This window comes from Cibotium barometz, chromosome 4, assembly GCF_041138505.1.
Source record: "Cibotium barometz isolate CiBa-2024 chromosome 4, ASM4113850v1, whole genome shotgun sequence".
In the NCBI taxonomy this organism is placed as follows: Eukaryota; Viridiplantae; Streptophyta; class Polypodiopsida; order Cyatheales; family Cibotiaceae; genus Cibotium; species Cibotium barometz.
Window position 1 is genome coordinate 20104062 of NC_141049.1, and position 274869 is coordinate 20378930.

General features: G+C 41.6%; 2 protein-coding genes, 1 long non-coding RNA gene and 2 pseudogenes across 5 annotated transcripts; 1 reads left to right on the forward strand and 4 right to left on the reverse strand.

The window, feature by feature from the left end:
* Nucleotides 1-116054: 116054 nt before the first annotated feature.
* Nucleotides 116055-117244, reverse strand: LOC147639012 (large ribosomal subunit protein uL10c-like; annotated as a pseudogene).
* An 8974-nt stretch (nt 117245-126218) lies between these two features.
* Nucleotides 126219-238499, reverse strand: LOC147639013 (uncharacterized). Of its 3 annotated transcripts, none has more exons than XM_086786595.1 (9): nt 237796-238499; nt 237050-237189; nt 188787-189210; nt 187443-188583; nt 141404-141507; nt 128435-128730; nt 128003-128231; nt 127370-127493; nt 126219-127273 (listed from the first exon to the last, which is right to left on the reverse strand). In XM_086786595.1, exons 1-9 carry the CDS (start codon nt 238372-238374, stop codon nt 126393-126395), a joined length of 3918 nt encoding a protein of 1305 aa, XP_086642721.1. In that variant the 5' UTR covers nt 238375-238499; the 3' UTR covers nt 126219-126392. The 3 variants fall into 3 exon arrangements, with proteins under 3 accessions (XP_086642721.1, XP_086642717.1, XP_086642714.1); XM_086786591.1 differs by having other exon boundaries at nt 128003-128243; XM_086786588.1 differs by having other exon boundaries at nt 128003-128300.
* LOC147639014 (uncharacterized) lies at nt 183690-185683 on the reverse strand (annotated as a pseudogene).
* Nucleotides 238500-268909: 30410 nt separating the features above from the next.
* On the reverse strand, nt 268910-270943 carry LOC147639015 (uncharacterized). The gene is made up of 2 exons (XR_015264102.1): nt 269179-270943; nt 268910-269111 (listed from the first exon to the last, which is right to left on the reverse strand). It is a non-coding gene; the product is annotated as an uncharacterized LOC147639015 (long non-coding RNA).
* LOC147639016 (uncharacterized) lies at nt 268993-271607 on the forward strand. Its single transcript, XM_086786604.1, has 2 exons — nt 268993-269217; nt 269678-271607. Exon 2 carries the CDS (start codon nt 269763-269765, stop codon nt 271059-271061), a length of 1299 nt encoding a protein of 432 aa, XP_086642730.1. The 5' UTR covers nt 268993-269217; nt 269678-269762; the 3' UTR covers nt 271062-271607.
* Nucleotides 271608-274869: the final 3262 nt, after the last annotated feature.

The following is a 274869-nucleotide window of genomic DNA, read 5'->3' on the forward strand; positions in this document are numbered from 1 at the left end:
GGGGTGACCTTGGTTATGTCGGTGTGCTTTGGGGACATCATCGAGGTTGGCTACATGTCCTTAAAGCAAGTATTGCTAAGACTCAAATGGTTCCAGACATAATAGTAGTGTGGAGGTTGTCTGCATGTCCTTCAAGCAAGTATTGCTAAGACTCAAATGATTCCAGACATAGTAGTAGTGTGGAAATAATGCAACATACAAAATGGACGGATTCTATGCCATCAACTCATCGACTCATCAAAAGAATTGCATCAAAGAATTGAGCCATTCATCTTCCCAGAGTATTATAAACAAGCATTCTTTTTTATCGATACAAATAATGTTATCCATGTGTCACCTCGTGATAGGCACATATTTCAAGAAAGGGTAATTGAAGGAGACGAGATGTTTACAGATTAAGATAGCAAAGAGAGGGGGGCACACAATACAATAGAATGACAATATAGCAACAATTTTGGCAGTGTTATTATAACTGAGTTATAACTACAAGGCTTGGCAAATGCCGGGGTCATTTTGCTACAGTCGTGCTGCTATATTCGCTACAGAGTGGGAGCATTGCTAAGTAGCATTATTAGCAATAAAATCTCAGTGCTCAATAGTGAAATAACGCTACTGGTAGCATTATTTCATTGTTATGAATGCTGCTCTCAGTAGCAAAAATAAACTTGTAAAAAAAGCTGAGGGCAGATTGGGAAGTTCTCATAGAACTCCCTAGTCTACCCCAGCTTTAAAAAAAAGTTGTCTGTCTCAACTTGATTTTAAATGAAGAGATAGTAGCAAGAAGTGGACAAAAAAATATATTCAATGAGTTCAAACGATTATAAAATATTGAAGAGGCCTTTAGTCATATAAAAAATAAAGCTAAAGGAATGACTAATCGTCATCCTCATCTTCATCGTCGTGGTCATCCTCATCCTCATCCTCATTGATATATGTAATGTAAAACTTTACGAATACAAAAAAAAAAGATAATTGCAATTCATACTTGGTAAGTGTCATAATTATATTACAATACTTGGCAAAATTACTAAGTCCAAAAAGTTCATACAAAATAAAGCGTGATAAAAATCTATGGAGTTAGGGGCTGCAATAATAGGTCCACATATCATGACTTTTGATTATTATTATCCCTTGCAATTCCACACTCTTATCTTACATTTTCATTACTTCTAGCTTGCAAATCTGCACCATTTGTTGCAGTAACATAGTTTGTAGTAACAATTGTAGTAACAATCGAATGACTCTGGCCATGTTAATCCACTGCTGCTAGCAATTGTCTAGCTTCTGCTACCAACTGAAATGCCCACCGGCGGGGGATCCTAAAACATAATAAAACTAACACAAGTGAAACTCAGTTTTGAAAAAACAAAGAAGTTATGGTTTTAGGAATGTAATTACTTGCCATGCTTTCCCAGCATGGCCTCTAGAAATAACAATCCATCCTTCGTCTTACACCCTTTCAAAGAGAGCTTCCAAACCCCATTGTAATGAAAAGTTATATTCATATTGTGTAGGGAGGCAGTCCACTGCTCTTCAAGCTATAGATATACAAACAAATAAACATTGATTTATGTTGTTATAAGGTAACCTTTTTTCCTTTACAGTTGCCCCCACAAATCCCGACACATATACAGAGTTTTGAGCAAATGCCTATGGAAGACATGTTGAGGAGGATTTCTTATAGCTCCAATGGGGTAGAATATGACAACATAAGAAATGGAGCTAATGAAAAGGCTTGCATAGCCATGTCCAATTTATGAGCTTATTATCTTGCTAATCATCCTATTAATTAGGATTAAGAGATAATCAATTTTTTAGTCTTTTTCAACAAGCTCTCTGTACCCCAAGCTAGTGGAGGGGCTTGATCTCCCTCTAGGCTTAACATTAGGCAACAAGCTACTAGCCACATCTAGCTACACTCCCCACGCATCAACCAGTCGTGTCAAATCATCAAACTGCCGCCGGCTTTTGATTTTTGTGACTTTGTAGGCATCTCCTTTCTGAAGAAAATCTCAAATCTACACTTACACAAAAGCAATTGGTCTAATTCTGTTTGGTCCTAGGGGTTTTCAAGGATGCTCTACATGCTGTTGATGTCAGATTTGTGAAATTCCTCAAGGAGAAGTGGCATCAAGCTCTGCATCAAATCTCTAAGTGACTTTGGTAAAACAAAGATTAAGCATTCAATGTTTGGTCAAATCTATTGTTTCATAGCTTGATCCTCTACTAGACTAATTGCTATTGATGCCTTTGAAAGGAGTTGAGCTCATTTGAACTCTAAGGCCCCAGATCTGGCCTCCCCGCACACTCTATTTTTTGCACACAAAATAAGAGATTATTTTACTAATCAGTGATTAATCAGTACTAATCACTATGATGGTTTGATACTCCAACCATTCAGTACATATTTGTTACCCTTGGCTTTAAGTAATTTTTGGTGAATTTATACTGATAAATTTGTTTGTAAACATCTTTTAAACACCAGATTTGAGTTGTAAAAGGGTAGACACTGCCCTTGAATCTTGAAATGGATTGAGGTAAGACCCCCTTCACATCATCATGAGCACGACATAAGAAATAGCTAAATTTAATGGGGAGCAATTTTATACATGGCAAACAAAAACCATGTATTTTCTCATCATGGGCTAGTTGCAGGAAGATATAAATGCTCAAAGGTGATTGGGAAAAATGAGTGGAAGAGTAGCAATGAGAAAGCATTAGGACTCATTGCACTCAGTTTAAATGATGAAATCATCACCACATCACAGGGATACAATGGGAAAAAGATGCATGGGATGAACTCAATAAATTATTTGGCACTCAAGCAAAAAATTCAAAGATAAATCTGCTAATGCAATTCTACAAACTTGATATGAAGGAAAGTGAACCTTTAATCACACTTTTGAACAAATACAAAAGCATTAAGCAACAACTGGCAACCATTGGTAAGAAGGGAGAGGATGACGAGGCATTAGCAGTGCTTCTGAAGAGTGTGGACAAAGGTGAATATGAAAACATTGTGGCAACCTTAAAGAATGTACCTGAATTAAAGCTGCATGAGATAGAAGGAGCTCTACTAGAGCAAGAGACCAAGGTCAAAGAGAAGAAAGGGGTGGACTCAACAATTGGAGAGGAAAAAGCATTCTTCACCCAAGGAGGTTTCTCACGAGGATGAGGACGAGGAAGAGGAAGAGGAAGGGGAGGAGAAAGGACCTTCACTTGCCACAACTGTGGAAGCCATGACACATGGCAAGAGACTACTAGCAAACCCAGTGAAGAAGGAACCATATCGGCAAACTTCATGGAGACTCCTAAAGGAAGTGGAGTTAGATCATCTTTTTTGAGAGAAAGAGAGACAAACCCCACAACCTAATGTAACTTGCCCCAACAGAGTAAAACCACCTCTGAGCCACCGACGATGATGTAGGCCATGTGGTAGATGTATGTGTGAGCACTTTAGTCAAGGTCACAGGCACTTGTAGTAACCTTGGACACATAGAGAGAGAGTGTCAAGGACTATGAGTTAGGGACTTGAGGCACTAGTCTTGTGGGCTACCAAGTAAGAGGGAAACTTGGTATAGGGTACAGTGTGCTATGATTATTCACTTGAGGGGAAGTGTTGAAATATACAAGTGAGTGGGTGTGTGCGGTGTGAGAGGTATCTACTGGGAGAGAATAAAGAGTAGCATGAGAAGTTCTAGGATGTGTGGAGATATTCTGGGAAAAGTGAAGAGGTGGAGAGAATCAAGAAAAAGAGGTGGAGTGAATCAAGGAGAGATCAGTGGGATTAGATGCTTGGCATCTTATGGATGTAAACACTATAAATTGGGGCATTGGCCTAATGAGTATTTGCTGGTTTTTTAGTATCCATGCCTACATTAAGCTATCATTTAATTACTCACTAATCTCATCTTATCACTTGGTAATGATGTTGGTTCTTGCATTTGATCCACCATAGCTCATCACTTTGCTTGCATTTTAACAATAGAGGCTTATGGCTAATGCATAAGCCTCATACATAAGCTTTATACATGAGGCTTTATGCACAATTCTCATGCATGTTGTTTATTCATAAGCCTCATGTATAAACCTTATGTATAAGCCTCATGCATGAGACTTATGCATATGGCTAATGCGTAAGTCTCATGTATGAGGCTTATGCACTAGCCTTATGCATGAGGCTTATGCATATGGCTAATCCATAAGCTTCATGCACTAGCCTCATGCATAAGGCTATGCCAAGCACCTCTTGAGGGAAGGCATAGCTCTCAAAAGGATATTCATAAAGGGGAGAAAAAATAACAAACCATAATCTTAAAAACCCTAAAACTTATAAACCCTATAACATGTGAAAGCATAAGAGAGGAAACATAAAAGATAGAGATCTCTTACCTTATGAGGCTTGTATATGTGGATAACCTACAAAATCAAACCAAATAAACCAAAAAAGTATTAGTAACCCTAATCTTAACCCTAATCTTAATAGAAATCTTAATGTGAAAGATTTTTCATATCATAAAAAACTTATTAAATCTTTTTTCCCCCTTCTCATTGAATCTTAACCCTAACCCTAGCTTTTACATAGAAACCCTAATGAGAGCTTTAATGGAGAGCTTTAATGGAGAGCTCTCCATCAAAGTGCTCTCTATTAAGATTTCTATATATAGAAGCTAGGGTTAGGATTAAGCTTCAATGAAGAAGAGAAAAAGAAGAAAAGAAAAACTTAAAAGAGAGGAAAGATAAGGAAAATACTCATAAGAAAGCTTTCATGGAAAGCTTGTTTGCATAGGAGATGAAGGACAAGAAAAGACATACCTTGCTTGAGCTTGAGGAGGATAGGGTAGGAAAGGTAAAAGTGAGAGATTAGACATAAACTTACAAAAAACCCAAGGTATCAAGGTTAGGGCATTTAAATGATAAATCAACATGGAGGCAAAAGAAGCGGGAGTACTTTTTCTAGGCCATGTTGCTGAGTAGCATTTTGTTTTTTTATAGTGCAGCAGCATTTTTTCGCTGCTAGAAACACTTGACGAGCAGTAAAAAAGTGCTATTTTTTTGCTATTGAGAAGCGTTTCTAGCAGCAAAGAAATACTCTTAAGCAACGTTTTTTCGCTGCTCAGCAACGTTAATTAAAAGCCCTGACATTCCCCCATCCAAAAACATTACTAAAAAATGCTGTTATGCCCTCGATGTGTTATAGTGACATCTTAGATACGGAGAAAGGATCGGAACTTTAGGTGGCAATGCAGACATTGTTGCAATCCATGACACTCAACTACTTGAGAAGAAAATGAAAAATGAAGATCACTTTCCAAAAGCTGATAAAGATACTGAAGTAGCTAATAAAGGTAGCACCTTAGGCTTGTCTATTCTTCTTCTCATTGAAGCATATGAGGATTCACTTGATGAGAATGAAGACTTTGAGCTAGAGTGATTTTAGGACTCTTTTATTATACACTTGCACGTAATCAATGTAGCCATGTACAATAGTCTAACCTTTTTAAGAAATATTTATCATATGTCGTGACCTAAATTGTGAGCCCTAGCCTAGGGATAGGTCAGAGGCATGAGCTATGTAGGTCCTTCCATGACATAGAAGTCAAGTTTCAGTCTAGGTCCCTCTTAACCCACTTCAGGAACAAGGTCAAGCCTCGAGATATGTCTAAAATCATGTAGGAGTGAAAAACTATGTTTTGTTATGATTTTCGATCCTATAAAAAGACAACTCTTCATTGTAACCGGATATTTGTCACAATCATCATCATAAGAAGTTCTCCAAAGATGTAATAAAAGCAAATAATCTTGCTTACAAGAGGGGGCCCTTTAATGGGTAGTTGGAACACAATCTGGTGTTAAATCCTTTTATATCTTTTCATACCTAAAGTGAAGAGCTCTCTAAAGTAAATTAAGAATAGGACCTTCATGTATGTTTATAACATTAAGTCCTAGTGAATTGCACCACCGATTTGATTATATTTTCTATTATTACACTACCTAAGTATGCCAATAGCTACCCGCATGCATCGGCATGCTTAGATAACATGCGGTATGCATTCAATAGCTACTTAAGCATGCTGGGAGTTCTTGGTGCATTCCAACTAACTATCTAAGCATGATGGTAGCTACCTAAGCACGCCAGTAGCACCGGCATGCATCGGGATGAAATAGGGATGAGACCTCATCCACCATACGGGTCAAGCAATGTCCACTCATCCACACTCAAGTTCCTAGGAGTATCCATCAAGGGGGAATTCTAGATGTAGAGGGCCAGACGATCGAGATAGAGGGCATACTTCCCTTGTCAATCTTAGATCCAGGAGATACTCTAGAGACACCACAATACTTTCCCAGAAAAGGGAGCTCTATATATTTGTTTAAGAGAGCTAGGTCCTCTCCAAGATGAGTTAATGCTCATGCATATACATATATATGCATAAAACACTGTTGCGAGAAAAATAGATAGCTGACAAGGGTTACCTAAAAAGATTCCCTCCCAAAATGTGTGAAATCTCAAAAATGGCTTAAAACAGAGTTTTTTGAAAACACATTCATGTATAAATTTAAAAAGTACATGAATTGTGCTATTTTTTTCAAGATTGAGAACACGTGTGACCTTCGTAGATTTATAAATTGCTGTTGTTTGTGACGTAAAAATAAACTTAACTTACAAAACGACATAGGAGTCTACATAACTTAAAGAAATATCAATCTTTTTTAAAGAAAAAATTATTTTATAAATTTCATGAATGTAAGACACTTTTTTCAATGGACTTTCTTGGGACAAATTCTACCACTATGCATAAATATGCACATTATTCGATAAGCACTCAAAAAATATTAGAATACATAACAATATAAGCTCCATAATTTATGAAAGAATCTACAAACATCCTTGAGTCTATTTCTAGACCCAAATAGTAAATCCTTTAGTATATACTTACCTTGACAATTTGCATGACATAATTATTTGCTCTATTATTTATAAGCAGAATATGGGCATGATATACAACCAATGCTAAGAGTTTAAAGATGGTAACTTATAGGTGTGCAAAGGTAGACTTGTATTCATATATATATGTAGAAGATGGAAACTATGGAGGCTCTGAGTAAACCTAAGCATGTTAAAAGAGTAGAAAATTTAAATATTTTTTCGGTAGGACAATCTTAGAGGCAGACATCATATAGCCTATGGGTCTAAATTTTGACCCACATAGGCATTTGTTTTCATGAAGGAAAATTTTGTTATGCAATACCATGGATAAGGGTGGTGGGAAGAAATTGTAGCCTATATCATGTACATATGTGGTGGTGGCCAAAATTCATAGTATGCATATGTTGATGTTTGATCCAGATAGTCATTATCATGAACGTAGAGGTGATGGTATATCTAAGAGTAGTGTAGGAATGAGATCTAGTTATAATTATTTAGAGTACATGTGAAGGATGTTGAGAAATGGTATGTCTAAGGGTAGTGTAGAATAAACTCTGGTTATAATTATTTATAAGACATGCAAAGGATGCTGAGAAATGCAATCTTCGCTCACGACATTGTCTTTGTGTACAAAGAGAAAAGAGAGGAGCTTAGGGCTTCTGGAATGGTGGTAGAGAAGAGCTTGGAGCTTTCACGATGACGTTAGATTCAAGGTCCCCTAAGCTAGAGAGCATTGTGAGATCCCTGTTCCCCACCGATCAACGGATTCGGGGTACTAGCAGCGGAAGTAGCACATCATGCGTGGGTAGGGGTCTCACACTCGGGGCCTCGCCCACGGATATCCGGACAAGAGACTAATCCGTCGGTTTGTCCAAAACCGAAACTGGAAAAACTTCCTTTACTCGGAAAGCATGGGCGATTCCACCAGGATAACTCTTTACTCTAACGTAGTCAAGATCATTACGGATCAACTGATCTGACTGTACCTTTAACGGTACTTGGTCAAATCAAGGTAGAAACTTGCACTTGGATCATTGGGATCAACGCTTTTTTCCCCATCAAGAGGCACAGCCGTTGATTCCTATCCATAGAACAATTTCTATCCGGGATTTACTTTATCTATCGTAAAAACAAAGTTGAGTCTCGATTTATGGATCCATCAGTCCAGCCTAACCCCATCCGATCCCATGGGTTAGCCAACCGCCCAACCACTGTAGTGATGGGATCCAATTTGGAATTTGGTTAGGTTTTGTCCCGGGTACCAAGGAAAAGAGTTCCAAGGCCCCCTAGCCGGAATTTCATGCAAACATAAAACTAGCCACACCACTTACACACCCAATATGAAAATTGCCTTTTTCTTAGCATCAGCTAACTTTAAAACAATCCTTTAATGAAACCATAGTACCACTGATCACAATCTCCCAATTTATCCAGTTGATTCATAATTTCCCATCATTCCTTCATCAGAGTATCTATGGCATCATTGGCAACTAGAACGCTCACCACCTGTCCACACAAAGGCCGTTTCCATAGTTCCTAGCCCATAATACTCGGCAATATAATCACTTATCAAGATGGACTCTCGTTGAAGATCAGCAAGATCAACCAACAGATCCATATAAAAGAGCCATGGACTCATCCGTTGAGGACCAGCAAGGTCAGTCAACCAGATCCATGCCCGGTTTCACAAAACAACTCTTACTCCTTGTTCCAATATCTTCCTCGACGCACGCGTGGGTATCCTAGGCGACCCAGAGCCCGAGCACCGTATGGTCAGCACCCTCTAGGATCCTTCGCAGGTGACCTAGCGCTTCACTCATAGGCCGCTTCCTTGGTCCCTCATCCACCGTACCGGAAGCTCACCATTTTAATCGAACCGAGGCTGGTCAAGACCTCGGTCGACCTTGCTACGCGAGACGTCCTCCATTGACTCTCCGTCAGCAGTTGCAACTTTATCAGTTAGGTCTCCACGTCCTTAATCACAAGACGGTCAAAATGCTTCCCCAGCATTCTTGACATAAAACAGCCATTTACAAACAGCATTTACAAACAGTTTACAAATACAGTTTCTATATTAACTCTCATTTTTCCACATTATCCCTCATTAATCCACATTACTTATTCCACATTCCATGTATATGTGTACTCATCCAATCACCTCCTTTTCCATCTCTTCACTTCAGATTCCTTCACATCACATATCATATATTCACATCCATATCCACATCCATACATCCACATCCACATCCACATTCACATCCATACATCCACATCTACATGCTTATCTCCATTTTCACATCCTCATTTATACATCCACATCCCATATCCACATTCATACATACACATCCATATATCCACATCTACATCCACATACATACATACATCCACATCCACATTCCACATTCACATCTATACATCCACATCTACATTCACATTCACATACATCCACATCCACATTCCCATACATCCACATCTATACATCCACATTCCACATTCACATCTACATTCACATACATGCATCCACATCTACATGCTTACCTCCATTTTCACATCCTCATTTATACATCCACATCCCATATCCACATTCATACATACACATCCATACATCCACATCTACATCCACATACATACATACATCCACATCCACATTCCACATTCACATCTATACATCCACATTTACATTCACATTCACATACATCCACATCCACATTCCCATACATCTACATCTATACATCCACATTCCACATTCACATCTACATTCACATTCACATACATCCACATCTACATTCACATTCACATACATCCACATCCACATTTCCATTCACATCTATACATCCACATCCATTCACATCTATACATCCACATCTACATCCACATTTACATCTATGCATATACATCTTCATGCATATATCCATTTTCATGTTCATACATCCACACTCCCATCTCCATATCCACACATCCACATACATACATCCATTTTCACATTCCCATTTATATAACCCCATATACTTTCACATCTAATCTTTTACATCACATCCATTCTCGCCCTATCACAACCCATATACATCTTATCCTATCACATACACTTCTTACCTCATCCCCCCATACACATCTTAATTCATCTTATCACATCCTAACTTATTTCATAAGCATCTTATCACCTCTTATCACACCTCTTATCACATCCTATCACTTTCCATACGCATCTTATCAATTCTTATCACATCTCATACACCTCTTATCACATCTTATCACATTTCATATCTTTAAAAAAAAAAAAAAGAGAATTCTTTTATTTGATATAAGATTTCTCTACACATTTATTTATACATAAATTCCATTTAAGGAGACTAACACTTTCAAAATTAAAATCAATCTTTTATGCATCTTCTTATGCATGATTTCAATTTGGTAGGGAATTATACTTTTAGAATAAAAGAATTTCTCTTATGCATCTAAGTTAAGCATAAAATCCATTTATGAGGAAAATCATACTTTTAGTATAAAAAGAATATCTTTTATGCATACCTATATGCATGAAATCCAATATGATAAAAGTAACACTTTTGATATAAAATTTTTTCCTTTATGCATACTTCTATGCATGAAAATTAAAAATGATAAAAGTAACACTTTTGATATAAAAATTTTCCTTTATGCATACTTCTATGCATGAAAATTGAAAATGATAAAAGTAACACTTTTGATATAAAAATTTATCCATTATGCATACTTCTATGCATGAAAATAAAAATGGTAAAAATAACACTTTTGATATAAAAATTTATCCTTTATGCATAATATTAAAATTCAATTTCTCCATGATTATAATGAAATTCTTTCAATTAATCTAGGATGATGATTCCTAGAATATGGTAGGAAGTCCTCTTTTTATGCTTTGAATGAAAATTTTTTATGCATAATTTTTATAAAAATTTTGCCATAGCTCCGCTGCTATGACTGATAAATCTCAATTTTTCTAAGGGATAAAGCTTATCATTAAGGAAATAATTAAAATGATTCTCTAATTGGATCCTTAATCCATAATGGATTGAATCATCAATATACATAAACTAATAAAAGCATAAGAAAAAGCCATTAATTTGGCCTCAAGCATAGCTTTATCTTGGGTTAAGGAAAAGCTTTATGAAAAGCTTGATTTGGATTGAGAATGGGTCATGAGTATGACCATTTCTTGAGTGAGAGAGAGAATTTACATAAGAATCATTAGAATTTAAACATAAATGAAAATTAACTTCAATAGCATTTATTAAATTATGTAACTCTTCACTACTATTCAAACTTCAATAGCATTTAAAAAAAAACCATACCAATTAAACTTCTCAAGCTTGAGAGGGGTTGAGAAGAGAGAAACATTGAGAAATTATAGAAAGATGAATATTCACTAATTACCTTACAACTTGCTTGATTCTTTGTTCACGGTAGAGGCCCCCAACCAATCAATTGGTTAGGTATGTTGATGGAGCCACTAATGGGAATTGAAGAAAGAGGGAAGCTCCAAAAACTAGTGAATTATTAAATGAATTCACAGTTTCTGGCTTAGGTGGAGTAGAGTAACGATGCATAAACACTATATATTTTTCAACAAGGGGGAGGCTTCTATTTATAGGAAAAATTGAGCTCCTAACCAAACAAACTGATTCTAGAATTTTCTAAATTAGTTTGGTCAATATTTGACCATTTTTAGGTCAGTTAAGCTAACTTTTTGGAACTAGACTTGAATGAGGAGAGAGGAGAGATGAAATATCTCAATTTTTATGAGTTTAAAACTCATTCAAGCATGTGAAATATGCACCTCCTTTAAAGAACTCCCCTTCCTTACATATGTGTCATAATGGAATCATTTTAATATTGCTCATAGTTTTTTTACTAATAAACCTTGTACATTTTCAACTCTTCATCTTATGTGAAATATGCACCTCCTTTAAAGAACTCCCCTTCCTTACATATGTGTCATAATGGAATCATTTTAATATTGCTCATAGTTTTTTACTAATAAACCTTGTACATTTTCAACTCTTCATCTTATGTGAAATATGCACCTCCTTTAAAGAACTCCCCTTCCTTACATATGTGTCATAATGGAATCATTTTAATATTGCTCATAGTTTTTTACTAATAAACCTTGTACATTTTCAACTCTTCATCTTATGTGAGCATTTAAGGGACTCCCCTTCCTTACATATGTGTCATAATAAAATCATTATACCCAAAATATCTCATATTTTTAATATTGCACATAGTTTTTTACTAATAAACCTTGTACATTTTCAACTCTTCACCTCATGTGAGCATTTACTCATTTTTGGGTATTTTCTTTTTTACAAGTTGGATTTATCTCCCCCCTACACATGGATTGATGCTATTGGTCCATAGGAACCTTAATTGGACCATAGTCTAAAGATTTCTGAAAATCTAGACCCTTAGGCTAAGGTTCTTTATACCTATTTTCAATTAATTCTAATTGCACATTGGAAAATTCTTTTTTAATTTCTGTTTCACGGGAACTCATCTGAATTAGAAGAGATATTTTTCTATCCAAAAATATTCAAAATCTAAATATTCTCTCTCTAGAATATTTTTCTCTCTCTAGGCTAAAACAGATAGAAACAAGGTCTTTATATTTCTGAAGAGGGATTGATTACAGGGAAAGATACTAGACATCAAAAAGGGGGTGGGGGAGGAATCTTACAAGCATGCTACTACACATAGGCATGGTAGAGTTCAGGCTCACATGCATCCCCCTCCTTGACATAGTTGGTTGCACCACATGTATTTGCTTATAGTTCTTCAGCTTTAAAATTGAATTGTAGAACAAAAATAAGGATTGGCAAATCAATTGACTTGTGGTATTCCAAATCAATGAAGCTTTGCACATTTGGATTAAAACCAATGGATTACATGTCATCATGTATTATCTCATCTACTTCTTCTATTATAATGATTTTTTGGCATCTATTATGTAGCGATATTATTATGATACAAAGGTTACATTGTTACATAGACAAGCATAGTCAAAGGTTGGTGACCATATATGTTTTCAGTCCTTAGCCGTAAACCTATATTCTATCTATATCACCTTATCTTAGGTATATTTTTCTTTAATTCTATGATTTATAAGTTTTTTTTTAAATTGAGATTTTATTGGCTACTATCTACTATTTGGAATGAGCTTTTACAGATTTTTTGGTGATAAAAATAAAAGCAATTCTCATAAGAAATATAAAAATATATCAAAGTTAAGAAAAATAGCCCCGTGAAAGTTGATGTTTTACATTCAAGTTGATGCAAAACATCAACTTTTCCACACAACTCGATGTTTTACATCATAGTTGATGCAAAATATCAACTCTACCACAAAACTTGATGTTTTGCATCAAGTTTTAGTTGCTCCAGAGAAGAAAGTTGGAGGATCGAAGGTCGATTTTCACAAACGGCCTATTTTAGCAATTCCGTTCATGAGACGATGGCATGCTCAGATGACCTATTCCACAAATTTTGAGTACCAACACAACTATGTCTCAATGCAATATGCAGACGTCACAAATCACTTTGTGACGTCTGCACATCGCATCGAAACATAGACGTCACAAAGCGATTTGTGACGTCTACACATCACATCAAAACATAGTCATGTTGGTACTCAAAATTTATGGAATAAGTCATCTGAGCATACTCATGACGTGAACAAAATTGCTAAAACACGTTGTCTGTGAAAATCGACCTCCGATCCTCCAACTTTCTTTTTCGGAGTATCTGAAACTTGATGCAAAACATCAAGTTTTGTGGTAGAGTTGATGTTTTGCATCAACTTTGATGCAAAACATCGAGTTGTGTGGAAAAGTTGATGTTTTGCATTAACTCGATGCAAAACACCGAGTTGTGTAGAAAAGTTGATGTTTTGCATTAACTCAATGCAAAACATCTAGTTGTGTGAAAAAGTTGATGTTTTGCATCAACTTGATACAAAACATCAACTTTTAGCCTAAAAGTTGATGTTTTGCATCGATTGATGTTAAATATCAACTTTTTCATAAAATTTGATGTTTTGCATCAAAGTTGATACAAAACATCAAGTTTTATGAAAAAGTTGATGTTTAACATCGATTTGATGCAAAACATCGATTTGATGCAAAACATCAACTTTTCCATAAAACTTAATGTTTTGCATCAAAGTTGATGCAAAACATGATGCAAAACATCAAGTTTTATGGGAAGTTGATGTTTTGCATAACGTTGATGTACAAAACATCAAGTATTGTAAGAAAGTTGATCTTTTGTATACAAAGTTAATGTTTTGAATATAAAGTTAATGGTTTATATCAACTTGATGCAAAATATCAAATTTTCATAAAAGTTGATACTTTGTATCAAGTTGATGGAAAACATAAACTCTTAGCTGAGAAGTTCTTACTCAACATTAAATTGGCCGTAAATGTTGTAGCTAAAACATCCTTACTATGTGTAGTAACTAGTAGGATTCGAACCTAATTCCCTGCCTGATATTTTACAAAAAAGTATTTTGAAAAGTATAAACTTTTGTTTCTTAAAGCGACTTTTTCATCCTTTCCAAATTCATTTAATAACTAAAATTACCATTTAACCCTTTTTTGTCACATCAAGGACACATCTTCTTTAAAAATGAGTGCATATTTTTTTTAAAAAAATAGATAACTTTTAAATAGCTTATTCATGATATTTTAAAATTCATTTTTATGTAACGAACTCCTTTTAAAAAAGTATATATTATCAATTAAGAAATTGTGATACTCAAGAGATTCAAAATGAATTTTAATACTACTCTCATCAAGAGCCAAAATAGGGTTTTATAATTAAGATAATAATTGTATTAAGATAACGCTTTTGTAATATAATTATATAAATAGTTTTTTATAGTTGCACTCTGTAGCACTTCCTTTCAATCATGCTAACATGGCAGATGACCCAAGGAATCTAAGCTTCAAGTGTACACAAAAGAAAAAAAATGTATTTGTGGTTGGATAGTGAAGAAGAGGATGCCTTGTCTACCTTCTCAGGGAAAGGCACATCAACTAGTGATGGTGTAGCAATGATTATGAGGAACCATAACTATGCCATAAGCTATATGTTTAGAAAATAGCTTCTTTTTATAGTTGTATCATTTTTTAAATGGATTGAAGATGGAAATAATAAACATTGTCTCTATTTTGGCATGTTTTTTGAAAACTTATTATTAGATTTTCAATTATAATCTCAAAAAGTAAGCAAAACGAAGTTTTTTTTTCATGTCAATTTTTGTTAGAAACATGTAGTAAAGTGCCCAAAATATTATCATTTTTTGGCAGTGTTGTACGTATGCGTAGACCACTTTTTAAAAAGAGGTAAAAAAACTGAACTTTTTTTATGGAATCTTTGAAAGATGCCAAATGTTTCTTGTTTTCAAGAAATATTACCTATTTTGTCTACAGCAGTGTTATAAGTTCATGCTTGTGCATATACATACATATCCTCCTAAGGACATATATACTTATGCTACATGTGCATGCATAAAAAGCAATATGGATACTCTAAACAACAATGCATGTATATGCTTGTACAAGATTTAGCTCATGTATATGCATAAGCTTATGCTTGTGCATAGACATACATAGCCTCATAAGCACATACATACATAAGCTTATGCTTATGCTATATGTGCATAAGCATAAAAAGAAATATTTACAAAATCAATCATAGCCTCATAAGCCAATACATACATAAGCTTATGCTTATGTTATATGTGCATGCATAGAAAATAGTACATGTACTTCAATATGCATGAAAAAAATAATTAAATCAATAAATTTACATGAAAAGAGGACTTACGGTCGCTGAGGTCAAAGCCTCTTCTTTCATTGGTCCTCTACAACCACCTCTTTGCTTTTGCCACTTGTTGGAGGTGCATCTCCAACTCTTTCCGATTCCGGTATGGTCAAGGGAGCTTCCCTTGGTATGATCAGCCTCTCTCACATCATGTCTATTGATGCGTGGATGCCATCGATAGTGGCATCTTGCATAGCAGTCGATGAATCTCTTAATGTGTCTCCATCAAACCCTAAGTCTTGCAAGATTTGGGTGAGAAGAACAAGCAAGAGTTGCTTTCTTGGTTCTATGTGAGAAATAGTATTGGTGAAATAACATGTGAAAGAGAGGAGAGACAAACTCTTGGCAAGCAAGATGTAAACACCCTAGGCAAATATAATATAGCACTTAGGCAAGCATAATACAACAAGAGAAAAGAAAAGCACAACAAATAGAGAACTCTGATTTTTGAATTCAAGCCATGGGCTCTTTTGGGTGTGGCGGGTATTTTTCATAAAAACAAGAGACGTTAAACGTCAAACCATCTTTAAAAATTTAAATAACTTTAAACATCACTTTTGAGTGACACTTAATGTCCCTAAAAATTTAAAAAATTAATCTGCATATAATAAACATTTTGACGTTAAATGTCACTATGTTTTAGTGACGTAAAACGTCACAAAAAAATGAATCTCTCTCTCGTAACCAGCTAAAAAAACACTTTGCCAGTGCCATTATCAGTGATGTAAATATTATGACGTTAAACATCAGTAAAAACATCATTTTGTCCTGACGTTTAATGTCTCCCATCATATGGAGAAAAAATTATTCTTTTATTATTTGAGTACATGGTTGGGTGTGATGTTAGGAAAGCGACGTTAAGCATGGTGTTTTCTTGTAGTGGCAGGCCCCTGGGAAATGACAATGATAACAACAATGGTAGGTCGCTAGGAAATTGGTTGATGTATGGTTTACACCATGCACATGGTCATACACACCATCCACATACATGCACATGTACACCACATGCATTAAGCCATCAAACATTTGTCCATTACACCCTTGTAACTACTACCTAACTCACATGCTCTATATTAAGAGAGCCTTACAATTGTAATCACAAGAGACTTTAAACACATTCCTATATAGCAAAATAAAATAAAATTTCTAGATAGTTTATTAGTAGAAACAATCAACATATCTAGTAAAAGTCCGGATCTAGGAAAAGTGGAACACTTCGTAGTTCTTCATTCTAGGAAAACACTTACTATATAGCAATTAAACTAGCAATAAATCACTATATAGTAAACTATGTAGTAAAAAATTGCTATATAGCAAAAGTCATGAAAGCATTCACTATATAGTAATTGATCATTATACTTTTATTATGGCGATATTGGTCTTCCTTTTGATTTAGATTCATTCCTTTTTGAGATTACATGTATAGATTCATGCCTTTTTGAGATTACATGTATAGATTTATTGTGATATGTTGCTTTTCATGGAATTACTTAATCATTCACCTTTGGACTCCTTTTCATGGAGGTTTAAGATTTTTTTAAAAAGCTTCACTTTGATGAAAAGATGTGGGGATTGAATCATGATCCCTTGGATTGTTTTTCATGGCATTACCTATACCTAATCCTTTGCACGTGTCCATCCCTTTCACCACATTACTCGATTTATACCTATTTCTTTTCTCTTTCCTAAGCATATTTTTCCTTGAAAATATGCTTTCTAGAGATTCATTTGTATATAAATGCACCAAAAAATCATGCATATTATCAAAATCTTCATTTCCAATTGTTGGACCCTTATCACAATGTAGTGAATTTGTTTTCCTAGTCTTTTGGCAACATTAGGAACCTAATAATTTTGCCTGTGTTGTAGTGATTTGGAAACTTTGGAGTCTAATTCTCTCCTAATGCTTCCACTAGTGTTGTAGTGATTTAGAAACTTTGCCAAATTACTACAATGTAATATGGGTTGTCATGTCTAATTGTTGAACCCATATCACATTGTAGTGATTTTGTTTTCCTACACTACAAGAGAAGGCATCATTAGCAACATTTATTTGTGTTGTTTTAGGGACATTTTACGTTACGCCACTATAAGCGCCGTCATTAGCACCATTGGAATAAGCATCGATATTAACATTGTTATTAGCACCACAAGCGGCACTTGTTAAACACTGCTATAGGTGGCATTGTAAAAATGCATTATAAAGACCATTTTTGGTGACGCTGGGAAAAACAAATGTTGAAATTGAGTGGAAATAAAAACTTAAAAATAAATTAAAACCCAAAAAGCTTGACATACAACAAAATCATCAAATCGTTATACAAAACCGATCACAATGTGTACATATGTTAAATGATATATATTAAATTTCTACCATCATCAAAGCCATCTTGCAATAAATCCATGCATGCTAATTGGTCTATCTCTAAATCCATCATTTTGATGGATCATATATCAATACAAAGTCCTATTCCACTACTTGAAGAAGATATAGAGGTATCCATTAATTGTCCACCATGCATTTCTTCTTCAACATCTTGATCTTGAAATATAGGTTTGATCAAGGAGTGACTTGTATTATATACCACCAATTAGGATCTCTTTGGTCTGGATGAAACACAACCTAAAAAGAAGAACCATAAAATATTTACAAGAAAACATATACAATGCCTTCCTTTTATCTATAGATTCATCAAAAATGAAAATCAAGTGTAAACCTGTTCACAATGTTGTGGTAGAACATATGTGTCTCTTGAATCTTGCCACCATAATTTAGTTGAGTCAATTGTAAACAATTGTAAACAATTGTAATGATGAAGAGAGAGAGAAAGAGAATGCACTCATGGGAGTACCACCATAGCCATAGAAGCATAGAGCTCCAAGAAAATATGATTTGATTAGTTAAAAAGTGATTAATGCCCTTAGTTATAATATTCACTTATTACATACTTGCTACATTTTCACACTCATTAATGTTGGGTCTCATACTTGGCTGGCCATATCCATGCCCATGAGCCTCTCCTTATATGTACAAACTCAAGCCCCTTTCATTACAAACCATCCCCACCCACCAAAGGTTTCATCCTCCTCGGAACCATGTATGGAGTAATGTATGGGCTGTTGGAATTCTTCTTAACTTCTTCCATTGAAGAACCTGTTTCTCCACTCCATTGAAGAACCTGTTTCTCCACCTTTAACAATGGAGTCATTCTTGTTTACAATAGCACATTTTCTACTTTCAAATCAGCATTATCCCTACAATTTGTTGCAACTCCTCTTTCACTTTCTAACACATTTCTTCTTACCATTCTCTAAACATCTTTCTAGAGATTTTATCCCTCATCATTTGCTATGAAATTGAAGCCAAGTTCATTTTTAACTCTTCAATCTACTTCTTATGATTGTTTTCCATGCACACCATGTCATTCTTCATCTTTGACACTAAAATTTCTGCATCTTTCAGTTGTGCCTTCAAACTTTTCAATTCACCCTGCTCCTTAATGAACATCTGTTAAGTCATAAATGTTTTGATTGTTTCCAAATACTTCAAAGCCTCTGCATAGTGCACTTTACCTTTCATTAAACCTTGATCCCATGTTCCTGAATCAGCAACATTAACTGTAGTGCTCTCTTCTTTCTTGCTTTCTGAAATTGAACATTGACCCTCTTTTCCTCCTGAGGGTGACTGATCAAAAAATGCATCCAATTTCTTTTCTGAAATCTTCACCATAGATCCTCTTGTACCCTTTGACTGAGTAATAGCTACATGCTTTGCATCTTGCAAAATAGGTATAAAGAACTGCTCATCTGCTTTCTTCACATCTCCCAAGTACATTACCTATGTTTTGACCTCATCCTCTAAATACCCACATGAAATAAAATCTTGATGAATGCTCATCTTATAAGCAACGTTAGCAAAAGATAAAACTTCATCTACATTGTCTTTAACCTTGCATTTTTTCTATACTGAACCGGCTACTGGGCTTCCTTGTATCAGTTTGCTGCTTCCATTCTTTTTCCAAAGCCACCAAATCCACTCCTTCCTACACAAATGACTTGAGTATATCAAACAAAGCTGCAAGAATGGTTGAACATCTTGATTTCCCTATGGTTTTGCGTTTATCTTTTTGCCCAACTTCCAATATCAATCTTGAATGAATCACTCCATTCCAATTTGGTTCACCTTTGTAAGATTCCTTTCTCCAGCTTTTGAGGTGTAAAGGTGTAAGAACCTCCCCTTCTGTTCTTGAAATTATTCCCCTCTCTGAAATAGAAGAAAGATCTTGTTTTACCTTGATTTGGCCTAGAGAGAGAAAATATCTAGAGAGAGAATCCAAAATTGAGATATCTTTGGGTATAAAACTCCTCCTCGTGTCTAAAATGGATTCCCCCTCAAACAAAATTTCAAAATGAACTTTCCAATGTGCATTAGGAATTAATTAAAAATGGTATAAAGGACCTTAGCCTAAGGGTCTACATTTTCAGAAATTTTTGGATTATGGTCCATTTAAGGTTCCAATGGGCCAATTGGATTAATCCAAGTGTGGGGATGAGATAAATCCAAAAGAATAAAAGAAAATATCAAAAAATGAGTAAATACTCACATAAGATGAAGAGTTGACTGAGTACATGGTTTATTAGTTAAAAATTATGAGATATTACTAAAACAATAAGATATTTTGAAATAATGATGCATTTTTGACACCTTGGTAAGAAGAGGGGGACTCTTGAGGTAGGCGCCTATTTCACATGTGTGGAAGGGTTTTTAATTGAAAAAAATTGTGATATTTTTATCTCTCCTCTCTCTTTGATTAAACCAAATCAAAAAGGGAACCAAACTGGTCTAAATCTTGTCTAAATTGAGTCAAACTGAACCTGGCAAATTCTAGAACCCAATTGGACTTGGTTAGTGGCCTCCCTCACCTATAAATAGACCCTTAGTCTTTTGTAAAAAACTATTGGAGCTATACCATACCGGTATTATATTAAAATAATCATATTTTCTATTATCCCTTAAATTTTTCTCTCTTGGGAGCTTGGAGCTCTCTCTCTTGGGAGCTTGGAGCTCTCTCTCTCTACAACAACTCTTGGAGGTGTTCTTCTCCTCTTGGTGGACCAATTGAGAGCTCTCTCTCTCTCTATAACAACTCTTGGAGGTGCTCTTCTCCTCTTGGTGGACCAATTGATTGGTCGGGGGCTTCACTGCTAATAGTAGATAATTAAGACAAACTTGAAGGTAAAATCAATTTTTATGGTTTTTTTCAATTTATCTTGAGCCCTTGATTGATGAGCTTGAGATACTTTGGAGAGGTATCCATGTGCATGACATATGTCAGCCTCCATCTTCACAAGACTTTCTCTTGAAGGCCATCTTGATGTTAACGATGCACGACTTTCCTGGTTATGGCCAGTGTTCAGGTGAGTCAAATGGGTTTCTATTCATGATGATTCTTTATTATCATTGTATTGTTTTTTGACATGCTTGAATGTCTATGTTGTTAAGGTCTCTCCACATCTAGATACCATGCATGTCCTATTTGTGGTCCATCATTGGTGGCATCTAGGCCAGAGAGCTTGAAGAAAGTGATATATGAGAATCATAATTGATTTCTCCCTCATCATCATCCCAGATTTTTTCGTTCTTGGATGGGAGTCCCTCCACATCCAATAAGCATGGGAGATTGGAAGGCATTATGGAATGGAGTGGAAAGTCCTCCTCCCCCCCGGCATGAATAGGTAATATATCTTTGACATAGAATTCCAAGACAAGCTTTGGATGAAAAGATAGTCCTCTTAATATTTGTTGTTATTTGATAAGGTACTCTATCTTCTTTCGCCTACCATGTTGGACGAGCCTCAAAATCAACCATCTTCTTGATCCAATGTACATCTTCAAGAATGTCGCCTCTAACATTTGGGAGCACTTGAGAGGAACATGGGACTCCTTGCTTGTAAGAGAGGATCTACAAAGCATAGAGAGGATGCAAAGAGTTTGGCCACGATAGGGACCAAATGGGAAGATAATTCTACCTCGATCACCTTGGATATTGACAAATAAGGAGGAGAAGTTGGTGAAAGATGCCATTACTACATTCCCTACTCCAATGGGGTGCATGAGGTGTTTAAAAGGTGCCTTCACAAAGACAAAGAAGAGAGGTGTTGAGCAATTATATGGCTTGAAGTCCCACGATTGGCACAAGATGCTTCAAGTAAGTGAAACATTGAAGTTGTACATATTTAACTTGTTCAATCATGATGTATCTAATCATGGTGTATAAATGTTTATAGTTTGTTCTTCCTACAAGCATTTCCAATTATGCATCCCACAAAGTGCGAGAGACGATTTATAAGATGGGGGAGCTTGTGAGGTTTGTACCCCAAACCCTCATATTTAATTTTCTACATGCATTTTCCTCAAAATGAATTGTTTATTGTTTTGCATTGTAGATATGTGAGATCAAAGGAAATCGATCCATGTACACTTGACTATGCAAGGGTCATGGTGGTGGAGGTGGTTTGTTTAGTGGAGGAGACATTCCCACGGTTCAATTCTCACAAGCCAACTACATCTTATGGTTCATTTAATTGATCAAATTGCCATATGTGGTATTGTGCACGCTCGATGGATGTCCTTTCTTGAGCGTTTCATGAAGACCTTGAAGGATTTTGTAAGGCAAAATGCAAAGCCAGAAGACCTTGAAGGATTTTGTAAGGCAAAATACAAAGCCAGAAGGTATTATGGCCAAGGGTTAGTTGGTACAAGCATCATTTGTTTATATCTCAAAATACCTTGCCAAAGTAGATCCCTCTCTCCCTCACCTATGGAGCAATGAAGAAGACTTGAGGATGACCTCTCATGTTCCTCAAGGAAAGGGAAAGACCAAAGTCATGGATACAGAGATGCATAGTAAGCTTAATACCTTTTGTGTGCTTAATAGTGATGTGATGAGAAGATGGGTGGCAAAGTATGAGGATGAAAAGGCAAGAAAACAAAGTGAAAGGTCAGCATTCCGTAAGCGCCATGGATGTAGTGTGCCATACCCCGAGCACCTATGATCACTTCCCAAGGATCTTAATGTAGATTTGCTACATGAGGAGATGGAGAGAGTGGCTCAAGACGAAAACAAGCATATCACATTGGAGGAGTGGGAGTATGCCCGCTTCAAAAAGGTAAACAAACTTGTGTTCTTAATCATATTTTAGTATGTTAAACTTGCAAAAATTTATTTTGAGGCATTTATAAATTTTTTTGTCTTGGTATAGTGCACAATGTTTAATGCTTTGTGGTCTGAGGGCCATTTTTGCACACAAAGGATTGATGGTCTGAGGGTAAACATTTTTACACACAAAGGATTGATGAGAAGAGGAACACCCAAGATTGTGGGGTAATTGCAAGCTTTGAGGGAGCCAATGGAGCCATGGATGATTATTGTGGATTGATCCAAAATATCATTAAGCTTGATATTCAAAGCTTCTTTGTATATATTTTGGATGTCAAGTGGTTTAAGGATGTGGTGGAAAGAGGTCCTAATGCAACAATCAAGCGTCATGCAAGTGGCTTTGTACAAAGTTTTGGCAAGGAAAGGATGGGACTCTAGTGCTACCACAACATTGTGAACAGGTACATATAATTATTGGTAATTACAATATATGCATTTACATATAGTAGAGATGTAATTTTTTTGTATGATGTACCTTTGTGCTTGAATAGGTTGTGTATCACCAATAATTGACAATAAGAGATGGTGGCATATAATCCCAATCTCACCATGTTCAAGAGCCATTTATAGTACATTCACCCACATTGAGCATATGGAGGAGCATGTCAACTCAACTATGGAGGGAGATAGCTTGGAAAACATTGATGATGATCATGCCATTGGAGATGATGATCGTGCTATTGGAGCTGATGATATTACCTCTCATAGTGATGATTCTAGTAGCGGGATGGATCTCTTTGTAGATTTGGATATAGGCATGGACATTGAGATAGATACTTTAGCAAGGGTTGACCTCATTGAACATGAGGTTGAACTCTAGTTCTTCCATTATACTTTTATTATGGCTATATTGGTCTTCCTTTTGGTTTAGATTCATTCCTTTTTGAGATTACATGTATAGATTCATGCCTTTTTGAGATTACATGTATAGATTTATTGTGATACATTTCTTTTCATGGAATTACTTAATCATTCACATTTGGACTCCTTTTCATGGAGGTTCAAGATTTTTTTTAAAAGCTTCACTTTGATGAAAATATGTGGGGATTGAATCATTGTCCTTTGGATTGTTTTTTGTGGCATTACTTGATATACCTAAGCCTTTGCATGTATCCATCCCTTTCACCACAAAACTCGATTTATACCTGTTTCTTTTCTATTTCCTAAACATATTTTTTCTTGAAAATATGCTTTCTAGAGATTCATTTGTATATAAATGCACCAAAAAATCATGCATATTATCAAAATCTTGTGCACATAGTTGAACAAATGATATTTTTGGGCATTCAAGATTCTATTTTTCCTTGCAAGGTCCACAATTGCAACTGCATAGGAAATTGTTGCAGACTGCGTCTCTTATAGACACGACTATAGATGCAAATGTAACTTATGCTTCTATAAGAGCATCTAGTTTCAAAGAAGTAGACACCCTTATAGACGCGAGCATAGACGCTAGTATAGACGCCCCCATAACTTGCGCATCTATGCAGCACATCTATGCTTGATTTATGTTGTAGAGCATCTTATCTGCAACACAAATTTACCGAAAACAATACTCTTGTTGGACCTGCACACACTGTTGTATTCTCTGCAGTGGTACTATACTACACCCAAACTGTCACAACCAGTGACCTCAATTTGCATACATACACCCAATGGCAACTTTAAGACCTCTTTGTGCAATACACATAAAAATAGTGTCTGCACAACCAATTGCCCTTCTTGCAGTTCCAAAAACAGAGTTCTGCAAAGAATCGAAACTTACCCACAGTGCCCGTGTATTATATACCACCAATTAGGATCTCTTTGGTCTGTATGAAACACAACCTAAAAAGAAGAACCATAAGATATTTACAAGAAAACATATACAATGCCTTCCTTTTATTTATAGATTCATCAAAATTGAAAATCAATTGTAAACCTGTTCTTGTAGTAGAACATATGTGTCTCTTGAATCTTGCAATATTTAATTGAGTCAATTGCAAAAAAATCTACTTGGATGATTCTTGATGGTTTCTTGAGTACCTCTACATACAACTTTGAACCTTCCTTTTATCTATAGATTCATCAAAACTGAAAATAAAGTGTAAACATGTTCACAATGTTGTAGTAGAACATATGTGTCTCTTGAATCTTGCCATAATTTAGTTCAGTCAATTGTAAACAATTGTAATGATGAAGAGAGAGAGAGAAAGAGAATGCACTCATGGGAGTACCACCATAGCCATAGAAGCATAGAGCTCCAAGAAAATATGATTTGATTAGTTAAAAAGTGATTAATGCCCTTAGTTATAATATTCACTTACATACTTGCCTACCTTTTCACACTCAGTAATGTTGGGCCTCGTACTTGCCTACCTTTTCACACTCAGTAATGTTAGGCCTCATACTTGGCTGGCCATATCCATGCCCGTGAGCCTCTCCTTATGTACAAACTCAAGCCCCTTTCATTTACAAACCATCCCCACCCAAAGGTTTCATCCTCGGAACCATGTATGGAGTAATGTATGGGCTGTTGGAATTCTTCTTGACTTCCTCCATTGAAGAACCTGTTTCTCGACCTTTAACAATGGAGTCATTCTTCTTTACAATAGCACATTTTCTGCTTTCAAATCAGCATTATCCCTATAATTTGCTGCAACTCCTCTTTTACTTTCTAACACATTTATTCTTTCCATTCTCTAACCATCTTTCTAGATAATTTTTCCCTCATCATTTGCTGTGAAATTGAAGCCAAGTTCATTTTCAACTCTTCAATCTGCTTCTTATCCATGCACACCATGTCATTCTTCATCTTTGACACTAAACTTTCTGCATCTTTCAGCTGTGCCTTCAAACTTTTCAATTCACCTTGCTCCTTAATGAACATCTGTTAAGTCATAAACGTTTTGATTGTTTCTAAAGACTTCAAAGCCTCTGCATAGTGCACTTTACCTTTCATTAAACCTTGATCCCATGTGCCCAAAACAGCAACATCAACTGTAGTGCTCTCTTCTTTCTTGCTTTCTGAAATTGAACATTGACCCTCTTTTCCTGACTGATCACAAAAAATGCATCCAATTTCTTTTCTAAAATCTTCACCATAGATCCTCTTGTACCCTTTGACTGAGTAATAGCTACATGCTTTGCACCCTGCAAAATAGGTATAAAGAACTGCTCATCTGCTTTCTTCACATCTCCCAAGTACATTACCTGTGTTTTGACCTCATCCTCTAAATACCCACATGAAAGAAAATCTTGATAAACACTCATCTTATATAAGCAACATTAGCAAAAGGTAAAACTTCATCTACATTGTCTTCAACCTTGCATTTTTTCTCTATTGAACCTGCTACTACTGGGCTTCCTTGTATTAGTTCCTGCTTCCATTATTTTTCCAAAGCCACCAAATCCACTCCTTCCTGCACAAATGACTTGAATATATCAAACAAAGCTGCAAGAATGGTTGAACATCTTGATTTCCCTATGGTTTTGTGTTTATCTTTTTGCCCAACTTCTAATATCAATCTTGAATGAATCACTCCATCCTAATTTGGTTCACCTTTGTAAGATTCCTTTCTCCAGCTTTTGAGGTGTAAAGGTGTAAGAACCTCCCCTTCTGTTCTTGAAATTATTCCCCTCTCTGAAATAGAAGAAAGATCTTGTTTTACCCTGATTTGGCCTAGAGAGAGAATCCAAAATTGAGATATCTTTGGGTATAAAACTCCTCCTAGTGTCTAAAATGGATTCCCCCTCAAACAGAATTTCAAAATGAACTTTCCAATGTCCATTAGGAATGAATTAAAAATGGTATAAAGGACCTTAGCCTAAGGGTCTATATTTTCAAAAATTTTGGATTATGGTCCATTTAAGGTTCCAATGGGCCAATTGGATTAATCCAAGTGTGGAAATGAGATAAATTCAAAAGAATTAAAGAAAATACCCAAAAATGAGTAAATACTCACATAAGATGAAGAGTTGACTGAGTACATGGTTTATTAAAAATTATGAGATATTACTAAAACAATAAGATGTTTTAGAATAATGATGCATTTTTGACACCTTGGTAAGAAGAGGGGGACTCTTGAGGTAGGCGCCTATTTCACATGTGTGGAAGGGTTTTTAATTGAAAAAATTGTGATATTTTTATCTCTCCTCTCTCTTTGATCAAACCAAATCAAAAGGGAACCAAACTGGTCCAAATCTTGTCTAAATTGAGTCAAACAGAACCTGGAAAATTCTAGAACCCAGTTGGACTTGGTTAGTGGCCTCCCTCACCTATAAATAGACCCTTAGTCTTTTGTAAAAAACTATTGGAGCTATACCATACCGATATTATATAAAAATAATCATATTTTTTACTATCCCTTAAATTTTTCTCTCTCTCTTGGGAGCTTGGAGCTCTCTCTCTCTACAACAACTCTTGGAGGTGCTCTTCTCCTCTTGGTGGACCAATTGATTGGTCGGGGGCTTCACTGCTAATAGAGAATCAAGCCAAACTTGGAGGTAAAATCAAATTTTATGGTTTTTTCTAATTTATCTCAATGACTTCCTTCTTCTCAACCCTTCTCATTCTTGACAAGCTCCCTAAATAATTGTTTTAATTCAAAGCAAGCTTTACCCTAAAGTCTTCATGCTTAATTAAAAGAGAGTTAATCTTTATGCTTATTTGTAATGCTTTCTTTAAGTAAATCTGTTTTTGTAAAAGAATAGCCATCCTTATGGCTAAATCCCTTAAAAAAGGATGCTTCTCAATGATAGTGTCTTAATTCAAAGCTAAACTCTAGGCTTCATAAGCCAAAGATTAAGAAAATGGTATTTTTATGATTTTGGGTTAACAAAATAATGGTTATTTCTTTTACATTATTTATAAGTAGTTAAAAACTACTTTGATTGTTTCTAAATGAGAAATAGATTATCCTATCAATTTGGGAAAAGAGAAATAATGGAATTAGCTTAATCTAGTAGGATAATCATAGTTAAGTTTATGATTATGGTTAAAATTATGATTTAAATTCATAGTTTGATTCTAAGCATTAAAAAGAGGAAATACTATCATATTTTCATCTCAAGCTTTTATTCTTTAGAAAAAAATTAAGAATTATCAGTAATAGTAGCGAAGCTATGGTAAAATTTTTAGAAAACAATACATATCTTATTTTTATGCATAATGCTAAAAGAGGACTTCCTATCATATTCTAGGATTGGTCATCCTCCTATGCAAAATATATATATATATATATATATATATATATATATATATATATATATTTTCATTATGGTGAAAGAGAAATTTTTTGTAAATTTATTTTTATGCAAAAAAATAAGAATTTTCATGATATTTGATATCCAATTAATTAAATGGTAAAAGAGAAATTTTTGACATAATTCAAATTATGAGTATTAATCAAAAGTGAAATTTTAAGTATTATTAGTTTTATTGGAAAATATGGGTAGAATTGATTTTTGTAAATCCCATGAATCTTTTACTCAAAAAGAAGAATATTGAATATATTTCACTTGAGAAATTTGAGAAAGAATATGAAAGTATCCATCAAGAAAAAGTACCTTTGACTAGGCCAAGCAATTGGCAAAAACTTAGAAAAATCCCATTGATATCGAAAGTAGAAAACCGTACTAAAAGTGGATGTGATAAGATGTGAATGTGATGTGATAAGCTGTGAATGTGATGTGAGTGGATGTGATAAGATGTGGATGAGATGTGATGTGATGTAAATGGATGTGGATGTGATAAGATAAGAAGGTGATGTGATAAGATGTGAATGTGATGTGAGGAGATGTCAGTGGATGTGATGAGATGTGGATGACATGTGATGCGATGTAAATGGATGTGGATGTGAATGTGATGAGATGTGATGATATGTGAATGGGTGTGATGTGATGTAAATGGATGAGAATGAGATGTGAAGTGATAGATGTGCATGTGAATAAATGGATGGATGTGGATAGATGTAAATGTGAATGAATGGACGGATGTGGATAGATGTGCATGTGAATGGATGGATGGATGTGGATAGATGTGAATGTGAATGAATGGATGGATGTGGATAGATGTGAATGTGGGGATGAATGGATGGATGTGGATAGATGTGAATGTGGGGATGAATGGATGGATGTGGATGAATGTGATGAGATGTGAATGGATGTGATGAGATATGGATAGATGTGGATGTGGTGTAATGTGGATGGAATTATGAGATGTGATGTGGATAGATGTGGACGTGATGTAATGTGGATGGAATGAATGAGATGTGATGTGGATAGATGTGGATGTGATATGATATGGATGGAATGAATGTGATGTGATAAGGATAGATGTGGATAGAATGTATGTGATGTGATGTGGATGCAATGAATGTGATGGATGTGAATGGGTGTGATGGATGTGAATGGGCATGATGAGATGTGAGTGGATGTGATGAGATGTGAATGGATGCGATGCAATGTGAATGGATGCAATGAGATGTGATGAGATGTGAATGGATGTGAATGTGATGTGATGATATCTGAATGGATGAATGGATACGATGAGATGTGAATGGATGTGAATGGATGTGAGTGTGATGTGATGATATCTGAATGGATGTGATGTGAATATGATAAGACGTGAATGGATGAGATGTGATGTGATGAGATGTGGATCTGAATGAATATAATTGAATGTGATGTAATGTAAATGGATGGATGAGATGTAAGGTGGATAAATGTGATGTGATGTAAATGGATGGATGAGATGTAAGGTGGATAAATGTGATGTGATGTGGATCTAGGTAGATGTGAATGGATGAGATGTGATGAGGATAGATGTGGATAGATGTGATGAGATGTAATATGATGTGATTGGATGAGAATGGATGAAGACAATGGGAATACACATGACTGGATGTGGAATAAGCATTGTGAATTGGTGTAGAAGAATGTGGAATAACGAGAAATGGTGTGAAACAATGTGGAAAGATGAGAGTTCATTAGAAACTATATTTATAAAATCTATTTTTAAATGACTGTTTTATGTGAAGAATGCTGGGGGAAGCATTTTTACCATCTTGTGAATGAGATCGTGGGAGACCTAAGTGATAAAGTTGTAAGAGTTGACGGCGGAGAGTCAATGGAGGACGTCTCGCGTAGCAAGGTCGGCCGAGGTCTTGACGAGCCTCAGTTCGATTTAAATGGTGAGCTTTCGGTATGGTGGATGAGGGACCAAGGAAATGGCCTATGAGTGAAGCACTAGGTGACTTGCAAAGGAGCCTAGAGGGTGCTGACCATACAGCGCTCGGGCTCTGGGTCGCCAAAGATACCCACGCGTGCGTCGAGGAAGAAAATGGAACAAGGTGTTAGAGTTATTTTCTGAACTCGGTCATGGATCTGGTTGATCATCCTTGCTGGTCCTCAACGGATGATTCCATGGCTCTTTTATATGGATCTGTTGGTTGATCTTGCTGATCTTCAATGGAGAGTCCATCTGGATTTTCTTATGTGATTATATTGTCGGGTACTATGTATGAGCTAGGAACTATTGAAAAGGCCCCTGAGTGAACAAGTGGTGAGCGTTCTAGTTGCCAATGATGCCATAGGTACACCGATAAAGGAATGATTGAAGGAATGATTGGAAATTAAAATTCAAGCTGGATATTTTGGAGGATTATGATCAGTGATACTATGGTTTCATTAAAAGATTGTTTTAAAGACAGCTGAATTTGTGAAACAGGCAATTTCATATTGGGTGTGTAGGTGGTGTGACTATCTTGAAGTTTGCTTGAAGCACCAGCTAGGGGACCTAGGAACTCTTTTCCCTGGTACCCAGGGCAAAACATAAGTAAATTCCTAAATGGATCCTATCACTACAGTGGTTTGGCGGTTGGCTAACCCATGGGATTGGATGGAGTTAGGATGGACTAATGGATCCCTAAAATGAGACTCAATTCTGTTAAATTACGATGGTTGAAGTAAATCCTGGATAACCCTTGTTCTATGGAAAAGAATCAACGGCTGTGTCTCTCGATGAGGAAAAAAGCATTGGACTCTATGATCCAAGTGCAAGTCTCTTCCTTGATCTAACCATGAGACTTACGGGTTTGGTCGGATCAGTTTGGTTAGTGAAGACCTTGACTATGTTAAAATAAAATATCCCAGAGGAATCGCCTATGTCTGCTAGGCAAGGGAAGTTTTTTTGAGTTCGGTTTTGAACCGAGGGATTAGTTTCTTGTCCGGATATTCATGGGCGAGGCCCTGAGTGAGAGGCTCTGCCCTGCGCATGAACTGCTATTTCCGTTGCTAGCACCCCCAAATTCATTGCATGGAGGGGTCAGGGATCTTTCAGCTGGTATCATAGCGAATTGGCTAAAGTGAATCAACCGAGAAGCAAGAAATGTAAAAAATTTATGAAGTACTAGTAAAAGATTGTAATTGTGTGATGAAATTCATACAAATTGATATTCAGAATGAAGATTCATAAATTGGAAATTGGGTCTTCAAATGGAAGTGCTGCAATTGTATGGAATCCCTGACTTGCTTGAGGCCTAGATATGATGGTATTTACCTTATAGCTCCAAGGACCGTGACTACCCGTATATACTGTGAGAATATCTGCAGCTCTTTACTGACAATATATACGAGTAAATCTAAGACCTTGAAGTTATAAGCAAAAATGCTATCCAGAGGATGAATTCGAATGCTGCTTTATATGATTTTTGAATTCTGCTTGAATTGATGAATTGATTTGGATTCTGATTTAAAGATGATGATTTTTGAATTATGGTTGAAAGAAGATAAGTTGAACAAAGCCACATTGAGGATGAATGGGGAGAACCCCACTGAGATGAACTAGAAGACGATTATGACCTTCAGGAGTGGATAGTGTTGACAGATTGCTGCTGTTTGACCTTTGACCCACTGGATCTAATTAAGGGATGACAAATTGAGAACTTGCATAACTGAAATTTTTGTGGGGAATGTTCAGATAGAATTTTCGATCTGATGGACCATTATTGTGTTAAGGATATGAATGATATGATCTGAATGAATTGCTCTCTGATAATGAGTTCTGTATGTTCTTCTTGTAGAAGGGATATGAATGATTATTGTATTATTATGAATGATATGATCTAAATGAATTGTTCCTCTGATAATGAGTTCTATATGTTCTTCTTGTAGAAGGGATATTTATCCTAGGATTTTGCGTGGGTTGACCAGACTATAAGGAACCACATAATCAGTTGGATCTTAAGGTGAAAGAGTTTATCCTCCAGCTGCGAGACGAGGACATCTCGCGTTTTTTAAGTGGGATAGGATGTAAGATTCCTCCCTCCATCTTTTGAGGTGTAATGGTGTAAGAACCTCCCCTTCTGCTCTTGAAATAATTCCCCCCTCTGAAATAGAAGAAACATCTTGTTTTACCCTGATTTGGCCTAGAGAGAGAAAATGTCTAGAGAGAGATAATCCAAAATTGAGATATCTTTAGATATAAAAATCCTCCTATGTCTAAAATGGATTCCCCTAAAACAAAAGTTCAAAATGAACTTTCCAATGTGCATTAAGAATTAATTGAAAATGGTATAGGGACCTTAGCCTAAGGGTCTACATTTTCAAAAAAATTTGGATTATGGTCCAATTAAGGTTCCAATGGGCCAATTGGATTAATCCAAGTGTGGGGATGAGATAAATCCAAAAGAATAAAAGAAAATACCCAAAAATGAGTAAATGCTCACAATAAGATGAAGAGTTGAATGAGTACAAGCTTTATTAGTTAAACATTATGAGATATTACTAAAAAAATGAGATATTTTAGAATAATGATGCATTTTTGACACCTTGGTAAGGAGAGGGGGACTCCTGAGGTAGGCACCTATTTCACATGTGTGGAAGGGTTTTTAATTCAAAAACATTGTGATATTTTTATCTCTCCTCTCTCTTGGATCAAACCAAATAAAAAAGGGAGCCAAACTGGTCCAAATCTTGTCCAAATTAAGTCAAACTGAACTTGGGAAATTCTAGAACCCAGTTGAACTTGTTCCCTAATTAATTCATCCAAATCACCAACAATATTGTTAAAACCCTAAGATCTCTCTAGATAAATGTTATGCATAAACATGCATAAATCAGGCATAAACTCATCCACCCGCCCGAGCCCAAGGGATGCACACATGAATAATAATGAAATATATCATACCTTTACTTTGATGTCACATACCATCAAGAGGTATAACTCCAATCCAATAGCATGTAGCTATAGTGTGAAATGGTAGGTGAGTAGATATGATCCTCTACACAAGAGACCATATCCTAAGCCTCCAAGCCCCCCTTGAGTGTGCCCCATGTCCCTATTATATGAAAGATCCATGTCCCCACCACGCAACAAATTCAGGGGTGCTAGCAAGTAGCACTTCTCGCACGGGACAAGGTCCCTCACTCGGGGCCTCGCCCATGTATATGTAGATAAGAGACTAATCCCTCGGTTCTTTCAAAACCGAACTCGAAAAAACTTTCCTCACCCGGAAAACACGGGCGATTCCTCCAGGATAGATTTATTCTAACATAGTCAAAACCCTTAACTAACTGAACTAATCTGACTGAACCCATAAGTCCCATAGTTAGAGCAAGGAGAAGATTGCACTTGGATCATAGAGACCAACGCTTTTTTCCTCATTGAGAGGCATAGCCGTTTATTCTTTTCCATAGAATAATTTTTATCCGAGATTTACTTCATCTATCGTACCATAACAGAATTTAGTCTAATTTTACGCGGATCCATCAGTCCGGCCTAGTCCCGTGGGTTAGAGCCAACCGCCCAACCGCTGTAGTGATGGGATCCATTTGAGAATTTGGTTAGGTTTTGTCCCGGGTACCAAGGAAAAGAGTTCCCAGTTCCCCTACAGCCAGATATTCATGCAAACTTAAAACTAGCCACACCACTTACACCCCCAATATGAAATTGCCTTTTTCATAGATTCAACTATCTTTAAAACAATCATTTAATGAAACCATAGTGTCACTGATCATAATCCTCCAAAATATCTGGTTGAAGCCTAATTTTCAATTATTCCTTCATCGGTGTACCTTTTGCATCATTCGCAACCAGAACGCTCCACCTGTCCACTCAGGGGCCTTTTCGATAGTTCTTAGCTCATAGTTCTTGCCAATATATTCACTTATGAAAATCAAAATGGAATCTCCGTTGAAGATCAGCAAGATCAACCAATAGATCCATGGACCCATCCGTTGAGGACCAGCAAGGTCAATCAACCAGATCCATGCCCGAATTTAGAAAACAACTCATACTCTTTGTTCCAATATCTTCCCCGACGCACGTGTGGGTATCTCCTCGACAACCCAGAGCCTGAGCACCATATGGTCTCAGCACCCTCTAGGATCCTTCGCAGGTCACCTAGTGCTTCACTCATAGGCCGCTTCCTTGGCCCCTCATCCACCGTACCGGAAGTTCACCATTTAAATTGACAAACCGAGGCTCGTCTCAAGACCTCGGCCGACCTTGCTACGCGAGACGTCCTCCGTTGACTCTCCGTCACCTATGTAACTTTATCAGTTAGGACTCCACGACCTCATTCAGAAGATGATCAAAATGCTTCCCCAGCATTCTTGACATAAAAAAGTCATTTAAAAACAGGTCATCATAAATACAGTTTCTATAATGAACTCTCGTCTTTCCACATTGTTCCACATCAATCCACATTATTTAATCCACATCCATTTCATATGTATTCCCATTCTCATCCAATCACATCATTTTCCATCTCATCACTTCTTTTCTCATTTATCCTCATCAGATCTCATCCACTCGCATCTACCCATATCCAGATCTCATCACATCACATTCATTCACATCTCATCCATTCATATCTACCCCGATCCACATCACCTCACATCACATCCATTTCACCTCACATCTCATTCATTCACATCTATCCCGATTCACATCCCATCACATCTCATCTATTCACATCACATCTCATTAATTCACATCTATCTCGTTTCACATCACATCACATCACATTCATTCACATCACATATCATCCATTCACACATACACATCCATATCGATTCTTCACATATACATTCACATCCATTCTTCATATACACATTCACATTCATTCTTCACATATACAATCACATCCATTCTTCACATACACATTCACATCCATTCTTCACATACACATCCACATCCATTTTCATCACATACACATTCACATCCATTCTTCACATACACATTCACATCCATTCTTCACATACACATCCACATCCATTTTCATCACATATCATCCACTCATAACCCATATCATCATTCATTTACATCTTGATTCACATGACATCTCATCACATTTATTCACATCACATCTCATCACATCTATTCACATCACATCCATCCATCCATTCATTCACATTTATGTGATTCACATCACATCTCATCACATCTATTCACCTCACATCTCATCACCTCCATTCACATCACATCTATTCTGGCATAAGACGATCCTTTAAGAAAATAGGCTTTTTAAGCAAGTTTTGAGTTTGATTTTCTTTTGAATATAAGGAGTATTTCTTGAATCAGTATCCCCAAAACTCCTTGATCGAAATTCTGAATTTCATACTAGAATTCCTCGAATTCTATAACCTTGATCCACAGATCAATTCAAAGGGTCTCAAACTTAGTTTCAGATTTGGGTGTATTTTTCTAAACTGGTGTCACACCTTCTTTCCTTGAAACTGACGAAAGAGTTTGGTCTTGGTCATAGTCTGATTCAAGGTTAGAGTCGGATAAGCTTTTTTCTGAACTATCTTTCTCGAAAAGGTTTAATAATTCATTTACTATTTTACTGAATTTCTTTCTTTGAATATTCACTTAACTGATTTCTAAATTAATTACGAATTTCAATGAGGAATAAATTAATCATTTATCTGAATATTTCAATCTCGATAGATCTCCTAAATTTTTCTTTTACAATCCGAGTGAATATAAAACAATAGAAATTTCTCTCTTAGAGTATTTAAGTATTCATATATCAAATACTCATAGAATTTAAACATAGAATCTAAGAGAATTCTATTTTTGATATAAAAATTCTTTATGCATCTATTTATGCATAAAAATCAACTTCAATGGGAATAACACTTTTATAAAAAAAATCCTTTTATGCATCTATTTATGCATAAAATCAAATTTAATAAGAATAACACTTTTAAAATAAAAAGAATTTCTTTATGCATCTTTTTATGCATAAAAATCAATTTTAATGGCAATAACACTTTTGAAAAAAAAATAAATCATTTATGCATCTTTCTATGCATAAAAATCAATTTTAATGAGAAGAACACTTTTGAAATAAAAATAATTCCTTTATGCATCTCTCTATGCATAAAAATCAATTTTAATGAGAATAACACTTTTGAAACAAAAATAAATCCTTTATGCATTTCTCTGTGCATAAAAAATAATTTTAATGAGAATAACACTTTTGAAATAAAAATAGTTTCTTTATGCATCTTTCTGTGCATAAAAATCAATTTTAATGAGAATAACACTTTTGAAATAAATCCTTTATTCATCTTTTTGTGCATAAAAATCAATTTTAATGAGAATAACACTTTTGAAATAAAAATGAATCCTTTATTCATCTTTTTGTGCATAAAAAACAATTTTAATGAGAATAACACTTTTGAAATAAAAATAAATCCTTTATGCATCTTTCTCTGCATAAAAATCAATTTTAATGATAATAATACTTTTGAAATAAAAAAAAATCCTTTATGCATCCTTTTGTGCATAAAAAATAATTTTAATGAGAATAACACTTTTGAAAAAAAATAGATTCTTTATGCATCTTTATGTGCATAAAAATTAATTTTAATGAGAATAACACTTTTGAAAGAAAAATAAATCCTTTATGCATTTTTCTATGTATAAAAATCAATTTTAATAATTAAAATCAGTGATATCCATGCATATTCATAGGTGAATATGTACATGGAGTAATTAGAAACTTTCTTTTAGATGCAAAAATGGTGAGAATTATTCTTTTGGAATAACATAAAAATAAACTTTCTTTTCCATAAAATTCTGGAAAATTTTACCATAACCTCCTTTGTAGGGCTGATCCTTTCTCATCTTTATCATTCTATTTTAACTTAAATTAATCCAACTTACATTCACAGAACTCTAATCTACACAATTTCTTCTAAAATTCAAGAGAGTAAACAATAAGAAGAGTTTATTTAATCCCTTAGTTAATCTTTCTAGGATTAAGAAAGACTGGAATATAAAGAAGAGAAGGGGGTGACCTTTTCATCAAGGCATAGCATTTGAATTTAATTCAATTAACTGCAAAACATAAAAATTAAGAAAACCATAGATTCGTCATTAAACAAGTAAGAAAACTAGCTTACATGGAGCTTGTAAGATCTCCTTTGGCTTGAGGGATTGAGGGTTCTAATCCTGTTTGAAGCAAGAGTGGCCACCAGTTCACTTTGGAGAGGATTAGGCCAAAAATAATTGAATGATGGCTCAGGACAGGAGCAGAGTAACAGTGCATAAACACCATTAAGCTTTTACAAACAGGGAGGATTCTATTTATAGGAAAAAGTGAGTACTAACCAAGCAAACTGATTCTAGAATTTTCTAGATCAGTTTAGTCAAATTTTGACCATTTTTTAGTCAATCCAGCTTACTTTTTGGTGGATCTAGTTTTGGAATAGGAGAGAGGAGAGATGAAAATATCTCATTTTATTGATTAAGAATTGGGGGTAATGATGAGAAAAAGGCGCCTACTTCATGAGGGGAGATCCCCACATTGAGGTTTTTCTTAGTCCACTCTTCATCTTATGTGAGAATTTACTCATTTTTGGGGGGTTTTTCTTTTATTCTTCAATTTATCTCCTCCCTACATTTGGATTAATCTAATTGGTCCATAGGAACCTTAATCCAAAATTTTCAAAAAATCTGGACTCTTAGGCTAAGGTCTTTTGTGCACATTATAATCTATTTCTAATGCACCTTAGGAATTTCTTTTTGAACTTCTGTTTCAAGAAAATTTATTTTAATAAGAAGGGATATTTCTCCATCCAAAGATATCTAAAAATTTAATTACGTCTCTCTAGAATATTTTCTCTCTCTAGGCCAAAACAGATAGAAACAAGATCTGTTATTATTCTGAAAAGGGGGATTGATTTACAGGGGGAGAAAGTGGACATCTTGAGGGCCTGGGGAGGAATCTTACATCCTACCCCACTTAAAAAACAAGAGATGTCATCTCGCAAACTAGAGGACAACTCTTTTCCTTAAGATCTTACTGATTCTAGGGTTCCTTATAGTCTAGTTAACCCAACAGAATCCTGTGATAAAGATCCCTTATATAGAACTCATCATCAGATAACAATTCATTCAGATCATATCATTCATATTTTTAACACAATAATGGTCCATTAGACCGAAATTTTCATCTGAACAGTCCTCCATGGGAATTTCAATTATACAGATTTTTAATTTGTCATTCCTTAACTTGAGCCATTGGGTCCTTTTTCACAGATTCAACTGTGAAACAATCATTTAATGAAACCCTAGTGATGAAACCCTAGTGTCATTGATCATAATCCTCCAAAATATCCGGTTGAATCCTAATTTCCAATCATTCCTTCATCGATGTACCAATGGCATCATTGGTAACCGGAACGCTCACCACCTATCCACTTAGGGGCCTTTTTGATAGTTCCTAGCTCATAGTTCTCAGTAATATATTCACTTATAAAAATCAAAATGGAATCTCCATTGAAGATCAGCGAGATCAACCAACAGATCCATATAAAAGAGCCATGGACTCATCTAAGAGCCATGGACTCATCTGTTGAGGACCAGCAAGGTCAATCAACCAGATCCATGCCCGAATTCAGAAAACAACTCATACTCCTTGTTCCAATATCTTCCCCGACGCATGTGTGGGTATCTTCGATGACCCAGAGCTCGAGCACCATATGGTTAGCACCCTCTAGGATCCTTTGCAGGTCACCTAGCGCTTCACTCATAGGCTGCTTCTTCCTTGGTCCCTCATCCACCGTACCGGAAGCTCACCATTTAAATCGAACCGAGGCTGGTAAAGCGACCTTGCTACGTGAGACGTCCTCCTCCGTTGACTCTCTGTCAGTGTTGCAACTTTATCAATTAGGACTCCACGACCTCATTCACAAGACAATCAAAATGCTTCCCCAGCATTCTTGACATAAAACAGTAATTTAAAAACAGGTCATAAATACAATTTCTATAAACAGGTCAAAAATACAATTTCTATAAACGAACTCTTCTCTTTCCACATTGTTCCACATCAATCTACATTATTTAATCCACATCTATTTCATATGTATTCCCATCCTCATCCAATCACATCATTTTCCATCTCATCACTTCTTTTCTCATTTATCCTCATCAAATCTCATCCACTTGCATCTACCCATATCCACATCTCATCACATCACATTCATTCATATCTACCCCAATCCACATCACCTCACATCACATCCATTTCACCTCACATCTCATTCATTCACATCTATCCCGATTCACATCCCATCAAATCTCATCTCATTCATTCACATCTATCCCATTTCACATCACATCACATCACATCATATTCATTCACATCACATATCATCCATTCACACATACACATCCATATCGATTCTTCACATATACATTCACATCCATTCTTCATATACACATTCACATCCATTCTTCACATATACATTCACATCCATTCTTCACATACACATCCACATCCATTTTCATCACATACACATTCACATCTATTCTTCACATATACATTCACATCCATTCTTCACATATACATTCACATCCATTCTTCACATACATTCACATCCATTCTTCACATACACATCCACATCCATTTTCATCACATACACATTCACATCCATTCTTCACATACACATTCACATCCATTCTTCACATATATATTCACATCCATTCTTCATATACACATTCACATCCATTCTTCACATACACATTCACATCCATTCTTCACATACACATTCACATCCATTCTTCACATACACATCCACATCCATTTTCATCACAAATCATCCACTCATAACCCATATCATTCATTTACATCTTGATTCACATGACATCTCTTCACATCTATTCACATCACATCTCATCACATCTATTCACATCACATCCATCCATCCATTCATTCACATTTATCTGATTCACATCACATCTCATCACATCTATTCACCTCACATCTCATCACCTCTATTCACATCACATCCATTGAGGCATAAGATGGTCCTTTAAGAAAACAAGGTTTCTAAGCAAGTTTTCAGTTTGATTTTCTTTTGAATACAAGGAGTATTTCTTGAATCAGTATCCCCAAAAACTCCTTGATCGGAATTCTGAATTTCATACCAGAATTCCTCAAATTCTGTAACCTTGATCCATAGATCAATTCGAAGGGTCTCAAACTTAGTTTCAGATTTGGAGGAGTTTTGAGTGTATTTTTCTAAACTGGTCACACCTTCTTTCCTCGAAACTGACAAAAGAGTTTAGTCTTGGTCATAGTTTGATTCAAGGTTCGAGTTGGATATAAGATTTTTCCTGAACTATCTTTCTCGAAAAGGTTTGATAATTCAGTTACTATTTTAGTGAATTTCTTTCTTTGAATATTCACTTAACTAATTTCTAAATTAATTATGAATTCTAATCAGGAATAAATTAATCATTTATTTGAATATTTCGATCTTGATAGATCTCCTGAATTTTCTTTTTACAATCCGGGTGAATATAAACTATAGAAGTTTCCCTCTTAGAGTATTTAATTATTCATTTATCAGATACTCATAGAATTTAAACATAGAATTTAAAAGAATTCTAATTTTGATATAAAAATTCTTTATGCATCTATTTATGCATAAAAATCAACTTCAATGGGAATAACACTTTTATAATTAAAAAAAAATCCTTTTATGCATCTATTAATGTATAAATCAAATTTAATAAGAATAACACTTTTAAAATAAAAAGAATTTCTTTATACATCTTTCTATGCATAAAAATCAATTTTAATGAGAATATTGAAAAAAAATCCTTTATGCATCTCTCTGTGCATAAAAATCAATTTTAATGAGAATAACACTTTTGAAATAAAAATAAATCCTTTATGCATCTCTTTGTGCATAAAAATCAATTTTAATGAGAATAACACTTTTGAAATAAAATTAAATCCTTTATGCATATCTCTGTGCATAAAAATCAATTTTAATGAGAATAAGACTTTTGAAATAAAAATAAATCCTTTATGCATCTCTCTGTGCATAAAAATCAATTTTAATGAGAATAAGACTTTTGAAATAAAAATAAATCCTTTATGCATCTCTTTGTGCATAAAAAACAATTTTAATGAGAATAACACTTTTGAAATAGAAATAAATCCTTTATGCATCTCTCTGTGCATAAAAATCAATTTTAATGAGAATAACACTTTTGAAATAAAAATAAATCCTTTGTGCATAAAAATTAATTTTAATGAGAATAACACTTTTGAAATAAAAATAAATCCTTTATGCATCTCTCTGTGCATCTCAAGACAGGAAAGCAGAGTAATAGTGCATAAATACCATTAAGCTTTTACAAATGGGGATGCTTCTATTTATAGGAAAAAGTGAGCCTCTAACCAAGAAAACTGATTCTAGACTTTTTTAAAATCAGTTTGGTCAATTTTTGACCATTTTTGGGTCAGTTTAGCTTACTTTTTGGATCTAGTTTTGAAATAGGAGAGAGGAGAGATGTAAATATCTCATTTTATTGATTAAGAATTGGGGGTAATGATTAGAAAAAGGTGCCTACTTCAGGAGGGGAGATCCCCACACTGAGGTGTCAAAATTTAATTTTTTAATTCTTTGTCAACATGCTAAGTGATGTAAGCAAAGAAACGATCCTGAGCCCAAATTATCCCATAAGATAATATATGTGAGGGATCTCTAGCGTCCCCATACCACCATGATACCACCCATACATACCTTATCAAGTTGAAACTCCCTAGTATGCCATCTAGAAAATATGAATAAAATCTTGTATAAAAGGAATAAGATGGCCTTATCCCAAACTTTCATATACTAAAACTTATCTCTATATACCTGAGACTACATCAAGGAATAACTCTTTCTGAGTACATTATTAGAAAAGAATTTTGAATTATTGGCGCCTTTCTAATGATAACTACCCAATAAACACAATAAAGTTGGGGTAGAAAAATAATTCACCTAGATACATAAGCAACTAGATATCCAAGTTAGAATATGTACAAGATTACAAGCAATATACTCCAAAATTATGTGCAAAAAACGAAAGCAAATGCTACCCTCAAAGCACATGAAATTATCCAAAAGATTAAAAAATCCTCATAAAACCATGGATAAAAGCATAGAAGCTCCTCGAATCCATGAAAACCGTAGTTGATCATAAAAATCAATGCATACCATCTAATGAACATTAATCATGCCAAAAGAAGCATTAAAATTGGTGGCCAACTCATCAATCCGAAGTATATTAACGTGGTGTCGTTCAAACAAAACTCCAAAGTAAGCAAGTGAAACAAATGTGTGTAACACTCATTAAAAACCCCTAAATACAAGTGATCTCGGCAGAACCTGATGAGTCCATATAAAACTTGGAAAACATCCAATAAAATCCACCAAAACAAACCGATCAACTAACCCATGATAGAATTTGTCTTAAGCTTAAGAAATTAAGCACAAACCACACTTAAAAAGTATAAAATAAATTATCATGGAAAAGTGTCAAAGGTGAGGCACACTTTGAAATCAGATTATAGCCATCATTGAAAACATTAAGGAACATGTCCAAAAAGAATGGCTAAACAATGGCAAAAAATCATGGACATCATTTAGAATTAATCCAAACAGAAATATCTACTAATACGAGGTATAATCGTATTAATAATATGTGAATAACTTGCATCTCTCTACTGTCAGCATGAGAAAACATACTTCAACATTAAATAACCCTCTTGAAAATATTAATTCTCAAGAAAAAAGATTTATCATGATTTTTTTCTAATTTTTCCTAATTTAATAGGGCCTCAAAATACGATAATTTTGAATTCCACCAAACCTATCTTATGGCATTCCAAACCTATATTTTTCCAGAAATTTTTTAGCAAATAGAGTTACTAAAATACCATAGATACTTTAAAAATACCAATTTCTAGGATTTATAACAATAATTTCTAGAAAATTCCTAATTTTTCTGAGAATCCCATCGTTCACGAAATTTCCAATTCTGCCCGATAATTCTCAAATCCAATAAAAATTTATAATTTTAATGGATTTTCTAATTTTTTGGGTCAAAAAATATATTTTAAAGGAATTTGAATGGTCACGGGTGCCCGAATGGACACACCACATGCCAAACACCAACCCCACATTTTCCATTAATTTAAAATAACCTTTGTCTACTTTTTCACCAATTTTTAAAATTTTTAAAAAAATTTTAATTTACCCCGAACGCAAGGTCAAAAGTTTCCAGAATCCGAAAGATCAAAAGATTTTTCGAAATTCCGAAAGCCAAAAGGTTTCTCGGGAATTTAGAAAGCCAAATAGCTGGAAGAGAAAATTTACAAAAATCCATAGATTTTTTTCCCTCAAATTTCATATTTTCTCCTATTTTTTCCAAGCTTTGAAAAGTTTCTTTTAAAATAGATAAAAGAAACTCTTTTAAAAAAAATTTGAATTAAAGCTTCAAATTTAATAAAAAGCTTTGGATTTTTTTTTAGGGGGGCGGGGGGGATGATTTTTGCCCATAGGTTGCGCTGCAGCCTCCCCCCCGCGTGCGCAAAAAACCAGAAGAGGGAGAGAGTACTCCCTCTCTCCTCTCCTTCTTCTCCATACCATTCACTCTCCACTCCCTTCTTCTCTGTTAACAGAGAGGAGGATTAAGTTTTAATTAAACTAAGATTAATCATAATTAAATATTAATTATGATTAATGTTTAATTTAAAAATCCCTATTAAGAGAAGTTTACACGGGCGGGAGGAAAATAGATGAGAAAAATCAGATTTAAGAGGCAAAGAGGGTCCCACGAACACGGGAGAGCATTTCATGCATCAACATGCTGCCCCCTACTGCATTTCAGTAGAAAATTGGCAGAAATTTGATTGCATACCCACGAAAAAAACCCGTAAAAATGTATAAAAAATATATTTTTAACCATAAAAATACTCAAAAAAATTTTAAAAAATTAGGAACAAATTCCTTAAAATTCTAGAAATTTAGGGAATCCATTCTACCAAAAATATCCACAATAAAATATGTGATATTTTGTAAAAATTTCCATTAATGCTTATTTTAAACCATAAAAAAATAGAGAAAAATAGTATTAAACCCACAAAATTTCCCTGCAACGTCGATTCGCCCATTGAATAATAGTAACACGCATTCCAATTGCCATATCAATGATCCACGTGCAAACCATCAACACAAATCAATAAAATAAATTTTTATTAGTAAATATTAAAATTTACTTTAAACAAATACCAAAAATTGTAATAAAAAAGAAAAATAATAACAATTAACTAGAGATTGCCCTGACACCACTGTTAAAACCCTAAGATCTCTCTAGATAATTGTTATGCATAAACATGCATAAACTCATCCACCCGACCACCCTTGAGCCCACATGAATAATAACGAAATACATCATACCTTTACCTTGATGTCCCATATCATCAAGAGGTATAACTCCAATCCAATAGCATGTAGTTATAGTGTGAAATGGCAGGTGAGTAGATATGATCCTCTACACAAGAGACCATAGCCTAAGCCTCCAAGCCCCCCCTTGAGTGTGCCCCATGTCCCTATTATATAGGAGGGCCCATGTGTGACCCTTGGATGCTTGACCCTAACCTTAACCCTTAAGGTTAGTCCTAACCCATGATCCACTAGAGCTTGTTCCCCCATCATGCTCCCATGCTCACAAGCCTAATGTGGGTCAGCCTCCTAGTATATGTACACATAATGTGCATATAACAAATATCCACATTTGCTATAGCGCCTTTGATTTCCTTTCTCAACCCTTTGAGAAAATATGTGGCCAACATCTCAATTGAAGGTCTCTCAGCTGCATCTAATCTCCTGAATAGGCTCCCAAACTTTTGAGCATAATCTTCCACCAAAATACCTTTTTTCTCCATCTTTTTCAATTTCCTAAGGATATCATTGGCAGTTTTCTCCTTCTTGAACCTTCCCAAAAAAGATGTCTTCAACACATCATAAGTGTTGAAATGGGTTAACCCATATTGGCTAAACCAATTCATCACCCCTCCTTCCAGAGTAGCAACAAACTGTTTTTCATATTGGCTAAACCAATTCATCACCCCTCATTCTAGAGTAGCAACAAACTTTTTTTTCTTCACCTTATCCCCATATAAGGCATCAAAGCTACTCGCTTGCAATCATGCCTCAAATTGGGCTACATGGCAATCATGGTCTTCTTTGGACTTTCCCAAAAATTTGGGGGCTTTGACCTTGGGGTTCAATGGTGGAGGTACAAGTTGTGCCATAACTAGTTGAGGTGGTATTCTACCCCTTGGATTTCCCAGATTAGGACTTGATGGAAGTGGATTAAAAATTAATTATCTTCTTGACCTAGTGACATACAGGTGAGACATACAACCAGGGTAACACCCAGACATTCACCCAACAATTGCAAAAACAACACTCAATCACAAAACTCACAGCCATAGTTATCAAACACCCATTCCCAAGAACATTACTCCAAACGGTCAAGACCCTAAGTCATGAATGAGCAGGATCACCAATGTGTACTCTGGTTGAAGCCTACTAAATTAAACCTAATGTGAGAATAGAAATATCATAGAAACAGTCACTGCTTAAATCATCAAACCCTAACTTGGATTATCCAAAAATAAACCTTGATAATCTAAACATGACACATAAGACATCACAAACACTCCGAAAAGAACAGAATACAGAGAATACACGAGTTTGTTGCAAAAGATTAGTTCTCTTCTCAAGATTCACGTGCCCTTCATATATCTAGGTTGGATGCCAAATCGCTAGTAACTAACTACTAGGGTTGGTTCACACATATAATGCCAACATATAATTACTAATGACTAATGGTATTTTATGGATTTAACAAAGTTCTATGCATGAGTTCTATGCATGAGCTTCTTGCATAAACTCTATACAAGGAAAAAAGCCTATACAACATGCTTTATCTACCCAACTCCCCATCTTGGGGCCTCTTATATATAAGTAGATAAAAAGAAAACACATTAAAAGCAACAAGGGTTTACGGTCCATACCTGGAAGTGAAGAGATTGTGTAAAGATAGGCATACCTGCAAATACACACGACATAAGCAAACCAACAAACAATTTAGACCATTAATGGAGCTGGGAAAGGCAAAGGAAACAAAGGCCCTTGCCTTTGACACCATTACCTTGAGTAGTGAGAGAAGGAGAATAAGAAAAAAACCTGCAAAACAAAACAAACACATACAAGTACACACACACACACACAAATTAGTAAATCCATGGCAACAAGGAGGGAAACATGGAAAAAGGGGGGAGGAGGGTGGGGGGGAGGGTGAGGAGTATTCACCTTTGAAACCTGCCTTATATCTCAAGAAACATGAAAAATGGTCGCGCGGCAGAGTTCTATAATTTTTGTGGACGCTAGTATATTTGCACCGGTATAAGTGCCGGTATATGCACCGATATACATGCCGGTAATAATTAAAATTATTTCCAATACCGCCAAATATATTGGCGCTGATCAGCACAATTACCGATGCCCATAATATTTCACAAACTTTGAATTAAAATTTATTTCTGCACCCGATACACCCATAATAATCACCGACAACCGATCATTCCCTTGTATTGATAAAATCTGATACCTCTTCATTCTCTCCTTGGGTCAGCCTACCCAACTTCCTCCACAAGTCTTTAGGAATGTCAACTTTACCATACTTCCTCTTTAGGGCCTCTCTCAAAGTGTCCCAGCTTCTTATTATCAGCATTTGTGAGGTCATACTCAAACCAATCCATAGTTGCATCTTATCACAGCAAAATCACCAACTTAAGCTTGTAGGCATCCTCATCTCTGTTGTTCCTTAGAGCATCCAACTCAACACTCCTCAGAACTTGAGCAACATCCTCTCCCTTCTGACCTCTGAACACTTCATATCCCAAACAAGCCATTGGCCCTATGTTGAACAGCCAATGAACTCCAACCTGTTGACCAAAGCCCTTAGCAAGAACTTTCTGATCCTCAATGGGGCCACCAAATGGTGTGTGGTAGTTGGGTGATGGCCTCTACTACACTAGCCACCAACAGCAGTAGGCACACAATGTAAGATTCCTCCCTCCACCTTTTGAGGTATAAAGGTGTAAGAACCTCTCCTCCTGTTCTTGACATTACATGGTAAGTGTGACATTACAATTAATTTATATGGTCAATTAATTTATATGGTTTTAGAGACTAACTATGGTTACGTTGTTTGTTGATGTAGCATATCTTGCATGCTCATGGTCCTTACTTTGCAAATGAAGGAAGTTTAGCGATATGGTCTACACAGGGCATGTAGTGATCTCATTGGCAAGCACGATGTGCTTTCCAAAAGACAACTGCTCATGGAGGTGGAATCTATGATGTCAATCCAATGAAACAATTACTTCTATGGTGGTGTAGAAAGATACTAATAAGGTTAGCTCGGGGGGGTCACTATATGTAAATCCTCTATATCACGTGCGTTCAAGGCCTATTTAAAAAGTCCCTTATCTGTGAATTTTTTAGTGAATATAATGTATCCTTTCCTATTCAAATCTGTAAATTTTTTTTAAAATACAATAAATAAATCCCCTCTGTAAATATATTTCTGTAAGTTTTAAATATTTAAAATGTCCTTCTGTTGAACCCACGTGATACTTACATATTTATACGAGTGACCCCCCCGAGAAGGTTAGAGGAGAAGAAACCTATGTCCAATGGATCATAGGCAATACACAGAGTCATATGTGAGGTTAGAAAGGCACGATTTGAGAATTCATCAGGTAGAGAGAAACATGTTGAATGGTTGAAAACTCAAGAAAGAGAGGGAAGCAAGTGGAAAACCCAAGAGTCAAATGAGCAAATGTAAGTTGAAACTTTGTAATTTTTTGTTGATGCAAGTATTACTCTACTAAACCAAAATGGCTTTCACATAGAGCTTGTAAACCAATGTGATATATCACCCATAATCTCACTAAATATAACCATAATATTAAATGATTTTATGTGTGAGTATATGCATACTTGTGTGTGAATAGTTCCAGGAGGCACTACTACAGGTACAATGCATACTTGTGTGTGAACAGTTCCAGGAGGCACTACTACAGGTACAATGCATCCACATCCACCATGTCACAAGAAGCGTAGACGAAGACTAGGCACCGTTACTCTTTCAGAAATAAGGAAGTATGAGAAGAGTACAAACTTAATCATACCGAGGACGGCATTTGCAAGACTGGTGAGAGAGATATTGCAAGATCTCTAGTAGCGAATGTCTCATAATAGGTTCTATGCAAGACTTAGTTCTACAGTCCACAATATGCAGTAATGGTCAGCCGCCCAAGCATTGCTAGCTCTTCAAGAAGAAGCTAAGGCATATTCGGTGGACCTCATGCATGATGGTCAATTGTTGGCAGCTATTCATGCAAAGCGCATCACTCTTATGGGGACAAGGATTTGAGACTTGTATGAAGGATTCGTAATAATGGCGATGCCTTCAGTTTGAACATGGATAATATGATTTGAGTAAATCATATGATGCATTGTAAACCTGTGTTTAAATGCACTTGTAATCTATGAGAAGTGTTTTCAATACAAGTACAATTTGATGTTTGAACATGGATAATATGATTTGAGTAAATCATATGATGCGTTGTAAACCTGTGTTTAAATGCACTTGTAATCTATGAGAAGTGTTTTCAATACAAGTACAATTTGATGTTTCTTTCTCAATATCGTGGGTGTTATTATCTTTTTCTCTCGTATAGGATTCAAGTTTATCGAAAGAATTATTTTTTTCTTCACTGGCCTCATATGGATTTAGGATTTTTCACACATGTATGCATGAAAAAATTAGATTACTTTAAACATGGAACAAAGTTCTAGAAACCCTAGGGAACTAGTGAGATGTTGCATCAGAGGGGCTCTTATAAATAAGGAAATTATTAAATATAATAAAAATTATTAAAAAAATTAAGAGTTTTTTATTTCCATTCTATAAAAATATAAATATAAGTTATATTTTCAATTTTTGGAGTTATAAATATAAGTTTAGAGTCTTTCATTTTCATTCTTTTCTTGTTTTATCTTCTTCAAGAACATGGCTCGCACCAAGCATACTACTAGGACGATTGGTCACGCCCCCAGCCACGCCCACACATCGCAAACGTCGATGGAGACCTCGCACCATCACTCTTTGAGAAATAAGAAAGTATTAGAAGAGGACAGACCTTCTGATCTGGAGGAGACCTTTTCAAGGAGTCCCTTGTTAGGGAGATCATGGATGATTTGAACGCGAGCCAGATATCATGATGGCATCGTCGGGTTGACAATAGTGAGGCTCCCACACGATGGACAATAGTAGCTTTGGAAGCTCTTTAAGAGGGTGTTGAAGCTTTTTTGGTGGACATGTTTGGTGGCACAGTGTACGCAGCAGTCCATGCCAAGAGAGTCACCATCACTAACAAAAATACACGGCTAGTTCTACGCATGCGGAAGTGGAGGGAAGATTATGGTGATGAGTTACAGATTTAGGGAGATCTTGTAGTCTCATGTATATGCCACAATGTAATCTCATGTGATCATGATGTAAATGCTTTACTTAATGAAAAAAAAAATTCAATCCTTGCCAAGTGTCTACTTATTATATCTAGAAATCATAATTGTATTGTGATTTCAATTTCAAATTAATGATTAAATATATTTGTTGATCGCACAAATACAACAAAATTTCAAAAATATATTTTTATTAATATAAAAACTGTTACATCATGACATAGAAGCAAGTACAAAAACCCTAAACTCTGCGCCTATTAGTACTAGGCTTAGCATAGTCAGTAGGAGCTTTAAAAGCGAAGGAATTACAATAAAATTTCCTTCAACAAGCTCTAGTTGGATAGCATGAAGATCAATCTTCCCGGTAGCAAGGCCTAGTCCAACAAGTGAATGAATCTTCCCTCCACATTGAGCTTCGAACAAATATAGGAGCTTGGAGCGATTTACAAGCACCACCTTCTCTAAGCTTGATGTCCCACATGCATGGACTTGAATGCAACACCCTTTGTTAAAGCCTTGATCTTCACTCATGAGAGAGACTTATCCATCAGAGGAGCATCAGGGGAGCATACTTTGTGAAAGATAATCATGTCTTGGAAGATCTTGCCAATATACTCCTTCAAAGCTACACTTAGAGTCTTCCTCTGCCACCCCTTGTTCCACTAGCTCTTGATGCAAACTCATTGACATAGATAATTTCCTGAAGAAAACATTTGCATGCAAAATAAAAATATCAAAAATTATTCCAAAATACAATTGCATGAAAAACACTATTTTCAAATGAGTTGAAATTGTTTGTGCGGGGCCTCAGGGGCCTAGGAACCCCACACATGTAATCTGGCATACATCGGGGCCCTCCAAGCATGCCATCTGAAGGTTGGCGAGAACGGCCTTGATTCTGCAACCCCACACATGTAATCTGGCATGCCGCTTGGGGGCCCTCCAGGCATGCCATCCGAAGGCTGGCGCACGAGGATGGCCCTAATTCTGCAGAATCAAGGCCATCCTTGCCAGCCTTTGGATGGCATGCCTGGAGGGCCTCGATGCATGCCAGATTACATGTGTGGGGTCCCTAGGCCCCTGAGGCCCCGCATAAATTTTTTTAGGAAGATTTTAAAAAAATTGCGTACCCTCTCAGCCTCATCACTCTGTTTCCAAATCAGTGCATCTAGGTTTGCCCCAATGATCGCTCTATCACCATGTAGAGGGTCCGAGAGAGGTCACTGCATTGGTAGCCTGCGACCAGTGCCTCAAGTCCCTAACTCATAGTCCTTGACACTCTCTCTCTATGTGTCCAAGGTTACTACAAGTGCATGTGACCTTGACTAAAGTGCTCACACATACATCTACCACATGGACTACATCATCGGCCGGTGGCTCAGAGGTGGTTTTACTCTGTTGGGGCAGGTTACATTAGGTTGTGGGGTTTCTCTCTCTTTCTCTCTCAAAAAAGATGATCTAACTCCACTTCCTTTAGGAGTCTCCATGAAGTTTGCCGATGTGGTTCCTTCTTCACACTGGGTTTGCTAGCAGTCTCTTGCCATATGTCATGGCTTCCACAGTTGTGGCAAGTGAAGGTCCTTCCTCCTCCCCTTCCTCTTCCTCATCCTCGTCCTCATCGTGAGAATCCTCCTCGGGTGAAGAATGTTTTTTCCTCTCCAGTTCTTGAGTCACCCCTTTCTTCTCTTTGACCTTGGTCTCTTACTCTAGTAGAGCTCCTTCTATCTCATGCAGCTTCAATTCAAGTACATTCTTTAAGGTTACCACAATGTTTTCATATCCACCTTTGTCCACACTCTTTAGAAGCACTGCTAGTGCCTCAACATCCTCTACCTTCTTACCAATGGTTGCCAGTTGTTGCTTAATGCTTTTGTATTTGTTCAAGTGTGTGATTAAAGGTTCACTTTCCTTCATACCAAGTTTGTAGAATTGCATTAGCAGATTTATCTTTGAATTTTTTGCTTGAGTGCCAAATAATTTATTGAGTTCATCCCATGCATCTTTTGCCCATTGTATCCCTATGATGTGGTGAATGATTTCATCATTTAAACTGAGTGCAATGAGTCCTAATGCTTTCTCATTCCTACTCTTCCACTTATTTTTCCCAATCACCTCTGAGTATTTATATCTTCCCTCAACTAGCCCCCATAGATTTTTCCTCATGAGCAAATACATGGTTTTTGTTTGCCATGTATAAAATTGCTCCCCATTAAATTTAGCTATTTCTTATGACGTGCTCATGATGATGTGTAGGGAGTCTTACCTTTTGATCCAATTCAAGATTCAAGGGCAGTGTCTACCCTTTTACAACTCAAATCTGGTGTTTAAATGATATTTATAAATAAATTTATCAGTATAAATTCACCAAAAATTACAAAAAGCCAAGGGTAACAAATATGTATTGAATGGTTGGAGTATCAAACCATCTCTGAATTGTAATCTAAAGTTATAGGGATCTGTATCCGATACCCAATGGTAAATTTGAACCCTCAATTGTACCAAAATATAGTGATTAGTATTGATTAATCACTGATTAGTTAAAAAAATCCCTTATTTTGTGTGCAAAAAACAGAGTGTGTGGGGAGGCCAGATTTGGGACCTTAGAGTTCAAATGAGCTCAACTCCTTTCAAAGGCATCAATAGCAATTAGTCTAGTAGAGGATCAAGCTATGAAACAACAGATTTGACCAAACATTGAATGCTTAATCTTTGTTTTACCAAAGTCACTTACAGATTCGATGCAGAGCTTGATGTCACTTCTTCTTGAGGAATTTCACAAATCTAACATCAACAGCATGTAGAGCATCCTTGAAAACCCCTACGGCCAAGAGGAATTAGACCAATTGCTTTTGTGTAAGTGTAAATTTGAGATTTTCTTCAGAAAGGAGGTACTTGCAAATTCACAAAAATCAAGAGCAGCCACCAGCGGCGGTGGTTTGATGATTTGACATGATTGGTTGATGCGCGGGGAGTGTAGCTAGATGTGGCTAGTAGCTTGTTGCCTAATGTTAAGCCTAGAGGGAGATCAAGCCCCTCCACTAGCTTAGGGTGCAGAGAGCTTGTTGAAAAGACTAAAAAAGTGATTATCTCTTAATTCTAATTAATAAGATGATTAGAAAGATAATAAGCTCATAAATTGGATGAATCCTAAGCTAGGAGCTCTGATACCATGTTGAAATGCAAGCAAAGTGATAAGCTATGGTGGATCAAATGCAATAATCAACATCATTTGCAAGTGATTAGATGATGATTAAGATGAGATTAGTGAGCAATTAATTGATAGCTTAATGTAGGCATGGATACTCAAAAACCAGTAAATACTCATTAGGCCAATGCCTCAATTTATAGTGTTTACATCCACAAGATGCCAAGCATCTAATCCAACTGATCTCTCCTTGATTCACTCCACCTCTTTTGCTTGATTCTCTCCACCTCTTCACTTTTCCCAGAATATCTCCACATATCCTAGAACTTCTCATGCTACCCTTTATTCTCTCCCAGTAGATACCTCTCACCTTTTCACTGCTTTTCTCACTCATTTACAGACTCTCTTTTACAGCCTCTTGCTAAGGGCTTGTTCCCGCACACACCCATTCACTTGTATATTTCAACATCTATAACTAGCCTTTAGAGAGCTATGCATCTCTCAAGAGGTGGCCATTTTAATAAGCCTCATGCTTTAGGCTAGTGCATAAACCTCATGCATGAGGCCTATACATTAGCCATATGTATAAGCCTCATGTATGCTGCCTATACATTAGCCATATGTATAAGCCTCATGTATGCTGCTTATACGTAAGGTTTATGCATTAGCCATATGCATAAGCCTTATCTATAAATCCATGCGCATAATCCTCATGCATAATGCATAAGCCACATACATGAGGCTTATTTATAAGCTCATGCATAATCCTTATACATAAATCATATACATGAGGCTTATGTATTAGGCTTATGCATATGGCTAATACATAAGCCTTATGTATGCGACAGCTTATGCATTAAGGCTTATGCATAGTCTTATACAAGCTATAAATGGATAGCCTCGTTTAGGCTATGAATGTTGTGGATAGATGCCAAACAACTTGTAGGGCAATGTTACACATAAAGGAGGAATAGATATCCTAACAATATTTGTAAGTATATTGACTTGAACTATTTCTTAACTTTTAAGGAAAAAAGGTTACCTTATAACAACATAAATCAATGTTCACTTGTTTGTATGTCTATAGCTTGCAGCAGTGGACCGCCTCCCTACACAAGATGAATATAACTTTTCATTACAATGGGGTTTGGAAGCTCTCTGGCAATAGTCTCCAAAAATATAAAAAGTGTGCTTTTCCTTCCACGGCATTGTCTTATGCTCAAAATAGAGTGTCCATAAACTGAGGCTAGGATTAAAGCATATAATGCTTTTTATAAAAAAATGTTAAAGTTTGAATGTTCAAGTCTAAGCTTGATAAATCTAAGCTTCTAAATTAAATCAAAATGTGCACAAGCTAGCACAAATATATACAAAGCTTGTTTCCAAAAATGTGTGCCAAGACATCTATTTAGAGCATTTTCCAGAACATTTTCCTTCCCTGGTTTGATATTGTATCATAGGTTGGAAACTCTAGATAAATGAAGCCCATTTGATATGGCGGTCAAAAATGAAAGATTGGGTCAACAAATTCCTTGACATATGTACTGTGACAATAGTATTAATCTTTCAAAGATTAATGCTAAACATAATTCTAATTTCTACCAAAAAATTGATCAAGCTATACTAATTTTGATGTAAACAGGACAAGATTATCAAGCAAAACGTTTTCATGGTTTGTTGGAATGTAAGTATGATTAATAGTTTGATGCAAAAGTTGATGTATGCATGTCATTGACATAATGACTTAAATCCATGTCAAAATGATGCATACTAGTCAAGAAATGATGAATGTATGCCCTATGAGGTGGATTCTTGCACTATTTATTTTAATCAAGAAATCCTCACTAGGAGTTGAACCTAGACCATTGGCACTAGCCAATATGCTCCGTACACCATAATGCTTGCATTGTGTTGGCTGTTGGGAGAGACTACCAACCATTGATCTTGGTTGGCAAGCTTCAAGGATTTACAACAAGCTGAAAAACATAGGAGGGATCTTCTAACCTAGCTGGCCAAGGGAGCATCAAACAGTATAGGCAAGAATTGGCAATGCAGAATTACAATCTTGGAGTGTAGAATGAAGACCTTAATGGTGTGTGCAAGATTCATTAAAGTTCATCAAAGATTACTACAACTTTCAACATTGTTTTAGTGCTTACAACAAAGTTCAGCATAGATAAACAGTTAACATAAATTTATCTTTGTTCTACAAGTTCTACAAACAGTTACAGTTTTCAAGCAAGCAGAGTTACACTAAACTGCATCAGTGCAATATTATTGGCATTGTGAAAATCAAAGTAGTATGTGCCCTTATTTTCTCTTAAGAAGATTTTGTGCAGCCTAGATTTGTGAGGTACACGAGCTGCATTTTTTTGTAGAGAGGTTCTCTAGGTCTAATGGAAGTTACTCAAGAATACTAAGTACATGATTGCTAGGCACACTATGTTCACAGTCTTCCCCATTGGCATTACAAGATGTGGAGGATATTAAAATGTCATTAGGGAAGCTTTCAAGAAACTCTAGAAATTTCAAACTATTACTGGCCCGCATCCACTTTTGGGTCTCAAAGGGGAAGATGCAATATGAATGTACTCTGATGAAACAGACTACCATGGCAAGCTTGGACTTTAAATTGGCCTTGAAAGTCTCTATGTCTGCCCACTGTGACTCGGGAGTAGCTGAAATGTGGGATTGATCGAGCATAGAACTTCACTGATATTTTGGAGAAGATGAGCGATAGATTGAGAAGCACAAGATCTACTGCAGAGTGTTAAGCAAGTTTGGCGAGAATGAAGGGTAGGATTGTAGAAGAGAAACAGAAGAGTTGCAGAAACGGAGCAGAAAAGCTATGAAAAAAGTTGCAGTCACCTTGCTCGTGCTCAGGCGCAACACATCGCCTGATCAAGCTAGGCTCAGCAAGAGGTGTATATTTCTTTGTTTTGCCTGGCCCATCACTACTCGTAGTGCCTCAGCTTCATCGCTTGAGGAGTTGAGTTAGTGAATGCACGTCGTTTGATTTTCAAGAGCTTGTAGCAACATCACCTGATCAAGGCTTCAGCCAGCAAGAGCCATATATTTCTTCTTTTTGACTGGCGTAACACTGCTCATAATGCCTCAGCTTCATCGCTTGAGGAGTTCAGCTAAGCTTCATCGCTTGAGGAGTTCAGCTAGCGAATGCGTGTCGTTTCATTTTCAAGAGCTCGTAGCATCCTCGCCTGCTGATCAAGGCTCGGTAAAGAAAAGATTTTGAGAAACATGACTACTATCTTGCATTTTTTTATCATTAAATAAAAAGGAAACGACCTTCATTGAACAATAGAGCTCTGGGCTCTTGAGCGCCAGAGGGGTAAGCTTCACTACAGCCGCCAGAGGAGAGAGGAAGGAAGAAGCAGTTTGCCATCATCACTTTCTTCAAGCTCAAGCATGGCTTGTAGAGGTTAATGATGAGCAATAGTGGAAACTTTAGGTTTACCTATTATCCTTTACGCATTTGAGTCATTCACACTAGGACCTTGTCCATTCACATTGCAAGCAACCATTCCATCTTGTGGCCATTCACATTGCATTCCACTTGACCCATTCACATTGTAGGCAGCCACTCCATTTTGTGGTCATCGTTCTTACAAAGAGGAGTTTGCATGCCACCTCGCACTTGGTGACATGGCATGCCACATCATCCTAGTCACCATTAATGCCACATCTTCTTGCCACCTTTGCATGCCACCTCGCACTTGGTGACATGGCATGCCACATCATGGAATTGCCACATCAGCCATAATAGTGCCACATGTCAAGAGAATGCCATGTGTCATGCACGCATGTGACACGTGGCACTTCCTTCCCACCTCCCCATTTTTTTCAAAAACATATTTTTGAAAAATTTAATTTAGTAATTTAAAGAAATAGAATATAAAATTTTAAATAATAAAATATATATAACTTATTAAATAAAAGAATTTAAAATTACTAATTTTAAAAGATTATATTTTAGAATTAGATTAATAATATTATTTTTAAAGTTCATGTTATTCAATTTAAAAAAATAAATTTAATATTTCTTAAAAATATTTTATGTAGAATAAACCTTTGAATAAAATTTAAAAAAATATATTATAAAAAATATAGTTATATAATTATAAAATAAAAGATAAATTTAAAGATATATTTATATATGTAGTAATGATAAATATTTAGAGTTGTTAATAAATATTATTAATAATATTAATTTTTAAGTGGATAATAGTTTATCTTTAATTATCTTTATGTTTATCTTAATTATCCAATTAATCTTAGATAGGAAATCCAATGAGATTTGAAGTGGATAACCTACTTTTCCTATATAATCACACATCTCTAGTACTATCCCACACTTATCTCTAGTACTATCCCATCATTGAGCCTTCATAATTTTTACTCTCTTAGCTTCCTTGTTGAGAATGGGTTCTCAAAGTCGTAGGAGTCGGAAACGTGATAAAAGGGTAGCTCGTGAGAGAAAGAGAGAGTGGAGAGCACGTCAACGAGCAACACCTTCCGTTGGCGATAATCCAAGCCTTGCTCCTCCTCTTCCACTTCCTCTCCCTCCGCCCTCTTCCCTCCCACTACCCCTTAGTTTAGATAATCCACATGAACCCACCCTTTCCGAGTCCCCTTCTCTTCTACAAGAACCCACCCCCCCTCCTTGGGGCGCCCACTATCGTGTGGATAGGAAAGAACTATCAAAGTCAGGGGCACATCGTCGTGCCCATGCAATCTTTCATTCATATTTTAAAGACCTCACGCCTTCATCACATGCATGTGTGCTTGATGCTTTGATCGATCTGCCCAACATGGCCAATTGCAGGGCGCTTTCCAACATTGGAGGTCGAAGAGAGAGGAGAGCTAGCATGGTGGTGCTACAAAGTGTTTGTCATTCCTATATAGTTAACAAGAAGAGGAACTCTGTAGACGATTTGGCTACTCGATGGGCTATTGTGGCAGCCATAAGTAGCTCCCAAATGAAGGGTAAGGTGAGTGCCACATCTCGCATCCTTTCCATAGCACCACACGTACTTAGACTTTGGTCTATTAGACGACAAAGTTTAGATGCCAATGAGGTTGGTGCTTTGTGGGCAAGTAGTGGTCGTGTAGCTAGGCATGACCGCCTACTAGATGATACCACTAGAGCCTTGACAGAAAGTTTTTGGGAGGAGAATTGTCGTGCCTCGCCAGTTTTCAAGAAAGCTTTGCGTGTACGAGAGTGACAAGAGGAGTGTTCATTGAGCACAGTGCTTGCTTTCTTGAGATGACCCAAACAGAGTTGTATTCTCAGTTTGTGGCATCGTATCCAGAGCTTAAAATTGGGCAAAGGTCATTTGAGGGGTGTAAGCCTTGGTTTGTAAGGTACTCACATCAGCGTGACACATGTTATTGTCGCTACCATGTTGAGTTCAAACTTTTTTATGATGTGCTCCATTCTCTTAGTGGGCATAGAGAGTTGCCTCGTAGTCCTCATGATTTCATCCACTCTCTTTTGTGTGCATGCACGGAGGATGCCCAGTTCCATAGGATTCCCATGAAAAAAGTGGGGGTATGGTAAACTCATCCAAAAGTTTGTCAAAACATATTCATGTGACATATCATTGGAAAGAGCTTGAAAAATAGAATCTAGATCTACTTTGTCCGACAAATTTGGAGTTTGCATGTTCAAGTTATGGCCAAAACAAATTTTTTAAATACATTCCCATTTTGAGGGATTTTTTCTATTTTATCTAATATTGACTTACTTGCTAATGATGTTGATTATTGCATTTGATCCACCATAGCTTATCACTTTGCTTGCATTTTAACATGGTATCAGAGCACCTAGCTTAGGATCCATCCAATTTATGAGCTTATTATCTTGCTAATCACCCTATTAATTAGGATTAAGAGATAATCACCCTTTTAGTCTTTTTCAACAAGCTCTCTACACCCCAAGCTAGTGGAGGGGCTTGATCTCCCTCTAGGCTTAACATTAGGCAACAAGCTACTAGCCACATCTAGCTACACTCCCCACGCATCAACCAGTCACGTCAAATCATCAACAAACCGCCGTCGGCGGCGGCGGCGGCAGGCTGCTCTTGATTTTCGTGAATTTGCAGGCACCTCCTTTCTGAAGAAAATCTCAAATCTACACTTACACAAAAGTAATTGGTCCAATTCCTCTTGGCCCTAGGGGTTTTCAAGGATGCTCTATATGCTGTTGATGTCAGATTTGTGAAAGTGGCATCAAGCTCTGCATCAAATCTGTAAGTGACTTTGGTAAATTAAAGATTAAGCATTCAATGTTAAATATGTTCTTTCATAGCTTGATCCTCTACTAGACTAATTGCTATTGATGCCTTTGAAAGGAGTTGAGCTCATTTGAACTCTAAGGCCCTAGATCTGGCCTCCCCGCACACTATTTTCTGCACACAAAATAAGGAATTATTTTACTAATCAATGATTAATCAGCACTAATCACTATATTTTGGTGCAATTGAGGGCTCAAATTTACCATTGGGTATCTGATACAGATCCCTATAACTTCAGATTACAATTTGGAGATGGTTTGATACTCCAACCACTCAGTACATATTTGTTACCCTTGGCTTTATGTAATTTTTGGTGAATTTATACTGATAATTTGTTTGTAAACATCATTTAAACACCAGATTTGAGTTGTAAAAGTGTAGACACTGCCCTTGAATCTTGAATTGGATCAAGAGGTAAGACCCCCTTCACATCTATTAAGGGACTAAGGTTATGTAGAAGGGAGAGAGAAGGGTGTGAGTGTGAATGGACTTGAGGTCCACTTGCTCACCTATTTAAAGGTGAAGCCATGAGGCATTTTGTATGAGAGCAAGGCCTAGTTGTATGTATAAGCAACTTAATAAGTAAGATATTATTCTTGTACTTTTTGAGTCTCTCCTCTCCACACACTTGATCTAGCATGAGCACCACGTTTTCTCAACAACATCATCATGAGCACGGCATAAGAAATAGCTAAATTTAATGGGGAGAAATTTTATACATGGCAAACAAAAACCATGTATCTCCTCATGAAGAAAAATCTATGGGGGCTAGTTTGAGGGAAGATATGAATGCTCAGAGGTGATTGGGAAAAATGAGTAGGAATGAGAAAGCATTAGGACTCATTCAACTCAGTTTAAATGATAAAATCATTCACCACATCACAGGGATACAATGGGCAAAAGATGCATGGGATGAACTCAATAAATTATTTGGCACTCAAGTAAAAAATTCAAAGATAAATTTGCTAATGCAATTCTACAAACTTGATATGAAGGAAAGTGAACCTTTAATCACACACGAACAAATATAAAAGCATTAAGCAACAACTGGCAACCATTGGTAAGAAGGTAGAGGATGTTGAGGCACTAGCAGTGCTTCTGAAGAGTGTGGACAAAGGTGAATATGAAAACATTGTGGCAACCTTAAAGAATGTACCCGAATTGAAGCTGCATGAGATAGAAGGAGCTCTACTAGAGCAAGAGACCAAGGTCAAAGAGAAGAAAGGGGTGGACTCAATAACTAGAGAGGAAAAAGCATTCTTCACCCGAGGAGGATTCTCACGAGGACAAGGACGAGGAAGAGGAAGGGGAGGAGGAAGGACCTTCACTTGCCACAACTGTGGAAGCCATGATACATGGCAAGAGACTGCTAGCAAACCCAGTGAAGAAGGAACCACATCGGCAAACTTCATGGAGACTCCTAAAGGAAGTGGAGTTAGATCATCTTTTTTGAGAGATAAAGAGAGAGAAGCTCCACAACCTAATGTAACCTGCCCCAACAGAGTAAAACCACCTCTGAGCCACCGATGATGTAGGCCATGTGGTAGATGTATGTGTGAGCACTTTAGTCAAGGTCACAGTAACCTTGGACACATAGAGAGAGAGTGTCAAGGACTATGAGTTAGGGACTTGAGGCACTGGTCACACGGGCTACCAAGTAAGAGGGAAACTTGGTATAGGAGGGTCCAGGTGTGCTACGATTATTCACTTGAGGGGAAGTGTTGAAATATACAAGTGAATGGGTGTGTGCGGTGCGGGAACAAGCCGTTAGCAAGAGGCTATAAAAGAGAGTCTGTAAATAAGTGAGAAGCAGGGAAAAGGTGAGAGGTATCTACTGGGAGAGAATAAAGGGTAGCATGAGAAGTTCTAGGATGTGTGGAGATATTCTGGGAAAAGTGAAGAGGTGGAGAGAATCAAGAAAAAGAGGTGGAGTGAATTAAGGAGAGATCAGTGGGATTAGATGCTTGGCATCTTATGGATGTAAACATTATAAATTAGGGCATTGGCCTAATGAGTATTTGTTGGTTTTTGAGTATCCATGCCTACATTAAGCTATTATCACTAATCTCATTTTATCATCATCTAATCACTTAGTAATGATGTTGATTCTTGTGTTTGATCTACCATAGCTCATCACTTTGCTTGCGTTTTAACAATAGAGGCTTATGGCTAATGCATAAGCCTCATGCATAAGCTTTATACATGAGGCTTTATGCACAATTCTCATGCATGTGGTCTATTCGTAAGCCTCATGTATAAACCTTATGTATAAGCCTCATGCATGAGGCTTATGCATATGGCTAATATGTAAGTCTCATGTATGAGGCTTATGCACTAGCCTTATGCATGAGGCTTATGCATATGGCTAATCCATAAGCTTCATGCACTAGCCTCATGCATAAGGCTATGCCAAGCACCTCTTGAGGGAAAGCATAGCTCTCAAAAGGATATTCATAAAGGGGAGAAAAAATAACAAACCATAATCTTAAAAACCCTAAAACTTATAAACCCTATAACATGTAAAAGCATAAGAGAGGAAACATAAAAGACAGAGATCTCTTACCTTATGAGGCTTGTATATGTGGATAACCTACAAAATCAAACCAAATAAACCAAAAAAGTATTAGTAACCCTAATCCTAACCCTAATAGAAATGCATATACAAAACCCTAATCTTAATAGAAATCTGAATGAAAGATTTTTCATATCATAAAAAACTTATCAAATCTTTTTTTCCCCTTCTCATTGAAGCTTAACCCTAACCCTAGCTTTTACATAAAAACCCTAATGAGAGCTTTAATGGAGAGCTCTCCATCAAAGTGCTCTCTATTAAGATTTCTATATATAGAAGCTAGGGTTAGGATTAAGCTTTAATGAAGAAGAGAAAAAGAAGAAAAGAAAAACTTAAAAGAGAGGAAAGATAAGGGAAATATTCACAAGAAAGCTTTCATGGAAAGCTTGTTTGCATAGGAGATGAAGGACAAGAAAAGACATACCTTGCTTGAGCTTGAGGAGGATAGGGTAGGAAAGGTAGAAGTGATAGATTAGACAACAACTTACAAAAAACCCAAGGTATCAAGGTTAGGGCATTTAAATGATAAATCAACATGGAGGCAAAAGAAGCAGGAGTACTTTTTCTAGGCCATGCTACTGAGTAGCATTTTGTTTTTTTATAGTGCAGCAGCATTTTTTCGTTGTTAGAAACACTCTTGAGCAGTAAAAAAGCGCTATTTTTTTGCTATTGAGAAGCATTTCTAGCAGCAAAGAAATACTCTTAAGCGACGTTTTTTTGCTGCTCAGCAACGTTAAAAGCCCTGACATTCCCCCCATCCAAAAACATTGCTAAAAAATGCTGTTATGCTCCCGATGTGTTATAGTGACATCTTAGATACGAAGTAAGGATCAGAACTTTAGGTGGCAATGCAGACATTGTTGCAATCCATGACACTCAACTACTTGAGAAGAAAATGAAAAATGAAAATCACTTTCCAAAAGCTGATAAAGATACTGAAGTAGCTAATAAAGGTAGCACCTTAGGCTTGTCTGTTCTTCTTCTCATTGAAGCATATGAGGATTCACTTGATGAGAATGAAGACTTTGAGCTAGAGTGATTTTAGGACTCTTTGATTATACACTTGCACGTACTCAATGTAACCATGTACAATAGTCTAACCTTTTTAAGAAATATTTATTGTATGTCGTGACCTAAATTGTGAGTCGTAGCCTAGGGATAGGTCAGAGGCATGAGCTATGTAGGTCTTTCCATGACATAGAAGTCAAGTGTCAGTCTAGGTCCCTCTTAACCCACTTCAGGAACAAGGTCAAGCCTCGAGATATGTCTAAAATCATGTAGGAGTTAAAAACTCCGTACTTTTGTTAGGTGATTTTCGATCCTATAAAAAGACAACTCCTCATTGTAACCGGATATTTGTCACAATCATCATCATAAGAAGTTCTCCAAAGATGTAATAAAAGCAAATAATCTTGCTTACAAGAGGGGGCCCTTTAATGGGTAGTTGGAACACAATTTGGTGTCAAATACTTTTATATCTTTTCATACCTAAAGTGAAGAGCTCTCTAAAGTAAATAAGAATAGGACCTTCATGTATGTTTATAACTTTAAGTCCTAGTGAATTGCACCACCGATTTGATTATATTTTCTATTATTACACTTTAAAGTTTAATACACTTGATACACTAACGTTTCTACTAAATTTTAAAAAAATATTATCGTACTTGGATAATCATGCCTATGTCTCACTAGCTCCTGTATCTCAATTGCAATCAACTTCTTCGACCATCTACCTCCAAACTCCTCCAACTTTACAAGTACTTTCTTAATGTCGAGAATATCTTATTTCCTATATTTATAAGTGATCATTTGTTAGAGTATAGTTGTAATATTAGATTATCAATTCCTAGGCATGTCGATAGCTTCCAATGCATGCAGGTAGCTACCTATGCATGTCGATAGCTTCCAATGCATGCTGGTAGTAGCTACCTAGGCATGTCGGTAGCCTCCAATGCATGCCGATAGCTACCTATGCATGCCGATAGCTTCCAATGCATGCCGCTAGCTACCTAGGCATGCCGATAGCCTTCTACATTAGCCATATGCATTAGCCTTATACATTAGCCATATGCATAAGGCTATATGCATAAGGCCATATGCATAAGCCTCATGCATTGGAGTATGCATAAGAGTTTTAAGTATTTATGTTTTTTCTTGGATAGATGGCAAATAACTTGCAGTGCGATGTTACACATGAAGGAGGAGTCGAGATCCCAACAATATTTGTAAGTATATATTAGCCTCAAACTGTATCTTATCTTTTAATTAAAGAAAGTTATCTTAAATAACAACATAATTATAATGTACGTTTGTTTGTATGTCTATAGCTTGAAGCAATGGACCGCCCCCCCTCCCTACGCAAGATGAATATGATTATGCATTACAACGTGGTTTGAAAGTTTTATTTGAAAGGGTGCAAGATGAAGGATATATTGTTATTACTGGACGACATGCTTGGCAAGCATGTCAAGTAAGTACATTCCTAAACCCTAAACCTCTTTGTTTTTCTAAAACTGATTTTCACTTATGTTAGTTTTATTGTGTTTTAGGATCATGTTACTAGAAATGGTGGTGCAAATGTCCACGCAAGAAGTAATGGAAATGTGAGAAGCAAAGGGGGTGGAGCTGCAAGGAACAATAATAATCACAAAGCATGAGATGTACACCCCATCAATGTAGCCCCTAGCTCCATAGATTTTCATTATGCTTAATCTTGTGTATGAGTTTTTTGGAGTCATACACTTATGTAATTCCACTAAGTATTGTAATTGAGTTTCGACATTCCTAAAACCATGAATTACAATTGTCCTTTTTTTGTATTTGTTAAGTTTTACATTACACTTGTCCATATGACGATGAGTAGGACATGAAATTGTGTTAGTTTTACTGTGTCTACATTAGAAAAAATAGAGCTAGGGCAGACTAGGGAGTCTTGTGCAAACTTCCCATTCTTTCTCCTTAGTTTTTTTTAACTATGTAGTACATCCATTGCTCAGCAGTGCAAATAGCAGCGATATTTTGCTGTTGCACAGTGCTATATATTGCAACAACAATATTTTGCTGTTGCACAGCGCTATATTGCTACCCACCAATGATATTATGCTACGAAGCAACGAAATATCGCTACTAAGCAACGAACCCGTGGCAAAAAAATAATAGCTTTTTTAGTAGCGAAATGGGCCCGACCTCTCCGTACCCTTCTAGTTATAAAGCGCTGCTATTTTCACTGCTCAACCCTCATTCTCTTGTAGTGCCCCATCCAAAAACGCTGCTGAAACACTGCTAAAAAATGTTGTTGTGCCCTCAATGTGTTATAGTGACATCTTGGAATATGGAGTAAGGACCGAAACTTTAGATGGCAATGCAAACACGATTGCAGTCCATGAAGACACTCAACTACTTTTGAGAAGTACATGACAAATGACGATCACTTTCCAGAAGCTGATGAAGACACTAAAGTAGCTAATGAAGGTAGCACCTTAGGCTTGTATGTTCTTCTTCTCATTGCAGCATATGAGGATTCACTTGATGAGAATGAAGACTTTGAACTAGAGTGATTTTAGGACTTTTTGTTTATACACTTACACATAATCAATGTAACCATGTACAATAGTCTAACCTTTGTTTATACACTTGCAGGTCCTCAATGGATGAGTCCATGGCTCTTTTATATGGATATGTGTGTTGATCTTGCTGATCTTTAATGGAGTGTCCATCTAGATTTTTATAAGTGAATATATTGCCGGGTACTATGACGTAGAAACTATCGAAAAGGCCCCTTAGTGGACAGGTGGTGAGCGTTCTGGTTGCTAATGATGCCATAGGTACACCGATGAAGGAATGATTGGAAATTAGAATTCAACCGAATATTTTGGAGGATTATGATTAGTGATACTATGGTTTCATTAAAAGATTGTTTTAAAGACAGCTCAATCTGTGAAAAAGGCAATTTCATATTGGGTGTGTAAGTGGTGTGACTATCTTGAAGTTTTTATGAAGCGCCGGCTAGGGGTCTTGGGAATGCTTTTCCGTAGTACCCACCAGGACAAAACATAACTAAATTCCTAAATGGATCATATCACTACAGTGGTTGGGCGGTTGGCTAACCCATGGGACTGGATGGGGTTAGGCTAGACTGATGGATCCCTAAAATGAGACTCAATTCTGTTATGTATGATAGATGAAGAAAATTCCGGATAGTCCTTGGGCGGTTGCAAGATGAGGGTACTCACTTTCGTTCACTCTCTCTAAAATTGAGACATCTAGGCATCTCGGGCGGAGTACCTCGATCGTGATATCACCATCAATTAAAACACGACACGTGTTTCCCAAGCCTACACCACACATATCTCAAACGAGATACCAACTAATGCCACGTTAGTAGGTCCGGGTTTCCAGTCATCATCCATGTCACCAATACAGGTCACCGCCACCACACTATCTCGATCGAGATATTCATGCCACTCGGATCCACATCAATGCCACGGTGTATCCCCCTAGGCATATTTGACCAACCCATCTCCACCGTCCACATATCTCGAACGAGATATTGAAATAAAATCTCGACCATTGAAAATACCTCATTCGAGAGGTAAAGAGATGCAATCTCCACCGTCCACATATCTCGTTCGAGGTATAGAGATGCAATCTCCACCATCCATTCACGCACATTGGAAGATGCAACCCCAGCCGTTTAAATATCTCGATCGAGGTATTCAATGAATCTCGACCCTCAAACATACCTCGATCGTGGTAATGACTTAAAATCTAAGCCGTCCATGTACCTCGAACGAGATACTAATTTCAAATCTCAGCCCTGTCGATCCTTCACCAACCCTGAAATTAAGTGTGTATCTTGGCCGTTTGTCTCACTAACCCTAAAATCCAGAGCGTACATCTTGCAAACCCTAAAGTGCATGATGCCACTGAACCTCGTTCGAGGTTATAAAACCAAAAAACTTTTTTTTTGCCTCATTTGTCAGAAGTCGTTTTCACTCTCCTTGCTCTCTTGATTTGGATTAGCATTAGTGGGCCCATTAGCATTGTTTTATAGCTTCATTAGTGCTACTTAGCACTAAGCATTGGACCTTTCACATTGGATCTTTCACATTGGACCTTTGTGTTAGGCTTAGGTTTTAGCATGGAGTCACACGAGGAGGGCCGCTCGTCTATTGTGGACCTCATCTCGCGGAGATAGACCGTGAGTTAGCGGCTATCTGTAGGAGTGCTAGAGACACACCGTCTACATTACATATCATGGCAGACTTTGAGAGGCAATGCTTTCGTCCCTTCGTAGCCTTGACGATATTGTTTATGTAGGTGAGTGGATAGCCCACCATCGCACTGCTCCTGTTGAAAAGATGCAGGGGAGAAGAGAGCTTGAGCTCTTGAAAGCACACACACACTCACGAAACCCTAAAAGAGAACACACAAGGTGAGAGGATGAAAATCTTCTTCATCTTCACACACACCACTCACAAAACCCTAAAAGAGAACACACAAGGTGAGAGGATGAAAATCTTCTTCATCTTCACACAACACTCAACACACCATATACAAAGATAAGAGTACACACATATGAAAAGGTACTCAACCAAATACATACTAGGGTTCTCTATAGAGTGAACCTAACTAAATGAGCTATACCAGTCTCTAGAATGGCTGTCACACAGCCTGTCATCCCACTGGCCGCATATCACCCATGATCTCACCAACCATGCCAATGGTGTAAGTGTGGGCCTATCCGCCAGGCGGGTCATCAGTGTCCACCGTCTCATCAGATGAGCTCGATATCTCAACACTCCCCCTCGAGCTCAACTCCATCTCATGTACACCAAGCGAAGCCCTGAATCTGCGGAGCTTCTCTGTACCCAATGCTTTGGTTGAAGATGTCAGCGATGTGTGCTGACATAAACAAGGTCAACGTCTCCTGCCAAAACCTTATCTCTGACAAAATGGTAGTGGATCTCTATATGCTTCATGCGAGCATGAAAAACTGGGTTCCTGGCCAACTGTATACTGTCATAGAAAATGACACCTTGTCTATCCATCTCATGTACACCAAGCGAAGCCCTGAATCTGCGGAGCTTCTCTGTACCCAATGCTTTAGTGAAGATGTCAGTGACCTGATCCTGTGTGCTGACATAAACAAGGTCAACGTCTCCTGCCAAAACCTTATCTCTGACAAAATGGTAGTGGATCTCTATATGCTTCGTGTGAGCATGAAAAACTGGGTTCCTGGCCAACTGTATACTGCTAGTGTTATCATAGAAAATGACAACTTGTCTATCCACTGATAGACCCAAATCTGCAAGTAGCTTTGTCAACCAAGCGACCTTACATGCAGCCATAGCAGCACCTCTGTACTCGGCCTTTGTGTTGGATAGAGCAACCGTAGGCTACTTCTTGCTGCTCCAAGTCACAGCAGCACTCCCCAAGGAAAACATGAAGCCACTAGTAGATCTTCTATCTAAGATACTACTAGCCCAATCAGCATCTGTGTACCCATGTACACATATCTATGTCCCAGTTTCATAAAATAGTCCACAATGTAAAGTAGACCTCACATACCTCAGTATGCGTCTTAATGCATCCAAATGCGGCTTAATACGTCTTAGTGCATCCAAATGCAGCTTAATGCATCTTGATGCATCCAAATGCGGTTTCCGAGGAACCTACATAAACTGACTCACCAACCCAACAACATAGCTCAAATCTGGCCTGGTGATCGTCATGTAGATCAAGCTTCCTACTATGCACCTATACATAGTAGGATCCTCCAAAATCTCTCCTGAATCTACACTCAACTTGCCATTTTGATCCAATGGCACTGAGATAGGCTTACAGCATGTCATACCATACTTGGACAATATGTCATTATGGAGAAGGCCATGTGGAGAAAAATGTTGGGTTTCCCTGCCCCTAATATGTAGGGGTCAAACTTGAATCATACCATTTTTTTAAAAGAAATTGGGCTGAAAAATGCAAAATCTTTCAATAAAATCAAATTTCCCACCTTTTTTTAATAAAGACAGCTCAAACTGGCATAAATGACCCCACCTCAAAAAGTGGGCTAGGGCCAAAAATGCCCCCCCATCATTATCCCTCATTTAAAGCTACTTTTCCCTCTCCCCACTCCCTCTTCCTCTCTCTAAAACTAGCAATTCGGTTTGAGTCTCTCTCTAACTAAAAGAGTCTTTTTTTGGCCTCCTCCCTCCCCATTCTGCCTTCCCCTTCCCTCCTAAAGTTAGATCTATCTTTCTGTGCCTTCTTGGCTATGGAAAGCTTGGAAAACAGTCCACTTTTTCCCCCATTTTTCACTCTCCTCTTGGCTATGGAAAGCTTGGAAAACAGTCCACTTTTTCCCCCATCAAGTCCATCCTCTCTTGCTTGCACACATTCTTCACTCTCCTCTTGCTAGCTTATACACATTCTTGACTCCTCTTGCCAGCTTATATGCTCTGCTAGCATTAGGTTGCAGAGATCTTCTTGGCTATGGAAAGCTTGGAAAACAGTCCACTTTTTTTCCCATCAAGTCCATCCTCTCTTGCTTGCACACATTCTTCACTCTCCTCTTGCTAGCTTATACACATTCTTGACTCCTCTTGCCAGCTTATATGCTCTGCTAGCATTAGGTTGCAGAGATCTTCTCACACACCTACAACTTTATAGCATTTAGCTTAATCGGTTAGCCAAGCACAATGAGTCACCGACCTCGTTCAAGGGTGGAGTCCTTTAGCAGCAGCAACGAACAAGACGACACTGGCTTGTGGGTTATAAGCACCTTTGCAAAAGGAATGTGGGTGACGATGCGTCCAAGCACAAGGGGAGCCCACAAAGTCTCTCGCAAATACATAGGGTTAAAGTCACACCATTGGAAGGGTCGCATAGTGGATCTCAAGCAGGGGGCTGACGGAAGCAAGCAGGTGATGATCCAACACGTGTAGTACAAGGCATCGCAACTCCGTGTTGACAATGCCAATCACAAACGCTTTCCTGCAAATTGTAAGTTTTATTTGTGCTTCTTGTTTTATGGGCTGCACTGAGACATGCTAATATCATTTCATGTTACTACGGAAGCTTGATTTTTTCAAGTGTGTTCTTGTAATGTTCTGTGCAGACATCTTTCCGTCGACATTTGTGGAATGGGAGCCTTTAGAGGCCCTTTCTGGAACCTTTGAGGCGCACCACTTTGAAATCGGCAAGCTACTATATACTGGTTGTTCGGCATCAGAGCTTTTAGAGCGCTCAGTTTTCTTCTTTTATGCAAAGTATATTGTACCCACGTCAAGAGATGGTTCTAGGACTCTACGGAGGCTCCCTACACCAAGTCTCACGGACCATGATTGGCCAAAGCCCGACAATACTTTGGTTGCACTAACCAAACGTCGGATTGAGATTGATGTGTGCAATGCAATGAAGTGCACCTATGGGTCACATCGTGCGACTCTCACGTTCTTCATGCCTTTACATTTGTTTGTGTTTTTATTCAAGGAGGCTGATGTTCACCGGACTCCTACAATGTGGATTGCAAAGGGAGGCACAGTAATGAGTGCCTTTTGCCACCTTCGTGGGATTTGAAGGTTATTCAACATCAGGGTGACAAGATAAAGTGCATGGTGGTGTCGGAGAAGATGGTCGTTCGGTACCAGCTTGGAAAGCAACAACTCTCTATTATCTTTCCTTACAGACGTTGGAAGCTGACTGGAGGCGAATGGCAAGCACTCGATTTGGACATCAACGATGCAGAACAGCTTGATGTACATGTTAGCACGCAAGCTGATGTGTGGGATATCGTAGTAAATGCTGATTGGAATATGGCGAACCTAAGGGAGTACTTAGGCCTTAGGTTTGCACTGAAAGGTGACTTCTCATTTGTGATTGATAACACACCTCTACGTAAGAGGAAAGAGGCATCTTACTTTTGTAAAAGCATTCCCTTCCCTAGATGTATCCATATCAAGCAAGCTATGTAACAGATTTTGAGAGATTAATTCAAAACAATTTTGGCTACTCGCAATTTGCGTTCAATTTTGTGCACTTTTAAGTTATGTCGCGTGTTTTTATTTTTTTGGAGGTTTTAAGTGAATTTTTAAACATAAAAAAAGTTTTAAAGACCTCTTTATAAGTCACTTTTGGCCACTTTGAGTTCATCTCCTCACTCTCGGCATCTTTGCGATCCCCTCGCCTTCTTCGCTACTCAAGCATGGCCACCCCCACCCAAGCTCTCCTATCTCAATTGCACAAGCTTGACCTCGGTCACTTGATCGAGAAGCTTGCACCCATCTTTCAGACATCTATTGACATGGAAGGCACCGCCGAACTCCATACTGACGTGTTTGGGGCATTCACTAGCTACATGGACACTTACATGGCTGAATATTGTGTCAACTTTGAAGACGAGGAGGGGACTTGGGTGCTTGTGGATCTTATCAAGCATACCTACAAAGCGGACAAAAATTTCAGGTTTAGGCTTGCAAGATTCCTCAAAGGCCTTAGTAGCACATATCTAAGGGAGGAGGAAGAAGATAACCTGGTAGGTCTTGGAATGGGCAACATCGGCACAAGTTTTTTGAGGTGGGACATGACTCTTGCCCTCCTGATCTTGGAGGGAACAGAGAAAAGCAAGGGAAAGAGGAAGGCCACTCCTCCAAAGAAAGCCACACCTTATCTCTTGATCAAGGAAGCTGACCCAAAGGAGGAGATTGTCACCCCAGTGCAAGAAGCATCTCTTGCACTTGTGACTCTGGCGGAAGAGCCGCAAGCTGAGGCTGTGAAACGGGACATCGAAGGGGACGATGTCATGGATGAAGTTCCAGAGCTCGAAGTGCAAACTCTACACCCCATCATAGTAGAAGGTGTAGAGTTCTTATTTTTGGATGACATCGCCCATGTCCTTGGGCTGCACCAGGATGAAACTCTCTCAGTCATTGCTATGTACGCGGGCATGCGAGACACACAATAGCCGTCCAAAGATGATGACATCCGCATTGACTTCAGTTCCGCAGATGTCACAAAGGTGCTTGCGCTCCCGGAAAATCATGCCTCAATAGAGTCCCTTGTGGCAGAGACTCTTGTACAAATATCCCAGTGCAAGGATTTCTATGAGAGTGTGCCAGAAACTAGCTTTGCCCCTCACAAGCCGCTTGCCATTTCGGATTCCGTCAGCCTCGGGAGCATCAATATTAGTGATGCACACCTTGCAGATCATGATGATGCCACTGAGGTAGTACACCCAATTTCTTCCCTTCTTAATTTGTAATTTTTTGAAGTCAACTCATTCTTCTATCTACTTTGTAGACCGCAAGAGAAATGGACTGGTTCGCAAGCCGAAAGGGTGGAGCACGAAAGGAGGTGGAGGGGAAAGATGCTGCGCTATGGCACTACATCCCGAGCTTCAATGCCGAGATGCTTCGTGTGATTCACAATGACTTTTCAAATGATGCGCAAGCTGAATTTTTGAAGTGCAGAGCCCTAAGCGCCATCCTTTCTGAAGCCCCTATAGCCCAAAATGCCCATAAATGTATTCTTGTAAATAGGGAAGCAGCTATCTATAGCTTTGGTGATAAAAGTGCAGGGTCTTTCCTAGGATTTTGTGGCCTTAGCCTTGGACAAGGCATCACTGATGCCAAAGAGATAGCCAAACGCATTGGTGACAAACCATCAGTAAAGACTCTCACCCACGAGGCTTTCACCAAGCTCATCAAGCGAGTTGGCTAGCTCCAATGTACTCATTTGCCTTTTGTGAAAATCAAACAATTAATGACATCAAGATGTTTTTCGAGCTGATTTTAAGTTTTATCTTCTTGATGTGTTTATATGTTGTTGTCGTGTCCTGTCATGATGTTTCAATCAATTTTTGTGAACGCTCATCTGCCACCACCCGTCCGACTTTGGCTCGACTTGACGGGCCGATTTCTCCTGCGTATGGCCCCAAAAGGGTAGATCAGATGTGCGGGGTGTGCCGGGGCCGACGGGGGGGGGGGGGAGGGCGGTGGTCGCGCCGTGGAACCTGTGTGCCATGGAGCGACTTTTGCCTGTTCAAACAGGCAAAAGTCGCTCCGTGGCACACAGGTTCCACGGCGCGACCACCAACAGGCAAAAGTCGCTCCGTGGCACACAGGTTCCACGGCGCGACCACCAACAGGCAAAAGTCGCTCCGTGGCACACAGGTTCCACAGCGCGACCACCGGCCCGTGGAACCTGTGTGCCACGGAGCGACTTTTACCTGTTTGAACAGGCAAAAGTCGCTCCGTGGCACACAAGTTCCACGGCGCGACCACCGGCCCCCCCCCTGTCGGCCCCGGCGCACCCCGCACATCTGGGTCAAACAGGCAAAAGTCGCTCCGTGGCACACAGGTTCCACGGTGCGACCACCGGCCCCCCCCCCGTCGGCCCCGGCGCACCCCGCACATCTGATCTACCCTTTTGGGGCCATACGCAGGAGAAATCGGCCCGTCGAGTGAGCCAAAGTCGGACGGGTGGTGGCAGACGAGCGTTCACATGAGGTCGAATGTACGTAGCGACAACAATTACATGCAAAAGACTACAATTACCTTGACAAGACGACAATCACTTGCAATAGAAAATAACTTTTTTGAAAATAGACATGGTTTTTCATTAATCAAATTGAGATTACAAAACACGGATTTGTTGCATTACAAAGGCTTCCCCTATCTAGTGAAAGAGAGCGTCCTCTCCACGGATACGCCTAGCTAGACGAAGATCAGATGGCTTCAAAGTGACACGTTTTGCATGCACCATGCACAAAACCGCGTCTTGGAAAAGCAAAACCAAAATATCCTTGGCACCTTGTTGCAGAGCGCCTAGTGCCACCGCTTGCACACGATTGACATCCCAGTGCTGGTCGTGGATAATCTCTTTGACGAGACGCCCAAAAGGTGTCTTCGGAATAATTGGTGTGCAGGTCTTCTGATATTTGCGAATTTCTCTAAGGGCAACTGTCCTTGGTCTCCACCTTTGCTTCTTCTGCATTGTTGGGGGCGGTGGTGCTTGCGCGTGGCGAGTCCAAGCTGGCGTGTCATTTTTGAACTTTTGTCGCTGCTCTTGGAAGTTATCGAAAGGGGGTTCTGTGCGTTTAGGAATGGTTTTCCCCTTCTTAGCCTTTGCAGGTGTTGGAGTTTTCTTTGCCTTTGCAGATGGAGTCTTCTGAGCTGCTCTCTGCTCTGCCTCCTTCCTTACTCGCTCCTCTTCATCTTTCCTTTCTTTTTCCTCACGAAGCCTCCGTGTGTTTGCTGCCCTGGCTTCTCGTTCAAGCTTCTGTCTCTTATTTTCTACTTCCTCAGCTGAGAGTTTTCTCTTTCCTTTACCAAGTGCACGAGCCAAGACTCTGTCTAGCATTGCATTGAGAATCCTATTACTCGGCAGGTGCTCCCTTTCTACTGTGTCTTCATTTCTCCTCTTTGTATATTCTACTCGAAGACTTTGTATAGCCGCTTCCAAAATTGTGTCATCTTCGTATCCGGCCATTCGCAGGTCAGCAACAAATCCGCGAGCTTTTTTGTTAAGCCAATCCTCCTCCGCAGCAAAGAATGCTAATCTTCTCTCGTTGCTTGCGCGGCGGCCTGAGCTTCTTCTACAGCCTTCTTATCTGCCTCCGCCTTCCTAACTGCCTCGTCTTCTTCCGCCTTCTTAGCAGCCTCATCGTCCTGTGCTTTCTTTGTTGCCTCGTCCTCCTCCTGTGTTCTGACGATCTCTTCGGCTTCTTTTCTTGCTCTCTCAGCGGCCTCCATGTCCTCTGCTTCTTTCTGTAATCTCTCCGCTTCTTGGCGTTCTTGGGCTTCTTGGGCCTCTTGCTCAAGCCTCACACGCTCAGCTTCCAGATCCATTTGGGCTTGTGGGTAAATGTTTGGGATTTCAGTTCTATGTGCCACCGGTAAGGGCCCAAGGTCGTTGAAAATGTCATCCTGCGTATTGGAGGGAGGATCATTTGGGGGCTCCATGTGCGTGAGATATTAGTGCACGAGCGAGAGAGAGAGAGAGAGAGAGAGAGAGAGAGAGAGAGAGAGAGAGCGCGAGAGAGTCAAGGGGAGAGGAAGAGAGAGAGCTCACAAGTCAAGACTTTTAAAAATGACTATAAAACTCACTGATATTTATAGGGGGCCAAAATTACAAAAAAGTCAATTTACAATGAACGCGCCAAAAAGTGGCGAACAAGAATTATTGGGTGGGTAACCACACGCGGCCATTTCTTAGTCGACCACTGTGCCATTGCCTCGCTCTTTCACGTGCCATTGACGCATTGCACCCTTCTCTTTCGCCTTGCACCTACCACCTTCATGATTTTGCGCCTCAAAGATAAATTTCCGGCTCGCTTTTGGGCCTTTCTCCCAGTAAGTGCACGGTAAAACCAATTGAACATTTCCTGAAACGCATTGCTGCGAACCTTGCCACCGCCATGACCCGTGTTCTTAAAATAGGCCGCCTTGGCTTGGTAATGTGATCGTTCCATGCCTTGGTTGCTCCAGAGTGCAAGAGACCCATATTCATCTAGAAAGAAGGAACTATGCGCATAGAGAATATGCATGTAGTGTGTTATATGAGTTTCCCCCCAAGCATCGATCATTTCTTCTGTGAATCTGTCAATCGAAGTCTTGAATGTAGCTATCTCTACTTCATCAAGATATGGGCGCTCAAGAAGCCTCATCATCTCATCACAAGCTTCCCACACATGTGCACGCTTCAATCCTAGTGTCGCCTCATTGCCTCGATAGGTTGTTACATCACAAATCTGCTTCCATAATTCAAAATGTGTATGGCTTTGAGCCTCACCATAGTTTGAGAGCAGGTGTCTTGCTTTTGCACCACCCATACATATCTTATTAGGGTTATCTTGGGTACTTGATGGGTTTTTGCGATCCTTAGAGAGGGTGACAGCACCTGCGTGAAGCCCCACGGATGATAAAACAACTTCAAGCTCTTGGATGCCCTGTTCTCGCCGTGACTCTGGCTCCATGTTCCAAGCATAATTGATGTGGAGCATCAACAATTTGTCCAGAATTCTAAGTCTTGCGTGCAAGGTACACACATGTACTCGCGACAGTGGAATTGAAAGAATAGGGTTCCAAGTAGCATCCTCCTCTGCGCGAGATGGTGCCTTGCTTTGATTGCAGCTCATAATTCCATTGAGCCAGACGTGCATACCCTTCCCTTTTTGTAATTGATTTGAGCCCTTTGCACTTGCCTGCTTACGACCTTTCACCTTGGTTGCTTGTTTGGCCTTCCCCACTGCGACACTTGGCATCCTTGGATGACAATAAAAGATGCATGGAAACAAAGTGTTAGCACCGCTTTTAGTTCCCAACATGCATTTGAGGGTCTTGAGATCACCACCAAGGTGCCACTCTATTTCAAAGTGACCAGTGCCAGGCACATGCAAGACTTCACCATTTGATTGCCTGTGTATCACTCCTTGAATACATGTACGGGTGAAGTACCACCTCAGACTGTCATGGTCCTCGTGCGGAAGGGTCCATGCCGCCTGCCACCATATGTTCTTCTCAGACTGCACTCCAAAGTAATCTTGCTTGCGTCGCTTTGTGTGCAAGTTATTCTCCGCATCACCTGTTTCATCTTCGCCGTCTAAGCTCTTTCGCTTCAATGCCCTGCTCATGAGTGTCAGACTTGTACGTTCCACCCTTTGGCCCTTTACAACCTGACATTCATCCAATTTGAGGACAAATATAGCCTTTCCATCCGTCTCCTCTAATGTCATATCATAAAACTGAATCATAGCTCGTTGAAGCGCCTCCACCTCGACGTAAACATTGTTAAACTTGTTGTAAGCAAAATCTTTTGAATTTGACATTGGCATGCTACCATCCACCCATCTGTAGTAGCCGCCTAGCAAGTCGGCAATATTATTGTTTGCTAACTTCCTTGCCATAACTATATTGTATGGTGTTGGAAGTATAGATCGTGTCATTCCTTTGCCTCGTAGACGTGCTGTGATGCAAGTATACAAAGCCCTGTATCCCTTATCACACTGATACCTGCTGTGTCGCACACAGTGAGCATGTCAACGGGACTGACAATCTGCTCGAATTCCTTGAGAAAATACTTTTGAATCCTGTCACACAACGCACCATTTATTGGATTGGTTATCATATTGATTACTTTCTGCTCTGGAATAATGTGCTCAAGGATAGACTCCTCAGTATTGGAACAACCTAATATTGCTTTAGCACATTCCCTGGACATCACATAGTTCAGAGTCAATGACATAACTATATGAAAAAGGAATGTAATGCTAGTTTTAAAGCTGTGATTACCTTGTTTGACGCACACGTCGCTTGCGAGCCCCCCCATCTTTGGAAAGAAGACTCAGAGGCTTGCGCTTTCGCTGCCTTGCATTATATCCCACGGGGAGGTGAGTGAAATGATTGACACGTCGGCGAAGGTTCCGAGTTGAGTTTCAAAGACGGAGATAGTTCTCTATAGCTCGATCCCTACTTTCCACACCTTCATCAAGCTTCATCTTTTGCTCTGCATCCTCCTTCTCTAGATCCTTGACTCGAGCCAGCATATGTTCCTTTGTGGCCATGAAAGTTGACGCACATTCTTCCTTTTCTGCCTTGCATAATTTTAGAAGCTTCCTGAGGTGATTTTGATTTGAGAGTTCCTGCAAGTACAAAGAATAGAGCCTCTGACAGTACCCTAAGAAACCATTATAACCATCACCCAAGAAGCGTACGACCTGCGTGATATTATGAAAAGGGGGAGGTGCACCAGTCTGTGGATCAAGGGGATAAATGCTTCCATCAGTCCAAAGATCAATGGCTTTTGCACCTTGAAGTCGTAGCACCTCAGCAGGAATACATCCCTTCGTTCGATTACTTCGCATTGTGGCATACTCCTCGTCTAAGTCCACGTGCAAGCGAAACTTTGATTGCTTGTTGGTGATGTCCCATAGAGCCATTGTACCTAGCAAATGGAGATGGAGATGTAGATGGATACAGAGATGGAAATGTGGATGGTGATGGAGATGATGGAGATGGAGGATGGAGGTGGAGGATGGAAATGTGGATGGTGATGGAAGAGATGAAGATGGAGATGGTGATGGAGATGGAGGTGGAGGAGATGCAGATGGATACAGAGATGGAAATGGAGGCCTTGAGGAGATAGATATGGAGAGCTTGCTAGTGATGGAGATGGAGAGCTTCAGCTTGCAAGGATGTGTAGATCTATACCTTCACATGAGGGGATGGTGAGCTCTTCCATGAGAGCTGGTGGAGAGGATGATAGATATGGAGAGCTTGCTAGTGATGGAGATGGAGAGCTTCAGCTTGCAAGGATGTGTAGATCGGTACCTTCACAAGAGGGGATGGTGAGCTCTTCCATGAGAGCTGGTGGAGAGGATGATGGAGTAGGAGGTCCAGATCTGCAGGCCATGGCTCCTAGAGAGAGAAAAAGAAGCCCTTACCCAAGTAAAACACCCTAAACGTGTTTTAGAGAGAGAGTGTAGAGAGAGAGTGGGATCTGCAGCACCTCCAAAAAGGGAGGGAACAAAGTGACGAAAATTTTCAAACATTCTTTGTGAAAGGTACTTCACTACAAGACAAAAAGGCAGTTAGGTCCATATTCCTTCCCAAGGACAGAAGATCTAATGATTAGATCACCTTTTGGCCTATTTTCTTTTTTGTAGAAAAGGAAAAATGCATTTTCAGGCCTAGGCCACTAGCTTGGTCAAAGCTTGATTAGCATTTTAAGCATTTCACTAAGTGTCCAAATAAAAGGACCCAAGAAGACCCCAAAAAAGTCCTAATGCCAAGCCAATTTGTCTCTGCGGTAATCCAATACCATGTGGTGACCTAATCACCTCAATGCCCAATAAGTATCTGAGCTCCTCCAGATCCTTCATCTCAAACTTCTCTCTAAGCAAGATCTTTACATCAAAGATCTCTGCATCATGGTCCCTTGTAATGATCAAGTCATCTACATAGATGACAACAAGCACAACCCCTCTATCACTGTGTCTCACATACAGCGAGAAATCTGCATTGGCTACATGAAAGTTAATAGTGACAAGATATTCAAAAATCTTGTCAGACCATGCTCTTGGTGCTTGTTTTAATCCATACAAGGCTTTCTTCAACCTGCAAACATGCTCGGGGTGACTCATATCCTCATAATCAGGTGGCTGTAAAACATATACATCTCTTCCTGCAAATCTGTTGAAAATACAAGTGAATAGCATGTGTGTGGGAACAAGCCCTTGGTTAGAGACTGTAAAAGAGAAGATGTAATTGTGAAAGAACATGTGAAAAGGTGAGAAGAATCTACTGGGAGAGAATAAAGGGTAGCATGAGAGAATTTAGGAAGTGTGGAGATATTCTGGGAAGTGTGGAGTGATTCTGGGAGATATTCAAGGAAAAGAGAAGATGTGGAGAGAATCAGGCAAGAGGTGGAGATATTCTGGGAGGAGAAATCAATGGGATTTGATGCTTGATGTAAACTCTATAAATTGAGGCATAGCCCTAATGAGAATTTGCTGGTTTTTGAGTATCCATGCCTACATTAATCTATTTGTTAATTACCCACTAATTACATCTTAATTATTTACTAATCACTTTGTTAATGATGTTGATTATAGTCTTTGATCCACCATAGCTCATCATTATGCTCAAATTTCAACATGGTATCAGAGCCATGCCTAGAATCCATTAGGTTTATGAGTCCATTAGTTAATTAATTAGGATTAGTAGATAATTAACAAATAATCAAAATTTTAGTTAGTTTTCACTTCACCCCTTCACCCCCAGCTAGTGGAGGACTCCATTCACCTTGCACACTCACAATTAGGGCAAGCCCTTCTAACACAAGCTAGCCAACTCACTTGGCTTCAAGCCCATCAAGACGGCGTAGCAAACCGCCAGCGCGAAGGAAGCAGAAATCGACGATTTGGCCGGTGCATTTTTTCCTGAGTAATTTGCAGATTTCTCCTTCATCAAATCAAATGCTTCTAATTCCTCCTAGCCCAAGGTGTATTCAAGCATGCTCTACAAGCTGGTGAAGATAGAATTCAATTTCATCAAGTCTACAGTGAGATCCAAGCTCTTCATCAAATCTGCAAGTGACTTTGGTAAAACAAAGATTAAGCTTTCAATATTTGGTCAAATCTTGTGTTTCTTGGCTTAATCCTCTACTAGACTCATTGCTATTGATGCCTTTGAAAGCATTTGAGCTTATTTGAAGTGTAAGGCACCAGATCTGGACACCCCGCATACTCTGTTTTCTGCACACAAAACAGAGCATTAATTTGCTAATCAGTGCTAATCACTGTATTTTGGTACAATTGAGGGTTCAAATTAACCATTAGGTATCTGATACAGATCCCTATAACTTCAGATTGCAAATCGGAGTTGGTTTGATACTCCAACCATCCCATACAAATTGGTTACCCTTGATTTAGTGTAATTTCTGGTGATTTTATGCTGATAAATTTGTTGTAATCATCTATTAAACATCAGATTGAGTTGTAAAAGGGTAGACACTGCCCTTGAATCTTGAAATTGGATCAGAAGGTAAGACCCCCTTCACATCACCATGAGTACAGCACAGGAAATAGCCAAATTTAATGGGGAACAGTTTTATACATGTGGCAGACAAAAACCATGTATTTGCTGATGAGGAAAAATCTGTGGGGATTAGTTGAAGGGAGAGATGAATGCCTAGAGAGAGGGAAAAATGAGTGGAAGGGCAGGAATGAAAAAGCATTGGGACTTATTGCACTCAGTTTAAATGATGAAATCATTCATCACATCACAGGGATACAATGGGCAAAAGATGCATGGGATGAACTCAATAAATTATTTGGTACACAAGCAAAAAATTCAAAGATAAATCTGTTAATGCAATTCTACAAATTGGACATGAAGGAAAGTGAACCTTTAATCACACACTTGAACAAATATAAAAGCATTAAGCAATAGCTGGCAGCTATTGGCAAAAAGGTAGAAGATGATGAAGCATTAGCTGTACTTCTGAAGAGTGTGGACAAAGGAGATTATGAAAACATTGTAGCAACACTAAAGAATGTACTTGAATTGAAGCTACACGAGATAGAAGCAGCTCTACTAGAGCAAGAGAGCAGAGGCAACGAGAAGAAAGGGCTCGACTCAACAGCAGGAGAAGAAAAAGCATTCTTCACCCGAGGAGGATTCTCTCGAGGACGAGGACGAGGAAGAGGCAGAGTAGGAGGAAGGACCTTCACTTGCCACAAATGTGGAAAGCCAGGACACATGGCGAGAGACTGCTACAGCAAACCCAGTGAAGAAGGAACGACATCGGCAAACTTCATGGAGGCTCCAAAGGAAGTGGAGTCGGATCATCTTTTCTGGGAGAGAGAGAGAGAGAGAGAGACCCCACAACCCAATGTAACCTGCCCCAACAAAGTAAAACCACCTCTGAGAGCCACCGATGATGTAGGCCACGTGGTAGATGTATGTGTGAGCACTTTAGTCAAGGTCGCGGGCACTTATAGTAGCCTTGGACACATAGAGAGAGAGAGTGTCAAGGACTATGGAGTTTAGGGACTTGAGGCACTGGTCACGGGCTATCAAGTAAGAGGGAAACTTGGTATAGGGTCCAGGTGTGCTAGGATTATTCACTTGAGGGGAGGTGTTGAAAATACAAGTGAATAGGGTGTGTGTGGGAACAAGCCCTTGGTTAGAGGCTGTAAAAGAGAAGATGTAATTGTGAAAGAACCTGTGAAAAGGTGAGAAGAATCTACTGGGAGAGAATAAAGGGTAGCATGAGAGAATTTAGGAAGTGTGGAGTTATTCTGGGAGATATTCAAGGAAAAGAGAAGAGGTGGAGAGAATCAGGCAAGAGGTGGAGATATTCTGGGAGTGAATCATGGAGAAATCAATGGGATTTGATGCTTGATGTAAACTCTATAAATTGAGGCATAGCCCTAATGAGAATTTGCTGGTTTTTGAGTATCCATGCCTACATTAATCTATTTGTGAATTACCCACTAATTACATCTTAATTATTTACTAATCACTTTGTTAATGATGTTGATTCTAGTGTTTGATCCACCATAGCTCATCATTATGCTCAAATTTCAACAAAATCCCCATGCAAGAATGCATTCTTTACAAGACCATTGCTTTGACGCAGCCATTGCTATCACAAGACCATTGCTTTGACGCAGCCATTGCTATCACAACTCTCACTGTTACCATCTTGGTAACTGGGCTGAAAGTTTCCTCATAATCAATGCCATATGTCTGCGCATATCCTTTGGCTACCAATCTAGCCTTGTACGTGCTTATGCTTCCATCAGTGTTATGTTTTACTTTGTACACCCACTTGCATACCCACTTGCATCCAATGGCTTTCTTGCCTTCAGGCAATTGCACTAAATCCCAAGTTTCATTTCCATATAGTGCATCCATCTCCTCATCCATAGCTTTCTCCCAACACACATTTCCAACAGCCTCATCAATGCATGTGGGCTCTACAACTTGCACAACTTTTTCCATGTACGCATAGTGATGTGCCACATAACCATCATAGGTAAACCTCTGCACAGGATTCTTCACTCTCCCAGATCTTTGCAGCTTTGCATTCATGGCTTCCATAGCCTTCTTTACACCAGGTGTTCTCATTAGCTGGTATCCCAAGATCCTCATCAAGACTCATCTCTAAGCCACTAGACTCTCCATCAACATGAGAATGCCCTGCTGTAGAAATGTTAGGCATACTAAGGGGCTCAACCACTTTCTCTTTGCCTTTATGTGATGTACTAATCACATTTGCAGGACTGGTATTATGACGCAACCTGCCACTCCATGGTCTATCAACTGAACCACTAGACGAGGACTCCTAGTCCACTCAAAGACTGTGATTGTGCTGACTTGCATTCTATGCAACCACTCACATCAATCCTAACAGCTTTCTTTTCAGCAGCATACCAGCTGCTCATCTCATCAAAAACAACATCCCTGCTTACCCTCAACTCATGTGTAGCAGGGTTATAACACCTGTATCATAACTTTTCTGGCTCCTTGGTTCCAATCCTTGAACTCTTTCACATCTGCAGCAGTTGGATTGATCTCCAGTGCCTCTTCATGCGCTCACCTTCTATGTAGTCCCACCAGTAACCCTTTCCCATCAGGAAATTTGTCAACCTGAACTTCCAAGCATGGAAGTTGTTCTTGTCAAGCTTCTTAGCAACAATCTGGTTTATGCCATCATTTGACATCTTGCCAAACACACAAATTAACCAAAAACAGCACTCTGGTTTGTCCTGCACAAATTGCTGTATTTTTTGCAGCGATACTGTACTACACTCAAATGTCACAACCAGTGACCTCAATGTGCATACATACACCCAATGGCAACTATTTGTTGACCTCCTTGTAGCACACAATGTCTGCACAACCAATCTCTCTTTGTGCAGTTCTTAAAACAGAGTTCTGCATAAAATTGATGACTTACCTCCAGTGCTCGAAATCACCTGCTTTTCGAAAAACTGAGGTCCTAACGCGCCCGAAACGCGTTTTTGGCGTGAAAATTTTTATCCCAATAGGACCCATTAGTTGCCCTATAGCTTTACTCCCGCGAAGAAAGCTCCTCAATCAGAGATCGTTTGCCGGTGCCTCCCGTAGAGCTCCCGACAAGAGGGTAGTCGCCAACACAAATAGGAAAGAGTAGATGAAGCTCTTACCCTCAAACTACTTCCTGTACTTCTCTTGCTTGTAGCTCAGCTATTAGTATGAACCATGCTCTGATACCATGAAAAGATGCAGGGGAGAAGAGAGCTTGAGCTCTTGCAAGCACACACACACTCACAAAACCCTAAAAGAGAACACACAAGGTGAGAGGATGAAAATCTTCTTCATCTTCATACAACAGTCAACACACCATATACAAAGATAAGAGTATACACATATGAAAAGGTACTCAACCAAATACATACTAGGGTTCTCTATAGTGTGAACCCAACTAAATGAGTTGGCGCTATAACTATGCCAGTCTCTAGAATGACTGTCACACAGCCTGTCATCCCACTGGCCGCATATCACCCATGATCTCACCAACCATGCCAGTGGTGTAAGTGTGGGCCTAAGTGTCCACCGCCTCATCAGATGAGCTCGATATCTCAACACCTGTGTCACATGGCATGATATATTGTCAGGTCTGTGATCTACTGACTTGGGACTCGCCTAAGGTGCCTCGAGAGATTGAGTGGAGTGCACATGAGTTTGATGCATACCAGAGAGTCCTTCACGAGAGCCAGATCACAGCATACGAGCGTGTAGGTGTGGTGCTAGTCCTCCTAGTGGCACCTCGGCTGATGGTGCTAGCAGCAGTGCTGCTTCTCATGAGCAGTGTGTCCTTATAGCAGAGGAGCTTAGATGAGCAGAGTGGCAGACACGGACTATTGCTGATTATAGATTTTGGGTTTACAGACAGAGACGTCTTGCAGTAGCACGACGTAGAGAGAGGGAGATGGCTATAGCAGCTTATGCGACGCGTGGGCTCCCGAGTATACCGGCACCAGCTCATGATCCTACCTTTGAGGCAAACCTCCCCGTAGATATTCGACGACCCCCACAACCGGCACAGCCTCCTCAACGTGCACAACAGCCTCAACATGCATGCCGACCAGCAGTTAGAGATGACGATTTTGATTGGGTTGCCGTTGATAGTGACTAAACTCAGACTAGATGGGTTAGCTCACTTACATTATTGTACTTAGATTTATGGACAGTGACTAACCTCAGACTAGCTGGGTTAGCTCACTTACATTGTACTTAGATTTATGGATAGTGACTAGCTACGGTAGCTCATTTTCATTATGCCTTGATCTTTTCAGTTAGTGGCTAAACCCAAAGTAGTTGGGTTAGCTCACATTCTGATGTACTTATTTGATGTTTATATTATATGAATTTTTTCATTATTATCATTACATTTTAGTCGATGTTCTTGATTTTTTTAAAATTTTTAACACTTTGGCTATCATATTGTTTGTTGAAAATCCCCATGCCATCGTACCCAAACATGCTCTGATGGGGGGAACCAAACTTTTCAAGCATGTGGGGGGAAGCCCACCCCCACATGCTTGTGCAAAGTTTGGTCATGATGATCTGAGCATGTTTGGGTTAGTAATTAGTGCCCATAGTGGATTTTTCATCTCTTGGTGCTTAAGAGGCTATGAAAAATACGGGCCTTCCCCATACCATCGTACCAAAACATGCTCCGATAGGAACCAAACTTTGCAAGAGCATGTGAAGGGAGACCACCCCCACATATGCATGCAAAGTTTGGTCATAATCGGAGCATGTTTGGATTGGTAATTAGTGCCCAGTGCGGATTTTCAAGTCTCTTGGTGCTTAAGAGGCCATAGAAAATCCGGGCCTTCCCCATACCATCGTACCCAAACATGCTCCGATGGGGACCAAACTTTGCAAACATGTGGGAGGGACCCACCCCCACATGCTTGCAAAGTTTGGTTACAATCAAAGCATGTTTGGATTAGTAATTAGCGCCCACTGCGGATATTTCAAGTCTCTTGGTGCTTAAGAGGCCATGGAAAATCCGGGCCTTCCCCATACCATCGTACACCCAAACATGCTCCGATGGGGACCAGCCTTTGCAAGAATGTGGGGGTGGCCCCCTCCCACATGCTTGCAAATTTTGGTCATGATCGGAGCATGTTCAGATTAGTAATTAGCGCCCAGTGTGGATTTTTCAAGTCTCTTGGTGCTTGAGAGGCATTAAAAATCCGGGCCTTCCCCACACCATCGTATCCAAACATGCTCCGATGGGCACCAAACTGTGCAAGCATGTGGAGGGAGCCCACCCCCACATGCATGCAAAGTTTGGTCATAATCAAAGTATGTTTGCATTGGTAATTAGTGCCCACTGCGGATTTTTCAAGTCTTGGTGCTTAAGAGGCCATGGAAAATCCGGGTCTTCCCCATACCATCGTACCCAAACATGCTCTCCTGATGGGGACCAAACTTTGCAAACATGTGGGGGGGACCCACCTCTACATGATTGCAAATTTTGGCAACAATCGGAGCATGTTTGGGTTAGTATTTAGCGCCCAGTGCGGATTTTTAAAGTCTCTTGGTGCTTAAGAAGCCATGGAAAATCCGGGCCTTCCCCATAACATCCTACCCAAAAATACTCGGATGGGGACCAAACTTTGCAAGCATGTGGGGGTGGACCCCTCCCACATTCTTGCAAAGTTTGGTCATGATCAGAGAATGTTCGGGTTAGTAATTGTAGATTTTTCAAGTCTCTTGGTGCTTTAGAGGCCATGGAAAATCCGGGCCTTACCCATACCATCGTACCTAAACATGCTCCGATGGGAACCAAACTTTGCAAGCATGTGGGAGGGGCCTAGCCCCACATGCTCGCAAAGTCTGGTCACAATCGAAGTATGTTTGGATTGGTAATTAGCACCCAGTGCGGATTTTTCAAGTCTCTTGGTGCTGCTTAAGAGGCCATGGAAAATCCGGGCCTTTCCCATACCATCATACCCAAACATGATCCGATGGGGACCAAACTTTGCAAGCATGTGGGGAGGACCCACCCCCACGTGCTTGCAAAGTTTGGTCATGATCGGAGTATTTTTGAATTAGTAATTAGTGCCCGGTGTGGATTTTTCAATTCTCTTAGTGCTAAAGAGGCCATGGAAAATCCGGGCCTTCCCCATACCATCATACCCAAACATGCTCCGATGGGGACCAAACTTTGAAAGCATTTGAGGGGGATCCACCCCCACATGCTTGCAAAGTCTGGTCACAATCATAGCATGTTTGGATTAGTAATTAGCGCCCAGTGCGGATTTTTCAAGTCTCTTGGTGCTTAAGAAGCCATGGAAAATCTGGGCCTTCCCCATACCATCGTACCCAAGCATGCTCCGATGGGGACCAAACTTTGCAAGCATGTGGGGGGGCCACCCCCACATGCTTGAAAATTTTGGTCATTATCGGAGCATGTTTCGGTTAGTAATTAGCACCCAGTGCGGATTTTTCAAGTCTCTTGGTGCTTTAGAGGCCATGGAAAATCCGGGCCTTCCCCATACCATTGTACCCAAACATTCTCCGTAAACTTTGCAAACATGTGGGAGAGGCCCGCCTTCACATGCTCGCAAAGTCTAGTCAAAATCAGAGCATGTTTGGATTGATAATTAGCGCCCAGTGCGGATTTTTCAAGTCTCTTGGTGCTTAAGAGGCCATGGAAAATCCGGGCCTTCCCCATACCATCATACCCAAACATGATCCAATGGGGACCAAACTTTACAAGCATGTGGGAAGGACCCACCCCCACATGCTTACAAAGTTTGGTCATGATCGGAGCATTTTTGGATTAGTAATTAGTGCCCAGTGTGGATTTTTCAAGTCTCGTGGTGCTTCAGAGGCCATGGAAAATCCGGGCCTTCCCCATACCATCATACCCAAACATGCTCCGATGGGGAACAAACTTTGTAAACATGTGGGAGGGACCACCCCCCCATGCTTGCAAAGTTTGGTCACAATCGGAGCATGTTTGGATTAGTAATTAGCGCCTAGTGCAGATTTTTCAAGTCTCTTGGTGCTTAAGAGGCCATGAAAAATCCGGGCCTTCCCCATACCATCGTACCCAAACATACTCCGATGGGGACCAAACTTTGCAAGAATGTGGGGGTGGGCCCCTCCCACATGCTTGCAAAGTTTGGTCATGATCGGAGCATGTTTGGGTTAGTAATTAGCGCCGAGTGCGGATTTTTCAAGTCTCTTGGTGCTTAAGAGGCCATGGAAAATCCGGGCCTTCCCCATACCATCGTACCCAAACATACTCGGATAGGGGCCAAACTTTGCAAGCATGTGGGAGGGGCCCCACCCCACATGTTAGCAAAGTATGGTCACAATCGGAGCATGTTTAGATTGGTAATTAGCGCCCAATGCGGATTTTTTAAGTCTCTTGGTGCTTGAGAGGCCATGGAAAACCCTGGCCTTCCCCATACCATCATACCCAAACATGATCTAATGGGGACCAAACTTTGCAAACATGTGGGGGAGACCCACGCCCACATGCTTGCAAAGTTTGGTGCTTAAGAGGCCATGAAAACCCCTAGCCTTCCCCATACCATCATACCCAAACATGATCTGATGGGGACCAAACTTTGCAAACATGTGGGGGAGACCCACACCCACATGCTTGCAAAGTTTGGTCACAATAATCGGAGCATGTTTGGATTAGTAATTAGCGCCCAGTGCTGATGACACCTAAGGGCACGTTTCACACACGCGCCCGCACCATCATGCTCTCCCTTCCCGTGACCAGTCTCAAAGAATGACCAAATCACTGGGATACTAGACTGCACATGCCACCTATAAATCCATAAAACAAAGTCTTCTTAGTTATTGTTTTCTTTAAGATGTTCTAGTGAATTTAGTTTAATTACGAATATAAGAGAACCATAAGTAATACTTGTAGAGCCAATAGAATTATCGTGACGACTTGAACTGTGCGCCACAACCATCTGACCAAACCCATCGCTGTCCATGTATGATCCCACAATCTCGTAAAAAATCATCATGGAGACGAAAACAGTGTTGCACAAAATGTGCATCATGTGAACGATCATCAACATTGATATAAAAATGATACTCTCGAATAATGACACGGGTCTCGGGGGTACTCGCTATCCCATCTACATGAGCCTCTACATGTCGATAGCTAATGTGGACCATAATAGCAACCTGGTGAGGTAAGCAATACAGAGATGATTAGGACACAAAAAATCAAATAAGTAATATAGCTCAAACACGAAACAAATATTATGAAATATAACCATTACCTGCTCTGAGAAGTAATACTCAGATTGTATCTCCTGAAAAGGTGTGGAGGTGTAGTTCTCTGCAAAATCAATCACAAAGACGACCACACCAATAGGAAACTCTACCAGGCATGCTCGGAACTGACGATCCTGCCACTTGGCACAATGAGTGTGCCGTATATAGGGGTGGATCTGCTCCCTAAATGTGGCTGTGAAGTGACAACGTGGTGTATGTTTGTCCACGAGCTGCAACTTCTTGGACTGTCCACCACTCTGGAGCTGGTGTGTCACATACTCATAACATTGCCATGGCACTATGTCTTGGTCACTTGCATCAAGATCTACCATCTATAGATGTGCAAGTGAACCACATGATGTGCAATTGCCGCAAGAGAAGTTAGAGGAGGAGAGTGAAGCTAATACTTTGCAAGAAGATGGCAGTAAGGATGAGCTGGCAGCTCGGATGCATGAGAAAGTAGAGGAGGAGAGTGCAGTTGGGGATGCAGGAGAAGGCAAAGGAGGAGAGTCAAGCTAATACTTTGCAAGAAGACAAAGACACTTTGAGACATATCTTTATGACCAACAAGAAGAATTTGAGCTTTGAGTTCCAGAAGGATTTTGCAGATATGCTTCTTGATGACAGCAGCCCGATGAGTACAGCATGTTTTGAGGTGCTATATCAGTATGAAGTGCGCAAGAGGGGTGGGCTGCCCAAAAAAGCATATTGCATTGATCCGTTGTCTTTGTACCTAAAAAGGGCTCTGATGCAGTTTGGAAACATGTCAATCTTGCAGACTTTTCAGTCATATGTATTCCTGTAGTTCGGGACTTTCATTGGAATCTAATTGTGATCGCTCCAAAGAGCTTCAGCAAGTCCTTGGGCAGGAGAAATTCAGAAAAATACATCTTTCACTTGCAGTACACACACACAGATTTGCCATACAGGTGAGAAAGATTCTGACATCTTTCTTTGGATACAGGAGACCTTTGAGCAGAGATTGACACTATGGCAGATAAAGGCAAAGGAAAACTCCCCTTGGAAGAGAGTTCATCTTCCACTCGTAGACACCATAGAGAAAGGTTAGGTGCACAGCCATCTGCATCTGGCAGAACTGAACGTGTGCCACAACCTAGTATGACACTAGAAGAGCAGGAACAGGAAGACCTGTTTACAGCTCAGCTTCTAATGAGTATGGTTGGCACCTTTCAGGAGCTTGTGAAGAATCCCAGGATGCAGAAGTTCATGCGTACACAAAAAGGGGATTCACAGGCTGAGTCTTCTCTCCATGCTGTTGAAAGAATGAGGGAACAGGTTCCCCCTATCCCAGAACATGTTGAGGACACCAGTAGTGACTACAAGTCCAGTGCAACAGGCTGTCCAAGCACAGGATCTTGCAGGGAACGGTCAAGGAAGTAATGCACAGTTGCTTATGCAGACTCAGTTCCCACATATTGCTGCCCAGCCTGGTTACTTTGGTGGAGGGAGCCATGGCAAGACCACCAATGATTTATCCAGGTTATGTGTCCAGAGCGTCACCAAGAATGATGCCAATGGATTCAGTGAACCCTCTTTATGCTAACATTGGTGCGCAGCCTGGACAGCAGACATACTTTAGTCCAGTCATGATGCCTACAGCACCTGGTACAATGGCTGAAAATATTGAGCCTAGAGCACAGATGGCAGCTAGAGCTGGTGGTGGTGCAGAGAAGAGACCTGGGCAGTTGCCTTTCTTACAGCCGCCAGTCTATGATCACTTGACGCCTAAGAGTCTGAAGCAGAAAGACGAAGGCGGTCAAGTAGTGAAGTTTGAGACTTTCAGTGGCATGCAGGATAAGCTTAAGGCATTGACATTTATCTAGCAATTCGATGCCGCATACACTGGAGGTAACTTCACAGAGTCTTCTAAGGTGCGGAAGGCTGCAACATTTCTAAAGGGTAATGCTCTACAGTGGTGGACCTCACTGTTGATGCAGGAACAAGCACCTACCACATGGGTCCAATTTAAACAGCAGTTTTCTTTAGCATGGCTCATAAACACTTTCGAAGTGGATGTCATGACAGCCCTTACATATGAGTCTAGTACTTATACATGAGTTTGACTACACATGAATCTCCAATACCTACACATGAGTCTAGTACTTACATATGAGTCTAGTACTTACACATGAGTTTGACTACGCTTGGATCCTCACCTACATTGGCCTTTGCTATCTACGCATGAGTCTAGTACTTACACATGAGTTTGACTACCCTTGGATCCTCACCTACATTGGTCTCTGCTATCTGCGAATGAATCTTCACAAATGGTACGTGGGAACAACTACTTGTACATAGGTTGGAGTTCCATGTGTGTGTTGGGAAATTAAACCATGTGTGTGTTGGAGATCCATGTGTGTGTTGGGAAATTAAACCATAAATATGTAGTGCAAACCCACGTGTATTGGGAAATTAAACCCATAAATGTACAGTGTAGGCCCATGTGTGTGTTGGGAAATTAACACTATTTTTAACTATGGGATGTTATAAACTTGGTGGAGACCCATAAGTATTTTTAACGATGGTGGTGACCCTGCAGAAGTTTCATGGATTCCAACTTTGTCCTTCCTAAAAGATCTTCAAGTATATGGTCGATGGTTGTTGCTGTATAAGAAAGTACAAGCCCTTGAAATGACCACTACTATTTGATGGATATCTAGTGCAATGTAATGTGTTGCTAAAGCTATTTAATGGGTTTCCGTGTCTACATATGATACAATGTAATGTGTCGCTAATGCTATCTAATGGGTCTCCGTGTCTACATAATGATTCAATGTAATGTGTCGCTGATGCTATCTAATGGATCTTTGTGTCTATATTACTATGAATATTTGTGTGTATTTTTATAATAGCTTCTTTGTATGTATATTACTATGTCTATCTGTATGTAATAAGCTATTTGCATGCACATTATTGGTATGCATATTTTGATGTATATCAGACTATTTGTATGCATACAACTAGATATTAGGTTACTTGTATACATATTTGTATGTATATTACTATATTGGTATGCATATTACTATGTATATCAGAATGGTTATTGTATGTATATTAGTATATTAGGTTATTGGTATGCCTATCATGATGTATATTAAGTTTTTAATATGCATATTATAATGGGCTTTTCATTGAGCTGTTGGATCCTTTGTGTATCATTACTACTCAAAAGGCCTAGCTTAGCTTCTACCAGAGATAAGCTCATGGTAGATAGGGCTAAGTTTCAATCGAGCATAAAGCAAGAATCCCTACATACATTGTCAGGCACGCCAAGGGCATGTCAGGATGCTTTAAAGAGGAGTTCTCTAATAAGAAAGTGCTTCAGGGCTTGTACGAACTGTTCAGATAAGTAGATGCAATAGGTTCTCATAACTGGGAATGTAGTAGAAGATGCAATAGGTTCTGATTATATATATATATCAACAATGATGGTATCCACAAGAGATGAAGACTGTGGATAGGTAGGCCACTATATATGCAAGCCATTATATATGTCCACTCGGAGGTCTATGAGAGACATCTATTTGCATAGGAACACTCGGAGGTCTATGAGAGACATCTATTTGCATAGGAACACTCGAGGTCCACCAATCAAACCTCCCACCGGGCAAGAGGACTCAAGTTCATAGGAGATGGCACCTCCCCTTATAAGAGACATGTCCCTAATGACTCATTGTATGGCTCTTTAAATTGTCTTCTGGTTTTGTTTGACCTACGATTGTTTCATTTCTTTCAAGTAATAGGCAAATGCCTCTCTTTCTAATTTAAGGTTCTCTTCATTTTCAATAAAACTTTGTTTTTATTGTTGTCCTTGCTCTCCAATTCTTTTTGTCCATCTTTTTGTTGCTTTCAAGTACTAGGCAAATGCCTCTCTTTCTAATTTAAAGTTCTCTTTAAGCTCAATGACACTTTGTTTTGTCTGTTGTTGTTGTCCTTGCCCTCCAACTCTTTCAATTGCTTTCAAGTACTGGGCAAAGGTCAAGAGGAGGGTCTGGCATGTGCTCCTGGCATGTGTTGTCCATCGCAAATAATCTCCTATTGCCAAAAGTGGTAACATTGGAGTTAGGAGGAAAATAAATAGATGTAGCAAAGCAATCCCCACACTCTATTGGAATGAGGAAATAAGGTGTTGGAAAAATGGCACTTCCTTGGTCACCATGGAGCTCGTGGACATGGTAGATGGTAGACAGGGCTTACTAGAGGTTTGGATAAATCACTGAAGTTAGGTATCTTTGGAAGTAGCAAGAAGGTTACTGGTGCATGTGCGAGGACTTAAAACGAAATTAGGGCTCCTCTCTCATGGAGAAAGTCCTTTTTTTTAATTACTCAATTGAGCTTGTATCGATTTGCCTTCAAAAAAGTACAAATTATTTTGGCATATCCTTTTCACAAGAGATCTTTACAAAGGGCTAAAGTGGTTTGGGCCTATACACCGTTCCCTCTTCTAATTGCACACTGCTTTACTAATCTTAGACATTTTCCTATGGTAGCATTCGAGCGCTTGGTCCATGTTTAGTGTCCCTCTCATTTTTGGACTGTGAAATGGCTTTCAAATCCATTGCTCTTATTATGTTGAGGTAGGAGCATATCCTTTCATTGTCTATTCATTTGGAGCCTAAGGCAAGGTCCCAACTAAAAAAGGGGATGGCCATTTTCTTATAAGTCCTTTTGTAGATGCTTTCAATGACGTATTTGTTCCTTGGGCATACCCATAGGTGAGATATGGTATCTATGTGGAAATCACATTTGATGCATGTGATGTCTCCAATGCCCCACACTTTGACCTTATTCCTAGTTCAAATGACTCTAGAAAAGACCTTCCACAAGAAAATATTTTGAGTACCTGTTACCATTTGGACTCATTACAATGTTTTCACCAAATGTTGTTATGATGCTAGTGTGTACAAGTAGATTTTCTTGTAGATTAGTTTGGTGCATGGTAACCTAAAGGGTCTATTAATATCTAGCCATTTCTAGGCTTTCTAATCTATTGTGGGTGATTAAAGGGATAAAGGATCATTGAGAGCATGTTTATTAGTCTCCCTAATAGAACTTCCTCTAACAAATCCACCCTTGTCTTTGATTTGATGTCCTCTAGTGATTACTATCCTCCCCCCTTGATGCTTATAGAGATGTTCCAAAGTTGTTTACACTTTTTTGCTCAATTTTCTAGCAATTTCAAGCCACTATACTGCCATACAGACATTCTCTACCCAAAGTCCCCATAAGAAACAACAAAAGTTAAGTTTGCTAATATCTAGTCTCTTTTCCCTAGTGGAGCATGGACATTGCATTGCAAAACTTCTCCAATAGCCTCCCTTTGAATCCTCCATATTTAAGCCTGATTCCTTTAGGCGGCAAGAGATTGTTTAGAAGGCTAAGGCTAGATAGTCCAAGGACCTTCTTTTGGATTTGGCCTTAGAACTAGTGATCTTAAGCCTTGCAATGTCATTCCAGATTTCTTTTTATTCAATTAGAGTGCTAAATAGTTTTTCACGTAAAGCTTCTATGTGGACCATTGGGTTTAAGATGCCAAGCCCCCTTGAGATTTTGGATTTCTAATAGCTCCCACCTTTCCCATTTTCAAGACTTAGCCCTAGCCCTAGTCATGTTATTCTTTCACATAAACTCTTTAATGGACTTCAAGAAAGCCTTGCAGTTCCTAAGGAATGGTTGTACAAGGGGGAGAAAAAGGTAATGTAAGGGATGAGGTACATGTTGATCACCCTTACTCCACTGGAATGGAATTAGCAAGAAGAAGTACCATCTTTTCTATTTCATCTTGTCCTCGAACCACTCAAAGTCTTGTTTGAAAGTAGTGCCCTAACCTACTAGGCTCCTAAGTGTCTAAAAATGTTGCCTTTTTTGACAATCTCCCGCATCCATCTTGCATAGTCAAAACTCTCACTCTCAAAGAGCAAGATTAATCTTGATTTATCCATTTTCAATTTCAATCCTAAGGAAATCATGAAGATTTGAACCACATCTAGAGCCCTTCTTAGGTTATATTTGTGGGCCTTTAGGAAGATAAAAGATTTGTTTGCAAACATTTTGATTAGTAGTTATTTTTCATCGGTGATTTTAATACCTTCTTAGGTTATCTTTGTGGGCCTTTAGGAAGATAAAAGATTTGTTTGCAAACATTTTGATTAGTAGTTATTTTTCATCGATGATTTTTATACCTTCTTAGGTTATCTTTGTGGGCCTTTAGGAAGATAAAAGATTTGTTTGCAAACATTTTGATTAGTAGTTATTTTTCATCGGTGATTTTTATACCTTGAATTTCTCCTCTCTCTGTTTTTTGCTTGAGTAGTGAGATGAGTGGTGGGTGGGTGCGTGCAAGCCACAGATAGGAGGGCAACTAGGGGACAACCTTGTCAAAATGATCCCCCGTTAATCTCAAAGGAGCCCATCATTTTAGAGGTGAAGAGTACTTTGGAGGAGCTCTCCTTTTCAAGTGTGTAGGTTGATATGGAAAATCTTTTTGCAAATCCTAGTGCTTGTAATGTTTCCTATATATAGGACTAGGTGACCTAGTCATACACCTTATCAAGATCTAGTTGAAGAAGAATGCATTCTTGCTTGGAGAACCTAGCATATTCCACTCCAACCATAGCTGCCAAGATGATTTCATATATAGATCTGGCTTTTAAGAATTCATGATGGTGGTGTGAAGAGATGATGTTAGTAAGGATTAGGACCATTCTTTGAGCAACCATTTTGGCCAAAAATTTATATATATTTGACATCATGGTGATTTTCCCTCCAATCCTGAGAGAATGATGTGTGTTTGGGGATTGGTTTGATCAGACCCTTTTTTATGCTTGGCTATAACACTCCTTGTGTGAAGGCCTAATTGGCTATAAAATAAGGAGAGCTGGGCCTTGATCTTTTCAGAATTCTTGACAAAATTCCATAGTGATACTACGCCACCTTAAGACTTTTCCTTCCCCATTTTATTTAGGGCTCTTTGACATTCCTCCATGGAAAAGGGTCACTCCAATCCGATAGACCTTTGTTTATCAACCATGACTATCTCTGGCTTAAATAGCTTGGCTCTTGCTACTTTGACTTCAGGTGAGGTGGTATCCTCTTTTCCTATTATTTGACTTAGATGCTCCACCAACAATTTTGCCATTTTGTTTGACTTTGAGAAATCCAAGCCTTGATAATCAATGAGGGATGAGATGGTAGATTGTTTCTTTTTTTTTTTGATTGACCTCAACATAGCTATTTTATTGAATTACTCATGATGGTCCTTGCTGTATTATCTAAGAATCTTGTTTTCTTTAAGTTCTCTATCTTCTAGGGCTTTCCTCAATTATAGACATTCAAGGTGTTCATCTTTGGAAACTTTTCCCTATATTTTCATGCTAGTTAGTTGTATAATCCTTGCAAGACTCATTATCTCCTTATCTGTGTTTCTCTTATTTAGAGTGGATCCCACCCTTTTAATTACAATTTGGGTTTTCTTGCAAAATTCTTTCTAAGGGTCTTCTCTATTCCCTAGAATTTCATCATGTAACTCCTTAGCTACTTTAGATATGAGGTCCTTTACGTGTCCGTCTTCCTTGAATACGTTTGGACTTGTAATCAACAATTTTTCTCCTTGAGGAAGGAATTTCTCTTCATCCACAAAATTGAACCTTCCCATTAGGAAAAATGATCAGATAAATTTTTTTCCTTAAGAACTTTGGGGGAGGACCCAATTAGCATTGTGTGAGAAGTCTAAACTATCTAATCTAGATGTAGTCTGGCTGGATTGCATGCTATGGTAAGTGAATCTTGCTTCATCTAGCCAAGGTCCAATTTCCCAAGCATCCACTCTAGTAACCATTTATCTTCCAAAGTATTTCGTTTGTTGAGCTCACGTCCTATGAGAATGTCAATGGGGCCCATCCTATCTTCCTACCTTGATTTGACAATGTTGAAGTCCCCCACCATGCACCACTCCTCTTCCACTTGCATTTAGGTGAGATCATTCAATAGCTTTCCGCTACCTTTGACATCATTTGGAGCATAAAAATTGGTCATTGTGACTAGATTGTTGTTTATTTTAATGGACAATCCCACATATTGCCATAAATGGTGCTAGAAGAGAATCTTTGTTCCTAAGTCCCTATGCATAGCCATCATGACACCACTTGACCTGTCACCACCAGTACCATAGAATAGAAGGAGTTCCAAGGTGGTGTTCTTGGATGCACTAATAGTTTATTGACTTCCTTCTTTCATACAATGCTAGATTTTGTCTCTCTTGTCCTTGGCTTTTATACCCTTCACATTTCAAGAGATCAATGGTAGTTTAGTGCATTAATTGGTAGATGGGTATGAACTCCTCAACATCTGAGCCTGCTTGCTCATTTTCAATCCCCATAGCCACTAACATTTTTGGTGGAACCAAGGAATCAACGATATCCATTCCTTGCAGTAGCATGTCAAATGGATTGTATAAAATGATGCTACCTTTTCCTTTGACATGTGGGGAGTGATGTAAGATTAAATCTTTACCTTCTAATGGCTCTCCTAGTACTTCCTTCTTTTCTCTCGCAATGACCTTCACCCTTATGTAGAAGGTAAACGCCAGTTTTTTTCTTGGTGGATTTTTTTAATCATATTTTTTTCCCAAGCTGCATCAAATCTAAAAATCTTCTCCCTTGTTATCTTTAGTGTCTCTTATGTGGCCACCTCAACTCGCTGTATAAGGGGTGTACCTGTTCTATAAAGCATGGTCCCCTTCTATAAGGGGTGGTCACCTTGTATAACGGGTGGTCACGTTGTATAACGGGTGGACACGTTGTATAAGGGGTTGTATAAGAGGTGGCCCTATTGTATAAGGGGTGGACTCATTGTATGTTAGGACCCATTTTAAAAGGCCGTCGGAAACCCATTTTCAAGGGTGGACCCAGGGTTGGATACCCATTCGAAAGGCTGGACTCATTATATGAAGCGTGGATCCATTTCAAAAGTGGGTTGGAAATCCATTTTCAAGGATGGACCCATTCTATAAGGGCTAGATACCCATTCAAAGGGGAGGATCCCATTGTAGAAAAAGTGGACCCATTATATAAGGGATGGACAATCATTCTATAGGTGGGTGGACCCGTTGTCTAAGGGGTGGACCCATTGTCTAAGAGGTGGACCCATTGTTTACACCTTATTGGGTCCTCCAATCATAAGAGACATTTTATGAGATGGCCACAATCTAAAGGGTGGGAACTCTTAAAATGCGCTTGGAATCCAGATACCATACATTATCTACAAGTGATACATTGTGCACCAAGAGGGACCCAATGGAACATATTGTGGAGCCAAAATAATGGACCCATTGTTAAGGGGTGGTGGACCAATCCCTTACAATAGCAATTGGATGAGATTGTAGGTCAAACCACAGAGCATAAGGTCAAAACTAGCTATAAAATATGGGTCAACTACCTATATGAATGTGTCCATTATCCAAATTTAAACCCCTTTTTACGAGGCTTCTTGATAAGGAGGACATGGGGATTCAGGTGGAGTATTCCTATCTAAACACACAATTTGAGAATGGTGTGATGAAGCATGCCAATTGGACCATGTTGTAGCATAGGGGTCTATCTCACTCCCTTTGAGCTAAGGCAGCAGTGGCTAGTACTGCAGTTCATTTCTACAACCGGTCTCCTACTCCAACATTGCAGGATATGACTCCCTTTGAGGCTTTCTTTGGAAAGAAAGCTTTGGTATCTCACATGTGCTTGATGGTATTGTACTCATTTCAAGCTCACAAGAGGGCTTCAACTAAGTGGTGTAGACCCATCATAAGTAGTGCCGACCCTTGTGCAAGTAGTGCATTGATTCAACCGATTTGACATGCTACATTATTGTCATCATCATTCAATTTACTTAGAGACCCATAGGGTGGAGTATATAGCCACACCATGCATTTTCTCTCCTATCCACATGGGCTATCCATGAAGCTCTTTTATTGGAGAAGGAATAGATTATGAACTTTTTAACTATGATGTATTCTATGTTGCATAATGCAAAGGTGATGCTGCCAGAATACTACCGGAATGTTTATAGCTTCCCAAAGCCTCTAGAGGATTGTATTACAAGTTCCCTTAATGCAATTCTAATTTTATTTTTTTTGGGGGGGGGGCTTACTCAAGGAATCTAGTCCTCAATGGTGTATTCTCTCTCTCTTTCTCTCTTTCACCCACTCATTTTCCCCCACACACACTCTCTCTCTTCCCCCCCCCTCTCTCTCTCTCTCTCTCTCGTTCAACTTAATGATCAAGTTGCAAAACTTCAAGCCAAGATTAAGAATGTCATAACGGTAAATGCTCATATTAAGGAAGCCTCTAACCTATGAACTATAAACTATGATTTATTAACGATGAGCTATGGTGATCAACAAAATATAAATATAGATCAGAAGAATTATAATCTATTAACTATGAACTATGGTCAATGAAACTATGAACTATGGTCAATGAAACTATGAACTATGAATTATACAATATGAACAATTAACTATTATACGAGTAACTTGGCAAGCCATGGTACACCTTACTACCTCCTCATTTCCAACATACTCCTTATCAAGCTCAGACCTCTGCAAAACTCATCGAGCAGCTAGTAATCCAGTGCAGTATGCTATAGCAGTAGTACAGCTTAGAAAGCGGTGAGAAAGGATGACAACATTTATATTTTGCAAGCACTCTTCATAGGTATTGTAACAATAGCTCAGCTGGTAGCATAATTTTTCAAACCTGCCTTAACACCATATTGGGGCAGCTGATGGGAGTAAGCAGTAGAGAACATCAACAGCTAAGGTGGCGTATTTAATCTGCACACTAATGTCCTTGTTTATCTACACTCTTTTTTAGGAACGCAATGCAAAACAGTGTGATCCCAAGCTATGAATTATTATGAACTAGAACTTTTCCATTAATTCATACATGCCAATTTCAATTGTATATCATACGTATGACTCACTCAAGCTTCACTTGGTGCCTATTCATTACTATCATGACAAAATCCATCAAGCTTCACAAAATGCGATGAACGATGAACTATGGTCAATGAATTGTGAACTATATAATATGAACAATGACCTTTGAACTATGAACTATAAACTATACACTATGAATAATGGACCACAAACTATGGAGTATACACTATGATTTATAAACTATGCACTATGCATGATGAACTATGAGCTATGAACTAACAAGAAGGTCCTTCAAATGAGAGAGCAGCATTTTGGAATTAGCTTGTGGATGCATTGCCAGTGGTCTTTGAACTATATAATATGAGAAGTGATCTTTGAACTATGACCTATGAGCTATACACTATGAACAATGAACTATGAATTATGCACTATGCACTATGATTTATGCACATCAACATTACATCAATCAATCTCCACACATTACCATATTCCAAACAAAAACTTACTACACTAGGGTCCCATTCCACCAATCGAGCATGCTGTAGGATTCATAAAATGTGGACGTACCTGATGCAAGACAACATTGTGTGATGCTACTAGTACAGAGATATCACAATCATCTTCTTGTTGTAGGTTATACTTATGGCCATTTTTTACCCTCACTTACTACCACCAAGAAGGTTATGCACATCCCCAAGGGTCATAGTATCCAGAGGCTCAAGCTTCACTTGGTGCCTATTCATTATACTATCATGACAAAATCCATCAAACTTCACAAAATGTGATGAGCATAAACACCATTAGAGAGCGGTGATAAAGGATAACAACATTCATATTGTTATGAACTATGACCTAAAAACTATGCACTATGGTCAATGAACTATGAACTATTTAATAAGAATACTGAACTTTGAGTTTCAAACTAAGGCGCCAAATTTTATTAAAGCTTTAAATTATTTTTTTTTAAAGGCAACTTCTTTCAAAGGGTGGTTCACACTATTTCCCACACTTGTTCACCCTAAAAGGCCGCTCGTATGTGTATGCAACAACTAGCCAACAAAGAACTTGGGAAAGGGTTTGTCACACACGAGGAGAGTGCACTTAAAAATATTAGGCTACTGTCGGATGTTCGCACCAGTGGATCTACTAATAGGCAAAAATAAGAGCCTTATTTTTCGGAGTTCTCTATAAGTTAAGCACTACATATAGCAATGAGAATGTCTTGATATGTGTCTATTGAGATAATGTAGTTTCGATCGTGCTCCTGTAAAAGAGGTAGACACTGATGATTTGGAGAGTCTTCAAACACTAAGACCCCTCTTAAATCAGCACAATGGGTGATAAGGGAGTTGGAAAATTTCATGGGGTAGGCTTCCACACACCTGGCAAATAAAATTAAGGGGATATCTCATGAAAAAAGGGCTATGGGGCATAGTACGCACTTCACTTGAAGACGAGGGAGTAAAAACTAGAGCATCTACTGCTGCAGCAAATGCACAAGATGAGCAAGCTTTAGGCATTATCATTACTTCACTACATGACAATTATGTGCACTTTATTGATGAATGCACAACAGCACATGAAGCATGGTTAATTCTAGAAACTAATTTTGGGGCAAAAGCCAAAAGATCTAAAGCGAGTCTGAAAAGACAACTCTACAAGCTTACCATGAAGTCAGATGAAGACATTGCTAGCCTAACTAATAGACTTAAAAGCATTGTAACTCAACTCACTTATATTAAATGTGAAGTCCCTGAAGATGATAAGGTAGCTGTGCTACTTAGTGCATTACCAAAGAGCTATGATAACATTGTCACCATTCTAGAAGAACGAGAGCCTGAACCTAATCTTCAAGATGTAATCAACTCTTTGCAAAAGGAAGAACTCAAGCATAAGGAGGATTCAACCTCAAGGGGAGGAGCATACATAACTTCATCATCAACAAAATCTTGTTTCAAATGTGGTAAATCAGGACACATAGCCAAAGATTGCCTGGCCAACAAAGCATGTACCATATGCGGGAAGAAGGGTCATCCTCCTTCCAAGTGTTTTCACAAGGACAAGGCAAGCAACAGCGATGGTAGCAATAGGACAAAAGCATCAACGAATATTGTGGAAGACAAAGACGAAAAACAAAAAGAAGACGATAGCAGCAACTTAGTCTATTCTGACAGTGATGTTTTATAAAGTACCTTAACCTCTATTGTTCGAGGGGAGGTGTTATCTCGTGTCTCCTGGATTGGGGATGTATCTCCTGGATTGGGGATGTGCTCCTGGATTGGAGTGTATCTTGTCACTAGTCATGTATGTTGTTTGTGCTCCTTGATTGGAGTGTTCTTTGTCATAACCCAAAGCCCAAGGGGAGGGTTGTTGGGATTATGGGCTTTGGTCTCTGACACAATTTCCTCCTGCTTATTTGGTGTCCTAAGTGGCCTAAAGCATGTGTAACATGGCCAGAAAGTAGCCTTAGTCATAGTACTACCCATGGGAAGGGTCTCTAGGCATAAGAAAACCATTTTGGAACAAAAGAGCTCACTCTAAAATGCCCTAGAAAAGTGAATACGAGATTCTAAGTCTCTCCTTTAGCTCATGCATGATGTAAGCAGGGATGCAAGTGGAGATGCCCTCTTTGTGCTATATAAGCACTTATTGTAAACACTCTTAGGTGTGAGGTTAAGTTATCATTTTTAGTCTTATACTCTCTCTCTTGTCTTAAGTAATTAATAAGTTAATAAGTGTGTATTAGCATGAATGCTACTCTCTTGCACCCACCTTGATCCTAACAATTGGTATCAGAGCAGCATAGCTTACTAATCCTCTTCAAGTTGTCCCCTTAATCTCTTAATTGAACCTTTGAGTTTTAAGCAATAGTTGTAGTCTTTCATCTTAGGCATCCTTGCATTTAACATTGCATAATCTCCATATCATCATTAGCTTCATTCCTATTCTCATGCTCCATTAATCTAATTCATTAGTGCTCACTTATATGCTTAAGCATTCTTAATTAACCCCCTCATTCTCCTCATTCATGCACGACATTATCATCATTATAAGTCTAAACGTTAGGTCGATAATCTCTAGTTTACTGCACGTTGGTTTTAAGCATTGTTGATGCCTGAAGCATTGCACTAGATGATCATTCGTCATCCCCCGAGGCTTGCACAAACGATGGGAGAAGCAGGCCAATCTGGAAGAGACCTCATGGGCATCAACGGGCAGCAGCAGCAGCTACTTATTTGATCCTGTTGTTGCAGTCAGTGGAGGAGGAGATGGCGTAGCCAAGCTTGACTCCACAGCGAAAATAGTGAGAGCAGCGCCACATGGCAGCTGCAAAAGACCACGACAGTGGACAGCTGCGTGTATTTCTTTTTTTTTTTTTTGCTGCGACAGTGGCAACTGCCAGCAGCGTGGACAGTGAGCAGCTGCGTGGACTCCTCGCAATTATGGCGAATTATATGCAGAATTTTGCCAAGAACAGGGCCGCGTTTTTCCGTCAACCGTCGTTGGCGCGATTTTTCAGTATGCGCCAAATTTTCTTAAAGCTTTAAATTATTATTTTTTAAAGGCAACTTCTTTCAAAGGGTGGTTCACACTATTTCCCACTTCTTCTTTCAAAGGGTGGTTCACACTATTTCCCACACTTGTTCACCCTAAAAGGCCGCTCGTATGTGTATGCAACAACTAGCCAAAGAGCTTGGGAAAGGAGGGTTTGCCACACACGAGGAGAGTGCACTTAAATATTAGGCTATTGTCGTATGTTCGTACCAGTGGATCTACTAATAGGCAAAAATAAGAGCCTTATTTTTCGGAGTTCTCTATAAGTTAAGCACTACATATAGCAATGAATGTCTTAATACGTGTCTATTGAGATAATGTAGTTTCGACCGTGCTCCTGTAAAAGAGGTAGACACTAATGATTTGGAGAGTCTCCAAACACTAAGACCCGTCTTAAATCAGCACAATGGGTGATAAGGGAGTTGGAAAATTTAATGGGATAGGCTTCCACACTTGGCAAATAAAAATTAAGGGGATATCTCATGAAAAAAGGGCTATGGGGCATAGTACGCACTTCACTTGAAGACGAGGGAGTAAAAACTAGAGCATCTAGTGCTGCAGCAAATGCACAAGATGAGCAAGCTTTAGGCATTATCATTACTTCACTACATGACAATTATGTGCACTTTATTGATGAATGCACAACAACACATGAAGCATGTTAATTCTAGAAACTAATTTTGGGGCAAAAGCCAAAAGATCTAAAGCGAGTCTGAAAAGACAACTCTACGAGCTTACCATGAAGTCAGATGAAGACATTGCTAGCCTAACTAATAGACTTAAAAGCATTGTAACTCAACTCACTTATATTAAATGTGAAGTCCCAGAAGATGATAACGTAGCTGTGCTACTTAGTGCATTGCCAAAGAGCTATGATAACATTGTCACCATTCTAGAAGAACGAGAGCCTGAACCTAATCTTCAAGATGTAATCAACTCTTTGCAAAAGGAAGAACTCAAGCAGAAGGAGGATTCAACCTCAAGGGGAGGAGCATACATAACTTCATCATCAACAAAATCTTGTTTCAAATGTGGTAAATCAGGACACATAGCCAAAGATTGCCTGGCCAACAAAGCATGTACCATATGCGGGAAGAAGGATCATCCTCCTTCCAAGTGTTTTCACAAGGACAAGGCAAGCAACAGCGATGGCAGCAATAGGACAAAAGCATCAACGAATATTGTGGAGGACAAAGACGAAGAACAAAAAGAAGACGATAGCAACAACTTAGTCTATTCTGACAGTGATGTTTTATAAAGTACCTTAACCTCTATTGTTCGAGGGGAGGTGTTATCTCGTGTCTCCCTGGATTGGGGATGTATCTCTTGGATTGGGGATGTGCTCCTGGATTGGAGTGTATCTTCACTAGTCATGTATGTTGTCTGTGCTCGTTGATTGATCAAGTTTTCTAGTATTGGTCCTTTTTCTCTAATAAGTGCTTGTTATTTAAATATCCATATTGCTTAGCACTTTGCAACAGAACATTTGCCACCATCAAAGACATGCATGCATTAAACAAACAAAGTAATATTTTCTTTGTACTCATGAAGTGTTTTGTGTGTTTGCATTCTAGACAGAAATATCAAGAACTTCACTTGTTTCATTAAGGGCTCCACTTTTTGCATACATATAGACTAAAGCATTGCCAAACACAACTTGTTTCTCCAATAGACCCTATCTCTACTAGCAACCTCATGGTGGTTTCTATCATCCATGTGAATGTCTTCAATAAAGCCACATGCTTGCAACATGCAAGCATAGGTGATTGAATTTGAACCCTATCTGCTAGCAACCTCATAGTGGTTTCTATCACCCATGTGAAGGTCTTCAATAAAGCCAAAAGCCTACAACATGCAAGCGTAGGTGATTGCATTTGGAGAAAGGCCATTCCTTCACATCTGGGTAAAAACAACACAATGTCACAACCATGTACTCATCAACTACTCCAAGTGATTAAAGCAAGGTCCAATGGTTGCAATAGATTGAGGAACTTGTTAAAATCTCTCTCCCTCTCTCTCAATGTGTATTTCAATGCATATTGTATATTTTATTATTTGGAATGCATCTTGTATATTCGAATGCATCTTGTATATTTTAATATTTGGAATGCATCTTGTATATTCGAATGCATTGGATGTATCTTCGAATGCATATTTTTATTTAGATGTATATTTCAATGCATCTTATGTATATATTGATCTTTCAAATAAGACACCTACACAGTATTTTTGTACCATTGTAGGCATGATCGATGTCATTCTTCTTAAAGATGGTAAAAAAGTGGCAGAAGCAACAGAATTTATTGGAGATAACAATCGATGGTACAAAGGGAGACAATTGGATGATGATGAAGCTCTGGTGCTGGTTAATCGAGTTCTGGATTCGGGGCTCACTAATGGTACTATCTATGTTTGGTCCTCCTATGCTATGGAAGAGAGTCAGTCTTGGTAAAAGTGGTAAAAGTGTGGTAAAGGGAGATCATGAGAAAATACACTCAATCTTTGCCTTTGTGAGCTACATTTTTGTTACTTCTTTACTGGTTTGAAATGAATGTCGGTTGCTTTGCCCATTGAGGTTTTTCTGAAATGAATGAATGTATGACAAAAGATGTATGGGGGAAACTGTTACCTTGATGAATGTGAGTCTAGGGCCCATTGAGGTTTGAATCTTGTTATAACTCTCAGAAACTCACTTGGTATGCTTTTAAAAACCTTGATCTTTTTTGATGGTGTGAAGGGGGTCCTAGGAGTGGATACATAGATGCATGCTCAAACTATTTTTTGTAAACTGCTGAAAACACGTTTAAGACTCGAAACATGACAATCATGTTAATCTGTATTCCGTTCAACGTTAATGCATGCGGGAAACCTAAGCATCAATTCAGCCATGACAGTCTACAGACGATATGTCAGTGGTAGTGGTGCACTTTACTACACCCAAAATCAGCTCTGCGACTCTCCAATAACAAGAGCACATGTAGGCAATGAAGATACCCCACTGCTACTGTGTTATCCGTGACTCCACGCGATGTCTGAGTAATATCCCGAGTAATATCCAGCATGAGCAACTGATCTGGTACCTACTGCACTAATTAATATCTAGCATGAGCAGTAGTAAAAAATCATTGGTAGATGCCATAATTAATACCCACGATACATATGACCATGCACCCTGCATCTTATATTGTAGATCCAAGTTTGCACGAAAATTCACGATATTTCAGCACCGTACAATTGCATGCTCATCACTACGCATGCATAATCCCTAGCTTCCCTTGTTGAATTAGTCCAAGTATAATATTGTGTGTATGTGAGACTCTCTCAGCCACACAACACCTATATGTATGGAGCCCCATGGCATTGTAGTCTACCTTCGCAATCTTCTCGAATGATACATACTTAGATACAATTTTTATACAATTTCAAACACTCCTTTATACTTCCAATAATACCATACACTTAGATACTTTTAAATACACTTCAATATCTCTACACATCCATACTACCATACATATTTAGGTATACTTTTCATACAATTATAAACTCTCTTATGTACTTTCATGTAATACCATATACTCCTATATACTTAGATACTTAAATACACTTCAATACCATTACACATCCACACAGTTATGTACATGTCTCATTAAAATTCTATACACTTTTACACAATAACACACAACACCTTACATCTATATACATTTCCAATATGCTTTCATATAGTATATGCACTTCCATAGACTCCACACTTCATGTTTATACACTTCTTGTACACATTTATACACTTCTTGTTCACACCATTCCTATTATTCTGGTTATCTGTAATATTGCTATCAAATCACTTACCATACTCTTTTCTGTCACAACAAGCTACTGGATGGTTATCTGTTTCAAAGATGTCGAACTTAGCAGTTGGAATCATCCTTGAACTCTTGCTTCTATTTCTTGTAATATTGCTTCTACTGGATGGTTATCTGTTTCAAAGATGCCGAACTTAGCAGTTGGCAACTTGTATAGGGATCTGAAAGCTTCCAAGGATAAGGACTTTCGATATATGGCTGCAGAAAGATGCACTCAAAGCAGATTCTGAAGTGGAGCGCAGTGTCACAAATCGTCCTCTTACAGCTCGATGATGCAAGTCTTGTTTTTTGCATCAGAGTTAATATCAGAAAAGGGCTGCATTTATCACCGATTTTGCTTGTATGCATCACAGTTGGTTTGTTTGTTTTTTGCTTGTATGCATCGCAGTTGGTTTGTTTGTTTTTTGCTTCTGAGTTGATTTTTTTTGTAGATGGAGTTCCCAATCATCACCGATTTCGAAGGTGTGTCTTACACCTATGAACAGAGAAGAGTATAGTGGTTTATTGTGGTATGCCCATGAAAATACATCTGTGGTGGTCAGTGTTCAAAAATCGTTTAAGGTAACATCTGTAGTTAGTGTTCAAAAATCTGTAGTCAGTGCTTAATATCCTATGAGTGTGCAGACGTAAACATGTGTAGTCTAATGTGTAGACAAAACCGCGTTCAGCAAACACGTACTAAAAGTACATGGCTGGCCAAAGCCCTGCCCTCCTTTGCAACCTGGCCAAAAGGAATTGCTTTTCGAATGGGCTGTCGAGCAGTGTTGGTAACAGATTTCTAGTCGGTTCTTGACATGCAATGAGCAGGAAGCGCATATATCATATAGTTAATAGTTCATAATGCAATGCAATATTTGCATGGAAACAAGGGTACACGTTACTTAGAAATTTAGGTACATGGGTACATGGGAAGATGGATACATGGATACATGGTTACATGGGTACATGGGCACATGGGCACCCGAGTCACTTGACCTCCCGTCACACGTCCGCTGTGCCGAAATCCTGGACCGCCGGTCTGGGACAGCATTCAAACATGCCAGCCTGCCGTCCCGGCCATCCCCTGTGACTATACACATACATAACAGCGCCTAGCTATGTCTGGAAGTATGTATACCCCAAACATTGTAGCGATAATGGGCATCCATGCTTAACACCGATGGTTGATGGGGAGCACTGATCAAGGAACATTCACCTAGGGGGCAACAATATGGCTCACCCGCTATGAGCTATGAGACAAAAAAGGAGACCAACATGGCTATTACGACCCATGGAGGCAGAACTTGTAAGAGGCCTGCACCTTCCCCACCAGGAGGAAAGCGAGAGTTGCGGTGGGAGCTCATTCATGCCCGCCCACCCTCCCTTTTTTCCTAAAGATGCCCGGCCATGCTCGCCATTTCATCCTTGACCGGCCGCCCACATGTGATAGGGGCCTCAGAGAAAGGCCATTTTCTTAGTGAATGTAAAGATTTGAGTCTGCAACAGAACGGTGGAAACCTGTACACCTGAAGAATGCATCGATCCTCTCATTCCAGGATCTGGGAGCCTACTTAAGTCCGTACAAGGCTTTCTTCAACATGTAGACTGTACCTTTGGACCGGCGATGCTGAGAGCCAGGAGATCAACATAGATCTCCTCCTTGAGATTACCATTAACAAAAGCAGATTTCACATCAAGCTGATACATGGGCCACCGTTTCTTGCTAGCAACAACAAGAGTAGTCCTGATAATAGCCATCTGAGCTGTAGTAGGGACAAAAGTATCATCATATTTAATGCCTTGACACCCTTGGCTTCTACACCATGCCTCTCTTTGCACCATATTACCTAGCCATGACTCTCGCTCGCTTTGTCAGTTTACTTTGCATGCATTGTTTGGTTGAAGGCACTGTGGAGATGAGCAAGTAGACGTTGCCAAACAATGTGATGGCTCACTGAGGAGTGGACCTGGTGCACGATGTGATGATGGACGGCTACTATAGCAAGCGCATGGCTCCATACTCCTTAGATAGGATAATAGAGGTGTTTGGACTGGGTGCAGGAGCGGACTCTACCAATCCATCTCTCCTATTGCCACTCTTTCTGGTCAAGAGGGCCCCGTCTGACAAGTAGTTTGGCCTACAATCGCCAACCTTAATGGTTCTTCATCTCAAGCAAAAGCAAGTAGCTTTCCAAGAAATAGAGCTTTGCATGCGGTCCCCTGCCCCGGTCCTATATCATATATATGGTAGCCCACATGCAAGTGCATTTGTGTTCAATTCTCAAAGCATCAGTTTCCTCATCGCTATTTCCTCAGCACTCCTGCTTAACATTGTCCATCGAACTCTAGGATAGGGGAAGCTGGAACAGAGGACATTGTGACACACATAGGGAGAAAATTGTGCACCGGACTTTCATTTGTGGGCAATGGAAGGTCAAGGGCGTGCAATTCAATCCGTGCTGCAGTGGTTGGGCACATATGTGATGATGCATAAATAGAGAAGAGCCAAATACTTCAGTTCCTCCCGAAAGCAGTGTTTAAGAAATGTATCTCAGTGGAAGCACCTGTGGCACAACAAGATAAGCTGACAATTTTGAACCTCAGTGCAACCATCATAGAGGCATAATCTCCAACCTGGCTCTCTATGTTTATGTGCCAGCTATAATCCAAAGAGCCATGGCACTGCAACATCTTGAGTTGTTGACAGCATTAAGTGGTGGGCGGGCAAAAAGGATGCAGCAAAGGGACAATCACAGTTTGCAAAACTAGAAGACCAATCGCCGCCGCCTGCCAAGGCCACCCCCTCTCCCACCCCACCTGCCAAGAAGCCATCGCCACCCTCTCCTCCTCCCTCCCGGCCCTCGATTTCCCTCCCCTTCTCTCCTTCCTCTCCCACTCCCACAATCGCTATGAAACCCTAGCTCAATCATTGTGAAACCCTAGCTCAATCCCTCTGAAACCCTAGCTCAATCGCTGTGAAGAGCCCTAGCTCAATCGCTGTGAAGCCCTAGCTCAATCGCTTGTGAAGCCCTAGCTCAATCGCTGTGAACAATCCCTGTGAAGAGCCCTAGCTCAATCGCTCTGTGAAGCCCTAGCTCAATCGCTCTGTGAAGCCATAGCTCAATCGTTGTGAAGCCCTGGCGGCTCAATCATAGGAGTGGTAACCTATGAAGGTGAAAATATTTCCCTCCCCTTCTCTCCCTCCTCTCCCACTCCCACGTTCTCCATTGCCTCTCCTCCACTTCCTTCTTCATAACTCTGATTCCCATGCCGCTCACCTCTCCCACCTCATCTCTCACCACCCCCCCTTCCCTAAAACCCTTCTTGTGCACCTTGCCTCCCCATTCTCTCTCCTCCCTCACCGCCCACAGCCTCGCCCTCTTCCTCAAGCTACATAGCCCCTCCATAGATCTCGCCCACGACATTCTCCTCAGCCTCTCTCTCCTTTTCAAATCCTCGCATACTGTCCTACCCACCCTCACTGAGGCTTCCTTCTCGGCTATGGCGCATGGAGCTTTGGACCAGCTCCTTCATTCATCTCAGGAGGCCAGATGCACCAGAAGCGGCCCTACAATGTCGATATCAACGTTAATCTCTGAGCATGCCCTCTCTCTGTCGGAAAACCTTGCTTCCTGTGCAGAGGGACAAGCCGCCATAGCCAGTCATGCCTTCATTGTTGTCATCACAATAGCCAAGTATTTGGAAAGAAGTGCTTCTAGGGATGCAGCATATCATTGTACCATTGCATAGGGAACAGATTCTCGACATTGTACATTCATTTGTGTAGTCCTCCATAAAGCAAATACCATTCCGATAACGGAGTGAGGGACCCTAAGAGGGTTTGGGACCCCCCCATCGGTGTCTCGTGTACCTCTCTCATTCTCTCCCTCTTTGTTCATCTATTCCATCAGGCTTGTGCGTGTGGGCTAAAGCATAGATTTTGAGCTAAATGGGTGTCACAGACTTCGAGAGACAAATCGACAGTTTCTCTCATCTTTCCTTTCTCATGTAAAGTGTGGCAGACAGGGATGAGTTTGGTCTCCATCCTATAGCTTTTAGATATGTTGCAATTTTCACCTTCACAGGTTACCACTCCTATAATTTTGCTAGGGCTTCACAACAATTGAATAGTCTACGCAACAAATTGAAGGATGTGAAACAGGATCTACAAAGTGAGTTGAACGATGTGAAACACTTCCGATGAATTTGAAGGAGTAGAGAGAATTGTGTCGACCAATTCTTGCATACGTCACTCTCAAGTTGCCTCTTTCTCTAGATTAGAGAGGCCAAACGCTCTTTCTCCAAGGCTATATTCCGCTTGACCACCCCATTCTCAGACAGAGTGTAAGGAGTCATAAGTGTCCCTACTCTCTTGCTCCGGGACGGGTGTGTCTCTCATGAGTACTAGTGCCATAGAGGCCTCCTGTTGTGCTATTAAGGACTCCACCTTTTCCTCGGCCTGCTTGACAAGTTCGGCTCCCTGAGCCTTTGAGCCACCTGCTACTTTGCCCTTGGCCTTCTGTTGGGTTTTGTCTATGCCCTCCAACACCATTATGGCTAAAACCATGTCCCACTTGAGGAAGGACGTGCCAATGTTTCCCATGTCAAGATCCATGAGCGTGTCTTCGTCCTCCTCCTTGTAGTCCCTTGATGAGGCCCTTCATCATCCGTAACAACCGGTAGAGCAAAATTTTTTGTCGTTGGCATAGGTGTTCTTCACCAGATCAACGGGCACCCACAATCCCTCTTCTTCCTCAAATTCTATGCAAAACTCAGCCATGTAGGTCTCCATGTAGGTCTGTATCTCTTTGAAGCATTAGGGTAAGCTAGCTACATGTTGAAAGCCCACAAACTACTCCTGCCAGTGAGCTTAAGCTATGGTTAGTGTGGTGAGAAGAAGGCAATAGGAATAGAGAAAGCTTTCACTAAGCTTTCTTCATTTCTAGCTATTGCACAAGGGGGGGCCACTCCAAGAAGCCTAATCACACAAGAGCTATATTCATTCATGAGTGGAGCCTCCATGCACCAACTAGGTTGACAAGTCATGTCTCTAGGAACAATATGACTAGTGAATGTCTACAAACACTCTACTACATGGCAATAGAGTAGTGGTGAGGAGGATGACCTCTTTCCATTGGCACAGCTGTCGAGGATATAATATCCTATATTGACACTTTTGTGATTAGTTTTTCTTGTTTAGCTTGCTCCATAGGTTGCAAAACCTTGGATTAGTTAGATAGTGAGTGTGTGGGATTTGTGGGGATCGATTTGTGATTAGAGTAGCTTAAAAATGTTTGTTTTTTGCACCACCCATTGAGGTTCTGCGGTTGTAGCTTGCTTCCGCCATCATTAACGTCACTAATACCACTAACGTTTCAAGTTTTTTGTTGTTTTTGATTAACAATACCCTAATCCTATTATTAACACGATGTGTAGATATGTCCTCATGACCATATAATTTGTCAGCAATACAAAATCAATGCCAAGGTGTAAACTTATCAAGGCGGATGCAAGACTCTTTGTGATCTTGTTGGCTGACTGGTGTTGCTAGCCTCATTATGAGTTTGCTCAATAGGAGCATCAACAACTTGCAAAAAACTATCGGCTCTCGAGTTATCTGGATAGGAGGAGATACATCAAAGAAAATTTCAATCTGGGCAAAATTTTTGGCTGCCCACTGGCCCATGATTTAGGTAATTTTTTAAAGTTTGAGCTTTTGCCCAAATTTGGGCCGCCCGCGTATGAGCGAGATGCGTAGTGCGACTTTGCACCCGTGAGACCAAAGTAAGGCCCTACTGGTAACAATTGCTTTGCAAAACTTCCAACACTCTAAATTTTTCCTGCGCACACATCTATAGATTTGTACATAAGCACAATTTCAACTTTCATATACATATGCATGTGTCCAAGACTTAGGCATGTCATTACATGTGGCATGCTGACTCAGCACTGTACAGTATGCCTATAAAAGCATGCCTTACAAGTGAGTGCTCAAGTGGAAAACCTACCCTTCTAGGCTATTTTTGATTATCCTACTTTTGGAGCTTGTATTGCTTACTCAAGAGAGCTCTCTACTCTCTTTAAGCATGTCAATGGCTATGAGACTATTCATTGTATACATATGCAAGTCTATTGCTTCATCTTCTCTCTCTCTCTCTCTCTCTCTCTCTCTCTCTCTCTCTCTCTCTCTCTATTAAGCTAAGTAGTGAATGTTTCCATTTTCTCATTGCTTGTGTGTGTGTGTGTGTGTGTTTAGCTCTAGTGTGTGTGTGTGCATTAGGGTAAGCTAGCTACATGTTGAAAGCCCACAAACTACTCTTGCCGGTGAGCTTAAGCTATGGTTAGTGTGGTGAGAAGAAGGCAATAGGAATAGAGAAAGCTTTCACTAAGCTTTCTTCATTTCTAGCTATTGCACAAGGGGGGGGCCACTCCAAGAAGCCTAATCACACAAGAGCTATATTCATTCATGAGTGGAGTCTCCATGCACCAACTAGGTTGACAAGTCATGTCTCTAGGAACAATATGACTAGTGAATGTCTACAAACACTCTACTACATGGCAATAGAGTAGTGGTGAGGAGGATGACCTCTTTCCATTGGCACAGCTGCCGAGGATATAATATCCTATATTGACACTTTTGTGATTAGTCTTTCTTGTTTAGCTTGCTCCATAGGTTGCAAAACCTTGGATTAGTTAGATAGTGAGTGTGTGGGATTTGTGGGGATCGATTTGTGATTAGAGTAGCTTAAAAATGTTTGTTTTTTGCACCACCCATTGAGGTTCTGCAGTTGTAGCTTGCTTCCGCCATCATTAACGTCACTAATACCACTAACGTTTCAAGTTTTTTGTTGTTTTTGATTAACATCTCTCTCTCTCTCTCTCTCTCTCTCTCTCTCTCTCTCTCTCTCTCTCTCTCTCTATTAAGCTAAGTAGTGAATGTTTCCATTTTCTCATTGCTTGTGTGTGTGTGTGTGTGTGTGTGTGTGTGTGTGTGTGTGTGTGTGTGTGTGTTTAGCTCTAGTGTGTGTGTGTGCATTAGGGTAAGCTAGCTACATGTTGAAAGCCCACAAACTACTCTTGCCGGTGAGCTTAAGCTATGGTTAGTGTGGTGAGAAGAAGGCAATAGGAATAGAGAAAGCTTTCACTAAGCTTTCTTCATTTCTAGCTATTGCACAAGGGGGGGGCCACTCCAAGAAGCTTAATCACACAAGAGCTATATTCATTCATGAGTGGAGCCTCCATGCACCAACTAGGTTGACAAGTCATGTCTCTAGGAACAACTCGAAAACGAGACTTGATGAGGTTACAAAGGATTTAAAAATAGAGTTTATGGCCCCTTTGTCTAGCACACAAGGACTTTGGCTCCAAAAAGCGAATAGCATATCTGTTTCCTTCTGCATTATCCTGTTCTAGTGCCCAACCAATCCCAATAGGACTGGTATCAACAGTGAGAATAAGTGGTCGTCCATTTGTATAATCAACTTGTCTTAAGATAGGTGTTGATAGTAGACACCTTTTAAGTCTCCTCATAGCTTTGGGTATGTTCATTTGTCCAATGAAACTTTTGGTTCTTTCTTGATAGCTGATACAAACAATCTGCTATATGTGCAAAATGAGGGATCCAAGTCATGTAAAACACACAAGCTTCTAGAAACCTTCGCACTTTTGCGATATTAGAACATTCATCTTTTATCTTTTGAATAGCATCTACCTTTGTAGGTGAGGGTTTTTGACCCTCAGGGCAACACATATGACCAACTATAATCTCACGTACTCTAAAAGCTGATTTTTGACCTGATAATGTGAGGTGCACTTCTTCCAACCGCTTTAAAATGTTCTCACAATCATCAATTGATTACTCTGATATCTTTGATTACTTTGATTACTCTGATCTCTCTGATTACTCTGATTAGTGTGATATCTCTGATTACTTTGATTACTCTGATATCATTGATTATTCTCATTACTTTGATATCTTTGATTGCTCAGATATCTCTGATTACTTTGATTACTCTGATATCTTTGATTACTCTGATTACTCTGATATCTCTGATTAGTGTGATGTCTCCTATATCTCATAAGTCTTATAACTCCATGGTATTCACAGGTCCTAGAGATTCACACAAACCTTACAGCATGTAAATTGCATGATCAATTTATAGTTACATGAATTGCATGTTGATTTATCACCAGATTTGAAGAGTACAGGGCTTGAAGCCTCACCACCTATGCAGGGAAACACCCTCTTGATTTTTTCCAAAATAAAGATAGCCAATTGGCCACAAAAATGAGTTGTAAGGAAAAAGAAGGTTATTTTGACTATGTCGGTTTTTGGTCAAAATCAATGGTTCCACCTAGTACCTATGCTAAAAATCACAAATACATGACATTAAACATAAGCTCGTTAGGGTTAGCAAAAAAGATTTAAAAATTGCAACTTCATAAAGTACAAATTTTTTTGACTTTATGTTAATGGGATTAGGATATTGTTAATCAAAAACAACAAAAAACTTGAAACGTTAGTGGTATTAGTGACGTTAATGATGGCGGAAGCAAGCTACAACCGCAGAACCTCAATGGGTGGTGCAAAAAACAAACATTTTTAAGCTACTCTAATCACAAATCGATCCCCACAAATCCCACAAATCCCACACACTCACTATCTAACTAATCCAAGGTTTTGCAACCTATGGAGCAGGCTAAACAAGAAAGACTAATCACAAAAGTGTCAATATAGGATATTATATCCTCGGCAGCTGTGCCAATGGAAAGAGGTCATCCTCCTCACGACTACTCTATTGCCATGTAATAGAGTGTTTGTAGACATTCACTAGTCATATTGTTCCTAGAGACATGACTTGTCAACCTAGTTGGTGCATGGACGCTCCACTCATGAATGAATATAGCTCTTGTGTGATTAGGCTTCTTGGAGTGGCCCCCCCTTGTGCAATAGCTAGAAATGAAGAAAGCTTAGTGCTTTCTCTATTCCTATTGCCTTCTTCTCACCACACTAAACCATAGCTTAAGCTCACCGACAAGAGCAGTTTGTGGCATGTAGCTAGCTTACCCTAATGCGCACACACACACACTAGAGCTAAACACACAAAGACACACACGAGCTAAACTCTGATTACTCTGATATCTCTGATTAGTGTGATGTCTCTGATTACGCTAATTCAGATACCAAAATGTAAGGCATGCTTTTATAGGCATAGTGTACAGTGCTGAGTCAGCATGCACACATGTAATGACATGCCTAAGTCTTGGACACATGCATATGTATATCTCTGATTACTCTGATATCTCTGATTAGTGTGATGTCTCTGATTACGCTAATTCGGATACCATACGACACCTAAATGTAAGGCATACTTTTTATAGGCATACTGTACAGTGCTGAGTCAGTCTCTTCCTCAAGCTTCTGCACATAAGCTTTTAATGTAAGCACAAGGTCTCTTGCGGGCTTGCAATGTGCCAATAAGGGATATGGCAGGAGTTTGCAGAACTACCAAGAAGTTTAGCATATATCTCTGCGCGTGAGGGCATGGTTTCAAGAGACTTGACCTCCTCAAGAGGAAGGAAAGAATTTACCCTCAAAAACGGCACCCATGAAATCATTATTATCAAGCTTCAGCTCTTTCTGGAGGTCTCTGTAGGGCTTTAGAGCAGCTGGAATTTCTTTGGTTTTCACAAAAAGCCAAGCATTCATACCTTTGAGACATGGCTTGAGAGCTTCCCACCACTGGGTGCCTTCAATTGCTTTGCTCATGAGGGTGTTCTTGTTGGCAACGCGTAGAGTGACCGTCTCTGGTAGCTTGCGGTGAATCTCCTGCAGCTGCTTGACTGTGAGGCCAGTGTACTTGATGCCCGCGACAAGGTATGCCCCTTCGAGCTGCTCGCATACCTTCTCGATCGTGTCTTCCTTCTTTTGCCAGCTGATGGCCATGTCTATGCGCAAGGCTGGGCTGGACGATAATGACAATGTCGAAGGTGAGAAAGATTGCCTGAGAGATGGGGATGGCGAGCCCAGAAATGAAGAACGCAGAGGAGGAGATGTCCGGGTCTCTGAAGACAAAGCAAAGGGAGCCACCATCGTTGTCGCCATAGCCATTTCCTGGGGGTAAAGCTCGCTTTTGGCTTGGATAAGAACTGCAATTTGAACCCCTCTGTTTAGATGGCCATACACTATTGAAACAAAATATGTACATACTACAAAGGCCTTCTTGCAAACTTGGAAGAACTAAGCACGTGTAGAGATTGTCAAATAATGAAGGGTAAGCAACTGCATGTGCAGCAGATGAGCCAGGCATAAAAGCTTGTCATGACAAATAAACAATTGTACTCTGGATCAAAAGTGAATCTGTGGAAAGGGCCCACACTGTCGAGAAAGTGTGGCCCCTTCCGTCTAGAGTCCTCTAGTAGTAGGACTCAATGATCCTTTGTCCCTTTAATCACCCACAATAGATTAGAAAGCCTAGAAATGGCTAGATATTAATAGACCCTTTAGGTTTTAGTAACATATGAGTTAGGCCAGAATATGGTCTTAATATGTTAGATTAATCGAGACTGGAGGCTAGAAAATGGGCCAAAACCACCAGTTTTGGCATATGGCCCATTTGAAAAGTGGGGAGTAGATGTTGTGGAACCTCGTGCAAGGACTTTCAATGGTAAAGTATATATCTTAATGGGGGTCGATTACATGACCAAGTGGGTGGAAGTAGTGAGAGTAACCATTGTCTCACTAGCAAGATAGTGAGCAGATACATCTACACTCACATTTGTTGTGGGTTTGACATGCCTCTTGAGATTATTTGTTGTGGGTATGCCTCTTGAGATTATTTTAGGTAGTGGTCTCGGATACTGCAATGGGGTACGAGATGACATGCTGAAAGACCTGGACATTATACACAAGTATAGCACCCCCTAATATCCCCACAAGGGAATGGATTGGTAGAAAAGGTAAATGGAACAATGTGCAAAATCATCAAGAATCCTTTAGGTCAAAACCCAAGGACTATGATCAATTTTTAGATGGAGCACTTTGGGTCTAGTATAAGTAGCTTAAAAATGTTTGTTTTTTGCACCACCCATTGAGGTTCTGCGGTTGTAGCTTGCTTCCGCCATCATTAACGTCACTAATACCACTAACATTTCAAGTTTTTTGTTGTTTTTGATTAACAATACCCTAATCCTATTAACACGAGGTATGTCCTCATGACCATATAATTTATCAGCAATACAAAATCAATGCCAAGGTGTAAACTTATCATGCGGATGCAAGACTCTTTGTGATCTTGTTTGGCTGACTGGTGCTAGCCTCATTATGAGTTTGCTCAATAGGAGCATCAACAACTTGCAAAAAACTATCGGCTCTCGAGTTATCTGGATAGGAGGCAAAGAAAATTTCAATCTGGGTAAAATTTTCAGCTGCCACCCCAAGCTCCTCATCAAGGCTCATCTCTAAGCCACTAGACTCTTCATCATCAACAAGAGAATGCCCTATAGAAATATCAGGTATACCAAGGGGCTCAACCACTTTCTCTTTGTCTTTATGTGATGTACCAACTACATTTCGAGGACTGGTATTATGATGCAGCCTACCACTCCATGGTCTATCAACAGAACTGCTAGATGAGGACTCTCATGGTCCACTCAATGACTGTGATTGCTCACTTGCATTCTATGCAACCACGTTTCCACTTACATCAGCCCCAACAACATCTAACTTAGCTTTATTGGCGACAAAGATCAAATCTAACACTTGGAGAATTTTTATTCAACGTGTGAAACTTGTGGACCAATTGATAACGTGATAAAAAATCGTTCTTTTTCCGGAGGGAAAGCTCATCAATAGTCAAGACTATAAAGCCGAAGGATAAAGTTAATTTCACTTGTCTTAAAAATGGAGCTTAGTGGAACAACTCTATAATGTTAAAAACAGCAAGACCATGAGTTGTTTGAGAGACTACGTCTCATGTTAAAAACATATGAACTCTCAGTGTGAACTTCGAGAGAGGATCAATGATCAATTATTATCGTGTTTCCATGAGGGAGTGTGTGATTCAAAGATGCATGATTATTTTCTCTTATACAGAGAAGAGAAGCTTCTCTGGATGGAAGATGGCTTTAGAATTTAAGGAAAATATATTAGAACTACTACATCTAGACAAAGTCTCCATCTATGGCTGCACCATATTAGGTCTTGAGAAAATCAAGTAAAGAACATGATGGTATCTACAAAGTAACCACGGTCATATCAGAAAAGATAATGGTAAAAGTGGAGGTGAGGGAACCATAAGGCAATGCACATCTTTACCCAAGAAGAGAGATAGTCCACTAGTGTTCAATATGTAGACAAAATCATACAATTATTGAGTGTGCCTGCATCTACGATCTAGACCATTGTTCTATTGCTCTCATTGTAGGTGCCTAATGAATCATGATACTACCATATATGGACCTTAACCACTAGCCCAATTGCTTGCATCAAGGACACCTTTAGCTTTACCACAACACCAACAATTTATCTCAATGTGGCTACAAGTCATGTATAACAACTTGGATAAAATTATGCAAGAGGTATGTATAGAGGACACTTAACGTACCTATACCACCACCAATCCTTACCTCTCCCACAACCACCTTCACTTAGGCTAACACCAGTCACTTCAGGATTTGATGGAGGAACTATTAGAAGAAAGTGAATATCCTTAATAAATTGACTATTATGAGGGGTCACAATATATAGTACTCTTGGACTTCAACGTTAATCAAGGAGCTACACTAGTGCTAGTGTTTCAAACCTCTGTCCAGTGGAAACAAGAGGATATGAATACAACTATTAGAAGGCCCCCATTGCAATATGTCCATTACCAAGGATCCCATTGAGTAGCAGAATGTCTGCTCAAAATGGTTATGCTAGTTCAACTACAAGCTCGATTCCTACATATACGTGTACAAAATGTAGAGTGGATCATTTGATCAAAGACTGTCCATACAAATCAAGTGGGGAGGCTTTACAGTCTACCAATCTTGCTACAAGTCTTCATATCATTAGTATACAACCTAGGCTTATAGTGACCCCATTAAACATTTTAACTCATGTCCAAGCCTAACAATAGAGCAAAGATGAGGTAGATGTTCCCAATTTCAACTGCGCAAAGAAGGCATATCAAGAAAGTGAGTAATGGTGAAACTATCGTCCGAATCCAAGGTTGTTCCAAAAAGAAGGGTCAACACCATCCAATGAAGAGGATATTCTACAACAAGAAATGATGGCAAAACCTAACAAAATGGATCAACATGCCAATGGAAAACGTGCAAGTCCTTGAGGAGTCGATGAATAACCAAATGTTGAAGAAGAAATTCAAAAGCTTAAAATAGTTGAATCCCTAGTGACAAAATGTCGAGAAGTTTGAGAAAAAACTAAAGATAAAAAATGACACAGATACATTGTATCCACGTCATGAAATGGGAAGTGAAAGGGATTGAATATTCTCAAGCCCCAATACTTGACTAAAGGGATCAAGGAATGATGTCATGGCACGTATGTTTAAAAACAAAGATAAAATCCCTTCCTCAAGGTCCTTTTTTCCAAATGATTACATAGAAACTCCCACCATAGAACAACAAACTATTAAGATACCATAGCAGAATGGGAGTGTTTCTAGATTCTCGATGAATCAATTGGCCACTATTATAAGAGTGATGACACTAATGCTATAATCCTGGTCCACCATAATGGATATCAGACAATTGCAATCCTAGATAGAGAAGGAGGAATAAGCATTATCACCAATGGTGGTTGGAAAAATTTGGGAAAGCCTACATTGGAACAAACGGTGGATCTAATAAAAAAATGATTCACATGACATCAATAAGACCCATGGGAGTTCTAAAAAAATTTGTTGCTGTTTGGATGCTTGGGGACAAAGGGTAATAGAAATGGTTGGATGTTTACTTTGAATGTTAACATGCTTAAGGTGAAGATAGCCATGGTTACGCATGATAGGTGTCATTGCAGATATTGACATATAATGGCATTAGGGCATTGGTCATGTGAATATACAATGACAAAAGTCTATGCAAGCCCAAAATATTGTTATAAGTTTGTTGAGGTTTAAGGTTAATGGTATGCAAAAAGTATGTGAAGCAAGCCAAACATACTTTCTCTCCGCATATGAAAAGCATGTCAGTGCAAGACTATTGGATGTTATACATTTAATGGGACCATTGGATATTACACATTATGATGTATGGAAACTAACCAAAAATATAACAATTATAGGTTGTAGGCCGCTTAGTTGCAAAGGGTAACAAAACCTTCAAACTCAAAATTTATATTAGGTGTTGGAACCTTTGTTGATGATTTGGGAAGTGTGTCATCAAGCAAAAACAGTTCAGTTAGTGAGAGGCAACCAAAAGGTCTGCATCTCAAAAAATGATTGAAGGTGCTACACGGTTAGGTGTAATGCTCTACAAAGAAAACTAACCAATGCTCAATGGTTGAGATACATCAAAGCCACGAAGGTACATGAACAAGGTAGATGCCAATGGTGAGAGACGAATAATAGCCAAAATCAAGAAAGCGATAGATCCTTGAATCCACAAGTTTGAAAGAAGAAAAAGAAATAAAGCTTTGCTGATGATGAAAAGAAACGCAAGAGAATCATGGCCCAAAAAGAAGAAGAGGATGATGGATCAGATCTAAGGTCAACTCATGATCTTTTGAAAGCACATAGTGTTCAAAGAGAGACAAGAAGGCGCATCATATGGTAGGCCCACGGCGATCAAAAGAAGCCAATGTAGCAGAGCCTAGTGAAGGTCCCAAACCAATTTTCATTGCTTAAGAGTTGACCTTGAATGAAGAAAAAGAGTCATTTAAGCACTTACAAAAATTCAAGGATTTCTTTGCATAGAAATACAAAAATTTGAAGCGAATGCCACCAAAAGTGGTGCAACACCCTATCATAGAAGGGTCTCCACCCACCAGGCAAAAGACCTTATCAAACGAACTCGAAGTACTCAACAAAGTTATAAAGTAAGAAAATTAATAAACTCATGGCTGTGAGATTCATTTGAGATCGATCATACTGACTAGGTTTCTTCTATTTTCATTCTGTCCAAAAAGGATGGAAAAATGCGAGTGGATGTGGACTTAAAGAATGTCAATGCTGCAACATGCAAAGATGATTATTTATTTCCCTACACAAAGCATGCCTTAGAGAGAGTGGCCAAAGAAAAAGCCTATCGCTCCTTGAATGGTTTCTTAGGAAAAAATCAAGTGTCCATTATCCCAAAAGATTAGCACAAGATTGCATTTACCACAATGGATGGAATAATTTTCCTATAGAATCACATTTCAAAGGTTAATGTGCATTGTAGTCAAGAACTACGTGCAAAAGTGATTAGAGGTCTTCACAAATGACTTGCGTGCTCACTCTAGATGGAAAGACAATCTAGTTTTCTTGAGGAAAGTATTTCTAAGATGTTATTTGTATCGAATATCCCCATTAAAATACCAATTCTTGGTAAAGCATGGGATAATCTTCAAACACATCATGTCCAAGAATGAAATTTCCATGAATAACAAAGTCAAACTTATCTTGGGAGTACAAATGAGTACAACCATTTCCGGACCACATTGGGTATCATTAAAGGTCCATTATATTCATTGCGAAATTGCAAGGAGATTATACCGAGTACGAATAGTCTATGAATGGACAAAACAATGTCAAAAAGCATATGGTGAACTCAAGAATGCACTGGCTGGCTAGTGCATTCAGCTAGTGCATTCTTAAGAATGCACTAGCTAGTGCACCTTGTCTTGAGACCACTTAACTGAGACTTGGTCTTGTATATACATATTGATGCTTTAAATGTTACAATTGAGTGTATGTTAGCACAACCACGGAAGTATAAATTAGACTACCACGTTTATTTTTCCAATAGATAATTGAATGATGGTAAAACGAACTATACCACCATAGAAAGAGAAGGATTGGCCATTATATACGCTATAAAGAAATACCATCAATATCTTTTGGCCAATGAGTATGCTTTCATTGTGGACCATATCAAGCTTTTTCATACCTTAGAAACAAGCCTTGCACAACTAGATGCATTACACGTTGGTTACTTTACTTGACTTCACAGTAAACTGTGAGAAAAAGATCAAAACACATTTTAGCTAACCATGTCTCGAATACCTAATGGTAAACCCATCACAAAATGATCGATTAGATGATCTTCTAAATGTTCGTTTTTTGAAGATGGTACCTGAATGGAGTGATGAGATATCATAATATCTTGTACATGGTTTTCCACAAGATCGTCCATTGAATAAGGATAGGATGTGTCAGCTTATCAAGCAAGTTTCAGCTTACCAATTGATAGCAAGACAATTATATAAACTAGGCAAAGATAGTTTCTAAGGATTTATGTGCAAGAAGATGAATTTGTTTATGTTTTGGAAGAAGCACATTTTGGAATTGCAAAAGGACTAACGAAGTTTCGGCTCGCAAATCGCAAAATCCTTCAAGCAAGATTATGGTGGCCAACATTGTTTAAAGAAACAAGAAAATATGGAAACAAAAACATGAAAAAACAAGCTCAACAAGAGACCAAGACCTATATAGCCAAGACTAAACTAAGACTTCAAAACAAACTCTGAATGCAAATACGGTTGCACTCAGCTCTTTTTAGAGATGAGTGAACTGTGTGCGAGAAGATGAATTTATACATATTTTTGAAGATGCGCGTTCTGGAATTGTAGGAGGGACATTTTTTATAGCAAAATTATGGCTCGCAAATCATTCAAGCAAGATTATGATGGCCAACATTGTTAAAAAGAAAGAAGAAAAACTAGAAACAAAAAACATGAAAATACAAGCCCAACTGGAGACCAAGGCCTATATAGCCAAGGCTAAACTGTGACTTCATAACAAAACCTTAAACTGAGAAAGTCACAAGTTGCTTTTCTATGAAACATGGAAAACCTTGGATATAGCTGATCTTGAGCCTGCAAATGGTAAGGTTCAAAGTCTTCATTCAAATATGGTTAAGGCCAAAGGATTGCTCAAAGTTTACATGTCTATCAAAAATAATCCCTTGGCCTGAACGATTTATGAGATGCCTACAAGAACAATGGAAGAGCAAGTGTTGCTAGGAAGAACATGGACTAGTGCAACCAACTAATCCAACGGGTTGCCATAATTGCTACTCAACTAAGAAGAGAAGATGACACAATGTTAGTGCCACTATGGAGTCCCACCAAGGTAACAAATAATTCCAATATGCTTTGCAAGACAATTGCTTCTTCCAAGCCCACAGGATGAACCAAAGAAACAAGAAGAGTCATAGAACATCAACTCCATGGAAGAAGGATCTACAAGTGAAATCCAATACCAACCGGTCCCAACCAAGTAAGAAACATTGGGTTCTAAAACATCTTCTACAATCACAAGGATAGTATGAAGGGGGCAAAAGATATGGCAAAAGCTGTAAAACATAGTGAAAACCTATCACACCATTATATTTTTCACCTACACGAAATGAAGTGAAAACCTATTCACATGGTTAAAACCTATCACACCATTTTGTATTAAAAGTATCAATCCCTAATCCCTACACGTGTAAGACAATGTGATAGGTTTTCATTATAATCCCTACACGACATGTGTCAACCATTCACACATTAATGGCAACAATTATGTCATTCCATATTTTTCTTTTTGGGTCTTTTTTTTTGCTATTTTAAACCTTTATTGTGTCACTCTACTTCTTCGCTTCCACCGTCCTCTTGTGTTGTTGCTCCTCCATAAGCCACCTAAGAGTGAGGAGTGAGTCCTTGCAAGCAAGGTAGCAACTTCCATGGAGATAGCTTGGAGATGACAGTTTGATGGATAGGAGCTAGCAACCACTGGAGAGCTTCAAGAGACACAGAGGCAAGGTAGGTTCCCCACGGCGATCGTTGACTGCTTGTGCCTTCTTGTGAATGCGCGACAGTGTTGGAGAGTTGTGTAGCCCACCATTACACATACCCATCATTTGGCATACTAGGATGAAAGCAAACACTAAGAGCTACCTATGTACGTCATCACTTAATATGTTTTGTCATCAAAACACATCAAACAAATAAGCTAGACTTAGGTGATTCTGGACTTAGATTCGTGCATGTTCTTGATATTGTACCTAGCTTCCCATGCAATCTTTGACAACCTTAAGGAGGGAAAGTACGTGTTGTACAACAAAGTTGCACACAATGCAAGAGGGCACATTGATTCACTGTAGGTTTAGAAACTTATAGCCATGGACTTTATATCAATTAAGTGACTATGATGTATGCATTCAAAAGGAGGCTTTAAGTTTTAACGAAGGTACTACGACATATGAACAAGAGATGCAAGAACATTTCCCTTTTGGAATTTGTGTCTCACTAAGAGACTTCTCCTCAACAAGAAGAGATAATTGGAATGAACAAAGTGAAAGATAAGAGATACTTTCCACATTGACTAGAGGACTTGGGACTTTGTTTTAAAGAAGAAAGGGACTTCTAGAAGCCAAAAATTCTCATCACAAGGTGTAAGGTAATCGCAGCCAATCGGGCGCCTTGATGCTATGAGACTCCGGCGAGAGGCGAATAGAAGAAGATCCCATGATACAGAAAATGGTGGTCTCCCTGTTAACCAAGGGGAAAGCTATCTTTGGGACTTCGGAAATTTCATTCTTTGCTTTTATGAAATGCATACAATGAAAGCTGGCTAATAAGTCATGCACATGGCTCCCTAGTCACGAGCCTTCCTGCATTACTAACCATTGAGATATCACTCCAGGCATTCAATAAAAGCAGTATTAAAAGAAAAAAAGTGAGATCTTCCACGTTCGTTAGTCAAGGTGCGATGCAACTCATATGGTGTGCATTCCTCTGCTCTGCGAGGGCTTCTTTGGTTTGCTGTTCATGAATTTTCTGTCGGTTCCTTGTACATGAACGTAACTTTTGTCTTGTCAATAGCTCATTGGATGCAGTTTTAGCAAACTCGTAGGAGGATAACTTTGGGCATCACTTGCCCACGAGTTTCAATTATGCAACTTCTTTATGAAATTGCTACAAAGAGTGAACATGCTGGCAAATGCAAGTGAACTTCTATATGAGAATGCTAGAAAGAGAGAACAATCGGATACATGCCAGTAAGGTTCTATATGAAAATGCTACAAACAGGACACACAACACATGCAAGTCTGGCCTGGCTTACCAGTTGAACATGGTAATCATTTTGTGAAATGTGGTCTCTGATAAATTAACAACAGAGTGCACCCCATTCAACTGAGCACATATTACCAGCAGCAACTTGAGACACATGCACAAGATTCTTCAAGTTCATCAATTCCTGTAGAAAACTATCGATCATTTCCATCACGACATGTTCAGAGATGTCATGGACCACCTCCATCATCTCACAGAATGGACTTTTCCAGTCCTCTTCATCTAAAGATTTCTCCAGCAAGTGCTCAAGGCTGAATCCACCCTCACATGCTGCATCTGCATGCTCATTAACTTTACTGATCAATATCTGCTTCAGGTGAGGACCTTCTGGGCTTGGCTGGAGGAAGAGGAGGAAAGATGGTAAACAAAACCACAAATAATGCTTATCAAGGCATTCGCAAACGGCCTCAAGCAGCATTTTCCCATAAAGCTGGTCTTCAAGCTCATGACCCTCTATGCTCTGTCTGGCAACAGTTGAAGATACCGTGTTATCAGCAGCATAGAGTCCCAACAGGCTTGAAGAACACAAGAGTCCATGAGCCTCTAAAGTTTCATTCACATACTTATCAACCAATCTTTTGCTGATAGTTTTGAAAGACTCTCTGTGAATCCCATCACTCCCTTTCATCGCGGTACTGCAATTGGTTGTCATGAAGTCGCCGTAGCTAGGGTAGCTTGCAGGCACATTGTCACACTCATCATTTGTCACACTCAGCCCTGCTGCATACACTTCAGAACGACTACAAAGTGATCTGCAAGCAGAGTTTGACTTGTCCAAAAGATACTGCGATCTGCCTGCACCAGGCAAGTAAATGTCTATGGAGGTGGATTCAATAATTGCAGACTTTAAAGGATCATGCTTGTTCCTCTTATGATGTGACAAACATAAGGCCGCATGAAAGTGAAGTAGCATGTCTGGCAACAGATAAGAAATAATGGTAAGCTTCAATCTATACGTGCTTAAAACTTGGGACAAGATCAAAACCCTCACAGTTATCGGTAAAACTTTACCTGACAGTTCATCCTCTAAGAGTTCCTGCATGACTCTGTCTGTAATGAAGTCCGTCAAAACATCCTGATTTCTTCTTATCTGTTTCCTGAATAGATCAGTAAAACTTCCAGCACTATCTTGTTCCTGAAAGAAATGGACCTTCAGTAATTGGAATACTTGAAATCTAAATTGTAGAGGCTCTGAAGAACACATGCTATAGTTTTATTAAGGGACACGCCATGCATGAGGTGCAAGTGCGCTTATGTGGGCCATGCATGTGCAAGTTTGGGGGGGGGGGTGCACACACACGTGTATGGGGGTGTTCATGGGTGCGCAGGTGGGTAGGTGTGCATGCGCATGCATGTGGGCATGGCCGTGAGATTAGCATGAGCATGCATGTCTGCCTGTATGTACATGCATGCACACGTGCATGGTGGGGTTGGTAGGTGTCTGCGTGCATTTGCAGGTGTACGTGGATGTGTGTGCACATGTGTGCACGTGTGCGAGTGGGCATGGGTGGGCATGCAAATGCATGTGGGCACAGGTATGGGCATCAGCATGGATATGGGCGGCCGGGCAGGCGTGCGTGTGCGTAAAAGACTATAAGGGATTGACTCTTCAACTTAGTGCTTTCAGTTCTGAACACTACTCACCAGCATCATTCGTTCAGAAACTTCCCCCTTGCCAACAACAGGAGGGTGAGTTAAAATGTATTCAGTGCTTGAATCTGAGGTTGGTCCGGCATTGATGTATGATGGAGATTGAAGAGTTGTGCTGGATGTAGTTATGTAATCCCTTGCAGTATGTGATGGCAGCTTGATAGAACATTCACAAGAATCCATCAAGCTGTTTGCATACACCTTTTCACCTTTTTCAGGTTCCCTATCCACATTGCTTTTCACATTTTTTTCAACATAATGATTTTCATCCAAGTTAGAGCCATCATACTTTCTGAAACAAAAATTTTGACTCCATCAGCAAGTTTAACCTAGCAATAAACAACGTTATCATCCAGTTGGACATCCTTTTTAAGTGCAGAGGACAATCCCAACTAATGCAAGCCACATGGGAAAGCTCTTATTCACCTGTTTGTGTGTTCTTCTAGTGGTGAAGCCAGTAACTCCTTCCCAGTATCACACAGACATTCCAACTTTACACCTTCAGTTAAATGTGGCAAAATCTCTTTTCCTGCAACATTGACATCCAATGCAGTTGAAATCTGACTCCATTCCCCTTCTACCAGAGATTTTACATTATCACTGCATCCCCGGCTGCTCGATTCAGGTGAAGTTACAAAACATTTGTCTGGAAGAGAAGGGTGTGTCAGGAGAAGGTTGCGTGCCATCCTTGATTTTGTCTCCTTGATTTCAGCATCCAGTTTCTGGGCACAAGAATAACTGGTTAGGTGCAATTGAGAAGACAGCGCAGTACACGACAAGAATTTTCTGGACGTGAACTTCACAAGAATACAACACAGTATGCAGTTGACTTTCTGTAATCACGTCAGCAGGCTCTTACCGTAGTTGTTTAGCTCAGCACAACGCACCTTACCCAAGAGATCGGAGTTCAAACCCTGACAGCTTAGAAAAGGTTCATGAATGGTGGTTGGTTGCCCTGCACAATAAAATGGTGGTTCTCCTCTGGTCAGTATGTCCAGAGTCCTCAATGCTCACGGCACAGTGCACACATGAGTAGACAGATTAGAATAGAGCCTAGCACAATGACAAGAATGCTGTAAACAACACTGCATTACTCGAAGACACTATTACATGCCCTTCATTGTACCGTGCACACCCAGCATTGGTCACAATGAGTAGGACGACGCAGGCCGCAATGGCAAGTGACTACAGCACTCACTGGATAGATTCAATGAATGGGAGCAGATGGGAAGGTTACGGATAAGAATGTCAATGAAGGATGTCCTTTAGGATGAGCTGAGGGCCATTCAAATGATTCCTGCAATAAATGGGAGCAGATGGGAAGGTTACGGATAAGGATGTCACATGAAGGATGTCCTTTAGGATGAGCTGAGGGCCATTGAAATGATTCCTGCAAGACTCGTGGAGTTAGCAGCCTCGGTGGCATCTCCTATTTCTGGTAGATGCCATTGGAGTGGCAGTGCGATGCCTTCAATGCCAGTGCATGCACCTCTCATGTATCTGTTGGTGGTGCGCTTCTGTTTCTGGGTAGTCCAACAAATGCTCCGGGGTGGTCCAGTGTCGGGTGATCCACTCTGAAAGTGTGGGCGGTGTGGCAGTGTGGCGGTGATCCACTATGACACTCTGGGATGGTCCGGCCAGAACAGTCCAGTGTGGGCACGGGCACCCTCGGTGGCTGCTCCCCGTCCTCGGCGAGGAAGATAGAAAGAGAAAGCAGCCTCAAAGGAGAAGGAAGCTGAGTATGATTTGACAGAAAAGTTTTATTAATTTATTTATTTCTTTAAGTCTTATAATCCATCATTCCAGTTTACACAGATATAGAAAAGTGACATAATTGCATGCAAGTGCATGTGCCCAAGAGGTAAATGCCGGTGCCGAGAGGTTTCCATGAAGCAAGAGTATTATTGTTGTGCCACCATAGTTGTGGTCAGATCACACATGAGGCATAGGATAGGAAAGATAGAGCAACCAAGATAAGGAAGGGAGAAAGAAAGGGTACCAAAGCTAATCATAGAGAGGGATAAGGAAGGCAGTTTGCCATGAGATAGAGAGAGAGAGAGAGATTACACCATGAAATAGAGAGAAAGAAGAGGGTTCACCATGAGAGGGAGAGAGAGAGAAATGAAATGATATATTAACGTCTCTAATAGGCCATAGTGGCCTATGAGACCAAAACTGAGAGTACATCTGAAGTTGATGTCTCATCAAAGAGAACAACTAAATGAGACTAAAAAGTACAATAAACTGATTGTCCTACAGTTATAAGAACAGAACTGTAAGACTCCGAGATGATACTGAGTAGAAAATACTGGAAAATACTGAAAAATGTATATCAGGTAGATCCATGTATGCTGATCAGTTGAAGTGTTGCCCTCTCCTTAGATCAAGTATCTCCGCCATGGGGCTGTCTAGAATGGAGAGGTCGTAGAAGCGAGGTAGGCGCCTCCGATGCCGAGCAATAATGGCTCTGATCTGTCGATGGTGAGGATGCCGTGGTCGGGATCCTGGTGGGCGTGGCCAACGAGCACGACATAAGAAAACTGCTCTATCAGTGGTGACTCCCTGGGAGTGTGGTCGGTGCCAAAGAGATGCAAGAGGGAGTTTACCAGGAGTGACCACCCATGAGAGAGATACCAAAGATCTGATCCAGTCTGAGAGGGCCAGTGGATAAGCAACGCAGAGGTGCTAGGGGTTGCTCATTACTCGTGGCATCACAACCAACACTCAGCATTGATAGCATCCCAACAAAGCTCTCGAGCTCGAAGCTCATGTGCTACACCTCAGGTCTTGTTTTGTGTATGTGTGGGTGGATTGGCCCGTGAGATGGTTTCTCTCTTCCTGTAACGGTGTAACCTGCAGTTGTGCTCCTGAGCCAAGTTAACACATTCAGGCAGCTGCATATTATTTCACACAAAAAGCTGTCCTTGGCCCTTGTCAAGCCTGCATTAGAGCTGTCAATGTGGCGGGTAGGTGAGGGTGGTAGAAGTGGCCATGGGGATAGGGATAGGGATAGCAGAAAGAAAGGAGTGTGATAGGCAGTTGAAAGGCTGATGTAGTGCCGAGCAACAGGTGACGTGGCAAAGCAGAGGCAACCACCATGCCGGCAGGCGTCTACTGCACAGCATACGCACCAGCCACCAACTACGACCTCATACAGATGGGGTTTCCATAGGAGCCACACAAGCGATGGCACGACCTCTGTGTCTTCTTGTTATTTCAATGAAGAAGAATGGAGGAAGAAGGGCGGCCGGGCTTGTAGGAGTCATCCGTGACGGATGTCAAGAGGAGAGGACCTGTAGTTTAGTTGTAAACACAGGATAAGGGGTGAGGCGAGTACGTGCCAAGTACGGAGGCCAGCATGAAATAAAAACTGAAGGAGGCGAGCATGATATGTGCCATGGGGAGGCGAGTATGCAATTGCAAGGGGAGGTGAGTAGGAGATTGGAGGGGGGTGAGAATCAAAAGCCAAGACAGGGGGGCGAGCATGAAAATTGGCATATGGGGAGGCGAGTACAAAAGTGTTGGCGGATGAAACTATGAAAATAGTAGGGGGGGCGAGTAGGGTGAATGGGCCAAGGCAGCTGCCTGTATTGGTACCGGACAGCAAGTGCAGACAGGCGGCTGCAATGGGCGAGTAAGAAGAGGGCGCAAAGTTGACACACGCCGTGCAAGTTACAATTGGTGACAAGTGTGAAGGTGCCGAGCCATGTGCTAGACGGTGAGTCGACAGATGGCCATGTGACTTGTCAAATGGCACTGCAGACAGAATTCTATCATTACCACTTCAAGAGATGACAGTGTGTAGACCCATAAGAGAAGACTGGAAGGTACTAGCATAGGATGTAGCAAGCACAAGAAGACGGAAGTAGTACTACGGAAGCAAGCGGATAAGCAAGGGACAAGTGGATAAGCAAGGGACAAGTGCGAAGAAGGCAACTGCAAGGTCCAACAAGAGGCAAGTAGGAGAAGCAGGGAGAGGCAAGCAGGAGGACGCAAGGGGGGCGAGCATGAGATTTTTTTAATTTTTTTCTTTATTAAGAACTAAAGATGACGTGGGAGCCGCGGGGCGGGGGGGGTATGAAAAAAACGGAAGAGGGGAGGCAATCACGAAAGAAGGGGGCCAAGGAAAATTTGTTTTGTCAGAAAGGGCTGAAGAAGGCAAGGGTGAGTATAAAGAAGAGATGGAGGCGAGTATGAAGTTGAATGAGGGGGCAAGATGGGGAGATAGCAGATCTGGGAGGTGACGATGAGAAATTTGTCCCAAAGGAGGGGGGGGGGGGTTGGTGGGGAGGCGAGTATGTAAGATTGAAGTTCCCACATCCTAAGAGGCAAAGAAAGAAGAGGATGGAAGAGGGGTTCCCTCGTCACAGCTGCTTTGGAGAGGAGGGTGGGATCGTGTACCCACTGTTGGAAAAGTGTTGTATTGTTCTCCCCTCCAAGACTGAGGACAATGGTAGGTTCTTTCACGAGCACTTGTGTAGATTCTTTGTGGTGGGGCATTGGGGAATCTGTCGGGCCCGTGGTTGGGTTATTGTCGACCTTGGTGGAGAGGGGTTTGACCACCCTGCGACCTCTGTGGCAGCATGTGACAATTTCCCCTAGACCTATGCCTCATAGTGCTTTGGTTGAGAGTTGGAGTCGTTGTTCAGTACCTCCATGATGCCCACCATGTAGGATGTCAGACCTTCTGCCGCTTGGAGCCAATCAAGTAGTTCCGACTCATCATCATGGGGAACAAGGCCTTCAAACATGGGCCAAGAGGTGGTTGGCTAAGGGGTGGGAGACGAAGTCAGGGCTATCGTGGCACCACAGATCCCTTGGTCCAGACTTCCAATTTCAGCTCTTGTGGACCGTGCTCTTGGGGAATCCACAAATGGTCAGAATCCCTGTCATGTAGTACTCCTGTACTTCCAAGCCATGGTCAACCAACGAGTAGTGAGTAGGCCCCTCTGACTTCAAAAAGCCGGATCACCACAAAGTCAAGCAAGAATGGGTTACTCCATGGACACCTTTCACTAGGCCTATGGGAGTCACCTCTCGTTGGTTGGCCATCCGGACATAGAAGTTGGCTCGTCTCATTACTTGGAGATCCCACTGCATGGAGTGTGAATTAAGGCATTAGGTTTACCCCAGAGCCACCATAAACAATTGCCCCAGAAAGTCGAGTGCCATGAATCTCCACAGAGAAGCGGGGGCTCCGGTAGTCAGTAAGAGAGGGATTGGTGCAGCTGATACCCATGCGACCGGCAATGCGTGACTCTGTAGGGAGTGGAAACCCACCCATAGTTACCGCGGAACGGGAACGTTCCGGGAACGTCGGATGCTAGAACAGGAGCGGGAACGGGAACGGGAGCTGATCGGGAACGTCGGGGAACGCCACGTCATATGACATGTCAGCATATGACATAACCGTAGTTAGTGGCGTGGCTTGTCACCTGTGGGGCAGCCAACTTTACCTGCTCAAGTGCCGGCCCAAGTGGCAAGAGGGTAGTGTGGATAGTTAGTAGCGTGGCTTGTCACCTGTGGGGGAGTCAACGTGCCAAGAGAAGGGGCCAAGGCCCAAGAGGAGGGGCCAAGAGGAGGTAGGGAGAGTGTGGGGCAGCCAAGCCTCAAGGTGGAACAAAGAGTGTGGGGCAGCCAAGAGGAAGGGTGGAGTAGTAGGTGGAACGGAGAGTGTGGGGCAACCAAGGGGGCAGCCAAGAGGAAGGGTGGAGTGGTAGGGGAGAGCAAGTTGCAACTCAGCAAAGGGGAGAGCACTCAGGCTTTAGCAAATGGCAAAAAAACAGCCGCAGCAGCAACAAAACACGTCGCCGCCGCCGCTGCGCAGAGACAGTCAGGCCGGAACACCCAGAGCGCGCGTTCCGCCCTACGTTCCGGTGTTCCGGGAAACGTTCCGCCACGTTCCGAGTTTCCTGGGCGTTCTGCGCTCCGATTGCGCGTTCCGGGCACGCGGCATCTTCCAGACCGGCGTTCCGGCATTCTGGCAAGGCGGAACGCCGTTCCGCGGTAACTATGAACCCACCATACTGCCCACCACTAGAATTGGGTGGTGTACTATACAAGCTGCTCCAGTAGTGCACTGAGGCATTGTCAGACACAGGGGCTAATCTGGAGAAGATCAAAGAGGTTCACCGCCATCTTATTCTCGTGGAGTAGATCTTCTACTAAGAAGGGTGGAATCTGTGGTTTGGATTGTGAGAGGGGAGAGGTAGGTGGTTTGTCTGACTCCTTGAAGGCTTGCAAGGACTAGTCTATGACTGTGCAAGGAAGTGCACAATTGGTATCATGTTCTTCCCCTGCATACCACCTTGTAGGCACTCACCAGAATCTAAAGATCATTATGTCGTGGATCGCCCCAAACAATGGGTATCCACTTCAATGGACTTCACACATCCCAACCAGTTCCGGCCGCCCACTTAGTTTTAGTAGGAAATCCACCGCCCGCTTGCTCTGCTGCACACAACCCTTCCTCACAAACCCTTGGTGTGTCCGTCACACCCACACTAACCATTGAGGTGGATCCACCCTCAGCCATAGTAGTCACCCGTGCACAAAAGAAGACCATGCTAGAAGAATCAACCCACTCCCCACATCTATAGCAGAGGATGGGGCGATTGCCGGGTGGGGGAGGGCGAGTCGGACGGTTCATGGGGGCTGCTGCCATAGTGGCTGGTACAAGAGGATTGGGAATGAGTGATGGAACGTAGGTCACCTAAGGAGTAGATTGGCAAAAGGGAGGTGTGGCATTGTGAAAGGTTGGCCGAATGGTTGTTGGGAGTCAAGGTCTTACCTGTGTGAACCCACTCCTAGAGGGAGGAAGTATGTGTATGTGTGAACCACCTCTTAGAGAGGTATCAAATAATATCTAGATATTTGTGTGTAAGTGACATAAGCAGTGATGTCAAGAGGCAACCTTTGTAACCTATAACTGTACTTGTACTTTCATTGAAATAATAAAGCAACTATCCGACAGAAGGTCGAGTCAGAGGAGCACTTCATATGTAGATGCACCGTATATTATGAGATTCAAGGGGGGTTCCACTGTCTCTTCAGAGAGGGGTTTGGAACCTTATCTAGGATCATGGATTATCCAGATCAGTGGTGCTAGGGTCTCTTCCTAATAGAGCTTTAGATGCACCGTATATTATGAGATTCGAGGGAGGTTCCACTGTCTCTTCACAGAGGGGTTTGGAACCTTATCTAGGATCATGGATTACCCAGATCAGTGGTGCTAGGGTCTCTTCCTACTAGAGCTTCATCGCCATAAAGGCTCACTGATTAGGGAGTCGAGACCCCATGGGAGATGCTCACCCCGGCCCCAGGCGACCATCACTCAATTCTTCTGACCACGAGAGGATGCCCCACCAGCTATTGGATGACATACCCACAGCCTCATCCAGCCACACATTCTTGAGTGCCAGACCCCACCCTGGCGTGACTCTAGACCGGGCCACGACACTACAGGGAGCCCGATGCCCCAGACTCCCTGGACCTCACCAGCAACACAAATATCAACCCTAGCTTGAGGAGATCTTGGAGAGGCACAGATCCACCTGCCCATGCCCAGCGGATCTGCAAAGCCTTCTAGAAGCTAACCCCCTTGACGGCCCCCTCCCCCTACCAGGGGGTTAGCTCCATAGGTTGTATGATGATGGTCCCACTTTGTATCATATGGCTCGGATTTGACATTCTCAGCTCATAGCTCTAGTCTTTGTTTTCTTTTGTACCATGATGACATTACATGGACACTTTTGTATCACTTTTGGTCTCATAGACCCAGAATGCTTTTGAAGACGTTTAATATAACTTTCTTTCTTTTCTCTAGCTCTCTCTCTATCACCGTTGGCTCCAACACCATAGCCATGGCTGTCATCTATGAGCCTCCACATCTAGCTTCTCTTCTCTTATTTTAACATGGTATCAATGCATCCCTTTCCTCTCTGTGTGCAACCATTCTCAGCATCACTGTTGCCGCCTATCTGCCTGTGTGCACCCTAAATGCTACCACCCCTGTCACAGCTGAAAACTTCCCTATGTGTGCGCCTAAAGCTGCCACCCCCTTCATAGCTAAGCTAATCTTACTTAGCTCTATTTATTGCCCAGCACTACAGTCGCAGCAACACATAGCAACAGCGCTGACAATCACCATGCTGCGCACAACCGCAGTAGCTACCGCCCGCAAGCTCGACTAGTGCAAGCAACCACATCAACTGCAGCAGCACGCATCTCGAAGAATATCATCTACAGTTATTCAAAAATCAACAAATCGAAGTGCTTCTACCGAATATCACTCAGGAAAGGTACAGAAAATCACTTTGGAGCTTTCTCATTTTTTCTGAAAATCCTGCTTAATCGAAGCATTAATCTCAAATCCCGCCAACATTTTTTAAAATTGAGGGCAAATATAAAGCATTGGAGAGTTGCTATAGCCTCCTATAGCATCACATTCAAAAAAGTCTAATTTTTTGGAAACATTAATTTTTGGAAACCCTTATTTTTCTGGATTATAAGATGAAAATCTGCTCTATGTAATGATGCAACCTCTAAGCCACCAAATGAGTAGACCAAGTTGGTATCAAGGGTTGATGATGATAAATGTGTTGCTAGCATAAATGTGTGTTTTCATATGTCTGTCAAAGCTCTTTGTGTCTTTTCTATGTCAAGATATGTGTTTGTGTTTTGTATGTCAGACAAAGTTGTGTTTTGTACTCTAGATCAAGTCTTTATCATGGTTGTAGCCACCTCTTGTCACCTTAATACTTATGATGTAGGCCATGTGGATTGTGTGTGATTTGCTTGGTCCTTCTTCTTGGTTGTTAGCTCTACCCAAGGTGTACCACTGCAAGCATGTGAAACAGGACCACGAGTCCTGATTTATCCTTGCAATAGCAAGAGAGATAGCCCTTGAGGTGTTACAAGTGCGGGGGGACCTCCCCTCCCCATGTCACAAGCCCTTGCTCAGCATTGGAGAAATTATTCTAATATTTTTGGTCAAAGATTATTAAGGATAGCTTCTTAAACCCAAGTAGAGGTACTGATAGGTTCAGTATGCATACGGTAATCCTCACAAGTACAGTATGGAGACTTGAGTTCATTTGTACTTTTGTTGGGTGTGCACCTGGAAGCTATACAGCTGAGGACAGTTGCTTTCTTAGTAGGGGAGAAAGTGACACACCTCAGTACAGGCTGCCTAGGACAGCCACATGGTCAGCAGGCAGCAAGGCAGACAATTGAACACTTGGACGCTCTTGCTTGGGCTAAATCAATGGCCAACCAGCAAGAATCAGATTGGACCGAGTTTGGAACAGTTTCAAATCAGGTTTGGGCAGCCAGATTGTGTTCAGACAAACCCGGTCCACGTGGCATAGGGTCACAAACCTTTTAAGCCCAATGAGACATGTAAGCTTACTTTAATTATTATTTTTGTGAGTCAATGAAGAACCAGTCCCCCCTCCTTCTTCATTCTTTCTATTGGAGCTCTCTCTCTCTCTCTCACCTATGCCAACCTTCTCACACCATTGAAGAGATTTCAGCCCCAAAAATACAGCAGCAAGTTTCACCCTCATAAAGCCAGCATTCAACTTATAGACAAAGGTTCTACAAAGTGATTTGGGTTGTCCGGGGAGTTAGTTTTCAATAGTGCTTCAGTATTCAGACTTCAGCCATAGTTTTGACTAGCTACACAGAAGAAAGAAAGAATAACATACCTGCGTGTGCATGTAATTTGTTCCAAATCTTCCACTACTATTTCCCTCTGTTAAATCACTTACACTTTAGGCATAGGTCTTAACCTGGCTGTAGTTTGTAAGATGCCCAGCCATGTTTGATCTTCCACTACTATTTCCCTCTGTTCAATCACTTGCAATTTAGGCATAGGTCTTAACCTCGCTTGGTTTGTAAGGTGCCAGCCATGTTTGATCAGTCAAGCTCCTGACATTCCGGTTCCAACACCAGGCGGGGTCATGTGTGACCAACAAAGTCATTACGGCTTTGTGCCAACCAGGTGCACCGCCAAATAGGAAGCATTGGACTTATGTATCACACTAGATACATGATCAGGATTGGGAGGTGCAATCCAAGACACAGTCCCAGGGTTGCAGGTCCAATTTGGGTGGCCAGACAACCTCGGATAGGGATAAAAAGCCCACCAGCTCCACAGAGATCTTATGAGGAATATTAGTAGTTCGAGCTAGTCGTATGGACCAACTCTGTATTTCAAGGCTGCTTGACGCACTAGGCTGCTGGAGGTCACTATAAGGACCCCCTATTCCCTCTTCTTCCATCAACTCATCCAAAGATCTCTTTCCTGAAGAAGTATCGAGCCATCATCACATTCTTTTTTACACCATCTACCTTTCTGTCTAAAGAGTGCATTGAAGAAAGAAGACATGGCTCTTTAAACCTGTGCAGCAGTAAAGAATGTTTTGTTCTTCTCATCTGTTGTGCAAGCTGTGTATCAATCTTATGTAAGATCCTCTAGTGTGAGTATCATATTCATTATGTCACAGCTTGTGTTTTTCTTACAGAAACAAGCACAGGAGTTGACATTATTCGCTACATGAGGTTTGCCTTCATGATATACAGGTAAGTTGAAGATGGAAGAAACAAAGGTGAAGTGCTATGCACACAACAGATCACACTTCGCACAAGTTCTAGAGGGTCTCTCTATTTTTTCCAGGTATGCTTGGTTTCTCAATCCTCAAGACGATCTTATCTAGCAGAGTCTAGATCAGCCACTTTGTTTTTTCAATACACACAAGGCCTGTGCACACTGCACTCCAAATGTACTACATTTCTGAAAAGGTCCCTTCAGCTATATCCATCCCAACCATTGGCTGCACAGCCTTCTACACCTTCATTCTACCAAAAGGCTGCTGGAAGACTCCTAGCCAGCACACGCCATTGATTGAAGAGAGGGATGGCAATTGCGAGGTAGACCATAGGATGGCAAGGATTGAGTAGGCGATGGGCCAAAATTTTGACCAAAACCTGGAGTACTTAGGTGGCAGGGGGGCAGGTGCAATCAGCCAGAGATCAGTCACCCCCAGAGCTGGCTTTGGACTAGACTAGTCCCAGGGCCTAGCCAGAAGGACCCCCCAACCCTCAAGAGGGTTTCAAAACTGTCTGCAGACACATTGAGGAGAAATGCCACTAGACCTTTCCTCCACTCACCAGAGTCTTTGTCACGAGCAATAGACAAATTACCTCATAAAAGCAATTCACATTTGCCAAATCAACATGTGGTGGCCACAATGGTGGTCAAGGGTGCTATGTCGATTTGTTAAAGTACTGGGTTCAATACCCTCAGGAACCATTTGGATGCGATGTCTGCTCTTCATCTCTAGTGTCCATGCTGGACAGGTTTTGCTGCTAAAACCACTCTGTGACATGGACCGACATGGCACCGTGCAAAAATAGAAGACTAGGGGCACTCAAATGGTTGTTTTTCCATGTAGGCAAGCACGGTAGTTGCAGCGAAGGTTTTGCATTTTCAGTCAGAGACTGAGTTGAAGTTTTTCCGAATATTTTTCCCTTATTTTTTATTTTCACAAAATTTCTCTTGATTATGTTCACATTATCTTTTTTTTCTCCTTGTAGAAGCTGAACAGCATACGGTGTCACTGTGTTTTATACCAGCACTTTGCAAAAAGAGAGCTACCAATGTATATCGTAAACCATGACATATTTAACAAAATGATTTGACAAAATTATGGGTGGCAGGCAAAATTCCCGTACTTCAAATATTGCTTTGGATTTTCATCTCTAGGCGACTAATCAGTAAACAAATATTTTCAGAGGAGCTATTCTACCTTTGACCACATCTTCACCCTCCGTACTAATCGAGGAGGGCACTGAGCCCGCCTCCTACACTGTCTATAGGAGATAGGAGTCCCATTTGACATGGTTTGGAGCATCATCGCCCTCTATGAGTCCGTCACCGACGGACTAGTGAGCGCCCCAAGAGGTATGCCGCAGGAGATTTCCAGCACTATCACCCAATCTTTTTGGCCTCTACATTGATAAGATCTCGAGCTTCATTGACAGATTAGGTAGGATAGGCCGGGCTGGTTCCACACTGGCAGGCAAACTGAACCCCCTACTACTCTATGCAGATGACATCATCCTCCTTTCAGATTCAGTCTAGGGGCTTCAGAGACATTTCGATGCCTTACAGGATTTTTGCACTCAACGGAACCTCACTGGTAACCTTGGTAAAACCAAGGTAATGGTCTTCAATACCTCCCGCCTCTTCACATATAGAGGTGATATTGTGGAGATTGTCTCATCCCGTCTACCTTTACACTTCACCGTGGTTTCCACAGCAGATGCCAGAGTGGCACGGGGATACGCAGCCTTGAGCTTACTTGCGCAGTAGTGCTTGCAAGCACATTTCCAAGAGGCCGGGACGAAGAGTTGGCTTTTTGATGCCCTCATCACACCAACCTTGATGTATGGAGCAGCTTTTTGGTGGGCCAGGTTTATCTAAAGAGGGTTGGCAGCCAGTTGAGAGGCCCCAGGTCATGATGTTTGCTGCAGCCCCGATGGTAGCGGATGCACTCTTCCCAACAGTCACACACCTCCATCACATCAGTGAGATGGATCCCCATAGGTAACCGAGGCTTGCCCTGGAGATTTTGAGACAGCTAGCACTCGAGGACCATCTTGGAGTATGGTATGCCCGAGTTTCCACTTGGTTCACAAGATATGGGCTCCACATGGACCGCCTCCCTACCCTTCAGTATAGTTGGACTCCCTTTTGTCTAGCTCTTTCAAGAAGACACCAACCAGGTTATCTAGTTAGATCTTCTCAACCTCTACACCCACTGCACATGGATCACACCTTCGGAGCTCCCACAGAAGATGCACTTCTACAGAGATCACTTCCTCGAGCTCCTAAAGGATGTATTGTTCCAGCAGCTGGGCTACCTGAGTGTTCACATGTCCCATGCCATGCGGATTGCGATTAGTCAGATAAGGGTTTCGTCCCATTGCCTCAGAGTGGAGACAAGGGGAGCTCAACACGTATTTAGAGCTGAGGAGCTCATACGGAGACCCAAGGAGGAGATGTGCCAACTATGCCATGTATACCATCTATTGGGGTCTGATGCTCTTCTCATGTTTCATGTTTCATGTTTCGATGATGAGATTTCAATGGACATTTTTGTATCACTACAATGAGAGAGTTTTGATTTGTCTCTTTCATTTTATATGATGTTCCATGATGAGATATCCCATGGATATTATTGTATCACTTTGGTCTCATAGGCCCATTGGGTCTTTAGTAGACGCTTAATCTCTCTCTCTCTCTCTCTCTCTCTCTCTCTCTCTCTCCAACCAACAGAAGCAAGCCTCTTATAAAGAAATTATTCTCTTGTTTTAAACATAAAAGATTACCTCGAGCTGTTTATCAAGAAGCTGATGATCCCACATGCTATTTTCTTGACTCATTGCATCTCTCTTGAAATCCATCCGAAAAGAATGTAGCCTAGACTCAAAGTCTGAATTTCAACATAGAAAAATAAGCACAGTAGCCGAAAGGTTATTGCAAAGCATATGTATTATAGAAAGCTGAATAACAAGTGCAACTTTACATGCTTCTAAATTTCAGGGGCTGAAAATATATTCAAAGTTAAATGAAGCAGGAATAGAAGCACTTCATGAAATCTTGAAAATTGGATTAAACAAACAGATCTTGAAACCAGAGGGGAAACGTATCAAGGAGGGGTTTTAGGAAATGGAGTTAACCCGAGAGAGACAGAGAAAGAAAGAAAGAAAGAAAGATATATTAACGTCTACGAGAGGCCAAAGTCGGCCTATGAGACAAAAAATAATAATACAACTGTGTTCTTTCGGTCATCGGAAGAAAATAAACAAAAGAAAAAGTGTGCATGTGTCTGGATACAACTGTGAATCATCATGGATCGGTGGAGCCCATATACAAACAATATAAGGGGGGTGGGGATGTGGATGGAGTGCTAAGGCAAGATGCATCTCTATATGCTGAAGGGGTAGTACAAGCATGCTATGCAGATCTATGTCTAACTCCATCCAGTGCCATAAGAGGGATATAAGATATCATACATCGCCGGTGCTGAGGCTGTGAATGGCATGAACATGTACCCTGAGTCTGAATGAAAGCGAGCTAGCCTCTCCTGTGTCTCCATCTGGTGTCTCATTCGGATAGCTGCTATCTCTCGGTGACGGAGTCGGGGTGCTCTATATCCAGTCTGTCTAGGTCTCCTCCTGGCTCTCAATTCCTCTGCTCTCTATGCGGTCACCCCACGTGGTACATCAGCTGGCACTGGCATAGCTCTCTGGAAGAAATCTGTGAGCTGGGACTGTCTCCCACCCCTAGTGGGAGCGGGTGTCTGGAGGAGTCTCTCTCGAGAACTATGAAGCTCTAGTAGTAGTCTGCCAAGCTGTCGCTGGTCCGAGGCCTCCATCAGCTGATGTAGTGAAGAGAGCTCCTCAAACAATCCCGCATATCTATCTCTGACCCCCTGGTGGGCTCTACATCTACATACAAAGTGATCCTCAGTCTCCACCTCCTCGCGGCACAATCTGCATATCCGCTCAGCTCTAGGAACCCGTGCCGCTCTCCCAGCCTCTATCTCTAGCTGATGTGATGAGACTCGTAGCTGTCCAATAGCAACGCGAGAGCTGTGTGGCATGTATACATCCATGTACCGCGGTCGATGTATAAACCCATCCCCTGAGATGCTCATAAAGTGGTCTCTGTAGTACAGCATCTTCGGTGGTAGTGGGCTCTCTGGTGCTATCCATGTCTCCTGTATGTAGTACTGCCATATGTCCTGTCTCATCACTCTGTTCCTCTCATTGAGAGAGAGGTAACCCCGTGGAGCAGACTGATCATACTGAAAAGGTGGCAACCACTCAAGGTCTATACCATGATGTGAGAACCACTGTAGCATCTGTGCATACCAAGATCCAGTGTGTCCAGCCTCGGCCAGCTGTCTGGATGCCTCAAAAGCTCGGCGGGATAATCTCTCCATGGGCATCTCCCTCATCCTGTATATAAAGGAGATTGTCTGGAACAATGCCTCCACTGCCATAGGTGGTGCAGCAAACTCAGCTCGAACAATGTCGTGCGGGACGGATGGTTTGCTGCGTATCATCCTCGAGAGCATCAAGATCTGTGGTCTCTCCAGCTGTACCCATGTGGAGGCTGCAAGCCCTGGTGCCCAAACCGCTGCTGCATACATCAAGGCTGGTGTCACTAATGTATCAAAGAGCCACCCCTTTGTGCGGGGTTCCTGAAAATGTGCCTGATAACACTAACACTCAAGGCCAGCAAGAGCTGCATACCCCCGGGTCACTCTGTCTCGGACTGCCTGAGCCATGGAGAAGCGTCCAGCTGAGCTAGTAAATGTGATGCCAAGGTAAACATAAGAGCTCACCACCTCGACCCGCCCTCCTGCTAATGTGAGAGTAGTGTGGCTCCTGACAGCGGGTGAAGTGTGGAAGATCATAACCTTGGTTTTCCCAAGGTTCACTGTGAGCCCCTGCTGTGCGCAGAAGTCATCAAGAGCCACAAGGTGTCTTTGAAGCCCAACCTGCGTATCAGATACCAAGATGATGTCATCAGCATAAAGCATAACATGGACAGTAATACCTGATAGCTCAACCCCAGAGCCTCCTCCCTATGTGATGTAGTCGACCACCTCATCAATATAGAGCCCAAAGAGCGTGGGGGAGAGCGGGCACCCCTGCTTCACACCAATGGTGCTAGCAACTGTGTCAGACAAGCCTCCTGGGCATCGGACTCTCCCAAAGACCTGCTCATATAGCCTGTATATGCCCCACATCATGTCTGAAGCTATGCCTAGTGTCTGTAGTCGCCGAAAGAGGCGCTCTCTGGGCACAGTATCAAATGCCTTGCGGAAATCCACAAAGCAACAATAGAGCCGTTGCCTCCGTGCCTTGGCCTGATCAATCAGGCACCTCAATGTAAAAATGTGGTCGATGGTCGAGAAGGCTCGACGGAAGCCTGCCTGGCCTACTGCTCTCAATCTCCCAACCTCTGCATGAGTGCTCAGCTCTGCCTCCAAGACTGCCCCGTATAGTTTGGCCAATATATGGCCAATCATGATGGTCCTGTAGTTCCCGGGGTCTAGTACATCTCCCGCTTTATGGATCGGCACAATAGTGTGCATCGTCCACTCAGCCGGAAACCCCTCGGACAGAGCTCTGTTGAAGAGATGAGCAAGAAATGGTGCCAATGTATCAATGGCATAGATGAGATGCTCTCCCTGTAATCCTGTATGATCTGTTGCCCGTCCATGTTGGAGTCGGCATATGGCCCTCCTAACCATAGGTGGGGTGAAAAAGGTGGAGACTGTGGGGCATGGCTCTGTGGGCTGTGGTATAGGGGGCTGTGCAGGCACATCATAAAGTCTCTCTGCATATGTCTGCCAGGTCTGAGGATCGGCAATAGGTGTGGGAGGACAGGGCTCTCTGAGTCTCCTCCAAGCAGCAGCAGCATCTCTGCTCATGAGCATGTGATGTGTCCCAGTACTGAGCCTCCTCATAAGCTCGCCGCTTACGGCGGGTGAGAGTATGCATCCTCCTGCCTGCCTGCCTCCGGGTGATCTCTCCGCGAGCCCTCTGCACTCGGAGACTGCGGTAAAGGTTTCTGCACTCATCATCATACCATCGGTTCTGGGGCATGCTCCCAGATGTAGGTGGCCGTCCTGTCTGTATGTGGTATGGGAAACTCCTCGCGGCTCCGGAGTGAAGTACATGTGAGAGCTGGGAGGTGAGCATGGCCATGGGTGCCGATGGGTCTAAGGCAAATAGCTGATCATGAACATGATACTCGTACACCTCGGCTAGATCCTGAGTGAAGTGAAAAATAGTGCGTGGTGGCTGTATGATGGGTGGGTGGGTCTCCAATAAGCTCCTGAAAGTGAGGGATAGGTATGTATGATCCGCCCCAATGGGGCATGGTGGTACGGTGAAGTGAGACACCATATCTGCTGCCTCCCGGGATCCCATCACATAATCCACTGTACTACTGCCGCCTCCCACTGGAAAGCAAGTCAACCCACCTGAATCTGGCCACTGAGTCATCCCATTATAAATAACGAGATGGTGTCGGGCCCCAAGCTCCAACAGATGTTGCCCATATCCAGTGCTGTCAGCTCCTCCATCAGCGGAGATCCGAGTGGTCCCTGTATCCTCTGTAGCTAGCGGCTCTAGTCTCGAGGGATCCTCAAAGTCATAGATCTCGCACTGTCTGCTCTAAGTCCGTGCATTGAAGTCCCCCATCAAGAAGACTTCTCCCAGTGTCGAATAGTGTAAGATCTCCTCAGATAAGACAGAGTATGGAGACTCACTAGCCTCTCCTCCACCCGGCTCCTCGGTGGTGGCAAACCGCGACCCCTTCGGAGGAAAGTAGCAAAGGGCGATATAAATCCATCTGGTCGCCGAGAGGCGTAAGCTAATCCACATGTATCTCACCTCCGAGTCTCGTGCTACGACTCGAACATGCTCATGTAACCCATGCCTGAAAAGCACTGCAATACCTCCTGAACCTCGGGAGGTGGCCTGTCTCATCCCCTGTCGGTGAGCTGACTCCCACTGATAACCCTCAACCCGTGGTAAGCCCCTCTCCGGGCTCTCATGTGTCTCTGTCAACAAGATGATATCCCGGCCCTCCATCACCTCCTCAAGTCTCCCTGGATGTGTCCATAGGACTCCATTACAGTTCCAGATTGCTATGTGTATCTCTTTGTCCTCATGTTGTTTCCTCCGTGTCTCATAGGCCAGATGGCGCTATTCGACCCTCTTCCCATCAATGTAGATGTGACCATCCCTATAATGTGCCTTCTTCCCTTCTTTGCGTGCCGCCTTGATCTTCGGCATGCATAATCTTCTATGCTCCAGTTGCATCCATGTGAGGTCATCATCGAAGTAGATGGAGAGAGAGAGGGGGGGATTAAGCGTGTACTAAAGACCCAATGGGCCTATGAGACCAAAGTGATACAATAATGTCCATGGCATATCTCATCATGGAATGGAAAATAAAACAAAAAGAAAACATAAACATAGCGATCTCACTGGGGTGATACAAAACTGTCCACGAAAACTCATCATGGAATACTAAGAACATAGAAGCTGCTCGTGATGGAGTTTCCTGCTGTTTTGTTGCTGTTTTAGGGTTTCCTGTACATGTTTTAGGGTTTTGTCTATAACAGAGCTACTGTTGTAGGGTTTCAATCAGAAATTTTACTGTTGTTTTAGGATTTACAGCTGCTGTTTTAGGGTTCTGCCTGTAGTAGCAAAACTGCTTTTTAGGGTTTTGAACAGAGGTTTTGTTGCTGTTTTGGGGTTTACAACTGCTGTTTTAGGGTTTCGTCTATAGCAAAGCTACTGTTTTAGGGTTTTGCCTGCAAGAGAGAGAGAGAGAGAGAGAGAGAGAGAGAGAGAGAGAGAGATACTGAGGCGTGCGTGTGTCTATTTGAGAGATTGAGGGACATACGGAGAGGTGAGGTTTGTGTGTGTTTGTGTGTGTGTGTGTGAGAGAGTGTGTGTGTGTCTTGCTTCTATAGCTTCCTCGCTTCGAATGGAAAGCATACATTGGAGTGCTGTTTTTTACTCTCCCCTTGCTGTACAACAACCAATCAGAGCTTACAATCTTATGAAATTGGGCATCCGGTTCATTGACGACGTAGTGGATACTACAGGGCAAATTCTTTCTTTTTCGGCAGCATGTCAACAATATAATCTTGGGATGCATCATAGATCTATATGGAAAGCTATTGCAGATCTCTTACACCCTTTCATTCCGATTCCAACATTGGATGTAAGAGACAGGCTTCAAGATTGGCATCTTCAGTCTTCAAGTTCAAGATTATCCTCTCAATCTTTGCATCTATTGACTTCTATACAGGCTTATCGATTGATATTACCTCCTCCATGGATTGCTCAGCATGCTAATTCTCTTTGGCATCTGGATAAGTCTTTAGCTTGGTGGAAAGCAAAACTAACATTGATATGGAAGTTGAAAATGCCATTGAAACAGAGACTCTTTCTCTGGAGATGCATTGTCGGTATTTTTCCAGTGGGAGTGAAATTGGCTCAAAGAAGGATTGCCTCTCCTATTTGTCCAAGATGTCATCATACTACTGAGAGTGCTCCGCATTTATTGTGGTCTTGTTCATATTCCAGAAACCTTCTAGACAAGATCTCCTATTTTTTATCTCTCAGATTTCCTGCACACAGGTTCTACAAGTTTTTCTGGATGTTTGGCACCTTATCAGCTTCTTTGTCACAGTATTCTCTTTTCTTCCATTGGATCAGATACTGGGCCTTATGGACCCTCTGGCTACAGCGAAATCATACATATCTGAATTCACCTCTTCAGCACCCTTATGAGTTCTTCCGAGCCTCGTTGCGGCAGTCCTTATATGATGCCGTGCATGAGGGAGATTTGGATGTTTCTTGTGTTCAGCTTTTCTTTTACTGTTTCTGATGGAAAGGGCATAGGCTCTTTTCTTAAGCACTGCCCTGATCTTGCATAGAACTTTTTTACTGCTGTTTTTAAGTTCTAGGGTTTAGACATCCTCCTGATGTCAAACCCTTTTGTACATTTATGATATAATGCAATTTCAACTGGTTTTTTTTAAAAAAAAAAAGAGAGTGTGTGTGTGTGTGTGTGTGTGTTGAGAGAGAGAGACCCCTGCTGAGCCCTGACGCCATCGCGCCCTGCTAAAGCCCTCGCGCAGTCAATTCCGCCTCCTGGGTGCATCCCACTTCTTCCAGATTGCCGGAACTGCCTGCTTCGTGACCCCTGCTGCGCGCGATTCCAGCTGCTCTCTGCCCATCTTTTTCCTTCCCCTTCGTAGTTTCCTTCGCAGCTTTCTTTTCTTCCTCCCTGCAACCTTTTAGCCGTACTGTGCTGTTTCTGCCTCTTCCTGCTTACGTAACTTCTTAACTCCTTTCAGTCGCTATTGGCCTGTACTTCGACACTTTTTTTCTGCTCCTTCTCTGTAAACTTCGACAGCCTTTCTGCTCTTTCCTTGCCTGTATTTCGACAGTTTTTCTCCTGCCCTTTCTCTGTAAACTTCGACAGCTTCTGCTCTTTCCTTTAACTGCTTCGATAATGGCCTCACATATGCCCGAAAAGACAGGTCAATGGATGCCAAGCGCCGCCTATCAGAGTCATCTTTAATAGATGATGGATTTACCCTGGAAGCTCAATATGTGTTTGATACCTTGAAGGATGACTTTCAGCACTCACGACAGGAATGGATTATGGGGCAAACCGATTCCAGAGGTTACTTATAAATTGAAGTTGCCGTCCCTTGTGAATCCCCTCCGGAAGTTGTCTCAAACCGCGGTTATAATTTTCTTTCCAGGAAGAATCCCCGCAACCAGCGATGTAGCCCAGTGGATTAAGTCCATCCTTGGAGGATGCTTTGTGGAGGGAGTGTATTTTGCTTCCAGAGGCTTTTATGAGGTGCATTTATCAGATGCTTCATGCAAGCAGAGGCTTCTTGAATTCTCTCCCCTGTTTTATGGGAGGCAAATGGTACATGCTATGCCCTGGTTCCCAAATAAGGACTATCAGAGTCTTATACGGCATCACTGTCCTGTATGGGTTGAGGTTGCTAACTTCCCGGACTATATGCGTGAGGAGTTGCCTGGCCTGGCTGCTTCCTCGGGACAGGTCATTTGTCCTCCCCGCCCCATGGGAAACCGTAACAGGTTCTGCATTCTCTGGGAGACTGACATACCTACCCCTCCTTCTATTGCAGTGGAAGTTGAGGGAGTTAATTTGGGCAAAAAGTATTTTGAATTGAAGTGGGGAGTATTTGCAGGTGCATGTTTTGCTTGTCACAAGTTTGGGCATCTAGCCTCTGAATGCCCAATGGTTCTGCATCAACCCCCCCAAGAATACAAAATCAGTCAATCAGTTGCAATCACTTGCAGGAAAAGGAAAAGATAAAGGGAAAGAGAAAATGAAGGAACTTGTGGGGATTGATCAAGACGGTTTTCAACAGCCCAAGAAGGTGGTTGTATTGAAGCAACGTCCCCTTCAATCTCGTCAATGGGATGCTTCTTCTCCCTTACCAGGACAAACTTCTACTTCAGCCTCTGCTCCTGTCCTTCAAAATTGGGTGGGGGTTTTGAAGAAGGACATCCCCATTTGTGATTCAGAGGAGGTGGAAAATGCTATGTCTGTCATGAGTAATGAAGGCATGCAGCCTATGCAGGCAAAGGCCTAGTCCTCTGATGTTTAGTTCTTATCCTTACTTCTATTGTACATACCTCTCTCATGCTTCAATCACTTAAGTGCTTTACATACAATGTACAGAGCCTCTGCAATGCCTCAGAGTGGAGACTTTTATGGAATTATGTACATAAAATGCAGCCAGATATAGTTTGTTTGCAAGAGCATAATCAACACTCCATGGCAAGACATCATGCTTTTTTCAGCGGCTATGATATATATTATGCTGGTACCGGTATCTATTCAGGTGTATGCATACTGGTTAGACATGAGTTGGAGCCTCAGTTAGCCTTCAATGACAGCAGTGGCAGATGGATAGTCATACAATGCAATGTCAATGGGGATACTCTTGAGTTTGCATCAGTATATGCCTCCCAGACCTCTGCCATGAGGGCTTCATTGTGGGATTCTATATGCAGATATCCATGGAGATCCAATGCATTCATCTGTGGGGATTTAAATAACTCCCCTCTGCCTAGAGATAACACCACTTCACGATCTCATATGCAATCATTGGAGAGACAGAAATGGGATGACATGCTTCTCTCAGTGCAGGCTTGAAGATTTATGGGTACTTCTCCAAGGCTCAGTCCCTGGATATACCTTTCATCATAATGCACTTACTACATATTGGGCAAGGCTTGATAGATGGTATTTGTTTTATCCACAACAATTTGCAGATTTTAGCCCTCATCTCCTTATAGATTTCTCATTGGGCTTATCAGATCATGCTCCATTGTGGATGAATTTGCAGCTTGGCATGCCACTGGACGATTTGCCACTCTTCTCCAGTAGATTATTGCATGTTAATCGAGCTTATTTTCAACAGCAGTACTTTCAGCAGATGATCAGATTTGCCATTCATCCCTTGTCATTGCATGAGAATGGAGGAATGAGGTAAAATGGGCAAAAAGGACAGCACAACAATTGACTGAATTTTCTCAGTCAAGGCCACTCTCTAATTCAGAAAAGGATTCCCTCTCACATGCTCAATCTAAGCTTGCTGTTAATGATCAGAGGAAATTGCACAAATGGTAGATCAGGGCAAGAATGAAGCCCCTTATGGATAAGGGATGCTCATCAAAAGCCTTTTTCCAGGGCTTGCATGCTACTCGAAAGAAAAATTCATGTCTAAGGGTCAGGAAACTGGATGGCTCTTGGACTCACTCTTTCTCTGATCTCCAAGACGAATGTCACAATTATTTCCAGAAATTGTTCTCAGCTCCCGCTTCCCCATCAAATCAAGTGACTGAAGCCAGGACTGAATTTCTTCAATATGTTTCTGGAATAATTGACCTGGATGATGCTCTTACCTTAGAGAGGCCTTTCACCGACACAGAAATTGATAATGCATTGTTCCACCTCAGCAAATGCAAGTCCCCTGGCTGGGATGGCCTTACGGTGGAATTTATATTTCTTTTTGGGATGATTTGAAAGAGGTCCTCTTGCGAATGATTAATGTTGCCTGGCAAGAAAATCAGTTGCCGCACTCTTGGAAGCATGGCATAGTCAAGCTTGTGCCCAAAAAACATCTGTGTGATCATATATCGGATTGGAGGCCTATTACTTTGATGCCTGTACTTTACAAACTTATTGCCAAGATGATTGTGCATAGGCTTCAGAGGATATTGCATGCAGGCCTTCATCCTCATCAGTATGGGTTTGTCCCGCGAAGACAAATCCATGACAATATATCCAATGCCTTGATTGCAATTGAATATGCTAAGTATTCGCATCAAGATGTGCTTATATTGCAGGTGGATATTGCTAAGGCATTTGACAATCTTCGATGGGATTTTATCTCTCAGATCATGATAAAGTTGGGCTTTGGTCCCAAGATGGCAAATGCTATTTATTGGCTTTATTCTGGCTCCACTGCTCAGTGCATTCTTGGGGACCATCTCTCTCGGTCATGGATATTGGGTCGATCAATTAGACAGGGCTGCCCTCTTAGTGCTCTCTTCTATGCAATTGTCACCCATCCTCTTTTGATGTATCTTGATCATTTAACAAACACGGGACAGATGACTGGTCTTAAAATCCCAAGCGCTACATCTTTTTTGGCACAGGCATATGCTGATGATTCCTTCTTCATGCCACAGAATTCTCCTCAGGAACTTCGCATGCTTATGGCCACTCTATCATTATATGGTTTGGCAGCGGGATTGCATGTTAATTTTGACAAATCCAAATTACTTCCCCTGAAACAATGTGACTGGCATTCTATTCTTTGGCCTGGTCAGGTGGTGCATTCCAGAGATGTTGTCAGGCATTTGGGATATCCCATAGGATGGCATATCAACAGAAAGCAGCAGCTAAAATGGATTTTCCAAAGACTTCAACATAAACTGGAATACTGGAAGATTTCTACTTGGCCTCTTCATGTTAGGCTCAGAATAGTACAATCCATTGTCATGTCCTATGTTCAGTTCTATTTGCCTTTACTGCATTAGTCCTCCAAGGATATTTCAGCTTTTATGTCCCAAGCTATGGAGATTTTATGGAAGACTAAAACTGTTGTCAAAGCATTGAGACTGATGAAGATGGAAATGGTGTGCTCCCCAAGGATGCATGGTGGGCTTAATGTTCTCAATATAAGATATCATGTGCTTGCAAGGAAGGCCACTATGTTGCATACTTTCTTCCGCCAACAACAGCCATGGACTTGTACGTTAGCATCCATGTGTGTCAACATGAGGACTTGTGCTTATGGTCATTGGATTACGGATCATTGGGAGGTTGTCATTGGGAGATTTGTAGGGAGGATACCTGGTTGTCCCTTCTCTACTGCTCTGATACTTGACTGGAAACAAGTTCTCTCTAAGGTCAAATGGGCTCCTGATAATTGTTTGGGGACAAACTCCATGAGGAAAGAAAGTATTCATTGGAGTGCCATCTTTGACATTCCACTTGCTTTACAGGAACCTGTTCGGGCATACAATCTTATGAAATTGGGAATTAGGTACATACATGATGTGGTAGATGATCGGGGATATGTCTTATCCTTTCCTCACGCCACTGCTTCATATGCATTGGGAATGCATCATAGGTCTATATGAAAGAAAATTGCTGATTTATTACGCCCCTTGCTTCATATGCATTGGGAATGCATCATAGGTCTATATGAAAGAAAATTGCTGATTTATTACGCCCCTTTCTACCTATTCCACCTATGGCTGATACAGGCAGGCTTATGGATTGGCAATTGCAGCCATCTACTACACACTCCCATTCTATTTCTCTTCTTGCCTTGACCTCCATCAAAGCCTACAGCCTTCTTCAGCCTGCCCCATGGATTCAGCAATATGCTAATTCTCTGTGGCACATAAGGAAGCCCCTCTCGTGGTGGCGGAAGAATCTCCGGATGTGCAAGTGTAAAATGCCATTGAAACAAAGACTTTTTCTTTAGATATGTTTGACAGGCACATTGTCAGTGGAGGTCACACTAGCTAAACGACACATTGCACCATCTACATGTCTAAGATGTCAAGCTCCCTTGGAGACTGTTCCTCATTTACTCTGGCACTGCCCTTGTTCCAGGATCCTCCTCAGGAGAATTTCAAACTTTCTTCGGCTCCGTTTCCCGAGTCATAGCTTCGGGAAACATTTCTGGCTTTTTGGCATATTTATGCAGTCTTTGTCTCAATACTCACTTTTTCTTTCTTGGGTGAGATATTGGGCCCTTTGGACAATTTGGAGTGAGCATAATTTGGCATACATGGGTCAGCAGAATCATCGGTCATATGAATCCTTCCGAGCCCCATTGCGGCAATCCTTATATGATGCCTACCATGAGGGTGATATGGATGCTTCTTGCATAGAGCTTTTCTGTTTATGTTTCTGACATCGGGGATACTCTCCATTTCGGAGACTTCCCACCTTGTAAGCTTCTGAGCATATAAATATACTGCACTGGATATTACAAAAAAAAAAGTGTGTGTGTGTGTGTGTGTGTGTGAGAGAGAGAGAGAGAGAGAGAGAGTATGACTGTTCAGTTTACTATTTAATATAAACAGTGCTTTCACACAAAAGTGTGTGTGTGTGTGTGTGTGTGTGAGAGAGAGAGAGAGAGAGAGAGAGAGTCCCTGCTCATGATGGAGTTTTTTGCTATTTTAGGGTTTCGATTTAACATTTTGTTGTTGTTTTAGGGTTTCTTGTACATGTTTTAGGGTGGATATGGAGTTCATTCAGCAAACAGTAGAAGCAATATGCCCAGACACTGATGATGTAGACCGTGGTTCCAACCTTGATGCTGATTATGCTGTTAAGAGGGCTAAATGCCGAGAGCTTGCAGACACAGATGCAGTTATAAGAGTGGATAATACGTCGGAATCTCAAATGCCTCTTGTGTCGCATAAGTCTCTGAATGATGAATCAGTCAAAAACCAACAAGATGTTTGTGAGGAGTGGGATCATTTGTTGGAGTTCGCGAACTCCCTATTACTTGATTATGCGCGCCACAATGAGACGGAAGCCAACGATGATGATGAATCTGAGGTTGTTGCATGCAAATGAAGATCAATACAAGGATTCAACAAAAAAGATACCTAGGGCTCTTGTAAAGAGTTCCACTTTGTAGATGAATGTGGGAGAGGGCTTGACAATAATCCCACATGGGAACTTTTGGGAGTTCTAGAATTTTTATATAAAAGGTGGCTCATTTGAGAGCATGGACACATTGGGCAAACTCATGTTTGAGCTCTCTTGAGACTAGCTCTCCCTCTTCTTCCATAGAGGTGCAAGCTCTTCTCACTCCCCATCTACATTGTTGTAAGTTCTATTCTTTTGTTAATTCAATGCAATGAGTTGATATTTGTCTCTCTTCTCTTGTCAATTCTCTAGTATGCATGTTTCTTATTGATAGCTTCAAGGATTGTGTGCATGCTAGGGAAATGAGTATTTGAGAATGAAGAATGCTTGATCTTGTGTAAGCAATAGCTAGGCTTTCTTCTTGTTTGGATGTATGGATGAATGGAATGTGGAGTTGAGTGAGCAATAGCAAGATTGAGCTTGAGTGTGTGTTGAGTCTATGTCAATAGTAGTAGTTTTCTTAGCATTCTCTCCATCAAATGGATAAGCTTTTGTGCACCGGTACGGGTTGAATCCCTAGCTCCGAAAGGGATGCAAATCCCATTGGATTGAGCTAAGTGTGGATCATACTACTCTTGCTACAAGCGAGAGAGTTTTCCGTCTCTCCATTGGCGCCGCTGCCGGGGAGAAGACTCAAATCCGGTTGAGAGTGTGTGGAAACCACCACTATTTCCTCTTTTGGTTGCAAAACCATTGAGTGATTAGGTTAAGTTTGGGTGTGTGATCCCGGTGTGAGTGGATAAGGTTAACCATTGAGCGATTGAGGTTTCTCCCGCATTGTTTTTTTTATGTTTTATTGTTTTATTGCTTTTCAAGTACCGTCACTATGCTTACATTCATTGTTTTCTTTTGCCATTTCATGCTTTCATGCTTTTCGCTAAACATGTAATTAGTGAAAAATAAAAAAAAATAAAAGAGGTGCATTGCTAAGCTTTTCCATAGCTTATGCAAGCTCCATAGGCTCTCAAGTGCGAAGCCCGCTTAAGCGGGAGAGGGGAAGAGAAGGGAGGTAGGAAGTAGTGAAGCGGCTTTCTTTCCTTTATTGTTTAGTTGTTTTGTTGTTTTGTGGGGAGGCGTCGCAGCAGAAAAAAATAAATAAATAAATAAACATATATATATATATATATATATATATATATATATATATATATATATATCTATTTAGATATATATATATATGTGTGTGCGCCGCTGTTGACTAGCCGGTTGAAGGGAAAGCAGAGGCGGTTTTAAGAATATATATATATATATATATATTCTATGCATTGACGTGGCTGTGGAAGGTGGCTATGGGCGGCTAAGGTGGCTGCGAAGAGAGGCAGACGAAGGCGTGATGTGGTGTCGAAGCGGCTGCGGCTGCAGTTAGAATCGCAAAGCTTAAGAGAGTCGGAAAGAAGCATCGTGGAGGTAAAGCGTGCCGGCAACTGAGGCGACCCGCGGGAGAGGGGGCCGACGGTTGGACCGCAAGGAGGTGAGGGTGCGGCGGAGGTTGAGCAGGAAGCAGGCGAGAGGTAGCTGCAAGGCGGCGGGTTGCAGCAACTGACGTGGCGTTGAAAGGCCGTCGAAGCCAGTGTGGAAGGTGGGTGATGAAGGGGTGGAGTCGAGGTGGCGAAGAGAAGAGAAAGCAAGGCCTGTGACTGGCAAGGAGGCCGGCTGCTCAAAAGGTGGAACGAGGTGGAGAAGGCGGCCTGCAGGGAGGTTACGTGGAAGGGGTTGAAGCCAAGGAGGCCTGCAGAGCAGCTAAGGTGTAAAGAAGGGCAACGTCCGAAGGAGAGCCCCGCGAAGGTCAACGAAGAAGAGAGGCAGCTGTGGAGCGGTTGGCTGCAACTGTAGAAGGCGGTGCGGGCAAGCGTGTGGGGGCCGTTGCAGAAGGCGCGTGGAGGCAGCTGGCGCCGGCGAAAAATCCGGGAGGGAGCGGTGAGCGGTGGAGATAAGGTTAGTGGATTTTCCTTTTTTTTTTTCTATTAATTTTTCATGTTTTTTTGTATTTTTTAAATAAAAAAACAAAAAAATAATATTTTTTTTATAAAAAAAGAAAAAAAAGAGAAAAAAAAGAAGAGAAAAAAATTAAAAAGAAAAAAAAAGAAAAACAATTAAATTTAGAAAAAGAAATTTAAAAAAAAAAGAGATTAAAAAAAGAGATTAAAAAAATAATAAAAAAAGAAAAAAAAAGGACAGACAAAAACAAAAACAAAACAAAACAAAAGGAAAAAAAGAAAAAGAAAAAGAAGAAAAAACAATTTTTATTTTTTGTATTTTGAAACCATTGTTCATCATTTAAATTTTTGCATAATTTAGGTAGCTTGCATTTTTTATTTTTATTTTTTTAGAATTTTTGTAAATGATGCATAATTAGTAAATTCATATTTTTTATATTTGGTACGAAATTTATAAGTTTAAAAAAAACACAAAAACAAAAACAGACAAAAACAAAAACAAAACAAAACAAAAGGAGAAAAAAACAAAAGAAAACTAAAGAAAATCAAAAAAAAATAAAAATTAAAAAAAATCTATAAATTAAGTGTTTTTTAGGAGTCAATTTTTTGCATAATTAGTGTAACTTGCATTTTTTTAATTTTTGTAACTTTGTGCATAATTAGTATTTTTTTAGTGTGATTCATAATTTTGTGTATATTATTAAAAAAAAGTAAAAATCATAAAATCATAAAATCATTAAAAAAAAACATTTAAAAAACAAATTTAAAAAAAAATAGGATAGATAGTACACTACACATATTCTTTTTAGTTGCCTTTAGTGGTTAGGTAGGGTGAAAAATATATATATATATACATATATATATATATATATATATATATATATATTTATCTATAAAAAAAAACACACAAAAACAAAAAAAAATTTGACCTTATGCAATTACGGTCGGGATGTCTTGTAGAGTCTAGAGCACGTTCTAGAGTACCTACGCAAGAAAGTGGGACCCAATCGGTTGGCAATTTGGCAGATATTGCTGAAACCCTATCTGAATCCCAATCCGATACCCTTTCCTCCAGAACAACTAGTTCATTGTCCATGGACAGTCTAGGGCCGACAAATAGTCATCCCATAGCCCCAAATAGGACACCCTCAAGATCCTTTAATCCATTTGAAGCCGACACCATGGGGTTAACACTCAATGTGAGACTCCAATATGTCTACACAAATGCTCAAGGAACTGAGATCTTTAGGGACCCACAACAACGGTATCTTGTTAAGATCGCCGACATTTTCTCAGAACTTGATAGAGCACCTCTCGTCAATGACCAAGGTAACATGTATATGGGTGGAGATGGGGTTCGCTACGAAGTCACCTACCATCCAGAAAAGGTAGACAAATTAGGGGAGCTCTCTAAAACCGAGTTCTTAGATTTATCAGAACTTTCCAGAGCAAGGGAGTCTAGAGATGACTGGCTCATTGAGCCGGACATGCCTGGACCATCCAATGCCCAGTCCTCAAAGCCATCCATAGATGATTTACTCCTTGTAGATCTAAATTTGGAAAGGGATAGGAAAGACAAGAGCAAAATGGATCAGGGGGCTGAATGCCAATGGGAGTTTGTACGACAAATTCCTGTGACAAAGGTCTTACAGGATGACCCACTTCAAGAGGTCTATAAGGACTCGTTCGAGGGATATTATGCCACAACTAGATTGCCACAGCTGGATCTTCCTCTAGCTCATGTGGTGGTAGTTGAGAAGCTTGCAGGACACATGAACAGAATAATTGATAAATGGGCCAATGAATACCGAACCTTAGATTGGAAAGAGATTCGAGAACTCACGTGGAAAGGACAACCATTATTTATGGAAGTGTTCTCAATAAATACAGCCAAACCAGGAGAGACAGCCTTTCTTGGAGAAACTGTTGCTCCTCCCCTACGAGAGTTCACTAGAGAGGGACCTTCGACATCCAAGTGGACCACAGCTAGTAGCCCAACTCTAGCACCAAGATATCGTCCTACACCAAATGTGCGACCACAGGTCACGCCACACCAACATCTTTCTCACTATGACAATCGGAGGGTAGGGGAGCCAACTAGGCCTCCTATTAATGCACATCCTGAAATGCGGGTGACAAGATCTTTGGAGGGGTTTGGTGAGGCTGGTAATAGGGTACCCACACCAATTTTGGAAACATGTGGACCATCTTTCCAAAGAGAGGAACAATTCCCACTGAGAGTGAGAGGCCGTAGGCCCTATGATGAGTATTCAAGACAAGTAAGGCCATCAACTCTTCAGAAACTGGTAAAGAAGTATGAAGGGTCGGGAGATCCATACGACCATGTAGCAGCTTTTAGGCAAGCAGTTCGAGCTGAGCAAGTGGCTGACAAGCATACTCAAATTGAAGGATTTGGGCTCACCCTTGAAGGAAAAGCCCTAGATGGTCTGAATCCATTTTAGAAATTTTGACAAGTGGGCAGATACAACTGGCGGGTCCTAATGTGGACCTATGGCGACCATTCAAGCTAATCTCAGGGAGATTATATCGTCAGGGTAATGATGGAGTGTTGAGGCTTATACCTAACCCCGACCAATATGAGGAGATCTTGGAATGGGCACATGCGGGTATCGATGGAATCCATGCATCAGCTACTACTTGTGTGCCACGTATATCTCAAGATGGGCAATGGTGGCCTACCATGCATGCAGATGCTGAAACATTTGTTCGTAACTGTGCTTCATGTAAAATTCAGAAGCCAATTCATAATGTCACATTATTCCAAATTTCAACTACACCAAGTTGGAGTAAGTATATTGTGGACTACCTTCAGCATGGTCATACGGATCAACAATTCCTAAACATCGAAAGCAGGCTATTAAAATTGAAGCGGCAAACTATATGTTGATAGAGTGCCAACTCTACAAGAGGGGCAAGGATGGCAACTTACGCATGTGTGTATGTGAAGCTGACTATCTGAAAATCTTAACTCACGCACATGCAAGTGTTGGAGGTGGACACTTTTCTGGCAATACCACAGCAAAGTTGATTAGGTGGTCTGGGCTTTGGTGGCCAACCTTACAAATGGATGCCGAAGAATATGTGAAACGTTGTGACGATTGTCAAAGGACCAAACCTCCCATCACAAAGGACAATATGCCATTGCGGCCTATGTTAAGCACACGTGCTTTTGCAAAATGGGGTATTGATTTTGTCGGTCCCATTAAACCTCCAGCTCGTAACACGCATGCAGAATATATTATAGTCGCAACCGACTATTTGACCAAATGGGTAGAGGCAAAGGCAACAGTCAAAAATGATGCCAGAACCACAGCCAAGTTCTTGTATGAGTACGTGTTTATACGCTATGGCTTACCAATTGAGATCGTTAGTGATCAAGGTGTACATTTTGTAAATGAAGTCATAGAATTTTTGCTTCAAGAATTTATGGTAATTCACAAGCGTTCTGCACCCTATCATCCCCAGACCAATGGACAAGCTGAGAGTACTAACAAGATTCTCTACACAGCACTCACAAAGGTTGTTGAGGGACATAGGACTGATTGGGAGCAAAAGTTGCACTCAGTTCTCTGGGCATATAGGACAGCCTATAAAACATCTGTGGGCACAACCCCATTTGAACTTGCTTTTGGGCTAGACGCAATTCTTCCCATTGAATTTCTTGTACCTACTCTACGAGTAGCTAAACAACTGGATTGGACTGGTCATGAGCTTTCACAACGCGTTGACGAATTGGAAAAGCTTGATGAGACCCGCTTATTGGCGGTAATGGGGATGTATGCTGAGAAGAGGAGACAAAAGCAATGGTATGATAGAAATGTAACAACTGGCCGATTCAAAAAAGGAGACCTGGTGCTCTTATACACACTTAAGAAGCATAAGAGAAAGCTCAAGAAATGTGGCCTAGGACCGTTTGTGATTAATGAGCTTACTCCAAGTGGTGCAGTGCGTTTAGAGACACTAGAAGGTGAGCAAATGCCTAACTTCATTAATGGAAGTCGTCTCAAGAAATACAATGAACCATTAACTGAAGCCATGCTTCAACAGATGCATGCTGCACAAACACGGAAAGAAGCACTTGACCTACTTAAACGTCAGGCTCAAGAGGAGGCTAAAGTTAGAGTTGCAAAAGCCAAGGAGCGTCGCAAAACTTCTATGTTGGCCATACAGTTGGCTACTGATGAGCCATATGTCGAACCATTCAATATTCAAGTGTGCCTTCATCTTCATGAGACTACCTACTTTGTCTCTGCCTTAGTTGACTCTGGTGCAGATTATAATGTTCTCTCGTTTGACACCTGGAAAGCCTTGGGTCAACCACCACTTGTGCAAATTCCTGTGGACCTACGAAGCTTCTCCGGAGAAGATAACCCTAGAGGGAAAAAGTGTCATTATGATGACCATTCAGGATCACCAGATGTCAGTACCCTTTTATGTGGCACGTAAGTCCAAGGCAGTAGTAGAGGTTGTTCTCGGTAGATCGTGGTTAAGTGCAACCAATTGCTCATTAGATTGGAAGAATAGACAATACAAGTTGCAAATTGATTCTGATTGCATCTTGGGATTTGCTACTCCACGAGCTTTATCGTGTCAAAGGGGTAATGTTTCTACCTTACCCAACCCACAATCAAAATCTGCTCTTGAAGCTCCAAAACAAATGATGTGGATAATTGATGAGTACTCAAGTGAGGGCCATGGCTGGCATGTTCCAACTACTCTAGTTGCTGCTCAAAGAAGGCCAGGCAAGAAGGAATTATCAATGTGGCTACCCAAAGATGCGTACAAACTTATACCATCTAGTCCAGTTGCTAAGCCTCTTAAGAAGCACATCATTTCCAAGCCTAAACCTCGAATTGTTACTCGATGGGTCCCAAAACATGTGCTCAAAGCACAAGGCTATTATGAGGGTGCAACAGCAATTTGGCTTCCAAAATGCCATGCTTTGGCAGGGGTAAAAGAGTGTTTCAGAAAGATTCCAAAAGCCACCCTTGATTGTCCATATCAGTGGGTGCAAAAGAAATCAACACAAACTCTTCAAGAAAGGAAAGGTGGCCGTGATAGCACCTACAAAACTACTTGTGTTGATCTTCCTAAAACATGTATTGAAACACCGGTTGTCCCGATTTCTCCTTGTTATACAATTCCACCATCAACTTGTGTACCTACGACAAGTCCAAATGAGTCTCATTTGAGTATAGATTCTAGCACTTCAATGCCTAAATCATCTTATCTTGCTCAAATTCCAAGACAATTGCTAAAGTTTCCACCGCTTAAAAAGGATATACCAAAAACTAAAGATAAGGCATTAACACTACAATTAAAGCTCTTTGGTAAATCAATGTTTGAATAATGTAGTTCCTTATGCCTTTAGAAGATGTGTTTTCTTTGCGATAATCTTGTTTTTGATTAAAATTGTCATGATGGATATGAGTGTTCTAAATTTCATTATTCTACGTCCAGATAACTCTTGATGGATATTTGGCGAGATACATGTCCACCATGCATTGACCCTGATAGTACTCGACCAGATCATCGCGGGGGTTATAGTGCTCCTCCGTTTCAAACACATTCTAGGTACTTCTATGCTCCCTTAGGTGAAAATTGCTGTGGGCATCACTTTGTCACATTATTCTATCAACAGCATCACCCATTTCCACATTGTCAAGAGTGTGCACGGCTTGTATTAGAAGAAGCTTCACATATTTGTTGGATATGCCGCTCTTACTTTAGACGATATGGCACGGGCTTAATGAAGCAAATTGTGGGAGTTACACCCCAACGCCATAATCTTCTTAATGTGAGAATACCACAGAGAGGACCAAATCAGCGTAGATTACCTAAGGAGGTTCAAGCACAACAATGGAGGGATACAAGCCTAAATGACTTGCAACCACCGATCTTGCAAGCCCTCCTTCCCCAAGCCTCCACATGTCAATATTGGATCAATATGAGTACCTTCATTGCGCAGTTCCAAAATCGAAACTGTCTGATTAACCTTCCCATAGAACCAATGCCATACTTTAGTGAGGAAGCACTCCTTCCTCTACCACCTTCTCCAGCGGCAGGTTTTTGTGAGGGGTTGTCTCTGCATCCTGAAGAAATTGATACCATCTTTCCAGCAGACGAGGACACGAGTCCACCACCAGCGCAAGGGTAAGTTCAATGACTCCATAATAAGATCGACAAGCCAGGGCACTTTTCTCCCATTGGGTTTTACCCCTAGGCTATATTCGGTGTTTGGCACCAATGGCAAATTTTATTTTTTTCTTTTCTTTTCGTGTTTGTTAATAAAAATTTTGCAGAAATCTCCATAAAAAACAAGAGCATCAAACACGCCCCAATAGTCCACCTATCGTGCAAACAAACTAGGAAGGAGGGAGATATGCTACGCCTACAAAGATCAAGGAGGAGCAATCTGCACAAAATCAGCAATTAATCAAGGCAAACGAACAACATCAACAGGGCACTACAACAGGTGTATGCAAATCTTAATCTTTATTTCTTTATGTGCTCTTATCTTTCGAATATATGGTTTGCATGTTCACACAATGTTGGCTGGTTTAAGTTTTTGATTAGTTGTTAAAATATGGTGAGTGAGTTCTAGAGTCTTAGAAGACTTAGTAAAAGATATTTCTATTTAAAGACAGTGTAGGATATATACCAATGGAGTATGCCAAGTACTTATGTTTTCAAGGTATATTAGTTATCCCTAGTGGTAGTTACCTCTTAGATATGAGCTAGGTGCTAGGAGTCATAAAAATTTATGAAAATATACCCTAAAAATATATATATATATACAAAGTGAATTGAGACATGAAGTGTCTACCGCCATGTGAAATGCTTGGTAGGACCTGAGGTTGTCTTAGCACCTTGGGGCCGATGCCTTGGTTTCCATGGGGTGAACACTGATGTCTAAAAACTTCAGAAGAAGAACTTTGAGGAATCTATCGCCTTGATAGATGTTGGTAGGACTCGGGGGTACACTATGGGCCCTCAAGACCGATGCTTTCATCTTCAAATGGTACTCCTTAGGTCATAACAGAAAGAAAAAGGGTCTGTCGCCCTTGAGATACTTAGCGGTCTTTAGATTCTCTTGGCGGAGGTCTCTTGGCCATTGCTTGGGTCTCTTTGGGATAGAACCTTAATCTTCATCAACTTCTACACACATATCAAAAAAAAAGAAAAAAAGAAAAAAAGAAAAAAAACGAGAGTTCCAATCACCTTTGCTCATATTTAGGAGTAGGTATGCCATTTAGGAGTAACTTACATACTGGTAGGACATTGAGACTACGGTCATAACCGGCGGTGTACAAAGCACACTTGCCTTTACATAGCACTATCTACTACTTAAGTCTCACTTTGACCAGTCTTTACTCACCCATTTTAGTACTCATTACAACTTTAATCAGCCCTGCACTTGATTGCTCATGTGTGTAATTATCATAGCTGGTTTTTCTTTTCTTTTCTTTTTTTCAATAAAGGACTTTACTCGTATTAATTGTTTTTTTGTTGCAACTCTTGCTACTACCGCGCTCGAGGACGTGCGCAAAATAGGAAGGGGGGAGTGTTGCATGCAAATGAAGATCAATACAAGGATGCAACAAAAAAGATACTTAGGACTCTTGTAAAGAGTTCCACTTTGTAGATGAATGTGGGAGAGGGCTTGACAATAATCCCACATGGGAACTTTTGGGAGTTCTAGAATTTTTGTATAAAAGGTGGCTCATTTGAGAGCATGGACACATTGGGCAAACTCATGTTTGAGCTCTCTTGAGACTAGCTCTCCCTCTTCTTCCATAGAGGTGCAAGCTCTTCTCACTCCCCATCTACATTGTTGTAAGTTCTATTCTTTTGTTAATTCAATGCAATGAGTTGATATTTGTCTCTCTTCTCTTGTCAATTCTCTAGTATGCATGTTTCTTATTGATAGCTTCAAGGATTGTGTGCATGCTAGGGAAATGAGTATTTGAGAATGAAGAATGCTTGATCTTGTGTAAGCAATAGCTAGGCTTTCTTCTTGTTTGAATGTATGGATGAATGGAATGTGGAGTTGAGTGAGCAATAGCAAGATTGAGTTTGAGTGTGTGTTGAGTCTATGTCAATAGTAGTAGTTTTCTTAGCATTCTCTCCATCAAATGGATAAGCTTTTGTGCACCGGTACGGGTTGAATCCCTAGCTCCGAAAGGGATGCAAATCCCATTGGATTGAGCTAAGTGTGGATCATACTACTCTTGCTACAAGTGAGAGAGTTTTCCGTCTCTCCATTGTTTTCGAGGTGCAATTGGAACTCTCGAGTTGTAGAGGTTGTCTCAGGCTTGCATGAAAAGGCAATCATTCTGTTCTTTACAGGAAGGACCCCCTTGAAATGCATGATTCATGAATGGATTCATACATTGTTGCAGGCTGATGCTGTGGTGGACATCTTTGATGGCCCAAGGGGTTTTTTTGAAGTTGTGCTTTCCAAAGCTGATTTTCACACTCAGTTGTTGCAAGAGGTGCCTTTGTTCTATGATGGACAACTTGTACATGCTGTGCCATGGAGACCAATGGTTGATTTTCAAGAATTGCTTAAAGTGGAATGCCCTATTTGGGTGGAAGTTACAAAATGCCCTTCTTCATATTGGCCCTTGTTGCATGAGGTAAGGCTAAAATGGGCAAAGTGTTGGTTCCGCCACATGCGACATCTAACAACAGGAATATACTATGTATGCTCTGGGATACATCAAGGCCAAGACCAGCATGGTTGAGGATGTTGTCGCCCCATATGCTCAAAGTGCAGTTTAGACTCAAATGGGGAGCCTTTGCTGGCATTGCTTTAAATGTGGGCAGCTTGGACACTTTATGGCAGAATGTACACAAGTAGAAGAGGTGGCACCAGCCAATGTTGATAATGATTTGGTAATTCATCAAGTTGGTACAATGGCTCAAGTGTTTTCTGAAGTGCCCACAATTGCACAGGATCAAATGCCTGCTTCTGGTAATACATTGCCTATGGGCACAGGCAAGCAAGTTTTGGTCGAAGAGCCTGCCTGGCAAGAAGTGCAGCATAGAAAAGGGAAAACACCTGAATCTCAAGTGCATGCAGGGAGCCAAGCTCTCCTGTTTGATCCCCCGATCACATATGCACATCAGGTTATGACGCGCTCAAACCCGCCATTTCAACCATCGAATTACAATTTGAGACCTCGGAATGCAAAATCTAGAGATCCACCTCCGAGGCTATCTTTTGATCGCAAGAGGCAGGTGATTACTCCGTGGGACCGGAGGTCTATTGCTAATGTAACTAAGTCTTGGGCCAAGCCATCCAGTTCAAGATCTGTCCTTGCTTGGCCAAATCATTATGTTGTCTTAGCTGAGTACATGCCAGATGTTTTGACTGCATTGGATGCAGCTGCGTTGGATGCAAAGAATAGAAAAGGGAAGCAAATATCTTCCTCGCAGTGATTTTTTGCTTCTATCTAATGACGATAGCTACATGGAATGTGCGTGGAGTGTGCTCCCGCAATAAGCAATACATTATGTGGTAGACTCTGTTGGGGAATAGTCGGGATGTTTTGTGTGCTGTGGAACATAAAGATCATGCACAAGCTGGCTCCTCTTTTATGCTCAAAGGTTATCGTGCGTTTTATGTCGAGGTTTCAACCAACCGGAGTTCTCGGTTGCTGATGCTTGTAAATGATAAGTTGCAGCCTTCTGTTGTTAAGAGAGATGTCAATGGAGGGTTCATTATTGTGGAAATTACCTTTGAGGGGGATTCTTTATGGCTGGTTGGTTTGCATAAACTCCCGAAACCACTCGATGTCAAGGATCGTGTCACACCCCAAAAGTGCTGAAACAATGAAGCCTCGATGGAGTGTGGCCTTATGAACATGGAACTAAAACTGCTGAGCTTTGTGATTTATATGTGAGCAAAGACTAGGTGTAAACCCATCCACAACTAGATGGTATGGTACTAGGGTACAACCCAACATAGTAGCCAACTTTGGAGAGATGCCGATGTCAAAACGGGCAATGAACTACTGTCCCTTCATTGTGCCATAGACACAGATCAAAGCTTTCCCCTCAGCCTCGCACTCCTACTTATCATCAAATACCACTGGAGGTACTAGATTATAAATCGAGGTTGGAGGTGTAGGTGTAGCTACGGTGATGCGCCGGGGAAGCCTACATCTATAGCTCATCCCAACATACCACAAATAGTGAGGACACTATATGCTAGCACCACAACACTAGCAAAACACATATCTTAGACACACTCTGTCCCAAAACATGTGATGGTCCTGAGTGATGGCCTCTATATCACCACCAACAGTCACACAAGAAGAATATATACTGGAATCAAATGTGGGGAACACCAAAATCACAACTCCAAGGCACTTTACAACTTAGCTAATATCCTCTGACCTTCAGCTAACTCCTCCAATTGTCCTCCCAGGTAAGACCTGACCTCCCACAACTCTGATTTCACTCCTAACTCTTCAGCTGACCTCCTCTAACAAGCAGCTGACCAAAAAATCTCTCAGCAGACACCCAGATGATCAATTGCTGACTGTAACCTAAATCAAATACCTGTTGCTGACCCTAGTCAGATACATGTCCTCCAGGTTCCCAAAATGCCATCAAGCGTCAGCAGCCTTCAAATGCCTTGCCTCTGAACCTCTCTGAACCTGTCAGCACTCCCCTGCTCACTTCCTACCGACTCAAATCTGACCTAACTAATCCAGCTGACTCAGCTGAATCAGGTCTCTCCACTCTAGTGTCCTCTGACACTTCCACACCTACAAATACCTCAGATCCCACAAAGATTCAACACAGCAGACTCAAAACTGACAGCAACTGACTGTGTACTAACTTTGGAACACTTTCAGCCCACAAATCAATCCGATTGACTGCTGCTGACAGTCCTCTGACCGCCAAACCAAACCCAAAAACCACTTCCCTTCAACCCCAAAAGGATCATATCTACCCTTCTACACCTCCAGCTGATCTCCGTTGATGCACAGCTGACTTTATCTGACAATCTCAGACACTGTTGACTCAAAATCAAAGCTATCTGACTCAGTTTTCTAATTCTGTACTAACAAAGACTTTCACTCACAATTGATTCCTCTCAACAAATTCCATCAAAACAACACAAATATAACACTAGAGCATAAAAACTCATCAATCCAACTCATAGGATTAAAACTCACACTCAAGCCTTTTGCATATAGATGAAATCGAGCCAATCTCAACAACCCTAAGACATGGGGTTCAAACAAACGAGAAGAAGCACCAAAAACCTGAGAGATCCTCCACAAGTATATCCCAGCAACAACTCTTCACACCTATGTCTTCATCTTCACAGGTACTAACATCAATGGAATCTGCAGCCACTTTCTGCAGGTCTCTATCTTCAATCACAAAAAGGAATAATTGAGCAAAGCACTGGATTGATCCCAGTTCTAACAAAACCGCACTCCCAAAGACCCTAGGGCACCTCAACCTCCTAAAAGATCCTATGTTTCCCTTTGCACCCTCTGCTGTGGACAAACCCAAGCCGCCTCACACTACTGCCGTGTCTTCTTCCAAACAATCATTATCGCCTCAACGACCTTCGACCCACAGGAACAAAACACACAAAGCACTCTCCTAATAAGTTTTTACAGAGCTTCCTCCAAATCTTGGCTCTTCACCCCTGTCTCTCGGCTATCCCTATCCCATGTATGAAAAAGCTTGTCCTTTTCTTAAAAAAAGTACGATCATTAGCTCATCTCCTAGCCTCTCCTTTTCTCAACTAAAGCTGGCAGCAACTACTTCTATTTTTAGGTGCCCATGCAAAAGCCTCTTATTTCTATGGTTCTAATCATTCCCAATGGGCTTATTCTCATTTTTGAGGTTTGGGCAGGCACGTGTCTTGGGCACTAGGGTCTGGACACTAAAAAACCCATCATTATTTGCCCAACTCCCCTTGGTTAGAGCATTCATGCTCAACCACATCCTGCTGGCTCACCAAGATGGTCCTCAAGGAAGAATAGATCCAAGTCCCAAGAAGTATCTTCAGGATCAGTTGGAACATCTGCATCAATATGCAAGCTGGTATCCATCACCACTGAATCCTTCTGGATAGTCATGATCCTACACCAGTATGGCTTGAGCTTGTAGCCATGCACTCTCTTAAAATGCCACTGATCATCCAAATCAACCAACTGATAGGTACCATTCTCATATGCATGCACTACCTTGAAGGGGCCCTCCCATTTGATCTGAAACTTAGTCTGGAATGTATTATCTAGCCTATTATTGTACCTGAGAACTAAATCTCCCTCCTTAATGCCTTTGTCTTTGACAATCTGATTGAATTGTTCAACCCCCTGGTTGCTTAGTTGAATGTAATGATCTAGGGCTTCCTCTCTAGCCAACTGCATTTCTTGGAGATCCAACAGCCTCTCTACATACTCATCTTGGCCACTTTCTTGATGCTTCAAAAGGAACTGCAAACTAGGTATCTCTACCTCAATAGGCAGCATGGCTTCTTTCCCAAATACAAGATGATAAGGTGAGAAATTAGTGGCTGATCTGACTGCTGTCCTATAAGCCCATAAAGCTGAAGATACATGCAGATCCCACTGCTTGGGATGCTCCTCCAAACATTTGGTCAACATAGTGCACAGTTCTCCATTAAACCTCTCTACTAGCCCATTGCACTGAGGGTAATATGGAGTGGAATACCTGTGTGTAATATGTAATCTTTGCATCAGCTTTTATACTATCTCTCTCCTGAATCCTGGCCCTTGATCAGTCAGCAGCTCCAAACGCATGCCAAACCTGGCACATATGTCCTCAAATACAAACTTGGCTACCTTTTTGGCAGTTATGTTTCTCACACACCTGGCTTGAGCCCATCTTGTGAGATAATCCACTCAAATTAGTATGTACGTCTTACCCCTAGCAATAGTGGGCAAAGGATCAATGGCATCCAGTCCCCACTTTTCAAAAGCTCCATAGGACACAATGCTCTTCCTCAGCTCATACTGCAAAACTCTTTTGCCTTGCTTCTGACAGGGCTCACAACTCCTGCACCAATTGTATACATCCCTTCTTAAGCTAGGCCAAACATATCCAGGTTTCAAGATTTTCCCAAGTATTAGCTTCAGGGCAAAATATCCCCCACACACACCTTCATGGCAAGAGGCCAAAATGGCAAAAATCTCATCCTTGCTAGGAACTCTCCTCAAAATCAAGTCTTTTCCCTTCATGTACAGCTGATTATCGATAATGATGTACTGCAAGGCTTTCCTTATAAATCCATACTTTTGTCTCTTGGATATACCTGAAGGTACATGGCCTGTATGTGAAAAATCTTCTATTTCCTGCAAGTTTTCCCTTCCAACATAACTAGGATAGGCAACAATAATGGCATGTACATCCAAGTCCTTGCCCAACTCCCCTTTTTTCCAGTGCATCAGCAACCTGATTCAACTCCATCTTTACATGCTGAATTTGCACTTCTTGGAATCTGTGTAACATCCTTTTTATCTGGAAATTCCACTCCTTTGGGGTTTTTGGCCTTCCAAACAGTTAAAGCTGCCTAATAACCACAGCAGGTTGTCCCCTTTGATGATGAGCCTATTGATCCCTCTCTTAATGCACTGCTGAAGCCCATATTCCAAGGTTGCATACTTAGCTTCATTGCTGGTCTGTACCTGCAGTTTAATACCCTCTTTAAACACCTCTTTGCCCTTTTGATCCAGTAGAACAATGCCTCCACTTGCCATTCCTGAGCTCCTCTTGAAAGCCCCATCAAAGTACAAAGTATAAGCATTTGGCAAGCCTATTTCTGGGTCCTTCCATCTGGTCACTTTCTTATTCGCTATTGTCTCCTCCAATACCACAGGGTTCTGCCTATATATCAAAATGTCAGCCAATGTAGCTCTGGTGATGTCATCCACTATACAAGTAAACTAAAACTCTTGCAATTCTATTAACCATTTGGATAATCTCCTGGAAGGAATATCAAATTAGATAAGATGAGGGAGAAGAGAATAATGGGTCAGGATGGTGAATGGCTTAGGAAGCAGATAGGGCCTAAATCTTCTAAGAGCAAAAATAACAGCCACCATGACTTCTGCCTCTCAATATGTCCTCTCCCCTTGTGTTTTAGTCTTGCTAGCAAAGTACACAAGCCTCATGTATGAATGCTCTTTCCCCTATTGCAACAACACTGCACCCACATCATCTTCACCCACACTTGGGTTCACAAAAAACTCTCTGTCCCAGTCAGGAGGCATAACCGTTGGTAGGGTACTCAGAATCTCTTTCTCTTGCATGAAAGCTTCTTCCTCCTTGTTCTGCCAACTAAAAGGATGCCTGCTGCAAAGGATACAGAACCTGGGACAAAAGAAAAATAAATCTCGCAAGATACCTCACCTTATGGGTGAAGGTTAGTAGCTACTTCACATCCTGAGGAGCCTCCAACAGCACCAAAGCTTCAACCTTTTCTGGATCGGCCTCAATCCCATTCTCAGATACTACATGGCCAAGAAGAGAAACCTTGGCTTGAGCCAAATGACATTTGTCTCGATTCAATTCACCTCCCAAATCATCAATTCTCCTCAGAGCCAGTTCCAGCTTCTCACAATGGACCCACCTGTCACTATAGATGCAAAAGTCATCAATAAAAGCTCTAATGAAAGATCCCAGATAAGGCTCAAACACCAGGTTCATAAATCTCTGAAAGGTTGCTGGAGCATTTGTCAACCCAAAGCATAATCACCAGAAACGAGAAACGGAAACATCCGAGGAATGGAAACGGGGAAACTAGTTTTTAGGGGTGGAAACGGCCGTTTCCTGTGACAATATCACTTGTGAAACGAGAAACGGCCATGGAAACGGATGGGGTCTTGAAACGGAGAAACACGTTTCCAGGGTCTGAAACGGCCGTTTCCTGTGACTATGGCCCAAAGGGCATGACCCTGTAAGCAAAGCATCCCCATGGGGTTTCTTTGGTCCTCTGGAGCAATAGAAATCTGAAAATACCCTGAATACCCATCACACACACTGTATCTCTCATGTCCAGCAACACAGTCCAAAATCTCATCCTGGAAAGGTAACGGATAGTCATCTCTTTTAGTCACAGCATTCAGGGGTTTGAAATCCACACCCCCTCCATTTGCCATTCTTTTTTGGAGTAATGACCATTGGGGAAGCCCACTCAGAGTTATCCACAGGGAAAATAAACCCTACCTTTAACAGCTTATCTACCTCTTTTTTCAGCACTTGCTGTTGTACGATTCCCAGCCTCCTCAATCTTTGGACTACTGGCTTGGCTCCTAGCTTCAGCTAGATTTGATGTTGTACAGGTAGATTTGAAGTTGTACTGCAGATACTCCTCTTACCTGTGTGTAAGAAGAGAGAAACAAATCTGGAAATTTCTGCAGCATGCCCGTATACTCTCCCTTCTCTGCCTCAGTCAGGTCCTTGGCCGACATCTTTTGCGAAACCTCTTCCCTACTTGGCTGCACTTCAGTTTCAGACTTTAGCCTCTTTCCTTCCTCTACACATAGAGGCACAGACATGCACAAAAGGTCTGAATCTGGCTCTAACAATTGGACCTCTTCCCCATCTTCTATAGCGCTAATTTCCTCAGTTTCTAAGTCTTCTGCAGAGCTTGTTTCCTCATCCTCTTCCTCTGATGTATTGCTGTCCTGAATCAGCTCCCTTCCCTTGGCCATATCATACCTAATCTACCTCCTTACAGGATGGTCCAAGCTCCAGCTGTCACCAATTGGCCGACCATTTGGTCCATCTCCACTTTTTGTGTCTCGTTCACTTGAGGCCAGGCCGGTGTCTCATGTGAAGAGGCCAGTATTTTTTTTGCTTGACATGGACGGGAGCCAGACTGGTGCCACCCATGTGTTAGTAGGAAGGTGTCGTATGGACGGGAGCCAGACTGGTGCCACCCGTCTGTTAGCAGGAAGGTGTCATATGGACGGGAGCCAGACTGGTGCCACCCGTGTATGACCTGGACTGTGTTCTATCCATGGGATTGTCACGCCATGGAAGAGCCAGTATTCGTGCCATGTCTTGCCTATGGGACTGTCACTCCATAGGGAGGCTCGTGCCTGGAACTGTGTCTTACCTATGGGACTGTCACTCCATAGAAAGACCAAGATTTCTGTTTTACGTCGTGCCATTTTTGTGCCCGACAGATATTTTGTACTTGCTCCATGAACGGCAGATATGTCCATGATACTATTTGCACATGCACTCATGTTTTGCATGTTTGAAACTGTTTTCGCATGACTTGTATTTTTGTGTTTGCCTGCTTGACATGTTACTTACTGAGCGGGGACGCCTGCCAGTGAGTCGTGAAGCTTGCTCTGTCTTCTGACGAGTTTTGTTGCATGTGAATAGGTGGTAAGTATATCACACATGTTGGTTTAATACTTTATTCTCTAACCTTTCATTTTATAAGGTTATATGTTCACATTCACTTAAAACTTGAAAGTGGGCACCCACTTAGGGGCCAAGGTAGGTAGCCACACTTAACTTGTGTGTGTGTGGGGGTGGGTGCATGGTCACCTACCCACACCACCTTGGAGCTGGCCGTCCACATGCAAACGTGGGGAGCCAGCCAACTCTAATTGTTTAAACTCCACTCCAACCTTACAAAAAAAGAGCCACCACCTCTATCGAGGGAAGGGAAGAAAGCGACGATCATCTGGTCCGCTTCAGGCTGTGCGCTAGTTCACCGACAGGCTGCACCGACAAGCTGCCTCCCTTGCAAGCAGGTGCTCCTCCTCTCACAGCAGGCGGCTGTGGCCTATATACGTGGCTGTGTTCTGCATACTGGCGCCTCCTCCTCTCATCAGCAGGCTGCGCTTCTGCAACCCCTCTGCTAGCTGCGCTAGTCCTTCAACTGGCGGCTGTTCTCTCTACAATACAGGCGGCGCAGGCTGCAGCCAGGCCCCTCTTATCCATCAGGCGATTGTTTCCCCATCCTCTTAGGCGGCTATGCTCTCAGCAGGTGTCTGCGCTTGTTTACTAGCCTACTGCCCACTCTTGCCGGCGGCTGTGTGCCACCCTCCAGCAGGCGGCTGCCTACTTAAAGGGGAAAGACAAGGCTGTCCCAAATCTGCAAAAAGGTGGACAGCCACCTAAAAAGAACTTCCGAGAGACCCACAAGGATGGTAAAGCTGAAAATACCACATTTAAAGATCAGGGCCCAAAGAAGAACAAATTCGGCTTGACCCCGGAGCAAAGAGAGCAATATGCCAAGGAGGGAAAATGTTTTTCTTGTGGTAGCAAAGACCACATGTTTCGACAATGCCCAGACCGCAAACCAAAGCACGAGAACAAGCAGACCAAGGCTAATGTACATGCAGTTCCCAATGTGCAGGGAAACACTGAACATGATGCAAAAGAGCGAATGGTATGCAAGGCTTGGGGACAAATCAAGGATCAACCCGCCTTATTCATGTTTGATGACTGTGCAACCGATAACTTCATCTCTATCCAAACGGCAGCTACATTGGGTATTGAGGTTGAGAACATGGGACCTCACATTGAAGCCGAAGCTGCATTTGTTGGTAAAGAGGTGCAGGTTACCCCATTGTGTGTGTGGTGAAGGATTTGCGTCCGAAGGTTATGGAGGAATGTCACGCTCCACCTTATGCTGGTCATAGAGGTATCATGCCCACTACACGCATGATTCACAGATATTTCTTTTGGCCAAGCATGCGTAAAGACATTGAGGCTTATGTGCGTGCATGTATTACTTGCCAAAAGGTGAAATTTGATAGACAAAAACCTCCAGGTTTGCTTCAGCCATTGCCTATTCCCTCGCAACCTTGGGAAAGTATTACTATGGATTTTATTATGGATTTGCCTAGATCCCAGCATGGGAATGATGCTATTTGGACCATTGTGGATAGGTTTAGCAAGCAAGCAAACTCATTTCTTGCCCGTCAAGAAAACCATTAAAGTTGATCATATGGTAAAGTTTTTTCTTGCTAACATTTTCAAGCATCATGGTATGCCTAAATCCATTGTTGGGGATAGAGATCCCAGGACTACAAGCCTCTTTTGGAGGGCTTTATTTGAGAACATGGGTACTAAACTTGAGTTTTCATCAGCTTATCATCCCCAAACGGATGGCCAAAGTGAAGCTGCAAATTCAACCGTGTTGGATTTATTGAAGTGTTATGTGGCAGATCAAAAGACTGCATGGAAGAAGTATCTTCCACTTGTCGAATTTACCTACAACAATACGATCCATGCCTCCACGGGAAAGGCGCCCTTTGAGATTATTTATGGCAGAGTGGTATTACCACCCATCCTTCGTACAAAGGATGAGATTTTGCAGCTGATGAATATGTTCGTGACTTGGATGTAGCCTTTGGTCAGGTGCGGACAGCCATTGCAAGGTCACAAGATAAGCATAAAATGGCTGCTGACAAGCATAGAAGGGACATGCAAGTCAAAGAAGGTGATTGGGTTTTGCTGAAATTTGAGAAGGCTAGGCTTCGGAAGAGGCCAGGACGAGAAGGATCATATCCTAAGCTTTCTCCTCGCTATTATGGACCCTTCAAGGTGATTCAAAAGATCAATGAAGTGTCATACAGGCTTTAGAAGAGTAGATATGATCCTTTTGGTTTGAAGAGAAGTGATTCTAGGTTTGGTCTAGCGGCTAGAGGACTGTTAAGCAACAGTCAATGGGGTTGATTTGTGGATTGAAAGTGTTCCAGAGTGAGTAGACAGTCAGCTGCTGTTACTTTTGAGTCTGTTGTGTTGAATCTTTGTGGGATCTGAGGTATTTGTAGGTGTGGAAGTGCTAGAGGACATTGAGTGGAGAGATTTGATTCAACTGAGTCAGCTGGATTAGTTAGGTTAGATTTGAGTCAGCAGGAAGTGAATAGGGGATTGTTGACAGGTTCAAAGAGGTTCTGAGGCAAGGCATTTGAAGGTTGTTGGATTAGTTAGGTTAGATTTGAGTCAGCAGGAAGTGAACAGGGGAGTGTTGACATGTTCAAAGAAGTTCTGAGGCAAGGCATTTGAAGGTTGCTGACGCTAGAGGACATTTTGGGAACCTGGAGGACATGTATCTGGCTGGGGTCAGCAACATGTATCTGATTCAGGTTTTAGTCAACAATTGATCATCTGGGTGTTAGTTGAGAGCTTTTTTGATCAGCTGCTTGTCAGAGGAGGTCAACTGAAGAGTTAGGAGTGAAGATCAGAGTTGTGGGAGGTCAGGTCTTACCTAGTAGGACAATTGGAGGAGTTAGCTAAAGGTCAGAGGATATCAGCTGAGTTGTAAAGTGCCTTGGAGTTGTGATTTTGGTGTTCCCCTCATTTGATGCCAGTATATATTCCTCTTGTGTGGCTGGTGGTGGTGATATAGAGGCCATCACCCAGGACCATCACATGTTTTTGGGATAGAGTGTGTCTAAGATATGTGTTTTGTTGGTGTTGTGGTGCTAGCATATAGTGTCCTCCCTACAGTGGTGTGTTGGGACGAGCTATAGAGGCAGACTTCCCCGACGCATCATTGTTTTGGTGCCCTGCTGAGGAGGGCTTTGAAAGCACCCTTCAGATTATTTGCAAGCTTGGAAAAATTCTGAGTAGTTGAGATGGCTGCTATGATGACCTATCCTGTGTTTCATGGCCTTACTGGTGAAGATTCGGTGAAGATCCAAAAGAATTCCTGGCAGGGATGGAACTTAGAGCCTTCACTTTTGGTAAGGAGAGGGATGATGATAAGTTGACTTTGCTCACTATGTTACTGAAAGGTGATGCTAAAAGATGGTTGCGGGCATGGAGAGCCCAGCCAACCCAGGGGCAAATATATGAGGATATTAAGGTGGGGTTGGTGCAGCACTACAATCAGAGTGAATCCCCTGATGTCTTATGGCAAGAAATTCAAAATTTCAAGCATAAATTATCTGATGTTCTTGACAGGTTTGTAGATCACTTTGAAGATTTATGGGGAAGGTTGGACAACTCCCTGGGAGCAGAGCATCCACCAGTTCTTCTAAAGAAGGGCATGTTCATCTAGTCTCTCCATGCAGACCTGAGGGAGAAGGTGGAACAAAGAGGTCAGGGACTTTTGAAGAAGCTGTGGGGATTGCCAGGGAGAAAGAATGGAAGTTGTCGAGGATGACTCAGAAGCAAAGAGAGGTCCAAGCTGAAGGAAGACCAGTCATGCCCAGGGAGAGAAGAGCAGAAGAAGGGAGAATTGCTCCAGTGGTTCGAGTAGCTATAGACCAACTCATGCAGGGAATCACCCATTTGACTCAGTAGATGGAGAACCTGAATTTGAATCTAATGCAAGGGGACAGGAATGCTCCTAGGGTAGGAGACAGGGATGGTCCAAGAGGCACGGGAAGAGGACCTAATATGAATGTACAGTGCTTCAACTGCACGGAGAGAGGCCATATTTCTCCTCATTGCCCTTACCCCAAGAGGATGGGTGGTGACATCTACCCTTTGCCAACCAAGAGAGAAGATAGACAAGATGCTAGGAGGGAAGAGGATATGCCAAACCGAGAAGCACCACAGGCTCAACAACAGCCAGGGAATGGTCCTAGACAGGGAGAGATGAACCTTATTGGGATGGATGAAGAGGTGGATATCTTAGCCAATAAGAGAACTAGAGGGACAGAGGTTGAGGATGAGCCAGGACCTTCCAGAAAGAAGAAGGGGAAGTAGGTGGAAGATCATCCCAAGGAGGGTAAGAAAAAGAACAAATCCAAGAGACATATTGGCATGGAGGACTTCCGCTTATGTGCTCACGAGGAGGCTTATGATGTGATGAGAGAGATTCAGTAGAAAGGACCTACTTTGACTTGGCCCCAGGTCTTACAGTTATGTCCCAGACTTAGGAGAATGTGGAGTAAATTGGTCAGCACCAGAAGCTCTAGAAAACAGAAGAAGGAAGGAAGCGAGATTAATGTAGTGAAAGTGAAAGGGGATAAAGACTATTTGCCAATCATGGATGCTTGGGTGAATGATCACAGAGTCCCAAAAGTGTATATAGATGGTGGCGCAAAGGTATGTGTGATGATACAACAGACAATGGAAGCCTTGAGATTGAAGGCAGGTGCACCCTCTGAATTCAGAGTTAGAATGGCTAACATTTCAAGGGTCAGATGCCTAGGGATTGTGAAGAAGCTACAGGTGAATGTAGTGGGACAAGAGGCTGAATTGGATGTACATGTGATGCCAGCCAAGTCAGAAGCTTACCCACTCATCCTTGGGAGGTCATGGCTGATTGCTATGAGGGTAGGACAAGATTGGGTGAGAGGGCATTTGATTTTGGTGTTGGTGAAACCAATCCCGTCAAGTGGGAATAGACTCCGTTGGACACCCACACGCGTAATAGCACAACTTAATATCACGATTTGAAATGGACAACTTAATAACATCTGGAATTTGAAATGAAGTGAAATGAAATAGATGGACACCAGCACTGGGGCCGGAACGGGCCGACCCCCCCCTTCAATATATGATATATTTATTGGGAGTATTTAACAAATACAATGCTCCATGGGTTCAAAGAACCAGATGATGTCCATGTACAAATGAATACAGTATCAAACAAAAGGCTCGAAGTCGACGTTCGAAGTAGAGTGACCACTTGAGTGGTCCAGTCTCTACGGTCCTGTGCCTTCAGTGGACTCCGCGGAGAGCGCCCCACTCGTGTTCCAAGAACGCACAAACATGGCTCTCCCGATCTCAGCACCTTTTTACCGTGGCTCTGAGCTTGGACTACCCGGCACCGAACGGGTGTTGCCGTAGAGAGAATTCCTTATCAGATTTATCACAAAGTTCTTTACTTAAATCTGAAATTCACTTAGTTGTAGCTTGAAGATGGAAGACCAATACCCGGATGTGTCTGTCTGTGTGCAGCTACTAGTGGAGGACACCAAGACACAGCAGCCTGTCGAAGAGGAGGAGGAGCTGCTGCCTGTGTTGGAGATGTAGCCACTTGAAGAAGGAAGATGCCGCCTACGGAAAGGAGGCACAACCACGTGCTGTGCAGGACACAGCCGCCTTCTTGTGGAGGAGGAGGCATAGCCTGTCTTGCTGCAGCCGCCTAGTGATGCAGCCGCCTGGTGAAGAACACAAAAGCCTGTATGGGAGGAGAGGCATGCGCAGTCGCCAGCTGTGGACAGGCGCAGCCGCCTATGGCTGCAAATGGATGAGTGGTGAAGTCGCTTGAAAGAGATGGAGCAGGAGCCACCTGTATGCAGGGCACAGCTGCCACCAGTATGCAGAGCACAGCAGCCTTGTTGGTGATGGAGCGCACAGCCGCTTTGCTGAGTAGGCAGCCGCCTGCTGGAGGGTGGCACACAGCCGCCGGCAAGAGTGGGCAGCAAGTTGGTAAACAGGCGCAGACACCTGCTGAGAGCACAGCCGCCTGAGAGGATGGGGAAACAGCCGCCTGATGGTTAAGATGCGCCTGGCTGCAGCCTGCTGCGCCGCATGTAGTGCAGAGAGAACAGCCGCCAGCTGAAGGACTAGCGCAGCCAGCAGAGGGGTTGCAGAAGCACAGCCTGATGAGAGGAGGAGGCGCCAGTATGCAGAACACAGCCATGTACATAGGCCACAACCGCCTGCTGTGAGAGGAGGAGCACCCGCTTGCAAGGGAGGCACGCTGTCGGTGAACCAGCGCACAGCCTGAAGCGGCGTCGCTTTCTTCCCTTCCCTCGATAGAGGTGGTGGCTCTTTTTTTGTAAGGTTGGAGTGGAGTTTAAACAATTAGAGTTGGCTGGCTCCCCACGTTTGCATGTGGGCAGCCAGCTCCAAGGTGGTGTGGGTAGGTGACCATGCACCCACCCCCACACACACACAAGTTAAGTGTGGCTACCCACCTTGGCCCCTAAGTGGGTGCCCACTTTTAAGTGAATGTGAACATATAACCTTATAAAATGAAAGGTTAGAGAATAAAGTATTAAACCAACATGTGCGATATACTTACCACCTGTTCACATGCAACAAAACTCGTCAGAAGACAGAGCAAGCTTCACGACTCACTAGCAGGCGTCCCTGCTCAATAAGTAACACGTCAAGCAGGCAAACACAAAAATACAAGTCATGCGAAAACAGTTTCAAACATGCAAAACATGAGTGCATGTGCAAACAGTATCATGGACATATCTCCCGTTCATGGAACAAGTACAAAATATCTGTCGGGCACAAAAATGGCACGACGTAAAACATAAATCCTGGTCTTCCTATGGAGTGACAGTCCCATAGGTAAGACACAGTTCCAGGCACGAGCCTCCCTATGGAGTGACAATCCCATAGGCAAGACACGGCACGAATACTGGCCCTTCCATGGCGTGACAATCCCATGGATAGAACACAGTCCAGGTCATACACGGGTGGCACCAGTCTGGCTCCCGTCCATACGACACCATCCTGCTAACACACAGGTGGCACCAGTCTGGCTCCCGTCATGTCAAGCAAAAAAAATACTGGCCTCTTCACATGAGACACCAGCCTGGCCTCAAGTGAACGAGACACAAAAACTGGAGATGGACCAAATGATCGGCCAATTGGTGACATCCCCCCAGGCTTCTAAAGAGTTGTCCTTAACTGAAAAGCCTCAAGATATGCCTGCAACAACTGTGGGTAGTCAACAAAATAATCCTCATTTACCCACTTTGCATCAATAGGCAAATAATTTTTAAACTTCACAAGGTATCTCCTAGAAAGCTTTCCTGCATGTAGCTTTCTCTCCTTGTGAAAAACAATCTGTTCTGACTGGAGGATCTCCTCAAGCTCATCAATCTTTGGCGGATCTTCTATGACAGGCTCGTCAGGATCTGGCCCCACATATTTCCGAAATAGACTCACATGAAATGCATTGTGAATCTTCCAGTGACTATTGTAACCAGGTTTTTACAAAGCTTTCTCCAAATCTTGGCTCTACACCCCTGTCTCTCGACTGTCCCTATCCCATGCATGCAAAATCTTCTCCTAGGTTTTTACAAAGCTTTCTCCAAATCTTGGCTCTTCACCCCTGTCTCTCAACTGTCCCTATCCCATGCAAAATCTTCTCCTTTTCTAAAAAAAGTATGATCATCAGCTCAGCTCCTAGCCTCTCATTTTCTTAACTAAAACTAGCAACATCTACTTCTATTTTTAGGTGCCCATGCAAAAGCCTCTTATTTCTATGGTTCTAATCGTGCCCAATGGGCTTATTCTCATTTCTGAGGTTTGCGCAAGCACATGTCTTGGGCACTAGGGTCTGGACACTAAAAAATCCATCAATGGCCTTGGCCATTGTGGAAAACAGTGACTTGGCAACTTTATCAGCCTGCCACTTAGTGTAGTCCTTACCATGCCCCACATTGAGGTTTTATGTTTTTTCTTACCGCTTGAGTTGCTTTGGGAATCTTTCTTATTGTCCTTTTTATCCTTGTTGCTCTGTGCTCCCTTACCCGACTCATGATGATTGTTGCTACTACTGAGGTTTGGGACATGTCTGAGCTTGCCTCCATTCAGCATCATCTCTTGATTCTGAGCCAGAGTCACTGCCCGATCACAAGATAGAGGCTCAAAATTCCATACAGTAAACCTAATGTTAGTATCAAACCTCTTGAGGAACTGCTTCATCTTTTCTTCCTCGGATTTTCCCGAGTGATGTGCCATGGTGATGACTTTGTTGGAGTAAGTCAGCACGAGCGACCCATTTTGAAAGAGTCAGTAAAACTGGTCCTCAAAATGATCATGTACGAGGTCTAGTTTTCAGGTCAAACACAAACGTGTCCCATACATAATTCGATGCCCGTGTGGCCGGATCTACATGAAGACTCGACCAATGCTACCACCACGTGATGGCCTCCCCAGGGAGATGTGCCGCCAAGTGGACTTTGTCTTGTGGATCTATAATCTTAGCCACCGTAAAATATGCAACAAATGGACGAATAAACTAAGTACCTACACAATAATCACACTTACAATCATACTGGAGGAGCTAGGATCAATTGCGATTCGGGGAAGTGCTACTCTATCAGACTCGCCTATAAAGTTGCCACTGCCTACTCATGTTAGAGTTGCATAGCTTCTCGATCTAGCTTGTGCTAATGCTCCAGAACCGCGGTTCTACATGACACCAATCTTCTTCAACCCTGCATTTGGCTTCCACGGCCTTCTATTCCTTAGCAAGTTTCCGACATCTTTCTTGCTCTATCAAGAGAAGCATATGTTCACATTCCATGGGACCCTGCTCTTTCGGCTACCTACTCTTTAGGCTTTTCTGTCTCTTTTGCTTGTTGAAGTTGTAGCTTTAACAAATTGTTTTTCTCCATCAGCTCTTGGATGCTTTGTTGCTTTGCGGAAGCATTATTCCTTCTTTGGTGGACCATCCACGGAATGCTCACTTGAGGTAGTCAAGCTAGGTCACAACCAAAAGCTCTGATAGCAATGTAACATGCACCCGATATGATCGTGTAACACAGCAAGGCCTTCTTTACACCATTATGTTGGAGTAAGCATAAGCAATCCACTTTAATCTTTATACAACAAGATAGAGGTGTAGAGATAGACGATGAAGAGGCGACACGAGATTGGGTCCCAACTACCCACTTAAGATCCCCCTCCCGCAAGCGAGAGGATTTGCTTTTATTATTTTGGAGACTTCTTTACAATGTAGACTTTACCAAGAAGTTGACAACGAGGTCTCAGTACCTGTCACAACCGTTCCTTTCAAATTTCTAGAAGAGGCATTGGGACAGCTTTCGGCCGAGGAAGATCACTCTCTTCCTCTGGTTGACGGCACACATGAGTCTGACAGTGGGTACTTGGTTGGCAGTCGGAGGTTGGTCAGCAGCTTGCTCGAGGTGCTTCATCATCATTAATAAACAGACATGTGACCCTTCTCCGGCTTTCCCAGTTTCAACTCCTTGCCTTCAACAATCTTCCATAGCTTGCGGGCAACAAACTTAGTTCGGATCTTCACTCTCCAAATGGATAGTTGGATCCAACTTGCTCTGCTCTGACTACCTGATAGGTAGACAAAATGCCATGCCTCAACCCTAAATCAATACTTGTGCCAAAAACTCAACCAAAAGAAAAGAACGTTTGTATTTGCAACCACAGTGAAAAGAACGTGCGGGAGAACTAGCTGCAAATGAACACTTATGCACAGAAACCCAGATACCTTGACCAACCCGTGAACCAATATGCACGTGACATGCCTGCCATGCACTCAAACAATGCCCACCACCCATGAGCCTTTTGCGTTTTGGGCTTGCTACAAACCTAAAACCACAAAGAGCTAGGAAAATCACCCATTCTGTTGCAAAAATTCAGGCCGTAGCCTCCTAATCACTCCCGGTGCACACCTTATCCATCTCTCAAAATAAATCCCTTATGCTGCACCTGAACACCTGCGATGGAACCTTAGAAGAAAGCAACCTTAGGAGAAATAATCTTCAAAACTGCAGCTCCTCGTCATCTCCTCCACGTGGCAGAAAAACGCAGCAACACGTCCATCTGCACACAGCCAGCACCTTCTTTAACCCATCACTCTTCTCCATCACACAGCACTGCAAACAGTGCTCTGCACTTGGCCGGCTCACGGTGACGAACAGCAGCAGCACACTGCACACAGTGGTCACCTCCACATGTTGCTCCATGCAAGCAGGAAAAACAGAACGGCAGCCTTCTTGCGTTTACGCACCACGGGCCAAAAAAAAAAAACACAGCTCTATCCTCGGCCCCATTCTTCTTTGCAGCTCTGATACCATGTAGTAAAACCACATCCCCGAGGCAAGAGAGAGAATCAACAAGATTGCATCAACACATCTACTTGCACAAGAGAGAGAAATGAAATGAAATGTTATATTAACGTCTTCAAAAGGCCAAAGTGACCTATGAGACCAAAGTTACAACCATATGACATCTGATACACTATCCGGAAAAGAAAAGAAAGGACTGAAGGTAAGTATCTAGCCCTACAATACATCAGTAGGGAGCATCCGGAAGCAGCAACTAGGGAGAGTGGGAAGCTAATGCTACTAGTACATGGATACATGAATACATGAATATGGGGGAGTACAAAAGTGACAGTGAGTTCGTTGATCACATAGTCCATGACTCTAGCTAGTGGTCCAAATCCCTCTCTGAATATGCTGTGCAGCGACAGCTGTAGTGCTCCTCCGTCTCCAGCTCTATCCAACAGATCTGACATATCCTGTCCCCTGGAGGTATGCCTCTAAATCTGCCTGTCTCTATCTCTAACTGATGTGAAGAGGTGCGGATCTGCCCAATAATCCATTAGACAAATGGGTATCCATGTAGCTCGGTCTAAGTATAAAGCCATCCTCAATGGTGCGGAGAAGATGGTCTCTATAGAAAGCCATCTTCGTCCCTAACTCCTGTGAGGGCTCTAGCCATGTCCTCCTAGTGTCCAACTGAATGAGGTCCTGTCTGATGACTCTACTAATCTCAGAATGTGTCAAGGTGAGAGAGGGTGCCTCTAGAGAGTACCGGAAGGGTGGAAGTCTGTCTAAGCTGAACCCGTGGAGCTCAAACCAGGATGCTATCTGCGCATACCAACATCAAGTGTCTCCCTCCATGGCTAGCTGATGAGAGGACTCTAAAGCAAGTCGTGCATACCACTGTCGGGGAAGCTCCCAGGTGCTCTGAATGAAGGACACTGATCTGGCAAGAGCCTAGACTACGATCGGTGGTGCTCCCATCTCGGCTCGGATAAAGCAAGTCGTGCATACCGCTGTCGGGGAAGCTCCCAGGTGCTCTGAATGAAGGACACTGATCTGGCAAGAGCCTCGACTACGATCGGTGGTGCTCCCATCACGGCTCGGATAATCTCATGGGGTACCGAGGCCTTAGCCCGAATCATCCTGGAGATCATGGCACAAGTGGTCTCTCCATCGATCTCCATCCATCGTATGTGCGTCCTGATCGACTGTGACGATCTAGGCTAGGCCCCCAGATCTGTACTCCATATAGCATAGCCGATGTGACCAGCGTGTCAAAAAGCCACAGCTTAGTGCGTGGCTCCTGAAACTGTACCTGTGAGCACATCCTCTCTAGACCTCCTAGTGCTGCATACCCTCTAGTCAATCTGGCCTCTGCTGCCCCCCTCATGGAAAATGTGGGCCCAGTGAACACCACTCCAAGATATGTGTATGAGTCAATATACTCCACTATCTCCTGCCCATATGTGAAAATAGGCGCTGATCTCCAGACCCACTGAGCTGTAGTGTTAAACACCATAACCTTGGTCTTACCAAGGTTAACTGAGAGCCCACTGTCCTGTGCATAAGCATGTAAAGTATCCAAGTGCCTCTGCATACCCTCTGGTGAGTCTGCTATAAGCACAATATCATCAGCATATAAGAGCAGAGGTATCCAAGTGCCAGCCAACTGAGCTCCTCTGTCCCCTCGTGTCCCAATATAATCATAGATCTCATCAATGTATAGTCCAAATAGAGTCGGAGAGAGCGGGCAGCCCTGTTTCACCCCTATATTGGAGTGTACTAGCTGGGAGAGACCCTCTGAAGTCCGCACCTGCCCAACTACTGTCTCATAAAGTGCCATAATACCCCAAATGAGCTCACATGGAACCCCCAAGTCTTGCAGCCTGCGCATCAGTCTAGCTCTGGGCACATTGTCAAAGGCCTTGCGGAAATCCACAAAGCCACAGTAGATCCTCCTCCCATGTGCTCTGCCCTCCTCAATGATAGCCCTGAGGGTAAAGATATGATCCAAAGTAGAGAATCTCCTCCTGAAACCGGCCTGTCCCTGAGCTCGGACCCCTTGTCTCTCTGCCCATCTGCTCAACTCATGTTCAAGAGTAGAGGCATATAGCTTGGCCAGCAAGTGACCAATCATAATGGTGCAATAGTTAGTCGGCAGGCTCGGATCTCCAGACTTGAGTACCGGCACAATCGTGGAAGTACTCTAAGTCCCATGAAACCCCTCACACATGGCTCTATTAAACATGAGAGCTAACAAGTCTGCAATCATATCTCTAGCATGTATGAAATGCTCGGCTACAATGCCCTCATGATCCTGTGCCCTCCCTGTATGCAATCTGTTGATGGTCCTCCTCACCATCTCTGCTGTGAAGAAGGTAGAAGTGGGTGGACAAGGCTCTGGAGGGTTCGGTAGTGGTGGCTGCTCTGGTACTGTGTAGAGGGAGGCTGCATACTCGCCCCATGTATCTGGAGAGGTAATGGCCAGAGGCGGGGGGTGCACTCTAAGCAATCTCCAGGCCTCCCCAGAATCCTGACTGAAAAACAACTGATAGATGCCTCTCTCCAGCCAAGCTAAGAATGCTCTCTTCTTCCGCCGAATGAGGCATCGGAAGATGATGCGTGACTGTCTATATGTAGTAACACCTGTGGCCACCTCTCTCTGTAGCCGGGCTCTGAGCTCCCTAGAGTCATCATCATACCAACTATTCTGGGGCATGCTCCCAGGACGTGGTCGTACTGTGGGCTGCGTGTGTGGGAAGCCCGTCACTGCAGCTATATGTAAAGCCTCTGTCAGGATCTGTGTGAGCTCTGCTAATGGCCTTTGTGGATCCTCTGCACTCAACAAGCTGTAGATCTTTGCGGTGTATACTCCATCAATCTCTCTACAGAAGGTATATCTCGGGTGATAGGAGGACTGCCCAACCTGGCGAGTACTGTAGTGGAAATCCACCGTAAAGGAGAGAAGTGCATGATCCATCGTAACTCCGATGGGTCTAGGGCCAATCGCAAAATCCTGGATACTCGGGATGAAGGTTGGCGAGGCTAAAACATAATCCACTATGCTGGCCCCATGTCTGTGTGGAAAGCAAGTAAAGCCACTGGCAAGTGGATACCTCTCTAGGCCATTTAAAATGACCAGCCCATGTGCGGTCCCCATCTCCAAGAGGTATCTCCCATACTCAGTACACTCCACCTCATCCTGTGATCTCCGGGTCAAACACATCTCCTCCACATCTATCTCTCTCAACATCTCCTCCGAAGTGTCAAAGAGAGATTGAGCACAAGAGAAATTGTTTCAAATTGATTGCATACCAGAAGTATTACATGAGGGTCCTTTATATAGGCACATGGCCCAGCCCTCAAAGTGCATTCACACTGACCACACTTACATAAGAGACTGTTCATGTGCCCATATGTGCATCCACTTCCTGTCCCTTCTAGGAGGTACATAAGTGGAGATGACCTACATCCAATAGCAACGGCCTCGTCGGGGATGACGGTGCGGCTTCCATGGAGTCCTCCTGAAGGGGTGAAGACCAAAGGAAGCCGACAGCTGCCGAAAGAAAACAGCCCAAGTGCAAAAACCTTCTGTGAAGATGCGCTGAAGGGGAGGAAGCGAAGTGGGGGCGCAAGGAGAAGGAAAGGCAAAGGGGCTGCTCACAGGAAGGAAAAAAGGAGGCAACACAGAGGCAAGAGAAGGCGGAGAGGAAGGGTGGCAAGAGGGACTCGAAGGAAGCGGCGGGATGAAATGGAGGCAAGGGCACATAGGAGCAGGGGCAGAAGGGCAGAAAACAGGGGCGCACTGGTGGCAGGAAGGAAGGCTGAAGGTGGGGGCGCACAGGAAGGAGGGGAAAGAATGTAGCATGCAGGGGGGCAGCATGCAGGAGAAGGGGAGGGAGGGAGAGGGTGAAGGCGGGTAGAAGTGAACAAGATGAGAGAGGCACCAGCAGTGCGAAGGAGGATAGGGGGAGAGGAGACACAGGTTTCACAAATGGGGGGGTGCTCCAGCTCGTGCCTTTCTTTGACACTATCTTAATTTCTCCTAGCACACACCTATACCAGCGCAGGCCATATGCAGCCTCTCCACGTGGGAATAGCTCACACACAGCATGGCTCTACCCATACCACCCCCGATCTTGAATTGTTCGGACTAAGGATGCCATCAAAAGTTGATTCTTGAAGTCTCATTATAAATCTTCATCCCCAATATGCTCCCCACATCCATGGTAGGTCTTATAACCCTCTTTCCTGATGGCCATGTCTTCATGGATGGCAATTGCAAGTTGATTCTTAAAACCAAAACCTCCACTAGAGAGATTATGCCTCTCTTTCCTCTCTTCCCCTCAACAAGCTAGGCTCATATATGGAGCATCAATTACACAAGGTCTCCCTCTTGCTAGCCTTGCAAGTCCTCGAACTAACCCCCAAAAGGGCCACACTAGGTTTCTCCTGCACTTAAGGACTACCACAGAGGCCATGGAAAAGACAAAACCCTCCAGCACCTCCTTTGCTTAAGCCCTCCTCGTGCTTATCAATCATGAGCAAGCGTTCTCCATCTTTATGTTTCTATGCTGCATGCAGGGTACAAAAATGCACGAATAGACACTACCTTGGATGCCACGTATCCTCATGAGACAGGTCAAAGTGAATATATAGAAACAGAGACCACCAGAATGTAAAGACTTCGAGACAGAATTTGGGAATACCTAAAAGGAATGTCTCTGAGGAGGAAGACCAGCAGTTAGAGGAGGAAACATCTGAAGGAGAGAAGGATGACAGCAAAGAGGAAAATGTTTAGTTTTTAATACGGACTTCCATACAAATATTTGATCATTTCAATGGGATTCACACGTAATTTTCTGAGAAGAATAATGTTAAATAAAAGGCCAAGCACAGGGTGAGCTGAAGATTTGCACCTTGATTGAAATCATCTAGTATCTTTACTTCTAGCCTTTCCTCTTTGCTTCCCTGCCCCATAGTTGTAGAATCTGCAGCATCTTGCTGCTGGAAAAGATCTTTGTCTGATTCTCCATGTTGTTTGGTCATGATTGATCTTTGTGGTAAAGAACAATCACATGATGCTGATACCATCAAATCCACAGTCTGAAAACTCAAGTCCCTCGAAGGGGAATATAAAAGTGCAGCTTGCTTGCTCAAGGCATCTTTGATTTGCAGTAACTCAAAATCTGCTTGAGACCCTCTTGGTTTCTTGGTAGCTTTGGTTGGAGAGTTTCCACTCCGCTCAAGCTTGCTAGGCAAGACGATATAACCAGTACTTTTCTTGCTTGAAATTTGGGAATGATTACCCTCCAGTGCCTTCTCAATTGTGCATAGATTTTTTTGAAAGTTTGCAAGGTTACTTCTCAGTGAAAGTGCATGGGCATTGCCATCATGGACCAAGCAAGATGGGCATGTTTGTGCAGCATCAAGACGGCTCACTAGTTGTTGGGCCAACAATTTCAACAATGCCACCCGTTTTTTCTCAGTAAGAGCTTCCATTTTATATTTGTATGGGAACTTTTCTAGGTGATAAGTTATAAATTGAGTGTGCTTTACCCGCCTTTCTTTTACATCACTATCAGTCTGATCAGCAACATTACTGGCTGCTGTCGGAGTTGCTCTTTGCGCTGCTGAATTCAAAAAAACTGTATCCAACAACTGCATTTTTAGAGGATATTTTTTTGTTCTTGCAGGCATCTTATGCCTTCTTTCATAAGCTTTTGAACTCTGATTGATTATGCTAAATGATGGTGCTTTTCGCTTGTTATTTAGCAAGCATGTGTTCTGCCCCAATGCATTATGACAAGAAACCTGTGTGATGTCTTCTGTATCATAAGGATCATAACATAATGTGTACTCCTGAGGTAAATTTCTAGAGAGAGTTCTTCTCAATGGTGGACACGATTGTTTTAGATCAGCAGCAAGCAACTGTCTCTGACGCTGTGCGTTTGATGTTCTTGTATTTCCTAATGAGAGCATCATTAGTTCCTTTTTGTCCTCTTTGAGACATTGTGTTGGAGGAAGGCTCTTTCCTCTTATGCCACATTTTGACCATTCCTGAGAAAAGGGTGTCGAAACCCAAATGCCATCACTACAAACTGCAGTAACTCACAGAACACAAAGCAAGCACAGATACTTCTGATTCCAAGAGTGCGTTTACACCCCTTAGTATAAAAAGTTGAAAAACAGATACACTGCATAGGAATGTTTTTATGTAGGACAGTCTAAAAATGATCTTAAAGAGTGATTGTGGGGCTTGCCTTGAAATCGATGGGCATTCTTATTGCCTTCGTTTCCTCAAATGCTTGTTGAGATACAAGATTTTTATCAGAATAGACTTTGCATTGATTATTGTTCAATGATTTGTGCTTGCATCGTGAACTTGTTTCTGAAGGCCACCAAGCTCCTTCTGAAGACATGTCTGCATTCACTTTTGATACTTCCAATACATTTTCACTCGCTTCAGTGGAATCCTGGAGACTCTCCAAGATACTTTTTCTCCCTAGGCATAAGGATGAGAAGCCATCTGCATCAATTGGTTTTGGCAAAGGAAAATCCACTGCCACTGTTAAGTCTGAAATGTTTGACCAAGGTCCATTGACCTCACTGGCTGGAGCTGAAGTGCTAGAGTCCCATTGAGGCCTTTGAAGGGTCTCTGACCTTCCCTTTCCACTTAATGCTTCACTGTTGAGGGAAATAAAAGATGCCATAAGTATTCATGAGTTCAGGATGTTAGTACGAATATACATAAAAAAGAGCTTAAGAGAGTTTGAATTCTTCATGAAGCATGCCACTGAAGAAAATAAAACAATATGATGTAACTGAAGAAAATAAAACGATATGATGTAACAGTAGATCGAGAACCCATGAGTTGAGGACATCTGCAGATCCACTAGCGAGAATATGGCACACCTCTTGCCTGTCAGATTGCCTGATGTTCAGTTCACAAGTGCCAGTTGACAAGCGCCGACAGTCCAGTTGACAAGTGCAAGCCGTCCAGCTGACCAGTGCAAGCGGTCCAGCCGTCATGACAAGTGACAAGTGGCACTCCAAGCTGGTGATTCATTGATGGAAGTACCTACCTACAACCAACCTCTCCGTCGACTACATGCGCTCCATGGCATTTACCAGGTCCATCTCCTACCTTGGAGAGCTGCCAGTTGCACACCATCAACAAGCATGTGGCGCGTTCCTGACATTGGCAAGCAGTGGCAAGTTGCACCGGCGCGTCCCTAATATTGGCAAACAATAGTGGTAAGTGGCACAAGGAATCACGCTCCACATTCAAGGTGCACCTACCCAAACGGTGCACCTACTTGCGCGGTGGTTGGACCACTTGTATAAATAAGCAACCTTGGGACTGCTAGGGGGATCGATGAATAAATTAGCAAATGAATGCAATTGTTCTTATTTCCTCATTGTTGTGTACCGCGTGTCTCTTCCCTTCAAGTGTGTTCTACTAAAGTAGTCATCTTGCCAATTGCTTGTGGTCATTGTCTCTTGGTGCACGTCAAGCAGAATGTCTTGGGACTGCTAGGGGGATCGATGAATAAATTAGCAAATGAATGCAATTGTTCTTATTTCCTCATTGTTCTGTACCGCGTGTCTCTTCCCTTCAAGTGTGTTCTACTAAAGTGTCATCTTGCCAATTGCTTGTGGTCATTGTCTCTTGGCGCACGTCAAGTAGAATGTTTTGTCGGAGTGTGTGAGTGCAGAGTCGAGCGGGGCACTATAGCCGCACGTCTCCCTAGCCAAGCAGCAACTCTTGGAGGCATATTGCCACAGTGTGAACCCGTGACACGGTCAATGTCACAAACCTAGTGTGCCGGGCATCAAGGTCTGCTACAGGTACGCTAAAAATTTGATGATCTTGTTGGGGAACTCTCAACAAACAAGAGTTCCCCAAGTTCCCTCTAAGTTCTAGAGTCTAGTGTGCATGCCCGGGTTGGGCCATTATGTCCACTAAAGAGCCTCTTGTCCATTTATTGTTACAGTTGTAGAAAACCCACTTTCAATTTTGTGCCTCCTCGTACTACGTAGCCCTCCTCCACCCTTACCCTTACATTCACTCATCGCCAATACAAATATGGCCGGAACTGAACCCCTAAGGCCACCATGATGGGATGTGTAAATGTAAAGCTGGCAACCTTCAAACGAACCGCCATACACGATGTCGATGGCCATGTGCGGACCTTACTGGCCATGTGCAAGAGCAGAGGGCTGGACAAGGACGATGCCTATGTGATACTCTTTCCTTCCACCTTGGAGGAGTCAACTGACAAATGGTTCTACCAATTTCCAATGACCATTTTGGCAACTGAGAGTCCTTTGTGTGACACCTTCTCCCGAACCTTCCGTCCAAGCAATTATGAGGAACGGGCGTTGAAGGAACTCCGCCACTTGAAGCTGCTTCCCACGGAGATATAGGGTAGTCTTGCCGCCATCTGACAAGCTGTTGGTCACACTCCATATGAGTCTCCAAGAAGGAGATATTACAAAGGGTGGTCATGAGGATAAAGAGTGCCATTACCTCAAGGGGTTCTGCCAATTACACCAACCACCACCACCATTTCCACCAACCACCACAGCAGCCAATCACTTGGTAAGCCCTTACACTCCTATGTACCACCCGCCAATTCCAACACCCACATACACCCTCCCTCACCAACAAGTCTTCCACCTCTCATCCCCATTGCCACCCTACCCTGCACACAGCCAGTCCCTTGTTACTAGTGTGGTGAGCATGGTCATTACCAAAGCAGATGGCCCCTGCCTGAAAGATCACCACCTTGCCGCTACTGCCCAGGTTCCAAAGACCACTATGCCCATGACGGCTCCACACAAAAGGCCAGCACCTATACTTCTCCATTTGCGGACTTCACTTTTCCAACACCGCACCTTGTCTCTCGGTGGCAGAAGGAGCACACCCCTTGTCACCGTGGAACTAGCTGTGGAACTAGGCTAGGGGTAGGGTTTGCAGGTACATCACTCAGCTATGGTGGCTAAAAGATCTTCATGCCTTAGGGGGGTGTGTGTGTGTGTGTGTAGAAGGATAGACTAAGAAGAGAGAGAACAAAGCTCTTAGAGAGAGAGTGAAGTACAAGACTGAATGATGTGACAGTCGCTTGATTGATTCAAGTACAAGTACCTTTAAAGGTTACAAAGGTTCCTCTCCTAACATCATTGCTTATGTCATAGGATACACAAATATCTAGATATTATTTCTCTCTCTCTAAGAGGTGGTTCACACAAACACACTACCACACTCATACGAGTGGATTCACACACAGATAAGACCTTCATTCCCAACAAACCCCCTCCACAAGGGATTACCTCATATACTGTGTCAAGGATAAATCAAGGCTCAAGGTTTCTCATGCCAGTTTTCTTGGTCAAGGATAATCACATGGTTCTAGTTTCACAGGCCAGTTATGGGATTCCATGGATAAGGACAAACAAGGATCAAGTCACACACACACACAACTGAAAAACAACACATAACTCAACAAAAAACAACACATATATTGGACTTCAAAAAGCCCCTTCATCATAACAATAGTTTGCTTCCTTTGTGGAGAGCTCTGTCTTCTCAATGATACTGACATCTGCCTTTTGTGAAAGCACTTCTTTTCATTGTAGTTTTTTTTCCCACAATGTTTGCACGGCTTCTTTAAACAATCGTCCTTCTCTACAGGATTGTTCCTACCACAAAGGGAACACTTTATACCCTTGAAGTTCTTTCTAGTGGTTGCATTGTGAGTCCATAAAACTTTGGAGTTTCTTGCCTGAGCTCCGAAGAGCTTGTCCAGCTTTTCATAAGCCTCTTTGGAGGTAGGGAGATCTGCAACTTGGTGTATGAAGTTATCAAAGAGGCCAAAGACTCTTTGATCACTAAGCTTCGAAGCTTTTTGTGTTGCATCTTCTTCTTCGCGCATCTTCTCTTCCCCCTCAATGAAAGACCTGAGGCCTTCAGACTAAACTTCAACTCAATCTGCCAGGTGTGGAAACTCTCCCCATTGAATTTTTTAATGAACATGTGGAAAGTCATTTTATGCTAAGGTCTTGACAGAGAAATGTATCCAATGTAAGTCTCTAATCCTGCACAAATAATGCACAAAAAATAGGGTTTCCATAAAAAATTAGAGATTCCCAACAACTAGGTCTTTTTAAAAATGATGGTATGGAAGGCTATAGCAACACTTAAATGTTTGATATATGCTCTCAATCTTGAAAAAAGATGAAAGATTTGGGATAAATGCTTTGATTAAGCCAGATTCACAAAAAAATTTAAAAAACCCCAAAATTTCCCTGATGAATGTTTTGTACCTTCTGTCTGCTGGTCCATTTTCGTCACGGAGGCTCCCCCTTCTTTTTTGTTCATTCAGGTGCACAACTGCTCTAGATGTTGAGTGTCAAGCATGTGACATAGATGTATAGCTAGGCAGCATTGGTGGTCGAGTCGTGTAGTGGAGCAATGGCTACAAGCAATGTTGATTGGGCATAGTTGCTGACTGGAGCAATCAGCATACAGGTCGAGCAATATTGGTTGCACTAGGATACGTGAGGCATAGTTGTTGATGGGCTACGCAAACTAGGCAACGCACTATGGCAAGGCGGCACTGCGTTGAGAAGTTGCACGTTGACGCTGGCAGGACAGATAGTCGGTGAGTTTGGGGTTGGGCCATGCAGCGAAAGTAAAAGGCCAGTGGAAGAAGCGTTGCAAGTCGATCACCTGCCAATGGCTCTGATACCAAATGTGGAACTAGGCTAGGGTTAGGGTTTGCACATACAGTGCTCAGCTATGGTGGCTGAAAGATCTTCATGTCATAATTGTGTGTGCAAAAGGATAGAGAGAGAAGAGAAAGAACAACGGTCATAGAGAGAGTGTGAAGTACAGGACTGAATGATGCGGCAGTTGCTTGATTGATTCAATCATAGTTGTTTCTATACGGCGTACGATGCCATATCATACAGAATGCCGTATGGTACCATATGGAAATTTTTGAAAAAATAAATAAATAAATATTCAAAACTTCTTTTTTCACCCCCAAAAGAAAAAAATTTTGGGGGGGGGTGATGGTCTTGTTTTTGCTTGTCTATGGCTGTTTGAGCTTCCTCTGTACTATGATACTTCCCTCCTTTTTAAAATACTCCGTATCTCGAAATTGGAAACACCTAAGTTCATAAGTATTTTTTCTTCAACACTGTATTTTATCGTACAATAAGAAAAAAAAATTATATCATACCGTGTTTTCCCATACGGTATCGTATCGTGCAAATCGTACGGTATAGTACCTAACAACTATGGATTCAATGAAGTACAAGTATCTTTATAGGTTACAAAGGTTTACCTCTTGACATCATTGCTTATGTCATAGCATACACAAATATCTAGATATTATTCTTACCCCTCTACGAGGTGGTTCACACAAAACACACTACCACACTCAGAAGAGTGGTAGTGGGTTAACACGCAAGTAAGACCTTGATTCCCAACAGTCACCACATCCAGTCCCAATCTCCCTCTCACCACCACTCCCACCACCGTTGGTGATCGACCCCCCACTTGCATAGCGATCGCCCTCGCCTAAAAGAAGGCTCTAGGAGCAACATCCACTGAAGAAAAGTCTGCAGATGCATCTACTCCTTCCCGCAATCTTGTGGACCACCATTCCGAAGTCAGTGACTGCCGCCATCCAAGGGCAGGCAATTGAGCTTTCACACCACCTTCACAATCTTCGCATCACCATGTGCTCACCCACCTCTGGCCCTTTGCTAGGATGGAGCTTGGAGGCTCAGGCCATAGAGACCAAGACGGGGAGGTGCTGCTCTTTGTATTCCTTCATATCTCAGTCGCAATACCCCTCCCCCCCTTCTTACAAATACCTCCATTGTGATTGATGGAGTTCAAAGTATGCCTACTCTTGCGCTCGGACAGAGTGGTGACACATGGAGAACAGGATCCGCGCCCGCTTGGTGCGCCTTCGGCCCAAGACTAATTGTGATTATTCCCCATCTAAACCCATGCCCAAGACTCTTCCAGTGGAGGGAAGTTCCGATAGTTCCGCCTCCCACAAAGATTGATATGCGGATAGCCTCATGGAACATTCAGGGTTTACGAGGGCCTCAGTGCTTTCAGAGGCGAGGTGTCCTCAAAGAAGAGCTTCATAGAGCTACAGTTGGGGGACCCATCAACATTCTTTTCCTCCAGGAGCACCACCTTTCCGAGAGGCGTACCCGCCATTGCCAGAAGATTTTACCACACAGGAGCCACTTTTTCTGGTCTCCCTCTTTTGGCCCATCGGGGACACAGGGAGGAGTTTGTATTTCTGTCAGTGAACAGCTCTTGCCGGTAGTGGTAGGCTCAGGCGTCATAGTCACTACGCGAGCACAGAAGATTACCATTATGGTTGGAGAGGACTGTGTGGGCTTCCTCAATGTTTATGCCCCAAACGCGACAACAAGTAGAGCCATGTTCTGGAGCACAATCCGTCAGGCCCTTCCTCAAGCTGACTTTTGGTGCATGGGTGGAGACTTTAACATGATCGAGGCAACAGAGGATAGACTCGAAGGAGGCACGGCTACAGTCTCAGGCACAAAGTACTCTGCATGGGAGGAGTTGATCTTAGCACTCAGGGGACAAGACCCTTGTCATCTCCCAGAGTTTGGGCGCAAACCTCGGAGCCTATGCTTCTCACGGTTTGATAGGAGGAGCACTCGCCCCAACCTCTCTCATCTTGACAAGTTTTATGTGGATGAGTGGGCTTGCGGGCATCAGGCTACTATTTGTTGGGTATTTTAACTATTTTTATTTTAGGATGTCTTGAGCAGTCGGCCAGCTCCTTGGAGTCGGCCAGCCTCCTTGCTTCACTATAAAAGGGACCTCTCATATTCACTTGTAATCATCCATTCCCTTGCACATTGTTCAACATCTCTTGTTGGCTATTGCCAAGGTGATCTTGTCCACAAGCTCTCTACTCTCTCTCTTGTTTAGTTTATGCTTCCGCCTGTGCATTCTCCAACATGGTATCACTCGCTTAGGTTCAAGCTGATCCGTTGTTCAGGGCAGTGAGAAGAAGCCCGAGTGTCCTTAGAACTCTAGGCCGTGGACTCAGGATCAAGAGGATGAATTCCTTGCGGAATTACAAGACTGGGAGAATCGGGATTTGAAGGCGCATCCAGTGCTTGTGCGGAACATCACAGAGGTGGTCTCACCGGCCTGCAAACTCTCACCAGTGCTCAAGGCCAAGGTTATACATGGCCAGTTACCGGCAATGGGTGCTGCTTTGTTCTCTGCTCAGTTGGTTGCACTTATTCTCACCAAGCTTCCCCAGGACTATGATGTGATTTCTTGATGAGGTGCCAGGTCACATCCACTCAGCTGGATTTTGATGATCTTAGCTCCATGCTCTTGGAGGAAGAGTTCGTCCTTGTTTCTCAGGGTAAGATAAAGGTGTCTCTTAACAGTTTTGATCAGGCACTTACTTCATTTCAAAATAAAGGTCGGAGTCACTGCTTCTCTTGTGGGAAGAGAGGACATCTGTCCAAGAATTGTTTGTCCAAGAAGAAGGACAAGACCAAGGGCAAGTCTTCATCTCAGAAAAAGGGCAAAGACACGACACACGACAATGATACAAATTCTTCTACTACCACTTCTAGGGCTCCCAGGACGCTTCCGGCTCAAGCGAACCCAGATGGTGTACTTCTCTAGTATACATGCAGTTTCCCCCATGTGCTTCCAACTAGAGGAGGCTTGTGGGCGGGAGAGGGGCCTGATTGCAGCTCAACTTAATGGTGCATGGGAACCGTGATTCGGAGTTCCAAGCATTAGACATCTGGCAAGACATGGTTATCTTTTGTGTAGCAAAGATTATGAACTAGATCTTTTCCGAGTTCATTGTTCGAGGCTTTTGGGACGTGATGTGTTTTCCGTCCACTGTTGGGAATTATGGGTGCGGTGTTTCCAGCAGCTCATCATCTATTCTTGGAGTTCACTGCACACTTGTGTGGAATTCGTAGCCAAGCAAAGTTCCTTGCTTTTCATGGTGGCATTTTGTTTCGAGAAAACAAGTTGGCGGGTGCTCTCTCCATGGTGATTCCAATATTCGCGGTGTTGGAGGGTCCATGGTTGCATCTTCATCAACTTATCTTCTTCAGACTCTTGCACACTATGAGCTGCAGAGGGGGTGTTAGAATTGTGCATCTCAGTGTTATGAGGTTTACCCTATTTGTTGGGTATTTTATCTAATTTTTCTCCTATTTTAGGATGTCTTGAGCAGTTGGCCAGCTCTTCTTGGAGTTGGCCAGCCTCCTTGCTGCACTATAAAAGGGGCCCCTCATATTCACTTGTAATCATCCATTCCCTTGCACATCGTTCAACATCTCTTGCTGGCTATTGCCATTGTAAAGCCTATTGCTTGTTAGCACATTCATCCCCAGTTTCTGCTCATGGTTGGAGTTCCCTTTTGGTCCCTTTTCATGGCCCTTGGCTGTGGGCTGGCCACCCTATTTTTCTAGCATTTTTCCCAAGTTGGGTAACTGATGTCCAGTCCGCCAGCTTCATGTTGTCCAGTCGGCCAGGTCTAGTTGTCCAGTCGGCCAGCCCTACTTTACCTATTTATAGGTGGGCTTGCCTCCCTCACTTTTCATAGTCTAGTCTTCCTTTGTATCCCTCACTTATGAGACCTTTTATGTCTCTTGCTCGGGATTGTTTCATTGCAGCATAGTTGCTTCATACTTCTCTCTCTCTCTCTTGCACTCTCTCTCAGCACACTCTAGTGCTTGTATGCCTCCGCTCTGTGCACTTTTTCATGGTATCATCGCTCTAGGTTCAGAGTGACTCTGCTGCCTCAGCTTCTCCTCAGTGTTCAACACCCTCATCTCTGCGTTTTTTCTTCTCAGCTCTACTGCTGGTGGCTGGCTTCTTTCGGCACTTCTCCATTGCATCCTCTGGTAATCCATCACCGGTTTTGACCACTGAACCCCTTGTACACCTGTCGGCTGCTCTGTTTCAGGGCAGAAGCACTTGTGCTGCTGCGTTTTATCCTCTACAGGTGTTTCTTGCAGTTGTTGGTGTTCTAATTTGAGGATTGGTGGCATCCAGTATTTCTGGTGGACACTTCTTTCGAGATTGTGCTTTTTTCTTTTGAGATTGAGCCTGAGCTTTTGCGATAGCTGCCCCGACTACTCTTCATATGTTCTCTGAGTCTGCAAAGTTGGATGGCTCCAACTACACTCTGTGGAAGGTGAAGGTGAAGATGAAATCAGCCTTGCGTGGAGTGGATCTCTGGGATTGGCTTGTTACGGCTGCCAATGCCACCCCTCCCACTTTTTGCTACCGTTGGTGTGACTCAGGCACAGATTGATATTTGGGGAGCAAATGATCGTCGTGTTTTCTCTTTTCTGATGTTGAATTGTCAAGATGTTATTCTCTCTCATGTGCATACAGCAAATGCTGCACATGAAGTTTGGAAGGCATTTGCAGATCTTTACGAGATTAAGTCTCCGGGTCAGATTTTGGCTTTGGAAAAGCAGCTAATGAATTTGTCAATTTCTGCCTTTCCATCTTTATCTGCTTTCATCTCAAAGATGAAAGATCTCCGGGACGAGCTTGCTGTTTGTGGCAAGGATATCTTTACAGAGGACATGGCTATTCGGCTTCTCTCCAAGCTTCCAGAGAGGTTTGATGCGTACTTTCAATCTCTTGTTGCTTCTCCTAGTCCTGTTAAAATTACTTGGGAGGAAGTTCTCCCCTCCATTATGCAAATTGTGTCTTGCTTTGAGGAGCGGACTGGCACCTCTGGTGGTTGTGATGAAGCTTTGGCTGCTCGAGATAAAGGGAAGAATCAACAGAAGAATGGGAAAGGGGATTCTGACAAGAACTCCAAGGATAACAACAAGGACAAAGACAAAAACAAATCTTCTAAAAACAAGGACATTGAGTGTCACTACTATGGCAAGAAGGGTCATAAATCGCCCCAATGTCACAAGAAGCGGGATGAAGAAGCAAAGGATTCAACGGTGTCTCAAACCACCTAGGCCGTTGCAGCGTAAGGTGATTGGTGTGCGCTGGACCTTCAAAACGAAGTACCGAGCTGATGGCAGCTTGGACAAGCACAAGGCGAGGTTGGTTGCCAAGGGCTATGCTCGGCGCCCTGGAGTCGACTACAATAAGACCTTCGCTCCGACGGCCCGGATGACTACCATTTGCACCGTTCTTGCTCTTGCAAGACATCATAGATGGCCCGTATTCCAGATGGACGTCAAGTCAGCTTTCCTGAATGGAGAGCTTACACAGGAAGTGTATGTTGATCAGCCGCCGGGATTTGAGGTTCCAAGCAAACAGGATCACGTGTACCGGCTGAAGAAGCTTTGTATGGTCTGAAGCAGACTCCGCGTGCTTGGTACCAGCGGATTGATAAGTTCTTTCAAAAGCTTGGCTTGCGCCGTTCTCATGCGTATTCGAACCTTTATATCCTCCTTGAGAGGGGGTTGATTGTTATCATTTTGGTCTATGTTGATGACCTCGTCTTTACAGATTCTTATTCTGTGAGGATCTGTTCAGTCATGGATGCTTTGGAGATAGAGTTTGAGATGACGGATCTTGGCCTTTTGTATTATTTTCTTAGCTTTGAGAATTGGCAGACCCATAAGGGTATTTTCTTCTCTCAGCAGAAGTACACACGGGAGATAGTTGACAGGTTTCAGATGACTGGATGCAGATCAGTATCTTCTCCTACTAGTGAGAAGCTTTCTCTTCTTGATGCTTCTCCAAGGATTGATCAAGGACAATATCGGGTTCTCGTCGATTGTTTGGTTTGGTTGACCTACTCCCGATTGGACATTTGTTTCGCAGTTAGCTTATTGAGTTCTTTCACATCCAAACCCCATTAACAGCATTGGTGGTGTCCTCTCAAGGTTCTTCGATACTTGTGTGGTACTTTGGCATCTTCTATGACCAAGGGTGCACTCTTCTTAGATGGTCTGATTTAGATTGGGCTGGAGATCCGGATACTCGGCATTCGACCACTGGTTGTGTTTTTTAAGGTGGGTCAAGAGCCATTTCATGGAGCAATAAAAAGCAGCCAATTGTGGCGCTTTTCTCTACAGAGGTGGAGTATCGTGCGGTTTGTTATATGCTACATGTGAGGCGATTTGGTTGCGGATATTATTGGGGGGACTTGGCTTTCCTCCTTCCAGATCTACTCTTCTTTGGTGTGACAAATCAGAGTTGCATCGCCATTGCCAAGAACCCTATGTTTCATGCTCATATGAAACACATTGAGATTCAGTATCACTATGTTCGTGAATGTGTTCTTGCTGGAGATTTGTGTTTGGAGTATTGTCCTTCAGCACAGAATGCAACAGATTTGTTCACCAAGCCGGTTTCTCTGGCTTTCTTGGCTCCTCATCTTCGACTTCTCAGAGTTTGTTCAGCATCTAGTGCTGAGACCCCCAGTTTCTGCTCATGGTTGGAGTTCCCTTTCCGTCCCTTTTCATGTCCCTTGGTTGTGGGCTGGCCACCCTATTTTTCCATATTTTTCTGGCATTTTTCCTAGGTCGGGTGACTAATGTCCAGTCGGCCAACTTCATGTTGTCCAATCGGCCAAGTCTAGTTGTCAAGTCGGCCAGCCCTATTTTACCTATTTATAGGTGGGCTTGCCTCCCTCACTTTTCATAGTCGCTCACTTATGAGACCTTTTATGTCTCTTTCTCGGCGTTCTGTTCAGGTACCGAAGTGGTTGTTGGATACCATTCGTAATTCAGGTGTTACGGAGTATCCCTCCGAGTGGACCATGGAGGATGAACCTCGAAGATCGCACAGAGTTCGTGATAAAAGTCAATTAGAGGAGCTTTTACAGGTGAACTATGCATTGATGTCTCATATCATTCGGGACAAAGAGCCTACTTCAGTTAAGGAAGCTCTTTCCCAGGAGACTTGGAGGAAACCCATGCAAGTGGAACTTGAAGCCATAGAGAAGAATAGAACTTGGGAGTTGGTTCCGAGGCCATCAAAACGGTCGGTGATTGGTGTCAAGTGGGTCTACAAGACCAAGTATATGTCCGATGGCTCCGTGGACAAGCACAAGGCCAGACATGTGGCTAAGGGCTATGCTCAACGGCCTGGCATCGACTATGAGGACATTTTTGCACCAACAGCTAGGATGACCACGATTCAGACAGTTCTTGCCCTTGCCTCTTCTCAGAAGTGGCCGATGTATCAGATGGATGTGAAATCTGCGTTCCTCAATGGTGACTTGAAGGAGGAGGTGTATGTTGAGCAACCTCCAAGCTTTGAGGTTCCGGGATCCAAAGGTATGGTTTATAGGTTACGGAAGGGCTTGTATGGTCTTAAACAGGCTCCTAGGGCTTGGAACCAGAAGATTGATTAAGTCTTTCTTAGAAAGGGTTTCAAGAGATTAGTTGTAGATCCAAACTTGTATCTCTTTCGAAAACGTGGTATGGTCACCTTGATTATCCTCTATGTGGATGATCTTATTCTCACTGGCGGTAATGTGGAGCACATAGCTGTGACGAAGGCTACCTTGTCACAGAAGTTTGAGATCACGGATTTAGGTAGGCTTCATTTCTTTTTGGGATTGGAGATTTGGTGAACCCAGAGGGGGTTCTTTCTTTCTCGCAACGGTATGTTGATGAGTTGTTGGAGGCCTTTGGGATGGAGAACTACAAGCTATTTCATCTCCGATGGACCCGAATACCAAACTTACTGTACATGATCCTTGTGAGCAAGTTGTTGCCTCCTTGTATCAAAAGCTTGTCGGTTCATTGATTTGGTTGTTGAACACCAGATTGGACTTGAGTTTTCCAGTGGGGCTGTTGAGCTCATTTATGAAGACACCTTTGAAGACTCATTGGGACACAGGATTGCGGATCTTGCGGTATCTGCACGGTACAAAGGATCTTGGACTCTTTTGTAACACTGGAGGGGGAACGAAGGACCGAGTCAGTCTCCGAGGTTGGAGTGACTCTGATTGGGAAGGAGAGCCAGACACGAGGAGATCTACTTCACGATATGGCTTTACCCTTGCTGCTCCAAGAAATAGCTCACGAGCTATTTCTTGGAGCAGCAAGAGACAGCCAACAATTGCCTTGTCTTCTACTGAGGCAAAGTATTGGACTACTTGTGCTGCTTGCGAGGTGGTTGTTGGAGATAAGTGCACACTAGGTGTACTTCTCCTAGTCTAGTCTAGTCTAGTGCCATGTGGCACCTCTATAATTGTCCCATAAGTCAGTGAGTCTACTCTATCTTGTACTTCTCACCTATATATTGTGGGTGTCACATCAATGAAAGAATCAATCGTGTGTCTTGTCTACACTCATCTCAAGGTATCTCTATGCTTTGTGTCTCCTTCTAGTCTTGCTCTCATTTCAGTTTCAGTTGCAGCTTTGTCTCTCCCCCATTTTTCCTACATGGTATCAGAGCAGGTTTATCCTGGCTCCCCTCATCCTTGCCTCAAGCTTCAATTCACTTCAACCCGCTTCAACTCGCCTCAGCTCTCTGCTTCTACTTCAGCTCTCTTCACCTCATCCTCAACGTTTCTTAGCTCGTGGTTACTCTACTTCACCCCGACAACTATCTTCAGTTCATGGCAGCTCATATTCAGCTTCAAAGTGCGGCGCAATTCCTCATGACAGCTCATCTTTAGCTCGTGGCTTTCAAGCTTCAGCTCCGCGTCATTCTACATCAGCTTGCCGTCAGTTTTGGGCCTCATCTCATGGCATCCTCAGGGCGATTTCAGTCAGCCTGTCATCGCCTTCATTTGCTGCTCCCTTTCTTCGTGAAGCAGCCCGCATACATTCAGATTTTTGTTGCCTCAATTCCAGCAACTTGTCCACTCACTTCATGGCTGCACAACTCCATGGATATACCTCACCTATGGTCAGAATCAGCTCGACACTTTGCTACGGTTCTGAATCCTCATTGGATCATGTTATGCTGTTGTTTTCTCACATGGGACAGCCCCTTCATCTTTAGTTTATCAGGCTGCTCCTGGTTCTGCAAATTTCGAGGTATGGATGCTCTTCGTTTAACAATCCTCAGCCTGGCCCTAATGCCCACTTACTTTCACGACTAGCAAGTTCTTCATGCTTCATGATTACTTTCAGCATTCATGGTTTACCCCTCTGGATAGACTGTCAAAGATATGGTTTTGAAAGAGGGAAGACCTGCTCAAGCTGGAGTAATCAAATCAGGATATCTAGATGTAATTTCCAGTCTTCTACTTTCGAAAAAACTCAAAATATAAAAATTTAATTTTCAGTTTTCATGGGATTAGACACTGCCCTTGCATTTTAGCAAGTGGTAAGACCTTCCCTTCATCTATCTGTCTCTCATGTACGGGATTAGACACTGCCAAATATGCTAAGACCTTCCCATCTCTCTCATATTTGTCTATGCTTTCATGCTATCTACCACCATTGATCACCAATGATGTAGATCATGGGGTAATGTCATGTCTATTTGTCTACATGGACTTATCTTTGTCCCTATCCAAGAGGCACCCCTGCATTACCCACTCTAGCAGGAGGATTGCCCTTGAGGAGGGATTATCTATCAAGGTCCATCTCTCTGTCTATCTACAATCAGTCAGTCTCTCTGTCTATGTGTCTATCTTGTGTGATCTTACAGTCACATGTCTCTGACACTCTGTCTATCAGTCTATATGCCTCTCTTTTGTGGATTAGCTACCCACATTCTCTTGGCATTTTCTGTCTATGTCCCCATTTATCTTCTATCTGTCAGACTCTCTCATGTCTATCTGACAGTCTCTCTCTCTGTGGGACCACTCTACTGGCTGATTGCCTCTCTCTCTCTCTGTCTATGATCCACTCTTGTCCCTACCCTTGTGGACCCATATGAGGATATCACTTGAGGAGGGGTGTCTCAGGATCTTGTCTATCTTATCTTCTGGCTTGTCTCTCAGTCCTTGTCTAGTCTATCTGTATTGGTCTTATCTTTTGTCATGTCATAGTCTTGTCTTTCTGTCTTCCTTCTAGTGTCCACTTAAGGAGGGTGTTGGAGATAAGTGCACACTAGGTGTACTTCTCCTAGTCTAGTCTAGTCTAGTGCCATGTGGCACCTCTATAATTGTCCCATAAGTCAGTGAGTCTACTCTATCTTGTACTTCTCACCTATATATTGTGGGTATCACATCAATGAAAGAATCAATCGTGTGTCTTGTCTACACTCATCTCAAGGTATCTCTATGCTTTGTGTCTCCTTCTAGTCTTGCTCTCATTTCAGTTTCAGTTTCAGCTTTGTCTCTCCCCAATTTTTCCTACAGTGGTGTGGCTCCGGAGGTTACTTGGCGAGATTGGGTTTCCATAGAAGGAACCCATGATCATCCAGTGCAACAATGAGAGCTGTATAGCTATTTCTCGGAACCCGGTCTTCCATGCCCGGACCAAGCATATAGAGATACAATATCACTTTGTTCGTGAGAAGATTTTGGTTGGTGACATCTTGCTTATTATCTTTTGTTCGACGGACAATGCAACGGACCTCTTCACGAAGCCTCTATCTCAGCAGATGCTCCGTCAACACTCCAGCTAACTGGGGCTGGGTCCACATCCAGGAGCTGAGAGGGGGTGTTAGCAGTCATCTCCTGTCTGTACCATATTACACTGTAGGGAGTGAGGGCCAGTGTTGTGCGTGTGCCTGCCCGTGTATGAGTTTTCTCCATTTTTCCCATTGTCCATTTTCCTAGTTGTGGGGGTGCTATTTTTCCATGTCAACCTGTAGGTGTCACTGGCCAAGTGGGGCCCGATTTGTCTACTGGCCGACTTGTTGATTGCTAGCCAACTTGTATTTTCTGTTGGCCGACTTTTGTTGATGCTGGCCGATTGGATATTATCCAGTCATGGGCTTGTACAGGGGCTGTCGACCTGTTTTGTACTGGCCGACCAGCAGCCCCTAGCCCATATATATGTGGGCCTTGCCCCCCCACTTGTTTTTGTACAGGATTCAGGTGTATATAGCAGAGTTTATACAGCCTTCTCCTCTCTTGCATTTCTGTACTTTCTGCTCTCAGTACTATCTCATTTCTCGCTGCTGATTTTGACATATAAAACTATGTTGGATCCAATGACAATAAATTACCATGCTCATCTACAGTGAAGTACTTCTCACTTTAACCAGGTAGAAACCCCACCACATACTGGTAATGATCCATTCCTTTCCTAGTGCCTTGAAACTAGTAGGTTCTACAAGGATATGAACTTTGCAGCACTAAATAGCCCAAGCAAACTAAGAATTCACTTTTCTAATTTATAAAAGTCATTCCATACTTCCATAATTTGTACGGTAGCAGCCAAACATGTGCTCAAAAATGAACACCAGTGTTGGATATAGGCGAGATTATACTCCCTGAATGTTGTAGGGCGTTCCCCACGTCACAATCATCCAACTATACTAGTCTTCCTGGTCACAAATGGTTCTATAGCATTCTTAAACTAGAAACCACTCTATCAGCACTAGTATTTAATCATGGCTATGCTACACAGAGCTTCTCCGAGCTTTGTCATTGGATTTCTTCCCAACAAAAGGCTATAAGTGAGTCTCAAACTCAATCTTGTCCAAACACTTGATCACTACAGAACAAGTATACAACCAATCAAAGGGTCAACCTTTGTAACTGTTTGGCCCTCCTAGCTCTATTTCACATGATGAAACCCATGCCCGGACACCAGACAGGTGGAAGAAGACATGGGGACAAGGTCCATAAGGTTTGATTAAGAAAAAGCACCGTTCTTGGTCAAAAAGCAAGAAAAAGCAATAAGTCAAACAAGGTTGCCTATGAGCCAAGGACACCATTGGAAAGAGGAGAATGAGCCAAACCAAAAAGCTAAAAGGCGCTTTCTCAAAAAAGCAACTCCATGGCCAAAAAGCAAGGCCCTTAAGTTACAAAAGCAAAGTTTAAGAACTCTGACAAAAGTGAGAAATATTTTATTATAAAGTGGAAAGTAAAAGGAAAAAGGGAAAAGCAAAAGCTTGGTTAAGCTTTTGGCAAAAAGCAAAGCCCTCTTCAAGTATAAAAAGGCTTGAACCTCTCTTGTAGCATCATGAAGGAGATCGTGGAGTGTATGTGTGGGCATCATTATGACTATGGAGAGCATCTTCTTCGCCATCAACACCTTCTCAGCTTGCTTTTCAGATGTACGGTTAGCCCTAGACTTGTATGGGCATATGCATGGGCAATACGGACGCGTGTACAAAGTTGTGCAGACATGTACGGACAGAAATTTCAAAAACCCTGAAAATTTCAAAAACCCTAAAATTGCTCCAAAAACCCTTCAAACTGCCTTTTGGAGGTTTTTATCACCCGAAAACCATTCAAATAAGTTTTATATCAGTTTTCTTGCAAGCAAGAGCTTTTCTATGGTTTTCTTGCGGACATGCATATTTTGTAGGCATATGCTCACTTCTGGTAGTGCTTTGTGTGAACAGGGCTTAACCAAGGGCACTTTTTCCCATGTGATTTTTCCCCTTGGACATCAAGTGTGAAAGGACATTCTAACATATAATATTTTGTACTTCTATATTATATGGATGTGGCACACATGCAAGGGTTGACTTGCATTTTGTGGATACCACACTTTTGGCTCTCTCTCTCTCTCATTTGTGTGTGAGCTTCTCTATCCTGCACCTAACCCTAATTTGCAGGTTTGTGTGTGTGAGTGTGTGAGTCCAACACCCAACAATTGGTATCAGAGCTGGGAGCTGGCCCTAGAATTCTGCTTGTGGAGAAACAGCACCAAACTTGCGAATTTCCGTCGACAGACTGTGAATTTCCGTCGCCGGACTGCCTACTTCCGTCCGGCCACCAGAAGCCGACGGCACTAGTGGGGAGCCCACCACCACTGCCCTCTCCAGCCAGCGGTGTGTGGACAAAATAGGAGTTGGTAATGTGTACATACGTGTGCATGGCATGTGTGAAGGTTTTGCTTTTGAGAGCATTGCCAGGTGTACAGAGTAGATGGTTTTAATGTGAGCATGTACAGGCCTGTCCGGACGTAGTCTACTGGAGGTCCGAAGGAGATGAAATCAGCTGCTTGATAGCTTGTAGGGTGCACGCGTCCCCAAGTATAATGGGCACCTGGAAGATTGCATTTGGAAGTATTTATGGAAGCATGGGCAAATAAGATAATTGTGGCCAACGTAGCTTGAGCATAAGTCTGAAAAAAGAATATGATTGCGGCCATTTTGTAGGCCTTAAAATAAATAAATAAAAATAACGTGGCCAGCTGGTGGTATGCGTGGAGGTTCGAGAGGGCTGCCAGCGAAGAAATCCAGAAGCTGGTGAATGCATGGAAGTCGGCAGCACGGGCAAAGGAAAGGCTTCATCGGAGAAGTCTTCTGAGAAGAAGTCCGTTACTGACCGCGAGAAACTAAAGGCAGAGAGGACCTGTAATGATTGTGGCGAGAAAGGCCACTATTGGAGGCAGTGTCCTAAGCGGAAGACCGAGAAGGGTGAAGATTCCTCAGCAGGAATCATGAAGACTCCGGCTTTTGTGCACCTGGAGGTGGTGGACACCGATGTTTCATTTTCTTCAGGCAGGGAGGAGATTGGAGGACTCTCCGCAACGGATACTCGAGAGTGGATTCTAGATAGTGGTGCTTCCAGGCACATGACTCCTTCCCGTTCCGGTTTACAAGATCTCTGCAAGCTTTCTGGTCACATACTTACTGGGGATACGTCCACTATCCCAATTCACATTGAGGACAGGATGGAGATAGTTCCCGATGGCAGAGGGGGGAAGCATTCCTCCCAGGTGTTGTATGTTCCAGCACTTGGCTTTCATCTATTGTCAACGCATCAGGTTTGCAAGACTGGCATACGGGTGGAGTTTGATGAGCATTTTGTTGCTCTCCGGGACAAAGCAACAGGCCAAGTGGTTTGGGAAGACGGAGTGGAGAATGGAGTTTACAAGCTTTCAGCACTCTCTCCCAGGTCCTCAGGTTTGTGATGAGTGGCAGTCTGGTAATGGCCACTTAAGTGTGGATACGCTGCAGGTGCGGGTTTTCCGGGACCATATGGTGGATAGCTTGCCAGTAGATGGCAGCAGTTGGCAGGAACTTTCCAGTACTGATGTTGGTGGTTCTTGTGTTCGTCAGTCAGAGGAAATTGAACAGGTCACTTATGCTCTGATGTCTCATCGTATTCGAGACAAAGAACCTCCAGTAGATGAGGATGTTCTTTCCACGGGGACTTTTCGGAAAGCCAGGCAGGTGGCAGGTGATTACTTGCAGAAGGAGGTGGTTTCTCCAAGCTTTGTGGTTCCGGATTCAGAGGGGGTGGTGACACGTTTGAGAAGGCCTTGCGTGGTCTTCATCAGGTTTCCAGGACTTGTTTCTGCACCGTAACAGGTGTTGATCCTTGTGTGCTGTGTGATGCCTTTTTGACTCAGGAGCAGAATGGTTCATTGATCTGGTTGATGGACACCAGATTGGACAGGAGCTTCCTGATGAGGCAGTTGAGCTCATGGTTGCAAATGTCTCTTTGGGAGGCAGGATTACGTTTCCTGTGGTTTCTGCGGCATGCGAAGGATCATGGACTCTTGTACACAGGAGGGGGATTGTTGGATGGAGTCCGACTCCACGGTTGGAGTGACTCGGTTTGGAGAGGAGATCCGGACACGAGGAGATCTACTTCAAGCCCAGGAGCAGTTTTATGGAGCAGTGAGAAGTAGTCATCTTTTGCCTTGTCGAGCACAGAGGCAGATTACCGGGCTGCTTGTGATGCTGCTTGTGAGGTGGTGAGGCTGCAGAGGTCATTGCAGGTTTGGGCTTCCACTGGAGGAACCCATGGTCATCCAGAGGCACTTTGTTCATGAACAAATCGTTGCTGATGACATCTTGCCAGAGTTCTGTTCGACGGAGGACAGTACGGTGGACCTCTTCACGAAGTCGCTCTCTCAGGATTTGCTCAGGCAGCACCCCAGCTCCCAGTGGTTGGTTTCACAGCCAGGAGCTGAGAGGGGGTGTTAGAAGTCATCTCCTGTCCAGTTTTATACACCAAGGCCTTTGTTGTGGGTGTGCCCGCCCTTATGAGGTGTTTTATCATTTTTCCCCACTCTCCGCATTTTTCCCTTATTTTTTCCATTTTTTCAGTGGCTTGGGAGGCAGCCCTGAGTTGGCAGGAGGATCCATTTGCTGGCCGACTACATCAGGATGTGTGTACTGGAGCTGGCCGACTGTACTTGACCAGTCGTGGACCCTCAATGCTGGCCGACTGGTTGCATGCTGCTGGCCGACTTGATGCAGTCGTGGAGTGCCTTTTTCAGCAAGCCGACTGCTCATATGGGGGCATATAAATAGGCCCCCAGTCCCCTTGCCACTAGTGTATCATACCCGGGATCTTCTTGTGTATATAGAGCAGAGTTACACGCCTATTTCTCTCTCTCTCTTGTGCTGTATTTTTTCTGCATGCGTTTTGCTCTTGTGGTCCCAAATCTGGTCATCATCTCCGCTGCGTATTCTGACAGGACAGCCCTCTTCTGGTGGTGAAAAGTCTAACAAAGGGGATGCAAACAAGTCCAAAAAGAAGGGCAAATGTCACTACTGCCATAAGCCTGGACATTACATCAGTGAATGTAGGAAGCGGATTGCAAAAGAGAAAAGGAAAGAAGCAGGCAATGCAGTAGCAGACTCTTCTGATGACAAAGCACAGCAATCAGCTAATGTAATCCAGGAAGAGTACACTTTTTTGGTCACATGCACTAGTGGCACACCAAGTGCTTCAGACACTGATATGTCTTGCATTGCATCTGACAGACAGAATGCATCATGGTATTTTGATAGTGGTGCTTCGAGCCACATCACTTCATGCAGAGATGTATTTCAACACTTGGTTTATACTTCAAATGGCCGCACTATATCATGTGCAGATCATACCACATATCCAGTAAAGGGAATTGGCAATGTCATACTTATTGCAGCCAATGGTGCCAATATTTGTATGAAAAATGTATTGTATGTTCCAGGGATAAAGAAAAATCTACTCTCCGTCTCAGCCATAAACGACCAAGGTTTAAAAGGTTGAATTTGAAGATGGGAAGTGTTTGGTAAAAGACCCATCAAAGGGTTATGAAATAGTCACTTCTCGAACACGATACAAAGGCTTGTATAAGCTGGACAGCTATGACAAGCTCACTTATGATGCAAATACAGTGGCTGCCCACACTCCTGCTATGCATGATGCAAAGCTATGGCATGCTCGTTTTGGGCATGTAAATTTTCAGAGTTTGATGCTTTTGCAGAAGCATCATATGGTTGATAATATGCCGCCTCTTGAGTCTCCACCAAGACATGTATGTGAGGGGTGTATTTTGGGAAAGATGCAACGAAAACCATTCCCCAAAGATGGAGCTGTTAGAGCTGAAAGTAAATTACAGCTCATACATAGTGATGTATGTGGTCCAATGCGGACACCATCCATAGGGGGGCATCTTTACTTTGTCACATTCATTGATGACTACTCCACGTTTGCTTGGGCTTACCCCTGGAAAGCGAAAGCAGATGTGTTTACATGCTTTCGACACTTTGTAGCAATGGCTGAAAATATGTGTGGATGTAAAGTCCAAACACTCCGCTCAGATAGAGGTGGAGAATACATGTCAAATGCATTCATGGATTATATGCTTCAAAAGGGCATCAAACACCAATGTACTGTGCCTTATACACCGCAGCAGAATGGTGTAGCTGAAAGGAAAAATAGATCTCTCATGGAAATGGCATGATGCATGGTGAAAGCACAAAAGTTGCCTCACAAATTTTGGATGGAAGCTATAATGTGTGCAACTCATGTGTTGAACAGGTGTCCAACAAAAGCTTTGAAAACCATAACACCATTTGAGGCTTGGTATAGCCGAAAGCCAACAGTGGATTATATGCGTACATTTGGATGTTTGGCATATGCACATGTGCCAGAACAACTCCGAACAAAGCTAGATGACAGAGCAATTAAATGCATTTTCGTGGGCTACAGCAATGAGAGCAAAGGATACCGTCTTTATAATCCAACTACACGAAGGATTTTTGTCAGTAGAGATGTGGTATTTGCTGAAAATTCAGAACAGCCCATGTACAACTTGTATAAAAGCAATGATACAGGCATACAGGACATGTTTTGATGGACTTTTACCCATTGCAATTTGGGGGGATTCAGATCAGCCAGCCCCTACACAAGAAAATCCTCATGTAGAACATGTGGAACAACCAGCCATTCAGCCCCCTTTTATAGAAGAAGTGGAAGATCTTGTCAGGGAAGAGCAAACAGCCATAGACACAGCCAAGTCAGTGCCAAGATGGTTGCTGAAAACTTTGCAAGAAAGCAAACTTACAACTCCACTCACAGGTAGAACAGGGCTAGTTCCAGCCATGCTTTGAATATACATCGTGGGGAGTCTACATTAGCAATGGGTGGTCTCTTTGATTCAAAAGAGCCTTCTTCTTATGAAGAAGCACATGAGAATGAGCCTTGATTGCAAGCTATGCAAGCTGAAATTTCTTCTATCATGAAGAACAATACATGGGATCTTGTGGAATTGCCTAAAGGCAAGCATGTCATTGGAACAAAGTGGGTGTACAAAGTCAAAAGAAAGTTTGATGGTACTATTGATAGGTACAAAGCAAGACTTGTGGCTAAAGGCTACTCCCAGAAAAAGGGAATAGATTATGAAGAGACTTTTGCTCCTACTTCGAGAATGACCACAATAAGATCAGTGATTGCATTGGCTGCACATAAAAGGATGGAAAGTGCATCAATTGGACATCAAAACTGCATTCTTAAATGGGGATTTACAGGAGGAAGTATATGTAAATCAGCCCATTGGTTTTGTAGTTCCTGGTGAGGAACATAAAGTATGCAGGTTACACAAAGCATTGTATGGGTTAAAGCAAGCTCCAAGAGCTTGGTATGATAAGATACATGCTCATCTAACCAGCCAAGGTTATGAGAATAGTCCAACTGAAAGCACATTGTATGTGAAGAAAACTGATGCCGATATTCTCATAGTCATCTTGTATGTAGATGACATGCTCATTACAGGTACTAGCAAAGCACAAATTTCAGATTTCAAAGCTGATTTGAAAGCTAAATTTGATATGTCAAATTTGGGGCCTTTACACTACTATCTCGGCATACAGTTTATGCATACAGATGATGGCATTGTTATGCAGCAAACTAAGTACATAAAAAGTTTGCTAAAAAGGTTTCACATGGATGAATGTAAGCCCATTTCTATGCCGGCGATAGATGGCACACTGGCAACAGCAGCACACTGGCAGTCTCAGGGCCTATCATAGCGCTTCCTTTCAGATTTCTAGAAGATACTCTGGGACAGCTTTTGGCTAAGAAAGATCACTCTCTTCCTTTGGCTGACGGCACACGAGTCTGGCTGTGGGTACTTGGCTAGCAGTCGGAGGTCGGTCAGCAGCTTGCCCGAGGTGCGGCCACCCCCAGGAGTCTCAGGGACATTGCCTTTGGGATTGCCCGAAGGCTCAACAGATTTGGCAGCAGATTCTCCGCATCTTCGCTATTGACAGGGCATCGACCCGAATCATCACTTGGGGTACAATCGCTTGGGCCACCGAGGCTAGAGTGGTCAGGACTTATGAGGAGGATGGGGGAGGCCTTTCTCTTCAGGTCTCGCACCATTGTATTGTAGGGGTACCAGTCACAGCTCCACCTGCAGGTGTCTGGCGACCAGGCTCATGCCAGCGATGGGAGATTTGTAGTAGCATAGCAGCCTGGCACATATGGCGTGCTAGATGTAGCAAGGCCATCGAGGGTACCCACACTCCGTCGGCTTCGACCATCAGTAGCATATGGCTCGACATCATCCACACCCTTCGCGGTCAGTGGGGGAAGCTGCAGGGAGGTTCCGACCGCATGCGGAAGCGGCGGGAAGCCTTCTTGAGACAATGGAGGCCTGGCCCTTTCCTCACAGATAGAGGCGGTGACCCCATTTGGCATTACAGACCACCTGTGTGGTTGTTTCCCCCCCTTCCCCCTGTATGATAGCCTTCTCCTCCTAGAGCGGCCAGCCAAAGGAGAAGCATCTCTTCCCCTTATGATCACTTGTTTCCTGCCCTTATATGAGGCGAGTTTGTATTTAGCCCTTCGTGGTTGTACTTAGCCCTTTGTGGCTGTTTTTTTCTTAACTAATTGAAGGATCTTTTTCCCTGGAAAAAAAAAAGGAGGATTTCAAAGATTTTTTGTAACAGATTGTAGAATACAAATTTGGTGACTTTTCATGTCATCAAGAAGGGTTTTCTTATGATACGAACCCGGGTCATGTGTAACACAAGGAATTGAGACCAAAGTAATGGAAGAGTGCGGGGCATAGACACACCTTAACTATACTTCAAGCTTTGGAGAGCTATTTCTATTGGCCTACTATGAGGAAGGGCCTTGAAATTTATGATTCGAGAATGTTTGTTTTGTCAGAAGGTCAAGTTTGATCGACAAACACCAGCAAGATAATTGCACCCATTGAATGATCTATGGGAGAATATTGCTATGGATTTTATCTTTGGATTGCCAAAGTCAAGGAATGATGGTATATGGATATTTTTCACGATACCAAGAAGATTAACCATGTATGTCATTGGTTGGACCTTTCAGATCATTGGAGGATATATAATGCCTTCCATGACAGTTTATGAAACCATGTACAGGGTGACCCCAAAGGAGCTTGAATTGGAGGATCCATCGGGAATGGAAAAGCTAGAACAGATTGTGTTTCATTCTGTGAGAAAAAGAGGAAAGACATAGGTCAGAAAGTTTCTCTTGGACTTCGAGAATTATTCGCTATTGGATGCGAAATGGATGCCACAGAAGTACTTCAAGGACTATCCAGATATACTTCGAGTTTATGAGGAAGTGATTGGTTCAAATATATTTGAAGTACAGGTATATCAACGTCTTGTGATCAAGACAAATTCAAGAGGGAGGGATTGTACCTCTAGCCCTCCTCATTGTATATATAATGGACTGGAATTGATCATTATTCTGCTTATATAATGATTTGGACATGCTCTAGTTTGGGTGGCAACGATGCCCGATAGCCCAAGGAGCGAGATTTGTATATGGGAGGCAACGATGCCAGATGACCCATTGGACAGCAACGATGCCAGAATGATATTTGTATATGGGAGGCAACGATGCCAAATGACCCATTCGACGACAACGATGCCAGATATATTGGACTTCGCAGTCGGGCAGTCATTGCGACTAGATGGCCCATATGACTGTATTGGATTTCACGGTCGGGCAGTCATTGCGACCAGATGGCCCAGATGACTGTATTGGAATTTGCAATCAGGTGGTCATTGCAACTAGATGGCCTAGATGACTGTATTGGATTTCGCAGTCGGGCGGTCATTGTGACCAAATGGCCCATATGACTGTATTGGATCTCATAGTCGAGCGGTCAATGCGACCAGATGGCCAAGATGACTGTGGAAGAACTCTCAGGCAATCCTAGTGACCAAATGACCTTCAGGATAGTCTAAGCGGTCCTAGTGGCCAGATGGCTCAGCACGGTTTCGATGAAACCAGACAGGACAATCCATGAACAAGAGGATTATTATTAATGTATGTTTGAATTTCTTTGACTTTGTGTGTTGTTTTTGATGTATGGACAATGCTATGTGATAGTCAACTGGGCTCCAGTACCTCGACTACCCAATAGACGTGAATGATGCATACTTGTTTCTTGACTAGCTTGTGTCTAGTTTTTGCAAGAGGTAAGTATATGCATTTATTATATCTAACACATATGACAAGCCATGAAGATGTACCATCAAGAACAAGGACATCGGTCAAAGAAAAGGCATTGAGATGTTGCCAAACGGGCAGATGACACCACGGATATGGGAAAAGACCAGATACACAAGCTCACCAGATGGAGCTAGTACCTTGAAACATATGGATGTACTTGATGTACCTTGAAACATATGGATGTACTAGGAACATATGGATATACCAGGGACATATGGATGTGCTTGGAATACTTGCAGTCCACAATTCAGGACAACTGCGATACATGAGGGAGAGAATGTAACCGTTTGGCCCTCCTAGCTCTATTTCACATGATGAAACCCATGCCCGGACACCAAACAAGTGGAAGAAGACCTGGGGACAGAGTCCATAAGGCTTGATTAAGAAAAAGCACCATTCTTGGTCAAAAAGCAAGAAAAAGCAAAAAGTCAAACAGAGTTGACCACGAGCCAAGGGCACCATTGGAAAGAGGAGACTGAGCCGGACCAAAAAGCTAAAAGACACTTTCTCAAAAAGCAGCTCTAGGGCCAAAAAGCAAGGCCCTGAAGTTGCAAAAGCAAAGTTTAAGACCTTTGACAAAAGTGAGTAATATTTTATTATAAAGTGGAAAGTAAAAGGAAAAAGGCAAAAACAAAAGCTTGGTTAAGCTTTTGGCAAAAAGCAGAGCCCTCTTCAAGTATAAAAAGGCTTGAACGTCTCTTGTAGCATCATGAAGGAGATCGTGGAGTGTATGTGTGGGCATCATTATGATTATGGAGAGCTTCTTCTTCGCCATCAACACCTTCTCAACTTGCTCTTCAGATGTATGGTTAGCCCTAGACTTGTATGGGCATATGCATGGGCGATATGGACGTGTGTACGGAGCTGTACGGACAGAGTGGCCGACTAATTTGGTCCTGGCCAACTTCTTTTTTCTCCTGGCCGACTGCCTATGTGCTGGCCGACTTGTTTTATTCAGCCGACAAGCTACAGTCATGTCCATGACTAAATAAAACAAGTCAGCCAACACATGCAGTCGGCCAGGAGCAAGGACCAAATCAGTCAGCTAGCACAAGAAGTCCCTCACGACTAGCAAAAACTGGGAAAACAACAGAAAAATGAGGAAAAATGGAGACTACTCCTAACGGAGGTTTGCCAAGGACCCTAACATCAAACAAGACAAGGATCCCAAGTTTACTTCAAATTTTTGGAGAGCATTATTCGACGACTTTGGAACCAAGTTGCATCTATCCAATGCATTCCATCCACAAACAGACGGCCAAATAGAAATCTACAATCAACTCTCATATCATATTCCATGATAGACAGTCAAAGTGAGAGCATTATCTTCCTTTGGTTCAGGCCATCCTCAACGACACTCATTCATCTAGCATTGGTCGGATCCATATGAGACAACATTTGGTCGCCGTTTCTTGTCACTTCTGACAAGAATGGTATCACCTTCCTTGGAGGCCAACAAGACCACCGAAACATTTTCAAAGATCATTGAGTCTGTCAAGGAGCACAAGAAGCATACACCAGGTAAGCCAACAAATCAAGACAAGGCATAGACTTTAAGGAAGAGGATTGGGTATATCTCCAGATAATGAAGTAGAGATTGAACCAAGTGGGTAAACATTGTCCAAAACTCTCCTTTCGCAGCTTCGGACCCTTTTCTATCATTAAAAAGATAAATGATGCCTCTATGAAGTTTAAGCTTCCATATAGTTAGACTATGCATAATGTTTTCCATGTTTCTTGGTTCAAGCCCTACATTGGTCCAGCTTTACAGGATATTGCAAATGAGCAACAACCAAATGTGGTAGACGAAGCTGGAGTCATTGAGCCTCAACAAATTCTCCTCCACATATGGAAGCAAGGATCCAATCGAAGACAGACAGTTCTACACTGAGTTCAAGGACCGAGGTGCTCATGAAGCAGTCTGGCTCGACGAAGAGTTCTTTCTAGAGTATCCCCAACTCCTTGTTGCTGACTACTTGGAAGCAATGAACCTGCCGCCAAGCCAAGCAGTAGGGAATGTTACATGCACCCTGCACTAGAGTACTATGTGACACACAATGCATTCATGGGACAGCCATCCCATGGAAAAGAGCCTGTGCATGAGGATGAGCCTAATGCATTGAGGGCTGAATCGGAGCACATGAAGAAGCTTTTGCAAGCAAAGGAGCAAAAGCTGAAATTCTTGCATGAAGATCCCCATGTACAAAGTGTCATTGAAGCAAGGAAAGCTGATGCCATGGTGGATATGACCTTTGAGTCTATGGCTCGTGAGTGAAGTGGACAAGAACCCAAGGGAGTTGGCACTCTCCTATCTTATCCGCAAGGGTGATCTCAAAAAAGGAGAGGATGGAGACTTAGTATTCAAGAATCTACCTCGTTTGAAGCAGGGAGACCCAACATCTCAACAGTTGAGGTCTTTATACACAAGGAAGAGGTATCAGTCACGTCTCGCCATGCATCTACTCCTCATGGGACAGGAGGCAACAAATATGTGCATGTTGGAGCTAGTGGGCGACATGATGGCCCTGTGGATTCAAAGGATGTATATCATGGAGAGAGTGGTTCGGCATGGAAGCCGGAAGACTCTGCCCATTGAGTTGTCTCGTGGTGAGACGTTGCATCATTTGGGGAGGTCACAAGCATCTGGGCCACAGATTCATAATGCACATGCCATCGTGCCTCGTGAAACATCTTTGGTTGCCCATGAAGCCCATGCAAAGAGGGTTGCCCCATTGGATAAGGGGAGAGAGAGAGAGAAGAACATGTACCACATCCCAAAAAGCTCAAGGAGTTCAAGGCAGGGGACAAGTCCGTGAAATTTGATGCCTTTCATGGAGAGTATGATGCCTCCAAGATGCTTGCTTTTGTGGCACAGTTTGACATTGCTTTTAGTGATGAGGACTTCATTCAGAAGTCTAAAATTCGTCATGAAAGCATGTTTTTGAAGGGGACAGCTGCCCATTGGTGGATCACTGAAAAGACCACCAAAGATCCCATTTGCACTTGGAAAGAGTTCAAGGACAGATTTTATGCACAATTTTTGCCTCCCAATGCGGAGCAAACTTTCACCCAAAAGTGGGATAGACTTGAGCAAAAAGACAATGAAAGTGTGCGGCAGTATGTCAGCAAATTTTGGAAAGTGTTGCTTGAGGTAACTCCCTTCATGCAACTCTCCGAAGATGAAAGGAAGAGGAAGTTTCACCCCGGATTGCAACCAGCTTATCGTTCAGGCATCAAATTGCACCCGAAACACACTCTTTAGTAGCTCATAGCATCTGCTCTTGCTACTGAGCAATTGGTGCTTAAAATTACGCAGGATCGGGGAAGTTCTAAGGGCAAAGAGAGGGCTGTCCCAAACCTGCAAAAAGGCGGACAACCACCTAAAAAGAGCTTTTGGGAAGCCCAAAAGGGTGGTAAAGCTGAAAGTACCCCATCCAAATGTCAGAATACGCAGCGGAGATGATGACCAGATCTGGGAACACGAGCAAAAACACATGCAGAAAAATACAGCACAAGAGAGAGAGAGAGATGTAGGCGTGTAACTCTGCTCTATATACACAAGAAAATCCCGGGTATGATACACAAATGGTATGGGGGCTGGGGGCCTATTTATATGCCCCCATATGAGCAGTCGGCCTGCTGAAAAAGGCACTCCACGACTGCATCAACAGTCGGCCAGCAATACAGAGGTCCACGACTGCATACATCCGGTCGGCCAGCAGTAAGATACTCCACAACTGATGTCTGGGCAGTCGGCCAGCTACTGGGTCCTCCAGCCGCCTCAGGGCTGCCTCCCAAGCCACAAAAAAAATGGAAAAAATAGGGGAAAAATGCGGAGAGTGGGGAAAAATGATAAAACACCTCATAAGGGCGGGCACACCCACAACAAAGGCCCTGGTGTATAAAACTAGACAGGAAATGACTTCTAACACCCCCTCTCAACTCCTGGCCGTGAAACAAACCACAGGGAGCTGGGGTGCCGCCTGAGCAAATCCTGAGAGCGCGACTTCGTAAAGAGGTCCACAGTACTGTCCTCCGTCGAACAGAACTCTAGCAAGATGTGATCTGTTCACGAACAAAGTGCCTCTGGATGACCATGGTTTCCTCCAGTGGAAGCCCAAACCTGCAATGCAACCTCTGCATCCTCACCACCTCATAAACAGCATCACAAACAGCTCGGTACTCTGCCTCTGTCCGCGACAAGGCAAAAGATGACTGCCTCTTACTGCTCCGAAAAACTGCTCCTTGGCCTGAAGTAGATCTCCTCGTGTCCGGATCTCCTCCCCAAACTGAGTCACTCCAGTCGTGGAGTCGGACTCCATCCAACAATCCCCCTCTTGTGTACAAGAGTCCATGATCCTTCGCATGCCGCAGAAACCACAGGAAACGCAATCCTGCCTCCCAAAGAGTCATCCGCAACCATGAGCTCAACTGCCTCATCAGGAAGCTCCCGTCCAATCTGGTGTCCATCAACCAGAGCAAGGAACCATTCTGCTTCTGAGTCAAAGAGGCATCACACTGCTCACAAGGATCAACACTTGTTACGGTGCAAAAACAAGTCCTGGAAACCTGATGAAGACCATGCAAGGCCTTCTGAAACCTGTCAACCACCCCCTCTGAATCCGGAACCACAAAGCCTGGAGAAACCACCTCCTTCTGCAAGTAATCACCTACCACCTGCCTGGCTTTCCGAAAGGTCCCCGTGAAAAGAACAACCTCATCTACTGGAGGTTCTTTGTCCCGAATACGACGAGACATCAGAGTATAAGTGACCTGTTCAGTTTCCTCTGATTGACGAACACAAGAACCACCAACATCAGTACTGGAGAGTTCCAGCCAACTGCTGCCATCTACTGGCAAGCTATCCGCCATCTGGTCCCGGAAAGCCTGCACCTGCAGCGTATCCACACTTAAGTGGCCATTACCAAATTGCCACTCATCACAAACTTGAGGACCTGGGAGAGAGAGTGCTGAAAGCTTGTAAACTCCATGCTCGACTCCGCCTTCCCAAATCACCTGGCCTGTTGCTTTGTCCCGGAGAGCAACAAAATGCTCATCAAACTCCACCCGTATGCCAGTCTTGCAAACTTGATGCACTGACAACAGATGAAAACCAAGTGCCGGAACATACAACACCTAGGAGGAATGCTTCCCCCCTCTGCCATCGGGAACTATCTCCATCCTGCCCTCACTATGAACTGGGATAGTGGATGTATCCCCAGTAAGAATGTGACCAGAACACCTACACAGATCCTGTAAACCGGAACGGGAAGGAGTCATGTGCCTGGAAGCACCACTGTCTAGAATCCACTCCCGAGTATCCGTTGTGGAGAGTCCTCCAATCTCCTCCCTGCCTGAAGAAAATGAAACATCGGTGTCCGCCACCTCCAGGTGCACAAAAGCCGGAGTCTTCATGATTGCTGCTGAGGAATCTTCATCCTTCTCGATCTTCCACTTGGGACACTGCCTCCAATAGTGGCCTTTCTCGCCACAATCATTACAGGTCCTCTCTGCCTTTAGTTTCTCACGGTCAGTAACGGACTTCTTCTCAAAAGACTTCTCCGACGAAGCCTTCCCTTTGCCCGTGTTACGGCCTTTCGACCGTTGGCCAGTTAAGGCCTCCGAACCTCCACCCTGAGGAGGGTTCGTGGATCGTTCCTTTTGGTCCAGGACCATGGGCACAAGCTCCTCCCACGTGATGGTGCTGAGCCTACCACTGGTAATCAAAGACGAGTAAAATGCTGAGTACGAAGAGGGCAAATGTGACTGCAATGTTATGGCCATGTCCTCTGACGATATCTCCTTCCCAGCCTGAAGAACTTCCTGCTAAAGAGCCTGCAGCTTGTTAATATGCTCCCGCATCGTCGACGACTTTGCAGGGTTCATAACCCGCATCTGTACTTCCAAGGAAATCCTCTTCATGGGCGATACCCTGTTGTAAATAGAGGCCAAATGCTGCCATATACCTCTGGCCAACGTCATATGCTTTACATGATTGATTACCTGCGGTGTGCAATTGAGAAAGATAAACGAACGGACCCTGGCGTTCACACGATCCCACATCTGTGTCTGAGCCTCCGGTCCTTTTCGGGTTAACGGTAACTCCCCTTCCTCAACTTCCGGCCGTGGAATTCCAACAACGACGAAATCAGCGAGGTCGTAAGACTCCAGAACAGATTCCATCATAACCTTCCATATGCCGTAGTTGCTCCCGTCCAACTGACGGTAAAATGCGGCCACAAGGACGGATTTGTTGAATATGGTTGCGAAAATGGGCCGAGGAATGGTAAGGGAACTAGGCACTGCTCTAGAATCCCGACCCTCTGATTTCCAACTCACGGGTTTCCAATTCACAGATTTCCAACTCATGGGTTTCCAACTCATAGATTTCCACCTCACGGAACTAACTCTCACGGAAATTCAACTCACGGATTTCCAACTCACGGAAATCCAACTCACGGAACTAACTCTCACGAGTTTACCCTGTTTCACGGGAGTGTCGGGATCTTCACACGCCTCTCGGCCATCTCAAACAAATCTGCCATTGTGGGGATGTACTCTGAAAAGAGTGGGTGGGTGGGAACAAAGAAGAACTAAAACCTCCAAGTGGCTGTCCAGCAAATCAGCCCGCCATCCTCTTGCTTCTCCTCTTCCCGAACAGTCCAAAACAGTCCACCAATCAACCACACAACAGTCCCCCTCTTGCTCACACAAATCCCAAGAACTATCTAGAGCCTAGGGCTCTGATACCATGTCAGAATACGCAGCGAAGATGATGACCAGATCTGGGAACACAAGAGCAAAAACACATGCAGAAAAATACAGCACAAGAGAGAGAGAGAGATGTAGGCGTGTAACTCTGCTCTATATACACAAGAAAATCCCGGGTATGATACACAAATGGTATGGGGGCTGGGGGCCTATTTATATGCCCCCATATGAGCAGTCGGCCTGCTGAAAAAGGCACTCCACGACTGCATCAACAGTCGGCCAGCAATACAGAGGTCCACGACTGCATACATCCAGTCGGCCAGCAGTAAGATACTCCACGACTGATGTCTGGGCAGTCGGCCAACTACTGGGTCCTCCAGCCGCCTCAGGGCTGCCTCCCAAGCCACAAAAAAAATGGAAAAAATAGGGGAAAAATGCGAAGAGTAGGGAAAAATGATAAAACACCTCATAAGGGCGGGCACACCCACAACAAAGGCCCTGGTGTATAAAACTAGACAGGAGATGACTTCTAACACCAAAGACATTGCACCAAAGAAGAATAAGTTTGGCTCGACCCCCGAGCAAAGGGAGTAATATGCCAAAGTGGGGAAATGCTTTTCTTGTGGTAGTAAAGAGCACATGTTTAGGCAATGCCCTACCCGCAAGCAAAAGCATGAAGACAAGCCACCCAAGGCAAATGTGCATGCCATACCCGATGTGCAAGGTAACACTCAGCATGATGGCAAAGAGAGAGTGATATGCAAAGCTTGGGGACAAATCAAGGATCATCCCGCCTTATTCATGTTTGATGATTGTGCAACAGATAACTTCATCTCTACACAGATGGCAGCTGCCTTGCGCATAGAGATTGGGGACATGGGACCCCAAATTGAGGCAGAGGCAGCTTTTGTTGGCAATGAGGTGCAGGTCACTCCTCTTATTGGAAAGTTGCGCATTCATATACACGGTTATTTGGATCATGAGCATTTCTTGATTGCCCCACTCAATGGATGTGATGTATTACTTGGCAAGCCTTGGCATCATAGGCTTGATGCCCCGCAAAGAATATAAAACCAACAAGATCACTTTTATGCATAGAGGCCCCATGCATGCCATTGATGCTGGCAAGGAAGGGGATTCTATCCCAGTTGTCTCTCATATCCAAATTAATAAGGCAATGAAAAAGAGTCTTTCCGCGTACTTGGTTTTTGTTCGTGACAAAATTAAACAACATAATGTGAATGTGGATGTATTGACTCAAGAGAGGCTGGATTTTCTTAATGCTTATAAAGATTGTTTTGCCGATGCATTGCCAGGAGAGCTACCTCCTGAGAGACCAGAGGATCATCATATAGATCTTGTGCCACGTAGTTCCCCACCTAACAAACCCGCATATCGTGTGAGTGCCGCACAACAAGAGGAGATCATGAAGCAGGTTAATGAGCTTTTAGAGAAGGGTTTGGTACAGCCAAGCTCTTCACCCTTTTGTTCTCATGTGCTTCTTGTGCAAAAGAAGGATGGATCTTTCCGCATGTGCATGGATTATCGTGCTCTAAACAAGCTCACCGTCAAGAACAGGTTTCCAATCCCATGCATAGATGACATCTTGGATAAGCTTGATGGTTCGGCTTGTTTCAGCCGTATAGATTTGAAGAGTGGTTACCACCGGATTCGTATGGTACCCCAGGATGTCCATAAAACTGCATTCAGGACAGCTTTTGGATTGTATGAATTCTTGGTAATGCCTTTTGGCCTTACCAATGCCCCGACAACATTCAACCGTATGATGGACAGGATATTTTGACCCCATCGTAAGTTTACAGGTGTATTCTTTGATGATATCTTGGTTTTCTCCGAGAATGAGGAGCATAAGACTCATTTGGCTACAGTATTTGAAGAGTTGTGAAAGCATAAACTCTTCATAAATGCTAAGAAAAGTGAGTTCTTCCTCTCAGAGATACACTATTTGGGACACATCGTATCCAAAGAGGGTGTAAGAATGGATCCTGCTAAAATTGAAACAATTCGGAATTGGCCAGAGTTGCAAAATGTACATCAAGTGCATAGCTTTCTTGGGTTGTGTTCATACTATAGGCGATTCATAAGGCAGTTCGCCAAGATCGCCTCGCCATTGCATAATCTTACAAAGAAGAAAGCCACTTTCCAATGGACTTCGAATGCGCAAGATGCTTTCTTACAACTCAAAAATGCTATCATTTGTGGACCCGTTTTAATTGTTCCCAACTTGCAAAAGCCATTCACAGATGCATGTGGGAACTGTATAGGAGCTGTCTTAAATCAAGAGGGTCATGCAGTTGCTTATGAGAGCCATCGCTTGCATGATGCCGAGATCCATCTAGACATTTATGAAAAATGGATATTGCTCAAATTTGAAAAAGCTACGCTTCGGAAGAGGCCAAGACAAAAGGGATCATATTATCCAAAGCTTTCTACTCGATATTATGGACCCTTCAAAGTGATTGAAAAGATCAATGAAGTGTCCTACAAGCTTGCTTTACCCAGCCATTGGAAGATTCACAATGCTTTTCACGTGAGTCTTTTGCGGAAGTATGTGGGGCCAGACCCGCAAGAGCCTATCACAGAAGTTCCGCCCGAGATTAATGAGCTTGAGGAGATCCTCTAGCCAGAGCAAATTGTATTTCAAAAGAAAATAAGTTACCACATGGGAAGCTTTCCAAGAGATACCTTGTGAAATTTAAGAACTACTTACCCATTGATGCAAAGTGGGTAGACAAGGATTACTTTGTTGACTACCCGCAGCTTTTATAGGCATATCTTGAGGCTTTTCAATTGAGGTCAACTGTTTAGAAGCTGGGGAGGATGTCAGTCACCATTTGGTCCATCTCCATTTCTAGAGCCACTTCTATGGGACTGTCACTCCATAGAGCGGCCAGATTTGTACCATGTTCACATGTGGCCAGGTCAATGCCCCATGTGAAAGGGTCAGTCATTTGGTGTCACATGGACGGGAACAAGTTGTGTGTCACTCGTGTGTGACCAATATTGTGCCATATGGACAGGAGCCTGTTTGCTGCCACCCGTGTATGACCAGGATTGCGTCTTATCCATGGGACTGTCACTCCATTTCTGGAGCCACTTCTATGGGATTGTCACTCCATAGAGCGGCCAGATTTGTACCATGTTCACATGTGGCTAGGCCAATGTCCCATGTGAAAGGGTCAATCATTTGGTGTCACATGGACGGGAACCAGTTGTGTGCCATCCGTGTGTAACCAGTATTGTGCCATATGGACAGGAGCTTGTTTGCTGCAACCCGTGTATGACCAGGATTGCGTCTTATCTGTGGGATAGTCACTCCATGGTAGGACTGATATTTGTGCCGACCTTGTCTATGGGATTGTCACTCCATAGGAAGGCCCGTGCCAGCACTTATGTTTCGCCTATGGGACAGGACTTCACATTTCTGTCGTACCAGTTTTGTGCCCAACAAGAAATCTTTGTACAAGTTTCATGAAAAGGAGATTTCGTCCATTACATGTGCACATGCATTTATGTTTGCATGCATAAACTTGTTTTCGCGTGACTTGTTCTCATGTGTTTGCCTGCTATGTTGTGCCAGTACACTGGACGGGGACCCCAACGTACCGTGGGTGTGCTATTTGCTGATGAGTTGTTGTGGCATGTGAACAGGTGGTAAGTATTACCCTTTTTTTGGCCTTTTAAAATGTAAAATCCTTTAAGTAATGTCAACCTTAATAATTATAAGGTTGGGTGTGCACACACATTTTAACATTAGCTGGACATTTGCTCTCATGTGGGTGCCCAATATTATTAATAACATTATAGTTATTATTGCATGAGGTAATTCTTTTTCCCCCACACGTGGATGGTTGGTGAGAGTGTGATTGAAGGAAAGTACTCACCTTGTTATTATCAACCTGTACCCGCCTTGTTATTACCCGCCTGTTGTACCCGACTGCATCTATACCAGCTGTACCCGCCTTGTTATTACCCGCCTGTTGTACCCGACTGCATCTATACCAGCTGTACCCGCCTTGTTATTACCCGCCTGTTGTACCCGACTGCATTTGTACCAACTGTACCCGCCTGTTGTACCCAACTGCATCTGTACTAGTTGTACCCGCCTCCATTTGTACCAACTGTACCCGCCTGTTGTACCCGACTGCATCTGTACCTGTTGTACCTACTATACTAGCAAAACCAACAGTACCTACTGTACCTATTGTACTTGATTGTATCCTCGATTGTACCAGCTGCTTTCTAACATCTACTGTTGCCAGGATTTGCCTACAATTTGAGAGTGCAATAAAAAGGGGATGAGCTTCTCTCCTAGGAATTGAATTTGAATATTTGTCAGGTATTTATCTTCATGTTTTTCAAATTCAGTAATAATTACTTAAATGTTGTTTGAACAAGTTTTGTCGGGCAAAATATCACACCCTGTTGCCTTCATTAAGTAAGGCCATCAAGACGGTGACTTTTTTCCATGATTACCCTAATCACGCCCTCATATTTTGGAGGAGCTAGTGAAGGTCATTTGGGGTATGAGGGAAAACTGGGAGCAAAGCTGATTCAGGAGCACCAGGTATTGCTATGTCCGCGGTGTTTCACCTTGCCAGGCGTTAGTACGAGCGTGCCTATTGGTGCACAGTTCTAGAAGACCAATGAGGGCAGGAGTTCACCCAGTGAAGGTGGGCGATTACCTGTGACTTGGTCTACACCGACAACATCTCATTGTTTACCAATTGTATTCACTCCTTGTTATGGAGAAATCTGACCTAGGGCCCGTGAACACTTGTACAAATAAATACTCCAAGAAATACAGCAGTATTGAGGGGGGGGGGGGGGGGGGGGTCCAGCATAGTTACCGTGGAACGGCGTTCCGCCTTCCTGGAACACCGGAACGCCTCTCCAAAGCGCAAGGCGTGGCCAGAACGTGGAAACGGGAGCCGGAACGGAGCGCTTGCCGCGGAACGTGGCGGAACGCATGTCGGAACGCCGGAACGCTAGGGCGGAACGCACGTTCCGGGCGTTCCGGAAAAGTGTACTTTCGCTAAGTCGCCGACGGCCGTTTTTTTCCAGCGTACGGCTCTTTTTCGCTTCTGCGCCTGCTGCTTGAGTGCTCTCCCTACCACTCCACCCTTCCTCTTGGCTGCCCCACACTCTCCATTCCACCTACTACCCCACCCTTCCTCTTGGCTGCCCCACACTCTCCCTACCTTGAGCCTTGGCTGCCCCACAGTGCACACTCTCCCTACCTCCTCTTGGCCCCTCTAGGCTCTTGGGCCTTGGCAAGTTGGCCCCTTCTTTTGCTCGGGTGGCACTCGTGACTCGAGTCTTGAGCACTCAGCAGGTAAGATTTAAAATTTACGCAATGAACATTGGATTTTGGAGATTCTAGTTTGCTACGTTTTTTTCCACTTTGTGGACACTTTACTTATGTCTCATGCAAGGGCATTTTGCATGTTTTTTTTAATTTTCAGCCATTTATCAATTTCAATGGCACCTCCTCGTGGCATAGATGCAGAAAACAGATTCCCTTGGTGGTGTAAGATTCTCCCCCAGCCTTAGAGGTATACAAGAGTAAGAATCTCTCTTTCTTATCTTATAATTATTCTCTCTCTAAAATAAAAGAAAGATTCTGTTTAAAAAAGGAAGAACCTTTTTCCTGAATACTTCTCAAGAGTCCCACCTGTTTTAAGATTCAGAACAATGAGTTCAGAAGGAGAATCGATGTTTTGGATATCAAGGTTTTGGTCTTCATTCGAGTACGGCTCAAAAGAAGTTCTTTATCTCTTGGGAAGTATAAGAAGTTATCTCCCAGATATTGTGGACCAAAGAAAGTAGGTGATTTAGCTTACGAACTTCTTTTATCTCGTCATCTCAAAGTTCTGAATGCCTTCTATAGAAAAATGTGCCAAACCCAAATCATGGAAAGACGGTAAAACTTCAGTGGCAAGTTACCGTTGGCTTCTAAGTTACGCTAGCTCCTTCCTTTATATAAGTCGTAACTTTTACTTGTCATTCACAGTAATCTTACTCTCATCGATCTCCTTTTCTTTCTTAATCTCCTTCATGGCTTGGCAACAAGAATTAGTTTTATCCATAATGATTCCTCACCTTCAAGACGCAAGTGAGTCTGTGAAGAAGGATTTTATAGAACAGTATGAGCGCTCACTTTTCCCTCACTTGGGAACTTCTGTAGCTCAGACCAAATGGCGGACCTATCAAGACATAACTAGGGTAACACCCTGGGGTCAGCAGCACTTTCGTAACAATGTCCGCTTAGCCATGGCTATTGAAGCTTTGGGTTTGGGTCCCCGATACTACTGCGTCATGAGATCAAGGCATCTTGGGTTTTCTGAGCGGGTCTTCTTACTGGCGTGTTTTCTTCCTCATGAGAAGATATGCCTTTACCCCGTTTTTGGCTTGCCTCTCAGAGGTCCTTTTGTTAGATCACCTCATACCACTGAGATAGGTGCGGCAATAACACACAGAATTATTCCCATAGATGAGTTACCTTATACTTGTGCAGCTTGTGAGGACTGCTTTTGTGACCATATGATGGACGGGCTTATGGAAGTGTAAAGAGTTCCTCTATCTTTACTGTATAAGTTCCAAGAATGAATAAAGTTTAAATCTTGTTCGTATTTTGAATCTTGCTCTCTTTAAGACTTATCTTGGTGGTTAATCTTGATTAAAATTTTTCTCTAAGTCTCATATTCGTGCATCTTGCGAAATTATCCCAGTTTGCGAGATGAGGACATCTCGCATTTTTTTAAGTGGGATAGAATGTAAGATTCCTCCCCCACCCCCTTTTTGATGTCTAGTATCTTTCCCTGTAATCAATCCCTCTTCAGAAATATAAAGACCTTGTTTCTATCTGTTTTAGCCTAGAGAGAGAAAAATATTCTAGAGAGAGAATATTCAGATTTTGAATATTTTTGGATAGAAAAATATCTCTTCTAATTCAGATGAGTTCCCCTGAAACAGAAATTCAAAAAGAATTTTCCAATGTGCAATTGGAATTAATTGAAAATAGCTATAAAGAACCTTAGCCTAAGGGTCTAGATTTTCAGAAATCTTTAGACTATGGTCCAATTAAGGTTCCTATGGACCAATAGCATCAATCCATGTGTAGGGAGGAGATAAATCCAACTTGTAAAAAGAAAATACCCAAAAATGAGTAAATGCTCACATGAGGTGAAGAGTTGAAAATGTACAAGGTTTATTAGAAAAAAACTATGAGCAATATTAAAAGTATGACATATGTAAGGAAAAGGAGTTCTTTAAAGGAGGTGCATATTTCACATAAGATGAAGAGTTGAAAATGTACAAGGTTTATTAGTAAAAAATTATGAGCAATATTAAAAGTATGACATATGTAAGGAAGAGGAGTTCTTTAAAGGAGGTGCATATTTCACATAAGATGAAGAGTTGAAAATGTACAAGGTTTATTAATAAAAAATTATGAGCAATATTAAAAGTATGACATATGTAAGGAAGGGGAGTTCTTTAAAGGAGGTGCATATTTCACATAAGATGAAGAGTTGAAAATGTACAAGGTTTATTAGTAAAAAACTATGAGCAATATTAAAAATATGACATATGTAAGGAAGGGGAGTTCTTTAAAGGAGGTGCATATTTCACATGCTTGAATGAGTTTTAAACTCATAAAAATTGAGATATTTCATCTCTCCTCTCTCCTCATTCAAGTCTAGTTCCAAAAAGTTAGCTTAACTGACCTAAAAATGGTCAAATATTGACCAAACTGATTTAGAAAATTCTAGAATCAGTTTGTTTGGTTAGGAGCTCAATTTTTCCTATAAATAGAAGCCTCACCCTTGTTGAAAAATATATAGTGTTTATGCATCGTTACTCTACTCCACCTAAGCCAAGAACTGTGAATTCATTTAATAATTCACTAGTTTTTGGAGCTTCCCTCTTTCTTCAATCCCCATTAGTGGCTCCATCAACATACTTAACCAATTGATTGGTTGGGGGCCTCTACCGTGAACAAAGAATCAAGCAAGTTGTAAGGTAATTAGTGAATATTCATCTTTCTATAATTTCTCAATGTTTCTCTCTTCTCAACCCCTCTCAAGCTTGAGAAGTTTAATTGGTATGGTTTTTTTTAAATGCTATTGAAGTTTGAATAGTAGTGAAGAGTTACATAATTTAATAAATGCTATTGAAGTTAATTTTTATTTATGTTTAAATTCTAATGATTCTTATGTAAATTCTCTCTCTCACTCAAGAAATGGTCATACTCATGACCCATTCTCAATCCTAATCAAGCTTTTCATAAAGCTTTTTCTTAACCCAAGATAAAGCTATGCTTGAGGCCAAATTAATGGCTTTTTCTTATGCTTTTAGTTTATGTATATTGATGATTCAATCCATTATGGATTAAGGATCCAATTAGAGAATCATTTTAATTATTTCCTTAATGATAAGCTTTATCCCTTAGAAAAATTGAGATTTATCAGTCATAGCAGCGGAGCTATGGCAAAATTTTTATAAAAATTATGCATAAAAAAAATTTTTCATTCAAAGCATAAAAAGAGGACTTCCTACCATATTCTAAGAATCATCATCCTAGATTAATTGAAAGAATTTCATTATAATCATGGAGAAATTGAATTTTAATATTATGCATAAAGGATAAATTTTTATATCAAAAGTGTTATTTTTACCATTTTTATTTTCATGCATAGAAGTATGCATAATGGATAAATTTTTATATCAAAAGTGTTACTTTTATCATTTTTATTTCATACATAAAAATATGCATAAAAGAAAATTTTTATATCAAAAGTGTTACTTTTATCATTTTTAATTTTCATGCATAGAAGTATGCATAAAGGAAAATTTTTATATCAAAAGTGTTACTTTTATCATTTTTAATTTTCATGCATAGAAGTATGCATAAAGGAAAAATTTTTATATCAAAAGTGTTACTTTTATCATATTGGATTTCATGCATATAGGTATGCATAAAAGATATTCTTTCTATACTAAAAGTATGATTTTCCTCATAAATGGATTTTATGCTTAACTTAGATGCATAAGAGAAATTCTTTTATTCTAAAAGTATAATTCCCTACCAAATTGAAATCATGCATAAGAAGATGCATAAAAGATTGATTTTAATTTCGAAAGTGTTAGTCTCCTTAAATGGAATTTATGTATAAATAAATGTGTAGAGAAATCTTATATCAAATAAAAGAATTCTCTTTATAAAAAATTAAAAAAAAAAGATATGAAATGTGATAAGATGTGATAAGAGGTGTATGAGATGTGATAAGAATTGATAAGATGCGTATGGAAAGTGATAGGATGTGATAAGAGGTGTGATAAGAGGTGATAAGATGCTTATGAAATAAGTTAGGATGTGATAAGATGAATTAAGATGTGTATGGGGGGATGAGGTAAGAAGTGTATGTGATAGGATAAGATGTATATGGGTTGTGATAGGGCGAGAATGGATGTGATGTAAAAGATTAGATGTGAAAGTATATGGGGTTATATAAATGGGAATGTGAAAATGGATGTATGTATGTGGATGTGTGGATATGGAGATGGGAGTGTGGATGTATGAACATGAAAATGGATATATGCATGAAGATGTATATGCATAGATGTAAATGTGGATGTAGATGTGGATGTAGATGTGAATGTGGAATGTGGATGTATAGATGTGGATGTATGGGAATGTGGATGTGGATGTATGTGAATGTGAATGTAGATGTGGATGTATAGATGTGAATGTGGAATGTGGATGTGGATGTATGTATGTATGTGGATGTAGATGTGGATGTATGGATGTGTATGTATGAATGTGGATATGGGATGTGGATGTATAGATGTGAATGTGGAATGTGGATGTGGATGTATGTATGTATGTGGATGTAGATGTGGATGTATGGATGTGTATGTATGAATGTGGATATGGGATGTGGATGTATAAATGAGGATGTGAAAATGGAGGTAAGCATGTAGATGTGGATGCATGTATGTGAATGTGAATGTAGATGTGAATGTGGAATGTGGATGTATAGATGTGGATGTATGGGAATGTGGATGTGGATGTATGTGAATGTGAATGTAGATGTGGATGTATAGATGTGAATGTGGAATGTGGATGTGGATGTATGTATGTATGTGGATGTAGATGTGGATATATGGATGTGTATGTATGAATGTGGATATGGGATGTGGATGTATAAATGAGGATGTGAAAATGGAGATAAGCATGTAGATGTGGATGTATGGATGTGAATGTGGATGTGGATGTGGATGTATGGATGTGGATATGGATGTGAATATATGATATGTGATGTGAAGGAATCTGAAGTGAAGAGATGGAAAAGGAGGTGATTGGATGAGTACACATATACATGGAATGTGGAATAAGTAATGTGGATTAATGAGGGATAATGTGGAAAAATGAGAGTTAATATAGAAACTGTATTTGTAAACTGTTTGTAAATGCTGTTTGTAAATGGCTGTTTTATGTCAAGAATGCTGGGGAAGCATTTTGACCGTCTTGTGATTAAGGTCGTGGAGACCTAACTGATAAAGTTGCAACTGCTGACGGAGAGTCAATGGAGGACGTCTCGCGTAGCAAGGTCGACCGAGGTCTTGACCAGCCTCGGTTCGATTAAAATGGTGAGCTTCCGGTACGGTGGATGAGGGACCAAGGAAGCGGCCTATGAGTGAAGCGCTAGGTCACCTGCGAAGGATCCTAGAGGGTGCTGACCATACGGTGCTCGGGCTCTGGGTCGCCTAGGATACCCACGCGTGCGTCGAGGAAGATATTGGAACAAGGAGTAAGAGTTGTTTTGTGAAACCGGGCATGGATCTGGTTGATTGACCTTGCTGGTCTTCAATGGATGAGTCCATGGCTCTTTATATGGATCTGTTGGTTGATCTTGCTGATCTTCAACGAGAGTCCATCTTGATTTTTATAAGTGATTATATTGCCGAGTATTATGGGCTAGGAACTATTGAAAAGGCCCCTGTGTGGACAGGTGGTGAGCGTTCTAGTTGCCAATGATGCCATAGATACTCTGATGAAGGAATGATGGGAAATTATGAATCAACTGGATAAATTGGAAGATTGTGATCAGTGGTACTATGGTTTCATTAAAGGATTGTTTTAAAGTTAGCTGATGCTAAGAAAAAGGTAATTTTCATATTGGGTGTGTAAGTGGTGTGGCTAGTTTTATGTTGCATGAACTTCCGGCTAGGGGGCCTTGGAACTCTTTTCCTTGGTACCCGGGACAAAACCTAACCAAATTCCAAATTGGATCCCATCACTACAGTGGTTGGGCGGTTGGCTAACCCATGGGATCGGATGGGGTTAGGCTGGACTGATGGATCCGTAAATCGAGAATTAAATTCTATTATTACGATAGATGAAGTAAATCCCGGATAGTAAATTGTTCTATGGATAGGAATCAACGGCTGTGCCTCTTGATGGGGAAAAAAGCGTTGATCCCAATGATCCAAGTGCAAGTTTCTTCCTTGATCTGACCAAGTACCGTTAGAGGTGCAGTCGGATCGGTTTGATCAGTAATGATCTTGACTACGTTAGAGTAAAGAGTTATCCTGGTGGAATCGCCCATGCTTTCCGGGTAAGGGAAGTTTTTTCGGGTTCGGTTTTTGAAAAACCGACGGATTAGTCTCTTGTCCGGATATCCGTGGATGAGGCCCTGAGTGTGGGTCCCTGCCCCGCGCATGAAGTGCTACTTCCGCTGCTAGTACCCCGAATCTGTTGCACGGTGGGAACAGGGATCTTACAGGTGGAATGAGGTGGATCTTGTGTCTACATATGATAGTGCAAGAGGAGGAGGGTCACGCAAGTGGAAGTGCCACTTTTGTGGATCCATTAAGACTGGAGGCACGGATCATGTGCGAGCCCATTTGTTGGGGGTTAGAGGCAAAGGCATTTCTGTTTGCCCTATAGTGTCAGGAGCAGATATCATACGATTGCAGGCACTTGCAGATAGACTTGATGCAGCAGGGAGTCGGCCCTCTGTTCTTGATCCTCGAGGTACATCATCATCAGCTACACCTGCAGGCGTGGCATCTTCAGCGAGTGCATCTACCCCATTATTTGGGGCTGCTCCACAGCCATCCGCACATGGAACAAATGCTTCCCAGACCCAGGCTTCACGAGGTCCAGTGCAGGCTAGTCTTGTGGCATCATGGCACCCTGGGAGGAGGGCACAAGTAGATGCATCAGTGGCACGGTTTTTTTATGCTGCAGATGTTCCTTTGGTAAAGGCCCGCAACCCATACTTTGCAGATATGGTGAAGGAGATTGCTTCTTTCGGACCTGGCTATGCTCCTCCTTCATCCGAGGCATTGCGCACTACACTTCTAGCCACAGAGAGGACGGCCATAGAGGATGCCTGGGGACCCATTCAGGATGTATGGCGTAGATGTGGCGTCACTATCATGGGTGATGGTTGGAGTGACACCAAGAGCCGCTCCATTTAGGGTATCCTTGCCTACTCCAGAGGATGTAGCTTTTTTATTAAAGCTATTGACAATTCAGAGGCGGGCAAAACTGCAGAGAGATTGGCAAATATTTGGAGTGAAGCCATTGAGTACGTGGGTCCCAATAATGTCATCCAGTTTGTTTCTGATGGAGAGAACTCAAACAGGGCAGCAGGGAGCATCATTGAGGATAGGTACCCACATATTTGCTTCACTCCTTGCATGTCACATGGGCTCAACAATCTCCTCAAAGATATTGGTAAGATGCAATGGGTGGAGCCTTCTATTGAAATGGGCAGTCACATTGTTTCATTTATCACTCGCCACCACTACATTTTGGCTGTATTTCGACATAGATCCCCAAAGGATCTCTTAAAGTATTCAAATACACGCTTTGCATATAATTTCCTTATGCTAAAGCGTCTTTTTGAAGTGAAGAATCATTTGAGGCAGCTTGTAGTTTGTGAGGAGTGGGATGCATGGCGAGAGCGTACCTCAGTGGCAAGTATTCGATGCAGGTCCATTGTTCTTGATGACACTTTTTGGGACACTGTTGAGGTATTGTTGCAGGTTGTGCGGCCAATCATTCTTATGTTGAGGCTTCTTGATGGAGATGAGCCTTGCATTGGCAAGGTGTATGAGGGGATGGACAGGATGATTGAGAGAATCCTATCTCTACAGACTTTGGATGGGGATAGGAGACAGGAGCTATCTCGTCTTGCGACAGGCAGGTGGACAAACTATCACTCTGCATTAGAGGCTGCTGCATTTGTGGTGGATCCAGAATTTCAAGGCAAAGGACAAGAGACAGATGCAGAGGTTGTGCAGGGTTGGGAGGATATCTTGAGGAAGCTTGTACCCAGTGCAGATGATAGGAGGAGGGTTCGTGAAGACCTTTCCTTCTATCGACAAAAGAGAGGCCTCTTCGCTTTGCAGGATGCACAGAATGATAGGTTCAAGATATCCAGTGCACGATGGTGGGAGGATTATGGGGCAGATACACCATTGCTGCAAAGATTGGCCATTCGAGTGCTTAGCCAGGGAGCTAGCTCCTCGCCATGTGAGCGCTTATGGAGCAGTTTTGGGAACATTGCAAGCAAGAAGAGGAACAGGCTTGGTGTCCAGAAGGCAAATGACCTTGTATTTGTTAATGCAAACTTGCGTTTGCTTAACAAGTTCAGGGCTGAGTGTACTCCAGAGCCATTTATTGGATTTTGCCTTGATCTTGATGACAATGATGGTGAGGATCAGCCAGAGGGAGAGGCTGATGTGGAGCAGCATGAGGATGAGCAGATTGAGGGACAGCCTGGACAGGAGGATGAGATCCCACTTGCTGATGACTAGTCTTTGACTCACCAGTTACCTTGGCCCTTGAGGCTAGTTTTGTACTTGTCATGCGATGTACTTTCTTTTTCAGTTTCTATATATCCACATGCGATGTACTTTCTTTTCAGTTTCTATTTGGAGTCTGGACTCTTCAAATTTTTAATGTTTAAGACTTTAAAGTTTAATCTTGGATATTTTAAATGTTTTGTCATTTTAGTCCTAAATGCCGACATGTCATATGACATGGCGTTCCGCGACGTTCCCGATCCGCTCCCATTCCCGTTCCCGTTCCCGCTCCTGTTCCAGCATCCGACGTTCCCGGAACGTTCCCGTTCCGTGGTAACTATGGTTTCCAGCCCCAGTGATGGTGTCAAGTGTTCTTTGTTATTTTTCAGTTTTAATGTAGCAAGTGTTGTCCATTGTTTGACTTAGTTAAGTGATCTAAAATATGTGTATTCTATCTTCCGATTTGTCAGGCCTCCTATAGGGAGCGGTTACATCTTGCATCAGAAAAAGCATCAGTACAACATAAGCACATGTGCCAGTCCATAGCATGGCCAACCAATAAGGGCATCATCCAAAGCCATAGAGGGCATAGGCAGCCAGTCAGCAACCTGCAAATGCCTCAAGACAGTGGTAGGCCAACATAAGGGCCTCCAAACAAGCTGTCAGCCAGCACTAAATGCATGCAAGCATTAGTTGGCCAACATGGCAATGGGCAGCAGTAGGCCGTGGAGAAGCTTCAGTCAACCAGCATTGAAAAAGGGCACATGATTTGTTTAGTGCAGCATTAAGTGTTGTAACCAACATTTTTTATATACCTACATGAATCCAAGAACATACCCAAATTCACCTTATAAGAAAGTGCAGTTTATAACCTCATGGTAGTCATCCACAAGACAATAAACCATCAACTCCATCATGCATAGTATGGACTAGATACTACAACATCCCCACTAACATCATTAGTGCCCAATAGTGGGTGTAGAACTTGGTATCAATATATGCTCCCACACATAGACACAACCCACGCACCCCCACACACACGTAAGAGAATACATTCATACAAAGGTCTGTGTACTGAGTTTCTGTTAGAGTTCCGGAGATGCAAGGCAAACTCAGCCATAATGAAGCCTAGCACTAAAGATCATAACAAATAGAAAGAATGATTGGACGAAAACTTCACAATGTGAAATTTGCATGTCCGCTAATACAGCATAAAGATATATCTAGATGAATCCAGATACATGCCCAGATTCACCTTATAAGAAAGTGAAATTTATAACCTTTTTGTCCAAATAAAATAGGCCGACATCATGAAGCCCACCGACCGGCAGCATATAAACATATATAAGCAAGAGCTTATCATTCAACAAAAATCATCAATTCAGAAATTCATTTGCAACAGTTCTCCTACAGCAAAGTGTGCCTAGAGCCACATGCTTTCTTGTGCATACTTGCAGCATTCAGCACCTCAGTGTGTTTCAGCCCCAAGGCTTCCTCAAAGAGTCTCTTAAGCATTCAGCCAGCACATGTGCATCCCTCAGTTTTGGGCTTGCATAGTGGTCATTGAAGAGCTTGGACAGCAACTGGATCAGCCTGCGTTCGGTCTACTTCGTCCATGCGTTTGGCAGTCCTCAGTCGTCATTCATATTCATTGAAAGAGTTCTCCAAAGAAATATAAGTGGGTAATTGGGACCCAATACTGTGTCCACTCTATCTTCTCTCTCAATTAACCGATATTCAGTCCAACTTCTGCATGCAATATGGCAACCATAGCACATCTAACTTCACCATCTTCAGCATATACCATCTGTTGAGCTCATGAAACACTACATCTCTACTAACATCGAACCTCCTAGTAGATGGACTGTAGCACCTATACCCTTTACTAGCCTAGAAGTGATACAATTTTCGGCTTTAGGCAGCCATGTCATCATTTCATATGATTGGTCATAAGAGGACATCAAACAACTCAGCTGAAGTCGAGCGATTCTAACTTATTTCTTCCACATAGTCAGCCCAATATATTATCTCTCCTATTTAGAGGGCTATCTCAAGCTTAGCTTAGCATCTCTCTAATCCTTGCAAAAGCCAGCAGAAATTATTTGGCCTTCCCAGCTTATATTGTCGCTAATTTTGAAGCTTAACTAGCAACACATGGTACTTACAGATGCAATCGTGCTCTGCGCTCCATCTCTAGCGCCTTCATTTTTTCTTTTCTAGCAGCCACTGTAGCATGGGCTTGTGCAGCTGCCTCCTTCTGCTCTTTGCTGCGCAGCTGGCTTTTCATTCTCATATAATGTTGGATCTGCCAAGGAGAAAAAAATAATTTGATATAACTTGATGTGAAGAGGTAAGGTTTGTGCTCTTTATAATATATGCCACATATTTAGACCAGGGGTTGTTAATGATAGATACAATGGTTTAGTTTTGATCAAGGTGATGTTAGGGCCAGCTGTAGAGTGATCTTTACAATGGTAGGCATTTGATGCATCTTCAGACAATCACGGTGACCTTCAGAACTATGGCACGCACTCTTTGCAATGATGGAAACTTTCAGTGCATACATGAACTAATGGAAGCTATCAATGCATTTTCAGTTCATTGGGGTGATGTCAGGCTTAAAGTTAAGAGTTAGGGTAGGGTCGGGTAAGTGTTAAGGTTAGAATTAGGATTAGTTCTACGATTAGAGCTAGAATAAGGAGTAGCAAGGGTAAGGGGTAGGGTTGGTTCTGCTCTCTGCTCCACCTTTCATTCACATAATGTGCAAAGATGCATGCAAAAGGTTAGGGTAGTTTTAGGGCTAGGGGCTAGGGCTAAGACTTCTGCTCTCTGGTACACCTTACATTCACATGTACAGATGACTGCACAAAGGTGAGAAGCAACTGCCACAGCATTGGGTGATGGAGTTCACCTCATCAGGGCTGCGAGAAGAACTGCTCTTGAATGGAACCTGCTCTGTTTTGGTTTTACTTCCACCTCCAGGACGGGCTTTTCTCTGAACGAACCTCCCATTCTTCTCTGCTCGACGTGCACGTTGAATGCCAGAATGGCCGCTTGCCTTATTCCCGCATGGAGCAGGATGTGCCCCCTCCAGAAACACGGGGATGTCTGCTGCTGCTGCTGCTGCTGCTTCTTCGGGCCTTGCAGAGCCATGGATTCTGCAAATTTTCCGAAAACCTCGTCTTCCTGCACATCTGTGCAACAAAGTCCTGCGCAGGTTTAGCTCCCATCGAAGACCTCGCCTCCCTTCTGAGCTGAAATGGCCTGGATCCAGTCCTCCTGCAAGGAGAACAAGGGAACGCTCTGAAACCCTAACCGTACCCCTGGATTTTTTTGTAACCCTAACCCTGCGCACGCCCAATCTGTCAAGGGGAGCTAAAGCTCTCCACTGTTGACGGGGGAGGTCTTGACTTGCGGTGCAGGGTAATCCATAGCCCACCAGGAAAGCTGTGGCAGAAAGATTGAAGCTCGGCTGATGAGCCATCGCCATGGCCTACTCGGACGGAGTGCCACCCCCCTCGTAACAGAACGTGGAGGAGGAGGTTGACACTTCGGTTTTCATTCTTGCAAATGCAACAAGCATGCCACGTCATCAAATCAATGAGGAAAAAATTCGTTTTTTCTCGAGCAACCCCCTTATTTCAATGTTTGGGCCCTTTGTGTGGCTCCTAACAAGCTTTGAAGTTGCAAATGAGACACCCTCGAGTGCTTCCTCACCATGCCCATGTTCACTATATCTTCCAACAATTAGTGGAATCCATGAGAGAAAGTCACTTATTACTGATAGTTGTCAAAACACATATTGCGCTTTTACAAGCCATACATATCAATCAAAGTGCTGCCAACAACACATGGTCCCTTTTTAACAAGCCCTTTTCTTTTAATCTCAACATTTTCTTGGCCCTTGTCTATGCTTTCTATCCTACCATAATCTTTCAAAGTGCAAACAAGTGTGACAATGATAAGGGAGGCACCGTCCGGTTATATATGTTCACCCTCTAGTTATACATGTCTTCTATGCTACCATAAGCTTCCAAAGTGCAAACATGTGTGACAATGATCAAGGAGACACCCATCATCAGTTATACATGTTCAGAGTGCTTGGGAGCCTAAACCTCAAACTAGCTTTAGTAGCTTCCACAATGAAACTAGAACAAAAAAGAGAAGATTGTAGTCGAGAGAGAGAGATGAGGACGGGCCATTCCATAAGTGCAATGCGTGTACACAGTTCACGGACATGTCTTGAAGTTATGATTTTAAATGAATAGCGTAAATTACCTTGCAAATAAAAAAAATTAGTTGTTTATGAAGCGCTTTTCCTCGTAGACCATAGTCATAAGCTTTAATCGTGCATACGATGATGGTAATTGTCGCTAAGAAAGGCTTGCATTAAAAAAAGGCGTGCATTAAAAAAATCAACTCATATAAACTATTATCAACATATATAGAAACATAGCCAAGTTTATGGAATAACATAGGACTACATTAAGAAAAAATAATTTAGATTATTTATCAGCATGGAAACAAGAATGCTTACACCTATTAGAATTTTAAGACTAGTTCTCAGGAATGAGGCAAATGTTTTTTTACATTAAATATTGAAGAAGCTTCTCACATTTATGGCCCGTTTTGGTCTCTCCTAGAAGCACATTCATAAGAGAAAACAAGAACGAAACTCAACATATCGTGGAAAACTTAAAATGTGCCGTAATGGATGCAATCCTTCCTTCTTTTAGAGAGCTCTACCTTGTTAGCGACTCAATTGAGTAGCCACACATGAGAAGAATGCGGGGGAGAGAGAGACTGATGACCTCTAGCTTGTCACATATTTTTAGCTTATATTGTGAATATCAGTGCAGATCAGTGCGGGATGTGCATGGATCCATTGGGCTTACTTCGGCAAAAATCTATTGATGCATGGCACGTGGTGATTATTTATTCGGCAGTGGCAGTGATATTTTAAGTGCACATTAGTGTACAACATTTTGATATACATTAGTTCTATTTCATGACTGAACCTAGAGTATTCACATTTTTGTATTTAGGCTTATGCAAGCCCAATGTGGAGATCCATATTTTTGGCTATATGTATTTTTGGCTCTTGCTTTTTGTAAAGGAAATATATTTTAAATACACCATGAAGAGGACATGAGCCACTATCATGGTGGGGGGAGATTTAACCCATTCTTGTGTTGCGTGCATAAGCTTTTATCTATTTTTTAGCTTGAGTATTTCTTTCAAGTTGGTTTTTATAGAGGGCCAACCGTGAGCTTCCAATATTCGTATCAGAGCTTCGAATGCTCGAGGATGTTCCTAAAAAGTCACTCCAACAAAAGTATGAAGATGGTCTTGAGACAACTATTCAAGCAGATTTGAACATGTTTAAGCCAACTTCTCTTGATGACGCAATCTCTCTTGCTCATGATTCCGAGCGCAAGAAAGGTTTACCTCGTCAATTACCTCACAATGGTTAGTATGCTTCTCCACCCAATCGACAATCTTCTTTCATGGGGAATCAAGGTTTCAGATCTTCTTTTTGACGCCCTCAATTTCATCAATCTCCTTCATCACAACAACGAAGTCCATGGAATGGTAATTATGGTAAATTTGGTAATGGTAGTAGCAATACACACACTTTTTCCAATTCAAATGTAAAGAACAATTTTAATACTACTGACCCAAGCTATGTACACCCCAAACCCAATTCTAGTCACAATAGTAATGCACCCACTCCTCGCCCTACCTAACCTCATCAAGGCAATAATGTGCCTACATGCTTCAAGTGTTATGGAGTGGGACATCGAGCCGATAAGTGTACTTTTCGTCCTACTCAAGTGGCACAACTTCACAATATCCAAGACGACACATACTACGATGGTAATGGTGATATGGCTCCAAATTGGACGGAAGATCAACTCAACAGTGAAGAAGTGGGTATGCAAAGCGGGTATGCAAAGCGAATCGAAAGGTACTTCAATCACTCCTCACTCTTTACTTCGTATGAAAGGAAATATCAATGGAAACGATATCACTATTTTATATGATGATGGTAGTACGCATGATTTTATTTCTAAAAAGGTAGTTCGTAGGTTGCATTTGGAGACTCATCCTTCGTGTTATAAGGTTAAATCTGCATTTCAAGGCACACGCTACACAAGAACTCGTAAAGTATGTGACCTTGATATACAAATTAGACCTTATAAACAAAAACGAAACTTTCTCATTACACATCTGCATTCTAGTGACATCATACTTGGTATGCCATTTAAACATGAATTCAATCCATATATTGATTATTCCATGCAATTAGTTGGTGATCGTTCTCTTGAGATGTATCCATCATTATCCCATACCTAAGCTAAATGTGCACTTTGGAAGCAATCACGTGCATATATAATTTAAGTCAATGAAGTGCAAGCATATGAAAATAATCTCACTCATTCTCAATGAAGTGCAAGCATATGAAAATAATCTCACTCATTCTCAATAAGCATTCATGTGGCTAAGTTTTAGGATTGTTTTGTAAATGATTTACCTCCTACCTTACCTCTTTCATGTCCTGAAGACCATACTATAGAGATTTTTTTGGGTAGCCAACCACCTCATAGAGCTCCTTATCGTACAAATGATTTACCTCCTACCTTACCTCTTTCACGTCCTGAAGACCATACTATAGAGATTATTTCGGGTAGCCAACTACCTCATAGAGCTCCTTATCGTACAAATCCTCTTCAACAAAAAGAAATAGAATGCTAAATTAGAGAATTATTAGACAAGAAACTTATTCGACCTAGTAGTTCTTCTTTTGGTGCACCTGTCATTGAGACTTGGCCTGTGTTAAAGAAGTTAGATCTTTTCTTGGTTTGGCTGGTTTTTATAGGAAGTTTGTTCGTAATTTCTCATTGATAACACTTCCTTTGCCAATGTTGCTTAAGAAAGGTCTAGTTTTTTGTTGGGGTGAAAACCAACAATGATAGACTAAAATATTTGTTGACTCATGCCCCTATCCTCCAACTTCCAGACTATACTCGACTGTTCTTCCTTGTAGTCACTGATGCTAGTGGCTCAGGAATCGGTGTAATCCTGATGCAGGATGCAGATTCTTTAGCTTATGAGAGTAGAAAATTGACACCTTCTAAAATTTTGTATAATACATATGACAAGGAGTTATTAGCAGTTATCCATGCCTTACGTATGTGAAAACATTATCTTATGGGTTCTGAGTTTATGATTAAGATTGACCAACAAAGTATTAGATATCTTCTTAATCAACCTCTTATCTTAGACCGACATATTAAATGGGCATCTTTTATTTAGAGCTTTAACCCTCTTATTCAATATCAACCTAGTAAAGAGAATGTAGTGGCTGATGCACTTAGTCGACAACCTTCTATTTCTAACATTTCAGTGCTTGACATTCATTCTTTGCATGATATGTGTGATGCAGATCCTGATTTTTCTGATGTTTGGTGCAAGTTAGAAACTAATAATTGGTTGCCTCTTCATGATTATGCATATAATGATGGTTTCATTTTCTTTCAAGAGGGTTTATGCATTTCACTTCCTTTCTGATCTTTCCTTCTTGAAGAGATGCATCGTCTCCCATATGTTGGTCATCGTGGCATTCTCACTACTCTTCGCACCATAGAAGAATATTTTTACTGGCCACAATTAAAACATGATGTTGCTTCTTTTGTATCGGAATGTGTGACATGTCAACGAGTTAAAAGATGCCAAGGAAAACAGTATGGGCTACTCATGCCTTTACCTATTCCCGCAGCACCACGAGAAGAAATTTCTATGGACTTTATAACTGGTTTACCTACCACATCTTCTCGAAATGATATGATGGACAATTGTGGATAGGTTTAGCAAGCAAGCTTATTTCATTACATGTCGTAAAACATTGAATGATTCACATGCTACACAATTGTTTATCAAAACTATCTTCACAAATCATGGTTTACCTAAAGTCATAATTTTAGATCGTGATTCTTGTTTTTGTAATCATTTTTGGATGGCATTATTTTCAAGCTTAGGCATAAAGATTGATTTTAGTTCTACATATCATCTAGAAAGTAATGGACAAACTGAGGCCACAAACAGCACCATTTTGGATCTTTTAAGGTCTTACACTGTCTCATCACCTGCAAATTGGGATCAATATTTGAATCTTTTGCAATTTTCATATAATAACATACCTCATACAACCACTGGCAAAGCTCCTTTTGAGATTGTCTATGGTAAGAAACTTCAAACTCCAATTACTAGACTTTGTCATGAAGTTCCAGTGGGTGGCCGATGATTTTGTCGTAACCGTATTTTGGCTGAAGCTCGTGAGTCTATTCTTAAGGCTCAACAAGCTTACACCAGACAAGCTAACAAGCATAGAAGACCACATACTTTGGAAGAAAATGATTTTGTTTGGCTTCGCATAAAAAATCGCAGACTAAAGTCTGTTGAGAAACATCCAGCCATTGAATTATCTCCATGATTTTATGGGCCTTTTAGAATTACTGCTAAGATCAATGACAATGCTTATCGTTTGTCCCTTCCTGAGACCATTGGAATATTCATAATTCCTTTCACATTAGTCTACTTCAACCCTTTAAAGATACACCACCTTTTACCCCCGTTTATAATGACCCACCTCTCCTAGAGGTTGATACATAAATTTTAGTTCCTAAAGCAATTCTTGATCGCGAGCAAACTACAACTCACAATGGCAATGTTAATGTCAGATAATTGGTTAAGTACAAGAATCATCATGTAGAAGAATCTCAGCGGATTCAAGACCATGGCCTTGCTACACACTCTGCCCTGATCGACTCCTTTCACAGATAGTTTTGCAGTGAATTTTACACTTGGTATTGAGACCACTGTAATCATGTGAAGGTCATCAATTTGAGGTATTACACGATTGGCAGTTTATTTTGGTATTTGATATTGATATGTGTGAAGGTCACCGATTTGAGGTATCACGCGATTTGTAGTTTATTTTGGAATTTGGCATTGGTATGTGTGAAGGTCATCGATTTGAGGTATCACACATGGTTATTTTTCTATGCAAAGGTCACCGAATTAAGGTATTGCACAAGGATTTGATATTGTGGATTTCTATGATGAATATTTTGAACTTGATATTTTCTTTCGTGCAAACGTCATCGAATTGAGCTATTGCACATGTATGGTTGTTTAAATATGCAAAGGTACCGACTTTGAGGTATTGCATGTTTAGCAACTGAACACAGTTGCTTTTTCACTAGGGAGGAATGTTGGAATTATTCGAATTATTTGGAATTTATGCATTTATTTGATGAAAATTTATTTTATGTGCAAACGAGATTGATCACCTCTAACTTGTCACATATTTTGAGCTTATATTATGAATGTCAGTGCAGATCAATGGTAGGGTTAGTGTGTGAGATGTGCATAGATCCATTGGGCTTACTTTGACGGAAAACTATTGACGCATGGTGCGTGGCGATTATTTATTCGACAGTGGCAGTGATATTTTATGTGCATATTAGTGTGTAACATTTTGATATACATTAGTTATATTTCATGAGTGAACCTTAGAGTGTTCAAATTTTTGTATTTAGGCTTATGTAAGCCCAATGTGGAGATCCATATTTTTGGCTACATGTATTTTTGGCTCTTGCTTTTTGTACAAGGAAATATATATTTAAATACACTATGAAGAGGACATAAGCCACTCTCATGATGGGGGAGATTAAACCCATTCTTGTGTCGTGTGCATAAGCTTTTATTTATTTCTGAGCTTGAGTATTTCTTTTGATTTGATTTTTATAGAGGTCCAACAGTGAGCTTCCAATATTGTTGGAATTATTCGAATTATTTGAAATTTATTTATTTATTTGATGGATATTTATTTTATTTGCAAGCGAGACTGATCACCTCTAACTTGTCACATATTTTGAGCTTATATTGTACATGTCAATGTAGATCAGTGGGGCAGGGTTAGTGTGCGGGATGTGCATGTATCCATTGGGCTTGCTTCGATGGAAATCTATTGACGCATGGCATGTGGCGATTATTTATTCGGCAGTGCCAGTGATATTTTATGTGCACATTAGTGAGCAACATTTTGATATATATTAGTTCTATTTCATGAGTGAACCTTAGAGTGTTCATATTTTTGTATTTAGGCTTATGCAAGCCCAATGTGGAGATCCATATTTTTGGCTACATGTATTTTTGGCTCTTGCTTTTTGTACAAGGAAATATATATTTAAATACACCATGAAGAGGACGTGAGCCACTCTCATGGTGGGGGGAGATTTAACCCATTCTTGTGTCGCATGCATAAGCTTTTATCTATTTTTGAGCTTGAGTATTTCTTTCAAGTTTATTTTTATAGAGGGCTAACCACACGAGCTTCCAATATTGTTGGAATTATTCGAATTATTTGGAATTTATGGATTTATTTCATGGATATTTATTTTATGTGCAAGCGAGACTCATCACCTCTAACTTGTCGCATATTTTGAGCTTATATTGTGAATGTCAGTGCAGATCAATGGTAGGGTTAGTGTGTGGGATGTGCATGGATCCATTGGGCTTGCTTCGATGAAAATCTATTGATGCATGGCGCGTGGCGATTATTTATTCGGCAGTGGCAGTGATATTTTATGTGCAACATTTTGATATACATTAGTTCTATTTCATGAGTGAACCTTAAAGTGAATATACTGGCCGCCGGCTCACTGCCTAACAAGTACCAACCACCGGCGAGCACACCGGCCACCGACCGTTAGCACACAAGTGAGCATAAGGGGCACCTAGTACAGCTAGCAAAACAAGCGCACTAGCAACAACAAAGCATCGGCCGACCAGCGCACCTCACCTCTCCACAATCTCTAGCGCAGGTGTCTCCTGAGAGACATTGATAAAGTGAAGCCTTTTCTACCCTTTATACCCGATTGGTTGATTTTTTCCAACACCATGTCGGACTACCAAGCTCTTACGTGGTAGCCCATGGTGAAACCGTGAGACGCGAAGAAGAAGTAGGAGAGTGAAAGAGAAGAAGAAGAAAGAGAAGAGAAGAAGAAGGAGAGAGAAGAAGTAGAGAGACAGAAGAGAAGAAGGAAAGAGAAGAGGGAAAGAGAAGAAGAAGAAGCATTAAAAAGAACAATATATATATATATATATATATATATATCTTTTGAAGGGGTATATTTTTCCAATCCTTGTTTTGCTCTACATCCTCGATTTCTACCATTACAACCATGGATTCTAACGACGACACTCAACCACCAACCATTTCAAATGTGTCACCTCTTCCCGCTCCTACTTTGGAGGAGCGCATTCTTTTACTCGAGATGCAAATGGAAGAACAATGCAAACGCCAGCGCATTCATGAAGAATCTCCTGATGTCATGCCTCCCAACAAAGATGATGACTTGAGCAAGATTCTCAAATCCATTTTCGACTCGCAACAATGGACTCACAACAAGGACACCAAGATCAGCCCGCGCATTCACATTCTCCAAATTTGAAAAGGTAAAAAAGATGGTCGTTCAGTTCTTTCTTGGTTGACTCAATTTGATGATTATCTTGCTAGTGAACACTTCTCCGAGGAAGATAAAATAAAGTGTGCTACTAAACATTTGAGTGATCGAGCTTCTTTGTGGTGGAACACACTTTGCATGGGTCCTACCAAGCCTCTCACATGGGATCAATTCCAAGATAAATTCAAGTCTGCTTTTCTTCTTCCACAATTCCACCTTAACACTTGTCGAGCATGGAATCTTCTCCGCATGACAGATCGTGATACTGTTTCTCAATACATAGAGAGATTTTGGCAATCACTTCTTATGCTTTGTATGCTCGAGGATGTTCCTGAAGAGTCACTCCAACAAAAGTATGAAGATGGTCTTCAGACAACTATTCAAGTGGATGTGAAAATGTTTAAGCCAACTTCTCTTGATGACGCAATCTCTCTTGCTCATGATTCCGAGTGCAAGAAAGGTTTGCCTCGTCAATTACCTTGCAGTATGCTTCTCCACCCAATCGACAATCCTCTTTTGTGGGGAATCAAGGTTTCAGATCTTCTTTTCGACGCCCTCAATTTCATCAATCTCCTTCATCACCACAACGTCGTTCCATAGAATGGTAATTATGGTAACTTTGGTAATGGTAGTAGCAATGCATGCACTTTTTCCAATTCAAATGTAAAGAACAATTTTAATACTACTAACCCAAGCTATGTACACCCCAAACCCAATTCTAGTCACAATAGTAATGCACTCACTCCTCGCCCTACCCAACCTCGTCAAGGCAATAATGTGCCTATATGCTTCAAGTTTCATCGAGTGGGACATCGAGCCGACAAGTGTACCTTTCGTCCTAAAGTGGCACAACTTCACAATATCCAAGACGACACATACTACGATGGTAATGGTGATACGGCTCCAGATTGGACTGAAGATCAACACAGCAATGAAGAAGTGGGTATGCAAAGTGAATTGGCAGGTACTTCAATCACTCCTCACTCTTTGCTTCATATGAAAGGATCTATTAATGGAAATAATATCACTATTTTGCATGATGATGGTAGTACGCACGTTTCTATTTCTGAAAAGGTAGCTCGTATGTTGCATTTGAAGACTCATCCTTCGTGTTATAAGGTTAAATCTGCATTTCAAGGCACACGCTACAAACTCGTAAAGTACGTGACCTTGAGATACAAATTGGACCTTCTAAACAAAAATGAAACTTTCTCATTACACATCTACATAAGCAAGCTTATTTCATTGCATGTCGTAAAACATTGAATGCTTCACAGGCTGCACAATTGTTTTTCAAAACTATCTTCACAAATCATGGGTTACCGTAATTCATTATTTCAGATCATGATTCTCGTTTTTGTAATCATTTTTGGATGGCATTGTTTTCAAACTTAGGCACAAAGATTGATTTTAGTTCTGCATATTGTTATGGCTCACCCTAACCCTTCTGAAACACATCCAAAAAGAGATTACCTGGTGAACTGCAAATGTCACGTGAGGATCTTTCCAATGGCCGAGCTCGTAATATCCTTGAGGTCTCCAAGCTCTACCACTCCTTGAGAAGCAATTCCACCACAATATGTTCCAAATGACTCTTATGTAAAGAGTATGTCTTCCTCTCTTGAAAGGGGAAGCGATACTCCTCTAGGCTTTGTATTTTGGTTGCTATTTTAGGATTGGCATTATGAGGCTTAATCACAACCGGTGACCGTTGTGTGGACAAAAACAGAGACCGATAATGTGTATATACTGTGCAGAATATAAGAGCTTCAGGAACATGTAATCAGTTTGAGTCAGTTTTGAGTTTTGGTTAAGATTAAATTTAATGTACAGAAGAGAGAAAATGAAATAAAAAAATAAAAAAGGTTATGGCATAATTTCCAAGGTTTTTGAAGAGGGATTAAGGTAGACTGTGTGATGGATGTTGATAATGTGACTGGACACCTATGTGTCAGTGGAAGCTTGATTTGGAATACGTGGCAGGCATGCAGGCCAATGCCAAGTGTCAGCTTAGGAAACCTCCTGGAGAACTTGCCCGTTTTTGGAGCCGAGAGTCGATTTGAGAGTTTTTGGAGCGTGGAGCTGAAGTAGGCGTTTGTTTTTCTTGAGATTGGAGGTGCTGTGAAGCTATGGATGTGAGGAGGCCGACAGGCTGCTGCCATAACCTGTGAGCAATTGAGAGAGAGAGAGTGGAAGAGAAGAGAGGAGGAGAAGGGATCAGAAGGGACTTCCCCTCCTTTTGCTGCAGACGACGACATCTCACACATCAAGGTGACCTTCGAAGACATCCAGAGGCAAGAGCCAGAAGAAGCAGGGCGACTAGTTTGGGGGGCTACACTGGAGGTTTTCAGGTGCAGAAGAGGTAAGACGACTTCTCTGTTTTGAAATTTCCCAGGTACCAAGAGCCAGAGAAGCTCATAGGTAAAAAACCTTAGGAGGCCTATTGCATGAGGTGGTGTATATGGAAGGGACTCGAAGCCTTTGCATGGTAGGTGGCTACACAGAATTGGCGGATGATGTGTTTTAGCATGTTGATGTTGTGTGGTGGCTACAAGCCAAAAAGTGCAGAAGAAATGAGGGAATGCCTTGGGGTTTCAAAGAGAACATCTGTATTTGTTTTCTCTGAAGCTTGGAATATGGATATATGTGATGTGTCGTCGTGAAGCAGCCACTGTGGAAGCTGGAAAGAGGAAACAAGAGGGAGCGTTAGAGCTGATGGCATGTTGGTTGTTGCTGATTTGTTTTCTCTGAGGCAGACAGTCTGGGGTCTTTGGCTATGTGGCCATGAGGCAGTTGGTGTGGAAGCTGTGGGGAAATAGAAGACAAAAGGGGTGCCCTTCTATGTTACGGTGGTCTTGATTGGCTGAAGCAGTTTGATTAGCTGGGAGATGCCCTTCTTGAAACTCGAGTTGTGATGCTTTGAGACAGGCCTGTTGTTGTTGCCGCTTGGATTTGTGGAAGGGTCAGTTGCATGAGGTTTTGAGATTGTTGAGGTCGTGATCTTATTGCTGTTGTACCAGTGCCTAACCACTTGCAAGCAGGTTGTTTACATACTATGTTGAGGGTGTTTTCTCTGGAGACGGCTGTTGGTTTGCTGGAGTGTTTCAAAAGGTGAGAAGAAGGCAGCGAATGCTTTTTTGTCTCTTTGAGAGAGACTAGTCATTGGTCTTCTGTTGTGAGACATCCCGGGTATTGTGTGGTGGCTGTAGACAGAGATATGCTCTCATGAGGTATTAGATAAGAGAGCTCTTCTTGTAACATCCAATGGGCTGTCCAGAAACATAGAAGAAAAGCTACACGAGGAGGATTTTGGCCAGGAAAGTTGCTGAATTTGCTGAATTTCAGATCTGTTTTGGGCGTTTTGATTTGCTGTATTTTTGTGGAGGTGTTCCCAAGGTGTTGCAGGCCAAGAGCAAGAGGAAAAGAGGTGTTTTCTGAACTTTAGGTTGGCTACAGCAAAACACCAGCAGAAGGGGTAAAATAGAAGGAGTTTTGTGAAGTCTAGAGTCAGTTATATGTAAGTTTTGTGGGCTGTTTTGGAGCTAAATTGTATACTGAATGTAATCTCCTGTGTGAGCATACTAGACGGGTTTTCTGGGAAGTTTTGTGTAAAGAGTCAAAGCCAAACTGAGCTCTTGTATACATGTTTGTAATAACTTGTTGTCCTGAAGATACATTCTTGTAAACTTGAAAAAAACTTTGAGGGTAACCCACCTCAGATACGTATCTTGTCCTGGAGTTTGGTCCGGATATCGAAGAACTGTACTTTGAAGATGGTTCTATGTTTGAGGTCGTTTATTCTGAGAGTGATGCAGGGTACTGGTCAGTCATAGTTTATATCACTGAGGGGGAGTGGGCTGATCGTGAATGGGTGTTAGATGAAGATGGTTCTGAGAGTGATGCAGGGTACTGGTCAGTCATAGTTTATATCACTGAGGGGGAGTGGGCTGATCGTGAATGGGTGTTAGATGAAGATGGTTCTGAGGATGTAATGGATGTTCAACTCTGTAAAGATGAAGATTTGTATTGAAATAAAGTTTTGTTCATACTCTTGGGTATGGTGTTCTGGGTGTGTTTGTACCAGTGTGTGGAAGTGTGACACTCTATAAAGGCATATATAGCTATACCGCTTCCCTGTCACCACTTTTTGGTGCCTCCACTGAGGAGGAAATTTCCTTCGGTTTGTGAAAAAAGACAAGGGTTTGTGTGAAGAAAGATTGAAGAGATGGCTCAGGACTTTCTAGAATATTGGGGATTACCACATGAAAGTGCATTTAAATTTCTGGAAAAGATGGAATTTATAGCTTTAATGAAAGACAGGGCAACCCCGGAGATCCTCTCTCAGATTTTGACTTATTGCTTACAAGGTGATGCAAAAGCATGGCTATAGATGTTTGTGACTACACACAGGAATGCTCATCAACAGGACCCTGAGTATCGTGTAGCTAGAGCTGCATTTTTGACACAGTTTGCCTGTGTAAGAAGTCCGAATGATGTGTGGAAAGAGTTGTGTAAAATTCAGCAGAAGGATGGACAGGATGTGGATCAGTATTTGATTGAGTTTGGTAGACTGTGGAGTCTATGGTGTAAGGCTTTGATTCTTGAAGTACCCTCGCAGATGATAAAGAGAGACCGGTTGGCTGGTCTGGAGCCAACCCTCCGTCTGAAGGTGGAGCTGAAGAATCTGGATAGCTTTGAGGAAGCTGTCAGAGTTGCTCGAGAGAAGGAGTGGAAGGTGAAGCATCTGAGGTAGCTGGGAATACAGGAAGAGCCAAAGAAGTTTGTGAAGATGCCAGAGATTGAGAGTATGCATCCTGAAAGAGAAGCTGCTGTTGTTCCTGAACAGGAGGATACTTTGAAGAGAGACATTCATGATGTAGTGGAACTCATGAGGTCTTTAAGTTTGAATTGGATGGAAGCAGGTGGAAGGGGAAGAAGCCGGGGTGCTCCAAATAATAGAAGAGATATTTTGCCAACAGGTGAAGGAAATATGGGAGGATCAGGGAGAGAACGAGGCTATTATTTAAGGAATGTCAAATGCTGGAATTGCAGGGAGCGGGGACATATCAGCCCTCAATGTGATAAACCACCCAGGGTGGGTGGTGAAATGTATCCCGTGATGCAAAGAACTAATGATAGATCAAGAGATCACAGTATTGAGGTAAAAGATCCAAGTCAACCCTCTACCAGTGGAGTAAAACGAGAAGATAAAGGAAAGGGACCGGCTCTTAGCTTGATAGGAGTGGAGACTATTCCAGAGATCATGCCTGTGGCCAAGAGGACAAGAAGTACAATGGCGAAAGACCTTCCTGATATCTGTCCGTCGGTTGATGCTTGGTATGGAGGTGTGAGTGTTGGAGAGGCATATGTGGATGGCGATGCACAAATCAGCGTAATGACTCAGTCCTGCATGGAGAGATTGGGGTTAACGCTGAATGCTAATTCAGATTTTAGACTTCGATTGGCGAATCATGCAAAAGTGAAGTGTTTGGGTATATGTACAGGAGTACCAGTGACTGCTTTTGGTGTGATTTGCAATATAAATTGCCATATTATGCCGGCTGGTTTGGGAGCTTATTCGCTGATTTTAGGTAGGCCTTGGCTCAGATAGGTGGGTGCCATCCAAAATTGGAGGCGGGGTACTATAACTATACATAATAAGAGAGGAAGAGCCAGGAAGTTCAATATGAGTAGCAAGCTGGAAATGAAGAGTGAGCCTGAAGAAACAAGTGTTGATGAATATACAGATAGTGAAATTGAGGAAGAAAGTTCTACTTCTGATGATGAAGGTCAGGTATCATTTTTAGTGAAAGAAGAAGATGAGTATATAATGCAAGTTGAAGAGATGTCAAAGGAGGAAGAAGAGAGTAGACTTGAAGATATGGACAGTTTGATGCAGCCTCCATCACCCAGTGCAGTGAAAGAGAAGCTGTTACAGGGTATGTTGAATCCCAGTTTGCAGCCAATGGGAAAAGAGGAATATATGAAGGTAATACATAAATTTCTAGATTTGTTCATTACCTCATATGAAGAGATCCGAGGGTTCAAATGTGAACCAATGCCTATAGTATTGAAGGAGGGTGCGAAGCCAGTATTTCAGAAGTTGAGAAGAATAAATAGAGAGCTATTGCCTGTGTTGAGAGAAGAGTTGAGTAAATTATTAAAGGCAAGTAGATCACTCAGATTGGGCAAATCCAGTGGTCATTACTCCAAAGCATACAGGTGTGGAGAGTCTATATTGATTACAAGCCTCTAAATGCTGCAACAAAAAGCAATCACTATCCTCTGCCATTCATTGATGACGTTTTAGATAGGGTGGCTAGGTATGAGAGGTATAGTGTATGCGATGGCTTCTTGGGTATTTTCAGATTTCAATTGCTGAGAAGGACCAAGCTAAAACCACTATCATTACACCGTGGGGTTGCTATTGTTATCGAGTGGTACCATTTGGTTTGAAAAATGCATCCTCATGGTATCAGAGGAATACTGATAGAGTACTTGCACCTCTTACAGATGATTTTGTGAGAGCTTTTTTGGATGATATATGTGTATATAGTTCTCAAAAGGAGCATGGCAATAAATTGGAGCAAGTATTTTCTAAAATGGATGATGCAGGTGGACAGTTGAATCCTAAAAAGTGTCATTTAGGGTGTTCAAAAGTGAAGCTGTTGGGTCATATGATATCTCAAAATGGAATTGAACCTGATCCAGAGAAAATAAAAGCTCTTATCTTATTATCTACACCATCAACATCCAGGCAGCCTCTACAGACTTTTGTCTAGAAGGTAAAGTATATGGTGAGATTTATTCATTTAGTATCTCAATTGCTTTATCCTCTTCAACAGGCCATGAAGAAAGAACCGTTGCAATGGAATGAAGAATGCGAGGAAGTGTTTGAGAAAGTAAAGGAGGTATTGGGAGGTATTTCCAGTGTAAAAGCCCCAGATTTCTGCCAGGTCTTTTATGTGAATCCATCTTTTGGTTCGGATGTGGTTGGAGCAATTTTAATGCAGAGAGGAGATGAGTCCAGATACATGAAACCTGTATATTATGCAGAGAGGAGATGAGTCCAGATACATGAAACCTGTATATTATGCAAGTAGAGTGAAGACGAAAGCAGAAAGGAAATATACAGAGGCTGAATTGGTTTTGTCAAGTTTGGTATATGCCTGCAGGAAGTTCAGGTCATATCTCCTGATGAGACCATTTGTGGTTCTGACGAACTATACTCTTCTCCCTCAGCTGGTGAATGGTACTTCGCTCTCAAAAGGTATGATGTGATGGTTGGTGGAGCTTCAAGAATATGATTTCTCATTTTTGATTGAAGATACTTGTAAGGCAACTCTAGCAGATCTTCTGACATATAAAAAGGCCCGATCCTGGTGAAAGAAGTGGATTCAAAGATAGAAAAAGAGGAACAAGTTATCATTCCCGGAGCTCATGTCTTGTTCTTTGATGGTTCGTATAAGAGGAGTATACATCAGGCCACCAGGGGTTATATAATCCAGGGTTCAGAAGGTGGGCTGATTCTAAAAAATGGAATACGTCTGAAAGCCGAAAGTAATAACGAGGTTGAATATGCAGCGTTGTTTAAGGGGCTGCAGGCTCCTCTAAAACAGAAAATTCAGAAGCTGATTAAAAAAAGGAGATTCCCTATTAGTAGTAAAGCAGGTCTTGGGTAGCTGGCGGGTGAAGAATCTGAGATTAAAAGGATGTCTGGCGATGTTAAAAGGCTGTTGCGTCAATTTACAGCATGGAGTATTCAACATGTGCGGCGGGAGAACAATCATATTGCACATGAGTTAGCCCAGGAGGTAATTGATCAGGACCTAGGAATTGCAAAAATTGAAGAGCCATTATACAGAGGGAGAGAATACCTGTCTAAGGTGGTGGATTACTTACTCTCAGGTCGCTTGCCTGAGGAGCTCAAAAAAGGCTAAAAGTATCATTTTATCAGGAAGAGTAAGCATTATGTCATGATTAGAGATGAATTGTACATGCAAGGAGCTGATCAGGTATTGAGAAGAATTCCTTGGAGGGAAGAAATATATCATATTCTATCTTCAAATCATGAGGGAGCTTATAGAGGTCATTATGCATTTAAGATCACTATGCAGAAGATATTACTAGAGGGTTATGTATGGCCTTCCATCTAGAAGGATATTCAACACTGGTGCAGGTCTTGCCATGAGTGCCAAAGAATGGGGAAGAGAATCTTAAAAATGGAACCGAGAAATATCATGTTGGTATATGACATTTTTGAGAGGTGGGGGGTGGATGCAATTGGACCATTTCCTAGGACGGCCATAGGGAACTGTTATATGCCTACTGCGGTGGATTACCTATCAAAATGGGCAAAAGTGAAGGCGGTAAAGAGAGTAGATAGTAAGGAAGTGGTTGATTTTGTGTATGAACATATATGCTGCAGATTTGGTATTCCTCTGGAGTTATTGTCAGATAACAGTCCTAAATTTTGAGGAGAGGTAGTTGACCACTTATGCAAAAGACTAAACATCAATCACAAGTATACCACTCCTTATCACCCTCAATGCAATGGTTTGAATGAAAAATTCAATGGTGAATTTAAGCTGATGATGACTAAAATGACAGAAAGTCATATCAAAAATTGGGATGTAGAGATGAATCGTGTATTATGGGCATACAGAGTTGCGGTGAAATCTGGCACACAATTCTCACCATTTCATTTAGTTTATGGGAAAGAAGCACTCATGCCTATTGATGTAGAAATTCCAGCTTTGAAGTTTCTGATTGAAGAAGGATATGAACCTATCAATTGTTACAGAGAAAGATTGTTGGCTTTGCAAACAGTCCAAATTAGACAGAGAACTAGCTTTTGATCATTATGCCACTATGCAATTGAAAAGACAAGAGAAAGAGAATGAGGAGGTGAAGCAAAAAGAAATCGAAGAAGGTGATCTGGTTCTCAGCAGGTATAATAGCAAGCTGGACAGTACATTCCATACTGCATTCCAGACAAAGTGGGAAGGTCCATACAAAGTTGAGAAAAAGTTTGATAATGGAAGCTATCAGCTTACTGATCTAAATGGAAAGAAGCATAAAAGAAGAGTGAATGGTCTGCGATTAAAGAAATATTTTGCTCGGTTGCTGTTAGGCTTGAAAGAAAAAGATCGAGAAGCTTATGATGCATGTCAGGAGGTTGTGGAGAGTACAGAGGAAGATCTGAATGTTACGTCTCTGTTTGTACAACTGCTAGACATGAATGTCTCAGCAGAAATAGGAGGTTGCTAAATATGTGTGGACAAAAACAGAGACCGATAATGTGTATATACTGTGCAGAATACTAAGAGCTTCAGGAACATGTAATCAGTTTGAGTCAGTTTTGAGTTTTGGTTGAGATTAAATTTAATGTACAGAAGAGAGAAAGTGAAAAGAAAAAATAAAAAGGTTCTGGCACAATTTCCAAGGTTTTTGAAGAGGGATTAAGGTAGACTGTGTGATGGATGTTGATAATGTGACTGGACACCTATGTGTCAGTGGAAGCTTGATTTGGAATAGGTGGCAGGCATGCAAGCCAATGCCAAGTGTTAGCTCAGGAAACCTCCTGGAGAACTTGCCCGTTTTTGGAGCCGTGGAGAGTTGATTTGAGAGTTTTTGGAGCGTGGAGCTGAAGTAGGCATATGTTTTTCTTGAGATTGGAGGTGCTGTGAAGCTATGGATGTGAGGAGGCCAACATGCTGCTGCCATAACCTGTGAGCAATTGAGAGAGAGAGAGAGTGGAAGAGAAGAGAGGAGGAGAAGGGAAAAGAAGGGACTTCCCCTCCTTGCTCTGCAGACGACGACATCTCACACATCAAGGTGACCTTCGAAGACATCCAAAGGCAAGAGCCAGCAAAAGAAGCAGGGCGACCAGTTTGGGGGGCTACGCTGGAGGTTTTCAGGGGCAGAAGAGGTAAGACGACTTCACTGTTTTGAAATTTCCTAGGTACCAGGAGTCAGAGAAGCTCATAGGTAAAAAACCTTAGGAGGCCTATTGCATGAGGTGGTGTATATGGAAGGGACTCGAAGCCTTTGCATGGTAGGTGGCTACACAGAGTTGGTGGATGATGTGTTTTAGCATGTTGATGTTGTGTGGTGGCTGCAAGCCAAAAAGCACAGAAGAAATGAGGGAATGCCTTGGGGTTTCAAAGAGAACATCTGTATTTGTTTTCTCTGAAGCTTGGAATATGGATATATGTGATGTGTCGTGAAGCAGCCACTGTGGAAGCTGGAAAGAGGAAACAAGAGGGAGCGTTAGAGCTGATGGCATGTTGGTTGCTGATTTGTTTTCTCTGAGGCGGACAGTCTGGGGTCTTTGGCTATGTGGCCATGAGGCAGTTGGTGTGGAAGCTGTGGGGAAATAGAAGACAAAAGGGGTGCCCTTCTATGTTACGGTGGTCTTGATTGGCTGAAGCAGTTTGATTAGCTGGGAGATGCCCTTCTTGAAACTCGAGTTGTGATGCTTTGAGACAGGCCTGTTGTTGTTGTCGTTTGGATTTGTGGAAGGGTCAATTGCATGAGGTTTTGAGATTGTCGAGTTCGTGATCCTATTGCTGTTGTACAAGTGCCTAACCACTTGCAAGCAGGTTGTTTACATACTACGTTGAGGGTGTTTTCTCTGGAGACGGTTGTTGGTTTGCTGGAGTGTTTCAGAAGGTGAGAAGAAGGCAGCAAATGCTTTTTTTGTCTCTTTGAGAGAGACTAGTCATTGTTCTGCTGTTGTGAGAGATCCCGGGTATTGTGTGGTGGCTGTAGACAGAGATATGCTCTCATGAGGTATTAGATAAGAGAGCTCTTCTTGTAACATCCAATGGGTTGTCCAGAAACATAGAAGAGAAGCTACACGAGGAGGATTTTGGCCAGGAAAGTTGCTGAATTTGCTGAATTTCAGATCTGTTTTGGGCGTTTTGATTTGCTGTATTTTTGTGGAGGTGTTCCCAAGGTGTTGTAGGCCAAGAGCAAGAGGAAAAGAGGTGTTTTCTGAACTTTAGGTTGGCTGCAGCAAAACACCAGCAGAAGGGGTAAAACAGAAGGAGTTTTGTGAAGTCTAGAGTCAGTTATATGCAGGTTTTGTGGACTGTTTTGGAGCTGAATTGTATACTGAATGTAATCTCCTGTGTGAGAGCATACTGGACGGGTTTTGCTGGGAATTTTTGTGTAAAGAGTCAAAGCCAAACTGAGCTCTTGTATACATGTTTGTAATAACTTGCTGTCCTGAAGATACAGTCTTGTAAACTTGAAAAAAACTTTGAGGGTAACCCACCTCAGATATGTATCTTGTCCTGGAGTTTGGTCCAGATATCGAAGAACTATACTTTGAAGATGGTTCTATGTTTGAGGTCGTTTATTCTGAGAGTGATGCAGGGTACTGGTCAGTCATAGTTCATATCACTGAGGGTGAGTGGGCTGATTATGAATGGGTGTTAGATGAAGATGGTTCTGAGGATGTAATGGATGTTCAACTCTGTAAAGACGAAGATTTGTATTGAAAAAAAGTTTTGTTCATACTCTTGGGTCTGGTGTTCTGGGTGTGTTTGTACCAGTGTGTGGAAGTGTGACACTCTTTAAAGGCATATATAGCTATACCGCTTCTGTGTCATCACCGTGTAAGACATTCAACCAACCTAAACATGCTCTCTTGAGCTTGCTTTTTGTGTTCCACATATGTCATCTGATCATTATTATCCATTTTGGGTGGTTGGGTGGGTTCTAGTGTCTTGATTGGTATATGTGGTGCACTGAGCGAAGAGTAAGAACTTGTTTCATCCTCACTTAGTGATGTACTAGAACTTGTTGCATTCTTTGACTTTCTTTGGTTTGTCAGTTTTTCATTATGTTTACCCATGCGATGAGATCGAATTTTCTTTTGGGTTTTTGTATCCTCTGTCGCACATGGGTGTTGAGGTTTGTGTGGTGGTTTTTGAAGTGGATGCTTCTGCATCATGTATAGCTTTTGGCTATTTTGTGTTTATGTCCCTTTTTGGGTTTATGTCCTCTACAGACTCCATTTCCTTGTCTTTTAATTCGACCTTGGTTTCGAGAGTTTGTTGTCCTTTGTTTTTCTTGGTTTTAGAAGGTTTTGCTCCTTCTTTTGGGTTCTGTTTTAAAGCATGTTCTTCTACCCATGTTGAGGTGTTGTCTTTTACATTCTTTTTTACTATTTCTTGTGCCTTGGCTTGTAAGCGTGTAAGCACATTCAAGGGTACCGTACCCAGTTGCACATTTTGTACACTTAGGATGTTAACAGTTGTATTTTGTGTGAGACAAATTGCATTGAAGCAACTTGTCTTGGGCAATCTTGGAACATGTGATCAATGACATATCGTTCGCACATTGGTTGTTGCAAGGTGTCAGTGACTATGGGCATGGAAGTATTCCAAACTGTACAGTCTACCACCTTGTGAGGTCCACGACAATAGAAACACTGAAGTGTTCGATTAACTGCTTCTTGAGAAGTTTCTACCCTTTGGACTCTTTCTGTTTGGTGTACGGGAGATGGAGGTTTTGAGTACATTGTCGATGAAGTGGGACATTTTTTAGTATCATGGTTAAAGATTTTACAATATATGCAGTATAGAAGAACAGGTGCCTTGTATGCATAATGAGGATTGGGATGGTCGTAGTGATTGCATGCAACACAAGGCATTTTGTTCCTCACTTTTAAAGGCATTAAGGATGCCTGGTTTTGAATGTTTTCATCCTCTCTTAGGGATGTTGGCTATAAGGTTTTAAGCAAGGTTGCATAAAATTCTAGGAATGTCAATTCAAAACCAGGCATTAAGGATGCCTGGTTTTGAATGTTTCCATCCTCTCTTAGGGATGTTGGCTATAAGGTTTTAAGCAAGGTTGCATAAAATTTTGGGAATGTCAATTCCGAGATCGATCTGTCTTTTACCATTGGTTCAATTGGTTTAGATGAGGAACACCTTGTAGCATGATCATCTTCTAGCATGTTGTCATCTAAACATATTGCTTCTTTGCAACATTGATCGAATGTTTCCAGATTGGATACAATGATCAAGTTGTATAAGCTGTTATTCTTTAAGCCCATCATGAAACATCTCTTCAATTGAACATCGTTTAATTTTTCCCATGACTCACAACGTGAGTCCGAGAGTTTCATCCGAAGGATCAAATCTCTAATGGATTCATTGGGTTGACGCTCAATTGAATAGAGTTATGTTGTTGCACTCCATCGATCACCTTGTCTGGAAAAGACATGTATCAAGGCCGATTTCAAGGTTTTGAAGTTGGTCTTGATCACCGGCGCATTAATGCGATGAACCATCGACTAGCTTTACCCTCTAAGCATAAGTTCAATGCATGTACCTTAGTTTTTCCCTAGTAGCGGCGCCAAAAATGTTACGACTCACCCTAACCCTCCTTGAAACACATCCAAAAAGAGATTACCTGGTGAACCGTAACTGTCATGAGGATCTTTCCAATGGCTGAGCTCTACACCTCCTTGAGAAGCAATTCCACGGCGAGTGTTGTCACACCGCCGCGTTGCACTACGGGTTCTCGTTTCATCTCACTTCACTCACACACACTCACTAGCATGCATTAGGGGGAGAGATTAGCAAGAGCAAGACTCAATTGCACAATGGGAGAGTATGTTGTATTATGAGAGAAATTCATTTATATACATGGCCATAGTATTCACACTCACTTAAACTATGGCTTGCTAGGCACTTTAGGCTCATAAGAGGCCTAATGCTATTACAATGACTACTATCATAATATAACCATGAAGTACATCACTTAGGACTTCATCCTATCTTGCTAAATCCTATCTTGCTACCACACGCTCTTGAAGCAGGAATCGCCGTAATAAGTACTTGATCTCACCAATACGGGCGCCCGTCCAAGTTGTAGCTTTGGACACTATTGCTTCATATCTTGAATATATGACCCTTTGGTGTATCTACCGTGACTCCTTGATATAAGATAATGGTGGTAGCTCTTGTTAACCCTAGAATTGGGAATGTTCTCCAGTGCATGAGTATGGATATTATGTACTCAAAGAATAGTAAGCAATAAGCTTAACAAATATATAATGGCTATTGTGTGATATGGCTTAATCTAGGATGAGGCTTAAATCATAAAAGTGCAGGTTCTTAAGCCGTGAGATGGAATTCCATGTATTTGCAGGTTTTGACCTCATGAAGTTGTAGGTTTTGACCTTGATAGTTTTTTTTAAAAAAAAATTGGCTAGCTAGGTCATGACTTGCGAGCAACTTCTTATGCACGTATTTCTCACATCTAGAGGAGTGACAAGAGCATTGTTATTTTGCCCTTGATACGCTCATAAGTCTCTGTTGCAGATGTGGGTATTGCTTCTGGAATTTGTTGCTCAAACGTTGTCGAGGTAGTAGGGAAGAATGCTGATTGTTTGCTTGAACAGACAAGCTCTTGTGTTGGTGCTGAATGCACGAGAGTGGTTGAGTGATTTTCTTGTCGTTGCTTGGGTGAAGTTGTTGGGGTTTGAAGTCGATGGTGAGGTTTTCTTCACATTCTTCGATTTTGGCAGCTATATGATAAAATTACCATCATAGTATCCTTGTTGTTGAAGCACAGGCACAGTCACCCATCTTTGATGACCACTGTAAATTGGCGGCCAATGTGCTTGGTGTTGAGGCTTTCTTCTTTGTGCAAGCTTAGGGATCTTTGTGATGCGCTTGGGGACCCAAGCTTTGGTATTTCTTTGGTAGTACCCTTGTGCCTGCACTAGTGTTTTTGGTACCCACGCGTGTTGCATTGGTGGAGTTCTTTGAGGAACTCGCATATGCTTTTGTGGACGGTGTTGTGGAGTACTCTTCTTCTTCCTTGGCCTCTGCGTGTTGCGTTGAGGAAGAGGTTTTGACTGTAGAGGCACCCAAATTTGATTGGCACCTTCATAGTATCCTTGAGCTACAAGTAGCTGCTTCTCCACCCACATTTTGAGACTATTAAGATATCGTGATTGTGGTAGTCTTGGTGGAGTAAACTTTTGGGTTAGTGTGGAAGGTTTGGGGCCTTCATAGTATCCTTGAGCTACAAGTAGCTGCTTCTCCACCCACATTTTGATACTATTAAGATATCGTGATTGTGGTAGTCTTGGTGGAGTAAACTTTTGAGTTGGTGTGGAAGGTTTGGCACCTTCATAGTATCCTTGAGCTACAAGTAGCTGCTTCTCCACCCACATTTTGATACTATTAAGATATCGTGATTGTGGTAGTCTTAGTGGAGTAAACTTTTGGGTTGGTGTGGAAGGTTTGGGGCCTTCCTTGACTTTGGTTGGCGCTGAGGCTGCAAGTTTAAGACTCATCGGCGGCATTGTTGATGATGATGAGCTTAGAGCCTCTTGTGGAGTGGCTATCGATGACGAGGCCTTTGAGCATGTGGTTGTCTTCTTTGGTGAGGTTTTTTGATGAAGATGCATAGGCTCCGGGGTCTTTCCTTTGAGTTTCTTGTTAGAGATAGAGATAGATGGTTTGCCTGTGGGAGCTTCTTCAGGAATAGTTGTTGATTGTTGCGAGGTTTTGGCATCGAACTTCGTAGGTGAGGATGGGTTTGAGAAGGAGTTGAGGCTTTGTCAGAGTCATTTGTTGACGACGTAGATGGTAGGTCATTGTGTAGAGGGGCTTTTGTGGAAGAGGCTTGTATCCTTGTGCATTCAGCATCATAGAAATCCATTAAAGTTGGATCCTCTTCCTTGCATTATGGTGTTGTCAACTTTTTATCGTTGACCACCATCATGATGACTCTATTGCTAGCAAAGCACAGTGGTGCTTGGGCACGCAGCAATAGTCCATTTCTGCCCCAACATTAAATATGCTTCCAACACATACTCAACCACAAAAAAACTTGCAAGTGAGGGGGTTAGATTCAATATACATTGTATGTTCAAAGTACCCCAAACATGGCATGTTCAAGTCTTATGTAAAGTGTATTCTTTCAGGATGTGCCGTGAGTGTTGGTTGACTAACAAATCTCATAGCTCTGGGGTCATGAGATTGTGTTCTCATGTTGGATGAAGCTATGCTTGATTTGTGGGGTGATTTTATTCCCAATTTCCAATTTAACCAAAATCCTAGGGATCTTTTCAATAAGATATGTTGGAAGTTCTAGCTCCTACAAGGTTTCTTCCCTATTAATAGCAATTGTACATTGCCTGTAGGAGTGTTCAAGGTGACCGTTTGCTTGGATTCATCTAGTGAATACAACGATTCACTTATCCAAAGATGACATCATATTCAAGGGAATCTAGGGTAATATGAAATGAAAATTCTATATCGCCATCGATTGTTTGAGTAGTGTAGTTAAAGTAACATGGAACTTCAATGTTTTGTCCCTTAGCTCCTTGGGCTAGACTATTGCTTGTTGGTAGGGATGAGTTTAGGTTGTCCCAAAATGACACCCAAGTGTCTATCGTCACACGATGTTATGACTAGCTCGAGGGCTAATCAATGCGCATTTGCGCTTAACATCATTGCCCCTGTGTAGGAAAATCCAACCATACAATGATAGAATCTTCCAAAGGAACCATGGGTGTTTCGGTTATTGTTTTAGTTTCATATCCTCTTTCAGTTTCATATTCCCATTCACTTTCATCCTCTGTTTGGATCTCAGGTTTTTCAAGAGTACCCAATGCGTACACTGGCACACTTGGCCCTCTGACAATTTTTAATGAGGACTGTTTGGAAATATGTGAATCCTCACAGTCCTATTTTATGGAGTTTGTTATGTCCTTGTATAACTCAGGTTGAGCCCTTAAAGGTGCAAGTGTTGATGTGATGCTGGCTTTATCATGAGAGAAGAGCATTCCTCCAAATGAGGTTTTGAGAGACTTTTTTAATCTTATAAGGGAATTATCGAATTCCTCACGTGCTTTCTCAAGCGTATAGTTCGTACAATTTGTTCCAGATGACTCTTCTATAAAGAGTATGTCTTCCTCTTGAAAGGGAAAGCGGTACTTCTCTAGGCTTTGTATTTTGGTTGCTCTTTTAGGATTGGCATTATGAGGCTTAAACACAACCGGTGACCCTGTAAGACATTCAACCAAGCTAAGTATGCTCTCCTGAGCTTGCTTTTTGCGTTCTGCATATGTCATGTGATCATTATTATCCATTTGGGGTGGTTAGGTGGGTTCTAGTTTCTTGATTGGTTTATGTGGTGCATTGAGCAAAGAGTAAGAACTTGTTTCATCCTCACTTAGTGATGTACTAGAACTTGTTGCATTCTTTGACTTTCTTTGGTTTGTCAGTTTTTCATTACATTTACCTATGCGACGAGATCAAATTTTCTTTTGGGTTTTTGTATCCTGTGTCCCACATATGGGTATTGAGGTTTGTGTGGTGGTCTTTGAGGTGGATGCTTCGACATCATATATAGCTTTTGGCTCTTTTGTGTTTATGTCCCCTTTTGGGTTTATGTCCTCTAAACAGGCTCCTTTTCCTTGTGTTTTAATTCGACCTTGGTTTCGACAGTTTGTTGTCCTTTGTTTTTCTTGGTTTTAGAAGGTTTTGTTTTCTCTTTTGGGTTCTGTTTTAAAGCATGTTCTTCTACCCATGTTGAGGTATTGTCTTTTGTGTTCCTTTTGGCTGTTTCTCATGCCTTGGCTTGTAAGCGTGTAAGCACATTCAAGGGCCATGGACAATTGCCCATTTTGTACACTTAAGATGTTAAGAGTTGCATTTTGTGAGACAAGTTGCATTGAAGCAACTCGTCTTGGGTAATCTTGGAACATGTGATCAATGTCACATCGTTCACACATTGATCGCAAGGTGTTAGTGACTATGGGCATGGAACTATTCCAAACTATGCACTCTGCCACCTTGTGAGGTCCATGACAATAGAAACACTGAAGTGTCCGTTTAACTGCTTCCAGTTTCTACCCTTTGGATTCAGACTGAAATTCATAAATTGATACTTCCCCCCAACTTTTGAGATGTACAGGTGTAAGAACCGCCCCTTCAGTCTCTTGTAGAGAGATAATTCAAAATTGAGATATTTTTGGATACAAAAATTCTCTTAATGCCTAAGATGAATTTCCCTAAAATAGAGGTTCAAAATGAACTTTCCAATGTGCATTAGGAATTAATTGAATATGTGTATAAGAGACATTAGTCTAAGGGTCCACATTTTCAGAAATTTTTGGATTAAGATCCAAATAAAGTTCCAAAGGGCCAATAGGATTAATCCAAGTGTTGGGATGCGATAAATACAATAAATAAAAGAAAATAGCCCAAAAATGAGTAAATGCTCACATAAGATGAAGAGTTGACTAAGTATAAGGTTTATTAGTTAAAAACTAAGGTATATTAGTAAAAAAATGAGATATTTAGGTGAAATGCATTTTTGACACCTCAGTAAGGTGGGAAACCCACTTGATCTAGGGTGCCTTCTTCATCATCATTGCTTGGGTTTTTTAATTCAAACAAATGTGATATTTTTATCTCTTCTTTCTCTTGGAGCAAACTGGATCAAAAAGGGAGCCAAACTGATCCAAATCTTGATCTAGGTGCCTTCTTCATCATCATTGCTTGGGTTTTTTAATTCAAACAAATGTGATATTTTTATCTCTCCTTTCTCTTGGAGCAAACTAGATCAAAAAGGGAGCCAATCTGATCCAAATCTTGTCCGAATTGGGTGAAATTGAAGCTGGAAGGCTCTAGAACCCTGTGGGGCTTGGTTAGTGGCCTCCCTCTCCTAAAAATAGACCCTCATTCCTTTTTTATTTTCATATTAGAGCATTACCATGCACGTATTATCCTCAAAATTAGTATATTTCTATTATCCCTTTATTTTACCTCTTCTCTTGGGAGCTTTGGAGCTTCTCTCTCCTCCAACCTCTCTTGGAAATTGCTCTCCCTCTCTTGGTGGCCAAGGACTTGCTTGGGGGCTTCACTTCTAGCCAAAGAAACAAGCCCAAATCAAAGGTAAACCTATTTTAATGGTTTTTTTTCAATTCTCTCAATGATTTTCTTCTTCTCAACTCCTCTAAAGCTTGAGAAGCTTTCTAAGCAAAGGTTTTTCTTCAAATCAAGCTTTCCCAAAGATTCATAATTTCTAATTAGAATTATGTTAATATTTATGCCTAATTATAATGTTTTCTTTAAGAAAATCTCTCTTGAAAAGATTAATAATCTTTATGGCTAGATCCTGAGTAAAAGGATGATTTTCAATGATAATCCCTTGTTTTAATCTAAACTCTAGGCTTGATGAGCTAGAGAATGAGAATTGATATTTTCATGATTTTAATTTGGTAAAAATGATGGTTAAGTCTTTTTAGTTTGATTATGAGTAGGAAAAATCACACTAACTCATTCTAAATTGAAAGGGGATTATAGTAACAATTGTAGAAATGAGGAATGGTTATTTTAGTTTAAGTAAGAGAAATAATCATAATTATGGCTATAATTATGACAAGTATGCATAATTTAATTTTAAGTCTAAAAGAGGAGTTTCTATCATATTTTCATTATAAATTTTTAATTCAAATAGAAAATTGAATATTATCAGTAATTGCAGCAAAGCTATGGCAAAATTTTTCAGAAAAAAAAAACTGCACTTCATTAAATTTAGCGCTATTTTAATCAAAATTTCACCATAGACCTCAAAATGGCCACTAGAACTTCATTAAAATTAGCATAATTTACCTCACTAAATACACTAGCACCTCATTAAAATAACACTAGCACCTCACTAAAATAATACTAGCACTTCACTAAAATTAGCACTAGCACTTTACTAAGATTAGCACACGTCACTAAAATAACACTAGCACTTCACTAAAATAACACTAGCACTTCACTAAAATGAGCATAATTCATCTCACAAAATAGCTTTTCCACATCCTAACAAGCATTCATCATACACCTTAACACAGTTCATATCAAAATATGACTTGTTACCTATGCCTTTGACACGTCCAACATACCTAATTTGGATGACACAAATGACATCATTTTGTTATCATGAAAACTACTCCATAATATATGTGTAGTAAAATAATCATCCAACATAACTAATTAATTTGGACAACACAAATGACAACATTTGCTTATCATGAAAACTACTCCATAGTGTATGTGTAGTAAAATAAACCAAAATAGATTCAAAATTAAATGATGGCCTAGAACTCCATTGTATCATTTTCTCATTAAGAAACTAGTCTCTTTGAGATGAAATACACAAAATATAGTGTATGTGTAGTAAAATAAACCAAAATAGATTCAAAATTAAATGATGACCTAGAACTCCATCGTATCATTTTCTCATTAAGAAACTAGTCTCTAGTCTCTTTGTTGAGATGAAATACACAAAAATAGATTAAAAAATAAATGTTTAACTAGACCTCAATTATCTTTAAAAGTTTTTTTGCACTCTATCCTAAGGCCTTTTTATATCAATCATAATTCCATAAAGATGAATTTTGATGTGTACACATGGATGAGAATAATAAATCAACCACTTTCCCATGGGCCATGGCCACATGCTCAAAGCAAGGTTAAAACACACTAGTGGATAGGTATGTGCAAACAAGGTCCATGGTAAAACTTGAAACTACATTCTTTGAAACTACCAAGGCTTTTACAATGACAACTTGTTTCTTGTTTAGTTGTTGCGCACTAGTTGACTCCCCATGTTACTTTTGAACGTTTTTTTACATTATTCAACTTTTACGCACGGATAAGGTAAGCTTTGATGTAAAAAGTCAACTATGACAACCACCCTAAGACATGTATTATAAAAAGAACCACTATTACAACATCCCATGCAATTCATACACATGCATCAAGTATGCTAATGTAAATGTGGAAGACCTAATGAAAATGAGTAGAGGCCAGCTTGGCTTTTTAACACTCCCCTCTTTGTTGCTAAGATAATATTCTCCTCCAAAACATAATTAAATAAGACTAAAAAACTTAAACGAATCCATAATGAATCTCCCTTAAAATCTCTAATACATATCATAAAACACTAGTAATCTCCCTACCACAACACACATACACGCACGCACGCACGCACTTACGCACACCACACATGATGTGTGCATGCATGTGTCCATGTCTATGTGGATGTACATATGTGCACCTGTGCAAACCCTTGCATATATGCATGAGCAAAGTGGGAGAGGAGAAGATGAAAATAGAAGGGGTAAGGGAGAGAAGAAGGGGTGTTTGGGAAGGAGAAGGTTGTGGAGGGGGAGGATAGTTGAAGAAGTAAGGAGGAAAGGTGGGGGTGATTATAACAAGGCACATGGAGGGGGGAGGTTGCTAGGTAGAGTAACATAGGTGTATTGAGGTGGAGATTACTAAAGATAGGGCAAGGAGGCAGAGGCAAGAGTAGGGGAGGTTGAGGCAAGGAATGGAGGTTTGTATAAGGCCCATGGGGGAAGGGAGTAGGTTGTTTGATTTTGCAAAATGTTTGAATCCACTATTAGATGGGAAAGAATAAAATAACCAAAAAGCTTCAAGCAAAGGTGCACTAGATGAGGCTCTAAGAGCCCTTTCAATTGAAAAGACAAGTCGTTATTATGGGAGATTTATTGTAGCTAAGTGATAGGCTTTATATGAAAGAGACTACTAAAGAGAAAGGAAGGAGTTGTGGGGTTACGGGAGGGATACCCCACAACATTTGTGCAACCTCTTTAACCACATGGTGGGCAAACTAAGTAAGGCTTCTCTTTATTTTAGAATGAGTCAGGCTTCACATGTGAGAGGTCACTCACATCATACGTTTTAAATTAAAATTCGAATTTGGCATGTTGTCACTCACCGAATTGAAGACCTTGTAGCTTAGTGAATAAGGACCAAAAGCTCTCTAAAAAGCAAAGAGGAGGCCAATCTTCAAAGCCTCTTCTTAATAAGTTGGGGCTTCAAACTTTCTTATTGCACCTCCTTAGGCTCTTAATAGAAAATTTTCGCCACCATGCGAGGGTGTGGGGGTGGATGGGCCCACTAGCTTGGGCACACAAAAATCTTTGTCCATGCAAGGGTTTGGAGGGAAAATGGGCCCACTAGCTTGGGTGTCTCCAAAGGGCATCATGTACTTTTTTTTGAAGGCCAATGCACTCAATAGAATGTAAATAAACTTGGCCTTGTGAACAAAATTGTGTCCATGGCTGTTCTAGATCTATGGTAAGGTACATACAATGCATAATGTTGTTGTCACTCTAGATCACCTGTAGCATGGACTAAAACAAGCATTATGAGAGGAGTCCTCATCACTCATGAGTCATCACATCTGAATGACTCATGAGTCATCAGGAATCAGGTTCACTGATTATTATTAGTAGGCACCAGGCTGGATACAAGTATAAGTAAAGGCAATGGGGCAGCCACCAACTCCTGGTTTTGGAAGAACTGGACAGCATTGACTACTGTCCTCACCCCAAATGAGTCACCATCAGGTTTTGTAAAGTATGTGAAGGAAGATCTCTCAACTCCACACACGCATCACTCCCCACACACACACACACACACACACACATTTGATTTGTGGAAGGGAGATCTCTCAATTCACTCTCTCTCTCTCTCTCTCTCACACACACACACACACACACACACACACACCCAATCACCGCCTCCTGCTCTTTTCGTTGAGAAGAAGCCATCACTATTGAGCCACTCAACAGCAAGCGGTTGTGAAGGCGCCATTCTGAGGCATCAAGCTCACCAGCTTATACAGTGACCTCCTGAAGCTCACCAGCTTATACAGTGACCTCCTGAGGCATCAAGGTCACCCGCTTATACAGTGACCTCCTGTGTTGTGCTTTTGTATTTTTCCTTTTTAAATTGGTCAGTATCGAACCCATTTGGATGCTCTACCTCCCTTCTTGTTAGAAGTTGCTATGTTTTTTTTGTGCTTTCCAGCTGCTAAACGGCCTTCAGAGCCATTTGTCTTGTTAATCTGCTCCTAATTAGCCCAGATCATGGGCATCACCCAGCCCCAAAGGGACAATCTTCTTCTTTACCTTCTCTTAATTAGCGCTTCGCAATGCTTCCCAAATGCCTTAATTACTTGCCCAGATGTCGCGTTAATCTGCCTCTATGCTTCCCATCAAATTAGTCTTCTTTTCGGCCTACGAAAACTGCTATTTCTCTGTTAATCTGCTTTCAAGCAGCACATAATTGTCTATTTTCTTGGTTATTTGTATCTCTTCTTGTTTTATCAACTGCCCAAATGGAAAGCTGTCTTTGAATTCTGTTTTTAAATAGCCCAAATGGAGTAATGTCTTCTTAATCATCTTTTAAACAGCCCAAATCGCCAGAATTACTGAAGAAATCTCTATAGCGAGCTGTGCAGGAGAAACCCATTGGAAAAGGGGCTTTGATGCAAGCTTATGTTCAATAGAAGGGCTAACAAGATGATGATTAGTGTCTTGAGCTTACTTGTGATGGTTTTTACAAATGTGCAATTAGTACTAATCAATGCAATTACAGAGCCTTCTGATGTGGAGGCTTTAATGCAAGTGAAGGCTGCACTGAACCCTGCAAGCATTCAAGCAGGCTCATGTGTGAGCACATGGGATTTTTCTGTAGACCCATGTGAAAATCTTTTTGGAGCAGAGAGTTTCTCATGTGGAATCAATTGTCAGTCATACAAGGGGGGCTTGCAAAGGGTCACAACTGTAAAACTCGACAGCTCCGGCTATGGGGGAGCCCTCTCTCCGGCCATAGGGAACCTCACATTCCTACAATACCTGCAAGTTTCCGGAAATGCCCTTGGGGGCCCCATTCCGAGCTCAATTGGGCAGCTCTACCAGCTCGTAATCCTCGATCTTTCGGTCAATTTGTTCTCGGGCACCCTCCCGGAGTCTTTTGGCTCGCTCCAAAGCCTGCAGAGCCTGACTGTGGCCGACAATTTCCTCCGCGGTGTATTCCCAGTTGCCCTCAGCAATTTAACCGACCTCGTTGAACTCAGAATGCAACACAATCTCCTCAATGGCTTGCTGCCAGATTTGAGCTCACTCAAGCAACTCCAGGTGCTGGACCTCTCTAGCAATGGCTTCTCGGGGGGCATCCCTCTACAATTCCCCCCACTTGTCATCTTAGTTTCTTTCAAAAACAATGGGTTGACAGGTGGGCTATCAGAAGACCATGTTAATGGTCTTAATCCAACCCTTAATGTGCTAGATTTGAGTGGGAATAACCTCTCTGGCTCTATTGACGCCTCCCTTTTCAAGCATCCCTCTCTGCAACAACTTAATCTGTCCAACAATGGGTTTACTAAGATCATCAGTGGGGTGAAGGATCCTGGGGGGATAATCCCATCGCAGATGGTAGCAGTTGACATTAGCCATAACAAAATTGCAGGCAATTTGCCTAGTGTATTTGCTAGCCTGGAAAAGCTATCTTCTCTGTCATTGAGCCACAATGCTTTCTATGGGAGGATACACATGAGCTACGCCCTCAAGGCGGTGGCAGGGATGGTGGGGTTGCAGCCATTGCAGAGGCTGATGTTGGATGGCAACTATCTCACAGGTCCGCTACCGCCCCTCTTTATGAAACTGTTGCCAGGAAGCATTGTTGCTAGCTTTGTGGATAACTGCCTGTTGAGCTGCCCCTCAAGACTCTTCTTCTGCCAAGGTGGCAATCAGAAGCCTGATATCATATGCAGGCTTTTCAATACAAGTGCTTGAGGTTCTTTTCTACATAGCAGGGGCGGTGGCGGGAACGACCTGTGAAATGGGGTGAGAACGTGGGGGGCTAATGGCTACCAGTAATGGCTAATGGATGGTGGAGATCTTGGTCTTTTCTTGTTCCATGGATGATTGCAAGGTGTGCTCAGGAATGGGCAGGGGGAAATGGCTGATAGATGGGTGATCCAGGTAGGCAATATTGCTTGGCACAATGAGCAATGGCTAATGGGTGATGGAAATGGATTATGGACAATGCATTCCTGACATGTTAAAGATTGCTTAGCTGCTGCCAATGCTAATGGGTGGCAGAGATCTGTGTCTTTTTTGGTTCCATGGCCAGTGTGTATGATGGGTCAAGCTCATATCAGTATGTTGTGGGGCAGACAAGGTGATTGAGCTACAACACCGCATGCCTGGGTGCGCGACAAACTACTGGTTTGAAGCGAACATGTAACCATATGGACATGATTTTGAGATTGAAGCCATTGCTATTATAGATGCAGTATGTAACCACAAGCTTGAATAGATTGCTCTTTTTGGATGATAGAGCCAATGGGTAGTAATGGTTTATGTGCTTGTTTATGTGCTATATGTTTTGATGGGTTAATGGAGTGGGTACTGATTGATGTTAGGTTGATGTGAGGCATTGCTGCTCCTTAGATTTGGATGATTTGATTGTTGCTGCATTTGAATTGATTCTTCTTACTGAATATATATATTAATTATGTGCATAGTGTGACCACAAGTAATGCATTTCTGTAACCTTACAGAGAGCACTTTAATCACGGCCTTCTTTTAACTTGGCTTTTGAATTTGAATCTTGCACGTGTGTCACGTGTGTGCCTGTCACGCTACACGCTTAATAAATGATTTCCGTATTTTTTTAATTGTGCTTTCATTATCATGGCGCGACAATCGATTATATATATATATATATATATATATATATATATATATATATATATATGTATATATATATATGTATCCTATAAACCTTTATAAAAAAGATTTTGATCTTGTGAATTTTGAATAAAGTGAGGAAAGGCCTACACATTAATTCTGAAGTAAAGTTAGAAAAGACCTACATATTAATGTTCAATAAATTTATGGTAGTTAAATAGGTTATGCATGTGGTTCTTTTACACTGTCGGAAATACACCTTTTTTTCTAACCAGTGAAAAAATGGACGACCTTAAAGCTCAACTTGTTTTTATTGAAAAATTGCGTAAATTAATCGGTCTTATAACTAAAACTTCAAAAAACTGAACCTTTAAATTCAAGGCTGGCCAAATTTTAACGGGTTTTGTTCAATTTGAGTCGTGAAAATTACACTAAAAGACGATTTCTTTTGTGACACTCGTTCTGTATTACATCTACAAATAAGTTAAATTAGCTCTGCATATGGTTTTATATTCCAAGTATTATATCTATGAACAAACAATCACCTAGGAACACTAGTAGGTATTATATCTATGAACAAACAATCACCTAGGAACACTAGTAGGTATTATCTTGAGTCCATTGCCTACAAAATTAATAGATTATTAGCCGCACATTAGACTCACATCCTTTAAAAAAATCATCTTAATTTTTATTTTAATCCAAGCTATTGTAGCACATGTACAATATATATACCTATGCAAAGCTAGTCAAAGCAAAAACAAAAAAAATCTTTGGTAAGGTTGTTTACCAAGTTTTCAAACTTTGAAGCAAACTTGAAGAAGCTAAAGGTTCTATTTCTCTTTTATAAATGTTTTGAAAGCATCAACTTGTTTAGCTAGGAATAACTTTTTTGGAGCTTTTCATCGAGAACGACAATGTGTCACCTTGACTTGAAAAATTTATTTATATATTTCACTTGTTTTTCCACCTTAAGAAAAGGGTGAAACTTTTGCCTCATGCCTCTAACAAGAGAGTAATTCACGGGTCTAAACTAAAAAATCTTGGTTAAAATATGACATTCTTGGATAAATTGGTGCATAATATAGTTATAATCTTGGCATGTAGTAACATTTTGATTGGTTTTTAATATTAAAAAATGATAACCTTAAAAAATGGTCTTCATTTTATAAGGTCCACCAAAGAAAATTCTTACAATAAGCATTTGAGCTACTTATCACACGCGAATTGGAAATAGGACAAGGTTAACACTTTTGGAGAGTGGACCAAATGTAAAATAGGCTACACATCAAGGTTGGATGTAGACCAAATCACAATGGCTTTTGGGGGACTCGAAAAAGAATTCATATAAGTAGCCCGGCTCTTACATCTTACAGTGTAGGAGAAAATGGAATGCCATATATAACATGGTGATTGTTTTTTTTTTTTTGGCTAGGCAAGTGGAAGGTGTGGTGTGTAATGTAACTAGATTGGGACTTGCATGTTTCTTGTGGTTCTTACTACCCAAAATCTCAAAAGGTTCATTACTGAAGAAAAGTGGACAATCATGTGTAGCATAGCAATTCAACTCTCATACAAAGGAACGTCATGTGTAACATAGGTATTTAACTAGCCACATAACGAAAAGAATGCATGAAACATCCTATACCACACAAATATTCAACTAGTACTTAAGTGTAAATAAATATGGCATGCTCTTATCCGGTTTACTCAACAAAAGCTAAAAGGTCTTGTGCAACATGATTGTTTTTAAAAGTAAGTGAAAAAAGGTGGCATATTGAAGGAAAAAGGGAAAGGTTTCGTGTGCATTCTAAGATGCAAGTGGGATGATGTTGTGCAACGTGTATTCAAACTTGAGTGCTGTGTAATAATGTTGATCTTGATGTTTTCATGGTTTAACTTATTATCAAAAAGCTTAAAGGTGACCATGCTCTTAGAGACGTGTATTCAATCTTAAATATTGTGTTGCCAATGTGGTTGACTTATTATCAAAAAGCTTAAAGTTGACCATGCTTCTATAGAGAAAAATGGAACATTATGTGTAACAAGCGCATTCACCTAGTACATAATTGTAGACTATTATGGGATAATCTCATGTTATTTAATATCTTAAAAGGGAACATTATGTATAACAAGCATATTTACCTAGTCCATAATTGTAGACTATTATGGCATAATCTCATCTTATTTAATATCTTAAAAGGGGGGAAATATGAAAGGTCTAGTACACTATGGATATTAAACATTATACAAAACTTGGGATCTTGTCATGGTTGAATTAGAGAGTGGAAGATTATTCATATTGTGTAACAAGTCCATGAAGTAGCCTTGTTGAAGGCATACACAACATCCTTTGTGTTTGGATACAAGATGATGATAGTTAGTCGTTATGATGTGAAATTTTAACCAAAGGAAGTACATCAGCTTACCATATTAGTTTGTTCACTTTAAGCTATGTATCCATTGTCATGGTCAATTATAGTATCCTTAAGAGTTGAATATTACAACATTGTTGAGAATGCTATGCCCATTTATCTTACAACTTGGCACACATTCTTGGAAAGTTCTATAACCTAGATTCTGTTACCATTTATCTATTCTAGAAATTGCACATGCCTATTTTCTAATGTGTTTTTTAAGGTTCCTCAACACTATCAAACCACCAAGAAAAATAGAAGCTTCTAGTGTAGTCAAAAGCTAAATAGCCACATTGTCCCTAGCTCAAGGAGATCTTTAATTGGTTTAATCAACCATGGGCTCACTTGCATCCAAGTCGATGAGCTCCTAATGCTTATGTAGTCAAGGCGGTTTATGTATCTAAAACTTATGTAGCTAATTCGATGAGCTCCTTGTGCTTATGTAGCCAAGAATGTGTATATATCTAGAACTTAAAACAAGCTCTTCAAAT

What these genes read in the sequence shown, in the direction of transcription:
- LOC147639016 (XM_086786604.1), top strand. Translation starts at nt 269,763, where the DNA reads ATGTTCAATAGAAGGGCTAACAAGATGATGATTAGTGTCTTGAGCTTA.
- LOC147639013 (XM_086786588.1), bottom strand. Translation starts at nt 238,374, where the DNA reads ATGGCGATGGCTCATCAGCCGAGCTTCAATCTTTCTGCCACAGCTTTC. An exon ending in GAATGCCCATCGATTTCAAG is followed by an intron (nt 188,584 to 188,786) that starts GCAAGCCCCACA and finishes CCCTTTTCTCAG; the next exon opens with GAATGGTCAAAATGTGGCAT. An exon ending in TTCTTGATAAACAGCTCGAG is followed by an intron (nt 128,731 to 141,403) that starts GTAATCTTTTAT and finishes TCTTGTGCCCAG; the next exon opens with AAACTGGATGCTGAAATCAA.